At 40.1% G+C, this 288,358-nt stretch overlaps 2 protein-coding genes across 2 annotated transcripts; both read left to right on the top strand.

The window, feature by feature from the left end:
• The first annotated feature begins 13,730 nt into the window (after positions 1–13,730).
• Positions 13,731–15,306, top strand: LOC113013130 (zinc finger BED domain-containing protein 1-like). The gene is made up of 3 exons (XM_026153784.1): positions 13,731–13,992; positions 14,290–14,440; positions 14,546–15,306. Exons 1-3 carry the CDS (start codon positions 13,853–13,855, stop codon positions 14,990–14,992), a joined length of 738 nt encoding a protein of 245 aa, XP_026009569.1. The 5' UTR covers positions 13,731–13,852; the 3' UTR covers positions 14,993–15,306.
• A 49,470-nt stretch (positions 15,307–64,776) lies between these two features.
• On the top strand, positions 64,777–272,389 carry trpc5a (transient receptor potential cation channel, subfamily C, member 5a). Its single transcript, XM_026163141.1, has 18 exons — positions 64,777–65,356; positions 167,720–167,761; positions 170,308–170,410; positions 173,377–173,627; positions 182,417–182,533; positions 182,670–182,732; positions 184,844–184,981; positions 185,547–185,753; positions 222,699–222,836; positions 225,959–226,157; positions 232,684–232,823; positions 238,036–238,236; positions 244,085–244,206; positions 255,849–256,044; positions 256,484–256,693; positions 265,449–265,490; positions 267,552–267,641; positions 270,512–272,389. The coding sequence occupies exons 2-18, from the start codon at positions 167,729–167,731 to the stop codon at positions 271,538–271,540; spliced, it is 3,279 nt and encodes a 1,092-aa protein (XP_026018926.1). The 5' UTR covers positions 64,777–65,356; positions 167,720–167,728; the 3' UTR covers positions 271,541–272,389.
• Positions 272,390–288,358: the final 15,969 nt, after the last annotated feature.

Raw genomic sequence — 288,358 nt, 5'->3', positions numbered from 1 at the left:
CGACATGCATTTTTAATTTCACTTTGATATTTGGGCACATTGGGGCCCGATAAAAAGGAAAAACAAAGAATTACCAGATTTTTTTTTTTACCTTACATTTGTTTTTATGAAAAATGAGAGCCACATATGAGGATATTCGTTTAAATTTTGATAGAACAGTAGCAGTATAATGTCCTCGTAAGTGGATATCAGGCCCTTGTAGAGCAAAATTGAGTATTTTGGTCTAAATAACCCAAAATGTGATGTCCACATATGTGGACGCCAGATCCTAGGAGGTTAAATATATGTATATTTTTTTAATTCCCGTGGGCAAGAGAGGATCCTCAAGCTCGGGGACCAGGCCTCTACAGAAAAGCAAAAAAAAAAAAAGGAAAAAAAAGACGAACGTCTATTGTTTCTTCTCGGGTTGGACAGTGCAGCATTTGTTTAAATGAATCAACACCCCCGAGTCATTCTAACTACCGGAAATCTCGAAGCACAGGCCGAGGCAGCGGTGTGGCAGCAATTTTTCACACCAGCCTATTAATTAATGAAAGACCAAGACAGACTTTTAATTCATTTGAAAGCCTGATGCTTAACATTGTCCACCCCAGCTGTAAAACTCAGAAACCAGTCTTACTTGTTATCATCTATCGTCCACCTGGGCCTTACAGTCAGCATACAGTCATCAAGTTTGCAGATGATACCACCGTGGTAGGGCTCATCTCTGGGGGAGATGAGACGGTGTACAGAGCTGAAGTTCAGAGGCTGTCAGATTGTTGTGTAGATCACAACCTCAATACCACCAAGACAAAAGAACTGGTAGTTGATTTCAGAAGAAGGAAGTCTGAGCTGCAGCCTGTCAGCATCAACGGGGAGTGCGTGGAAAGGGTGTCCAGTTTCAAGTTTCTGGGTGTGCACATAGACACAGACCTCCAATGGAGCTCTAACACCTCTGTGGTTTTAAAGAAGGCCCAGCAGCGTCTCCACTTTCTGAGAATCCTCAGAAAAATGGACCTGAAGAAGGAGCTGCTGACCGTCTTCTACCGCTGCTCCATTGAAAGTGTGCTGACATATTGCATCGGTGTGTGGTTCTCCAGCTGCACCACAGCACAGAAAAAGGCACTCCAGAGGATCATCAATATGGCCCAAAAAATCATTGGACATCCTCTTCCCTCCCTGAAGGACCTGTACAGCACTTGCTGTCTCAAGAGGGCACGCAGCATCCTACGGAACGGTACACACCCAGGACACCGGGTGTTTAAGCTGCTGCCATCTGGCAGGAGGTTCATGCTGCTGAGGTCCCGAACAAACAGACTCAAGGACAGCTTTTACAACAGGGCAATAGCCCTGATCAATGCAAATAGCTGACCTGACTGGCTACCTCCCTGGACTTTTTTGGGGGGTTAACAACGGTAAAAACAGTAATAATAATAATATTTATATTTATAACAAGGTGCAATAATAATTAATATGCAATAATAACAGTGTGCAATACACATACACTTATTCTTCTTTTTTATCACTAAGTTATTATACTGTGTTGTGTTGTTTGTGTTGCGTTGTGATGTGTCGTATCGTGTTGTGTTGTGTTACATGTAGTGCCGACGTAGGACAATTTTCCAATTTCATTGTACTATGTATGACTGTGCAATGACAATAAAGACTTATCTTATCTTATTGTAGTTTTTTCAACTATATATAAATTCAGCAGTCTTATTTGGGGTGAGCAGGTGAAAGAAATGATTTGAGTAGAAAAGTTTTGTGTGCATTCAAATGAAACAAATGTGAATGTTACATGAATATAACCATAGTTCAGAGAATTGCTGCATAAGGTCTACGATCTAAGGTTTTATCATGAGTGTCATGTTTTTTAGGCCAATAAATATTACAGATTAGCTTCACAGAAGTACAGTTCAAAATACTGAAGTGGACCCATAGAGCTGGTGGCTCTCAAGTCTTATTGTGTGAATCTGGCAAATTGCATTCACAATGACTAATGCGTATCTTGCAGGGATTGATATTGAGCTCTGCAGCTCATCCTATTTTTTGCAATGTATATCCTGCTTAATGAACATATACATATGTATCTGTTAAAGAGCTATTTTTAAGACCTAAAAGATGTGTAAATAAATATTTTTTTTAACCTTCTGCTACATCTCACATTGTAAGATATAGGGTTGCCAACTCCCTGAAAAATAAATAAGGGACACCTCGTGGCCAGGGCCGGGCGACCCGATTGTCTTCACCCTTCACCCAGTGTGGTGAATTTTTTAGCTCTTTTTTTTGTGTGTGAAATTATTTTTTTAACCATTTGACTTGAAGTTGCATATTCTTTGTGATATGAACACATGGGAAACAAATGATCATTTAGCCGTTTATTTTTAGTGCAAAATGACAACATTAACACAATAAAATAGGCATCTTTCCCAAACGAAAGACTGTTATGCTAAACGTTTTGTGCAAAATGACAAAATTAACAATAAAAAAGGTCTCTTTCTTAAACAGAAGCCTGTCATGCTTAACTTTTGAGAACACAGGTATATCTTTATTAAAAAGAACTCTTTCCTGCTTAACTTAAAATTATATAAATTAATAGAAAACAACAGAAAGAAAACATTCTTGTAACAGTGCACATTTAGTGCAATTAGAAAAGTACAAACAGAAAGTCTGTGGAACACCTGTAAAGACAATATATGTGCCTCAAAGGCCTTGACTGTAGCTGAAAGTTGAAGTAAAAAAAGAGCAAACACATGAACTCAAAAGCTCAATGCTACATTAAGTGGAAACAGACCAGTTTTTCCATTTCAAGTGTTTTTTGAGTTCTTGCTGCAGTTAGGAGTTGTTTGTCTTTCAGTACTGCAGAGTAAAACTCTGAGCAAGACATATCATAATTTAGACTGACAATGAGCTCACTTCTAATTAAATCGGTAGAACATTTGTTCCACACATCAGTCCACTTATTCTTCATAAGAGAGAAAATCCTCTCCTTGACACTGAAGAAGCCTCTTCTGTGTCAACTCATCAGGGATTTTTGGCTTCAGTTGAGGTATTATTTCAGCTTTTCTAATGCTAATCAGCTGCTCCTGTTTGTAAACCCGCTTGTTACCATGATTACGCATCATAACTCATCATCATTATTAATCTATGTATTACTTTTATGTATTAGTCATCTATTTGTTGTAATCATCTATCCTTGCAGTTGTTTATTACACAAAATAAATTATATTATCACACTTCTGGCCACATAACGCTGATATTCACTGCACATGCCCATATTAACCTTAACCAGAAGGTTAAAAAAAAAAACAATGTTTACATACCATATCTGCTTCTGCTGTGGTGTGGTGGACAACAAATTGATCAAGGGTTCCCCGAGCTTTCATGTCCCTCATGTTTTTCATGTGCCCACCATTAGAAGCATGCTGCTTGAGGTCAGTCAGTCCACCATGGCCTATGGAAAAAGTGCACCGGCACAGTGCAGTGCGCTTTATAGGTGTTATCGCGCACTTTTTCCAGCCAGGTGTTTTCCTTTTCCCATTCCTCCCTGTATTTTTGCAGCCTTTTTTATTTCTTTCTCGGAGGGGTACAAAAATTGCTGGTCGAAAGTGTACTGTCATCCGAGACTTGCACCGCGGTATCGGCGTTTGTTTCCCTGTAGGCCATGCTTCTTGTTGTGGTCATCTGATGTCTTCTGGTATCTTCTCCGCAAGCAACCTTTACTCGACCAACGAGATAAGCGTAATCTGAATTGTCATACTCGTGCGTAAGTGTGCTGTCAGCTCATTGGTCACAGAGCAGGAGAGGGGCTGGGAATTATGTTTTCAAACAGAGCATTAATTCCATTAACATTTATAGACTACTTTTGATTCTCACTGTATTACAGGACAAAGTGCGTCCCTGTTCAGCTCAATACGGGTCGTGTACTTTTGTTTCTAAATATGGGACGATTATGTTTTTCAAGGGACTGTTGGCAACCCTAGTAAGACACCACCAGGTAAAGATTTTGATTTATTGTTGATTTAAAAACTTGATGACCTGGTAAGTAGTTACCGGTTACTTCTTTTGAAATTTCGAATGCTAGCTGTCACCATATTTGTACTTTGGAGCCAAATGTGTTCATATTTCTAAAGTGGGTGTAACTGTAAGATATCAGGTACAAGATTAAGGGAGTTTTTGTATAAAGGAATGGGCCAAAAACCTTCAGGAGATGTGTGCAAACCTGGTAAGCAAATATGCTTGCTATCAAGGGTTTCTCTAAGTACAAAGTCACTCAGTCTAATGCAAATCAATAAATAACTTATTAAGAGAGACATGGACCAAATTCAGATGGGGATCACATAGTTAATTCCTAAGTGTTCTAGAGCTCCTAATGTGATAAACTGACTCTGCTCGTGACACACCTACAGACCTGTTTTGCATGACCAGTACTACCAACTTATGATGCTGTAACTATGATGCTCCCACTTTGGACTATATACAGTTTTTTACCAAGGCTTCCTGTTGAGATTCTTATTGATATTAACTGTTTAATTATATGTTTAATATTTATTTAATTATTTTGACAAAAGAGTGACGCATAATATGCAGGCTTGAGAATTTGATTCAATGAATTAGAGCATGTGCTTTAACGATTCAAAAAACTGCATTACAAACAAACAACCTTTAATTGTCATATACACAATCATACAGAGTACAACATCTAGTGAAATGCCTGTGTCTGAGCTGCAGACGTAGACAAGCCATTCCAGGGCTTAGGTTTTTTTTCTAGCATGGGCGGTCTACCCAGGACTAGGGATGGGTACCGGTATCGGTTCTGACATAAACGGTAGTAACCAGACCGAAAAGCAGCGCACATTTCGGTGCTTTATTTCGGTGCTTTTTTTTCCTGAGCTGTGATACACTTCTAGCCAATCATTTTACGTTTCCGAGGATAGTAGGCGGGTCCAGGTACGTACGTTCTTTTAGAGCAGAGCTACAGATTAAAAATGCCCAAGGAGGACCGGTCAAATGTATGGCTGTACTTCACAGCAAAATATGAAAACTCAGCAGCCTGCAACAAGTGCTTTAAGCTGATACTGTGATACTGTCAAAGGAGGTAACACCTCAAATCCGATGAAACAGCTGGCGACGCATAGCGTTTTTTTTAAAAGCCGAGAAATGCGCCGTATTTGATAGCTTGCTGCGAGACCTCACTCCGTGCACATCTACTGCGGGTGGGTTGCCAGTTATCGGACCCGGAGCAAAATCCCCCAAAAACACAAAGAGGAGAGTCCTGGCCCCTAGCCCTGCCAGTGTAGCAGAAATGATGATGGATGATGATGGCAGCAGCAGCCGTTCTCCTCTGCGTGAGTAGCTTAATGTTGTTCGTGTGTAATTTACATTGAGTAGGCTATTAAATTAATGCATGTAAGGTGAACTAACAAACATCATCATAGCTACATGCGGCTGTCCTCTTGTTTGATGGCAGATACTCTCTCCACCCTGGCCAAAAAAGGCTAACATGACCAAAGAAAAAGTGGAAAACAGTTAAACATGAGAGGTTTTTGGACAAAGTTTGTGTTTTTTCCATTGTTTAAGCTCTGCTTCCAGCCAAGAGTGATACCATATATGCCCCATAGCTGCAGAAAAGGTTAACATTGTTATCTTTTTACAAAAAAACAGCTGAACATGAGAGGTTTTTGGACAAAGTTGATGTTCTTCATTCTTTAAGCAGCGGTTTGAGCACTGTTTAAGCACTGGCACCATTTCAAAAGTACCGGTTTGGCACCGGTATCGGATAAAACCTAAACGATACCCATCCCTACCCAGGACCCTTACTGGATACTGGGTGGGAATCAAATTTGCAATTCCCGCTCCAAAGGTGTCCTGTCTAACCACTATATTACCCACAATATTAATATGTATTATTATATATACAACATTGTTAATATAACAGATGTAGAATAGAGTAGAAAAATTGTGCTTGGTCCCTATTAACAAATTAACAATTAACAAACAATTAACAAAAATAAATATCAGTTGTCTAACCACAATGAGTAAGCTTGTCTTGTGTAAAATCTCTGCAGTGTCCCTTCAATAAGTGAATTTTACAGTTTTCTTGTCACTGTAGTTCAGTCATCAGTGCTGTTAAGTATGTAACAGCAAATCTGTATTTAAAATGACAGCAGCCATATCAGTGTTTTTTAGTCTTCTCTCTCTAATGTCTATCCTCTCTTTAGCATGTAATTCTAATGTGCAGTACTGACTGCATCCCACATAGCAAAATGGTATGGCCCGGATCTGGCCCACACAATGTGCTTACACATGGCCTACACACTGCAAAGAATGACGGCCCTTTGGTGGCCCACACAAGGCCAGTTGCAGACATGCTGCTGGCCCAGAACAGCTTCAGCTCTGGCCCCAGATGTCAGCCTAATGCGTACCTTAATCAAGTCATATAATAACAACATTTGCTGGAACATAACAACCAAACTCTACTCAGACAGTGAACAGACTGATTCTTATATAGCGCTTTTCTACTCTCCCACATTACTCTGTGCTCTATACAACATTCTTCATCAATAGAAACCTCAAGGCCACTGGATATTTGAAATTGCTACATGATGATGTGTTTCCCTCTTTATGCACTGAAGCTGGCAGGTTCCCTGAGTTTTTCCAGCAAGATGGTGCACCACCAAATTATGGGTGCCAGGTCCGAGCATTCCTAGATGAACAGTTGGAAACTGGATTGGTCGTCGTGGGCAAGTTGAATGGCCCCCAAGGTCTCCCGATCTGATCCCCTTAGACTTTTATCTTTGGGGTCATCTGAAGGCAATTGTCTATGGTGTGAAGATACGAGATGTGCAGCACCTGAAACTACAGATACTGGATGCCTGTGCTGGCATTTCTCCTGCGGTGTTGCTATCAGTGTGTGAAGAGTGGGAGAAAAGGGTTGCATTGACAATCCAACACAACGGGCAGCACATTGAACACATTTTATAAGTGGTCAGAAACTTGTAAATAACTCATGAAAGAAAAAAGTTACGTTGAAACCAAGCCTGAGCTACAGTCACCCAGTAGTAAACATGAGTAAACCCTCACTAGGTTTTGGATAAAGTGTACACTCACAAACCTGGAAACTTTGGCTACCATAGCAGTATAACAATAAATGCAATCCGGGGCAGACCTGTTTTCTATGAGCCTGGGCAAACTTTACTATAGTGAGATTATGGTCAAGTCAGGTAGAGCTAGACTTATTTTAACATTACATGGGAAAAATAAATAAATTAAATCATAATGAAATCAAATTATATTCGCCCCTCACTGGATGCTGTTCTTGAAACACACAAATGTCCTTCCTCTTTGTAGAAACAATACTGGTAATACCAGAGTGCAGGGCAAATTAAACCATATACTACATGCTGCTGACAGACAATAAAGGCCTTCACTGGACACATAGAGAAAAACCCAACAAAGATCCCAGGCAAACCTCAACAGAAGAATTCCAAGTATAACCACCATGGTGTAGAATGCCCTCAGCTTTGATTGGTCAACCCTCTCTCTTTTTACACCCTGTTCCCCTGGGCCTGGACGAATCAAAATACACAGAACAGAAAGGCTGCAGAAGGAGATGACTGTTAGAGATAAAGTTATAATGAAGAAATTCAAACTAACAACAAGTTCTTTAATCATCATGAAACACATCCCTCCAAATGAAAGCAGCCAGATGCAGCCAATGCTGATATTTCTAATCATGATCCCTTTTTCATTTCTCAGGCTCAGGTAGATGATGGGGTGAACAACAGCCAGGTAGCGCTCCACACAGGTCAGAATGTGAAATAAAATGTCTCCAATGCAGGTGAAAGAATAAATAGTAAACCCCACTTCTAAAGTGTTGGATTGGACACTGTAGATACCAGAACAGCAGAGGACACACCCAAAAACACCAATAAGCATGAGGATGACCACGTGGTAGATGAAGGTGTCAGAATGTCTTATTGTTGCTGGCGAGGAAGCAGAGCTGTTATGCCACCATTGTTCGATACCACGATACAGGATGAGAGTGCCAAGAGGGAGGAGGAGGAAGATGTTGGTGATCATGAATGCGGTGAAGATTAAGGAACTTGGTGTAGAGAGAAAGCAATTTATGGGTAAAGAAACAGTGGAATTGATTGACGAAAGGTATGCATGAAGAAGGGAATCGTTAAACAAGAAGTCTGATGACATATCTGAAAGAGACAAAATATATCACAATCACATTTTAATTAACTTCTCAGTAAAGTTATCATAGGAGAAGGATGTCATCTTTGCTGCTCTCATTAATTCTGATATAGCTCATCTTAAAATATAAGGAGTGGCCCAGGAAGATCTAGCTTTGTTGTAAAAGGAGTAGGCTTTTTGTCTAAGCAAGCCTGGAGATCTTTCCAGCAGGGTAAAGATTCCTGCTTCAATTTATATATTTATCTCAACTGTTTTATTAACCTGATTGGCCCCAATGTTACTGTTTTCAGTAACGATTAATCTAACTAATTACTATTCCTATCGTAAGCAGGTGTGCACACTCCCGCGGACAGCAATCACTTTCTGGCACAACACCTGGAGCTAAGAGGGCAAAACAATCGCATGAGTTCTGCTGTTTGGCTGAGGAAAAATAAAGTAGTCGTGGTAAGCCAATCACATTACAACATCAAGATGACAAAGCAACAAGGTGATATATACCAGTTTTTAAATTGTGTTGATAAGCCACGGAAAACCAGAGTCATGATAAACAATATAAACATGTTTTTTTCCTAAATAGTTTCATCACGTTTAACGTCTAATTACAGCGCTAGTAAGCACTCTCTGCTTATGACCAAAAAATTTAAAAACAGAACAAAACAAAAAAACCCGCTCTTTCGTGTTGGTGGAAAAATGTACAATGTCGACCAATCAAAAAATGATATGGCAACATGAGATGACATAGGAGTGATGGTGAGAGAGAGAGAGAGAGAGAGAGAGAGAGAGAGAGAGAGAGAGAGAGAGAAAGAAAGACAGCAGAAAAAGAGAGAGCAATTTTTAAGATGCGAGAGATTTGTGACACAAGGCAAAGTAAATAGTTTTTAAAGTTGAAATGTAGAGGTAAAATGGTTAAAGTGGTTAAAAATGGCCAATTATACCCTGGACCCTAGTGAATGCAAAGGCATTATTTAGTAGCCTGCGAGATCAGCTGTGGTCACAAATTTACCAAACCACACAGACTTCTTTTGTTGTTGAATTATCAAACTGTGTAAATACAATGTATTATATACTCATTTATTTACTAATTAGTACTAATTTGATACCAAAGTTAGGATAATGTTGTTACATTATCAAATTTAACATTTTTAGTATGTAAATGAAACATAAACACAACACTGTTTTTTGACATTGCTTTAAAAAGGTGTCAGCGTTATACAATTTGAAAAGTTAACCAGATGCAAACTGGTGAATACTACTGTGTATTCGAAATAAAGCTATAACTGAAAGTTATAAACAAGACCCACCTTATCTGGGAGTTTTCCTAATATTCCTCCCTGTGCTGATTCCCATGGAATGTTTTCTATCTGCAGGAGTGTCTGCTATATACATATATATATATATATATATATATATATATATATATATATATATATATATATATATATATATATATATACACAATAGACAAAATTCAGTTTGGTTCGTTTTAATACTTTGGTGTCACGGTTTGATATTTTTTTGATACAAAAAAATGTTCATGCCTTTTTTTAAGTTATTAAATTATAAATATTTCTTTTAACTCAAAAGTACAGTTTTTAAACAACAAACTAATAAAAAAATTAATAAATGTATGTGATGGAGAAATCACCCATCTGTGGAAAAGTTTATTACAGAGAAATGGCTCTTTCCAAAATAAAAGCTATTTTGTCGACAGCAATAAAAGTAGCAATTGCCCTGTCTACCTCTTTTGCCCTCTTAGATTCATGTGCTAACGGCTGTCTAAATGACTCGGGTAAAGTTTGTTGCATGCGTGCTTGTTGTTGTTTTTGTCTGCTTCCACTTGTCTTTGCACCAACGTGATGTCGGTGTAAATGTGCCGTGGTATTTGTTGTGTTCCGACCGATGTAATTGAACATTGCGTAGCACATCCGACATACTGTTGTACTTTGTCCACGACAGGCTTAAGTAGGGTCATACTTCACATGAAAACCAAAATAGTTCCAAACGCCAGATCTGAATGACGGTGAATGAGGTTCAATTTCGGGTAGCATTGAGGCAGTTGCCATACTAACTTGAGTAAATGCATATGGGCTGTGCTCAATGGATCTGCGCTCGACAATGAAGCCTAGGCAGAGTAATTGAACGCAGATCAGATCAGATCGATAGATAGATCGATAGATATTTAAAACAAACATGTTGTTCCCAGTTTGCTGTAACTGTAATAATAATAATATTAAAATTACATAAACTAGGGCTTAAACAGTGTAAGTGCCCAGGCCCTAATAATAATAAATATCAGGCAAACCACAGTGAGTGTTTTATCATGTAAACTCTCTGCAGTCTGCCTTTAATATTTCAGATAATAAGTGAATTTTGAAGCTTTCTTGTCACTTCAGTTCAGTGATCAGTGTTAATGAGCATTTAACATTAAGTAAAACAACACCAACCTTATTAGTGTTTTTTAGCCTTCTCCCTCTTTATTTGTCCTCTGTGGATTCTTGAGTAGTTGATCCTAATGTACACTACTGGCTATATATTGCAGTCCCACTTCACCTGTCTGTCCACTAATACAGTTGATTTGCATCAAAACAAAGTGTGACAATGACAAACTGACCAACAAATTGGCAAAGACATACCTAATAAAGAAACCATTACTAAAGCACAATCGGACTTCATCAACATATACACAACACAATTTTATTTATTTTTTATTTTATTTTATTACACCACTTGAATGACTAATTTTTTTTTTCATTATTAACCATCAACCACTTTTTAAGTGAATTAAAGCTAAATTAAAACAACATGTTCTAAACGGCAAAACATTTAAACCAATTACTCCAATTACTCTGTTTTTTTTAACTTAGCAATATATGACCAGCGTTTATTCTGTGAGGGTTAGATAGGCAAAGAGTCCTGAATTATGTAGCCATTCAGGGTTGCATGTGTTTAGTTGTGTTCGGTAAATGACAAAATTGAACACTGATGCTTTACATATCTGTTGTTTGTTTGAATTCATCAATGGAAATTTATACTGTTTTGCAAAAATATGTTTCTCAAAAAATAAGTAAAGATTTTAAATTGATATAAATGAAATTTTAAACTATGCTAAATATTAGTTTAATCATGATTATTCATTGAAGAAGAAATGTATCACTCAACTTTTGTGAATATCAACATCATGGCGTTTCTTCATCCTGTCTTCTCCCCTCACCCCCAGGTCACATAACACATGGCCTGAACTTCCCTGAGCCTGGTTTTGCTGGAGGATTCTTCCTGTTAAAAGGGTGTTTTTCCTTCCCATTTTTCTTCTTGTAACCTCTTTAACTTACAATATAAAGCACATTGAGGCAACTGTTGTTGTGATTTAGTGGTATATAAAAAACTGAATTCAAGTAAATTGAATGGATGTTATTGTTAAAATTAAAATCACAGAATGTTTTCATACGGTGTTGTAGGTGCATAATAGCTAAAAGCAGGTTAGTTTGCATGTTGCTAGATGGTTTCCAGACCTTGGAATTGCATAATGGATCATGCAATTCCACTTTAGCCATGACACAGACATATAATGTGGTGGAGGCACTAAGATGGAGATTTGGTTAACAAAGTGGTTTGCTGTAGCACCACAAATTGGCTGAAGCAGCTTAAGCACCATACTCCATGTGAGTGTTACAGAAGGGAATGAGCTCAGCTGACATGGGCTAGCATTGATCTGCCAAATCTGTTGTCTGAGATTGACTCCAAAATTTGCTAGAATTAATAGAACACTCAAGTACTGCAGTAAAGTTAAGCATTTTAACATGAGAGCCCAGGATGAAGCCAATAAGTGAATCTTTCCTTCTCAGTAGAGGTGAAGCCAGACTGGTTAACCCTTTCCCTGTTCCACCCCTGTTTGTCTGGCCCTGGATGAAATAAAACACAGAGAACAGAAAGGCTGCATAAGGAGACAATGGGTAAAGATAATATCACTAAGCAGAAACTTCCAATAATGAATAAGTCCTCCACCATGACCAAGCATGTCCCTGCAAAACAAATAAGCCAGACACAGTCAATGCTTATGTTCTTTATTCTTATTCCTCTTTCATTTCTCAGGTTCACATAGGTGATGGGATGAACTACAGCCAAGTAGCGCTCTACACAGGTCAGAGCATGAAACAAGATCTGTCCATATGATGTAAATCAAAAGAAAAGCCCCCCTACTAATGATAGGTTTAAATCATCTGTGTAGACACCAAACCAGCAGAGGATATACCCAAAAGTGCCAATCAGTGGTAGATTAGGAGCCAATCAGAAGAGGGACCACAAATTAGCTGACGTGGGTCATGTGACAGGGAGTAGTTGATATGGGCTACACAGTAGGGGTGGGTTTAAAAAATCGATTCATCGATTAAAATCGATTCTAACTGGAATAAAACGATATCGATTCATTAAATCCGGAAATCGATTTTTTTTATACATATGTAGTTTGCCGCGTATGAAACTTGCAAGCGGTTAACATGAGGAAGTCACGCGAGAGTTAAGTGACCTGGACGCATGAACCATCATGGCTACTCCCGGGAATGTGCCACCGAGCCTAAAGGCAGATGTCTGGCAACACTTTGGATTTAAGAACTGTGAAGACAGTGAAGAGCCGGACAAAAGCAAAGCCGTATGTAAGATGTGCAAAATGGAGGTAAAGCACTGTGGAAATACCACAAATCTCAGAAATCATTTAACGAGGCATCATCCAGATATCCCGCTAGCAAAAACGGCCGACACCAAGCAACGCTCACTCGAAAAGGCATTTGCAATGAAGTTGGCATCCACTTCTCCACGTGCCCAAAAAATAACCCAGTCTGTGGCAACTTTCATATGTAAAGATATACGTCCGTACAGCGTTGTTGAAAATGATGGCTTCCAAAACCTCATTAATACGCTAGAACCACGCTATGTTTTACCATCACGCAAACATTTGAGTGAAGTGGTAATCCCAAACATGTATGAAAAAGTGAAACACGATGTTACAGCCTCACTCAAGTCAGCAGAGAGAGTCGCTATAACCTGTGACAGCTGGACATCCAGAGCAACAGATAACTACCTGACTATCACCTCACACCATATCGACCAGGAGTGGAGACTCGTGTCTCATGTCTTACAGACAAGAACCACCGAAGCAAGCCACACAGCAGCTAATTTATCTGAAATTATGTTCAAAGCAATCGAAGAATGGGAGCTTACAAACAAAAATCCAGTCATCGTAACTGACAATGCTGCAAATATGGTGCGAGCTGTAGAAATAACGGGCTGGTTGCACATTGGTTGTTTTGCCCACACACTCAATTTAGCTTCACAAGCAGGACTGAAAGTTCCAGCTGTTGCTCAGCTGCTTGGCCGAGTGAGACGCATAGCATCCTTTTTTCATCGCAGCACTGTTGCAAGTCGCAAGCTTAAAGAGAAGCAAAAGATACTGAATCTACCTGCCCATAAGCTGGTGACTGATGGGGTGACCAGATGGAACAGCACATTGGAGATGCTGGAACCCTTCCTAGAGCAACAACCAGCAATCTCTGCAGCTCTACTCTCACCTGAAGTGAGGAGAAGTGACAGTAATCTCTGTAGTCTTACAGAGGCTGACATAACTGATGGAGAAGATATAGTGAAAGCTTTGAAGCCGCTGAAAGCAGCCACACTGGTTATGTCTGAAGAAAAGTCCCCGACCCTTTCCATCATTGCACCTCTGCATGCACAGCTGCTGGAGAAGATGATCAGTGTCTCTCATGACTCCTCACTGATTAAAGACCTCAAGACTGCTGTATACGACAACTTGAAGTCAAGGTATGTTTATGAATTGTGTGTATATGCCATGAATGAGTGTAACTGTATGGATGCATGTATTACATGAAAATTCTTATTATAGTGAAAAAATCTATATATTATAAAAATGTTAGTTAAGCCCTCTTGTCTAGTAATAGGCCTTTTGATTTTATATCTATCTATCTATAGATGTTTATATATAAATTATGGAAACAAAGTCGTATATTAATGTTTCTGATCTTGCATGAGTGTATGTAACCATGCACATGTATATCCAACATAATAAACTGAGTTAAATGTGCAAAATCTCTTTTCAAGATATGTGGCCCTAAAGGACAAGCTCTACATTGCATCAGCATTAGATCCTCGCTTTAAGGCCCTGCCATTCTTGTCCAAAGAGACCTGTAACAACACATTCTCTCAGTTGGTGTTGGAAGCAGCAGGTTTGGAGAACGTGGACACAGCTATTGTGAGTTACAGAAACAAAAACAAAAAATTATTGGTTTTTTTGCACTACTCGAGTTAGAATATAAATAGTAATTTCTTTATTAATTAAGTTTTCATTTTTCTACAGCGACAGTCTGATGGTGACACATCTGAGGAAACTGTCCCTGACATCTCTCTTGGTGGTGTTGATGAAGTGGATTATGCCCCTCCAATTAAGAGGTCAAAGGACTCTGCATTAATTTTTCTCCTTGGGCCAGCCTACTCAACAAAAACCACAGCACCACAGAAAACACCAACTCAGAAGGCAAAGGAAGAAGTGAATCGATACAGGGACGTTGAGCCTGTTGCACTTTCTGAGGATCCTTTGATCTGGTGGAGGGACCATGAAAGGGAGTATCCTCTCTTGGCTCTACAAGCAAAGCAGTATCTTTCCATACCTGGGACCAGTGTTCCTTCTGAACGAGTGTTTTCAACTGCTGGTGACATTGTTACCGCACAAAGGAGCTGCCTGACTCCACAACATGTAGACCAGCTTCTCTTCTTGCAGAAAAACCTTACAGTCTCAAAGAAGTGAGAGGGTAGTTATAAATAAGGCTAAATTGCATTAGTTTCACAGAGGTTTTACAATACTGTTCAATATGTTTTCATTTTTTGAAGTATTTTAAAAGGCAGTTTTTCATTTTCTGATCGGTCAGTTTCTGTCAGTTCACTTGTACATGCTGTGTTATACTGTGTGTCTCCAAAACACAATAGTGGATTTCAGAAAAGCTGTGTGAGACACTAACAGCAAAACTATTTCTCTGAGGTTTTACTGATGTTTACAAAAGATGTGTTCTATTTGCACTGGATCCCTGATCCACTTGAAATGTATGTATGAAAAAATACTAATGTTAATTAAAAATTACATTATTTAACTGCTTTAGTATCTGTTCTTAATTTTGAAATTTATGTAATTCATTCACAAGGCTTAGAGGGTTCTTTTGACAGTACATATACAAGGTGAATTATAATTTTATATATATTATGGTTCATATAATAATATTTCGGACTGATTCAAAATCGAATCGAATCGAATCGAATTGAATCGAATCGTGGATCGAATCGATTCGGGACCTTGTGAATCGGAATCGAATCGATTCTAGAAATCAGTGACGATTCCCAGCCCTACTACACAGGCATGTTTTTCAAAACACTGATACCTTCAGTAAATTGGTTTAAGAAATTTCCCAAATTCAAGTGGCATATACTTTGGATGATGCTGACATTGAAGAACCAAAAATGTTTCTGTGGGTATTGACTTCCTTTTAATCACAGGTATGATTAAAAGGAAGTGCAATGTGGTGATACATCACAATAATACTTACATTTTACTGACTGTATTTTTTTATTTAATTTTTTAAGTTAACATGTTCAAAACTGTTACAAATCATGCACATCTATGGAAACTATGTTTCTTTGTTGTGTAATCATGAGTAAGATATTAACAGAAAATACATTATTCAACAGAGCAAAGAAAATAGTAGCATTTTCAAAACCTACCATTTATGTTAAAGGCAACCACCATGGATGTCATCATTCCACTGAATCATAATTATCATTCTTTAACTGTATATATAAAATTAGTGATTACAAAAAACTAAAAAGATTTTAAAATATAAATTAATGACGGCAGCTCTTAAAAATACAAATGCAACAATACCTTGTCATACCATGTAGTACCTATATACTGGTGGCAATGGTTTAATTTACTGGGCAGGGCAGGTGACTCATGCAAATGGTGTTAGAGGCCATTTACTGTCTTTCCCTGGTTTTTCTCCCAGTTCATGTCTGATCTCCACTATTATAATTCACTGTAATTAGATATGAACAGCAAACAATGTAGATCATGTAGACATGTGTTCATTGGGTGAAATCGATGGGAAATCTTTACTTTGCAGTCTAGTTACACCTACAGGTCAGTGGCCACTCTTACAGTGATGAAAGAGTACTTGAGGAACAAACTAGAAAGTGTTTAAACATTTCTGGCCTAAAACATTTTTAGTGACAGTTATACATTGCACATTCTAAGTGGTTGCTGTCATGAGAGATGCCTTTTTATTATATAGTATTCTGAGTCACTGGCCGTTGTTCTTACAGTGCAAAAACTTGCCTTCTCTGTAAAGAAACAGCAAAGGTAAAACCAGAGTGCTGGGAACATTAAAAAAAAGATCAGACAAATGTATAACACAGGCATTTGCTCCTCCTGAGATGTTGGCCACACCCCAAACTAGACCCCCCACAAACCTCACCACCTGTGCTCCCAGTATGGCCAGAATAGTGTAGAATGCCCTGAGTTTGATTGACCTCTCCCTGTTTGAACTCTGTTCTCCTGGGCCTGGACGGATCAAAACGTAGAGAACAGAGAGGCTGCAGAAGGAGTTGATGATGAAACATAACACCACAAGGAAAAACATCAGGTTTAGGACAAAGTCCATATTAAGTACCAGACCTGTCCCCACACAGCAAAGCAGCCAAATGCAGACAATGCAGATATTTCTGATTCTGACCCCTCTTTCATATTTCAGACTCACATAGGTAATGGGATAAAGCACAGCCAGATAGCGCTCCACAGATGTCAGGATATGGAAGAATGTCTCTCCAAACCAGGTAAAATTAATAAAATAGCAACCCATCATGATTACACTTGTATCATATGAATAGATACCATGAATCACAAAAATACATCCCAAGTTACAAATCAGCTCCATGACAACCACATGATAGGTGAAGCTGTCAGAGTGACTCATTACAACTGCTGAGGAGGTGCAGCGCTTTCTCCACCATTGCTGGAGACCATGATAGAGGATGAGGATGCAAAGAGGAAAGAGGAGGATATTGAAGGGAAGATATGCTTTAAAGATGAAAGAGCCGGGTCTGGTGGTCAGACAGTTGATGTAGAATAGATGGTTAGACATCACCAGGGAATGGTTTGGCTGAAAAAGAGAGCTGTTCGAGGATGAGAGTTTGGTTGGCATGTCTGGAAAAGAAAGAAAAGCTACATAGCACACAAGTGGAGCAGATGTATAGATTAAAACTTTACATTTTTCTTGAAAAGTGATATCACCTCATGTACAAAAACTGTGGTAAAACTGTGTTTTATGGTATGAATCCTTTTTTTGAATTCTCCAAGGTGCATTTTTAATAATTTACTAGATTCCTGTTTGATTTATTTTTCTCAAATCAAGGTATGTTCGGAGTTTTATATTTGAATGCAATGTAATATTTTCTGGCACAAATAGATCTGTGGTAATGACACAGTGCACTTTCCAAACATAAGACTACGTATACAAGATTAATATTGCTACTGGCACACAGTACTTAATATAGGGGCCTAACATAATAGACTGAACAAAGAACTGAGATAGAAGGACTATTACAGTATTGCGAGTGATCAGAAAATGGTTTGCTGGTTTGTTAGGAATAACAAAATAGAAAATAGCATTATAACAAAGAAAAAATAAATATAGTTTTTCGTAACAGCCAATGATGATATTGAAATGTAAAAAAAAAAAAAAAAAAAAAAAAAAAAACTCTCCCATGAGCAACTGGTGAAACTGTTGTCTCCAGTGTAAGTGATTTGTTGTCCAGCAAATTAGTGATATGTCGGTTGCGAACGAAATGGCTCTTTGAAGTGAACGACGCGAGCCGACTCCTTATTCTGTTTTTGGTTTTTTTGGTTTTTTCTCTCACCCTCTCTCTCGCACTTTTTTCCCGCTTCACTCCACACATGAGCCTTGTGCTTGCGTTGGGCAGAGGGGGGAGGGGCGGTAGTTACACTCTCAGTAGCACAGGAACAGAGCGGGAGGGAGAAAGAGAGCAGGGACAACAACGTCACATTAGAAAGGTATAGTAATCATCCACAACTATTTTCAGTTGCGGATGATAAAGGATTCAGAAAGTTTATTCATGCAGGCCCATATGACAGAGAATATGCATCTTCTTTTTGTTTTCATATTTTAATTTGTATTTAATTGTGTTGTGCTGTTTCACTTTAAATTTGTTTAGGAAAAAGCTGAAAATTGAAATAGTTAAAAGTTGAAATGTAAATAGTTATTTTTTGTATTATATGATTTATTTATTAAATTTTATGTGGAGTAAATGAATAAAATTATATTCACGGTGGCCCCTACAGACAAAGCACATACAAACTCGAAAACACGTACAAAACACAACAGAAGTGCTCCAGGATCCTAGGGCCAGTGTTGAGCTTTTGTTACCTAATGGCTACACAAGACAGGAAGTACCAACGACTAGATTTGGTGTGTGGTAGTAACAGGTAAATGAACTTTTTTTTAATTTTTTTTAAATTATTTGAATATATATGTGTGCTTGTGTATAAACACACAAACAATACACATATGCTTTCAATTGTAATTGTGTAAATATGATCTAGGTAGCTCTGTTTTGGAAGGTCAGTTAATGCTAGCAATGTGTTTTGGAGTTTGTACGTGCTTTGTCTCTAGGGGCCACCGTATACATTTGCATGTAAACATATAAATAAAACCACGTTTTCTTTTACATTAGTAATTCCTTTTGTGCATAATTTTATATTGTTGTTGATAATAAATGAATTAAAGCAACAAAACAACATGAAGAGCCGGTTGGGAGCCGAAAGAGCCGGCTCTCTAAAAAGAGCCAGAATTCCCATCACTACAGCAAATGCATTTACTGTTCTCAACGATTTTCTATTTTGCATGAGATCAGACTGAGGAACAATTATTTGCATTGAATTCAGGGAAATGTAAATCAGGAGGAGAAATTAATTTACACAAACATTCAAATAAGAACTCAACATTTTTATCAAGAAACACAAATAATAGATTAAATATTTATGGTACACAAACTGCAGTGAGACTATGTTGAAGATTTTAGATCTGTTCTGTTGTCTACATGGGTAAATAATATTATTACATGCAGCTTAAAGTTTAAAACCTCCCACCAGTCAAGTAAAGAACTTTTTAACTGCATCAACCAGAATTCAATTGGATATTGCCCATACTGTATATCAAAGAAAATATGCAAACTTCACTATGTCAAGTACTTAATGACCAGTGGTTTTCCACACAGTATACAGTATACACACTATGTAGCAAGTTTCATTTCTTCTGTGATGATAAAGAAATTTTTAAAAATGCACAAAATAAAAAGTAAAACAAACTAATACCACACAAACCTTATCTGTGTTTTGTCTGACCTTTCTTGCCCTGTATCTTGTCTCGGCTGTGTCTGTATTGAATTAGCCAAATATCGCAGTACCCCTGTATCTCTTTCTGTCTCTGCATGTATTATTTGCATATATAAAAAAATGGATGACAGACAAATCCAATGTGATAAATGAGGGCAGCAGGGTGGCACTGTGCTATGGTGCTTAGCACTGTTGTATCACAGCAAGAAGGTTCAAATCCATCATCTGACCGTGTCATGGTCCTGGGTCATTTGACCCAGTGTTCAGTTTCATTTTTCCCAGCAAATTAAGCTGCTTGTTTTAAGTTCATGTTCCACCTCTGTGATTCTGCTTTTCGGTCCTTTTCTGCCAGCCTGCATAGCTGTTTCATGACGGACCGGGCTTTCCTGTGTGGAGTATGCACATTTTACCCATATCTGCGTGGGTTCTCTCCAGGCACCTGGCTTCCTCCCAAAGTCCAAAGACATGCAGTTAGTTGGTTAGTGATTCTAATTGTCCATATGTATGAATGGTTGTCCACCTCTCTGTATTAGCCCTGTGATAGATTGGCAACCTGTCCTGGGTGTATCTGTGCATCCTCGATTTAGAGCAATGTGTGTCCAGCCAGGAGCAGGCCTGGCTACCAAGACTAGCAACTTGGGCATGGAAAGTCACCTCTCTGTGAGGAAAGAGCCATAGTTAGTCTATGAGGTTGAGAGGTGCCGGCTAGATATAGTTGAGCTCACCTCAACGCATGGCTTGGGCTTTGGAACCAGCCTCCTGGATCGGGGCTTGCCCTTGGTGAGAGGCAGTGGGCTGAGATGGGTTTCTTAGTATCCCCTCAGCTTGCTGCCATTAGGATTACTCCCGGTGGATGAGAGGGTTTGTACCCTGCACTTTCAGGTCAGGGAACAGGTCCTGAATGTTGTCTGCGCTTATGCACCAGGGAGGTTGCTGGACAGACCTGGCACACCTAAAGGTATAGTGAGTGAGCTGGGAATGACTGGCAAAGGTCCCGATCTGTGAGATCTTCAACGCACACCTCCAGCAGAGCTTAAACAGCAGTCAGGGGGGAAAACTAGGTATATTGAGTCTGAATGGACCATATTCAGCACCTCCATTTCTGAAGCACTGTTGCTTCAAGATGGAGCAACAGGTCAGACAGTATGGGCTCAAAATGTGGTCATAAATATTTTGTACTTGTAAAAAAGATTTGTATGTGTAAAAAAGATTTGTGTGTGCATATAAAAGATTTGTATGTGTAAAAAAGATTTGTATGTGTAAAAGGAATTTGTGTGTGCGTAAAAAAGATTTGTATGTGTAAAAAAGATTTGTGTGTGCGTAAAAAAGATTTGTGTGTGCGTAAAAAAGATTTGTGTGTGCGTAAAAAAGATTTGTATGTGTAAAAAAGATTTGTGTGTGCGTAAAAAAGATTTGTGTGTGCGTAAAAAAGATTTGTGTGTGCGTAAAAAAGATTTGTATGTGTAAAAAAGATTTGTGTGTGTGGACTTAGAAAAAAAAACCCTGCAAGTTACAACTACGGATTTTTGACCCTATTTTTCTTCCCTTCATCTGATTGGTCAATGTCATGTCAATCACAAATGTAACAATCCAATCAGAGAACAGATGGGTTTGGCTGTCGGAGGGGCGCTGTTTTGAACTGCAGGTCCTTGAAGGGTGATACCGTTTGAAGCTGGAGGATCGCTATATAAATATCCGATAGCAGCTAGGTCCCCTAACTTTCAGAAGCTGTTGAAAGGAAAACGTTGTGGTATATCAGTGGTTAGAAATAACATTATTACTTTAGGATTAGTTTAACACAAAGTCAGGGCTGACCCAGGACCATTGCTGTGAGTCACAGTGGCAGCATAAAAGTCCTTTCACATCGGATGCAGGATACGCTGCTAATGCTAACTGCTAACTAAAAGCAAAGGATCCAGAATTTGTTGCGCTGGCTGCTGGGCTCTGTGGGTTTTTGCAGCTGCTCTACCTGTACTAGATGCACCTGCTCCTTCTCTTTTCTATCTCTGACTTTATGTCCTCTACAAGAGTTTGTTTTTTTTGCTAGCTCTTCAAATGTTCAATAAAAACATGTATGCTAATTCATAACGAAGAAAGCTTTGTAATGAAGACTGTCATTTCCAAAACACTGCCCGCCCCCACCCCGCGGTCCGCAGTGCTGTTGAAAAGGCTGTGGAAGTCCCTGTATTAAACACGTAGACCTGTGACATAAAAATCACCAAACTCGGACGACCACAGACTGTTTTCCTTCGTGGTGATGAAGGAAAACGCTGGGTTGGCATGTAAAAGGGCATTTATTCCCTTCAAAGACCTGCAGTTCAAAAAAAGCGCCCCTCGACAGCCAAACCCATCTGTTCTCTGATTGGATTGTTACATTTGTGATTGACATGACATTGACCAATCAGATGAAGGGAAGAAAAATAGGGTCAAAAATCTGTAGTTGTAACTTGCAGGTTTTTTTTTTCTAAGTCCACACACAAATCTTTTTTACACATACAAATCTTTTTTACGCACACACAAATCTTTTTTGCGCACACACAAATCTTTTTTACGCACACAAATCTTTTTTACACATACAAATCTTTTTTTACGCACACACAAATTCTTTTTACACATACAAATCTTTTTTACGCACACACAAATCTTTTTTACACATACAAATCTTTTTTACAAGTACAAAATATTTATGACCACATTTTGAGCCCATACGACAGTGCCTGGTGGTAACCCCCGAACCAAATGGTGAACACCAGAGGTGGTTAGCCTGTCAGATTTCGGAGCAGCTCATAGGTACTGACAGATCAAGTGGAACAATGAAGGAACTGACCTCCCAGCCTATTGTTCCTTCAGTGGGCTGGTTTCAGTCATTATGCAAATGTACTGTTTATAAGACTGGGGAAATCTGCAGCCAGCTGAGACTGAAGAAGTCACTTGGATGAGTGACGAAATGTTTCTCCCACTGAAAACGCTACGTCCAGATGAACAGAATCAACCTTTGGAGATCCATGGACGGTACAGCTCCTTGTGACTGTTTAACTTGTAGCCAAGTATCTCACTGATCACTGTTGCTGTAGTGTAGATCAGCTTGTTAGCAGTGTTGGTTCAAGTTACTTGAAAAAAGTAATTAGTAATTAATTATTGATTACTAATCCCCTTACTTTTCTGATTACTTATTTTCAAAAGTAATTAGTTACTTAGTTACTTTTTAAAAACATGATACACAACCCGAATAGGTAATGTGGCGTGTTGAGGGAGCAGCTAGTTCTCTCCCATCATGCCTTGGGACATGCTGCTGTTTAGGTGTTCTTGTTTTATTGTTTATGGTTATGTTACTTTTAACTGTTATCTTGAATGTTGTGTTTATACTGCGGTACAAAGTCACTGACAATTACTGTTTTGTAGAAAGAATGCAGTACCATAAGTGAGTTCTGTTATGCTGTTATTGACGCTCAAAGTACATTGTATTACCACCAAGTGTTTAATAAAGAGCTCTTGGGGTCAAACAGCAAGCTCGGTCTCTGTGTGGAGCTTCTTTGTTAAGATTCCTCTGCATGCCACAGTAATAAAGCTATAGACTTTTAGCCCAATTCTATTTTTAATGCACAATCTATCATATAAAATGTAATCAAATGAAAAAGTCTCTTTTAAATATTTGTTTTCTTAGTTTTAATCTTTTAAGTGTATGCATATTGCATCAAGCAAAAATTAAACTGTATGCAACAGTCTTTGACTTGAAGAAATTATTGAACATTTAAACTTATTTTCTAGTGATGGGATTTCCGGCTCTTTTTAGAGATCCGGCTCTTTCGGTTCGGCTCACTAAAAAGAACCGGCTCTTTCAGCTCCGAACCGGCTCTTCAGGTTGTTTTGTTGCTTTAATTCATTTATTATTAACAATAATATAAAATTATGCACAAAAGGAATTACTTACGTAAAAAAAAAAAAGTGGTTTTATTTATATATGTTTATATATAAATATATGCGGTGGCCCCTAGAGACAAAATACATACAAACTCCAAAACACATTTCTAGCATGAACTGAACTTCCAAAGCAGAGCTACTAGATCACTTAAATTACACAATTGAAAGCATATGTGTGTTGTTTGTGTATTTATACACAGGCACTCATATATATTCAAATAATTTAAAAAAAAAAGTTCGTTTACCTGTTATTACCACACACCAAATCCGGTCGTTTTTATGTGCTTCTGAGTTTGTACGTGTTTTTACGTGTTTTGGAGTTTGTATGTGCTTTGTCTCTAGGGGCCACTGTAAATATACTTTTATTTATTCACTCCACATAAAATGTAATAAATAAATCATATAATACAAAAAACAACTATTTACATTTCAACTTCTAACTATTTAAATTTTCAGCTTTTTTCCTTTTAAAGAAATGTAAAGTGAAACACAAAACACTGCAAACCACAACACAATTAAATATAAATTATAATATGAAAACAAAAAGAAGATGCATATTCTCTGTCATATGGGCCTGCATGAATAAACTTTCTGAATCCTTTATCATCTGCAACTGAAAATAGTTGTGGATGATTACTAAACCTTTCTAATGTGACGTTGTTGTCCCTGGCTCTCTTTCTCTCTCTCTCCCTCCCGCTCTGTTCCTGTGCTACTGAGTGTAACTACCGCCAGCATACAAAATAAAATATTTTTTGTGTTTATACTCACTCTTTCAAATAGATGCAAGTAAAACACAGCAGAAAATAAAATAATTAAAGAAAATAATTAAAATCAAAGATTAAGCAGCACTAAGTCCTGTCGCTTTTAAATCTACGTATTTTCACCTGTTTAGCAGTAGTGGGGCGGGTTACCACGAACGTCGCACACCCCCAAAAAGTAATCCCGTTACTTTACTGATTACTTATTTTCAAAAGTAATTAATTACTTAGCTACTTTTTAAAAACATGATTTACAACCTAAATAGGTGATAAAGCGATAGATCTTTCAACCCAATTCTACTTTTTCTGCATAATCCATCATAGAAAATGTAATCAAATGGAAACGTCTGTTTTTAAAACTTGTTTTATTAGTTTTAATCTTTTAACTTCATGCATCAAGCAAAAATTTAATTATATGCAACATTCTCTGACTGGAAGAAATTTGTTTAACATTTAAACCTATTTTCTGCACATTTCACTACATAAAATAAGATATTTTTTGTGTTTACACTCACTCTTTCAAATAGATGCAAGTAGAACACAGCAGAAAATAAATAAAATCAAAGACTAGCGATCTTGTTGCTCTATTTTCACTTGTAAAGCAGGAGTGGGGAAGGCGGAGGTTTGCCCTTGTGCAGGTGTGCCGCAGCGGTCAGTTGAAGAATCTGCGAGTTTCTCTGTGAATTTCCCATTAGGTGGAAGCACACTCAGTGCTTGCTCGGAAGTTTAGAGTTTTTTTCGCTGTAGAAAGAAGTTTTCTTCTTCAAGTAACACCTTACTGCCCATCTCTGCTTGTAACTCGTTACTGCCTATCAATGCTTGTTAGTTTTGGTAATGGTGACTGTAGGTATCGTCCGTAGTGCTGCAGTCACATCATCTAGGAGATCTTATGAGGGTACTTTACGTAGTCTTTGTAAACGGCTATGGAGCATCCAGGTTTCAAGCTTTGCCATGATCCCGTCTATCAGGTTAGTTCCTCTCACACTTAACAATCCTTCTCCAATCGCACTTGGGGCTTGGTACCCAATCTCGGGTGGGGGTGATGATATCTCCCCCCTGACCTGTCATCCTGGTTCCCCCTTGCCGTCCTGATCCTCAAGGACCCCCAGAAGTGACCGGTCCCCTCCAACTACCGCCCAATAACCTGCCTCAGCACCACATGGAAGCTCCTGTCAGGCATCATAGCGGCTAAGATGAACAGGCACATGGGTCAATACATGAGCGGGGCACAGAAAGGGATGGGCAAGAATACCAGAGGCGCAAAACACCAGCTACTGGCAGACCGAGCAGTCAACCGAGACTGCAGGACTAGGCTGACCAACCTGTGCACTGCCTGGACTGATTACAAGAAGGCCTATGACTCAAAGGCCCACACCTGAATCCTGGAATGCCTAAAACTATATAAGATCAACAGGACCCTAAGAGCCTTAATCAGGAACTCAATGGGGATTTGGCGGACAACACTAGAGGCTATCCTAATGCCCATAGCACAAGTCACCATCAAGTGCGGGATCTACCAAGGAGATGCACTGTCCCCACTGCTGTTCTGCATAGGCCTGAACCCCCTCAGTGAGATCATTGACAAGACTGGCTACGGATACCGACTATGGAATGGAGCAGTTGTCAGCCACCTCCTGTACATGGATGACATCAAGCTGTATGCCAAGAGTGAACGAGACATCGATTCACTGATCCAGCAATGACATCGGAATGTCGTTTGGACTGGAGAAGTGTAGTCGGATGATAACAAAGAGAGGGAAGGTAGTCAGAACTGAGGGGATTGAACTACCAGAGGGCAACATTGCAGACATAGAGGACACTTAGAAGTACCTGGGGTCCCACAGGGAAATGGAAACCAGGAGGAGGCCGCTAGGAAAGCTGCAACCACCAAGTACCTGCAGAGGGTCAGGCAAGTCCTGAGGAGTCGGCCGAACGGTAAGACCAAGATCCGGGCTATCAACACCTACGCCCTGCCTGTGATCAGGTACCTTGCTGGGGTAATAGGCTGGCCAAAGGAGGAGATAGAAGCCACTGACATAAAGACAAGAAAGCTCCTTACCATGCATGGAGGTGCAGGTGCAGGCTGTGTAAAGATGCCCCAGAGGCAATCCAGCACATAACAGCAGGGTGCAAGATACTAGCAGGCAAGGCAAGCTATGTTATTACGTCAACAGGTATTTTTGAAAGCGCAGCTTGGGTCGTTTGGGCCTTTTGTACTGTGTTGGATCACTGAAAATTGAGGTTTGTAAAGACTCCTGCCAGGAAGAGTTTCAAAAACTGAGATTTTGTGTTTACATGTGGACAAAAATTGAGATTCAGTCATGTAACGCAAAAGTCAGGCGCCTTTTTTGACGTCACACTGTGCACCATGTTATTGTTTACATAAGATGAATTTCTACAATGGCTATTGTACTGTTGCTGTTAATCTTACTATCTGCAGTTTTTACACGCTTACATAAACACAAGCAATTACTGTCCCTCCACGTCAGAGTGAACTTCAGACGTGGCTTCTACATTCAACAACCCAATTCACAACCCAAGTCGTGACGCCAGTTGTTGCTTTGACATGTCCCTGGCAGCGTTTGACTTAGATGAAGATGTTTTTTTCAAAACTGCACATATAGACAGGATTTTTTTTTAATGAAAACAGAAAATCTCAGTTTACAAAAATATCCATTTTTGGATGTAGCCTGAGTGACTGTTCAGCCCGGATGTCTGTTCCCTATCCCTCTTGATCCCTGAGAGTCATTCCCCACTTGCATCTCAGCACTCAGTGCTATATATGTTTATTTACAGTCACAAACCATGATAACCTTCAGTCCTCTCACACACACATGAGAAAAGGTATGTTGAAATGCTGCTAGTTGTCTTCATCTCCGTTAATGGAACTTAAGCATCACCTACACAACATATCCTGCCCACAGTTTATACCATGTTTTCCAATCCTCCAACTTCTTTTCATAAATTGTCTTCATTTGCTGTTACATAACTAGTAAACTGATCTCTATATGTACGTAAAATAATCATGATGCCCTCTAAAAAATTTTTTCATAAAAGCTCACTTTGAAAACTTTTACAATATAAACACTACTGAATTATTTCAGAAAATGTTCAGATATTCAAATTCATTCATTCAAAAAATTCATTCACATTGGCATGTACGTCAGATGATGCTGATACTAAAGCATTAACAATATCAACCTTGCCAGTGTTTTTTTCCTCTGGGCTTCTTCCATTTGTGTCTCTCCTTTGTCGTATCCAAGTAGTGAGTCTAATGTACATCAGTGACAAGAAACAAATCTATTATGTAAAATACAAATGAAGTAAAGCAGATTTATCTTAAAAGATATTTACAGAACCTTATACAAAGAGAGAAAAAGTACAAAGTGTGCGCATTATACTCATATAACATTTATTAGTGTCAGTAAAGTGTTTCATTATTTCATTCGAATGCATACTTCACTCCACATGTTAGTCTTTTTATTTGTTTTTATTCTAACAGGACAGAAAGAAGCAGAATGATGTGTAATCAAGTATGAACTAAAGTATTCACGGTGTGCTATGTGGGTGTTTCTGTGGATGTGGACTTTATTTTAAACATACCTGCGGTGATACATCAATGTGGTGATACATCACAATAAGAATCACATTTTATTGATGGTATTTTGTATTTAATTTTTTAGGTTAACATGTTCAAAAACGTTACAAAGCATGTACATTTATGGAAACCATGTTTCTTTGTTGTGTAATCATGAGTATATACTGTAAGAGAAGTAAGATAATGATCTATAACTTGCTTTTACAGGAACCTGGTATCAAAGGTAAATATTAATCAAAAAATAACATTATTCAACAAAACAAAAAAACAGGAACCATTTCAAAGCCTGGCATTAAGGTTAAAGGTAACAAATCTGGATATTATCATTCTAATGAATCTTAATTTTCATTGTCAAAGGAGCTTCAGTTCAGAACTGAAGAAGCTTTCCATGTGGGAAGAAGCATCCCAAATGGAAAAGAAAAAGTAAAAACTTACATGTTTTACTCATGAAAGTGGCCACTTTCTCATTACTTTCATATATTGTTTTAGTAAGTATCCAAAACATAAAAGTTTCATTTATATAATTTTTCAAGGGATCTTATATCTATTTTCACTCTTTTCATACAAGTTTCACACAAGACGGATACAAGATTTATAAGATTTATATATTTTTTTTTCCATATGGGCTGAATCTTAATTAGCATTCTTTATCCTTTACTTCATGAATAACTTTATTAATAAGATTAGTGTTTAGACAAATCTAAAAATATTTTTAAAATGTACATTTGGTAAGACAGCTCTCACAAATACATTAACAATGCCATGTAATTCCAATCCAATGAATATATGCTGGTGGCACCTGTTTAATTTACTGGGTAGAGCAAGTGACTCATGTAAATGCTGTAAGTCTCATACAGAGGGTATTTACTGCCTTCCCCTCAAAAATTATCACTCACTTAAATCAGTGATGAACACAGATCAACTCAAATACTGTAGACATGTGTTCATTGTGTGAAGTGGATCAGAAATATGTACTCTCCAGTCTGGCTACACCTAAGCCCCCTTTCCATTAGTACCTTCTCAGATTACCACACGACTTGGATCAACTGGTTTTCCATTACAATCCAGTACTACCAAACATATACTCATGGCAACTAATCAATAACCATTGATTAATGGTCATAAATGATCATGAAGTTGTGCTTATGGCCAAACAACAAGTTTAATTCATTATACAACTTAACTATTTCTAAATTTAGCGAAACCTGCAATCAGCTGAGAATTCTCTTTCACTTGGATTATTGATGATGAAACATTTCACCCACAGAATTAGAAACTCTTTAGTATATCAGTGCTATCTTGAGCTGGCAAATACCCTCTTAAAACATGTGCTTCGCTTAATAAAATTATGTGTTAAAAATATTATTATTTCTTAGCACTAACCAATTCTGCTACGCTCTTAAAATTAATAAAATCGCATAACATTACAAAGGCAGGATCATTCCAAATGTTTCTATTGCTATGCTAACGTGAAAAAAAAACTAACTTCTAATCTTGAGCACCACTGAATGAGGTGGCCTACTACTAGATGGAAGAGGCCACCTTGGAAATATGCAGACTGACAGATACTCATAAAATCTAACCATTGTCCTGACAACATTCAGGAACAAGTGGCAGGAATGACAATATTGGGGGCTGTAACAGCACAACAATGTATTCCATATCTATATTAATTCAGTCATGATTTGCACAAATGATGGACAAAAGTTGAGATGAAACTCAATATAAAACTTAATATCAACATATTTGTTACACATCTGTTTCTCTACATCAGGATCAAGTTGTTAGCATTTAATGAATAGTGCTGTGAGTGTGAATGTATGCTTATAAAGTCCAGTCTTAAGTGTTTTTATTTTCTGGATTTAAACAAACAATACGCTGGAAATGCATAGTTTGATTTAATCATCAGTTTCAGTTAAAGCTTCAATAAAAAGCACAAATACACAGATGTTAAAAGTCAAAAATCTCCTGTTCAATACGTACAATTTTCTGAGTCACTGACTGTTGTTCTTAAAGCACAGAGACTTGGATTCTCTGTAAAGAAACAGCAAAGGTAACACCAGAGTGCTGGGAACATTAAACCACATATTAGAGACATTTATGATACACGCATTTGCTCCTCCTGACATGTTGGCCACAGCCCATGCTAGACCGCCCACAAACCTCACCACCTGTGCTCCCAGTATGGCCAGAATAGTGTAGAATGCCCTGAGTTTGACTGACCTCTCCCTGTTTGAACTCTGTTCTCCTGGACCTGGACGTTTCAAAACGTAGAGAACAGAGAGGCTGCAGAATGAGTTGATGATAAAACATAACACCACAAGGAAAAACATCACCTTTAGAAGAACATACATATTCACTATCAGAGCTGTCCCCACAGAGCAAAGCAGCCAAATGCAGACAATGCAGATATTTCTGATTCTGACCCCTTTTTCATATTTCAGACTAACGTAGGTGATGGGATAAATCACAGCCAGATAGCGCTCCACAGATGTCAGGATATGGAAGAATGTCTCTCCTAACCAGGCAAAAATAATAAGAGGTATCCCCAAAGACATTATGCTTGAATCATATGAATTGATACCATAAATGGTGAAGATACTCCCCAAGTTACAAATCAGCTCCATGACAACCACATGATAGGCGAAGCTGTCAGAGTGACTTATTGCAACTGCTGAGGAGGTGCAGCGCTTTCTCCACCACTGCTGAAGACCATGATAGAGGATGAGGATGCAAAGAGGAAAGAGGAGGATGTGGAAGCAAAGATATGCTGTATAGATGAAAGAACCGGGTCTGGTGGTCAGACAGTTGATGATATTGTTTGATATCACCAGGGAAGGCGGTGGCTGAGGGAAAGAGTTGTTGGAGGATGAGAAGTTGGCTGGCATGTCTGGAAAAGAAAGAGAAGCAACTTTCTTTTGTTTTTTTCTTTTTTTGTTGAAAAGTGACATCCCCACTGATACAAAAACTGGGGTAAAAGTGTGATTTATGGTGATTTTTTTTTTTGGGGGGGGGAGTTTTATTTTATTTTTTTGTATTCTCCAAGATGAATTTTTAATAACTTAAGAGTTTCCTTTTTTCCTTTCCTTTTCATTTTTCTCAAGTGAAGGTATGTTCGGTGTTTTATATTTAAATGCATTGTAATGCTTTCTGGCACAAATAGATTTTTGGTAATGACACAGAGCCCTTTCCCAAAATAAGACTCTGTATACAAGATTAATATTGCTACTGACACACAGTACTTAATATAGGGGCCTAACATAACAGACCGAACAAAGTACTGAGATAGAAAGACTATTACGGAAATGAGATTTTAGTAATTAAATAATCGCAAAATTTAGGAAGTATGTCGCCCTAGCAACAAAGAAATCTTTGTATATTAATCTAAAAAAAAATCTAAATCAATCAGCTATTTGTTTTTGTTTGTTATAACAAAAAAAGTATTTTTTGTAACAGGCAATGATGCAATTGACATATAAAAAAAAAATCTGTTCCTGAAACTGTTGTCTCCAGACTTGTTGTCCAGCAAAATCATATTTGCATTGCATTCAGGGAAATGTAAATCAGGAGGAGAAATTAATTTACACAAATGTGTAAGAGGATGACATTTTTTTTTTATCAAGAAACACAAATAATATGTGAAATATTTATGGTACACAAACTAAAGTGAGACTATGTTGAAGATTTTAGATCTTTTTGGTTGTCTACATAAATAATAATAATATGATTAATATGATTACATGCAGCTTTAAGTTTAAAACCTCCCACCAGTCAAGTAAAGATTTTTTTTTAACTGTATCAGCCAGAATTCACCTGATTAGATCATGCCCATATAACAAAGAAAATGTGCAAACCCCACTGTGTCAAGTGTTTAATGATCAGTGTTTCCACTCTATCTACACATTATGTAGCAAGTTTCATGTTCTGTGATATTAAAAGACAATTTAAAAAATGCAAAAAATACAATGTAAAATAAATAACACACAAACCTTATCTGTGTTTTTGTCTGAACTTTAGTGTCCTGTATCTTGCTTCTGTGCTGTCTGTATTGTGTTGGCCAAATACTGCAGTCCCCCCATCTCTTTCTGTCTCTGCATGTATTATTTGCATATAAAAAAAAACAAAACAAAACAAAACTGGATGACAGTGTGATAAATGAGGGCAGCAGGGTGGCACTGTGCTATGTTGCTTACCACTGTTATATCACAGCAAGAAGGTTCAAGTCCATCATCTGACCGTGTCATGGTCCTGGGTCATTTTACCCAGTGTTTTGTGTTTTCTTGTGTATACTGTCCTTTTGTATTATGATTTATGTTTAAGTCCACTGTGTTTGTCTGGAGTTATTCTGTAATACCTAGGTGGTTCTATTTAGATTTGTTTATTAGACTTCCCCTTGTATCTTTGCCCTCTGTGTGACTGTGTTTATACAGTTGTATGACTCCTTGTGCCTTGTTTCCCATCCTTGTGTTTTATTCCATCATGTATGTCTTGTTTTGAGTTTGCATTCTGCCTCTGTGATTCTGCTTTTGGGTCATTTCCTGCCAGCCTGCATAGCAGTACATGTGAGGGGTGGAAAGTGTCCTTCACTATGCTGTTCGCATGTCGGATGATGTGTTTGTCGTAGAGTTGGGAGATGGATAGGAGAGGGCCTCCAATGATCCTCTCTGCTGTCCTCACTATCTGCTGCAGATACGTCTTTTCGGCAAAGTGCTGTTCCCATACCAGATATAGATGTTGTAACAGAGGACGCTCTCAGTGGTTCTGTGGAAAAATAATGTAAGGATGGGAGGAGGGAGACTGGATTTCTTCAGCTTCAGAAGAAAGTGAAGACGTTGTTGGGTTTTCTTCATGATGGTGGTGGTGTTCAGGGGAGGTCATCTGATATGTGCACACCCAGGAACATCTATTTGCCATCTCAACATCAGATCCATTGAGGTGTAGTGGGGTGTGGGCCATTGAGCTCTTCCTGAAGTTAACAACCATGAAACTGACCTCACAGTCCATTGTTATTCAGTTGTGATAGTTTTGGTCATTAAGCAAATGTGTCGTTTATAAAGTAGGGGAAACCTGCAGGTAACTGAGACTAAAGAAGTCCTTTGGATGAGTGATGAAATGTTTTGTCCCACTAAAACTGCTATATATTTCCCTGGAACATTTAAAAGCTGTACATAGTATTTCACCATGCTCTAGAGCAGGTATTTTACTTCACTTTCAAAGTTTAAAGCTAAGGCATGCTGTGGTTTGTGGCCCCTTCTGAGATGTTTGTCATATTTGTAGGCTGTGGACCATGATGGCTAGATTTTGTTCTGTATTTACTGTGTCTTTAAGTCTCTGCAGGTCCTTCCTGATTGGAGAGCTGGTGGCTTCTGATTTGTTTCCTGATCAACTGGCTGATTTGAAAAACCCTCTCCAGCAGTTGTCCTAGGGCAGCAGACCTGTGTTTGGCCTCCAAAACCCTTGATGACTTTTGTGTTTGTGCTCCCTGAGGAATGCTGAGTTTTATAAATAGATTGTAGATACTTTTCATGTGTAAATAGTTACTGAAGCGAAAGAGGTGAACTACCTTATTTTCTGTACTGTTTTCTCATGTGTGTCAGTCCAGTCATTGAGTGTTCAGGAGTCTGGCGGCTTGGGGGAAACTTCATTTCAAAAACCTTTTTCAAATTCCACTTTAATAAAGTGATTTTCAAAATGCTTTTTAAAATGCTTTTTAAAGAATGAAGTTGCTAATCTAATTGCTAATCCAAATGTTAATCCCTGAGCGAACAGAAAAGGGAAATGGATTTTGAAATGAGGAGTGGAATCACCATTTTGAAAATCCCTTCATTAAAGTGGAATTCGAAAAAAGGTTTTTAAAATGAAGTTTATTAAATTGGAATTCAAAAATGAATTTACAAATGCAGAATTTATTCTACAATTCATTATTTAAGCACAGAATTCTTTATTTCGATGTGCGTGGCTCTTGTGGTCCTCCATACCCTGTTGGACGTGACCCACCACGTCACAGTGCCAAAAGAGCAGATTTGACCTGTAGAACAGATGTGGCTGGGGTCCACTTCCTCCCCATTGCTAGGATGGGAGCAGTGCCTCTCACTATGGGGTCCTGGGAGTCCATTAGGGACATCTCAAGCCTCACTTTTGCACTTTTAAACTCCTCTACCAGGCCAGGGATAGGCAATGACAGTATCCCATCGCTACAGATTCCAACATTGCTGAGGCATTTGGGAAGTCCAAGCCACTTCTTAACATAGCCTTTCTATAGCCTCTCTAGTCGATTGGCATGATTGAGTAAGACCTCATACACTGTCAATGGCCACAGTGGTCTGGGTACCATCCCAAACTGGAAGCACCAGAGCTTCAGTGCAGTGTTGTTAATCCGCTTGAGATCATAAATTCTGCCTTAGTTGTTCTAGTTGCCACGTATCATTGAGGTCTGCATTATACCACCATCCCAGGCTGCTTATGGGCTTCAGTAATACTGTTGGAATTGGTTCTCTGCTCAGCTGTCCAAAAAACGATTTTGCTTTTTTGGGAGCATTTCATTGGGAGCATTGGGAGCATTTCAAGTTGCTATACATCAATACGACCATTACAGCCCAAATTTTAATAATATGTATGCATTAAGTGCATAGTAATTACATAAATTGCAAGAAAAGCGCAATAAACTACAGAAAAAATGAAAATCGTTTTTGTTTTTTTAACATATATTTCTAGTTAGAGAATTTTAAGAGGCTTATCCCTCAAAACTGTAAATACAAAAAAAGTTGCACAAAATAGTTTCCCACCACGGGAAATTTATTTTGAGTGTCTTCATAGTTTTATTTTTTAAATACACCAATTTTTATATACTGCAGGAAAAACGAAAATAAATATTATAATGCAAATTTGCAAAAAAAGCAGCATGTGCATCAAAATAAACTATTTCCAGCAGTGCAATATGAGTCCTAAGCATCCCAGAAAAGACACAGAAAGTCATAAAGTCAAAGATAACTTTGAACACCAGTATAGGCCCTGAGGCCCTGATGGTAAAAAACTACATTTCAGCGAAAATGACATCACTTCCGGTTTCGGGCAGGTAATGGCGGAGGTTCACGCTGATGTCTGCAAAGCGTGTTTCTGGAATATTATGTTTTTGTTGCTGCAAGTGCTTTTTATGCAGTTTTTGCAAAGCTATATGTGGAAACGCAAAAAATAAAATAAAATGTAAAACTAATAACACACAAACCTTATCTGTGCTTTTGTCAGACCTTTCTTGTCCTGTATCTTGCCTCTGTGGTGTCTGTGATGTATTGGCCGAATATTGCAGTCCCCCTCTATCTCTTTCTGTCTCTGCTTGTATTATTTGCATATATATAAAAAACACTAGATGACAGACACATCCAATGTGATAATTGAGGGCAGCAGGGTGGCACTGTGCTATGGTGCTTAGCACTAGAGCTGGGCGATATGAGATTTTTTCATATCACGATATGTTTTTTTCATTTCAGGGGATAACGATATCTATCACGATATAAGCCAAATAACTATATTTGTAAGATTTAAATGTGCCGTTGCTCACAAGTAAAATGTGAAATAATCAGCAGCTTGTTTTTATTTAAATATTTATTTCCCATAATAAGTTCAACAGGGTAGATGTACTTAAGGAACATGAGACTTTTTCAGATAAATAAAGGCAAATATTGCAAACTACACAAAAGGCAGCCGCTAAAGCGTTTAAGTTTCAAAATAGAACAAACGAAACAGACTACTAAATTGTCAATTCCACTTAGAAACAAAATATTAATTCTAAAAATAAATCTTAGTTTGTTTTACAGAAGAACAGACAAAATTGACTAACTTTTGTCAATATCAAATAAACTGAGAACTAAAAGGAAATTCTCAATCTCTCCTTGTTGTATAGCTGAGCTTTTCAAACAGTTTTAACAGTTACTTTAGTCTGACAAAAGCCGAATGACGAATTAGCGCTTCCAGTCAGAGACTGAGGCTACGTCCACACGTACACGGGTATTTTTGAAAACGGAGATTTTCCGTTTTCGTTTTAAAAAATAATCCCGTCCACACATAAAGGCAGAAATGAAGGAAAACGCTGCCATGAACATGCCAAAGCAGCAGGTGGCGCTAGATTCCTAACCATGCAGAAATGTTGGCCAATCAGAAGTCTAGAAGCCTCGGTGGGAAAAAGTAAACAAAGCTGGGGCATAGAAGCAGAACCGAGTCGTATGTGTGGAGGGACAGTAACTGTGTGTATATGTAAGCATTTAAACACTGCAGAGAGTAGAATTAACAGTATTGTAGAAATTCATTTCACCGAAACAATAACGTGGCGCACAGTGTGACGCATGCACCAGTTTATTGTATTTCCAGACTTGCTTTCGGCACATTTACAGTGCACGCTACTCTGTTTTTTTGTCAGACTTGAAATAGCCGAAATACCTTCACACTACGGAACTTCTATGGCTCTTCCGTTCGACAATCTCTCCGGCATTGGAACCATCATCTGTTTTCTCTTTGGTCACGCTCGGTTGATTTTTCTAGTCGGCACACTCATTTCCTCCATTACCCGCTGGCTGCTTCCCAAACAAACACACGTGCGGCTTGGCACTTGTGCTGTACGTAACAAGTCACGCGACGTGACGCTGCGGCTGTGATTGGTTCGGCTCTGCGCTACTGAATTTGGATTGGCTGACCTTTTTTTTTTATTTTTTAAGAGGACAAGAGCGGCGAAGTCTATCGCGATAGTTTAATTTCTCTATCGAGTAAAAGTTATATCGCGATACATATCGTTATCGTTCTATCGCCCAGCTCTACTTAGCACCGTTGTATCACAGCAAGAAGGTTCAAATCCATCATCTGACTCGGGCTTTCCTGTGTGGAGTGCATGTTCTCCCCATGTCTGCCTGGGTTCCCTCCAGGCACCTGGCTTTCTCCCACAGTCCAAAGACATGCAGTTAGTGTGTTAGTGATTCTAATTGCCCATAGGCATGGTTGTCTAGCTCTCTTTGTTAGCCCCAGGGCTCTAGACTAACTTTTTGCCATGGGCAAAGAATTGTGAGCATCAGAATTGTGAGCATCACAGCAGATGCCTTTGTGTGAAAGTAACTGGGAATAAAACACAGAAAAACATGAAGGAGATTTTCCTGGTCGGGCTTTTTATAGCAGATAACCTTAAAAATATTCTACAATGTTCTGCATATAAAGTTTAAATTTCTTCAGTATTGAACAACAGAAATTAGGCTTTCTTGTCTGAGGTCATTTAAGTGAAAAAAAAGAAAAGAAAAACACAGCAGCCGACAGCGCTGTAAACAACGGTAGACTGGTGGGAAATAAGCGAATGAATAATACAGAAAACAGAGATTGGAGAAGGGAAACTGTTCTTGAAGTACAGAGAGAGAGAGAGAGAGCTAGCTGTGCATGAAGTGTGATTTTAATAGTCGTGGAAGGAAAACAGCAAAATTCATGACGACATTGATCAAATGTGAAGCGCAGTTTGCTGCTTCTTTTGCTGCTGGCTCGGCGAATTTTGGTTGGAGAGACAAAACCTGCAGCTCAGAATCAGCGCAAAAAGACGTAAACACAGCGCGGACCCGACGCAGGATCGCCGAGCTCCGACAGCGTGTCCATCTGTGGGCCGTCGGGTGAGAAAGCCGAGAAAGACAAAGCTGATTCTGATGCGTCGGTCTGGATACGTGGAATCTTTCCACACAAAGATTCCACGTCTTTGTGTGGAATCCGTGTACCTGCTCTCATTTGCTGTTTGGTTGTTGTTGAAATGGTTTTGTGAGCTTTAATCTGAGAATCTGGCATTTCTGGCAAAACACAGTTATATTTAAAAGTCGATTCAGGATTTAATGAATCGATATCGCTTTATTCAAGCTACTCACTTCCCACTTCCGCCTGCACTTTCAACTGGACCACGGCCAATCAGAGAGGTCCCGCCCCTTACTATCTCTGATTGGTTTAGTCCACGATAGGGGCATAATGTGTGTCTGTTGTTGACCACAGGGAAGGTTGCAGATTTTTTTTTTTTTTTTTGTTACCCGAACAGTTGGTCGCACAGGTGCAACCAAATACTTTTTTTTAGTCGCACCACTGAAAAATCTGGTCGCATTTGCGACCAAATTGGTCGGACTCTAGAGCCCTGAGCCCTGTGACAGATTGGCAGCCTGTCCAGGGTGTACCTGTGCTTAGGCCTCCTCCTTAGTTCAGAGATGGTCATTCACTTTTCACGTAAATCCTCATCAACAAAAGATGGCCAATGAGATGGCTCCCAGGGTGACAGCAGCCATAAAACAGTTCACTCCAGCAACCATACCTCCTCCTTTGGTGGGAGTCACTGGTGTCCAGTCTGATCCAGCACCCATGCCAGTCCCCAGGGTGAGCCCAGCACGGACACAGCACACCTCCGTACCTACTACTCGCGCTGGAGCAGCTAGTGTCTGGCAGGTGCCTGCACCCATCCCCGTCTCTGGTGGAGGCTCAGGTGAGCCCATCCAGCAGGTTCCCTCGTGTACTGGAGGCTCGGGAGAACTAGGTCAGCCACCTGCTAATCCACCACTACAACCATCATTACAGCAACCACTACAACCTCTACTTTTCTTTTCTCCTCTCCTCCTCACCCTTATCTTCCCTGCTTAGCCTCTATGTCCTTGTCTTGTCTTGTGTGCATTTACTTTCCCTGGAACAGTCTCTCACTGTCGTTCTCTAAAACCTAGAAGAGAATTATGGATTTGATCAACTGGTCTCTGACTGCTATTGACACCCTTTTCTCAACGAGAAGTCGGGGCTCGGGAGAGCCTGAGTGCCCTGGAGGGACTTTCCCTGCCGGTTACACGATGGACGGGTGGCAGAACTGGAGGACCGTGTGCCTGGCGGGACTGTCGATCGAGGACGCTGAAGATATCTAGCTATTCGGAACCATGATAACAGGGTTCATGCTGATCAGCGTTGGCTTAGCCCTGGTTTATCAGAGAAATAAGAGAGCGGAACCGGCTGTTCAAACCCCCACAAGGCTGCCCGCTGGATTCGAAGCGACGGGACGAGGCGCGACCTCTCACAACGAACGTAATATGGTCAACACCTTGGAGACGCTTACAGCTGCTGTGAAGGCTCAAAACAACACCATTGAGCGTATGAGGGGAAACATCAGAGAAAGGCCTGCTCAAAATGACACCCTTGAGCGACAGTTGGAAAACATCGCGGAACGGATCACTGCAGTTGTGAGGTCTCAGAATCAAAAGACTGACAACACCATGGAACAGAAGTTTGATACCATCATGGGGAGGCTCGCGGCTCTCCAACGGGAGATCGAGGGACCAGTGTCAGAGTGCTAAATTCGAGCTGCTCACAAAGGAGAAATCAACAATATTCAACATTTGGACACCACGGCGCCAGCTGCTAGGCCCAAGGCTGGAGCCCACCAAAACAACTCCCTGATAACGACTGTGTGATGACTATTCTTCCCGTCCCATGAAGGCCACCTGGGTTGGCTGGCAGACTGTTTACTTAGCCTGATAGAGCGAAGGACACTGTCTCCGCTGAACTCTGGACACGCATACACACACACTTACACTGATAATCACGCACTCATCCCCCTCCCTTCCAAACGCCTTTGATGCTTGTTTCCTGTGGGGGAAGACAGCGGGTCTGCGCACCGCGCTGAAATGATAGCATGGTGTAGGACAACTGCTGTGTTCCTTCGGATTACCCCCCACCCCCCTTTCCATCCCCTGTGGCTTGTCATGTGCTCTAATGTTGTGCTGTGGACATTAATGTGCTCTCTGTGCAGAGGAGTTTTTTTGTTTCCTGTTCTCATGCTGTCCTCCCATAGGTTGCCCAGCGTGTGAAGAGGTCTCTTTTTTTCCTCTTGTACTTTTCCCATTGTTGTGTAATTTTTTCAGTGTTATTCTCTGCAACGCTGCCGATCTCCGACTGTATTCCCATGTGATGTCTTTGTTGTGTGTGTAAGTCGGGGGGGGTCCTATTCCTCTGTGGGGCAACCTGCATATGGCCAATAAAGCATTCATTCATTCATTCATTCATTCATTCATCAGCGCCAGCTCAACCATCTATGGCTACCGTGCTACCATCTGCAGGCACCATGCTGCCGTCTGGTCCAGCTGTATCCCAGCCAGAAGTGAGTGGCTTGTCTGGTCCTGCCTTGTACAGTCTTTCTCAGCCTGCACGTGAACGTCCAGCACCTCACCGTCGCTGGCCACTTTCCAGGCCATCAGCTGGGCATCTTTACCAGTACAGACGGCCTCCTGAACTGTGTTGCCGCCATCTTACATGCGGCTGGCCTCCGAACTTGCTGGGTTGCCCCTATGAATGACACTAATATGAACTGTTGTGCCATCAACCTCCAGGCTAGCCGCCTGAACTGTGTGTGATGTGGAGCTTCAGTGCCTTTTTGTGAACATTCTGTTTTGGACTATTTCATGTGCTCCAGTGCTTTTTGTGGACTTTTCTGGACCTGTTTTGAACTGGTACTTTTAGCTTGGTTTTAGTTAGTTAGGGTTTTTTTAATTCTCATTTCATTCTAAGTGATATTTGCTCCTTGAGTTTTGTACTCATTGGCTAATACGACCCCTTTCTATTTTTGTTTGGGGGGTTCTTGGCTGCGAGGGAAAGTCTCATTTTCAACCTGATGGAAAAACATCAAAGTGTGCAACTTTTTTGACATCACACTGTGCACCACATTATTGTTTACAAGAGATGGATTTCTACAATGTCGGATACAGTCAAAATACTGTCACTGTTAACCTTGCTACCTGCATTTTTTACACGCTTGCATATAAACATGCAGTTACTGTCCCTCCATTTCCAAAGAGGCGTCAGAGTGAACTTTAGACGTGGCTTCTACATTCGACACAGACACTCTCACAACCCAAATCCAGACACCACCTGTTGCTTTGAAAATGTTCTTGACAGCGTTTGACTTGGATGACGATATTTTTTTGAAAACTGCACATGTAGACGGGATTTTATTTATTTTTTTAAATGAAAACAGAAAATCTCAGTGTGGCGAGAATAAGGCACGGCGGGACCACGGAGTATCATTCAGAGCCATCTTTATTGACATCTCACCACAACACAAACCCCCAACCTCTGATTCCTCGTGTTTTTAACTTGGTGGGCGAGATTAAGGATGCCGTGCAGGTGCGTCCGCCCTCCCTGCACGGCACCGCAGGCCACGCCCCACCACATACCCCCATCGCCCGACTGAGGCCGGGGAGCCATCCGGCCGAACCTACTCACCCCCCACCGCAAGCGGGAGAGGGGATCAGCCCGGACCGTCGGCACCCCCGGACCCTGGCCTAGCGAGAGGGAGGTGTCTGTTCTGGTGGCCGCCCACTCATCCAGCGGCGCCGGTCATGAGGTGGGTCCGGGGGTCGCCCACGTATCCAATGGCAGCCCCGGAGCTGGACCGGAGGCCACCCATGTGGCAAGCAGCAGCGCAGCCGGCGTGACATTGAGCCGGGGCTCATGGGCGGCTGAGCAGGCGTCCAGCACGCCGGACCACACCACACGCCGGCCTCTGGTGGAGGCGAGGCCGCTCTGCTCCGCCCGCCGACCTCGGGCTTCGGTGACGCGGACTCCCCTAGCACGGGCACCTCCGACATATCCCGCGGCTCCTCGGGCGCCACTTCCGCCGCTGCCTCTCCCGGCTGGAGCGGCTCCTCGGGCGCCGCCTCGAGCAACCCCACCCGCGGCTCCTCTCCCACCAGCCGGCGCAGACCCTCGCCCACTTCGTCCTCCCCCTCCGATTGGAGCGGCTCCTCCACCGCTCCCAGCAGGAGCTGCCCTTCACCCGGCTGTTCCTCCTCCTAAGGCAGGCTCAGACCCCCGCGTGACTCGTCCACCACCTCCGGCTGCCGAGGTGCCCCACACCGCTCCTCCACCGCTTTCCCACCGTCAGTATACCCCGGTGGGGGTGGCGGCATCGAGGTCGCCCAGGCCTGGAGCAGCGCTGCCAGCTCCGCCATCCTCCCCAGGTGGCGTTCGCTCTCCTTCCGCAGCTCTTCCTGTTAGCGACGCACCTCCGCCACCTGCTCCCGCTGGGTGGCCATTATGTCGGCCACCCAGCTGGGCCAGCTCCTCCCTACCCTGGCTCCGATAAGGACCCGCCGTGGCGCCTCCTGGGTTTCGGCACCAATGTGGCGAGAATAAGGCACGGCGGGACCACGGAGTATCATTCAGAGCCATCTTTATTGACATCTCACCACAACACAAACCCCCAACCCCTGAGTCCTCGTGATTTTAACTTGGTGGGCGTGATTAAGGATGCCGTGCAGGTGCATCCGCCCTCCCTGCATGGCACCGCAGGCCACGCCCACCACACTCAGTTTACAAAAATATCCAGTTTTGGATGTAGCCTGAGTGACTGTTCAGACCAGATGTCTGTTCCCTATCCCTCTGGATCCCTGAGAGTCATTCCCCACTTGCATCTCAGCACTCAGTGCTATATATGTTTATTTACAGTGAAGTCACAAACCATGATAACCTTCAGTCCTGCACTTCAGTCCTCTCACACACACATGAGAAAAGGCATGTTGAAATGCTGCTAGTTGTCTTCATCTCCGTTAATGGAACTTAAGCATCACCTACACAACATATCCTGCCCACAGTTTATACCATGTTTTCCAATCCTCCAACTTCTCTTCATCAATTGTCTTCACTTGCTGTTACATAACTAGTAAACTGATCTCTATGTGTAAAATAATCATGATGCCCTTTTAATTTTTTTTTTCATAAGAGCTCACTTTGAAAACTTTTACAATATAAACATTACTGAATTATTTCAGAAAATGTTCAGATATTCAAATTCATTCATTCAAAAAATTCATTGACATTGGCATGTACTTCAAATGATGCTGATATTAAAGCATTAACAATATCAACCTTGCCAGTGTTTTTTTTTTCTCTGGGCTTCTTCCATTTGTGTCTCTCCTTTGTCGTATCCAAGTAGTGAGTCTAATGTACATCAGTGACAAGAAACAAATCTATTATGTAAAATACAAATAAAGTAAAGCAGATTTAACTTAATAGATATTTACAGAACCTTATACAAAGAGAGAAAAAGTACAAAGTGTGCGCATTATACTCATATAACATTTATTAGTGTCAGTAAAGTGTTTCATTATTTCATTCGAATGCATACTTCACTCCACATGTTGGTCTTTTTATTTGTTTTTATTCTAACAGGACAGAAAGAAGCAGAGTGATGTGTAATCAAGTATGAACTAAAGTATTCATGGTGTGCTATGTTGGTGTTTCTGTGGATGTGGACTTTATTTTAAACATACCTGCGGTGATACATCAATGTGGTGATACATCACAATAAGAATCACATTTTATTGATGGTATTTTGTATTTAATTTTTTAGGTTAACATGTTCAAAAACGTTACAAAGCATGTACATTTATGGAAACCATGTTTCTTTGTTGTGTAATCATGAGTATATACTGTAAGAGAAGTAAAATAATGATCTGTAACTTGCTTTTACAGGAACCTGGTATCAAAGGTAAATATTAATCAAAAAATAACATTATTCAACAAAGCAAAAAAACAGGAACCATTTCAAAACCTGGCATTAAGGTTAAAGGCAATAAATCTGGATATTATCATTCTAATGAATCTTAATTTTCATTGTCAGTTCAGAACTGAAGAAGCTTCTCAGATGAGAGGTGAAACGTCTTCACGCAATTTAAAGAAGTCCAGACGCTTTTCTTTGCAAGCTCCTTTGACTACGATGACCTGGATGACTGAGAACCTTCACAGACTTAATTTTCATTCTTTATTTTTTATTTTATGAATAACTTTATTAATAAAATAGTGTTCAGATAAATCTATAAACGATTTTAAAATTTCAATTTATTAAGACAGATCTCACAAATACATTAACAATGCCATGTAGTACCATTCAATAAATATATGCTGGTGGCACATGCTTAATTTACTGGGTAGAGCAGGCGACTCATGTAAATGCTGTAAGTCTCATGCAGAGGCCATTTACTGCCTTCCCTGGTCTTTCTCCCAGTTCATGTCTAATCTCGACAATTATCATTCATGGTAACCATTGATAAACACAGATCAACTCAGATACCGTAGACATGTGAAATGGATCAGAAATCTGTACTCTCCTTTCTAGTTACACCTAAGGCCCTTTTCCATTAGTACCTTCTCAGATTACCATGACTCGACTTGGATCAACTGGTTTTTCCATTACAATCCAGTACTACCTAACATGCATGGTTGTCGTCAGAGCAACGCATCTAAGCATCCCACGACATAATAAATATGTGATACAAATGCTACAAAAAAGGCAGATGTCGAGGCAAGAATATGCCTGTTTCTCGGTCTGGAACATTTCGTCAAACACAGGGATCACAGCAGGCGGTTTTAATTTCCGTGAATGAGATGCTCTCATAACTCACTGAGTTACGCTACTGACCAGCCCAGCAGTGGCATGCAGTCTGACGATGTCACATTTTAGTACCTGCTTGGATCACTTGGAACCCTGTGCAAGCAGGTACTTAAAAACTACTTGATAGTTTGACCTAATGGAAAACCCTGAAAACCATTCAGAACTATGCTGAGTCAATCTGACTATTTACTAATGGAAAAGGTGCTCCACAGGCCAGTGGCCACCCTTTCAGTGTTGAGGATGAATGCATCCTTAACAGGGTGGAATGTCCGTTTGATCCTTGGACGTGTAAAAAGCAAATGATCACCACTGAATAAAGGCTTAAGAATACGTCTTTCACCATTTTATATTGCTATGATGGCAATTATTCCCCAACTTTCTGTATTCATGGCAACTAATGAATAACCATTGATTAATGTCCCTAAATGTTAATGAAGCTGTGCTTATGGCCAAACAGCGAGTTTAATTTATTATATAACTCAACTATTTCTAAATTTGGGGAAACCTGCAATCAGCTGAGAATTCTCTTTCACTTGGATTATTGGTGATGAAACATTTCAGGGACACAGAATCAGAAACTCTTTAGTATATCAATGCTATCTTGAGCTGGCAAACACCAAACGTGCTTGGCTCAATAAAAGGATGTTTTCTAATTGAAAGTATTATTATTTCTTAGCACTAACCAATTCTTCTATGTTCTTAAAATTAAAAGCAATCTCATAACATTACAAAAGTAAGCAGGATCATTCCAAATGTTTCTATTGCTATGCTAACGTGAAAAAACTTCTAATCTTGAGCACCGCTGAATGAGGTGGCCTACTACTAGGTGGAGGACGCCGTCTTGGAGACTGACATATACTCATAAAATCTGACCATTGTTCTGACAAGATTCAGAAACAAGTGGCAGGAATGACAGTATTGAGGGCCCTGACAGCACAACAATGGATCCCATTTCTATATTACATCAGGATCAAGTTGTTAGCATTTAATGAATAGTGCTATGAGTCTGAGTGTATGCTTATAAAGTCCAGTCTTAAGGGTTGTTATTTTCTGGATTTAAACAATCACTATGCTGGAAATGCATAGTTTGATTTAATCATCAGTTTCAGTTAAAGCATCATTAAAAAGCACAAATACACAGATGTTAAAAGTCAAAAATCTCCTGTTCAATTTTCTGAGTCACTGACTGTTGTTCTTAAAGCACAGAGACTTGGATTCTCTGTAAAGAAACAGCAAAGGTAACACCAGAGTGCTGGGAACATTAAACCACATATTGGATACATCTATGATACACGCATTTGCTCCTCCTGACATGTTGGCCACACCCCAAGATAGACCCCCCACAAACCTCACCACCTGTGCTCCCAGTATGGCCAGAATAGTGTAGAATGCCCTGAGTTTGACTGACCTCTCCCTGTTTGAACTCTGTTCTCCTGGACCTGGACGTATTAAAACGTAGAGAACAGAGAGGCTGCAGAAGGAGTTGATGATAAAACATAACACCACAAGGCTAAACATTAGGTTTACGAGCAAGTCTGTTACCTCTACCAGAGCTGTCCCCACACAGCAAAGCAGCCAAATGCAGACAATGCAGATATTTCTGATTCTGACCCCTCTTTCATATTTCAGACTAACGTAGGTGATGGGATAAAGCACAGCCAGATAGCGCTCCACAGATGTCAGGATATGGAAGAATGTCTCTCCTAACCAGGTGAACGTAATAAGAGCCAACCCCCAAAACATTATGCTGGAATCATATGAATTGATACCATAAATGGTGAAGATACATCCAAAGTTACAAATCAGCTCCATTACAACCACATGATAGGTGAAGCTGTCAGAGTGACTTATTACAACTGCTGAGGAGGTGCAGCGCTTTCTCCACCACTGCTGAAGACCATGATAGAGGATGAGGATGCAAAGAGGAAAGAGGAGGATGTGGAAGCAAAGATATGCCATTAAGATGAAAGAACCGGGTCTGGTGGTGAAGCAGTTGATGTATAATAGATGGTTAGACATCATCAGGGAAGGGGGTGGCTGAGAGAGAGAGTTGTTGGAGGATGAGGAGCTGGCTGGCATGTCTGGAAGAGAAAGTGCAACTTGACACACAAGCAGATCAGATGTATAGATTAAAACTTTCTTTTTTTCTTGAAAAGTGACCTCATGTACAAAAACTGGGGTAAAAGTGTGTTTAATGGTATTAATCTTTTTTTGTTTTCTCCAAGGGAAATTTTTAATAAGTTAATAGTTAATAGCTTTTTTTAATTTGTTTTTCTCAAGTGAAGGGAAGTTCAGTTTTTTTATATTTGAATGCATTGTAATGTTTTCTGGCACAAATAGATTTTTGGCAATGACACAGAGCCCCTTCCCAAAATAAGACTCTGTATACAAGATTAATATTGCTACTGACACACAGTACTTAATATGTATGGGCCTAACATAATAGACTGAACAAAGAACAGAAATAGAAAGACCATTACAGTAATGGAGTTCTAGTAATTAAGTGGTCAAAAAAAGAAAACCGTGTGGTTAAAAAAAAAAAAAAAAATAGCAACCTTTTATTTTATTTTATTTTATTTTAATCCTAAATATTTTTTTAATTCTAAATCAATGAGCAGTTTATTTTGGTTTGTTAGAAATAACAAAATACTATAAAAAAAATAATAACCAAAAGAAAACGAAAGAAAGAAAATTCCAAACAGCACAAATTCTATTCAAAGCAAAAAATAAAGAACTGCCAGGTAATATTCAGAGTATGTTTTTTTTGAAAGAAGGAAGTTATAATTTAAGGGGTTTTTGTAACTTCAAAACAATGAAGGTACGTACTACAAGAAAAGGCTTTTTTGTTTCTGTTCATGGAGTGAAACTATGGAACAAACTGAATATGGAATTAAAGCAATGTCCAAACATAAAACTGTTCAAAAAGAGTTATAAAAATATGATCTTCTCGATCTATAAAGAAAAGGAAAATATTTAAATTAAGTGAATGTCTCTATTTAAAAACAAACAAACAAACAAAAAATTCATGATGTGATATTATAGTATATAGTATATCAGAAATCTGTTCACTATTTTTATTACAAATTATATCAGTAAGGAAGCTGACTAAATATTCACTGATAATTTATGGCAAAGGGGTGGGATTAAATAAGTGTATACTTCTTCCCACTCCCTTTCAACATGTAAATTAATCAGAATGTTTTTTTGTATGTAATTTGTATAGTATTTTTTTCTCTCTCTTATTTCTTTTCTAAATGTACTTGTATATTGTTCACATGTTGAAATAAAAAAATTACCAATACCAATCAAAACCAAAGTAGTTTTCTCATCTCCAGTGTAAGTGACTTGTTGTCCAGCAATTGCATTTACTGTACTTGACGATTTCATATTTTGCATGAGATCAGACTGGGAAACGAGTATTTGCATTGCATTCAGGGAAATGTAAATCAGGATGAGAAATTTATTTACACAAACGTGTAAGAGCACGACTTTTGTTTTCAAGGTAATAGAAAATAAATAATAGATAATAGATTAAATATTTATGGTACACACACTGCAGTGAGACTGTGTCAAAGATTTTAAATCTTTTCTGTTGTCTACATGGGTAAATAATATGATTACATGCAGCTTTAAGTTTAAAAACTCCCACCAGTCAAGTAAAGAACAATTTTTTAACTGTATCAGCCAGAATTCACCTGATTAGATAATGCCCATATAACAAAGAAAATATGCAAACCCCACTGTGTCAAGTGTTTAATGATCAGTGTTCCCACTCTATCGACACACCATGTAGCAAGTTTCATGTTCTGTGATATTAAAATACAGTTTTAAAAATGCACAAAATACTATGTAAAATAAACTAATAACACACAAACCTTATCTGTGTTTTTGTCTGAACTTTCTTGTCCTGTATCTTGCCTCTGTGGTGTCTGTATTGTGTTGAACAAATATTGCAGCCCCCTTCTATTTCTGCATGCATTATTTTCATATATTTAAAAAAACTGGATGACAGACACGACATGATAAATGAGGGCAGCAGGGTGGCAAGGATATGGTGCTTAGCACTGTTGTATCACAGCAAGAAGGTTCAAATCCATCATCTGACTCGGGCTTTCCTGTGTGGAGTGCATGTTCTCCCCATGTCTGCCTGGGTTCCCTCCAGGCACCTGGCTTTCTCCCACAGTTCAAAGACATGCAGTTAGTGGGTTAGTGATTCTAATTGCGCATAGGTGTAAATCGTTGTCAGTCTCTCTTTGTTAGCCCTGTGACAGATTGGCAGCCTGTCCAGTGTGTACCTGTGCTTAGGCCCACTCATCAATTCAGAGATGGTCACTCACTGTTCATGTAAATGGCCTTCCTAACTCCCCGCTCAAACCAGCGTGGCTCTCTGTCAAGAACATGGACATCCTGATCACTGAAAGCGTGGCCACTGAGAAGAGGGTGCCTCATCATCGCTCACTGTCTCACAGTACAATGCTGTGATTACAGTCATTCCTTAACTCACGGTGTATGGTACTAATGTCAATGATATCATGATATCATGATATCATGATATCATGTCATCACAATGTTTATGTTAACGATCATGAAACTGACCTCACAGCCCATTGTTATTCAGTGGTGCTAGTTTATAAAGATGGAGAGAAACAGGAAGAAACAGAAGAGAGAGAAACAGGAAGGAGAAGCCAGAAAGATGCCAAGGAGACTGGCCCTGTCTGCGGAACTGGTGCCAGATACAGTGGAGGGTTGTATGCAGTAAGAAGGCCTTTCACAGCAAGACACAACCAGTGGAAGCAAGTGATTTCTGTGATGTTGGTTCTAGAGCATCCATTTCAAGACTGTTGTACCAGTGTGTGATGGGTGGATGACTGGATGTGTAAGCAGCTTTGGGGTCCTTAGGACTAGTAAAGCGGCTATACCAACTACAGGCCATTTTACCATTTACCATTTGTGCATATGTATTATATGTGTGTGTATGACTCTTAGCTGGGTTTTTGTTCGTTTTTTTCTCATTGTCATTTCTCAAATCTGGGACTCTCCACCATTTGACCTTAGAACTGAAGAAGCCTCTCGGACGAGAGGTGAAACGTCTCCAAGCAACTTAAAGAAGTCCTTAGACTTTTTTCTCATTCTTTCTCATTTTTATCCTAAATAAATTGTATTTGGTCCTTGAGTTTTGTACTGTTTGGATACTATGACCCCTTTATTTAAAAAAAAAAGTTTTTCAATGGTCTCCACCTGATGGAAAGGGGACTTCCCTCTCCCTTTTCCCTTATTACACAGTGGTTACCAATGTTGCCCACAGTAAGAAGGTTGTTGGTATCTGTGTGGAGTTTGAACGTTCTCCCTTGCCTCCATTTGTTGTCTCCAGATACTTTTTTCTATCTGAACCCCAATGGGGTATCCTCATAACCATCTGAACTGCTTATCCAATTCAGGGCTAAGAAAATAGATGGATTGCTGTCAGCACACTATTAAAAAATGCAAGATCACACTTTGGGATTTATGAAATTAATGTCTAATGATCTTCTACCTATATATAGAGCAGGAAGGTCAAAACTAATTTTAAATCAAGGATAAAAAGATGCTTAACTACACATTTAATCCCAAAGATATCTTGATATAAGATAAAGAAGTTAGACTGCATTCCAAACTGTCCCATTGTTCAAATCAAAGTTTTAGTTAATTGATTTTATTTAATTTTTTTTACCAAAATGTCTATGGTAGTGAAAAACAGGAACTTTTCTGTTATTCTATTGTTAATCTATTTCTTAAACACTTCTGGCACAATCAGGTTGTAAAGCCTCCGATTTCAGTTTAATAACACTGCAATATTTCCCCTGAACATTTAAAAGCTGTCCAGAGTATTTCACCAAGCTCTAGAGCAGCTACTTAATGTCTGGGTTAAAGTTTAAAACTAAGGAGTGCTGTGCTTTGTGGTGCCTTTTAAGATGCATTAATGCTCATATCTAAAGAGAATTGACTTTAGATGTTATTATTATTGTAGAACAATATTGTATTTACAGTAACATTATTAAATGTTACTGTAAATACATCAAGACTGACAAGAAGACTTTTTTGAGTACCTTTTTATAACAGTTACTGATAGATCTGATGTTGTCGATGTACATAAGACCAAATGATCTTGTGAATAGGGATGGGTACCGGTGTCCGGTGCCATGATGGCACCGGTTCTGACATAAACGGTAGTAACCAGACCGAAAAGCAGCGCACATTTCGGTGCTTTATTTCGGTGCTTTTTTTTCCTGAGCTGTGAGACACTTTAGATTCTAGCCAATCATTTTACGTTTCCGAGGATAGTAGGCGGGGCCAGGTACATACGTTCTGTTAGAGCAGAGCTACAGATTAAAAATGTTCAAGGCGAAGCGGTCAAAAGTCTGGCTGTACTTCACAGCAAAATATGCAAACTCAGCAGCAACAAGTGCTTTAAGCTGATACTGTGATACTGTCAAAGGAGGTAACACCAAGAATCCGATGAAACACCTGGCGACGCATAGCGTTTTTTTAAAAAGCCCAGAAATGCGCCGTATTTGATAGCTTGCTGCGAGACCTCACACCGAGCACATCTACTGTGGGTGGGTTGCCTGTTATGCAACATCCCCCAAAAACACGAAGAGGAGAGTCCTGGCCCCTAGTCCTGCCAGTGTAGCAGAAATGATGACGGATGATGGTGGCAGCAGCCGTTCTTCTCTGCGTGAGTAGCTAATTTACGTTGAGTAGGCTAACCACGTTATTACATTAATGCATGTAAGGTGAACTAGCAAACATCATCATAGCTACATGCTGCTGTCTTCTTGTTTGATGGCAGATACTCCCTTCACCCTGGCTAAAAAGGCTAAAATGACCAAAGAAAAAGTGGGAAACAGCTGAACATGAGAGGTTTTTGGACAAAGTTTGTGTTTTTTTCCATTGTTTAAGCACTGCTTCCAGCCAAGAGTGATACCATATATGCCCCATAGCTGCAGAAAAGGCTAACATTGTTATATTTTTACAAAAAACAGCTGAACATGAGAGGTTTTTGGACCAATTTTGTGTTCTCCATTCTTTAAGCACCGGTTTGAGCACCATTTGAGCACCGGCACCGTTTCAAAAGTACCGATTTGGCACCGGTATCGGATAAAACCTAAACGATACCCATCCCTACTTGTGAACATTAAAATTACATACATAACACCATCTACACATTATACTGATGTGTTACTCAACTGAACACATACAATGATACAATGGTTTCTCAGATTGTAGTCTTTTGTTGCCATCTGCTGTCCGCTGTATGACTCAGCACCAGCCATCACGGACAGTCAGGAGGTTCCCACATGTAGCAGATCAACTACAGCTTACGTCTTTATAGGCTTTAACAGAGATTGAGAGTAAATGTTTATGGGATTCATTTTTATTGGATTATTTTTATTGCATCCATACATACATATAATATAGCAAGAAATGTCAAACTACTCTTGGCATTCTTCTGTCAGATGGTTGTCTGCAGTAATTGTGCCAATAGATGCAATAGTGGAGCATTAATTTCCCGTTTTTAAAACTACTGTGATGTGTCATTCCTTTTACTTTTTTTGGCAAGGCACCCGATTTATTTATTGTGCCACCTTTCACAGATGTCACTAGTGTAAGATGTTCCTGTCATTACAGGTCTTTGTGTATGCCAGAGTTTTATTGTCTGTCTTTGTGTACTTTGCTTAATGATCTTTTGCACTACCCTCACTACTATGCCCTGTGTTTAGTCTGCCCCATGTTTTTAATTATCATCAGTCTTCTCATTGTATACCTGCAATTGATCACCTTTGTTGGCGCTATATAAAAAAGAATTGGATTGAACTGAACAGATTAGCACTGTTGCCTCACAGCACCCTGTGATCATGATAAAAATAAGGGGAAGAGAATGGTTGGATGAACTGAATTGTTCTCTTACCCATACTGAAAGATAGGAGTCCATACCCGGCTAGTGCGCATCTTAAATAGAAGCTGTCGAGCTTTGACAGTATGTTGATGTCAGCTCATATTAGCTCTCAAATAACAGGTTAATATACAAAAACTTGTAATTATGGCTCGTTAACAAAATCTGTGAGCATTATTTATCTATAACGAAATATATTCCACATAAAGATGTTATTTGATGCTGTAGTACAACACTGACATAGAGTGTTGGTTGTTTTTTTTAAACCCCAAAAAAGTCTTCCATCTGAGTCTCTTGCTGAACAGCAATGTGCTGTAGCCCAACACCAGGGATGATCTTTCTCTCCCTGCCTGGATGTTACTATAAGTGTGTTTATATAATTCTTCAAAAATCTCTTTAATGTCACTTCCCACATTAATCACTACAGCTGCCAGCCTAAAATTGCTCTTCAGCTCCCAGCGGCTACAGCAGCCACTTGGGTTACTCAGCAAATGTGATTATTTCTGCCAAAAAAAATGTAGTGGAACTGAAACTGCCTCTTTTTTTCCACGTTGGTTAGTTATCCTGGACTCTTCCTCACTTTGTTCTCTCTTAAGCAAGCATGCATTTACATCTTGCCACCATATCTGTCCGCTCTCATTTTGCAAATGTAAAATTGAGCTGCCATTCATCAGATGAAAAAAAATCCTCTTCCGCTCCTCCCTCTCCTGTTATCAAGCATAATGGGCACAGGAAGTCGGGGGTTGATGGGATTGGCGCTGCTGTGTTCTCACGATGGGACGTTAATCTGTTTCCCAGCTCAGGTGAAAGGAGGACGGCTGATAACCTTGTGTGGAAGCCAGAATATAATACAACATAACAGAATTTGGTTTGTCTGCCTTTATCTTTTTTTCACCCTCTCACCGCCTGATATCGATGCTCAGCAGTTTCCCTTGCTCCTGATAAGTGATGCCTATCTTGGTATTTGCCCAACACTTAACTCGGTTAAATTGAAATATTATTAGAAGCAACACTCCCCTCAATACCTGAAACACAGCCAAACATCATCTTGGAAAACCTTGCTCATCTTTCACCACTGCTTCAGAGGTAAGTGTCTGAGGGAACAGCCTGAAAACTATGAAAATTACCATAACTGACACTTGGTAACATATTTTACTGTTTGCAAATGTTGATCACATTTTTGCTAATCTCACATCCTGGCTTTTGGTCGCTTGATGTTTATGATAACCCTCTATTTGACAAACTTTTCAAATGTATTTTATTTTTATGGGTGATAACGTCTGGTAGTGGGGCCTAGTAATTCACATATGTGACCACTATCTGCAGATTACACATCTTCACCAAATCTTCATCTCAGCTTTAGTTTTATGGCTTTAGCCCTCATAGTTTCTTAGACTCTAAAATGAACATATGTAGAAGAGAGTTATTAGCTAACTCTGCAGAGGAAGCATGCTCATAACCCAGAGGTCAATGGACCAAAACCAATGAGTGGTTCTGATTGTCAAATTGATCACTAATGGAAAGGAAGTGGCAATAAAGTGAAGAAGAGTGAGGAAAGTAAACTCCCTAAATGCAGAAAAGATCAAGGAAGAGGAATTTACAACACACTCCAAAATACACTTCCTTCCTACATCAGTGAAGATTCCATCTGGTCTCAATTGATATCATCAACAACTTCTAGAGAAGTGCAGTTGTAAGGATCATCATTTCATTTACAGTGTGACAAGGAAGCATGGCCTGCACAGTTCATCTCAGGAGCATCCTTCCAACCTCAGCAGGATATTTACACCACCAGGAACATCAGGAGGACCCACAACATCATTAAGGACAGTACACTCCCCTGACAAGAGAGGAAGTAACATGTGAAAGCTGATACTATCTGCCCCTCAGTTTCAAAGTAAAGAGATCTCTAGTGATCATTTGAAGAAGTGCGCACAGAAAGCGAGCTTGCAGTACTTTAACCCTTGTATGGTGTTCGGGTCTGTGAGACCCGTGTTCAGTTTTTTTCAAAAGAAAAATTAAACAATTAATTATTTTTTCACGTGTAAATGTGTTGTGTCTTTCCACTCACTCCACTTGATTATAACTGATTTATTTATAACATTTTATATAAAAGAAAAACGAGAAGCACATTAATTCATAAATGTGATCTAACAAAGGTAAAGGGAAAAAATTAACCATGTTTGCTGTTCATATGTCTTGTAATTGGGATGAAGTAAACATCTGTTGAGTAATTTAACATAAAATTGTTTGATAGTGTTAATTTGGAAAGCCAAAACTCTAGCGGGTCCACCAGACCCATGAACACTGGCTGAGTAACAAAAATACGAACACCACACAAGGGTTAATGGTCTGTTTACGCTGCTGTTCTCTTAGCAAACAGCGCTGTATGACACAAATGACGTCACATCTGCTGGCACTTTGGCGTTGTTTCAGCCACTTGGGCACCTCTCACATTTTGTAACCTTGCAATCAGATCAAGGACACAAGAATACAATCATGCTGATTATTACTGCCATTTGAATGATGTGTCAGTACAGAAGTTCACAGATAAATGATAAATGAATAAATGATAAATTATATAGAGGGAAATAATGAAACAGTTGGAGAAATTTGGGGAAAAACTTTCTTGATTTGGGTTTTAACTTCTCCTCATTTATCAGTGCTTGTCTGAGTGATGACACATATCATTCAGGAGAATGCTGCAACCAGCACAACCAGTAACTGGCCCATTGGATCGAGCTGAACTGTGCTCTTCTTAATGTGTTTAAATTGTGTCCAACCAAAATCAAGTATTTTTTTAATGTTTACCACACCAAACATGAAAACAAAAATGAACAATGAAACAAAGTATCAAACAGCAGCCTTTGGTTGTCATTTTATGCTTTTATAGGTTGGATCAGAAAACCACAATAATGACCTAAAAAATAGATAAAATGACTCTATGGAGATTTGAGTAACTGCACAATACATTAAAATGAGAATTATCGTAACAGTGACTGTTCCTGGAAAACCACACATCTTTACCTTATCTTTAAAATGCTTTTCTTACACATCCATGGAAAGAATTAGGCACACCCAGGAGATATATGCATAGGCTTAAATCTTCATTTGAACTTTTCTTCTTTTTTTTTGTTTCTTTTCCATACATCGGCGTACCTCTGAGCTCACACAGTCTACAAGTATTTTCTTTATGATGCTGAAATGTAGTTGTGAGACAAAGTGCATAGATAGACATAAGCCTGTGTGTGTCTCTCTGAAATATCATAGCAAGGTGACTTTGTTGTAATCCACTAATTAGATTTTTTTTTTCTTTTTCATTGAGAACAACTCCGCCGGGAGACAGAGACCGAACAAAGGATGGAAGAGCGGGAGGATAAACGACAGAACAGGAAGTGCAGTTTTGAAAAAGGGGAAGAAGTGACACAGAAAAGATGGAAGAGAAGAGCGAGAGACAGAGAAAGAAAAGTGTTTCTAATCCTCCAGCCGGCTGAATTTTCCCTGCAAAGTCGTCTATTCACATGAGACCAGCTTTATGGTGTTATGTAAAGACCTCATGGAGTTAAGAGCCATTTCTTCTAACCTCTGCCCTCTACCGAAGATATCAAGCTTGCAACTATTTGAACACACCCCAGAGGCCACTCAGTAAGGAGATTATGTGTATACACTGATACAGAGAGCATCAGACAGGCTTGAACTGGAACGACAGCTAAAATGTGCAACTTATTCTACAATAAGCAGAATAAATCTGGTAACTGTGGGTAATGTAACATCAGCACTAGTTAAAGAACCTATTAAACTTCATGTAAATTTAAACTTTCATACATAGAGCATAATTGGAGCATATTAAATGATATTTTCTTTTCTTTTTTTTACTTCTGTGATTTTCTTTTTAAGCACATTTCACTTTAAGGGTTTAGATTGAGGCCATATAAGGGTATACATTTTTCAAAAAAGTGTGTATATGAAATATGATGGAAAAAACACAAACTTGAACAAACATTTATTTATGCGCATTTTCACTGACTGACACTGGCACTTTTTGAAGTGATGCTAAACTGTACGAAAATAAATAAATAAATAAAATCCCCTTCTCAATATCTCCGACTTCTGGTTTCTGATTAAATAAACTTGGAATCTGACTTTGCCAGTGCAGAAATGTTCTGTGCTTCTGTTGTCGAACTTCAGCTAAAGTTTGGTGACAGTTTCAGAGTTTTTCTGAAAAATTACTTCAACGTTTCATCAAAAAGGAGCTGCAGTGATTTGTAATCAATTGCAGATTATACATAAAACAATTGAAACGGGCTCAGAAAATCAGGGCAGATGCAGAAATGGAAAGATCATTTATATTTTAGAGAAACTGACAGAAGCATGAAGTGGGTAGCGTGTCCTCTCTGAGTCATGTTACAGTATAAAAGCGCACCCAGATTAAGATTGCTCTTGTTGCTTTTAGACTGATCTGTGATGATGATGATGGCATAATCGCTGCAGTGGAGATTTAATCAGGTCCATGTTCCCGTCTGTCCATGCCAAAATCATTTTCATTGTCGGTGAAATGATGTGTGCGCTTAACGTAGCTCTCTGTGTCATTCATTTATTATTACTATCATGATTATTATTATTATTCCTTAGCACTACATTTAATTTCCTATCCATCTGTCTCTTCACCTTTAAAGCTTTTGGCTTTGTTTCTCCAGTACTAAATCTTCACTCTTTTAATTGGGTGTTTTCATGACAAGAGCAATAAAAGCTACCCTTTTGACACACACACACAAATGAATAAACAAAACACTTGTGCACGTACATGCCACGTGCACTTGCAGGCCTAATTAGCTGCTTGTTAGAGCAAAGCAAAACAGTGAGGTAAATCTCCCAGTTTAACCAGAATGTCACGGTTGACGCCCCCCACCCACCCTCACCCTCCCACCAATGGAGAAAAATAAGAAAGAAATGGCAGGAGGAGGAGATGTTATTGAGGAGAGAGGAAATGAAATATGAAACAAAGAGCGAAACGAGGACAAGGAAGAGACAAGGAGATGTAGGAAAGACAGAAGAGGAGAAGCCATAAATTAATGGGATTAAGAAAGGCGTGAAGGAGGATGTCCTTCTAGATTTATCTTCCTGCATGACATTTTTTGAAGTGAGATAAATTATTTTATTTAATCAAATTTCAGAAGTTTCACTAAACAGATCCCTTTAAATTCATTTCCCTCAGAATGTGATGACACATTTGTTTTCTGGGTGTCGAGTAAAATCTAAATGTATCTAAGGTGAATAGTGAAATTAATGCAAAAAAGGAGAAAACAAAAACAAGGTTCTGTTTAACTGGTACTTTTGTTTCTGTAGTGCAATAAAGAGATTCACCAGCAGGTGAAGCAAAAGGTAACTCAACTAGAAAGAGAGCAAAGGTTTCAGTTTAGGCAATCTTCCTCCTTTCACCCTGTAAAGTAATTTTGACAGGAACTAATTAACTTAATTAATTAAATTAATTATCTTATATTAAGGATGTTTTGGACTCTGGGTTCCCAGGACCAAGTTCTTGAAAGATTAAAGAACACCTTGAACGTTATATCTACCAAGCATCGAGTGCTTGACTCTTTGCATGTGAATCTTTTAAATTCAGTGAGAACTGAAGGAGATTTAACAGTAATTCAATGCTCCAGATCGGCTGTTAATCATAATTTTAATTACTTTTACGTGTAACTGGACACTTTGCAAAGTAGAAGCTTCAAAGAAAGATAAAACTGATTTTATGATGAAAAAAGATTGATATACTTTTTTAATGATCCCCATCAAATGTGCAGGCTCAACTTGGGCAAAAGAAAGAGTTTCTTCTCTTTATCTAGTCTTTGAATTGTATTGGGTCAGAAAAAGTGATGGTTAAAGGGAAAACAGAGGGACTAATATTGCAGTTATTGTGCAGTGTGCTTGCAAATATATATTGTACAGCATCCACCCTCATGGCTCTGCTTTACAAATGAGATAAGGAAAGAATCTTCTCCAAGTAAAGTTTGGGGGGGAAAAAGCAAAGATAGTTGAGTGTAACAATGTGATTTGACACTAAAAGGTTGTTTTCTCCTTTATCTGCTGAAGGCAGAAGTTTCTCTGAGCTGACGTTACATTCAGTTTGACACCTGCGTGTATGAACAAGGGGAAGTTGGGACATCAAAACAATGTGGGGAACCAATTATCCAAGATGCACTAATAGCAATAGCAAAATACTTCATTCTTGCCTCGAGATCAACTCAACTGCCTCAACACTGACAGCCCTTTGAAGTGTCTGTTATTTATTTATTTATCGAGTATAATAAACTGAGATTATATAAGAGCCAAAACAGCAGCATTTCTTTGTGTGCTTTTTTTATGGATACAATGATTCACATTCCACAAAATGAAGTTGTTTTTTATGGCTTTGTGTGATTTCATTTACTGTGCTGTTAGTAAATGGATTGGAATTGTTTTTATGCTTTTATTGTGAAAATTCCTCTCTTTTCTTTGTTATTTTAGTTAATTCACTTTAAATTTAATGAGCTGCCCCAAGTCAGTGCAGCCCTTTAAGAGAGATGAGCCAGAGAACGAATGGAAGTGAAGAGAGATGGATCACAGTGAAAGCTGGAACACTGGAGCCACGGTTGGGAGGCAGTTAGAGGAGAGCTGTTTACTCTTAGAGTGAGAGTCAGACAGAAGGAACGGGGGGAGCTAAGAGTGGAAGCTGCAGGCAGGCAGCGGTGGCCCAGTCTGATGACAGTGAGTTGGCAGTGTTGTCCTTGACAAACCGGGGGGGGGGGGGTGAGTAGGGAAGGAACTACAATAGTTGGCAAAGTTCAGAAGTTGGAGCCACCGAGACTGGAGAGGAGGCCAGTATGTCAGCAACCCACGGTAATTGTTGAACCACCCCGCACAGTTTGCCCAAGAGATCACATGACATACAGAGAGACAGGAAATGACTGAGTGTATTCTCCAGCTGCCCCATTTTAGGGATATTCTAGGGATTTTATATAGTGTTCAATAGAAACCTATAAAGCCACAATTCAGTAATGATGTGCAAAACTCTTTATTTGGTGTCTGAACACAGCAGCATTTTTCCCGAGTACAAAAACAAAATGAGAAGCAACAAATTGCCCCTTTGAGCAATAGGGCTCATTTGAAAGGGCAAAATTTAGTATCGTGGTCTAGACAACCCAAAATCTGATGTCCAGGTCCTAGGAGGTTAATTCTTCATGGTGCAGTCCATTTCAACATGACAGCATCACACAGTTGTAGATTTGTCAGCTGCAAATCCATGATGTGAATGTCCTGATCCACCACATATTGAATTAGACTTTAGAGTCCATTCAAGACATCCGTTTGATCTGAACTTAGTAGTGTGTCATCATGCTACAAGCAGCCATCAGAAGATGGCAAACTGTGGTTTGTAAGGGATGGACACAATAATGTACACAGTACCCAGAGAGCTGTGGCATTTAAAAGGTGATAAGGGTGACCAAAGTATCCATCTGTTCGTCCATTTTCATCAGATGATCTTAGCTTAGGCTACTGTAAGGGGTGTCCTCAGGCCAGCTGAGAGATATAATCTCTCTAGCATGTCCTGGGTCTGCCCCGTGGCCTTCTTCTGGTGGGACATACCTGAAACATGTTAACCAGGAGGTGCCAAGCGTCCCTGTCAGATGCCCAAACAACCTCAACTGGTTCCTTTCAGTGTAGAGAGTAGTGGCTCTACTTTAAGACCCTCCCAGATGGCCAAACTCATCACCCTATCTCTGAGGGGAAGGCCAGCCACCGTCTGGAGAAAGATTGCGTTCTTCAGTCACCACCTAAAGCTTGTGACCACATGGTCACAGAAGCAAAGTGTGCCAACAAAATATCCCCCAGATAATTTTATCACGCAGCCTGGATTGTCTTGAACCACTAGTAAAGGGGGGATGGATCAGAGTTTTCACGTTTATGTCAAATTCTGACTCTCGCATCCAAATTTTGCAGCAAAAATCACCCTTATCAGATCAGGCAAGGTTTTCCAGATGTTCTGTGGTGTGCCACATAGCCTCAGCTACTCAATTTGATCACAAATTGTTACCCAGATTTTACGTTGTGTAACACACTTCAGGAGCAATGACGTGCGTTCCTTGAACAACCCCAGGAAATATGTTTGGATATCATGATGATAACATGATATCATAGTGTCCAGGAAAACATGTGATTGTAATGGGCTCTAACCACTCTGACTGGAAAGATGTGGTGACTGAATCACTATCAGATGAATCAGCTGTTAATTTCTGTGTATACTGTAAGTTTGTTCACCAATGATTATCCATTACAGTGAGGTTAACCGGGTCTCTTGGGAACAAATTGTTTTTGTGATAAGATTGTTTGCCCCATATGGCCTCTGAACAGCAAGCTGGTCTTTTCATGTTTGAGAAAAAGTAAGAGTCTAATACAGCCGAGATGGATTAGTGAAAAATTATAAACACACATATTTCTTACTCCGTTTATTATAAAGATGCAGGTTGCCTTCTGCCCTTCTGCTTTTATGGTAGCATACCTAAAAGAGAGTGTGTGTGTGTGTGTGTGTGTGTGTGTGTGTGTGTGTGTGTGTGTGTGTGTGTGTGTGTGTGTGTGTGTGTGCTGGTTAAGCTCAGAGTAATCTATCGGAGCCAGATTCTACTAACACACATGCTTGTTCGTCGCAACGCTTTGGTTTAAACAAGCCGCTATTCTGGAAAATGTCACACACTTGTAGAGATGAACAACCGTCTCTCGCCTCCCTCCGCTCTTATATCTTTCCACTGTTTTATCCATCTCTCACTTTTAACCCCCCCAACCCCCAACCTGGCTCTGTTATACATCCAGCTTTTCTGCTACTAGTCTAGGCCCCCTTCCAGTCCTTTCCCTTCAATTTGTTCTTTCGTCATCTTTTAATGTATTTTCAATTCCTTCATCTAACAATTTTCTTGCACGCTGTGACGCCCCCCCCCCCACCCAAACACACACACACACACACACACACACACACACACACACACACACACACACACACACACACACACACACAGACTCAATTCCACTGATCTCCTTTTTGTCCCCTTTCTCGGACTTATTTCTAACTCTTCTTCTTCTTTTCATCTTATCCTCCTACAATTGTTCCCTCCCTGTCTCTCTTTCCTTCCCTCTCTATCTTTCCATTCATCTCTTCATGATGATCCAGTAATTGAATCAGGCGTCCCATGGATACCGACTCCCACACACTGGGCAGAACAAACACACACACACTGTCCAGGAAAAGCAGGGGCAATGGCAGAGGCACCAGGTGTCTGCGTTATGATGGATTATACTTGCTACCATGCACACACACACACACACACACACACACACACACACACACACACACACACACACACACACACACACACACACAAATGTATTCATTCTTTCCTTTTGGAACATTTAGCATCAGATGAGATGAGCACAGGGAGTGAATTTGGTACGACATCAGTGTATTTGGAGTAGCTGAACTGTTACATTTTGGTCTTCAAAGGCAATGACGTCAATTCTAAAGAAGCAGTTTTCTTTTTAGAGTTCGAGTCCACATTTTGTGTGTGCACAGGACTAATGTTTCCCCAGAATAAAAAGACACTGAAATCATGTTGCATTTCTAACTTTATGGTTCTCGTCTCTCTGTCCCCCCTCATGGTAGAGACAAAAGAGAATGTGGAGGCTAAGACCTGCTAGTAAGGTCAGCTTTACTCTGGGTAAACCCCAAGGCCAAACAAGGTGCTTCTGCAAGACCACTACAGAATGTAGTCTCCCATCAGTCTGGTCTGTGCTGCTGTATTTAAAGATTTTAAAAGAGAAAAGAGAGAGAACGTCTTCTTGCATCTTTTTAATGTATATTTCATACAATATCCAAACTTTTTTGGTTAATTGGGGTTGTTTTTAATCAATATATTAAGTCTTGATGGGACACCAAGTCTTGATGAAAACAATAAGAACTCATGGCCAGGTGGCAAACAATATCACCTCGCAGCAAGTGTATACCAAGTCTGCATGTTCTTCCTGTTCTTGTTTTGGTTTCCTGTCTGAGATTTGACCTTTACAGTCTTCCAAACATCCCAAGGTAACTGCACAATGCTTGCTCAATGCTCCTAATAATTAAAATTAAATATTATTAAATACAATGGATCCATTTAAGGGAATCAATAAAGGCTAGCTTCAATTTTACATCAAGGTGGGAGAACATATAATTGTCTCAGTCTTGTGTAACTGCAATCTGTATGTACACCTGTCTGAGGCCTGTCTAGCTCCAGTGGTTCAGCCTGAAGTCTTTAACTAGTGCTTTACATGTTTTTTTAAAAGATATTCCTGGATTTTCTTTACAGTTTCAATGGTTTGTATTTAGAAAATAGATATTCTCTTTAAGTATTAACAACTTCTTGCACTACAAGCCGCTTTATGGCATTAGTGTACCTCTGACAGGACAGCAGTCACCATGAAAATTACAACCAGCTGCAGTATAACACTTTACACACACCTGTGACCTCTTGTTGTGAATCTTTACCATCCATCAGCTGGTGCCATAGGGTAAGAGGTGGGGTACATCCTGGACAAGTCGCCAGTCTGTCACAGTAAATCTTTACCTGTTGATCATTAGGCATCAGAAAATCAATAAGGCACCAGTTTTGTTTCAAATAAAATAAAATGAAAATAGTTATCTCCTCAAACTTATCAGTCTCTATTTTCTGTAGTTCATAAAGGGGACTGCTGCTGTGCCCTTAATTAACTACAAGAGGTCACCATTTAATTTCAGTGCACGTCTAACTGGACCTTTGCTTCAAAGCCTCCTTAGCATTCAAGCTGCACCCTCAAATTTCCAGCTGGCCTCTGCACTTGAGACCCGCCCCCTGGCAATGACTGACAGCTCTAATTAGCAAGAAGAGCATGGACGAAAGTCTCTAAACACTGTCCAGCATCAGATAGAAAACTTCAGCTAGTCCTAAGGATGTAATACTAATGGAAGAGAAATTTAAAAAAACAACCTTCAAAAGGGTCAGTAATGATCAGATTCCAGGCACCTATTAGTTGCCTACTAATGTTTAAACTATAGGGGGAGGAAGAGCAAAAGTAATGCAGCTGATTGAACTGTGCAACTGCTAAACAAATCCACAACATTAAATCCATCCTGTTGACGGAGATGGTGCAGGGTAGCAGATTACATGTCATGGATTAAGACTGTAATACTCATATTTCAATTTCACCTCTGTGTAACATTTTAGACCATCACAGATTTTTATCAGTCCGGCAAAGACTACAGCCCACTGGGGGGCTTTGGAAAATGCTAACGAGGCCATAAATTTTGGACTTTAAAAATGTGTTTTAATACTAGTCCTTCATACTACACAGACAAAAAAAAAACCCAAATAACTGAAGTCTACTCATTTGTTTTTTGTCACCGTTGACTCTCCAAATGTGTGTTGTTTTATAGAGATTCCACACAATCAAGTCATCGAGCTACCAGAACTTTTTCTGTAGTTTTACACATTTATTGCTTATAATTTAACCCCAAACAGCCACGCTGAGAGATTTCTTTCATTTACTTCAGCAATGTTTCTTTATCATGTGAAAAAACTGAGACATACTGTTGAAAATGCACTTTTCCCAGAAGCAGAAAGAGGGATTTCATTGGTTCGGCACACCTAAGATCAAAGTGAGCTGTATGTGGCCCACAATGTAAAATGAATTTCACATACGCAGTCTACAGGCTGTTCTAGGGGTGAAAAGTGGTTTAAGAATCAATTTAAACAGAAGGTTTCATTGAAAATAAGACAAAAAAAACTAAACAGTTGGATTATTTTGGTGTAGTGAACAAGTTATGAAAAAAATAGATGAAATCGGGTGTTTTTGCTTTTATTGCTTTTCTGAATAGTTATTTGTATGAAACATGCTTTATGTGTGCTATTTTCTGAAATGTTCTTTTTGGTTTTTGACAGATTTACTTAAATGTCATGCTTTCCCCTTGTGTTGTGCTTTTATGAAGTTATCATGCTTAAAAATTATTGCAACCATCTATTGATCTATCTGTCCATCCTTTAGTTTGCATTTATTTGTCAGAAACGTCACAAATAAATGCAGGGTAAAGATAATTCAGTATTCCTTGCAACAAAAGAAGCATAAAGATCCTTAACTGTGTAATGAAATGCTGAAGCACCACTGTTTTAACAACTCCATAATATAACGATTAAAGTGCTGGATGCCTTATCAAATATTTGTTGAGCTGAGTAGAAAACATCAACGTGCAAAGTCTTTATTAAACACGCCTGTCGCAAAAAAGAAAAATACGACCATATAAATCAAAAAGAAACAGAGAGGAACGTTCCTATTCCAAATGCAGTGGAGTGGAAATGGAGTGGATCTATACCATTTCGTTTGATGGGGGTCAACAGCGAGAGAGATCGAGAGGACGTGAAGTGGTATCTCGTCCGTGTCAAACGCTGCGGTTACCGACGCCTCTCTGTGGAAACAAGACACTCTGCAAGCAACCGCGTGGGCTGCACTAAGACTCTATCTCGGATTTAAAAAAAATCATCACCTGTAGCTACAGGATTTAGATTTCAGACACACACACACACACACAGAGAGAGAGAGAGAGAGAGAGAGAGAGAGAGAGAGAGAGCATCTCTGCTATCTCCCGCTGAAGCAGCCGCCGGCGTCAGGATGGAGGCGCAGCATCAGCAGCACGAGCACAAGCGTCGCGAGCCGCTCCGTCTTCGTCCGGATGGCGCGAGGAGAACGAGCTGAAGAAGAAGAAGAAGAAAGTGGTGGAAGAAGAAGAAGCAGAGAAGAAGAAGAGGAGGAGGAGAAGTACAAGAAGACGGTTGGAAGGTGGAGGAGGAAATCCCGCGAGAAAAGAAAAGACAGAAAGACGGACAGACAAGCGCAGAGAGTGAGAAAGCTCCGCACGTGAAGTGCGCGAGACCTCCAGGGAGAAGGGAGTTAACGTTCATTTTGGAGGAGCGCAGCGGCCGTTTTTTATTATTATTTATTATTTTTTCCCCACACCAACGGAGAAACAAGGTCTCCGGACAAAAAGGTAAGAGCCACCAAACATTGACTTCTTCTAAATCCGGCTTAAACCGGCAAACAGCGCGAATTAACACCTGTATGCGTCCGTAATTGATTAATTGACTGAAGCTGTGGCCGGTTTTAAAAAATAAACAAGATAACTGAAAGGCTGCCTGGAAACTGCGCCAGCGCTCGGCTGTACCTGTTATCATGTTTCCCCAAAATTAAACGTCGGCCATGGTGTTGGAGCGTCAGTTTTAACATAAGCAAGAGCAGCAATGAAGGGCCAATAAAGCTGGTACTTTTACAGCTTTTATATACGGCTTGTCCTCAACTAAGAGCTTCCTCCACACGCCTGGTCTTAACAACAACAACAAGTAAAAAAAAAAGACTGGAGTGTGTCAGATGTGCTTTAAACCCAAAGAAAGACTGAATTTGTGCCACAGTTCTCGTCCATCCCTCCCACATGTTCTGACTGTATTACACCTTCACACTTGAGCTGGAGCTGCTTTCATACGTGCTGATAAGCCAACCTGGGTGCGCTGCTTACCTGAATTCGTGCTGTTGCGTGTTTATGAATTCTGGGCACTTGGCCTGATTTAATTTAAGAATTTGAATGTTCTTGCTGTTCTTGTCCTGTTCTTGCTCAGGCTGTTGCGGGTTGTATGTGTGTTGTTTCAGGGAGAGAGAGAGAGAGAGGTAGGGTTTGGCTGGGAGATGCTTTGGGTGACTGGTGGGTGGTTTATGTATCCTGACTCTATTGACTAATGCTGGGAAGAGAGGGGGTGTAGAGAGAGTGCGCGCGCGCGTGTGTGTGTGAGAGAGAAGGAGAGAGAGGAGGGCTGCAGAGTTTGTGTTGGTCTCCGAAGGCTCGGTTCTTGCGCGTTCGTGCGTTTTGCCTGTGCGAGAAGGATGTTGTGCAGTGTTTTTTGGGGGCGGGGGTTTAGGGGGCGGGCGTGCACGTGTGGCTAGACTGTGCTTTTCTCTGTTCATGCAGACACGTGCGCGCGTGTATATGAGAGCACATAAGAGAAGAAATAAAAAAACAAATTAAAAAAGTGAGAAGAGACGGATGGAGCTGCAGAACGTGCGCATGTGTTGTTTTTATGAGTGCGCACGCCACCGCGGACCCAACGGCTTTTCCTGCATATTAAGCTGCGTCCCCCCAACACACACTTTTATTTAAGCGTTTCCCTTTTCCTTCTGACGGGAAGCTTTGTTTGAAATGTCAGACTAAACATTAAGTTTACACACACACAGCAGTGGCTCCACAACACGAACATCCAGCAGCAAAGGAACAATTATTGCGCCCAGTTGTAGCTTGAGATTTTAATTAATTGCGAAACATCTGCTTGTCAGCAATTGTGAAACGTTCATTTCAGCCCGAGCTCCACGCCTCTGTGAGGGAAAGCCGACATGTTTGTGTGAGTCGGGACAAAAGGACAACAAAATAATTTAGATCCTCCTAATTATCACGAGTAATTACAGCAGCAGTAGCAGCAGCTGAATATTTGTTGCCGGAGCAGATTCGAGGAGACCCTTTTTTCCTTTTTAACAATTAAAGTGATTAGTCATTTGACACAAATCAGTTTTGATTATTAATCCGTTGTCTTAGTCATTTGTTGGTCTGTTTTGTGTCTCTGTTAATTACCTCTGACAAAGAGCTTTGTGGTTGGTTCAATTTATGCGTTCAGTTTTTGTTTGTTTGACTGTATAGTTATGGACAACCTTACTCTGAAGTAGTTTTCCAACACTTTCAGTGTCACAGTTATATTTTTAATGTACATAAATGCTCATACTGTCTTGGATTAGGGTCTTGATGCTCGAGTTAAATCAACACTTTTGTATTGTTTTTTTGTTTGTTTGTTTTTCAGTAGAAACACAAAAACCTGCTTCTGTATGTGATCCATTGATCAACTTTTTTGTGGTAAATTTTCATCTGGAGCATGATGGGAAAAGTCTTAGTGTTAATCTAACTATAGTTTCTGAAATTGTGCCTCTGCAAGATCGCCAGTCTTTGCAACATCTTACAGTCTATGGTGACTAAAAACTTTCTGCAGAAGTGATTAACCCCTGGAGTTGATCTAGATCCCGATTTTATTTTATTTTTTTTGAAAATTCTCTACCATTTGGGGTAATATGTTTCACAAACATATGAAACTGAAATATAGAATATTAGTAGACTTCTTGTTGGTATTCACATCAAAATATCAGAAGCAGATCTGTGTGCAGGTATTAACACGTTCTTACTCCCAAAGCATATGCTAGGTGACAAATCATCGATATATTACACTTCCAGGCACCCAAGACGTCCCTAGATTACAAGATCAAAAAAAACCAAACAAAACAAAGGAAATATGAGAACCATTTGGAATGAATCTACATATGTACTTTCATTTTACTTAAATCGTTTTGGAAAACACTATCTAAAATGATTAAAGTGCTGGTTAAGGTTTGGGATAAGGTTCTGGTTAGCGTTAGGACTGGAATACATGGCTGGAATGAGTACTACCTCGGGAGCGTTATTGTACTGGATTTTATCTATAACCCGGCACGTAGCATAAGAATGCGGAAGGTCACCTTTCGCATTCCTCAGGAACGCCGCGGGACTTGACAAATCGTCATTGTGCCTCGGGAATGAGAATGGACTGCAGGTATCCTTCAGGAGCGAGGTGCTTGGTGGATGTATCCAATCACTGTATATTTTTTCATGTAAGTTAAATGTCAAATTAAACAAACTACTGTTTAGCTAGATTCAAACAATGAGATCTTCTGATATATCGGCCAATAGTTATGTAGTGTCAATGTGAGAATGAGTGATGGATTACCCCTTTAAGCTCTCTACGGCTCTGCTTGGATCAGACACTGATTGTGTTTGTGGTGTTTCCAACAGAGACGTTGCAAAGTTCCCTGTCTCTTTATTACCTTTTACATTTTCATTCATCATTTTAAATATGAATATATAAGATAATATAGCAAATACTGTAGCTAATACTGGGTGATCTATCACCCTGGCAAATCTAATAATTAACAGTGAGTAAGTATTTAGGGGGGGGGGAATCTATCAAATGAAATCAACATAACACATTAAATGTCTAAGGAAGATTCAGCTAAAGCACTGACTAATATCACAACATCCAGTTTGGCTCTGATCAAAGCAGATGGGTAGTCAGTCTCATCCACCTTTATATATAGAGATTGAAAATGTGACGTCATTCAGGGGTAAAACCGCAAAGGATTCTGGGAACGAGTGGCAAGTGGTACTAGCGTACGCAGGCATTCACATGAAAACAGTCACATGGAGATAAAAAGAAACACAAAAAATAGCAAGAAGCTGTTGTATTATTAACTGCAATAGCCGGTCGCATGTCAGCCACGGGAAGCCGACGGGTAAAGAGATCGGTTGTTATTGGATTACGTCGTGGAAGAGAAATTGTTCGAGCCATGTTTCCAAAGTAACAAAGAGGCGACGGATGGCCTGGATTGCAGCCATTCGAAGACCAAATATAAAGTCCCAGAACCCTCCAGCTCACAGGTTAGTCTGCTCCAAGCATTTCCACAAAGGTACATCTTCTGTTGTAGTTATTACTTAATTTATCATAACATAATTGTTGATGTAGGTTACAAATAAGTCTTATATTGATTTGAATTGAAATCGTTGTGCTATGCTGCTTTGTTCACTGTGGCTTTGTGGGCTAATGTTTGTTGTGTTTTGTAGGAAAACCAGCCTACAAAATGCTGGAATGCGATCCAGACTGGGCACCCTCTATCAACCTGTATCAGCCTGTGTCAGACCGAGTTTAAAGCTGCTACCACAGCAAGATTTGATCGGTTAAGAGAGAGAGAGCTCAAAACAGCCACGAAAAGTCCCGCATATATGTGCCCAAGGGTTGTATTGAAGCAATCAAGTGATGAATACATGTTTTCCAATATGTTGTTTTGCAATGTTTGGGGTTTTTTTGCATTGTTGATTTGTTTTTCACCGAAGCAGCTAATGAAGCATAATGGATTTTTACAATTTTGCCTCTTTCCTGTAAGATTCTATAATAGAATGAAACAATGTCAGTTATAAATAAAGACAATAAATTGAATGAATTACGAAAAACTCATTTTATTTCTATTAGATCTGAAAATGTTGTGTAATACTACAACCTGAAACGATTGTGTTTGCCTGTACAGGAAATAAAGGGGGGAAACAAAAGAACAGCTGGGAAATGGAATAGTCCAAATCACCAAAGTAAACTGGACCTGGGCTTGTTGCAGGGATCTGAAGTTACTAAACATTTTGTGAGTGTATGCACTCACACTTATTACCATATAATAATAAATATGTGCGTGATGAAAGTTGGGCAGCACGCTAACGTCCTTACTCCACTCTGTATGCTCGTATGGGTCTGACCCTTTCACTCCTTTGATTTTTTTCCCCGTCCTTTTTTTTGCCTTTTCGTCCAGTCAGTCTTTGTACGGACCTGCCGTGTTCTCCGTCATTTTGTACAGAACTGTTTTTGGGGCCAAATAAAATGCAAGTAGGGATTAAAACCGCAGAATTAATGATTACCGGTGCTGGAAATACTAGCGCTCGATGCAGTGTTTTGATTTTGTTGCCACGGGTACCCACAAAGCAATGCGCAAAAGTCACGTGGTCTGTCAATCTGTATTCTGACACAGAACGTCTCCCAAGACACAAAATGTCAGGGTTTTTCATGTTTTTCTGCTGTTTGTTCCGATGGTGTTGATTATGCAACACACTTCAGTGAGCCCCCCTCCCCATCTTTTTTTGTGCTTCGTCCAAATGTTACCTCAGCAGCTGCAGAGAGGGATGCATTTAAGGTGTGCAGATAGAGCTCTAAAGACTTATACTGGAGTCAGATTTGTGTGCTTTCTTTCTCTTAAATTGCACTATAAACGATGGAAAGTTGACGTGTGACTTTTAACCAGCATCTAGCATTTCTTAAGCACAAGCATCAACGAGGGTGCTGGGATACAGAGGCGAGAGATGAAAAAACGAGATAAAAGTGGAGAACCCAAAGCATGGGAGTAAAAGTGCTTTGAGAGGGCTTTAACATGCATAAGAGAACCAGTGGAGTTGGTGTTTGCATTGTTGAACATTATCATCAGGTGGCTGCAGCTTCTCTGTTAATCTAAAATCTGAACATGTGAAAAAGGAGCAGCTGAAGGTTTATGATCATCCACCAGGTTTGTTAACATGATGCGTGCTCCGCCGTTATTGACTGAATTGCGTTGTTTTTTTGTTTTTTTTGTTTTCGTTTTTTAGTTTGAAGAGGCTTGGCTATATTTAGATTTGTGAATGCATGCAGATTCACCCCACTTTGCCTTATTTTGTGGAGAAGAAAGGTTTTACAGTGAATTAGGTTGTATTCATGGCTGTATCCAGATAGCAATGAGCATTCCTTTATTAGCCCTTTTATGGGTCACATTTGGTCTTAACTGTTTGATTGGCCTTGTCTGTAGGCCCACAAAACATGGGCTTAGTTGGGAGTAGCGTGGCTGCTTTAAACATGTTTATGTTCCAGCTGAGCTGTAATTGACAAAAGTCACACAGATTTGGCTTGTGTGTGTCTGCAACTCGTGAGGAAGACAGGAGGGGGGGTAACAAGTCACTGGATAACATCATGTGCGAATTCAGTGTGTTGTATTTGCTTCTCACCTTGTGTAAGCTGTTGTCAGCACTTTACACCTATTTTCTCCTTTCCTACTTTCGCTGCTCACATATCATGTGTTTTACAGGGAAATTCCCAGGACAGGTTTTTGTCCTTAAAATGTTTTTTTTTTACTCTGTTACTGTTGTTGTGCCTGAAACATGCAGTTTCAGGCACAACAACTGCAGTTAACCAGCAGTAACCACATTAACCTCAGGAGACAGAAGGCTGTGCTTCACGTCCTAATTAGACCTTTGTGTTTTGGGTTCTTTCTTCCTCCTCCTTCTTTTTTTTTTTTTTTTTTTTTGGTTTGTTTGTTTGTTTGTTTTCCAATTCCAGATGTGTTTGATTTTCAGGTGCTTGTTAGGTTCAGACACCTGTAGTGAAACTAGGGAGCAGGTGGAAGAGATCCTGGAGAGGTGGAGGTAAGCGCCGGAGAGAAGAGGGATGGAAGTTCAAATACCTGGGATTGACCATTCAAAGCAGACAGTGCCCAAGAGAGGTGACAAAGAGAGTGCAGACAGGTTGGAGTGGGAGGAGATGAGTGTTGGGGTAGTTTGTGCCAGAAGGATGAAGAAGAAGGTTTAGAAGCTGGTGGTATAACCTGCTGTGACTTATTGTTTGGAGTCGGTGGCTCTGACAAAAAGGAGGCTGAGCTGAAGATATTCTCATTGGCTTGACCAGAAGGGAGAAGATTGGAAATGAGTGCATCACAGGGACAGGTGTGGTTTAGCAGTTTGGAGATGAGGTTAGAGAGGCAAGGCTGAGATGGTTTGGAAATGTCAAACTGAGGGATAGTGGATATACTGGATGGAGAATGTTGAAGATGGAGCTGCCAAGTAAGTGGAAAACGGGAAGACCACAGAGAAGATTAATGGATGTGGTGAAAGAGGACATGCATAAGGCTGGTGTGACAGAGGAGGATGGTAGGGTAGAGTGAGATGGAGGTGATCATGAAAATGATCGACTAAAACTTCTGAAGGGAGCAGCTGAAAGAAGAAAAGGTTGATCCCGGTTTGGACTAAAGTATGCATCATCTCGACAGTCACTGCATTTTGAAAAATGATGAGCTGGGAGTAGGAGTATCATGCACAGTGCAGAATCGTTTTTGCTAAGTCCTACTCTGTGGGACTTCTTTGTAAAGGAGGAAAAAGTGGCTAAAAGAATTAAAAACATTTTTTTAACAAAAGGGGAACTTGATCACATACAGGTTTCAATGTGATGTTACCCTAAGCTTCTCACTAGTATATCACTGCCCCTGACTTTTAAAGGGATAATGTAGGACGACTAACAGAAAATATATTGAAAAAGTATTAAATAGTGGATAAAATCAGTTTTACAGAATTTGCTATTGCAGAAAGAGGTTTGGGCATTTATTAAGAAAAGATTCATCCTCTGTGAATGAGGATTTGCTCCTTTCTGCCTGCTGACATTACTGCAGATTTGGCTTTTCACTGTGAGTTCGTAGAGACTGTTGGCCTAAAGCTTGAGAATGAATATTTTTATTTTCTTTCATTTCGTTTCCATTTTGTAGGCTTGTGATGTCATTAAACGAGCAATAAGTAAATGTGCAGCTGGTGTTGCGATGGTGTTTGGAGCTCTTTGAGTTTTCACATGTGTGATATGAAGCTGGGTTTCAGCTGACAGGAAGCGTTTTGGGTTTTTTTGCTCAGCTTTGACCTGTGTGGGTGAGGACTTTTTGTTTTTTTTAAACTACCACAGTCCTCTCTCTCTTTCTTTCCATCACTTTTTTGTTCCTCCTCCACTCTTTTATTTTTGAGAGAGAGAGGTGCTTGGCTTGTGATTGTTTTGTGCAGCAGAGTGAAACACAGGCAGTGCACTCCATCCTTCCTGGACTCTTCACTCCCCCCTTCTCCTTCTCATCACTCACTGATGATCCCTTGTCCATGCTGCTCCCTCTTTGATCTTCCTCCATCACTTCTCCTTCCTTCTCTAACTCCGCCTCTTTCACTTAGCTCATTTGCCTTCATTTTGTTATTCTCTTTCGCTCCACTTGTCGCCCTCCTGTCTTATTTTTCTCCCCCTTCATCTTCCTTTCTTTTCCCTCCGCTCCCCGTTCTCCTCTCATCACTTCACTCAAAGGCAAAGCTGTGACGTCGAGTGTCTTGTCTATCTCACGCAACCTCTTTTCTTTCCTTGCCCCTCTCTCTCTCTCTCTCTCTCTCTCTGCTTGGTTTTCTATTTTGGGTCTTCTTTTCGTTTCTCTCCCCTCGCCTTGCTGCTTTTCTCTCCGTCATCTTGCAGTACTAGTACTTCTTCTTCTTCTTCTTTAAAATGATAGCTCAGTCTTTGTTTAGTCCCCTTCCTTTTTTCCTCTTCTTACCTCACCCCTTTCACCATCCTCCCCGTTCTTGTCTTCCTCTATCCCTTCCACTTTATTCTACCAACAAAGTGTGTAACGGTACATTGGTCCACAGTGTAGATTGTTGTTTTTACAGTAATGGCTGGGTGAACATGGTTGTGGAGTATGTACTTCACAGCGACTGAAAATGAAATGAAGTGTGAAAAGTCCAGGGGGAAAAAGAAATCAAGGTACTTCATGTGATTGATGTTCATGTGATCTTGTTTCCTGGTCTCCCACAGCACTGTGACTCCTGCCTCCTAATGCACACTCTTTTGAGGCCTTTCTCTCTGCAAAAACAGAGTCATGTGACGGTAATTACAAAACAGTGGGTCAAAATGTCACAATTTTAGCGCCAGTATTGTGAAACCAATACGTCTTCCTCCTCATGTCCACTCTTCTTCTTTTCTCTGTAATAACAGTCACAATGATCTTTCAGGAGACACTCAGAAGGCAAATGATTGCCATGATACCTCATCACACACACACACACGCACACTGTGATGCATGTGAGCACACTTGAGATGCCTATACACTCGACTGAGCATGCATTGATACATGACAGGAGCTGCACGTGTTGCAGTGCATACTCACACATACAGCAACACAGCCTCCTAGAAATTTCATCATCATCATGTATTATTAAATTGCCTTCAGAGTTGGGGTGGAAAATGTAATTGCTGAATGAATTGTCTTTAGAGGCACTGCTTTCTTTTAATTGCATTATTTGATATTTATGATCTGCATCGGGGCCGTGCAGTAAATATATTTTCAGTTGCGATTTTGGCTCCCAGCGATTTTAAGACAAAGATAATTAATAGCGCCAACCTCAAACGCGCAGCGCCGAACTTTTATCAACACATCACCTGCCCCACCAGAGGTGAAAGGACACTGGACCACTGCTACACTACGGTCAAGGACGGCTACAAGGCACAATCCCGCCCTCCGTTTGGCAAATCTGATCACGCCGCCATCTCCCTCATGCCAAAATACAAACAAAGGCTGAAACAGGAAGTTCCGGTTCAGAGGAAGGTCGCGCGCTGGACGGATCAATCAGTGGCCGCGTTAAAGGACGCACTCAATGACGCAGACTGGGACATGTTCAGAAACAACTCCGATGATGATGTCAACATGTTTAGGGAAGCGGTTGTGGGATTCATCGGGAAACTAGCGGATGATACCGTGGAGACAAAGACTATCACAACGTTTCCCAACCAGAAGCCGATGGTGGATAAAACCATCCGCGACGCTCTGAGAAACCACGCCGCTACCTACAACACGGGACTCACGACGGGGGACATGGACCCGTACAAAGCCGCGTCATATAACGTGCGGAGGGCGGTGAAAGAGGCGAAGCAGCGCTACGGGAGGAAACTAGAGTCACAACTCCAACAGAGTGACTCTAGGAGCCTGTGGCGGGGACTAAGGACAATAACGGACAATAAAGCACCAACAACCGGTATGACGAACGCGGCCGTGACTCTGGCAGACGAGCTGAACACTTTCTATGCTCGCTTCGAGGCTGCAGCTAAGGACTCCAACAATGCTAGTGCTAGACAGGAAGATACTGCCAGCACCGGAAACGTGCTCGTCATCTCCGAGCATGAAGTAAGGAGAGCCTTCAAGAGAGTGAACACCAGGAAAGCAGCAGGACCAGACGGCATCTCAGGTCGTATCCTCAGAGACTGCACATACCAGCTAGCTCCTGTGTTCACTGAAATATTCAACATCTCTTTATCTCAGTCGGTGATCCCCACATGCTTCAAAGAGTCCATCATTGTTCCTGTCCCGAAGAAACCCCACCCTGCTTCTCTCAATGACTATCGCCCTGTAGCCCTCACCTCAGTAGTGATGAAGTGTTTTGAACGCCTGGTCAGAGACTTCATCATTTCTTCACTACCAGACACACTGGACCCACTACAGTTCGCTTACCGTCCAAATCGTTCCACAGACGATGCCATCTCTCATCTCCTCCACACATCACTCACTCACTTGGACACTAGAAGGGGGAATTATGTTAAAATGCTCTTCATAGACTACAGCTCTGCATTTAATACCATAATTCCCTCCACACTCACCACCAAGCTGGAGCATCTGGGACTCAGCTCATCTATGTGTCAGTGAATCTCCAACTTCCTAACTGGCAGACCACAGGCAGTAAGGATGGGCGGACATGTCTCAGCCTCCACCACTCTCAGCACTGGAGCCCCCCAGGGGTGTGTTCTGAGCCCCCTGCTGTACTCTTTGTACACATATGACTGTGTGGCCACTACCAGCTCCACCACCATCATCAAGTTTGCTGACGACACCGTCGTGGTGGGCCTGATCTCTGATAACAACGAGACAGCCTACCTGAAGGAGATTAGGAATCTGGAGAACTGGTGCCAGAGGAACAACCTCCTTCTAAACGTCAGTAAGACAAAGGAGCTGATAGTGGACTTCAGCACTAAGCAGGAGAGGAACTACCAGACCCCTGTCATCAACGAGTGCCCAGTGGAGAGAGTGGACAGCTTCAAATACCTCGGAGTTCACATCACGCAGGACCTGTCATGGTCCTGTCACATCAACACCGTGGTGAAAAAGGCCCGACAGCGTCTCTACCACCTCAGACGCTTGAGAGACTTCCAACTGCCCTCCAAGGTGCTCAGGAACTTTTACTCGTGCACCATAGAGAGCATCCTGGCGGGAAACATCTTAACCTGGTTCGGGAACAGCACACAACAACAACACAGAGAGACTGAGGAGGAGCTTCTTCCTGCAGGCGATACGGTCTGTCATTCACACCACCACACAGTACTGACCCACACATATGGTTCTTACACACACACTGGACATTCTGGACTTTGTTTTCACTTCATCACTTAAATCACTTTAAGCATATTTGCACTGCACAAGACATAATGTGGATTGCACAACAGTGGTCACTATATTCTTCATTTCCAGTTAATACTTGTACAGCTGCTGTTATTGTGTATATATTTATTTATTTATATTTCTTCATACATTCTTATATAGTTCTATACTGTGTATTGTGTATTTTGTTGTACAGTTATTTTATTTTCAACTTTAAATTATATATTTTATCTTATTCTTTCTCAGTTAAATTTACCCTTCATTCTAATTTGTGTTGTACAGTTATTTCATTTTTAACCTTAATTTATATTATATTCCTTCTTAGTTAAATTTACCCTTTTTAATTTTTCATATTTATTTCCTATCTTATTCATAGCCTTTTTTTTTTTTTTTTTTTTAGGTCACGAGCAGTTGTCTAAGCATTTCACTGCATATCGTACTGTGTATGACTGTGTACGTGACAAATAAAATTTGAATTTGATTTGAATTTGATTATCTCAGTTGTTCTCCTGACTGAAGCTTGGTCTGTTTACTGCATCCTGCCATTCGATTGCATTTGTCCCGAACCTTCGGGAACCCTCACATTAACTTTTATCGAGTGGGAAAAAAAGTTGCTGTTCATCCTCCAGCTTCACTGTTTACATTATGCTAACATAGCTGTGTCGCTAGCGATCACATAGCACATCATTATATACCAGCTAGCCAAACTTCAGTAACCCTATAAAAGTCACTGCTGTTTACTTTCTTGTCTTCATTTATGTCAGAAATGATACCATAGCTGTACGTCTTAATTTGTTTCATAAATCCCTCAGTCAGAACATGGTATATGATATTTAGATGGAAACTAGCAAGCTAACTTCCTGCTAACTTCTAACTCCATTAAATTTCATAAATTCGGTTTTCATGGATGCCTGGACGTTAAACTTAATTGTTACACCTTTTAGATCAGCAATACTGATCACTTTATTAAAGATGAAAGGATTTGGACAGTTTTTAACTCTCAGTGATGCTGCAGTGGTCGTGTGACTTGGGGATCTGCAGAAGAATTTGGACCCAGGCACGGCTAATTATGTCAGGCTTAAAGACTGGATAACCGTGTTTACAGGCTGTTCCAGCATTTATCTGTCTCATACACTCAACCAAACAACAAATACTTTTTGTTTAATTTTGTAAGTCAAAAATCTAAATCTCTCTTCCAGCAAACATTAAAAAAATATTTTATGTAAAGTTAAGTCTTTTGTGCGATTTGTTGCATCTCAAATAAATAAATAAATGAATAATCCAAAACGTAGCTTCATTAATACTGAAACAAACAAGTAAAGGTCAAATATTCCCTCATAACAAAACTTAGAAATTATAAACATGCAAATCAGTCTGTGCATGATTACATACTTGAGTATATCCCTATGGTTGGTTATTGGACTAACGATTGTCAGTTGGAAAGATTTTATTGCCCAACCTTAGTGTAAATAAGTCATTGAACCTTTTGTTTTGTTTTGTTTTGTTTTGTTTGCCTTAAGAGCAAGCATATATAAAAGGGACTGATGATGTTGCAGACCATTGGGCCTTAATGTAACACAGGTACTCTACGTCTCTACCTTAATCTAATCATTCTTTCAGATCTTAATTCGTATGGAAAAAAATTACAACTGCAGTCATTGAAACACGCTGGCTGTTTTCAGTTTTTCAGTCACTTCTTAAATAAAATGGCCTTTTTGTGATCAAACACTTGCCTGGTGCAGGCGTAATGGTAAGTGTTGCAAATAAATATATTTTTGCATCTTAAACAACTGGAGGTGAGTGTGCGAGGCTGGTTAGGTTTATGCACCCAAAAAAAAAGCTCTCATGTTGTTATCAACCAGTGAAAAAGCTCACGTTTTAAACAGAGATTTTTACATGTATTTTATGCAACTGCTAGACAGTTATTACATAATGTGGGTAGCTTTCTGTTTATCACAGATTACAATGGATGATAATGATGGTGGATGTCATTGCACCTACAGGTTATATCTCTTATATAACGTGTTATCAGCGATAACCACTGATCACAGCTATTCATTCAGTGTGATAGCACCAGAAGTGGCTGATCCAGTCACATTATACACACACACAGACACACACACACATTTAATGCAGTTGTTTTGATGGGGCAGGAAGTGGTGGTGCTGTTAATCAGCAGAGTGATCACTTATCACTCTGTACACAAACGCATGGAAACACACACTTATATTTACACAACTGTAGCCTCACACTAATCAGTGTCATATATGCTTTATTAGCTGAGAACACACACGTCACACATACAGCTGGTAGTAGAGTCATATTGTCAGTGAGTGGAACATCATCACCAGTCCTTCAAAACAGCAGCCTCAAAACAATCCCTCGGGACCTTGAGCTAATGAGCCAAAGGACTGATGGAGACACACACACACACACACACACACACACACACACACACACACACAGGCCGTCAAACACAGTCACCCAATCATTACAGGCTTTCTGACGGAAATTTTTATTGGACGATTTATCAACTGAATGGCTTAATTCTCGTCTAAGTATCTTGATTTTAAACTGAACTTTGTTATCAGGTTTGAGAGATCAGGCGGATTAAAGCTGACACTACACAAAGCAGTGGTGCTTACTACATGACTTTGTACTTCACTTGGAGGAGACGTGCATTTGTATTTGAGCCCGGTTACAACAAATTAGAGATATGGGGACATCCTTGCATTCACCCTCAGTTGAATTTATGTGGACCCTCACATATTTGTGGATGTGTAAATTACAACATTGTAGTAACCTACATCAGATAAAACACTTAAGGCAGAGGCAGAATGTATGATACTTGGGTGATTGAAGGCTAAGAGAAACCGTAGTTTCTACAGACAAATTATTGTGTCATCCTGTAAAATTAAATAATATAAATGTAATGGTAGAGATGAGCAGGACCGATATCATTTACTGCTTAACTCCCACATTAATGTTACCATTTTGTTATTAACCAAAGTGGCTAGCTGTCACCTTAATGGTAACTTGGCAGTCTAATAAAGGTAACAGAGTTATAAATATGTTTTTAAAGTTAAAGATGGATAATGTTGCCATTGGATAAAGGTATGTTTGGGTGCAGATGAATCTGCTTTTTTTTTTTTTCTTTTTCTTTTTTTTTCTTTTACAGATTTTATTCCAGTTCTGCATTCCGATGCACCCATTCTAATTATCCTAGTGCCAGTTATTGGGAGTGCATTAGCTTGTGACCCCCTGAGGCTGGATTTGTGACTAAAGGGTAATTGCTAATAGTTAAGCAGCTAACGTTAACATGTGCTCTGTCAGGTTAACATTTATGACAATTGTTTAGTACTTGAATATTCTTGGGGGTTAGGCTGACCTCTCAAAATTCCTCCTGAAGCATTGTTTAGTGTTGTCAATGTGAAACACTTCAGCTGTTAGTGAAGGAGGAGCTGTGTGCCCGACTGTCTGCGGTTATTTGTCAACTGGAATAGACAAAGACGGCGCTATTGGTATTGAAACTCATGCAAATGAGTGCCCAATCCGAGATCCAGTTTCTCTTTATACTTTATTCCACTATATTATTCTAGTTGCTTCCGTACGTTTTTTGGCGCTTAACTTAACGTTTAAATTTTACAATATTCTGCTATTTCTGCTCTTTCCGGTGCTTATAACTTCAATACTTTTTGACATATTAAAATTATTATTATCTGTTTGTCCCATTAAAATAAATGGACCACATTATCAGTGTGGTCACTGATTTTGCTTGCCAGGGTGAGCTGTGTTTTAGTTCAGTGAGATGAGCAGCTGTTCTCAGAGCAGGAGGCCCAGCTTTGAATCCCACTTATGCATTTTTTTCAGTTAACAGTTAAACTTTTTAAACTATTTTTCAACAGAAATTTCAGATTCTTCTCTACTTTTCAGCAGAATTTTCAGTTTTTTCACCCCTTTTCAGCAAAAATTTCTGCTTCTTCCTCTGTTTCCAGCATAATTTTCATTTTCTTCACCTTCTTTCAGCACATAGTTTTCCTTATTCAGCTGTTTTCAGCAGATTCCACTACACGGCATTCACAGAGCATTTTTGCAGGAAATGCAACTTTTTCTAGTTTATTTTCATTTTTTGACAACCCTAGTTTAAAATGTGTCATTTTTAACTACAATACCACAAAATTGTTTGTCTGTGTCCTGGAAGGTAAAGACTTAGTTCTAACAAAATACAATAAAGAGAAACAAATTATCTTTGTTTTTTCCAAATATCTTTATGCGTTAGACTGTTTATAGGAATACACTGGACATTTCCATAGAGTTTGGAAAACATGGTCACCTCTTTTTTTTTTTTTTTCTTCTTTTTTTTTTTGCATTATACACACTATTATCAGATTAGCTGTTCAAACACAGCTAATGTACAGTATAATTATCGCCTACACCTGCCTCAGGGTGCCACTTAACTACTACAGATTCTTTAGTAGTTTGCGAGGGGGAGTTATCTTTTTTTAATACATGAGAGTCCTTCTGACTGTGAATTAACTGTACATCATTTATCCATAACCCTAAAGGTCTGGACAGTGAACCTCTCCATAACTGGTTAAGAGACCAGTTGGTAACCACTGGTCACTTCAGATTCCCTGATCAATTCACAAGTGTTTGCCGGCGATTGCAGAGTCTCAACTATGCAGGTATTGCGATCGTGGCTCAAGAGTTGGGAGTTCGCCTTGTAATTGGAAGGTTGCCGGTTCGAGCCCCAGCTTGGACAGTCTCGGTCATTGTGTCCTTGGGCAAGACACTTCACCCGTTGCCTACTGGTGGTGGTCAGAGGGCCCGGTGGCGCCAGTGTCCGGCAGCCTCGCCTCTGTCAGTGCGCCCCAGGGTGGCTGTGGCTACAATGTAGCTTGCCATCACCAGTATGTGAATGGGTGGATGACTGAATGTGTAAAGCGCTTTGGGGTCCTTAGGGACTAGTAAAGCGATATAGAATTATAGAAACAAGACATTTATACATTCTCAAATTACTTACTTTTGTCTTAATTTTATTATCCACTTTTTCTATATAAAAATCTATTTTGAAAGACTCCTTTCCTTCACATTAAACACAGCGTCTGCTTACATCAGTAATAGTTCATATACCGACTTTAATTGTTGTGTTACAGGTTTTCAATGCTAACATAAAAGTAATTAAAATCTAACCTGGAAAACTGAACTGAAAGTGTGATTTTTTGTTTAGGTTCTATTCATAATTTTCCCGAGCAAAAATCCTCAACTTGTTCACTGTAGCTGCTCCAGTGTTCATGTGGTTTCATACTTTTAGGTAGGGACTACATAAAATTCACAGTAATTCACTATAGTGAAAAATAATTAGTTTGATCAGCTCAAAAAATGGGAAAATTCCAGAAATACTTAAAATAATAAAATAATTAGTATTATAGGAGGAGAAATAATATCTATATAAAATATATAAGATATAAAATAGGCAAACCTTCACTAAATGTCAAGTCAGATCACTTTTGTTTTCCAGCTTTTAAAAAACAAAGTGACACAGACTATTTTGTACATATGTAAAACACCGGCATTTTGCCATGTAGTGTAGTAACCAAACCATTCTGGATTTTGGTGTACAGTGGTCCCTCGTTTATCGCGGGAGCTACGTTCCAAAAATAACCCGCAAGAAAAATAAGTCGCTATTATAGAATGATGATATGATGATATTATAGAATGAACCGCGGTTGCCTTTGACGGTGCAAAACGTTTTGTCGACATTGTTGTTTGTCGGGGAGAAAACTTGCAAACATACAGTACAGCACTTCAGACTCACTGCTAGCCATCAAAGATTTATGTAAATTGTATTCTGTACAATGGTCTACAGCCAATCAGGACGGAGAACACCATGCGCTAAAACAGCAAGGAAGCGAAAGGTGAACCGCGTTATAGCGAGGGACCACTTTATGCTGTTCCAAGGATCTATATCCAGTTAGCAAGGCAAGAAATAAGAAGTCACCATAAAAGCAAAGGTTTACAGAAAACTAAAACCTGATGTTAAATATAATTTCATTGGATGTGATATTGTTTTTCTGAGCTACAGTGGGGCAAAAAAGTATTTAGTCAGCCACCGATTGTGCAAGTTCCCCCACCTAAAATGATGACAGAGGTCAGTAATTTGCACCAGAGGTACACTTCAAACTGTGAGAGACAGAATGTGAAAAAAAAATCCATGAATTCACATGGTAGGATTTGTAAAGAATTTATTCGTAAATTAGGGTGGAAAATAAGTATTTGGTCACCTCAAACATGGAAAATCTCTGGCTCTCACAGACCTGTAACGTCTTCCTGTAAGAAGCTTTTCTGTCCCCCACTCGTTACCTGTATGAATGGCAATCTGTTTGAACTCATCATCTGTATAAAAGACACCTGTCCACAGCCTCAAACAGTCAGACTCCAAACTCCGCCATGGCCAAGACCAAAGAGCTTTCGAAGGACACCAGGAAAAGTATTGTAGACCTGCACCAGACTGGGAAGACTGAATCTACAATAGGCAAGCAGCATGGTGTGAAAAAATCAACTGTGGGAGCAATCATCAGAAAATGGAAGACATACAAGACCACTGATAATCTCCCTCGATCTGGGGCTCCACACAAGATCTCATCCCGTGGGGTCAAAATGATCATGAGAACGGTGAGCAAAGATCCCAGAACCACACGGGGGGACCTGGTGAATGACCTGCAGAGAGCTGGGACCAAAGTAACAAAGGTCACCATCAGTAACACACTACAACGGCAGGGAATCAAATCCCGCAGTGCCAGACGTGTTCCGCTGCTGAAGCCAGTGCATGTCCAGGCCCGTCTGAAGTTTGCCAGAGAGCACATGGATGATACAGCAGAGGATTGGGAGAATGTCATGTGGTCAGATGAAACCAAAGTAGAACTTTTTGGTATAAACTCAACTCGTCGTGTTTGGAGGAAGAAGAATACTGAGTTGCATCCCAAGAACACCATACCTACTGTGAAGCATGGGGGTGGAAACATCATGCTATGGGGCTGTTTTTCTGCCAAGGGGACAGGACGACTGATCTGTGTTAAGGACAGAATGAATGGGGCCATGTATCGTGAGATTTTGAGCCAAAACCTCCTTCCATCAGTGAGAACTTTGAAGATGAAACGAGGCTGGGTCTTCCAACATGACAATGATCCAAAACACACCGCCCGGGCAACAAAGGAGTGGCTCCGTAAGAAGCATTTGAAAGTCCTGGAGTGGCCTAGCCAGTCTCCAGACCTCAACCCCATAGAAAATCTGTGGCGGGAGTTGAAAGTCCGTGTTGCTCGGCGACAGCCCCAAAACATCACTGCTCTCGAGAAGATCTGCATGGAGGAATGGGCCAAAATACCAGCTACTGTGTGTGCAAACCTGGTAAAGACTAGAGATGGACCGATCCGATATTACGTATCGGTATCGGTCCGATACTGACCTAAATTACTGGATCGGATATCGGAGAAAAATAAAAAATGTAATCCGATCCATTAAATATCACGAAAGCACCTGGCAAAACTTGCAACACGCCGTAACTCACCTCAGAACGTTAGCAGTCGGAGCAGTATGCATCACGTGATAGAGCAGCTGTGGCATGCCGGACCTGTCGGTGGTCTGGATAGCATGTGGAGCTTCGCTAGCAACCTGGCATTTCATCTCCGACAAAGTTATCCCCGAGAGAAGTAAAGCAAGTGTGTAAGTCCATCTCTGAATGTTTGTAAAGCATTCCCACGTTAAGCTTAACAAGCGACTGCCTCTCGCTCTCCGGCTGCTACTTCAATCGTGAAACTGCTTAAATGATCAGCTGATCGGCTTTTCTGTCGCGAGTCCGTGTCTCTTGTTTGTTTTTGGCCCACTTTGCACCAGAAAGAGGAAACCAGCGGCTGAACAACAGCAGAACGTTTAAGCTTGATAAGCTGTTGTTAGAATTTATTTAATATTACTTTCTACACCAGGATCTTTTTCTACGTAGCTGACGCTGGTAACTGTGCAGGGGCGGATCTAGCAAAGTTTAGCCAGGGGGGCCGATAGGGCATGAACAGGGAAAAGGGGGCACAAAGACATACTTTTCTTTCTTATTCTCATTTAAAATGTCGAGCTTTTAATAAATAATTATCTGACACCCAAAGTTTTAATTTGATGTAAAATGAATAGAAGTCAATTACTGTATATAGTGACTATTAAGTCTAATATACCCTAGTAAGCTATAGTACTTTTTACTTTGGGAAGGTACCATCTGTGCAGTCTGCAATTTTGTTGAAGAAAGATGTTGAATCTATTTAATATTTCTTGAAAAATAATTGATTTCTGTGCATTTTTTTTCACACTGCATCAAATTAAGGTTGATTACGTCGATTAAGCATCATGAGGTGGAGTGTGAGGGGTGGTTCCCTATTTTTTATTTATTTATTTTTGTTGTTGCTGGGAGTTGGAACCCTATTAGTTAGGTTGCTTAATATTTACGCTAAGTACTCTTTAAAATACCAGAATAGGGAGGATGGTGTAGGTCTAAGTTTATTAGATTGATCAGTATTGCTGAACTATGAAATATTTTTTTTGTATACAGGTATAACAGAATAGCTTTAGTGTAGTTGTTGTTTTAAACTTGAGTATGAACTTGCAGACTTGCAAAATGCAGCAAGATATTTTAAAAAACAGTTTTGTTGATTAAAAAACACTATATCGGATTCATATCGGTATCGGCAGATATCCAAATTTATGATATCGGTATCGGTATCGGACATAAAAAAGTGGTATCGTGCCATCTCTAGTAAAGACCTATAGTAAATGTTTGACCTCTGTTATTGCCAACAAAGGTTATGTTACAAAGTATTGAGTTGTATTTTTGTTATTGACCAAATACTTATTTTCCACCCTGATTTACGAATAAATTATTTACAAATCCTACCATGTGGATTCATGGATTTTTTTTTTCACATTCTGTCTCTCACAGTTGAAGTGTACCTCTGGTGCAAATTACTGACCTCTGTCATCATTTTAGGTGGGGGAACTTGCACAATCGGTGGCTGACTAAATACTTTTTTGCCCCACTGTAGATGTTGTACCTCTTATATTGCAGACAGATTTCTCCATTATTGCAATACGCCTGTCATGATTCTTCTGGCTTCTTTCTGTTTTCTTTTGTTCTGTTCCTGAAATGAAATGTTAATTTGACATGCACAAAGTGCTCCCTCAACTCCTGCAGTTCTTTGTCTCAAACGGCTGTCAATAAAGACGAAAATCAAACTATAGCGTCCAGCAGCCAACTGCGTTCATTATTCAGGAAAGCACTACAGCATGACAATGATCCAAGTACTTCCTGTGCAGATAATTAATGGGGTAATATTTCAGCATAATCTAACACAATAAGTTGAATTTTGGCTAATACTGATTAGGAACAATTATGTTTTTATGGATGGTTTTGTAGAAGTTCTTTATGGTTTTGTGGATACCAGAGACAATTTCATTTCTGTAAATGGAGTTAATGGACTGCATTGATTAGTCAGTGCTTCCGTCTATTTATTGGTGATGTAACCATCAGAGAGAAAAAAAGGCTTTTCAGTGTCTCAACCTGGGGCAGGAGGAGCTTGGCAAACCTCTCATTCTAGTTTAAGCGGCCAGACGTTGTTTGTGTTACCGCATACTAGTTTTACTCTTCTGTAAATATTTAGAGATTAAACAAAGCTAAAGCAAGATGGATTATTGGATGTGGAGCACAAACAGACGAATCCAATGAATCTTATTCATTAGGTAAGTACACACTCATTCCCAGACGAGGAAAAAAAAAGGTTGTAAAGTAAATTGCTTAGTGTTAAGACACTGATCTAGATTTAACACTTAACAACACTTAAAAATGGGAACAAATAATTCAGGCTTTAAAACACAGCTGTCAGTGTCATAGTCATATGTATTAAACTGAACATGCAAGAATTGTTTCTGGCATGTAGTTACCATTTCTTCTGCTAATGCTAAAATAAATGGCAATGCTGTCGTTGATCAGTGACCTACAACATTCATAAGTCTTGGTAAATTTCTTTTTTTAACCAGAAAAATATAGCATGGCATCTTCTGTTAAAGGAGGATCTCGCCCTTCCCCTGCAGTTTTCGTACTTATACAAGGTCAAAAACAATAATTGCATCTCATGTGGATAAAATGGTATTGATGCATTCATTGTATTCTCAGATTGTAATGAACCATAATCCTCTACTGATTTGACTCTGTTCTGTGACTTGCCATAAATGAGGGTGAAATGAAAGAAGAAACTCCATGGACGTATCATTTCTGACAATTGCGGGTGACATATTGTGAGTAATTTTGGAAATACGCCGGGTGGGGCTGCATTGTTTGTGCTCCAACTGCAGTTCCATCAGTTGTGGAAGCATCCCAGAAGTAGCTCCACACTTTCTGTTGCTCAAAATAGTGAGGTCTATTTTTGATGGGGCAGAGCAGATCGGGAAGTGACATCGAGTAACAAAAGAGGGGGGAAGATGAAATAAGTCTGTGTGCTTGTTAAACACTTCCAGAAGGATTTTTAGAGAATTTTTAATATTTTTTTCAGGGGGTGGGGTGGCTTGTTTGAGACACGGTGTCACAGACACTCTGTAAGTCGGACCCTCAGTCATAACACACATTGTCCTCACCTCTCACCACAATGACGCACACACATGCGCGCAAACAAACAGAAACGCACCCCTGTAGTGACGTCATGAAGGGGTGTAATGTCAAATTGTCTGGAGAACGCTGTCTAGACATCTTGATGTGCAGCCTTTGACCTCCACAGCTTAGTCATGTAGGCTTCAGAGGAAGGTGTTTCTGTGTGAGTGAGACTGAGGAGAGAGTCAAAGTCAAAAAGACAGATTTATGAGTAACAGGCTTCAGATACACAGGGCTTTACAGACACTGTAATATTACTGTTCATTTGCCAAATCGAGGCAAATCACAGTGTGAAATATTCAAGTAGATGTTGGCTATTAATTAAAATTGCCAGAATTTTATTTTTCCATCACCACAGCCCACCCCCTGTGACATACGCTATCATTATTTGGGGGAAAAAGAGGAAGCAGAATCTAAAAATGGCAAATACAAGTCATTAAAATTCAATCAAACAGAAAATGGCTGCAAAGAAAGAGAGGAAAACAGACAAAGCTGTTTGTGACATTCTGAGTAAATTTAAGTTCTTCTCCCCACTTTGGTTATATAACCAAGTTCAAAAGAGGTCTGTGGTATTAAAAGCATTGATCCAGACTAGACTTAATGTAATGGAAGAAGTGTAAGCTGGAAGAGTCTAGCTGTTCAGAGAGACTCTGAGGTCAATGAGAGAGTTATTGTGTGCAGTGTTGCCAACTCCTCAGTAAGGAAAATCGCTATTGGTTGTCCTAAAAGTCGCTAGAAGTCGCTAAATGACGTCATTGCCTAATTTGCATAATTGGTCATGCGAATCTAATTGTAACCTATGTTGTTGGAGAGAGAAATAACATCGTGGAAGAGACATAAAGTGAGTAAAAAAGGTCCTAAATGCATTTAGAGTTTATTTAGAACTACAAATTAAATTTCTTTTAGCAATTATTGTTTTTTTTTTAATGTCACAATTCCAACCCTGCTCCTTTACCCGGGCTTGGACCGGCAAAAGTGACCCGGAATAGGCGCTCTGGTGGAGTTACTTTGTGTGTTTATAAGTAGTTTTAAACCTTGTGATCCACAAAACAGCACAAGAGTAAAAGAAGAACTGACTGCGTTACAGCACCTGCTGCTTGTTGAGAGTAAAAGCCATACGCACTTTCACGTCTTTTTTTAGCGACTTTTTTTCTAAAAAAAAGTCGCTAAGGGATCTGAAAACTCGCTACATATAGCGACAAAGTCGCTAAGTTGGCAACACTGATTGTGTGTCCCCTTCAGCAGGTCACTGCATCTCTCCTGTGACAGTCTGCAGATCTCCACGATTTAACATTAAATTATTCACAAAGGGAAAACTAAGCATGAGGTGTTTTTCTTTAAAATGATGAGAAACTGAAGCCAGGGGAGTAATGGCGCATGCTATAGGTAAAATTTTAGATTTTAGTCTCCTCAGCATGCAGGCTTCAAACTGCTAAAATAAGTGGGAAAATAATAAAGGGAATATACCATTAAATGCATCAAAAACAAAATAATTCTGGATTGCTTGATATTTTCCAGGTACATAAAAGTTTAATGGAGATTTCAGGGGACTAAATCTCAAGATTAAAGATTTTTTGACTTATTTGCAACAATGTTGTATGTTACTATTTTTTTTTTTAATGTTCTTTATACATTTTTAATCGCCATAGTAATTGGTACTCCAGGAATTGGAATGTGTGGCACTCATAGGGATCATCTAGTGAAGAAGTTGCATACAGGATGAAACGGCCATGAAACGAGCATCATGATACCTATTATCTGCAACTGAGGTTTTGGAGTGGGATTGGGGGGTTCAAGCCAGCCCACGCAAATAAGGGTTACTGTGTTTAACTTTGTTTGTAGCCTCTGTGCTTAAGGGCACATGGGGAAACGGTGAGGGGAGTTTAGTCAAGGTATTTCTAGTCTGTTTTTTTATTATTTTTTTTCTTGACATGTGTATATTTGTAAATATTTATTCTTTGCATCATGTTTGGCATTAGTTAGATTTTAAGCTTTTCATTTTGTCCCATTATCCCTGGAGTTAAGCAATTTCAGTTACTCAGTAAAAAAAAAAGAAGCCACGTGTTTTCAGAGGTATATGTTGGTGTCTTCATGAAGTCCTGTTCTAACAATAAAAACCACAGTTTGGTGGATGAATTTCATTTCAGCCTCATACTTCTTTATTCAGACTTGATTACAAAATGACAAAGGATTATATAACTTATATAAATAATGCAGGAAAGGTTTGGGCGTCGTTTGTCTTCCATGTATAAATGTTGTGTTAACAATCCAAAATGCAAAACTATCATATCAAACAAAGACAAGACTACATATTAGTTGAGCCTCAAGTTTAATATTTCCTTTTTAAGCCTAAATGTTTGTTTCTGTGTTAAGTTTCTCACAGAATACCTTCAGCCAAATTCACACAGCTTTTATTTGACAAGTAAAATTACATTGATCACTTCAGTTTTGGAATAAATGCAAGAGAAGCAGAAATCCCAAGTACTGGACCATACAAGGAAAAGGGGTAAAAAGAACTAGACCTGAGCTCTTTCTTTGATAAAGTTGCACAGTAAACCACACAAACATAAACATACACAGCCTGCTTCCATATCTAAAGGCATTGATTTCACAGTCATGCAGTTCAAAGGGCAGGTTACACTGTCGAAACCTTAACACCAGCTGACATGCAGACTTCTTTGTAACCTCGCCCTCTGCTGACCTTTGCCCCTGCCAATAGTCATTCTCCTCATGTCTTCTTAGCATGGTGGCTATCTGCTGTAAGTATGTGAGCACCTGTGTCTGTTCTCTGCATCAGTTTGTATGTTTAGTGCAGCCTGTGTGTTTGTTCACAGGACTGTAAACATTCATGCATCTGTGTGTATGTTGAGCTAGTTATACACCAAGCAGCCACACAGTAAAACCACATCGAATATATTAGTTTAAACGGTTCTGACCTTTTAGCATATTGACAAGTGACCTCTGGAGTCTGGACCCTTTGGCTTATATGGTTTGTGGGTAGAGCCTCGATGCACCAGGTGTATTTGAGTGCGTCTCTCAGATGCTTCCCCCGACTTTTTGAAGGCCTTGGTATTTCTTCTTGTATTTCACTAGGCCAATGTTGCTGAGAAGTGTTGTTGCTATTGGATACTGTGTGTGAGATAAAGCAGCCTGTTCGAGGTTGCCTAATTGATCTTGTCCCCAAAAGACTGAAACAGCACTTATCCTAACCAAAAAACATACAAGTCTTAGCATAATGCTAAAACCGCAACGGTGGATCTGAGACTGGTGGCTCACAGCTTTGATTCATAAAGGTTAAGTGATGCAGACCTTATTCTGAAAGGTCCTTAAATTTTTACCATGCAGCACTTTTGTGCCATCCTCAAATATTTATGTAGTTTTATGGCATGTTATTGATTTTTGGTTTTGTAATGAGAATTGTATCCTCTCAGGGTCTCTGCAAGGAGCTGTAGGTAACCAGAAGATAGGTGGTGTCATTTTCTGTCCCCACATGAACAGATAAGACCTTTTTTCTCAACTGAGGAGGAAAAAAGGTGAGCTTTTTGTATTTTCAGCCCCAGAAACGGCGTGCACTCAGTGAAGTAATATAATAGTCACCATATTGCCCCATATGATCCTCTAAATTGCAGAGTGACCTCATATGAATCCAGCTTGACATGTTTAAATACACAACTCCAATCCATTAGCTGACAAAGAAAAACCAGCAGCAGCACAATGAGAGTCTCATTGTTGAAATGAAGCAATTTATTTTGGCCTTTGATGTGCGGGAAAAGCAGTCATCCATAATTTGACGAATAATGAGCAGAGAGCCATTACCAAAACACAGCAATTACTTCTAGATAATGGGCTGAATTTTGTGTTTTCCGTGTGTCGGAGAGCAGCTCTGGCTTTTTTTTTTTCTTTCTCTACATGTGTGCACGTGTAGGTCAGTATCTGTTGGACATTCTGCTTTGGGACGATCAGGGTTCCCGCCACAAGAGTCCTCAGGCCTCATGGTAGTGGGAGGAGGGGAGGGAAAATGGTGCCTGAACACACACAGCACGCTTGTAATTATACAAGATTCTTTTCAGGGAAGACAACGATGTGTATTGGACGTGACAGCAATGCATTTAGGTCTTGATGTACTCGTCAGCCATGTTTTTAGGTACACTGGGGACACAGCACAGATCTTTTAAAGTAACAGTATCAGTAGAACGACAGGAGAGAGAGCCACCAGGGATATCGTTTCCAACTTTCAGCATGAGGAGCAGGATCGTACCAACTCATGGTTAACGTTGTTTACATACGTCAATAAATTATTTAGTCTCCTGTAACTGCTGAACATAAATGGATGCATATCAGCAGAACAATTGAAAGTAAAAACATCTATCTATTGCGTAACTGTGTGGCGATTGCTCGACGGTTACCTTTGAACTTACGTCCACACCCTCCTGGCTGTCAACTCGTTAGATCAGTCTGATTTGGCGTGCTGGAGATCTTCAGGCTATTTTCCCTTTTTTCTGCAGTCTAGCAGTCAGTGTGGGAAAAGCCTCTCGGGCAAAATTTCTTTCTCAATCAGTAATAATCAGACCCTTCAGCCAGGGAAGCAAATATTCCAGCCAGATGTACGTCTGGGAACAAGCCGATCTAGTAGACCGCTGGCCTTGGTTTGGTTTTGTGATTTTTCTTTATTTTACTTCGTGATTGACGCACCTAAAGCAGAGTCTTTTGTGTTCAATGAATGTGGAGTGTATGGAGGATTAACAAAGCATGGAGTGGATTTCTTTTTTGTTTTTACAAATAAACAGCATTAACTGGAACTGCACTGAGCTAGCCACAGTTGACTGTTATGTCCATTTAGACTTGCTTCATGAATATATATATTTTTTTACTTTTAATTTTTTAATTCAAAATTCAAACCACTTGAATGTAGTTTTTTTTTTTTTTTTTGTCATATTGCATGGTGATTAATAATCCACAACTGAAAAGCTTTTAGCCATCATGTTTCTACGTGATGTGTAAAACCTTTTTATTTGATCTGAGTTACTGATTTGATTCTAAATTAGATCAAACCCATGTTAGTTGTGGAAAAAGGACTAATGGTAGAAAAAGTAATTTGGAATACTTAAAGTTTGAAAAGGTTCCTAAAGTTCCTAAATCAGGGATAACAGAAACCTCTGCCTGTGTGTGAAGGGCTGGTTTGATCTTAAGTCAAATAGCATAAAAACTCTGATCCTCTCATTTTAATGTACAGAGAATTATAGTAAAGAGAGAAATTTAAGATGATGGAAAGGATGAAGGGAGACCTTCATTAAAGATAGTTGAGATTATGTTGACACTTATATTTGGAACATTGTACTGAGGAAGCATCAAAATACTTCAACTAAAATGCTTGCAGTGAAAACAGCCAGAGCCAGCATCTGTTACATTTGTTCTGTCATGACTGTTCATCCAACTTAATTGTCAGTAATCATGTTTCCTACATGTATGCTTTGATTGGACGCAGCACCCAGATGTAAATGCATTTAGTCATTTAAGGATATTTTTTATGCTAAATTACGTCATCCACAGTTGCTTTACTAGCTTTAACTCACTCTTAGTTTAAAAGTCTGGTGGACTGGTAATTGTAAAGTGCCTTTCTACTCGAGTTGGGCAGTCACAGTGGTTCCTCCTGCTTTTATTATGGATACTTTGACACACAGAATGGAGGAGCTGGGGATCAAGCCACTGACCTTCCAATTGCTGGATGCTATCCAGATGTTTTCACCCATCACCCTGTGTTAGACTGCAGGCTCTAACAATAATGATTTTTCTTGATCAGATATCTTTCCAATCTGCTGCAGCCAGAACCTGCAGCATGTTGAGAACTGCTTCATGTGCTGCTCCGCAGAGCTCACATGAAGCAGATGCAGTCCAAGATGGTGGAGTTGGATGATAGACTGACTGGAGAGCAGCAAATTTAGTGTTTGGCAAATAAAATAACTTCTGTTTGGTCACGCATGTGTGTACTTGCATGCGTGTGTTTATAGCTTCCCTGCCACCAACAAGATCTAAGTGTGTTAGATTTAATCTGTTACATTTCTTTAAAACTCAATGAATTCCACTCAGTGAGGTATGTGGATTTTAACACGTAGTACAGAGAGCACTGACATTAGGTCTAGAATAATCACAGACCCTGAAATACTTGACACTGTAACAGGCCAGAAACCCTTTGCTCTTCATGCCTTTTTTGTTGCTGTTTCTGTTAGTGAAATATTCACCTTTTGTATGTGAGTGGCCAAGCCAAATGGATAGAGATGTGTTTGATCTGATCAAACTTTAAACAAAGCGAGTCACTTTGCCTACGGCGTTAAGAGGGGGAGAGAGAGCACTGCTCTGAGCAGGGCCATATCAAAATGTAGGCAGTTTGAAAATTAAAAAGAAAGGATACAGCTAGAGGGGATTTAGGCCGTGAGAGGCAGTGAGAACAGGTCAGAAATATAAATCAGGCCAAATGTGATGTGCGAGAGCAGCACTACCCTCTTTGACCCAGGCCCCTTTAAGTGAAGTGTTTAACCTCCAGCTACAGCATCCAGAATACCTCATTCATCCTGTTGGTGGATAATATTTTTATAGAAGCAGAAGGATACTGTTCTCATTGCTGTCAAACTGCCTTTGAGTGAACCTCTTGAATGCTCCTAGATACTATTGTTCAAAGTCTTAAAGGGAGAGCTCTCTGCTGAAATAAATGGATAAATGGTTGCTACCGATGTCTCACTGATGAGGCTCAAATGTTTGATGTGTGGTAGTGTCACCTGCTTAACGTCACTTTTACATGGAAAAATTGAGCCTTTTAACACTGTACTTTCTTTAAATGTAGTATTTTATTTATAAAATAACCTTAACGACTGTTTTGATTATAAAATTGACAATTATCGTTTATAATCATGAATCAAGTAGTCAAGTCTAAATACATTAATTTACATGATACTGTGTTGCTACAATAGGAGCAGAGAACTTGAACGATTAGTTTTCCATTGATTTCTTCAGGACTACATATAAAGATAACAATGAAAGCATTTTATCTGTAATATACTTGAACCTAAGAAAAACAGAGGGATTCATAAAGTCGGCTAAAGGAAGAGAATCAAAATGAGTCCAATGGTATTTCTGTTTCATTTTTTCTTTTTAACCACGAGCTAATATGAGTTTTTATCCCCCTCTAAACTTCTTGCTGTATTTTTTAATGTTTCTCTTCACACTTTAACCGTGTGTTTAATGTAATACATATTTGTTAGCAATATATACAGTACAAATATGTTTAACTGAAAGGTAGTACATCACAATTAACTATAGGATGGATCATGGTTGGTTACATTTGTTTTCTCTCAGTTAAGAAAACCTTTGTTTCCTTGAAGACTGTTTTATGATTTTCTGACTGCTCCGACTATCTATGCTTAGAGTATTTCCACAGGAGATGCAGTTGGCACACTACCTGTTTAGAGAAACAAACAAAGGTACCAGTACCCATGCTAAACAAAGGACACCGTCCATCTATTTTCTTCTGTTCATGTTCAAGTTCATGCACACATCTCAATTTATTTTTGGTTGGTATGGTGCTGTTTATTGAATTGTGGCAGAAATGCAAAAGGACAGTGGGTTTGAGGGAATGTAAATTTGAGAGTTTCAAAGCAAATGCACATACCGGCAAGAGTTCATGGAAAAAGCTGCTAAAGTAATGCCCTTCTCATCCCATATCTTCTGAATGACGATTCAGAAATTGAAATGACTGATGACACTCATTATGGTATGGCAGTAGTATCTAATTGCAATATTCCAGATGTAGTAGCTTTGTCAAAAGGCTTTGCTGCAAATCAGTAACCCAGAGTGAGTGGAAAACTGTGTCAAATTAACCTTGGTCTTCAGCTCTGTGGAGGGATTTATCGCAGAAACGATCTAAATCTCTGTGCTCGTGGACCAACGTCTTCCGCTGAGGCTTATGATGAAAATCAGTCAACAGAGTCGGGTTCTCAACGGGGCCGGAGATTTAAAGAAAGCAGTGCTACCACACAACAGCCCTCGAGGAGTATGCACTTATCTTAAATCTTTATTTGTCCAATTCAGAGCTTCTCCCGTGAGCTCGGCCTCTGCTCTGCTTCATATTCAGAACCAGGGAGCGACTTGACAGGTGTTCCCTCAATATTCTCCTCTGGTGTCCTCGTCTTACTTGGGATTCAAACTGACAAACAGGCTTTTACAACCTACAATAAATGTTCCTTTAACACCAAATTCCCCATGCCCTGATACACTGATATCCAGTGCTTTTACAGGAAATTGTTCCCAGAACAGTGACAGATTGGTGCCACATCGACCAATCTGTCACCGGCAGCACTGATGTGCAGCTCTGCCATTTCACTGATGACTGTACTGAATTTTTAATGGCGGTAACTGCAGGCCTCTGGACATGATTTGGTAATGTCATCCAGTTATTTGTCACTGTGCCATTAAAGTATATAAAATTGTTATTTGATTACTTGTACTCTTTATTATATTGGTTCATCAGTTCTCTTCCGTTGTTAATTATCCAACAGTGTCTCCTGGAAATTGGATTTTTATACAGCAAATTTGTTTTCTTGGTGCAGCATAAACCCTGACTAGACTACATTCAGACTGTTACAAATGAATGAAGAGAGATATTTGTGAGCTGTTAGAAAATATACAGTTTTCCACCAAAAACCAAGGTCTACAGTCACATGCAAGATTATAGGTTTGGGCTACAAGTAACATGTAAATAAACTTCATCTCAAAGATTTTTTTTCCTGCTATCTCTAAGGTCCAAAGACTCTTCCTTTTTAAACCAGACCACAATCTTTAAGGTCATAAAGAAAGCAGGAGTGGGGGAAGTCCAGGCCTCAAGGGTCGGGGTCCTGCAGGTTTTAGGTCTCACCAATGTTCCCTCTAATTTTTCACGTGTCTGAGCGAACACACAAACTCCCTGAGCGGTCCCGTGGACCACTGTGAGCAACAGCAGACGTGCGCACTGTGGTCACGCCGGCATCGTATCCATCCAAGTTACATGGTTTATTGGAAGAATCAAATTACAGCGTTTACATTTATGTTAGACTACTTTTAATTAAGTGCTTTAGCCCACTTACAATGAAAATTAATAAATAAATCTTGTTCATGACCTGTGTAGTATGTTAACACTATTGGAAGTAAAAATAACTTTCGAAAACACAACTTTCTTTCTTTCTTTTTTTTATAAAGCTCTGACTTGTATAATGCGTATGTGTCTGTGGTGTGGGAGAGAGTCCTATAATTTTGACTGCAAAATACAGTTTATAATGACCAATGTTGGGAAATTAATTATATAGTTACTTCTTCAAAAAAGTTACTGAGTTTTGGAAACCTCAAAGTGTTTTTCAGCTTTTTTTTTTTTTTTAACGCAGCCAAGGCGTTTTTAAATAAACATTTCAAACTATTTACAGAACAATCAGCTGTTCTGCATCAAATCTGATGCCACACAAATTATTTGTGCCACTCCAAAAAATTATTTCCGTCCAATATGAGATAAAGGAGAACAACATCCTGATACCTGCAGGCCTGACAACAGGAGATGTATCACTCCTGTAACACCTGTAACACTCAGCAGTCGCCTCATTGTTCTGACACACACAACAAAACTACTGACTACACTACACACTGACTACACAAGATTTGCACTAAACGTCTCAAATCTCTCACATCTCAAAACACCGCCGTCACTCCTAAAACTTCCCCCCGTTTCTTAACAACAAGATGCCACGTTGCCATATCATTTTTTGATTGGTCGACATGGTACTTTTTTGGACCAATAGGAAAGGTGGGGGGTGGGGTTTGTTTTTGCTCACAGGCTTTCGATCCTTTTTCATTATAAAACACAGTTTTTAGCGTTTCTTCCCGCAGTAAATATAAACAACGATAGTATTCAGGAAGAAAACCAAACATTGCATATTTTTATCATAACTCTGATTTTACGTGGCCAATCAACACAATTTAAAAACTGGTATAAAGTCCACACTTTTTCCGTCAATTGTTCCGTCTGTCCTGCTCACATCTCCAATGGTTGTACACGTTGTCATTAATGTGGCTTCACTCCACATCAGCCACGCCGCTTTGCTAAAACACCGGTGTCGGCACATAAGGACGCTGTCATAGCCTGTCAACGACGTTGATTGGCTGCGTATATACGCATCGGCTGAGCTATTGGATAAGGTGGCATCGTTCTAATCCCATACGGGAGCAGGGACGTGCAGAGAGGTTTAAAGGGGCGGGTGCTCAAAGTTAAAAAGGGGCACATTGAACCAGGCTGAATAACAACAACACACATTCATCAAGAATCTAATATGGGAAGGGCAGGGCTGTGTTGATCTGAGACTGTAGACATTAAAAAGTCCATAGGAGAGATGGTAGCTGATTAAACAAGTATCATGAGATAATAACAAAATGCAAAGATTGGTGACAGCGCTTGGAACCATAAGGACACAAAAAACTGTGAGAAATAATTTAGGCTCTGCCTGTGAATCACTCTTTGCTTCTCTTCTTCCTTCCATCCCATCATTTCATATATCACTCTCCACTTGCTGTCTATCTGAGAACAAGGCACAACTTGCTATTGCAATAAACTATAATCTAATTATCCACACCTAACAACTCTTGCACTTAATCTATAATAAAATGATGACAGAAAAATGTTATAGCCCTGCCTTTAGTAGCCTCACACAGCTCCTGCTGTTTCCTCCTCATGTCCTTACCAGGCATGTCTGCACAATGTTATATCCTGAGTAATATTTTTTTAAATCCAGCTAAATAAAACACACACATGCACACACAGTGACATTTTAGACCTTCTTCAGAATACTGTATATACTATGGGCATCCTTACATTATTATTTATTACTAGAGCTACAATAATAAAGCAATGAGGAGGGGGAAGTAATAAATATGAAATAATGTCATTATGATGATTCCATTTGTTTCACTATCCACTCTGTGCAGGGGCAAAGCTTATTACATGTTTAAACTGTAGAGATACAATCATTTTACTGCTGTAAAATCCAACTTTTGTCTTATTTAAAATATAAATGTAATATAATCTGCTTCTTAATGTATGTTCTTTAAAATACAGCGTGTGTTTTTTAATATATTATAATTATAATAATTATTATGTGGACATGCATATTAGATCGTCCCTCCAGAAAGGCAGGAAATGCCCAGAAACTTACTTTAAAACTAAATATGTTCCCTAAAACGGTGACAGAGCTACAGACCCATGACAGCCTTACACAGGTAGCCAGCAGCTATGACCAGCACTACCTGTGCAGTTAATAAAAGGACAGGTAATGTTTGTCGCGCTGTTGCACGCACAGCACGCTCGTTTGTTTCAGTTCGTCAGTTGCAACAAGACAGCTTACCAACGTGTACGTAATAAGCTAATGCTCCTGTGTGCTACACACTACAGTGTACGCTGTACACCTACTTACTGGTTTTGTCGCATCAGTCTGTGTCTCTGAGTTAACTTGTGTTTCTCCTGCAGCTCCGGACCGCAAAAAATGCGCGTGCTCTTTGTGAGCTCGTTCCCGGCTCGTAACCAGCGCGTTCTGCCGTCGAGGGCGATCATTGGTTAATAGTGATCATGTGACTGATGCAAGCCAGAGCCTTTTATTTAGCAAAACTGTGATTAATAGTTAAATATTATTGTTGAGGGGCACAGACAGGACTCCGCACGCACACACACATAAAAAATAAATAAATAAATAAAAAAAATTTAAAAGTTGCCTCAACAAAAGGGCACTTTGGGCACTCGTCAGGAAAGGGGCGGGTGCTCAAGCCCCTCTAGCCCCCCCCCCCTCTGCACGTCCCTGTACGGGAGCAGCCATTCACTCACTGACTAACACTGCAAAACACGATTGCTGAAGTATTAATTTTAATTTCAATTCAGGTTAGTATTTTTTTTTTTTTGTGCGCGCAGAGACCGTGCCAACAGTGCGCAATTGCGCACGTGTGCAGCTCAGAGGGAACATTGGGTGTCACCCTGGGTCAACACACATTAGTTCATTAGCACGCCTCTGGAGAATTGCAAGACATGCTGAGGAAGTAATTTAGCCATTTAAATCAGCCGTGTTGGATCAAGGACACATATAAAACCTGCAGGACACCGCCTCTCGAGGCTTGGAGTTCCCCATCCCTGATCTAACATGCACACCCCTTAAAAATGTAGATCATGCTGTAGTTGCTGCAAATACTTGCAATTAGATTTCCCTCAAAATTTATTTTGCTTTTATAAATTATGTAAATCTAATAATGCCATTATCAAATCAATGTCTAGAAATTACACTGATTAGATTACATCGTCACCATGATGATGCACTTTTGTTTTCTACTCTACAGACATTTGTTTTGTTTATAGACAATTTACAGCTTCAGGGGTTCTCAGGGGAAACTGGTCACCTGAGGGTTTTACAACTATTACAGGAGGTGGATCAGCTAATTACTGTATTGCATGAATGATCATGAATGAACCACCTAACTCATCAAATAGTGTTTTGGGTTTTTTGTTTGTTTTTTAATTTACTAAAATGTTAAAACCTGAAGAAAAATTAAGAAAGTTTATTTTCATTTGTTAGTCTTCCCATCATTTTCTGCACTTTGTTAGTCATGCTTGTCTGTAAAATATGAAACTTAACAGTTTTTTATAACATCTCCAGACTCGCTGCCTTCCAGTTGCTTGTTTTTGTCTTAAGAACAGCTGCAACAGTAATATCATGATTTTAAAAAGGTGTCAAATCCTTGTGTTTGATTTGTAGAAATGTGAGGATATTTGATATTTTTACATCTAAATGAATGAAGTAATGAATGAATTTTAAAACCAAAACAAAAAGCCTATTTTGGGGGGATCCTTAATATTTTAATGTAAGAGGAAATAATATATATTTTCATATAGAAATTTTTGTCAAAGTCTTAATTGCCTGATCTTCCCCAACACCCGAGAACTTCCTGTTGGGTCCAGAAAACTTTTACGTTTCAGTTTTTCTTTTTAATTAGTTGAATTTATGCAAATTAGGCATGTTTTAATTTGAGTGTAAACTCAACGCACACAGATTCAGTCTATGATGAAGTATGAAGAAGAAGCTGCATTATTTCCACATCATGATGATCAAATCATCTATCAATTCGTTTTCAAGATTGAAATCGATCGGTTGAAAGAATCTGCTTTTTTTTTTTGCTTTTTTTTTTGTCCCCCTCATGCAGTTAAAAGTATTGTGTATATACTCGGCTGAAAAACAGCAAGTCATCCCGTTTAAAGGAGGATGGAGCTGTTGTGTTTCAGCATTACAGCTTGATAAATGGCTGCAGCTATCAATCAATTATTATAATTGTGATAATTTGTTTTCTGTAGATTGACTAATGATTTCAGCTCACAGGTGCACCTGTGGCTCAGGAAGCGGAGTGGGTCGTCTGCTGATCACAAGGCTGGTGGTTCAATTTCTGGCTCCTCCGCATGCTGAAGTGTCCTTAAGCTAGAAGGTGTAAAACAAATTTCCTCATGCATACATATCCTGTGTGTATATTGCAGTCAATATGCTATTGACTGCAATATACACATTTCCAAGAAATGACTTGCATAGCCTAGATCTAAAGAAGACAGAGGAGAGAAAAATAATGGTTTTTGTTTGTTTGTTATGTTATTTTTATTTTTATTTTTTTTACTTGGTTTGTGTTACACTGTTTCTCTCATAGTTTCCCATTTCTGAAAACCCCAAACCACCCATTCAACCACCTTCCAAAAGTGCAGTCAGCCTAGGGGAGAAGTGCGTCTTAAAGATCACCTTAAGGAGAATAAATGTGTATATGTTACTGGGGAAGACGCACAGCTATGAAGCTACAGAGAAACATGTAAGAGTGTGCACTAGCTTGTGGGTGTAGGGTTACTGAAACATTGGGAGTCTACAGCTGCAGCAGCGAAAGCCGTCTTTAGTGCAGAGGGTCTCCATGCCACTCTGTCTCACCACTTTTATCCGCTTGGCTGTCACATTGTCTCTTCTACTTCTCGCCCATCTTCTCACCTCTGCTATGTGTGTGCGTGTGTGTGTGTGTGTGTGTGCCAACATGGCCTGTCTCATCATCTCTCTGGCTGTATATATCTGTCATCCCCCTCCTTTCCTGCTCCTGCTGCCTTCTCTGCTCGCTCACTCACTCACTCTTATCCCGGCCATCCGCAGGCTGCAGATAGGATTAAAAATTAACACCCTCTGTGTGTGTACATATGTGTGTTTGAGACCGAGAATGAAAATGGGAGAGCAGCTAAGGGATGGGTTGCTGAAATCACTGTCATACACCACATTTATGGTTTGCAGTATTTGCCACCTCATTTTGGTGGCACTGCATGTTCATCTTTTCCTTTTTGCTGTTTATTTCACCTCCCATTATGAACACGCCTCCTCATGGGTTCACGAACTCACATCCAGCAATTTTGGCATCTCTGGAGATTTTGTGACTTTCCACTGTGGAAATGTCCCTTCTAATAAATGTGTAAACACTGATAGGTCACTCATGTTTAAAGAGCAGAATTTCAATTCTTAATATTTCTGTCTTCTTCTCAGTGACCTATTTAAATATATTTTTACACATTTTCTTTGCACTCTGAAGCTGACATGAGACATTTAATGCATTATTGAGCAGCAGAAATGGATAATTTATCAGCTCTCTTGATAACTGATTTGTTTTCTACACTCAAAAAACAGATTCAGGTCCTCCTTTCAAAGAACACATGCAAATTATGTTAGTTGTTCACAAATGCAATTAAAAAATACCAAATTAATTTGATTTTCTTTGTGTAAACCTAAAATTATTCAAAACCAGCAGAGGCTGATTCTGAACACAAAATGAATGAGTTTGTTGGGGCACTGGGGGTAGGAGGAGTACATTTTTGCACTTAAGTATTTGTAAAGTCAAAGAAATAAATTCAAGCCCCTCTTTAAGCTTAAACATTATTTTTAATCTCATTCAACGCAAATGTAGCACTCCAGCGTTACTGCAATTATTATTCGTGTGGTGAACCTAAATTATTTTCTCTCAAAGCAGTCTTTGTCACAAGAACACAAAGTTATTGAGTTACACAACGGTCCGCCTTCTTTGAAAATTTTGCGCTCTTTCAGGATCACCTAAATGAATGCAGCTGCTCTTCGCCTCTCTGTACTTTTTGGATAAAACTACACCTTCAGGTAAGGTAACATATTATTTTTTCATATATCCAATTGTGTATTTCTTTATCAGCTAAATCTATGGCAATGCTATTTATCATAGAAGCTTGTAACAGTTGTTTTTTGAACTTTTGGTGGTGCTACCATTCTCTTCTCTGCTTGAATACTATTTTTTTTTGACAATATAGCCAGGTCTTTTCAAAAGTGCCTTGTTTTAGAGGAGAAATTGTGTAGCTGCCAACTTTTAAGTCGGAGCGTGTGCTAGCTTATTAGCAGCTAGCCATTGTGCTCAATGAAAGATGATGTCCTATAGCTAACTTCTTTCTTACTGTTTTCTTTTTATAATCTAAAAATATGGTATTCTGTGTTTATTATTATATGCCATTTTCTAGTAGAAAGTATCGTTTTGAGATGTCTTTAAAAGCACTACATAGTTTACTGAGGGTGCTACCAAAAGCGAACCATGTGGCCGGAAGAGTAACTGCAGGCAGCACAATGCGCACTCCCATGACGTTCAAACCTATTTATTATTATAAAAGATTTCGGCTACGTCCACACTTACACAGGTATTTTTGAAAACGGAGATTTTCCGTTTTCGTTTTAAAAAATAATCCCGTCCACAGGTAAACGCAAAAATGAAGGAAAATGCTGCTAGGAACATGCCAAAGCAACAGGTGGCGATATATTCCTAAACTCAGCTAAAAACAGTTTAGGTCTTGACAAACTTCACTGATGGTTCAAATGTTTAGCAACTTTCAGTGTGTTAATTCAGCAGTCTGTATTTAAACTTCTAGTTTACTATATTTATGTATGTTTTATTTCCAGGTGAATGCAGAGTTCCTGCAGATCACTACAAAACCCCTGCAGGCGAAGTTCTTGGCTCAGCTGGACAATTTAACAGACAAGCTGATGCAAATTTTTCAGGGGAGCAAAGGAGCAAAGGGCCAAAAGATCAAGGATATCATGGCGATCAGTAGTTTGGTTGGTACTAATGATAAACCCATCAATTAAATGCAATCAATCAATTCCATTTTTTTCACCCTTTTTTTCCCACCCTTGCATTAGTATGATGACATCGACATAAAGAGGGAGCATACTCTTAAAAGCCTGGTGATCTACTTTAATGAAGATCCAGACCTACTGTTCAAGGAGTATCTGGTACGCTTATCACACTTTCTTTTCTAGATTCAATTTGAGTTAGGTTCATCGCACACAAAATCCTCATATATTCAAAAGAGACAATATAATTGTGAAATATGTATTATTCTTAATAGTCATTGTTGAAACTTGCACTGGAGAGCACTTTTTAAGGGGACGGTTTCAGCAAAAATTCAATTGTTCATTCTTTTGGTGCTGCCATGTAGGTATCTACTGCCTCTATAAACACAGTAAATGTGGACAAAACATTCATCCATTTTCTGTCAGTGTTTCAATTCAGTTTATTTATATAGCGGTATATCACAACAACAGTCATCTCAAGGCACTTCAGAAAGTAAACACTCCAATGGAGTTCAGTTTATTATGCCAATTAGTAAAAAGTCTTCATTATAAGGAACACAGCAGATTGCATCAAGACACTAACTAGTGTCACTGCCATTACAGCAATCTCCTGGTTTCAGGAATAATGTGCATAAAACAAGCTGTTTCAAAAGGTTCCCAATTGTGATGGAATAAGGGAAATTGACCCAGCCCACACACACACACACACACACACTGATAGACACTGGAGGAGCTGCTGCTCTATATCAAGCCCCTCCCAAAGGGAGGTACATAATACCTGAACCCAAACTATTGATAGGAAACAGATTGACGGGTTTTATTTATGTTTGGAGTGTTTATAGAGGCGGTAGAGACCTATGTTTCAGCACAAAATGATACAAAAGCTGAGTTTTGCATAATATGTCCCCTTCCAAGTGACAGAGCCCTTAAACCTGAAACAACCTGTTTTTCAGACCTCCTCCACTGAGGATGAACGGTTGAGGTCCACTGCAGCAACTGTCATGGGTATTTACACCATCAGAAGAGAAGGGATTCAGGAGCCAGAGGATGTTGGAGTTGTCACTGAAGGTACTACAGTTATGAACAACCTCGGTAGTGTCATCATGGCATTCATCGTCCTCTTTGGACTGATTTATGCACTTGATCTGAGCTATCCAAATGACCACAAGTACACGTTTGAGTTCTGTCAGAAGATTTTGATGAATCTGGATGGACAAAGGCTCAGTACAAAGATGCAGCAAATGAAAATGAAGATGTTTGCTTAGGCAAACAAGACCCAGCACAAAAGTTGATTTTGGCCTTTTTATATCTTTTGTTCAAACTGTGACCTTTTTTTCTTTCTTTTTTTTGGCCAAATGGAAGTTGTCTATTTTTGTCTGCTGTTCTGTTGTGAGTGATGTGACCTTTAATCTGTACTACTATAGATGGATGAAAGGACTGGGGATTTAGCTCAGAAAAAGTTTCATGGTTGTAACCACCATTTTCTTTTTGATTGCTTTTGGGATTTGCAAAGGTAATAGAAAAATGTTGACAAGTTTTGTGTCTTCCAGTGTTTTAAAGTTGGTCTTCCCGTTCTTATAAGCTTGTAAATGTTTACATGTAATTGGTTTTGGAGAAGTATAGTTGAAAGATTTTTTTTATTAAAATACCTCCCCCCTTGGTAACAGAAAAATGTTCTTCATGGAAACACACACACACACACACACATATACACATATATATATATATATATATATGTATGTATGTATGTATGTATGTGTGTATGTATATATATATATACATATATATATATGTGTATGTATATATATATGTGTATGTATATATATATGTGTGTATGTATATATATATATATATGTATGTGTATATATATATGTGTGTATGTATATATATATATATGTATGTGTATATATATATGTGTGTTGTATATATATATATATGTATGTGTATATATATATATGTGTATGTGTATATATATATATGTGTGTGTGTATATATATATATGTGTGTGTATATATATATATGTGTATGTGTATATATATATATGTGTATGTATATATATATGTGTATTATATATATATGTGTATATATATAATATATGTGTATATATATATATATATATGTGTATATATATTATGTATATATTATGTGTATGTATATATATATATATGTATATAGTGTATATGTGTATATATATATATATATATATATATATGTATATGTGTATATATGTGTATATATGTATATGTATATGTATATATATGTATATGTGTGTGTGTATTTATGTATATGTATATATGTATATATGTATATGTATGTATATATATATGTAATATGTGTATGTATGTATATATGTGTATGTATATATATATATGTATGTATATATATATATGTGTATATTATATATATGTGTATGTATGTATATATATATATGTGTATTATATATATGTGTATGTATGTATATATGTGTATTTATGTATATATGTGTATGTATGTATATATGTGTATGTATATATGTGTATGTATGTATATATGTGTATTATGTATATATGTGTATATATGTATATATGTATATGTATGTATATGTGTGTGTGTGTATTTATGTATTGTTCAAGGTTCTTTATTTGTCACATGCATAGTTATACAAGTATAACATACAGTGAAATGTAGCCTATATAAATATATACAATGATTCTGAAGTGAAATCTGATTTTACAGATTCCAGTTTGTTTTCAGTATTGCCTAGTATTACAGAGGTGTGTGCTATTCAGATTTGACATTCATTACAAATGTACGTCAGCACTTTTTTGTGAGCACTTTGATTTTTGTTAAGGTTGATTTGACCATGTGACATGTATGTTTATTTACAAAATATTCTGTTTCTGCTTTTAATTCAAGTGAATAAACCTGAGTTGTAAAAACAAATTCATTTTGTCATTATTTTAATAATTAAATTAGTTTTCTGGTAATGAAAATTATGATTTAGTTGAACTCAAAATAATGATTTCAATGCAATGAAAATCTAGCTCAAGTGAATGACATTGTATTGAGTTGGACCAACCAAAACCTTTCACATCATATTAATGTACTTTTTTTCATTTTAGCAGTATTTACGAAATTGTGTTCTACTGACTCAATTTAATTGAATTGTCATGATGTATGTAGATTAGGTTGGACCAAAATAGATGTATTACGTGGAAAACCTGCCATCAGTCCAATTGAGTTCATCCAATGACTTATTTTTTTGAGTGTAGCCATTTGAAACTAACTAGTCAATTCGTTCCTTATTTTTCTATTGGGACGATTTGTGATGTTACATAACAGTAAACCATTAAACCAGAGCAAATAGCATCTGTCTGTGTAATCTGACATCTCATCAATTCTTTTGATTGCATTGTCAGATGAAGGCATTGTTGATGACACGTTTATGCCATTTGGACCTAGTGTTCCGTCACTTTGCTAGCATACAGCTCCAAACAGCTCCGTTGCCTTGATCAGACGCCTTTTCACAATAAAATAGTCTTGGTTCAAATCCAATGCTTTTCTAAGTAGTAGTTTCTCTTTCTAAAGGGATGTTTGGTTTCAAGGTGCCTCTTTAGCTTGCTTGACACCATGTTAGCATTAGCCAGCTTCTCCTGACATACAGCTCGCTCGGGCTGAGGGCTGTTGACATCCCTGGTCCAGCTGAAGCTGTAAAAGCCATTGGCTTTTGCAATAATGTCAAGAGTCAGTTTTTCTCTTTACTTTAACCGGTGTATCTTTGCACTTGGGGGTGGTTGTGATTTGTTTTGCATGTAAAAGTGATCCGTTTTCTCCCTTACAACTATCCTCCTTGCTTTCAATTAAGGCGATTGATGCGTCAAGCTCTCTTAATTCTTTACTTTTTTAGAAATTTTAGAAATCTTTTTTTTTTCTGGAAACTAGGAAAACAAGGCAAGCCTGAGAAATAGCTTGAAAGCTCAACTATAAGCAGTAATAAGATTATCTGTAAAGTGATCAGGGGAAATAGATGTAATTATACTGGTTAGAGGATTCAACTGATTGGATGCGGTATTGTCAGAAACCAGGTGGAAACCATTTCCCTGTATCGGCTTTTGCAGGATATGTGAGGCACTTTTAAAATGACGTTTTTGCTGCAGTGGTTGTAAACAGAATTCATTAGTGAAGTTCCTGAAAACTATCTGAAGAAACATCTGCTAAAACGCGTTTAGTGCAGTACTGTCAGTAGTACTGTAGCTATATCATAATGAGGAGTAATCATTTATTGGAGTTGAGCCAGTAATAAAAAAAAAGAAAGAAAAGAAAGAAAAGTGCCTTAAGTCTGCATTCTTTATAATAGCCAGCAGGGAGTTTAAGAGACATTTGCTTGTATAGAACTCTATTTTAAAGTGTCAAATTCTGCATCATGATTATTTTTCTTTAACTCTGATCTTGTTAAAATCAAAAAATGTGAAAAATATTTGTGACTGCCAAGTTTCTTGTCTGGGGTTGTCACCGCATGTATTAATTCCAGTTTTGAAACATGCAACAACAAGCCTCAGCTCAATGCACCAAAAAAGTAACTAGCTTAAGCAATGGTTGACATGAAGGAGAAAACATCCATATTTCATATGTACCTTCTCAATAGACTTATATTTAGGACCTTGCCTTTTACTCCTTTGCATTTAATTGTTGTTGACACTTTGTTTAGTTTCTTGATTTGTTGTTCCTGTTAGTTGTAGAGCATTATAAATTCACTTGACTTACATGTTCATTTGACTCACATGTGTGTGCATATATACGTGGCACGATTTTCTGTATTTTTTGGTAATGCAAAAACTTTATGAAATCAAGAAACAAAAGACAGGAAAAATGAAATGGCAAAAAGTCCTAAAAGGGTAATATATTTTTTGATATAATTTGTGATCATAATAGGACACCTAAATAATATATTTGTTCAATAATTAATAAATGTTATTATTAAACAGATTTTAGAGGTTTGACTATTTCTGTCAAGTTCATCATATAACATGCACAGCGGCTGCAGAATTTTTTGAAGCTATAACTTTGTGTGTGTTATCAGTTGAATACAGAGCTACATAAAACTAGCCTGTGTTCTAAAATTGTATACATTCATAACGGAATGAAACGATGTGTTACATATTTAATCACATCCACCAATGAAAGAAAGAAATCCTGTCCGCACAGCTACACACTGGCTGTTTAGCCATGGTTGCCACGAACCGGAGGTGACTTTAGTTGTGTAGCTGTCAGTCAACTTTATTCTTTCTCTGCTCCACCTACATCCTATATCTTTATGGTCTCTGACAGGCAACAACCTCACTTTCACCTTGCTGCTTTCACCAGCCATCCCCTTAGATGTCTCACTCAGACAAAAGAATTTGTGATTGAAGTGCTTAGCATCAGGCCCTGTTGGCTAGATCGAGTGTGAAAGAGGACCAGATTCTTGCTGTCTGAGGGTTTTTCCACAGCTTCAGAGGGAACATCAGCACAGCAGGGATCCTGGCAGGCAAACAGGGCGATAACACAGCCGCTGTACCAGAGAGCCTCCACTTTACATTTGAGTCATTTAGCTAACAGACTAATTTCCACAGACATACAGTGAGCGAGACCTGATTAAGGACATTCACCAGCAATTTTGGTTTTTATTAAAATGAACTTCATGGCCTGAAGACCACCTTTCATAACCAGCTTTTTATTATAAGGAATGAGTACTTACAGGACATGGATCAGTAGATTAAATTTGACAAAACGTTGGACCATAGAAGCTGTTTTACATGCAAGGTTTCTGCTGTTGGAGGTTTGCGTTACGGTGATCATTACATGCTCCGTTTTTAGGACTTTACCACACAGCCTTTCCTGGTGTGTGATGCAGTGATATGCTGTTAACTCACCGGTACATTTCTCCTCCTGCATCTTTACTCGCATCCTGCTGACTAGTCCGCTTTTTTCACCGCACAACACCGGCGCTCCATCTGTTGTAAGTCCAACAAGTTTGTCCCAGGGCAGTTTCATGTCAGTTACACTTTGACATACGTTTTAAAAAATGTCTTTGCCTGTCGTTGTCCCGTGCATCGATTTAATGTTCATTATTTCCTCTCCACGGATGAAGATGGCCAGCTGTGCAATGTCCATCATGTCTGTACTTTCATCCACAGCAAGAGAGTATGCAATAAAGTTTTTGCTTCTTTCACACAACTGTGTTCTTAAATCAGTGGCCATCTCACAAACCCGATCAGCAATCGTATTTCTGCTCAGGCTCACAAAATCTGCGTTTTGTCTGGACACAAGACGTCGCACAGCTTCATCATGCAGCTCTTCAGAGTGGTACCGGGCTGATTTGGCTCCTCTGCTACAATAAAACTTGCTTTCACAACAGCTTCACTTTGTGATTTTGCTCTGGTGAAAACAGTCTGCTGACATGTCAGATTCTTCTTCATTCTTCTACTTTCTTTAGTTTCTTCTCTGCATTTAGGTTTTTTAGCTTATCCTGACGTTTTGTCTCGTAGTGCCGTCTTAAATTAAATTCCTTAATTACAGCCACATTAGCTCCACTAATAAGACACACGGGTTTACCAGTAATGTCTGTAAACATATATTCAGTCACCCACCGGCGCTGAAAGGCTCTGCTTTCAGAATCAACTTTTCTCTCCACCATTGTGAGCGGCTAGCTTCGTAATAACAGAAGTTTGACTTGATTGACGCGGGAATGTTCCCAGTTAGCCCAGCGTTCAGCAAGGAGGCTGCAGTGCTGCATTATGGGATCTGTAGTTTGTATATTATTAGCGCCTCATATCGCCGGGTCATGCATAACAATAATAGTACATCTATATAAAATGATCTCGCGGGCCGGATATAAATGTACGCCGGGCCGGATGTGGCCTTGACTTTGACACATGTGGCATACACTCTACCGATCATCTTGTGGTGAAATCTTATTTTGTCTTTCTAAAGAACATTGCCACTTTCAGCCACTCATGTAGACTTAAAACATTTTAAATCTTAATTCAGTAATTGCCAAACTTCTAGTTGTTGGCCCTAGACTCCTCTTTATTGATTGTTTTGTATTTTATTTGAGTTTGTTTTTTTGTGTTTTTTCTGAGTACAGTTAGATTTTTCAAGATCAGAGCACTTCAGCAAAAACATGTGGTGCAATAAGATGATGAAATGTGAAGTGCTCGCAGCCTTTTGGAATCATTTAGAAAAAGATCAAATCCACCAATTTCAGCTCTTTAAAACTGCCCAGATAAGACAATATGTCATTCTGTAGGTTTTGTCTTCAGCTATTTTCTTCCTACTTGAGGACCCTTTAACCGATGAGCTTTTGACAGGACTGTTGCATAACTGGAAGCTCACAGTTTGCGCTACTTAGCAACTGATGCAAATACATCGACAGCCAGAAAAACTGAAAACAAAACGTAATATATTCTTTATTCAGGTTTTTTAATCCTTCATTTTGTGTGTTTTTATTACTTTGGTTAATTAAGTAGTTTTCAGTCATAAACAAAATTGGCATAAAGAATTTCTGTACTTTTGTTTAATTTTGTCATCCATTGGTCATTTTCCCTGTGCTAATAAGGACCTAATACTGATTTATGTTGTGTGTGCATCCTTTTTATAGATGGCTCAAGGTTAATGTTTTTGTTTTGTTTTTTTATAATATCCATGTCATCGTACATTCTTTCAAGGTTTCAGCACAAAAACTAGAAATAGTTTACCAGCTCAAAGGGATATTTACAGCTTAACCTGAGAATTGGTGTCAAATTCCTGATGCGTGTGCTTTTGAGATACACTGATGTGTCTCATTGTGTTGAGCTGATGCTCTTATCCAGTGTGATTCACAGTGAATAAGCAGACGGAGGCACAGGTTGTTATTCAAGGACGCTTGGCAGTTACTTGACAGTCTGGATTTTGAAAAGAAAAGAGATTCTTCAGCTACAGAAATGTCTCATTTAACCACTTCACCAGGAGAGAAGATGGTGGGAGCTTTTGTTTCAAGTTATTTATTTATTTATTTTTATTAAGATGTCGTACTGCCTTAAATCAAGGAAGAAACCCCCAAAATGATGAAATAGGCTGCCAGAGAAAGTTAACTTTAGTTTGAGTGTATATGTATAGAAGCTGTAATAACACCTTGTTTTTACCTTTGTTACCAGCAAGATTACACATGTCATATCTGACTCCCAAGTGAACTGCAGTAAATTTTAAAGTATGACTGTGGAAAGGTGGCAGTGAAAAATGGTAAAGTTTTTGACTGCAATGTTTTTCATATCTAAGATATGGCTTCATTGGTGGATTCTCATATTAAACACTGCAAAGCTTTTTGAATGAAGTTAACATGTGTGCAAGTAATCTCTCTGAGCAAAAACCTTTATGATGTCAGTGTGAGGTCATCTAAATAGGGTCATTTGAGCCACACTGCTCTGCTGTGAGCACAGGTACCCTAACCACCTGCTGTTCAAACCACGAAGCAACCTCAGGATCTGAAAAATGAAGCCAGTGTGGAAGTAAAAAAAACAGTGAAGCAGTTCCTCTAAGTGCCATTGGGGGTGTCTCAAAATCGAGTCAGTTCCCATAGACCAGTGTTTCCCAACCTTTTGGAGCACATATTTCACATTAGAAAAACCACACAGCACACCACCAAACAAAATGTCACAAAAAGCATATTGATGTTTCCCACCGCACTAGGTATAGCGGAAATGGCTCTGTTTGTTCCCTGTATACATTTTCTGCTTTCTTCTGACCACTACTCATGCTAAGCCCTTCATCTGGGTTGGGATTTTCTGTGCAGTTTTCTGTGCAGCTTTAAATATTTTGAAGCATTTTAATATATTATCTAAATAAAAATATGGCTTGTTATGCGGTACAGTTTATTCAAGATGTTTTAGCTTTTTTGTTTGTTGTTTACATTCTTGTTTTTTATGAATCTGTTGTTTGGCAATAATTATTTCATGTGGAAATGAGCTTAATAAACCCTTTAAATGCTCTGTCTCATCGTAAAATAAACGAGTGCTCTATGGAAAAACAATAGCTTGCAGAAATGTTGGGCATGAATTTTGTTATAATTTGTATTTGGCACTGCTCTACTCTCGGCCCCTTTCAAAGCACTTTGTGTTTATTTCTTTTTTAGGATCCTAATGCAGTTTGGTTTTATTGGTTTCAAGGGCCATGGGACTTTGAACTTAAGTTGATTAGTTTTGCTTGTTCTCATTCTGAATTGTAGTGAGGCTAACACTTGTGTGCACTTGAAACAGTTTTCATCACTTAATGGACGACATCAAGGGGGAAACGGTGTGCTAATGTGGAAACCAAACACACCCGGTGTCTTTGAAGCTGCAAACAGTTTTGATCACACACTCAGTTTAAATTTTATGACATCTCAGTGTTTAAGGGCTGCTTATTGCAGTCTATCATTGCAAGCTACAGAGTGCTTTGACATTTGATTTAACAGTCAGAAAAATCAATAGCACATTAAAAACCTCTTCAACTCCTTGACAATTGAATGTTTTCAACCCCATGATCAAAACTCCTTGTCTCCCAATACCACAGCAAGCCAAAATAATTTGAATTTACTATGAGACAATACAAATTGTCGTTATGTGAAGAGATATTCTAAAACAAGACAGACTTCTCCTTTGGGGCTGTGCAATTTAACCATGTGGGAAAGACGTGTTAATCATACAGTACCTGTGACACATGAAGCTACAGTGACTTAGCCTAGCATGAAGGCAGGAAACAAATGGAAATGGATAACCAGACCCTGCCTAAAGGAAACACACACCAATGCAAATGTGTCAAGTACAGCCTGACGAATATTATTGGCTGATTGTAACCGATCGCAAAGATCAGTATTTCCTGTATTTTCCAGTTAAAACATTTTCCTTTCAAAATAAAATGCAGAAAAAGTTGGTTGGCATGACTGAGCTGATTGTTAATACACTCAGCGCATGTTGCAGAGTAGCATCACCCCTAAGCAGATACTTAGCTGTGATAAGAAGTCAAGCTGTATTGGTAAGTAGCTTTTAATGCATATCACAGAAACTTTAATAAACATTAACCTCAATATTTTTATAATTCTGTATGTATACAAAATATCAGTCTATATTGCTATTGTAGCACTCCTTCAGGAGAAACTGGTGCCAAAAAAAATATTTAATCTGATTAAATCAGAGTTAATGAGTGACCTTTTTGAGAAGATGATAGAATATTTTGCTGCCTTTTGAACAGATCCAGGAAATCTTTTTCTTTTCTTTCCTTTTTTAAAAATCATCTTTTTCATGTAATCCCGTCAGAAAATGGGTTATTTTCAAAAGTAAGAAATTTTTTCTCATGTAGATGATTAACAAGAATACCCAAGTTTGAAACAATAGTTTCAATTGTATAGCCAGGCTGTGTAAATAAGGGAGTCATGTACACTGTCACTGCAAAATCTAGCCTGACAATAAATGCTGTCAGTGACAAACTGTCCTTAGACCAGTGTCTTAACTCCTTCAGTGATTGTCATCAATAATATGAAGTCTTGTTCCATCATTTGTCAAGAATAAAAAAGCTGTAATATGAAACCTTTCGATGATAAAATGTTTGCATCAATGCTGTGATTAAAAAGCCACGGATGAGATACTCTGCTTAATGAGCCCTCTGAGTGTTGAGCATGCTTTCAATCACAAGGTTTTCAATTTCCAAGGACGCCATTTGTTAGGATACAAAAAGGCGACCTTTAATTAAAATCCAAATTAAGTAACTGCATCATCTTTCAAAAAAACCAAAACAAAATCCAGACAACATACTTTGTTGTAGAGATGCTCTCAGAATGTGATCAGTTACAGTCTAGCAGTTAACGCTCAGTGTTATTATGACATCAAACGTATCTTTTCTTTAGCTGTCTGAATTGATAGATTGAACAAACATTCACTCAGCTTAGCACGGTAATTAAAAGAATAATAAAGTTTTTCCTCTTTAAGTTCAGACAGCTTTAAAGAAGTGGACATTATGTTTGGACGTTGGAACTGCATATAAAATGCAAGGTATAAATTTCACTTGGGAATCCATAATTGTAGCATAGCAAAAATAATTAGCCATAGCAATAGTGTTGCTACCTTGATTAACAAGGTGCATCTAAAATTGACATTTACGGTCAGTCTAATTGGGCTGCTAATTCTGGAATAAACTGTGCCTGTTGGTTATATACCATAACAACAACAAAAAACATTGTCTATTTTTACTTAAAATTACAACAAAAGTTATAACATGAACACATCGTGCTATGATGAGGAACACTCCAAGTATGAAGTAATGAAATGTTTGCAAATGGGCTTCTCATAGACTTCTTACAGTGTGCACTTTGAATGTTAGTCTGTTTAGAAAAGTTCTAATTCTGTAATTGAATTATTTATTTCAATAAGAAAGCTTTGTTTTTGCAATGCAACTCAATCCGGTATTTAAAACAAAACCATTAAATGCACCCACTATTTAGTGGTTTGCCTCTTGAAATCATCTTTTTGCACCATTTTCATATTTCAGAACAAAACAAAAACATTTTCTAAGCTTCATTTCCTCCTGCTACAGAGCTGGTCAGGCAGAGATTCTCACCACCTGCAGTGAAATGTAATAATATTGCAGCTCCTATCTGGAGTCTGCTGCTCATTTCCCTCTGTGATGGCACTGTATTGATATTTCACCTCTTACATCACTACTCTTCTTAGCCCGTAAACATGTCCCCGTGTTGGTTTATTGCTGGTCAGCTGGTGCCGTTAGTGGAAACAGCTCCAAACTGATGTAGAGGTTCAGCTAAATGCTGAGAAACAATCGATACATTGATCTGGGTTCAAGACCACACACATACGGGGGAAAAAAAGCAGAAGGAGACAGTCTTCCTAATGCAGCAAACCAGAACAACTCCCTTCTAGATTTCGCTGATTCTGGTTCTGATCTTTTTTTTTTCTGCCATTGTCACGTCTTCATGTGTCCTCTGTCCCTGATCTGCTTTGCACCGTTACCCTGGATGTTCTTGTGAGCTTTAAGCTTCAACAAATCCAACCAAGACAAATCTGATCTGATCTTCACCAACATCTAATGTATAATTCAAACCAGGAGTGTGTAAAAGTTTGGGTTTCGTGTCTGTGTAGAAGCAATGGGTCTTACTGTGAACATTATTATAAATACATCTCTTTCAGTATACTAAAAGTTGAATTATGAATTGACAGGGAGTTTTTAGCTCCCCTCCACCTCCTTTTAAAGCAACTTTTTCTGATTCTCTGCTACCTGTAGTTAGAAGATCTAAACTGTTGGTTTGAGTATTCTTCAGGAATAGTTCTTCAGACTTCTTGAAGGACATACAAAGCTCTTCTTTGTATGTTGGCTTCCTTTTGTTCTGTTCTCTGTCAACATGATCCTACACTGCTTCAGTATTGTTCATATCTGGGCTGTGGGGAGGCCAAACCATGACTGATAGTCTCCAAAAAGTTGATCCTGTTCATCTGGACGTAGTGTTTTGTGGGAGAAAAACGTTTGTGACGAAACGTTTCTCCCACAAAACGCCACGTCCAGATGAACAGAATCAACTTTTTGGAGACTTACTTTCCTGGATGATTGAGAATGCATCAAGACCATGACTGATAGTGTTGCACTGTGTGCTTTTCAATCTAGATTTGCTTTTACTGAACTTACAGTGTGTTTGGTGTCATTGTCATGCTGCTATGAAGCTGTTGCCTTTCCAGATGGGCCTGATTAGCATGTTGGATCGCAATCTCATCATGTTTCTCTGATCTCCAACAATACTGGCAGCACCAAACCATGAGTTTCATTCATTTGGCTGTAGCCACTCTCTCTTGTACCTCTTCTCTGAACACTTCCATTCATATTGACGAAAGGCCTGGATGCATCTCTTGAGTCTTGTCAGGTCTTTCCTGGATTTAATTAAATTAATTAATTAATTTATTTTTAAGAACTTTGTTTTCCGATGCTTTTGTAGGTGGTCTCGAGGCCTGCCAAGTTTTTGGGTAAGAGCACTTTGGGAAGCATCTCATTGGTGCAAGTACTGTTTATGCCTGTCAAACTGTGTTCTCTTTAGAATTTTTCTAAAATGAAGCTGAAGAAATTGTAATAACTAAATGTGCTTCTAGGAACAAAGGGCCTAAAGATACAAGACAAAATTGGTTCTTGGCCAATTTTTCTGCTATGTGTAGACTGAACACTTGCTCATCTCCGGAGTTCGGTGCCTTGAATGATTCATAGGGCAGGCTTATGTGGCTAAATAAACTAATTTATCTGAAAATGGCCAGATTCAAGGATTGGACTGAAAATGAGTGGAAAAGCAGCCAGTGTTCAATTAAGAACTTTGAAAAGTTCAGAAAGCATGGATAACTATTGGTCAAGACCAGTGTTGGGACTAACGCGTTATTAAGTAACGCGTTACAGTAACTACGTTATTATTGTGGTAACGAGCACGGTAACTAGTTATTATGCCAAAATCAGGAACGCGTTAGTCGTTACTGGGATTTAGATAGGGTCGTTACTCATTACTTCGTGTGGTGGCTATCGCGGAGCTTCCACAGATTCAGTAACATTAGCAAGTGGTGGAGGCCAGCAGGTGGATGAAGGAAAAGGGACGCAGAAGGAAAAGAGACCCGAGGCGGCCGCCGGTCCAAATGTGAACTGAACTTCAGGTAAGAAGTTATGACCTGCAGTCTCTCTGGGTCAGATATAAACCAAGTTTAGGTGGAGTTTATTTTCGTTATGCTGACTTTTTCCGTACTGCGTGCTAGCTAGCATGATGGAGTTTCTATACAGCTGGGTGGGTGCTATGAAGTTAATGATGTTGCACTTTATTTTGTTCATAAGTTATTAGAGTTTCCAACCGTCCCGTCTGGTATTCAGAGAAAATATTGCGCGTTTCTTATTGAGGTGAAAAGGAACAGTTTGTCCCGTAATTCAGCTACAATGAAAAAGACACAAAGCTGGAGTTATTCTGTGTCTTTGCTGCACAGCTGCCTCTTCTTCTCTCATCCTCCCCCCTCCCTCTCCCGTTTCTACTTCAATCATAAAACTGATCAATGATCAGCTGATTGGCTCTCTTGTTTGTTTATCGCTCACTTTGCGCCGAAAGAGGAAACCAGCCGATGTCGCGCTAAACAACAGCAGCATGTTTAAGCTTGATCAGCTGTTGTTAGAATTTATTTCATATAAATTTCTAGTATCAGCTGATATTTGCTGGAGCCACAGCTGTAAAAAGCTGCTGGTCATGATATCAGTTTGGTTATCTGGTGAGAGGGAAACATGAAGATGAAACCAGGAGATGTCCTTACTGAATCATCAGAGCTGTGATGGAGAAACAGGTTTACCTTTTAGGTGACATGAATGAGTTGAAGGGAAGTTATGAACTGTTTCTGAGAGACAAATAACACCAGGATCCTTTTCTAAGTAGCTGACAGCTGGTAACTGTGCAGGGGCGGGTCTAGCAAAGTGTTGCCAGGGGGGCATGTAGGGCATTAACAGGGAGAGGGGGCACAAGGAAATACTTTTCTTTCTTATTCCTATTTAAAATGTCTCGCTTTTAAAAAATAATTATCTGAATCTTACAACAAACAATTGATAGATTGATGCATATATACCATCAGAACAGTATATATCACTGTCACAACAGCGTTTATTTTCATTCAAAGGCTTTATGACTTTTCCTATAATGGTGGGCCAGTCTCTAGTCAAAATGCCCGGGACGATTTTTTTGTCCCAGTCCAGCCCTGTATGCAGCTCATCTGCAGTCTGGTGTTACCTACATCTTCCTATTCAGAAGGCAGAATTTCCGAGTTCTGAGTACAATCGAAAGCACCACGGCTGCAGTTTTTGTGTTGATGTAAAAGGCGCACGTGACGCTGTGACGTAGGCTAGAATCATGGCAGCGGTCAATGACGGTCCAGGCGTGGGATTTCTCTCGTGGAAATATGCACATTATCTTTTCCTTTCTATTGGTAGGTGGCACAGTGCACTTGTGGCAAGTAAGCAAGCTAGAAGACTGGCAAAGTTATGGAAGCAACACATTAACAAGAGAATTCTGAGTAAAACCAAAGTTACTTTCCCTAGTAACTAGTTACTTTGAAAGTAACGAGTAACTTGAAGTAACTGAGTTACTTTTGAGAGAAGTAACTAGTAATGTAACTAAGTTACTATTTTAAAGTAACTTTTAAAGTAACTTACCCAACACTGGTCAAGACTACTTTAGAACTACTACTTTAAGAATTGCAAGGAGGAAAACGTGATGAAATGAGGCTTGACTGGAGAATGGTTAAGATTAGTGAGGCCCAACTAAACCTAGATGCTTTGGCTCCAACAATCATTGGCGGATCTGACCTTAAGATTCTGTCCAATCTAAATTAGCTCAGCTTCTAATGACACTAATTAATAATCTCTCCTCAAAGCTACCCAAACGTGAGCTAGTTCTCCAAAGCTACTCGAAGAGAACTGATTCTGTCACTGCTCTAACTCGGCATTAAGCAATATCTGTTCCATGTTATGGTGAGCTTTCCTTTTTCTTAACCTCAGCTGATATCACAGTGGTAAAATTAAATTTCAGCTCCCATGTCTCTTTGTAAACGACAGCACATGGCCTTTTGGCTAGAGGCTGTGTGCGAGTCAAAAGGGGGAGATAAAGTATCTGTCTGCGCTGGATCATATTTACTACAGGGCAATGTTCAGGTGGAGAAAGGGATCAAGCATTCAGTTATTTTTATATATTATTCTTTTCAAGTAGACAATGTTCAGTGGGTTTTTTTTCTGTTATCAGCTGATTGAAAGAAAAGTAGCCACAAGTTAGAAGATGTGGACATTACTATGAAACATAGAAGACATACGTAGGTATATACAAGTGTTTACTCAACTCATTTTTAGTATTTTCAGTTGTATTTATAAAGCAATGATATTCAATGGTCTTTTGTATTTGGCACATTTAAGAAAGTGCAGTGTCTATTTTGAAGATGTTTGAATGAGCTGTACCCATAATTTTGGCCAGTTTGCTATGCTGTATAGCAAACTACTGCACATCAGGCATTTAGGTAACATCATTAAATCATATTACACACGTGTATTTTCAGTAGACGCTGTCAGTAGCAGGTGTTTGACATTTACATGTGTAAACTGTAGCTTTAGATAAATAAGTAGGGTTACACTCTCACCCTCTATGCAAACTACTCCCACAGCTTTCAGGTTTCCTTAACCCCTGGGAAACGATGCAGTGGAAATTAGGAACAACCAAACATCATTAAAATAATGAAAGAACCAAATTTGTTTCCCAGGCCAGTATTAAAACAATAATAAAGAGAAAGTTTACTGATAACCTAAAATGTTCATATAATAAAAACACGAAGACTGTGTACAGAGGATTTGAGTCTCTCAGTCTCACAGAAGGAGTTGACTGTACCACTGACTGTAAACTTTTTGCTACAACTATTTGCATCTGTGAAGATTTAAATGTCGCATGGTTGATCCTTTAAGCGGCTGTATATCCAACAGTGAGGGCGAGACCCTAAACACAACATGTGAAATGTAAATTCTGCAGCTTTGCAGGAGAAACAAAAATAAAGGTGTTAAGAGCAGACACTGGATCAATAATCCTTGCACAGGTTCCTTCACTTCTCCCCCTGCAGCGTAGCAAAATAGGAGTGCAAGTACATGTACGACTGTGCAATATTTAGTTTTTTAGATGTGCCTTTTCTTTTCTTTTCTTTTCTTTTCTTTTTTTGTTGCAAAATGTTGAAACATTTCTTTCTGCAGTCTTGAGTGTGTTTACTAATCCCACCGAACCCACCCTGGGAGGAATCTGTGCTCTCTGTAGGGGGTCTGTCTGATTGATGGATGGCCCTCTGAAGACACTTAGAGCAACACATTAGCTTTGATAAGGAGATCACATGACCTGAGAAAAGGGGAGATGGTGCAAGAGTGCCCTTCACAAGAGAGCCAGAATTTGTCATTCCTACTGTGCGTTTTAATATTCATGCTTTTGTGTATTTATATCTGAATGCAGACACGCTCAAGTACTGCAGAGTAGCCATGCACCACTGCAGCTGTGTGTGTGAGAGAGAGAGAGAGAGAGAGAGAGAGAGAGATCAAAGAGAAACACACAGAGGAAGTGACATTTGTCAGTGCTGGACCTGCACAGCAGTGTGTGTGTGTGTGTGTGTGTGTGTTTGTGTGTGTGTGGTGTGTGTGTGTGTGTGTGTGTGTGTGTGTGTGTGTGTGTGTGTGTGTGTGTGTGTGTGTGTGTGTGTTTGTGTTTCTGTGCACATATTTGGCATGCAGCTCAATGGATAAACAAAAGTGTGTATGCATACATAGTGTATGAGTGAGAGCGTGCAGATCTTCTTCCCTGATGCCCCGCTGGCTGCAAATCATGAGGTTTTGCACAAAAGGTATTGTACAGTGAGGTGCAGAGGCACTACAGCTTAGTTGTTCCCCCCTCCTTTGTCCTCCTGTTTCCCCTCCCTCTCCCCTCCAGAGAGGAGTTAAACAGTCTGATGGCGTGTGGGACAAAGGAGTTTTTAAGTCTGTTAGTTCTTGTCTTGGGGAGAAGCAACCTGTCACTGAACAGACTCTTCTGGTTGTTAATGGCCGTGTGCAGAGGATGCCCAGCGTTGTCCATAATGTCCAGCAGATTTTTTAGTGTCCTTTTCTCTGCCACTGTCACCAGAGTGTCCAGCTTCATGCCGACCACAGAGCTAGCCCTCCTGATCAGTTTCTCCAGCCTGGATGAGTCCTTCTTTGCTGTGCTGCTCCCCCAGCACACCACAGCATAGAAAAGTACTCCAGCAACCACCGACTGGTAAAACATCCTCAGGAGCTTCCTGCAGATGTTAAAAGACCTCAGCCTCCTGAGGAAGTACAGTCGGCTTTGGGCTTTTTTATACAGGTGCTCTGTGTTGCATGACCAGTCCAGTTTATTGTCCACCCACAGCCCGAGGTACTTGTACTTGTTGACCACCTCCACCTCCTCTCCCTCTATCTGAACTGGCAGTGGACCTTCTCTGGACCTCCCGAAGTCCACAACCAGTTTCTTGGTCTTTGAAGTGTTGAGTTGCAGGTGGTTTGTGTGACTCCATGCGACAAAGTTCCTCACCAGACTTCTGTACTCCTCTTCCTGATCATCCCAGATAGACCCCATGATGGCCGTGTCATCTGCAAACTTCTGAATATGGCATAATTCAGAGTTGTAGCAGAAGTCAGAGGTGTACAGGGTGAAGAGAAGAGGGGACAGCACAGTTCCCTGTGGTGCTCCTGTGCTGCTGACCACTGTGTCAGACGTGATGTCCTTCAGCCTGACGTACTGTGGTCTGTCGGTGAGGTAGTCGGAGATCCAAGCCACCAGGCAGGGGTCCACCTCCATCCTGTTCAGTTTTTCCTGAATGTGTTTCATGAAATGGTGTGTTGGTATTTGTATACTTAAGGGTCTCTATTTAACGGTTCCACTTCTGATAGAGGGCAGATTTAAAGCCCGATCCACAGAGTGAATAAATCCTGTTATATTTAAGCATTTTAATCGTCAAGTATGTGTTTAGTGTTCATTTCTGTGTGTACATTTTGTCTCTTGGTATATTTCAGTGTGCAGCGAGTACAAATGTGGGCTCGTGTGTCTGTCCTGGCATATATGTCAGTGTGTGTGTGTGTGAGAGAGATGTGTCACATCCAGACAGATTGTTCCCAGACGGCGCTGTGCTGTATGACATGCCACGCTTGTTGTTAGGACAGCCATGCTGGTAACCATGACAGCCGTGGTCGTTAGGGAGCCTCTGCAACAACTGATGACCGTCGGGACAGGAAACGCTGCTACATTTCACGTCTTCCTCTTGCTGAATCTAGAATTCTTATTACTTCACATTATTTCCTCTGGTCTTGTCGTCGGTTTAGAACAGGTCAGCTGTTCACATTTTACACCAGCGCTGAGGTCCGGTTTAAAGCACCATAGTGGTTTCATCTGTATGACTCCACTGGCACCAAACGGGTCAGAGGGAGCTGGCAGCGACTCCTGTTTCTTGGAACATTATTTGTTTCTTTTCTTGTACAATCTGTTGCCGCCATGGTGGTAGTCAACTTTTATTCCTAAAACCATGCATGATGGTGAAATTACAAAGAAAGCAACTGCAGCTCAGCATGGATCATGTGCCAACGTGTGCAGCAGTATATATGTTCAAGGTTCAAGGTTCAAGGTACTTTATTTGTCACATGCATAGTTATACAAGTATAACACACAGTGAAATGTAGTCTGACATGCTCCTCGACATGTGCAAAAATTGGGGGGGAGGGGTGTAGAGGAAGAACATTATATATATATATATATATATATATACATACATATAGTATATACACTGGGTATGTATGTATGTAGCAGACTTTTAACAAGAAGCACTCGGACAGAGGTTTCAAACCTCAACATTTTCCAAAATGTTTTTCATGCACCAGCTATAGACAACTGGTACAGGGCGCTTACTAGATCTCCTATTTTTCATTAGTATGTTTATCAAAGAAGCTAGGTTGTTCTCATTCCCTTGGCCTAAAAGACTGATGCCCTGTGTCTCATAAATACAAAAAATGTGTCCTTTGATGTTAAACCCTATGTAGGTTGTCCTCAGTACCAGCTAACTGCCTGCTAATGCTTGTAAAGGACTGATTGGTGCCTAACATTGAGATCTGAATGTAGCGGAGTCCTTGGGACACAACACCAGCAATATTTTGATACTTTGTCATTTGGTGTTAGTGCCTTGATTCACTGGCTTTAGAAATAAAATACACAGAGAAAGCAGCCCTCTCAGCATGGTGCATGGTCTACATTTAGAGTTTGGATGGAGGCAATCACAGTTTTTTAAGCCAGGAGACCACAGTTTGTCCTGTTTTGTTACCTTTGTGTTTTGCACCTTCGTTTTCATTCACAGATTTCTTTTCTTTCCACTCACTTGTTACTCACACTCCCTGGTATAGAAAAGATCTTATTTACAGGTTCTGAGTTTACGCGTTTTCAATACAGTCAAAATAAATAAGCTTAGGAACAGCCGAGGTAATGACTTTGTATAAATCTCTACTCATGATGCAATGATGAATGTACCCATTTCACAGCTGATGGTGTCCACATAATGAGAACAATCTCTGCCATCGGCGGGCTCATGATCTTGGGTTTCTCTGAAACCTTTGGAGGCTGCAGTGACTGCACAGTGCTATACTGTGAGCTTTTTCTCTTATTTATGCATTGATGGGGGTACTCTAAATATTAAAAGCATCTCTGCAGTTAGCTGAGCTTTGCCTCACTGCACTCAAGTTGGCAAAACTCATTTCCACAGTCCCTTAAATCAGGGAGCTGTCTGATTTTCTTCATCCTTTTTTTTTCTTTTTCTGAACATCTATGTTTGATTTTTTTTTTAGTTAATTTCCCTCACAAATGTAGATGCTTTGCTCTAAAGTTTCTGAGATTCTGTTTCTATTTACCTGGAATAGTTGTAATTTTCTCTTTTATATTGGAATATATAGAGCTGTGCAACAGCCTGGTGGCTGTACCCCACCTTTTGCTTCAGGCAGCTGGGACAGGCCCCAAAGCCCCACAACTGGACCAGCTGAAGAAAATGGATGGATGAAATGCATAGAACCGCTCCAAGAGCTTTATCGACACATATTTATGTGGGTTAAAGAAGGGGTAGGAAGCATGCTATCAAACTTCAGAGTTACTTAATCAGTCTGACAAGGACCTACAGTCCTGGACCATCTCAGGCCTCTGTTTTCAGCACAGCCTATAAAACATTTGCATACAAAGGAAGATGCAGTGGATGTCGGGCCACCATTTGAAAGGCTATGGTTTGGATCTCAGGGACTTTGTACCTCATACAGAAGTAAGGGGAAACATAAACTGCTGACTTGAACGTTCCCTGTGAGGATATAAAGTGGATGGCTACTTCAAGTGTTTTCATCATAAATATATCAATGTTTTATATTGTAACTCTGCATCTCCATGGAGCAAAAGAAGGGGAAAAAAAATACTACATGAGGAAATTATGGTCCCACAAGGTTTCTATACAGTTTAAAATCTCGCCCAGTTTTTGTGCATCTTTTCCTTTTCACAGCTTTGTTTTTTAATGAAACTATCAGCATGAGAATATCTATGGATTAGCACTGTTAGAAAGCACTGTATGAAAGCATAAAGGATTACTAGTGAGAACTGCACTGATTTCTGGTTTGGAGACTGGATTGGAATGTTAAGATTTTCATTGGGAGTGACTAGGATGGATTGGATTAGATGTGAGTATATCAGAGAGACACAGTTGAGAAGGTTTGGACATGTGCAGAGGAGGGATAGTGGATATATTGGACAAAGGATACTGAAGATGGAGGACAAGCAGAAGGTTTGTGTGATAGTGGAGGCTGTTGGAGAACAGGTGACAGGGGGCAGATTATCTGCTTTGACAACTCGCACCTTAACTGGGTGGGTGTAGTTCAGGAGCAGGTCATCTACTAATCAGAAGGTTGGTGGTTAGATCCCAGTCTGCTCACTAGAGTGTCATTGGGTAAGATACTAAAGATACAGTATAAGACACCTATAATACACCTCATCGGCATATTAAAGTGTGTGAATGTTGGACGAAAGCTCCTATGGGACAAAGTGCTTGTATGATTGGGTAAATGACATGTTGTATAAAGCACTCCGAGTAGAAAAATGCTATGTAAGAATGAGCTCAAATGGAGCAGCTGAAAGAAATGATGTGTGGATTCGCTCAAGTAAAAATTGCTTTGAGTGATCAGTTAGAATAGAAAAGTAACACTCTATTTCACTCTCTTCCAACTCTACTCACTCATAGTATAACATGATCGTTATTCATCTTATGTGGGGTCTTTGTGCAGACCAGTGCTTCACTCGCTGTCTGAAACGAGCTGCTTTAACTGCATTCTGTTTAAGGGCACCCTCTCTTCGTCCTCACAGTCAGCTCATATGACCATCTATGGCATCTCAGCTCTTACTGACATCATTCAGACACAAGAGTAGGAAAACAGGCCAGTCTGAGTGTTTGTCCCACGGGGATCATTTGCACAGACGTTGACCTCTGTTGTGTAAATCTTTGACCGTGTTCAGTATGATCTTACACCATTGTAAAGTATGTATATGCATAATACAACAGCTTTAATCAAGACTGCTCTCGCCCCTTTTTCTCCTCAATTTCACTTATTTTCTTTTGCCTTTGCCTCTGTGTTTGTCCCTCACTTCACTCTGCTGCTTCAAAGCTTTGATTGCACTCGCACACAAGCCGTGGCTGCTCTCCCATTGTGTCTGTCTGTGTAAATGTCCATTACTAAGAAGAAAATTAATTCAGCGAGTGAACAGTTAGATGACTTACTGACTCAGTGTCTCTTCTTCTGGTAGCAGTCAGACAGTTATCTGGCAGTTTCTTCCTCACCGATGAATATTTAGACCCCTCCCCTTCATGTCACTGAAGCAAAGACATGTTGATATATTCACAGTTTTATCCTGGAATAGCTCTTATTAAGTACTGTTTTCACATTGAAGGAGGAAGTGATTCTCCTCCATCTGTCTACTTTTCTGTCTGGGTCTTTTATTTTCCTTCTGGATTTTCATCTCTCTTCCACTTTTTCCTCTGTCTGCTTGTTTTTCTTTGCAGCAGAAAAGCTCATTGGCAAACCCCCCCCCCCATTTAGGAGCCATGCATCATTTATCGTTTATTTATTTTTTGGTATAATTTGCAGCATAGAAGCTTCAAAAGTCTTAATTTAACTCACTTTTTGAGGAAATAAACCTCGTCTTTCAACTGTTTTTTTTTTTTTCCCTGTCCTGGTATTTCCAGCTGCCAATCATTATTCTCCCACTTTGATATTCTTCAGTTCCCGATCAGCTTTTTTTCTGCCTTGACATTGCAATTTTATTTTGACATTATGACAACTTCTAGCTGACACGATCTCACAGACTGTACAAGAGCAGCTGACTCAGTGCTTCTGTCTTGTGTCCCTCTGTTTCCTTGATAACTCTTTCTGCCCCGCTCTCACTCACTTTTTTTTTTTTCTTTGGTTTGTTTTTAATGATCAGAATTTTATGTTTTTCTCATTTCTCTGCCAGCCCAGTCTGTAATGGCTAATAGCTATTTAATGGGAGGAAAGACCACATCACTTTAATATTTTATAGGACAGACAGAGAGAGAGGGGGAAGAAAAGAGGAGGAGATGGGATTTAATTTCAAACTTGCTCAATTCATTAAAAGTTACTTAAGCTGATATGGATCATAGTGCGGAGAGAGGAAAAAACACAACTACCGACACAGTCTAGAAAATCCATCATGTATCCTGTCTGCTGTAACAGGAACAGACTGTTCACACTGGCATGACACATTCAAGCTGACGATGTATGGAGATAAATATTCATATGAGCTCAATGATTTCAGCTCTCTACCTGCCATCAGCTGCCTCTACACTACAGAAAATGTCCTCAGTACTAGCTGCTACACCTGCCAGCATTAACCTGCTGTTTTACAGCTGTAATCTCCAACAACAGCTTCTCTGAAGGTATAGTCAGTCAAGGTTTTGAGGTTAGTTAATATCTAAAAGAAAAGAATGTGCTCATAAATATTACATTGCTCATAAAAATGTCTTCCAACAAATTGATGTGTTCTCATAAACTTGGAATTAATTCTTTAAAATTACATAGGCACAGTTTCATGGGAGCCGCCATGTTGCCTTCTTGAATACAGTGACTGAGATGAACATCGCCTCTCTGCCTAATCATATTTTATGCATGAGGCTCGAGACCGAGCCCCATACGCAGTATGCCAAAGGTGGAGGAGAGGAAAACTTGTAGGCGTTTGTGTGCCGTGAAGGTGATTTTTAATTTGTGTCTGTACCTTCAGACTGAAAGATATGAAGGATCATACCTGTGTTTAAACAACTGAGAACGGGTCCTGTTCACCAGAGAAACAAAAACCGCAAAAGATAAAATGCCATCCTCTCCCCCCTCACCTCAAGCGTCATCTCCTGAACCAAAGTCAGACTTGTTTATACATATTTCTGTGTCTTAGAGCTACAATGCTAGATCCACTTCAAAGAAAGTTCCGGTAACACAGGCTAACAGCAGCTAATAGCAGCAAAAACACAGCAGGTCTTACTGACGGAAAAATTCAGGATATCCTGAACAACTCACCTCAGTATTGCTGTCATTGGACAGAAGTGAGGATCACCGACTCTTCGACCCGTATCAGACTCCTTTTACAAAGTTTTACAGCCTCCAGAGTAAATGGACGTAGACACCTGGCACATTAACAGCCGACATCAACAGTCAATTACAAGCCTAGGCTCACTACAGATGAACAGCGAACAGAGTTTTGAGGTAACTTGAGGGTAAAAACAAAAAACTATAGCAAAATATTTATGCCATAGAATTGACACAAATCCATTTTATAACAATTTTTTTATTCTCATTCCTATTAAAAAGTACTTGTATTATACAAATACTTTCAAATATAATCCATATAAGAATGTTTTGATACACAAACAGTAAAAGAAAAATGCTAGCTGGCATATTATGGGGAAAAGCAGAGCAACCGGCTGCAGCCTATTATGGTGTTGAGTGTTTTTGTTTTTATTTAAACCTCTTGTTTGACTAACATGTTTGTCCTACAGTGCCCACCGTACCTAGGAGTTTGCAATTCAAGCTACGTCCACACGTACACGGGTATTTTTGAAAACAGAGATTTTCCGTTTTCGTTTTAAAAAATAATCCCGTCCACATGTAAAGGCAGAAATGAAGGAAAACGCTGCTAGGAACATGCCAAAGCAACAGGTGGCGATATATTCCTAACCGTGTAGAAATGTTGGCCAATCAGAAGTCTAGAAGCCTCGGTGGGAAATAGTAAACAAAAATGGGGCATAGAAGCAAAACAGAGTCCTATATATATATATATGTGGAGGGACAGTAACTGTGTGTGTATATGTAAGCATTTAAACACTGCAGAGAGTACAATTAACAGTATTGTAGAAATTCATTAAACCTAAACAATAACGTGGTGCACAGTGTGATGTCAAAAAAGGCGCACACCTTTGACGCTGCATTTTCTCCGTTTTCCTCATCCACATGTAAATGCAAAAACTGAGTTTTGGAAAATATCCACCCTGGCAGGCGTTTTTAGAAATCTCTGTTTTCAGTGACCGAAAACGCCGTTTACGTGTGGACCAAAGGTGCCTAGAAAAATCTGCGTTTTCAAAAATACCCGGACACTTGTGGACGTAGCCTCAATTAAGACGGCTAAGAGTTGACATATCATACCTTTAATTGGCAAATGGGTGAAATTGGTGGCAAAGTAGTTGCTACAACAAAGACGACCTTGTGGTTTTTTTGGTCACTACGAAATTGCTGCAGTTCACTTTAGTTTTCATAAAAAACACTCGCACAAGCAGTTGTAGGGGAAATTGTGAAAAGTGCAACAGAAAAGGTGCTTCCTACTTTTGAAACGAACATGTTTTTAAAGGCAGCAGTTTGTTGTAAAGTTCGGTAGTCTTCATTTCCAGTTTGCATTACACTATTGAGCTTCCAAGTTGCTTGGCAAGTTGGTGGAGAGTGTTTGCAGAGAAATCCATGTCTTCCATGCAAACTATAGGCGACGACGGCAGTCTGCAATCAAATGCACTCTGTATTAAAATAATTAAGTACAATTAAAATGTTTACTTTACCGCTGTGTGTCCTCAATCCCAAGATGTTTACATGTCATAGTAAATCAGGGAAGTGTGACAAAGGTGATGAAAGTCTTGTATTCATCTTCCTCATTGACTGTCTCCTCTGGCACGTGTTTCAGCTCCCTGATGATGGATGTCCTTCCTCTGTTGGGGGATTTGTAGTTACTGTGTTGCTCTTATTTCTTTAAGAGTTTGAGCAAACTCTTCACAGAATGCCAATTTGGCTCTGATGATGCTATTTTGGGATGAGGAGCATAATTAAAATGGAGCGAGGGAAGTAAACTGCCTGAAAGTAATCATGTTAAATTGTTTTCTACGGTACCGTTTTTAGACTGGGCTTGTTGTATTCTCACTGCAGTGTTGATAAAGAGTATTTTTATTCTGTCTGGGTTTTTAGACCAATTAGAACAGAAATATTGAGCGCTGTGTAAACGTAGCCGTCGTCTCTCCTGACGTTGTTCTGCTGTTTTCAAAAATCTCTTATTCCCTTGTCCTCTTATCCTCCTCCTCCCTTACTGCTCCCTCTCTGAGCACAATTTCTCAGCCCTTCTCTTCTCATTTATCTTGCTTTAACTCTTAAGTGCAAAGTGCTTTAGTGCCCTTCACTTTGACCTGCTGTTCTCTAACTTTCTATCAACACACACCCTCGCACACAGGTTAGGTAACTCTGGACACGGTGTTAGTGTAACCCTCAGGAGTGTAGCTCAATGATCTATAATTAGAAAAAGTGCAGATGTCACAGCAAAGCCTGCTATTGTCATCTCTGTTTCGAAGGTGTGTGTGTGTGTGTGTGTGTGTGTGTGTGTGTGTGTGTGTGTGTGTGTGTGTGTGTGTTTGTGTGTGTCTCCAGGAAGTACTTAGCAGCGTCAGATCAAAGGAAGCCATCTAACGTCTGCCTGTCGTCTTCCTGGCTAATTAACCCAACACACATGCACAGACGCATGCGTGCACAGACGCACACACACACATACACAGACTAACATGGAGATTACATACAGAGGAAGCTAATTAGCTTGTGGCCTGTTTTATTTATTAATTTTTTTTAATACGGACTGGCATGCTCGCCTACGTGTGTGACTTTTTTAGAAGTGATCATAACTTGAAGCATGTGAACAAGGTGACGGACGTGTCCATATTAAAGCACTTTAACCTCCTAGGACCTGCCGTCCGCATATGTGGACATCACATTTTGGGTTATTTAGACCAAAATACTCAATTCTGCTCTACATGGGCCTGATATTCACTTACGAGGACATTATACTGCTACTGTTCTAACAAAATTTGAAACGAATATCCTCATATGTGGCTCTTATTTTTCTTAAAAACAAAAATAAGGTAAAAAAAAAATCTGGAATGTTTTTACATTCATCGGGCCCCAATATGCCCAAATATAAAGAGAAATTTAAAAATGCCTGTCGTGGAAGGATTCGGGTCTTAGGAAGTTAAAGGAACATGTTAATTGTTAAAGGTTAGCAGGATCCACTGGAAGTGTTCTAAGGCTGTTCTTAGAGCCCAAAGTGTTCTCGGTGTATAGATGAAGAAGCCAGAGTGACCTTTGCCATTTGTCAGTGATGAAGCAAAAATGTTAATGATTAAAACCAAGATCTCAGGCAACTTTTCACCATTATGTCCATTATGTAAGGAACACTGAGTGAACAAAGGAGAGATCTCAGACGTGACCAAAAACACTGTCCATCCATTCGCTTCTGCTTATCCTTTCTGGAGTCCAAGATGTCTTAGGGCGAGAGTAGTGGTGCAACGGATCAAAAATCTCACGGTTCGGATCGGATCACGGTTTTAAGTCATGGATCGGATAAATTTTCGGATCAGCAAAAAAGAAAAAAAGACAAAATTTTAACATTCACTTATTAACTTTTTAAGTATATTTTGCTATTAAAAACATTCAACTCCAGACTCATTCCACGCAATTATATAAAAACAAATTAAGGTTCAATATAGGGCAGTAGTAGTACAGAGCTTTGTATCTACCACTCCGCTGTGATATAATGAGCAGTCACATAGCTTTCCGTTGCCCTGGAGGTCCACCCATTTGTAGTTGGGCAAGAGAAGATGCCTGGGACAGTTCAGCCATAACTTTAAACTTTTCCTGCTCATACATGCCTGGGTACGATCTTGTCACTGAAGTGGACGTGCAACGGGATGTCATAGCGTGGCTCAAGCACGTTCATCATAGTTTAAACCCCTTGTTTTGCACAAGGGAATACGGCCTCCCGTCTGCAGCTAAACACCCCAGTAGCTTATGTAATAGCTTTACCCCGGTCGGATTGGCCTGCAAAGGGCTGCTTAAATGCCGTAAACTCCCCTGCTCCTCCACTTGCACCGCTAGCGCTGGCCATAACTATCGCTTGACAGACTGACCACGCGCACCATACACATACTTTTTTTCCTTCTTTTTCAAATCTTCGGATGACATGCGTGCCGAACCGTGGAGTGGGATCGGTTCGAGTTACGGATCAACCGTGATCCGTTGCACCTCTAGGCGAGAGGCAGGGTACATCCTGGACAGGTCACCAGTCACCAAAAATGCTGTTTCAAAATCAAATCCCCTGTTTGTTTGTTTGGTAGTCCAGTAAATAATATACTAGAGGACAACACAACACATGATCACTCAAGCAACAAGTGGTGATCGCTTAAATATTTAGCGTTTTCACTCCTTGGAGGTGAAAGGCTGATGGGGTATTGTCATCAGGTGGGCAGCATGGACACCTGAGTGTGTGAATGTGAGAACTCGAGAATGAGGATATGTAGGATTTTCAAATTAAAACCATAGATGCATCTACTAAAAATCTCAGACGAGTCTGAATCCCAGCAACTTTGACCTGAAGATAAGAGGTCAACTTTCATTTAAAAAAAAAAAAAAAAAAACTCTAGTATTTTCACATTTATACCATAGATACATCTGCTAGCTGTGGGTCATGGTATTTCTATAAAATGCCATAATATATAATGGAATATAATAATGGAAGAGATACAACAGTTTGATTCATCTAAAAGTTTCTGTGGAACTGCTTTAGATGGACATCCTTTAATTTCTGCTATATTTTCAAAATGGCAGCAAGATGGTTTTGCAGTTGTCTTTATGGAGCTGCTGAAAGTCCGGGGCAATGTTAAAAGCATTGCTCCTGGAATCACTAGCAATGGACTCCAGTCACCAACAGCTGCCATATTTGTCCAATCACCCAACTCTTGTATGTTGTTTTGGATCACTGCTTCAGCTGAAAGTACAGCATTGGGCAAATATTCAGGCTTTGTTTAGCACAAAGTGAACTTGTGCCTCCAGTCTAGCTCACTAATTTCATTATCTGTATTAGCGGATGTATGTGTCTTAGTGCGGTGCCACCAACTGCACCTGTAAGTCCTTATTAGGTACAAAAACACAGGCATCAAGGAGATGAAAATATAGCAGTGCCAAAATCAGGCTCTGAGCCAACCTGCCCTATAGGTAACAAAGTATATGTGTGTACACAGCAAATGTTTAGTTGGCAACTAGACGGGATTTTAAAAGTTTCTGTGACTGAGTGCCAATTTCTAGAGCCAGTATAAGATTGAGAGCAAATGCAAGTACAAATGCAGACATCAAACACCTTTACTGTTTGTTTTCCTGCTCAGGGCTCCACTTTACAGCAGGAACGGTCATTTGTGTGTGGGCAATATCTGTGTGTCTGTCTGTCACTTGGCTGCAAACATTAAAATCATATTTTCCAACAGGCCACCGTACTTCAATGAACTCTGTCGAACATTTAGTGGAGAAATGCTGGTGTTGCTCTGCTCTATTATGTCATACTATGAGTAGAATGTGCAGTTAAAAGTGGGAAATTCTTTCTTTGTTGCCTTTCTGGGACAAACAAGTTCTTACCAAGCATTGCTGTTACACCACACTTAAGATCCCTGCTTTTAGTGCCTTTAGAAGGGTCTGTCTGACAAAGCTGGACTGCTACAGTGTACCACGTGGCTCTTATAGTTATTGGTACGGCATCAAGTTTAATAGATTTAAACTATGATGATACCTGCTGAACCTTTGTTGGAATCCCAACCATAAGCACCTCTGTCAGTATGATCAAGGCATCATTTTGTTCTGGATTCCTACTGGCTGGTTAGATTTGTAGGTTAGTAGTTTTGGGTTACCTTTGGTTACTGTGGTTACTACAATCAACTTTGAACCACCCTCACTGTGTGATGCAGAAGCACAGTTTCAATGTTGTGATCAAAGCTGACACTATAATTCACACTGGTCATCTTTCCTCTGGGATGGCCCAAGATTGCACAGTGTATGCCCATCAGTCACTGAGCTGTCCGTGGTGCTGAACTGAAGTCCTTTAGCTGAAACTTCATACTTTTCTACTTTGCACTAAAGATATTGCAGAAAGTAAGTGTTTACTAAAATAATGTGAATAGTTTTCACTTGTCAATGCTTTATACTTTATAAAGTGAATCTGGTTAACAGATCTAGTTCTTTTTCATCCTTTTCTGGAATCTTGCAGAACTGTCACAGCTCTGATGTCTCGTCCCATTATTCCCAACTGACCCTAGGATTGGGCTGGTTGCCTTTATTGCTGAGTAAATTTGGAACCATCAGCGTTCTCCCTGATAGTATTACATGCTGAATAAAGATCTAGACTTCTTAAATTGCCCGTGGAATTTCCTTTTAAGCTGCTTTAAAAATGACAGATGGTGTCGGTTTTTTGGAAAGGGACAGGAGTCTGCCGGAAGTCTTTAATATTAATCTCAGATGAGATAGTGAGGATGGCACTCAGACACACGAACAAACCTGCTGCTTTAACCTCTAACCTGATGTTGTGAGAAATAAGAGCTGCTTTCTGACTGGTCGACTCCAAGTATTGTTTCCATGGCGATCTTTTTCCCTTCTGCTGTCATGACTAAACACCACAAGAGACGTGTGTGCATGTGTGTGTTTGAGAGAGAGAGAGAGCAAGCTTGTGAATGCCAGGAAAAACAGAATTTGTATATGCACTGTGGCATCATTTTTGTTTTTGTTTTTGCATCGTACTCACGCACACAAACACACACTTGAATGTGGTGAGATTCTTAATGTGTTATTTCGCTCTTAAACAGTTCTAACACATACTTAAACAAATATAAAAAGAGCACACTGTGGCTGCACATGGATATGATAATACCTCAGTTTATCACCGTTTTAGAAAATTCTGTGTGTGTGTGTGTTTGGATACCTCACTCCTTTAATATGGGGTCCAACGATGCATATCAGGACAATGATTTTACTGATTAACAGTGAAAGTCTAACACATATACACAGATTTGAAAATACTTGCACAGTACTCCATCACCATAATATTTGCATGCAGAGCCCCCCCCCCCCCCCCCCCCCACACACACACACACACACACACACACACATATACATACACACACATGCAGATTAGCCCAATTAAGAAGACTGATGTAGCGCAACAATTTCAATTATAGCTCATTGTGTAATTACGTATGACTAAATTAAAGGCAGAAAGGAGGCAGAGAAGGTAACAAGCAAGTTTTTTTTTCTTTAAATCTAGAAAATTTGTACACATGCCGTATTTTGCTTTTTTTTTTTTTTTTTTTTTTTTGTATACTGTATTGTCCCCCTTTTACCTAGCTTGGTATTACAGTTGGATCAGGAGTTTGTACAACTGCAGAATATAAAAAGCAGAAACCAGAAGAGATTTAAGTTTGGCCACTATCTCCTTCGAGCTTGCCTCCTTGTGAAATGCTGCACTGCTTTCAGAGCTCCTGCTATTTTTGGATTTCTTCTTTGACATCTTATTCTGGTCACTTGCAGGAGGGCATTGGCGATCTGAGATTGGAAGGCAGTCTTGCATAGTGAAAAATACAACTTCAGTGTCAAACCGAGCCATCAGTTTTCAGTAGAAGTGCACAGTGTCCAAGTGTCAATCAGGGGCTTGGGGCAGGAGCATGGTCATCACTTGACTGTCAGCATGAGGGCGTGCTGTAGCTATACGGCCTACACTGTAGTCGAAATTTGAAGATGGGTATGTGCTGACCCATAATGCAATAAGGAGTCCTGAGTACTGGTGGGTTGAAACACCAACATGTTGACATCTAGACTGATCCAGTCAAAAGTTTTTACTAAAACATGTATTCAACTTCAATCTCATATCTGTCTAAAAGCCATCTTTTTATGTTTGTTATGGAATTGAAAGGAGTACCCCAGGAGACTTTTTGGTGCTGAAGATTCCTGAGAAGTGAAAATAACTGCTGTGAAGTGTCAGTCATAAGTTTGTTTGAATTTAAAGATCACAAAAAACTTGTTTGAACTATGTATGATCATTTAATATGTTTAATACTTAATGGGTTTTTTCATTATCTCTTTCTCTTCCTTTTGTGCGTCTGCTTCCCCCTCCACTGCTCTCTTCTGCCTCATTTCCACCTCATTCACTCACTCTTCAGCTGAAGCCTCATCTGCTGAGCTGAAGTCAGGACTCTAACATGAGAATACATGCATAAACATGGTTATTTATTCATGATATAAATATGCTATATGTGCTGCGTTTCACTACTGTCTGTCGGCAGTTCTGATACATGAATTGAGAGGCACAGTACAATTGTGTAAACATACCTGGTCAATAAAGCTGATATTGTCACAGTTCGTTTTTGTCACCTGATTAGACATGGGAACATCCCGTCTCCAGATGGCTGGTTGTAAGCTAATGGTGTGCCAGCTAATGTTAGTGTGTGTCGTAAAAATCTCACTTTCCTTCTGATAAACACTTTGATATGATATGAGAATGTAATTAGTTCATTCACTGCAGGCCAGAGTGTGAAAACATCAGAGCCATTTTAAAGAAGCAGCTAACAACACCTAAAAGGGGCTAACAGCAGCTAACACTGGCAAAAAAGCAACGCTTGTGACAGAAAAATTCAGGATATCCTGGACAAATGAACTGTTTCTTATATAGCACTCAAAGCGCTTTATGTAACATGCCTCATTCACCAATTCGCACCCATTCGTACAAGTACTTTTATCTACATCCAAGATCTTTCTCACTAGCAGTGACACTCAGATGAACACACTGGAGACCAACATGGAGTTCAGGATCTTGCCCAAGGACACTTTGGCATGCAGACTGGAGCAGCCAGGGAACACAAACAAAAAGCATCAACGTTTCAATTCAATTTCAATGATTCCCTCTGCCTCCTGAGCTACAGCCATGTCCCAATTCACCTCAGTATCTCCATCATTGATCAGAACTTTAGATGAATGCTAACCGGAGTGTTTGAGATGACTTGTTTATTTGTTTTGTTTAGTTTTTTTCCCCAAGAACAACTTTGACCTTACAGTATAAAACTGAAGGTCAAGGTAAAATGCTTAGTCAGTCTAGGAACTTGTGCCCTGACGGCACCCTTTTCAGTTGACACATATCCTCGTTTTTGTTCCTGAAGTCTTATCAGGTGTTGATTTTATTCAAAAATAGTAGAAAATTGATGATCATCCAACATGGTCATAGGGTGTGGGGGTTTAATTCTGCTCTTGGTTAAGTTTTATCAGGAAGGTAGCGATGACTGATAAGTTATTTGTGTGCCAAAGCTCCTCAAAGTTTAACTTGTTACTGAAAGAGTTGCTCTGACTTGCATCAGGCTCGCAAGTGAATCCAATTAATGGCAGAAATTGCACCAAAACGCACGGATTTCACTGCACAGTTTCACAGCTTTAAAGTAAAGCAGTCGTAACACAGATGATGCGGTACAGCAGGTTGAAAATCTGCTTTGTTGCTTAGATTGTAACGTCTAAAAAAAATGGGGAAAAAAGAAGTTCTTTAGAGAAACTGTCCCATACACTACCTGCTAGGTCAAATGGTGCTGCAGGTGTCTCGTGATGAACTGACTTGACGTCGCTCCACTTTTTGACTTAAGTTAAACTGATCTGTTCATGTAAAATGCAGCTTGTAAGAACATCCAGGGATGAAGAAGTTGATCTAAAAGTCAATTAGAGGCTGGACACTCTTGGCAGCATTTTTTTTCTCACTAAAGTTTCTGCTGCTTCCTGTCAGCTTAAAATGCACAAGTGCCACTAAAAGCTATGCCCCCTCCCTCCCCCAATTTTAGCAGCACTCTAGTTTTCATACAGTATTACTCATCCTTTATACGATCACACTCAAACACACCACAACACACCCACCCAACATTAGTTGACCCATTCCCTCAGTGGGTATAGTCCATGGTGGCTCAGACCCCCTTTAGCTTTTGGTGGGGGCTGGGTGTTCCTTGAGCGCTGGGAGCTCTGAGACCCTGATCTCAGCTCTCACCGGGGTCTCCTTGGCCCATCACCTCTGGTCCACTGGGACTCCCACATCCTGGTCGTGGGCGCCCCATATAGGCGCCCACGACTCCTCCTGTGACGGGTGCACAGATATCACCGAGATGTGTGGCCTTAAGTCTTCTGTACTCTTGGGGGGCTGCGAATGGCCCGGTTCTCCCAGATCCATCTCTGTCTGCCTCTGGCAGTATATTTCATGACAACGACACACATTACACACTCTCTTGCACGTGTACGTACACACACACACACACACACACACACTTTTTTTTTTTTTTTTTTGCTCTCATGCCAACTCAAATAAAACCAACTGCCAAGTTATTTATTTATTTATTATTTTGCTCTTTCTGCCATATCAACCAAATAAGTCACATCAGGAACGAGGGGTAAAGTGCTGAATGAATGCATGAGTGGAGTTTTAATTGAATCTCGCTCAAAGTTTCTGCAAATGCAACCTAATTTAATTGAGAGCAGAGAGATTGCATGATCAGCGCAGCTGTTGCTCTAATCTGTGTTTTGTCAGAGGAAAGCTTTTTGTTGTTCATGGCTGTTTGTTGTTTAGGTGTTTTATAAAAACACACTGACAACGTCGCAAGCTGTGTCTCATTTAGGTGCCATGACCTCTGGGCAAGAGTCGGCCGCAAGCATCAAAGCAGGAAAACAGAAAAAGGAAAAAGGAGGTTGGAGAACAGAGATGGAGGGAGAGGAGGACAATGTTAATTAAATCAAACTCAGCTGAAAGGGAAAGTAGAAAAGACAGATGAAAAATGAGGAGAAATATCGAACGTGACAGAAATGGGAGGAGAAAGAGGAATAAAATGACGGATTAATGAACGGGAGAAGAGGAAAAGAAAGGGCACAGCAAGGCGGGTAGGGAGGTGGGATCAAAGATGGAGGGAAGAGGTGACAGTCAAAATGACAAAGAGGTGAGGAATGCTAGCAGATGGCACGATGGATGAAGGTGGGAGAGGTGAAGGATGACAGGAAATGATGGATGGAGAAAAGAGAGACAAGTGAATTAAAAAGGGCAAAAATCGAGGTAGGATTGGTAATGGAGGATTATTGGATGGAGGAAGGATGAATGAACGTGGAGGAGCAATGAAGAGCCTCAGAAAGAGGTGCGAGATTAGGAAACCGGCACAAGGGAGGGAAGGGAAGAGAATTGTCGAAAAAGGAGAAGTGGGATTAGAAGAGAAAAGGCTGAAGGAGGGTGAAATTAGTCACGGTGAAATAAAACTGAGGGACGGATGAAGAAGGAAAGAAGGGAAATAGAGGGATTAGAGGTGGAGGGATACAGAAGCAGCGGCTCCCCCAGGATTTTAGGTCGCACTGGGGTTGGGATATATTCAGTTCAGCTTGTGGTCTCGTCTTCCCAAATGCAGAATGCCTTTTGGGTCTATATTTAGAGTGTTATACAACAAAGGATTGCATCATCTGCCAACAGAGTTTTGTTTGCCAGAATTTTCTCTGTTGTCTTTCTTTTTTTTTTCTTCTTCAGTGGCTCCTTCTGCCTTGCGCCAGACTGAGGTTGAGGTTGAGGTTTGTTTGTAATTAACATCTCTATGTTAAACCGAGGTCAAATAAGAAGCAGAAAAGCTGTTTACAAGTTCTCTGAAGCTTTTTGAGGAGTTTTCTCATTGTGTTGTTTTTGTTCTGCCGTCAATTTGATTTGTTATTTTGTGCCGTAAGTAGCCTACCGGGGATTTTATCCAACCTGCCCAAGCTGCTTCAGGTTCTAAAGTCAAACTGAGTTAGTTTTATTTAAATAGCCTGAAATCAAATTTGCCACATGGTGCTCAACACTTTGCACAGCCACAGTTTGAAGTAAAACTGCCTTTAAAAAAAAGCCATCTAGGTGTGGATGGAGAAAACAGGTGGAGGAGACCCACAGAGCAGGGATTCATCTTCCACACAGTTTTACGTAACCTACAAATTTACACAGAAATCATGTTTAGCTTTGTCTTACAAATCCCCAGTTCACCAAATTTTTGTACTGGGCTGCACGAATGAAACTGCATTTGGGACAAAAGCTCATATTCAGCTTGGGTTTAACTGTGGCATTAATACAGCAAACTCAGTGCCAGCTCACGTCAGCCAGTGTTTCAGCTGGTCCACTACTATCACATGTACTGAAATCTAATTTTAGGTATCTGAGATATTAATAGAGAGATCTTTGGGAGAATTGTGTGATGCAGCATAGCCTGCAATAGAAGAAATTCCAGGTGAAATTTAGGACAATTTACTCTTTTTGTCCTTTTTGGAGTGCCGTTGATGCGCTAAACATAAAAATATCCAATGATTTCCTTTGTAACATGTATCATTTTTCACTAATACTTCTGTCTGATGTGACTGTTGAAATTAAACCCCCACATTCCACTTGAGAGTAAAATTTCTGGAAGTGTTTTTGGTGCCCATTGCTGCAGCATATCTGCAAGCACCTTTGCAACCCACCTCTGGACAAGCTCCTCACATCATTCTGTGTTTGTCAGATTGTCATCCATTGATCAATTCTCTTCCACTTTACCACTGCAGGATTGTGGTTAGGGTTTGAGCCAATCCCAGCTACCATAGGGCGAACAGCAGAGTAGAACCTGGACAGGCCACTGATCTGTTGCAGGGCTAACACAGAGAGAGACACACACATTTACACTCACATTCACACCTATGGGCAATTTAGAATACCTAACCTCACCAGCTGCATGTCTTTGGACTGTCTTAAAGTCGTATCAGTGGCCATTCGTGATTGGGGATTTTGCGACTGCTGTTGCATAAATGGACTGGTCCTTATAGAGCCTTTCTACTTGAGCACTCAAAGCACTTTGCTTTGCAAGTTTCATTCACCCAATCAGATTCTTATATAGTGCTTTTCTGCTCTTCTGAGCACTCAAAGTGCTTTACACAACTTGTGCATTCACCTATTCACGCCCATTCGCACAACCACATTTTAGTAGTGCTTTCTAACTAACATGTACACACACATTCATACTCCAATGGATGCATTGGAGAGCAATTTGGGGTTAGTATCTTTTGATCAAGGATATTTGGCATGCACACTAGGGGAAGCCAGGAATTGAACCACCTTCCAATCAGTAGATGACCTGCTTTAACGCCTGAGGCTACAGCCACCCCTGTAGCTCAGGGGTGAGGAGGTCCGAGGAGGACAGAGCTACACAGTCAAATAGAAATGACTGCAGCCGGAAATATTCTCCTTTTGACTGTAGTGGTTCTCACTAAAATGCAATAAAGTCTGTTAAGTGAGTAAGATTTGAATCAAAGATGCTTGTGCGTGGGTGCGATTGCACAGCAAGTCAGTTTGAGTGAGATTCTCTTTGCACAAGAGTAAACGTGAAAATGAAATGTCGTCTCTGATATACCAAATAAAGTTTTAAATCTCCTAACACGATGATCATTGCGATTCAAAACTTTGGGTCTCTTCTGGCTCTAACATGCTTGGCTGAGCGTATGAATTTGATCTTCGAATTGGGCATGTGCTCTCAGTGGACTGTTAACAATCTGTTTTGCAGCTTGCCAGTTGAATCCAGTCCCTGTTGATGGCAAACCCTTTTTCTGGCAGGGCCCGACACCTTAAACCCTTCCAACAGCAGGAGGAAAACCCTCACAGCAGATGAAGGCTCCTCTAGGTTGAATTTTGGGGTCGTTGGTGGATGGGCGGGGGGATCCCCTTTTACCCTGTATTTCACCCCTCTTGCCCTTTTTCATCAAAGAGGCAGCACTGTAGTCCTTAAACAAAACACAACAGAGCTTGATGTGGGTTTTTTTTTTTTTTTTTTTTTGGTTATCTCTTCTAAACATGACGTGAGGGCACTCATTGAAATTCACATCTTTTCTTCCTCCTGTGTTAGTCCTTCTTCCTTCTCCACGCAATACCCCTTTCTGTCCTCTAGTTTACCCCATTTTGTCATGTTTTCCTTTTTTATCTTCTGTTGCCGTGGATTTCTTCTTCTGATTCTCCTCCCTGCTCGTCCTCTATCCATCAGCTCCCATATTTTTCCTCTGGCTCGCTTTATACTATTTTAGTTCACTTCGCATGGCCACACTAAATATTTAGGAATGTGTGTGCGAGCAGAAAAACATGAATGCGTTTTTTCAAAATAGAATAAATGGCTCTTCCAACCATCTTTTTGGTGCTTCCTCTCCTTTAGTCTGCCATCCGATAATGTATGATCCTCCTTTTTAAACTGCTCTCATTAAAAAAGGAAATGCATTTCACCTCATGGCTTAATTTGTCATCAATGAGCGACTTTAGTTAAAAGTAGTGCATATAAATATTAGTGTGTTGAGGTGCTGCTACAAGTAAAGAAGATGAAACCAAAAGAAGCTTAAAATATCAACAGAGCAGCTTTTGTACTGAGATGAGCAGGTAGTGTGCGGCTGTGGAGAATAGTCTGAATGCAGAAATCTATTCTCGATGAATGATTCTTTCCCCTCATCCAACACTCATTGCAGTGCATTAACTCCTCATTAACAGCATTTTGGGGACTATGGATACATGGGGCTCAGCTCTGAGCATCCGTCCACACCAATTTCACATTCAGTCTAATAAGAAAAGTAATTCTACCACTACAGGCAGTGGTATCAGTGCCGGTCACAGTTATCAGAACCATGTACTTTGAACTTTTAATATCAGTAATATTAGTGATTATTTGTAATATTTAGAGTTTGTGGCTATTACTAATTTCCAACACTTGTGGATACTTGGGCTTTTACACCAAAAAGGATAGCATTCATCTGCTGAAGAGATTTTTTTTATCCCTGCCATTTCTTCTTTTGTCCTCTTCAAAATTAAGGAGGAAACACTGCACATCATGCTGAAATATGCCAAGTTTTCAGCTAAAAGCAGAAGTGCTATATTATATCTGTCAAACTGTAGTAATATTGGCATGTCTCATCTTTCATGGGTTCAGCTAAAGAAACGTGACAGGCTGCTAGCAACAGCAAGTATTAAAAGATACTCTTTGTTTATTTGTGTTACTTTTAAGTTGACTGCTGTGTACCAAAAACAGTTTCATCCCTTGAGTCAGATGCCTTTTTTATGCTTGAATGATTCATAGTTGGGTATTCAATGGTTCAATTTGTTCTCTGTAAATATAACCTGGTATAACTTTACTGGCAATGAGTGAAAAAGCAGCCAATGTCCAGAGAAAGGTCTCCATGGAGGCTGGAGAACTATTCTTCAAGAGCATTTTATAAAAGCAGTGGCTGAACAGTTTTGCACAGTACAATAAATCATGTGTAAAATTCATCTGGTGTAAACAGTCAACCCAGACTCTTCTGTCAGAATGATTTCAGTTTGTACTGACTGAGTAATAAGTGCTGACTGTACTGCCCACATTTGTGTACAATATTGATGCATCCGTTTCTGTTTTACTTAGTAAAGAGTGTAATAATTTTCACAGGGTGTAAACAGGAACTCGAATCAGAAGTTTTCTTGTTTTTGTTCCATTTTGTTTATTGCTCTGGCCCTCTGTGACAAGACCTCTTGCTGTGCCAACACTGACACGATTAAGGAGGGTTGTATTTCTTGCTGCAGGGCATCTGTTTTTGTGAAAACCCCCCAATTCACAAAGCTGCTAATTTCAGTGTTTTTGCACTCTGATCTCCCAGCAGGCTCTAAAATTTCAGGTAATGTTTATCTGATTGCAGTTTGGCACGCGGTCGTGAACATTAGCATTTTCTTCCTTTTAGGCTGATTATGTTGTGTTTGTGCTGTCCTGCGGACACAGAGATTAGAGGGGTTTTCTCTCTTTAAACCTCTTTGGTGTGCCCATATTTGGGAGATTTTCATGGATTATCTGCATGGTGTCCTAAACTGTAGAGTAAATCAACCAAATGCATCTCAAAATTTAGAAAAAAAGTCATGTTATTTTCCTAAAAAGAGTCAAATAAATGTCTATTGAAACTCATCACATGACACAAGCAGTGCAAACACTTTTAAAGGAAAGGGCCCTGATGGAGGGAAAGGGGGAGAAAGAAGATATGGTATCCCAAGGAGCAGAAACAGCGAAGATGGTGGTTAATGATGTGAGGAAAACTCAAGAGCAAGCGGCTGAAATGGAGAAGGAGAAAGCAAAAGATAAGTGGTAGCAGAGATACCGAAAAGAATGTGAGTTTTGGGGTAAAATATATGGGGGTACAGTCGATAATGATACAGAGAGGTGAATAGGGGAAAAAGAGAGAATGGTTTTCTAAAAAGAAATTTTCAGTAGCAAAAACATCAGCGTCTAAGATGAGATCATATTAGACTGTAGTAAGCGAGAGGACAAGACCGAGACAGGAAGTGGGAGTAAAAGACAGACAGAGGGAGTTTGATTAAGTACAGAAAAGATGGACTAAGACACCCGGAGGAAAAGCTACCCGAGGGCACAGTGAGTGATGAAGTGGAGGTAGTGAGAGTGAGATAAATGTCTAAAGTCATGCTGGAACATTTAAAGGGATTATAAAATGTGCAGAGAAGAGGAGGTAGTGGAAGAGAGACACAAAGAAGAGGAAGAACAAATATCTGTTTAATTAGCAGGATACATTATTGCAAGAAAAATTTCTAGACGTCTTTTAAATTGACTAAATCCACTATAATTATATATTGACATTTTCCAGATCTATGAAACATCTAATAGTATTTTGTAAAGTTACACATAAAAACCCATGTTACAGTTGATATAATCAATAACTTGCAGTACATTGTTAGAATTGTAGTATTTTGAGTTGATTTTTATATATCGTTTTATTACATTAACTGTAAATTACATCTTCACTTTTTTTTTAAACACAGTACATTATATAACCAGTAGGGGTGCAACGATACACAAAATTCACAGTTCGGTTCGATACTTTGGTGTCACAATTCGATAGTTTTTCGATACAAAAAAAAATGTTCATGCCATTTTAATTTGTCATTTATTAAAATTATAAATATATATTTTAACTCAAAAGTACAGTTTTTAAATTTAATGTTGCTGAAACAACAAAGTAATAAAAAAAATATATATATCTGATCGAGAAATCACTCATCTTTGGAAAAGAGAGTTTATTACAGAGAAATGGCTCTTTCCAAAATAAAAGCTATACTATACGCTTCTTCTGGGCTATATTCTCAGCAGCATATTAAACATATCAGGTCACCATAAGGAGAATCATGTGCTAACGGCTGTCTATATGACTCGGGTAAAGTATGTAGCATGCGTGCTTGTTGTTTTTGTCTGCTTCCACTTGTCTTTGCACTAGGATGATGTCGGAGTAAATGTGCAGTCATATTTGTTGTGTTCCCACTAGTGCTGTCAGCGTTAATCTCGTTGAAATAACGTTAACGCCACAACACGGCAAGTTAACCCTTTAGAGCCGATCGGAGCGGGAACGCTCTGTTATGCGTAACTATTTTTAAATCCCAGTAGCACTGCAACCACATAAGCTAGCGCAAAAAATTTTTTTGCATATGAAACCGGAGGAGTTGTACTTACATCTGATGCCATCAGCTTGTCCTAGGTCACGGTTTCCTTCCACATAAAGCTTTGCAAAAACTGCATAAAAAGCGCTTGCAGGAACAAAAACATAATATTCCAGAAACACGCTTTACCGATCTGATCAGCTGTTCAAAACACTTCCTACGTTGGAATAGACGTCAGCGCGAACTTTTGCATTTCCGCCATTACCTGCCCGAAACCGGAAGTGACGTCATTTTCGCGGAAATGTAGTCTTTTTTGCGATCAGGGCCTCAGGGCCTATACTGCTCTTTTTAAAAGTTATCTTTGACTTTATGACTTTCTGTGTCGTTTCTGGGATTCTTAGGACTCATATTGCACTGCTGGAAATAGTTTATTTTGATGCATATGCTGCTTTTTTGCAAATTTGCAGTATAATCTTTATTTTCATTTTTCCTGCAGTGTATAAAAATTGGTGTATTTCAAAAATAAAACTATGAAGACACTCAAAATAAATTTCCTGTGGTGGGAAACTATTTTGTGCAACTTTTTTGTATTTACAGTTTTGAGGGATAAGCCTCTTAAATTTCTCTAACTACAAATATATGTTAAAAAAGCAAAAACGATTTTCAATTTTTTTGTAGTTTATTGCACTTTTTTGCAATTTATGTAATTACTATGCACTTAATGAATACATATTATTAAAATCTGGGCTATAATGGTTGTATTGATGTATAGCAACTTGAAATGCTCCCAAAAATGGCTCCACAGCATGTAAAAATATAATATAAGCTCTGGCGGACTTGGTTCTATGGTAGGTCTTAAAGGGTTAACGAGCTACCTCGGATCGCCCCGTGCATGGGGCTGGACGGGAAACACGTTAACGAGCTAACTGCGATAACACACTAGTTCCCACCCATGTAAATGAGCATTGCGTGGCACATATCTAAATTGTGTGTTCTAGCAAAAGTTCTAGAAAAGTTCATTAGTGAACAACTGAAAGACTTTTTGGACAAAAATTCAGTTCTTTCCCAACATCAGTCAGGATTCAGAAAACAACACAGCACAATAACTGCTGCTATTAAAGTGGTTAATGACATTGTTGATTCAATGGACTGCAAAAAATACTGTGCTGCTCTTTTTCTTGACTTGTCAAAGGCTTTTGATACAGTTGACCATGCTATTTTATTAAATAGACTAAACAATATTGGTCTATCTGTAAATGCTGTAAGTTGGTTTTCAAATTACTTGTCAGCAAGAAAACAGTGTGTCCGTGCTGCTGGGTCTTCTTCCTCTTTTCTCCCAGTATCCAAAGGAGTTCCGCAGGGTTCCATATTAGGACCATTGCTATTTTCTCTTTACATAAACAACCTTTGTGATAATTTGGCAAATGCAGCATTTCATCTTTATGCAGATGATACAATTATTTATTGTTCATCCCCTTCAGTAGCACAAACCCTGCAATTTCTGCAGTCTGCCTTTGATGTCGTTCAGTCCCATTTAACTCAACTTAAGTTGGTATTAAATCCAGAGAAATCCAAGTTCATGTTATTCTCAAATGGCAAAGAGTTGTTAGCTACGTCTCCTAAGATTAAAACAATTCAAGGATCTGAAATTGAAATGGTCACATCTTACAAGTATCTAGGGATCATTATAGATCAGAATTTGTCATTTAAGACTCACATTCAAAGGCTTGTGTCGAAGTTAAAACTAAAACTAGGTTACTTTTTTAGAAACCAATCCTGTTTCTCCCTCCAAGTGAGAAAACATTTGATTCGTGCAACCTTTTTACCTTTATTAGATTATGGTGACTATAAATCTCTCCTTGGGCTGGTTCCATCTTATTTATTTGTTTATATGTGTAAAAACCACAACCAATACAACCTTCGTTCGAACAAAATCATACAATTGATTGTCCCAAAAATCAGAACAGAATTGGGGAAAAGGGCTTTTAAATACGCTGCCCCTGCTTCCTGGAATAATCTGCAGAAGGAACTGAAATTATCAGAATTGGTTACCTTGGGAGAGTTTAAGTCTGTCTTAAAGGAACGAGAGAACAGCTCTTTTACTCAGTGTGATTGTTTTTAATGTACTCTTAATTTGATCTGTTATTGTATATTTTACACATGTTTGTATGGGATATTGTATTTGTTTTAAATGTTATATACCTATGTGGTATGTGACTTTTGTTGCTATGATGCCAGGTCTCTCTTGTAAATGAGATTTTTAATCTCAATGAGATTTTTACCTAGATAAATAAAGGATTAATAAAACATCCAACATACTGTTTTACTTTTGTCCATGACCCGCTTACCTTCAGGGTCATACGTCACATGAAAACCAAAATAGTTCCAAACGCCAGATCTGAATGAGGGTGGGGAGGTTCAATTTGCCATGTTGCAAGGAGAGCTTAACTTCTGTCTCGCTAGCTTGCCCTGCGCTCAGTGAATCTGCGTTCGACTACTCCGCCTAGGCTGCACTGTCGAGCGCAGATCCACTGAGCGCTCAACACAGACAGCATCGTCAGAAGGAAAGTTGATAAAATAAATTGAAAATTTTGTATTGTTCGATACACATGCGTACCGAACAGAAAGCACTGTATCGAACGGTTCAATATCGATACGAGTATCGTTGCACCCCTAATAACCAGTATAACCATAATATAACCATAACCAGACTGTGACAGTTCTCTTCTGTAATTTTAAGGCTGGTTATTTGTATTACATCAGTGGCTGTATTTGTATGTAATTTAATTATTTAGACGCATTCAAATACCTCATATGTAACATAACTCACAAAATGGGTTTGTTTTTTATTTTGTTTTGTTTTATTTATTTTTTGGCATCATCATCATCATCACTCAGCTCATAGAATATTGCAACTATTTGCTGAACTTTGATTTATTTATTTATTTATTTTTTACATCATTGATTTTTATAGTAGTTACATTGGATATTTATATTTATACCATGTAGCACACATTTTTATTGATGGCCCATTTTGCAATAACAGGCCCATCTTTCCTTCAAGATCACCTTCTCCTGCACCTCCAGATATATTTCCACCACTGCAGCTGCTCAGACTCCCTGGATATCTGCCAAGATCCAGAGCACATTGCAACCTTTAGCTGAGGACTGCTGAAAGTTTCTGGTGAAATAAATATTTAATTTAACCAAAGCTAAGAACAAATCATAAATATCAAAAATCAAATAATGTGGTTTTTGTAGCCAAACATCAACTAAGGCTGTAATCAGAATCAGAATCAAAGATACTTTATTTATCCCCAAGGGGCATTTAAGATAAAAACAGAGCAGCATGACGTTGAAGATGAGGACAGGGCAGTAAGAGTGAGATAATAAATGCACAGAATATACAGTATATAAACAGTTTTAAAATTAAAGTGACTGAATAGGTGAATAAATAACTAAGTGAGTCAAAGTGAGTAAAGTGTCGGCAGTATAAAAAGATTATAGAGTAGTTTATGTTTGTGGAAATGTTCTTATCTGCTGGAGTTAAAAAGCAGGGTGGCTTTGGGGACAAAGGTGGCTCTCCTCCTCTCAGTCCCGCAGGAAATGCAGCGGAGGCGTCGCCCAGAGGGGAGCTATTGAAATGCAGGGTGAAGAATGTGAGAGGGGTCATTGATGATTTTGGCTGCCTGTCTAAGGACCTGTTGGCTGAAAACCTGTGCCAGAGAAGGTCATGATGCTTTTCAGGAAGGCATAGTAAAAAGTCATCATGATGGGTGTGCTGACTCCAAAGGAGTTGAGTTTCCTAAGGAGGTATAGTCGTTGGTGGCACCTCCTGAGAATCTCCTCTGTGTTGGCAGAGAATTTCAGGAGGTTGTCAAAGATGGTTCCCAGGTATTAGTACTCAACTACCTCCACTGGCTTCCTGTGGATGGTGGTGGTGACTGAAGCAGCCACATCCCTCTGCCTGCTGGAGAAGGTCATCACCATCTCTTTGGTTTTGCTCACGTTCAATCCAAGTTTGGAGCTGTCACGCCACTCTACAAACTCCTGCAGAGTAGGCCTGTGGTGTTGTGAGGGGCCTGACAGCAGTGACAGGAGAACTGTGTCATCAGCATATTTAACCAGGTGACAGTTGGGATGTGTGAATCTGCAGTAGAGGATGAAGAGCAAGGGGGAGAGCACACAGCCCTGGGGGGAGCCAGTGGAAGTGGAACGGAGACCAGAAAGAGAGTTGTTGACCCGAACTTTCTGAGTCCTGTTGGTCAAAAAGTCCAATATCTACAGGATTAGCTGATCATCCAGGTGAAATCGGTAGGAAAGTTTAGTGGCCAGGATATGAGGCAGCAGAGTGTTGAACGCTGATGAGAAATCAGCAAACAGAAGTCTGGTGGAGTACCACAGAAAACTGTTACAAGAGTGATAGAAATATACAACCTGAACATCAGATAAGAAAAATTTTTTATGCCCAGTTATGGAAAAGAATAAAAAAAAAAATCTGCTGTTTAATTTTGAGAACTTGTCGTTTCCTGTACATAAGAAATACAAGGACATATTACCATTAGAAATGGTTGCAGACAGCAGGAGCTATACCCTGGCGAGATAATCTAACAATCTTAAACAGGATATATCAGTTAAATGATGAGTAACGAATTGCAGAGAGAAAATTAAAAGGGAAGTAAAAGAGGAAGTCTTCACATGAGTTGAAAAATGAGTGAAAGGGGAGAGTAGAGAGTGAAGAGAAGACAGAGATGGGAGTGACAGTGTGGGGGAGGCGTGTGAAGGAGGGAGAGTGCTGAGGCTGGAGAGAAGCATTAGGAAAACATAGAGCGGTCATACTTAGCTGGAGAGATGGGGAGGGCGAGTGGAGAGGAGGAAGAAAAAATGGTAAAGGATGAGTGATGAGAGAGAACCAACAGAGAACCACCCACATACAATAAAAAGCAGTGAGCGCTTGGCTCTCAAGTTCTCCTCACTGCACTTTCTCATTAGACTGCAGCGTTTATTGCTGAGTGGCTGAAGACAACAGGACACTCGCTGCTTATTCTGCTGTTTTCTGCTGTTGTCTGCCCTTTAAATTTTAATATAATCTCTGCTGCTGGTACATGTGCTTAATTAAAAAATTAGGCATTCAATGGGAATTGTAGATTTTCTCCTTTAAGGTACATATTAATATATACATATAAAATTCAGTGTTGGTACTGATTATGTGATGATTACCAAACAGCTTCTCCTGGTCCTGAAAAACAAAGCCAATGCAGAAATGTGCAAAACTGCACTTCCTCTAAAGACCACTAGAGGCTGGCTCCGAAAGCAGGTCGGTCACCATAGAGTCTGTGTTAAAATGGCCAGTTTTAAAGAGGCTATAAACATGTTTACAGCCTGCAAACAAAATGTGTTCTGCATTATTGGTGTGGGAGCAAAAGGTAAAGGGGCTGATTAGGAGAGTAGCTGTCAGTTCATCACTGCCTCAGTCAATTCAAGGCATTCAGTAGGACATCTTAACATATTTGTGGTTTTTTTTTTTTTTTGTCCCTTTGGTAACACAATTTAATGCAGTTATCAAAAGATATTAATTAATGCTACAATTTTTTTTTATTTATTTAGTATGCTTTCAGTAAGCTGTATTTGTGCATTGCACCCATGCAGTCTTTGAATGCATCACTGAGCACTCCACCCTTTCATCCAAACATGGTTACTTGTACAGTCCCGATCAAAAGTTTGACTGCTTGAAAAAACTGAAACAGGTCAAGGTTAAGTTTTTCTCATCAGAAAATAAAACTTTCTTCCACCTTTCAATGTCCCATGTTTGGTGCTCAGAACGGTCAGTTCTGTGGCATTCAAGGGGACGTTTTTTGTTTTTGAAGCCCTTCAGTCTCAGATGCCGTCTGATGGTTATGGGGCTGCAGTCGGCACCAGTAACAGCATTAATTTGGGTTGACGATTGTCCAGTGTCAGCCAATTGGGTCCTCTGGCTTGGTGCTGGAGACATTTTCTGGGGTCTTCCCCTTGACTTTTTTGTTCCATAACCCTCAGTATCATTTAAGAAATTCCAAATGAGTGTTTTACTGTGTCCCACCGCAGCATCGATGACGCAGTGCGAGAGACCCTGTTTATGCAGTTCAACAACCCAACCACGTCCAAAAGGGGAAACTTTGTTTACCTTTGCCATCAGAATGTCATGACAGTGTGACTACCTGACAGAAAATGACAATGAATCAACGTTTTTGCACAGATGTGGCCTTTTAAAGGCATGTGGTGCTAAACTTTAGATCAGCTGTAGAAGCCTTTTTCAATTTAAGCTTTGTTTTCAGTAAGTTCTCACTCCCATTTCTTCTTGACATGGCATGTTGAAGCTCTACTGGGAAACTTGTTAAGATCCAAGCATGCAAAAAACCTCTGATCGGGACTGTATGTGCTGAACATTAAGTTTGAGAAGACTTTATCATAGTGGGATTATTTTTCCTTTTCAATTATCACTTAAACTCAAAATCACAAAAACATCAGTAAAGGGAGGAGAGTGATGCAAAAAAGTGTCAGTTACGAGTGTCAGAGATTAAAGCCTTTATTTCCGTTTGTTCAGGTGCAGGTGTCTCTGGGTAACACTATTCTAACAGTGATCTTTTAAAGTAAGCTGAGGCTAATAAAGATGAGTTTTCTGCTGCTGACTGATGTGCAGTGAGGGCCTGATGTCTTGGTTTTGGGTTGGACTTTGGAAAGAACAGAGCCTGAGAATGTGAGGGGAGCTTGGCAGGAAGTCAGAGCATCGGGCAGGTCATTAATACACTCAGGGCCGAGTCCATCAAAAGTCTTTAGTAGCTGCTACAAGTATCATAAAACGTCTTTGGTGATTTACTGCCAACCAGTGCAGCGACTTTAAAACAGGAACCATTTGTTTTCTCTACCTGCAGGCTCTGGCTGCTCTGGGCCTGATTTACACCAGTCCAAATGTTTAATTTAGCTTTTCTAATTGACTCGCTTTAATAAATATACAGTTTGACAGCTTTGCAGCAATTTAATGGACTCAAGTCGTTGAGCCGCTATTTTAAAACCTTTTCGCTCATTTATATTGCATATGGACTTGAAGGTTAGATGTTTGAAATTCATTTATTGCAAAGACATATTTGCATAACCCATATACCTTAATATGTGAGAGGGGTGAACTGGCTGATACAACCCCTGTTATTTTAACTTCACAGAAAAGTAGAAGATCTGTGTAAAAGGCAGGATTGTAGATCTGTTTAGCTGAACACGTCTGGGCAGGTTCAGTCTTCTGTTTTGATTTCCAGCAGTGTAGCTCACAGTGTACGTAAACTAAGGCTGTGTGACTTTGGAAACAGATGATCAAAAATCTAAAAAATTCCCTTCATACTGTTAATGGAAAATTGTATTTAGTAGTCAGTATAATCTTTTAGTGATATAAGTTTGCATATGGTAGAATACTGCATGTAGTCATTTGTATTAGGAAATATTCAACCATGTATACTTAGAGGCATATAATTAATTGTGTGTGATCTCTAACAGGCTGCAAAGGCTTGGTGTGTATTCCACACTAGAATGCACACCCACATCCTGGGAGCACGAGAGAGGTCATACCTTCTCTTATTGTTTTACGGCAGGATTAACGTAGCTATGTCTGTTTTAGTTTAAGTGCTTCTTTACATATAGATGAACTGCTGGACTTCCTCACCATGTTATTTAGGGTGAGGGGGAGACTGCCCTCTTTGTGACCAAGGATGTACCTTTTGTGCCTTCATGTTATATGACCCTTTGATCAGCAGGACACACACACACACACACACACACTGAAGTATAAATAAAAACCGGGGCAGTTTCTTAGTGCGAGTCTCTCAGTCTGGAGACTGCCCTTGCTAGCAAGAAGTTCTGTGTGTTTCTCTTCTCTGAGTCTTTACTGAAGAAGTGTTTTAGAACATTTTCCCTAACACATACAATTAAAATAACAAACTAAACTAAACAGGAGCAGTGAGAGAGTGCAACTCCCTCTGAAGGGCAAAGGCTGTAATAAAATGTTGATGTTCTGATGTTTTTAATTAAAACATCAGTCTGCTTTTGTAGCAACATGCTGGCCTTTGACCCCTGATCTTGAAACATTATGTACTAAAACAGTGTATTTTATTATCTTGCCCATATAGTTGGAGAAGAAATCTGAAATCTTTTGCTTCTACAAGCTGTAAAAACTTGAAAATGTACATTTTATTCATTTATTCGTTATTTGATTTTGTGAAACATCATGGCATCATTATGAAGTTGCTGGACTTTATACTGAAAAAATAAACAGTTTTGTAACGCTCTCTTCATTACTTTCATATTACTCAGTTGGGTTTCTTGAAATCTGTTTTAAAGATGACCTTTGACCTTGCTTCCTATCAATAAAGGTAAAATGCTTAGCCAACCTAGATACTTGCGTCCCTCAAGGCCTAGTATATTGTTAAGTCTAAAAATTGCTGGTAATATAAAAGTTTTACAGATTTTTCACATTTGGTGTGACCCAGTTTTCACCTAAATTAAATCAGCTGTTGGTTTCTACCATCACACAAAATCTCAGAATGATATCTTGAAAACAGTGGATGCTTCAAGCGAACAGACAAACAGATGGAGTGCGTACTACCTCCCTTGAGACTACAAACCATACGAATAGTAAGCACTTAGCTGTGCTTTCAGTGATTTGGTGCGAAACCAGTGATTTCCTCGAACTTTAAACATGACTAAACTGAGAGCAAAATAAATCAGTGGTGGGGAAATGGGTTTGGGTTGATGTGCTGGGGGTCTAGTGCTTGGACCAGGCAAAATACTGGGGGTCTTTTTACCCATGATGCCTTTCTCACAAGAGGAACCGTTGCTCCAAGCTAGCTGCAGCCTCCACCACGGGAGGTCTGTGAACAGCAGAATGGTACGCCTCCTGAGACCTGCACAAAAGCGACAGTGGAGGGATTTTGCATGAGTGCAGACAGGAACCTTGTTAAAAGTTCATCCTACACTCCTTTGGATAGACCTTGCTGACCAAAGCCTCACATCATCTTGCCTGGAGCTGAAATAATTAGTGAGTGAAGTTTGGGCTTTTAAGCGAGAGCAAAAGCACAGCGCTGTGTGCAAAGATTTATAAAGCAACATAAACTATGATTACAGTTGTTTTAAGACAAACTGCTGCTGTACCCTCTACAAAATGCCCTGTAGATCAGGCGCCTTATCGTGTGTTGATACATCATATATCCTCTTTATTGTACGAGGCTGTAACCATGGATAACCTTGCATGTGTCCATTTCATAGGGACATTTCATTTTGTGCACATCTGACTAACTCTTCCAAGTTTGTTTGTTTTTTAAACTTCTGACCAGATGCAACTTCCTGCACTTTCAGCATCCTTTTTCTTATCACCACACTGTGTTTATGTGCTAACTCATTAGTATTAGTGAAACAAAGTCCAACTAAGAACTTTTGTAGAGAGTATAGCAGCTGTGCCATTTTCCCTTTAAACAAGAACTCTAATCTCCATATTTCAACTTTATTCTCAAAATTATCAATATTTTTTTTCTTAATGTGGCCTTAATACTCCTTCATTGTTCCCCATACAGTCTGAGTGTTCTGTGTACAGTCGAATTTCTTTTGGTTCCCCCTGTTGTGTTTGTTTGACTTCTCAAAAAGCTGCAAAGCTTCAGCTTATTGGGGAATCAAACAAACACGACAGGACGCCTGCATCAGAGGACATTTTACACCATGCCGGCCTCTTCTCAGCCTTTGTGGTTGCAGCTCGGGGCTTGAGGTCATGCTGCTGTTTGGAGGCTCCGTTTACAGTGAGAGGCAGCCTGCAGTGCCACTATTGTTCATGTGACGTGCTGCTGGCAGTGAGCAGCATCTCTGCAGATTGGGGCTGTGCTGCATCAGGCGCTTGCCAGGACCAACTCCCATCAGCACTTCAGAGCAGCAGTAACTGGTGACATATTGTTATCAGCAGACCTGAGCTCTCCGCCCCTGTCTGTAGTCCACTTAGTGTGCACGATGAGGATCTAATGGTAAACAAAGCAGGCTGTTTTAACACACACCCAGTATGACTGTTGCAACTTCCTGCATCAATTCATTTGTTGTTTATTCGTCTTAATAAAGGAAATTGTACAAGAGCTTGGGATGATGGTGTGGTATCACTGTAAACAAGCACAACGATTTAAGAAATGCAAGAGAAGAAGAGAGTGGGCCAAGCGTGCAGAGCTGTGGAGGATTGTTTCTGCTGTAGCCAAGAGAAGAGCGAGATGGGAACAGCAACCCAAAAGCAATGAGACGGAAACAGAGGAAAGATTAGAAGTGTAAGGAGAAGTGAGTGTGAGATGGAAACAAGAGCCAAAGAAAGAAGGAAAAAATAAATGAAGGAACAAGAAAATTTGAAGATGCAGGAAGTGAAAAATGAGGATGTTCAGGCTGGAGAGACGTCTGAGGGAGGCAGATAAGAAAGAGAGGAAATAAAGAGTGGTTACAAATAGCTGCATGCACAAAACGCAGGTGGGAAAGCTGGCAGGAGAGAAGAGATGAGGGTAGATCGGAAGAGGGAATACAGTTCAGGGTAGAGAGGAAAGCAGCACGGGCGGGGAGTTAATGATAGATGGATGTGTGCCGTGGGTGGTGAAAAACTTTTGTAAAAAATAAAATACAAGAGGAGAGAAAGAGGGAGCAAAGGAGCAAGATAGGAGGTGAGTTAGAGGGTTTATCTGCAGTGCTGTACCACAAGTCAGTAGAGCGTTGTAAAGCCGTCAGCATAAATTCCTCCTCGCTATGCAGATCTTAAACGCATCTGCATTCCAGCAACTGCCCGCCCGCCACTGCAGAGTTAAACCCAGCCACATAATTCAGCCATCAACAATGACCTGCAGGCACGAGTAGATCCCATCACTTCCACTTCTGTGAATGCACAATATTCTTGTTTAGCCGCTCGGCTAAGCATGAGTAAGACGTGATTTGTGTAACTCCTGTTTTCATAAAAGTTAAATAACTGAATCTCTAGTGAATTTTATTTTAAATTTTTATTTTTTTCAGAACTTCCCCTAAAGGTTAGGGGAGCCAGAAAGTCAGACGCAACTGCAGAAATGAGCTAAATCAGCAAACTGTTGTTTCTCTGCAGCAGAGTCAGCATGTCTGTGTGTTTGTTTCTGCCTGTGTTCTTACTGGGGGGGGGGAGACAAGTTAATTAGCAAAGGGGCAGCAAGAGCTCTGCAGCAGTAAACATAAGGCTTCGCTCAGTAGTCCGAGGCAGGGAATGGCGAAATTGCTGTGGGTATTTTTGTTGGGTTTTTTGGTGAGATTTAAAAGCTTCTGGCTTCTCTCTGTCACACAGTGACCTGCCAGAGGAAAACATCTATACTGGGATGCATGAAAAGCATAATTTGTTGCACCGCTTGGCTGTCAAAACAACCGTGAAGGAGGATATAACAGATTATTCCCCAAAACAGCCCGCAAGAAAAACAAGAAAAATGAGGCGTACGGATAAAAAAATGTTCCCAGTCGTGTACAGTGTGATATATGTGGCACGAGAAAATGAATGCCTGTGAAACGTGGAGCTAAAATATACACGTTTTTCCCATCGGTTGGTGAGAGAGTGTAACTTAATTAGATCAATCTTCTTTTAGGTTCATTTTGTGTTATAATCTTATTTAATTGGTGACGGTCCCTCAGTAGATGGAGTGAGCCTGCACCGATCCATCCTTTAATATGTGAGCGGGTTATCGATAACGTGTGTGTGTGTGTGTGTGTGTGTGCGCGCGCCCATAAAGGGTTTCTACATTAAATTAAACCGGTCCCCTAAAATAGCCGTGCCTACATTAAATCTGTGATGTCGCCATCTGGGAGTCCTGCCTGAACTTACAGCAAAGAGAAATTAATTGACAAGACATAATTCCTGATTAATTTTTTTATTAATTAATTTTTGTATATATTTATTTATCAATTGATTCAGTCACAGCCTGATGGCAACCAAAACTAGTTTCCCGTTAATGTATTAAATCTTTAATGGAACGATCTCTAATGCAGCGATATGAATAGTATTTCTTTTGTTCTGAGTCCAACTGACCTGCTAGTAAACGTGGAATCAACATCATTGTTTTTCCATCCCTGGTTCTGTTTTTGTTGTTTTGGTTTGGGACCACTTTTGAGCAAGACGGCGATGTCATTGTTTCAGTCGTAGGATAAGTGTTAAACCACAAACAACCTGGATTTATTCCATTTAACAGCAAACTTCCCAGTGGGGAGGATCCTGCAGTGTTTGTCCTGTTGTAGCTCCATTACAACCAACTCACTGACTGTCGGTCTTTAATAAACCTTTGAGTGACTAAATAAAGTTCTGCATTATTGCCCACACATTGGATGTTCAGTCCAGAGCCATTGTGATTAATTATTTTTATTTTATTTTTAGTCTCCATTCACTTTAGTTTCATTTACTTGTTACCTCTCAGACACCTCTATTTTTTTTCTAAGTGTAATACTTTTTGTAATATTGTTTGTACGTTTCCTTATTTTATGAATATTTAAACTTTTTTCCCACACTTACTTTTTAGTCTTTAGTTAAGATTTAGTAACCTTGCTGCAAACCAAAGAAAAGCACGGCAGCAGACATGTCTTGTTTTTTGAGTTTTTTAGAGACAGTAATGATGAAAGCTACATTATTGATGAGGTATTTACATAAAAGGGAGACAAACTATGATGTTTTTCCTTCTCCTGGTTCTCCATAATCTGCACTGAGCTAAAGTTTAGCTCTGCATTCACCCATCAGTACCACTACAGACTTTAACACCCTCAGCACATTCACAGACATCAACACTACAGACTTCTAGGCTGGTTAACAAATGCCGCTGCCTTTTTTAAAAATGTTTTACCTACTTGCTTTAGTCCGAGAGTCTGTTGCTAACTTGCATGAGAAACCGGAATTGTGCCTGGGTAAAGACAATAATGTTTCCATCCCTTACTCTTTAGCTTTGTTAGGAGCTCAGCTGCCTCTTATCTCTTTCTATTATCCCCACTTCCACACTTGTGTTCCTGGACTTTTCAATTCAATTTGATTTATACAGCGCCAAATCACAACAACTGTCGCCTAAAGGGGCTTTATGTTGTAAGGTAGACCCTACAATAATACATACAGAGAAAAACCCAACAATCAAATGACCCACTATGAGCAAGCACTTTGGCGACAGTGGGAAGGAAAAACTCCCTTTTAACAGGAAGAAACCTCCGGCAGAACCAGGCTCAGGGAGGGGCGGAGCCATCTGCTGCGACCGATTGGGGTGGGAGAAGGAAGACGGGATAAAGACATGAAAAGACAGGATGAAAGACATGAGCTACTTTACTACAATAGCTTTTCAGTTTTGAATAAAAGGCCTTGGGGCAGCACTTTTCAGCTCTCTTTCCCTTGAGGAGCAACTTGCTGATGTGTGTTAGGTGTCCCAAACAAAATCAATAGTTTAAAAAAAGCTGCTTGCTGGACACCACACTCTGTTCATCTTCTCACCCACCCTTCATACTGAAACTGTCCTGGCAGTGCCCACTCACAGTAAATGAAACTGCACTTAATGCAAGTCAAGTCACTTTCACTCTGTTACATTACAGTCCAGCTTTGTCTGCTGCAGTCCAGCTCAGCTCAGACTGGTTCACCGCTCTACATCCTGAATCCTGATCCAGTCCAGTCCTCTACTGGTGTGAAGGTCACCCTGGCCGTGAATGAATTCATTGCATAATAAATCGGCTGCATCAAAACGGCAAACTAGAGCTCATTACACAAAGGGCAGACACATACATGACGCCGAGGTCACGGCGTTTTCCTCTTCCCTCCTTCCTGTGTGGCTAATAAAGCCTAATCAGTCTCATTAACGTAGAAATAAATTATCTGAGGTGCAACGACCAAAGTGCTTTCAGGATTTGGGGATGACGGTCGACCTTGCACTCAGTGTAAAAACCCTCGGTAGCGCTTGTGCTTCAAAGCACCATGGAAACGGCCTCTGCCAGTCAGCAACTGTCATTTTCAGTTGACTTGACAATGGTGGTAACTGGAGGTATTAATTTGTCTGTCAACTGTTGATAAAGGGGCCACTGACAGCAGCGACGTCTTCTTCTTCTTCTTTTTCCCCATGACAAACTTAATACTGTGAAAGTGCGACAGTGTCAGCAGAGAAAGCCGGTTGCGTCACTCTCAGGTGAAGAAATCTCTGATTTGTAACCACGGCTATCCGCGCGCGCAGATAACCTGACACCTGGTCGTTCACAGTGGACTCTGTGGTCACATTTAGAATTCAGGACTTGTAGCTTTGTGCCAGTGATTTGTCGCTCTTCTCCAAAGAAGCAAACTGCTTGAACTTGACAGGATGAGCTGTGTGTGTGTGTGTGTGTGTGTGTGTGTGTGTGTGTGTGTGTGTGTGTGTGTGTGTGTGTGTGTGTGTGGACTTTGAGTATTTTAAATCTTTGGTGTCCTGATGAGGGCAGTGAGTCAGCACTGAAGACTTCTTTTAAGCTCCATTAAAGGTCTTCAAGGATGAGACGGAAACAAGAACCTCTGCTATCGCTGTGTGATGCATCCATCACTGACACAGTGTTCCTGTGTTTCAGTTGTTCTTTAGGCTGCTTTTTATCCATTTCAGATAAATTTTAATAAATGACTATATTCACACAAGCATACCTTTTGGTCTTGTTTTTATTAAGCAGCTGTCTGAGTTTGACCCAGAGAGCTTATAAACTTTATTCATTTGTTTTTGTAAAGTCATTCTTTTTTTAACATGTTATATTTGTTGGAATTTATTATCAGCCAAACCAATATTGTTAGCCAATATTACCTTATTATTATTATTTTTTTTTTACATATCGGTGACCAATAAATGAGAATTTAAGTAAAAACGGGATGGGAGAAACACCCTTCAAGCATGTTATGTGTCTACTGTCCACCAGAGGGCACTGTGCATTTTTACCTTCATTACATGGTAGATTTGATTTGACAGGAAGTGGGGAGAGAGGGACCACATGTAGCAAGTAAAAAAGAGCATGCCTCAAACCCAGGTTGATGTATTTCAGCCATGTGGCTCAACTGGTGAGCTACACTGGGATGCCTATCGTAAATCACCAAATATCAGTATTGGTCTTAAAGTCCTGAATTTATTGGGCTTTATTTTGTATTGTTCAGCTTTCAACCACTTCTTCTATGTTGGAACTGTTTCTGTCGGTACTTTTACCTAGAAGGTACTCTACTACTGATTCAAATGTGAAAAAAGTGTTGTAGTGTGTTTATCGAGGTGCATGTGTGAGATGGTGGTTTAAGTTCAGTTTACTGTAGTTCAATCAGTTCTGTAATTTCTATCTCTAGTTTGTTTCTAGATCATGTTGCATGTTTGTCCTGAACGGAAACTTCATTCTGCACAGACTGATTTTTTTTTTTTTTTTTCACAGCCAAACCGAATGTTAAATTATGATTAAATTGCGGTCCTGCAGCGACTACATCACTGTTTATGGAAGAATTGAAAGAGTTTCTCTTTCAAATCTGTGATGTTCTTGCTGGATATGTAAATAATGTAAATTTATGTGTATGTAGATCACAGCAGGTGGCAACAGATTGGTGATTATTGCTGATTTATCACAGTTAATCACTGAATTATCACAAACACATTGCCAACTTGACCCCATTCAGTCTCAGACTGATGGCAGACTGAGTTGTTGTTGCCGTTTTCTCCAGCAATCAAGTTCTGACTCTTTATTGTCTTCTGAGATGTGCCATTTAATGTTTACACACCGAAGATAATGAACTGTGAAATTAGCTACACCTGAACAAAGTACAAGAACTATATCATTATTTGTGACCAGCAGGCACTTCTTCTTTTTTCTCCTCAGTCACTGTTGTAAAACCAGGTCTGCTCATACCCCTCACCAAATAAAGCCCAGTGCTTTTTTTTTTTCCATTCTTCGTGTTCAAATGGCAGAGCCTCTAAAAATATCTCTCTGTGCTCCATCAGCATCTTCTTCCCTCTCTGCTGCGTCGCCAAACCAATTACAGCCTTGTTGAAATGCAGATTTATATCGGTGCAGCAATAATAGGTTCATTTTACAGTGTCAGACTGAGTCCTAACCCACATCTGTGACATTAGCATATCTGTCATCATCTGCAAGATTATGTCCATAAGTCTGTGTGCTGGTCACAGACTGGAGCATCACTGGAGTCTACATTTAAAGCCTTTAGAACTTGAAGAACTCCGTTGCTTACTAGTGTTCTTCTTATCTTAATGTGACAATTAAGCTCATCATCAGCATTTTTTATTTTTAGTTGTTTTTAAAGACTCAACAATTATGTCTAAGCCAGTTACAATATAAAATGTATAAAATATTATAAGTTAAAAGCCCTTCAGCAATTCAGAAAAACCAAACTATGCAAATTCCTAAATGACCAAGCACTTGGTGAGAGTGGGAAGAAAAAAAATTGAAGTCGCATATATTTTGTATAGAAGTCTTGTGGAAGTTGCTATGGAAGGGAAATTGTGAAAAGTGTGACACAAACCAGAAAGTATAACCATTTGCCTTAAAAGTAAGAGTCGCACCCTTTGAAAAATGGTGGTTTCATGATGTGCCACAACTTTTACTTTGAAGGCAAAGATTTCCCGTTTCTGGTTTAGATTTTTCCAATTTTTAGGACTTCTTAATGGTTGGTTGGCAAGTGATTGGAGACAAGTTGGTATCTTCCATGCAAACTGTGGGTAAGCAGGGGATTGTGGTAACAACCAAAGTAATCACAAATGTTTTTTTGCTGCAGTTCTTTGTGAACCGGTTTTCACTTGGCAGCAACCTGACTGCAGTCGCCAACCACTTAGGACTAGTTGTGCCTTAGTGACCAAATGTTTCAAGGGGTTGCTAACTGGTCTCTAGGCCATCAGTAACTTAATAAGCTTCGAATTATCCTAAGCAGACACCTAACATTAGTCTTACATGATGCAGGCCATTTTAAATGTTGATTGTCTGTTAGGTTAATTGTCGATTCTATATTAGGTGTAGGCATGGATGTGACCATTTGTTTACTTGTCCTGGTTGGACTAACTGTTGGGATAAGTTCCAGCCCCACACAAACATGTCTAACTGAACATCCACAGATTAAAGTGTTGAACTAATGTGATCTGGGTTTGCCACAGCTGATCTGATCCACCACTTACAATAGCAGCTTTTCTAAAGAGCAACCGTCAGTTAAAAACGAGGGCGAGCAAAGGGTGATTAAAGGTTCCTTATTAAGTTTGTTGGCATCAGAGCTTTAAGAACCAGCTCTCAAAAGCCTTCCCTGTTTACTGCAGTCAGCTCTGCATAACTCTGCAGTCTGTGCTTTATTTTTACCTCCTCGGGTGTTTATACCGTTGAGAGAACAGCTGGAAATGAGCACCTGTGCTGACTGCAGTTTGCCCCTGGCCTCTGTGTTTAACTTGTGTGACTAATGATATTCAGATGTAACACAGTGCTGATTTCCACCGTTTTCATTCTGTTGTCTCTCCTGACTTACAGAACTGCTCTTTTTTGACTAAAGAGTTGTGTTTTTTTCTTTCACACAGAAGCACCACAGCAGTAATTAGCGAGTAAGATCTTAACTACTTTGCTTACATCAGTATTCAAACCAGCAGCTTCATTAATTTGCTCTTTCTTACTCAAAGACATGTGAAGATTGTTATCTGCATTTTTCCCCCTCTCATTCTGATGGCTTCCTACCGCTGGATTATTAATAGAATAGAATAGAATAGAATTCAACTTTATTGTCATTGCACATGCACAGGTACAGGGCAACGAATAAGCAATAATATAGATATGTGAGTATATTACAGAAATGGGTCTATTATGGTATGTTATAATGTACACGGTATGAAGTATGTTGTGAATATTCTATAACTATAAGTATGTACAGGCTGTAGTGAGTACAAGCTATGTACAGGCTATGTACAGGATATAAATATGAAAAACTATGCAGAATATGAAATAAATAACTTTACAGAAATCTGAGATATACAGCTATACAGAAATGGGAACTATGCAAGTTGTAAACAGTTGTAGGGTTAAAAATTATCGAATGTACAGAATGATTATTTACACAGAGCTATACAGTAGTGCAGTTAAGATAAGTGAGGGTGTAGATAGTTTCTACAGAGGCTATATAAAGTGCTAGTGGTTGTGAGTGGTGGTTCAGTCCATGTTATTATTGTGTGTTTGAGGGTACGGTTGTCCATTGTGGGTGTGTGTGTGTGTTCAGTCCATGTGTTAACGTGGGTCAGATGTCAGGAGGCAGAGTTCAGGAGTCTGACAGCTGTGGGGAAGAAGCTGTTCCGGTACCTGGTGGTCTTAGTCCGGAGGCTCCTGTAGCGCCTCCCAGAGGGCAGGAGGGTGAAGAGTCCATGTGATGGGTGACTGGGGTCTTTGATGATTTTCCCAGCCATTTTCAGACACCGCTTCCTGTAGATGTCTTTCATGGCAGGAAGTGGTGCTCCGGCGATGCGCTGGGCAGTTTTCACGACCCTCTGCAACGCCTTCCGGTCCGAGGCAGAGCAGTTCCCGTACCAGATTGTTATACAGTTGGTCAGGATGCTCTCGATGGTGCAACGATAGAAGTTCACCAGGATGTCTGAGGACAGGTGGTTCTTCCTCAGAGTCCTCAAGAAGAAGAGGCGCTGGTGAGCCTTCTTGACCAGCTTGGAGCAGTTGGTCGTCCAGGTGAGATCCTCGGAGATGTGGACTCCCAGGAACTTGAAGCTGCTCACACGCTCCACAGCCGTCCCCTGTGTATGGGTGGATGTGGGTCAGCATTCCTCCTGTAGTCCACGATGAGCTCCTTGGTCTTCTCGGTGTTAAGCAGCAGGTTGTTTCTGTCGCATCACTCAGCCAGACGATCCACCTCCTCCCTGTAGGCGGCCTCATCGTTGTCACTGATGAGGCCAATCACCGTGGTGTCATCTGCAAACTTAATGATGGTGTTGGAACCATCAGCAGGTCTGCAGTCGTGGGTGAAGAGGGAGTAGAGGAAAGGGCTCATCACACAGCCTTGTGGTACACCGGTGTTCATTGTGATGGTAGATGAGCAGCGGTTATCCAGCCGGACATGTTGGGGGCGGTTGGTCAGGAAGTCCAGTAACCATTTGCAGATGAGGGAACTGATGCCCAGGTCTGTCAGTTTCCTGATGAGTTGTGAGGGGTAGATTGTATTGAATGCTGAACTGAAGTCTATAAACAGCATTCTGGCGTAGGTGTTGTTGTTGTCCAGGTGTGAGAGGACAGAGTGCAGTGCGATGGAGACTGCATCCTCTGTGCTCCTGTTCTGGCGGTATGCGAATTGGTGGGGGTCCAGGGTGGGGGGGAGACAGGATTTGAAGTGTGCTAGGACCAGCTGCTCTAAGCACTTAGTCATGATGGGGGTGAGTGCTACTGGGTGGTAGTCATTGAGGCAAGATGGGTTGGAGTTTTTGGGTATCGGGACGATGGAGGTGGATTTGAAGCAGGCCGGTACCACAGTGTGGGCCAAGGACAGATTGAATATGTCTGTGAGCACTCCTGCAAGCTCCCCAGAACACACTCTGAGAAAACGCCTGGGGATGCCATCAGGACCTGCAGCCTTGTGGACATTGATCCTGCTCAGCACCGCTCCTACATCGGTGGGGGAGAGAGTCAGAGGTTGGTGGTCTGGCGTCACGTCTGCTTTGGTTGTGGTTGTGGGGTTCCCTCGCTCAAAACGAGCATAAAGGTTTTTGAGCTCGTTGAGGAAGGAGACATCAGAGGATGCGGGGGAGGGTTTGGTGGTCCTGTAGTCTGTAATGGTCTGGAGTCCTTGCCACATGCGTCGGGGGTTGGAGTTGGAGAAGTGTTCTTCTACCTTCTTTTTGTAATGGTGTTTGGCTTTTTTGATGCCCTTCTTTAGATTAGCCCTGGCTGTACTGTAGGCGTGTGCATCTCCTGACCTAAAGGCGGATGTCACACAGTGTAGGAAAACATCCTCAATGCTTACTGTTAAAGTAAACAACTGTGGGGTAATTACTGTGCAGTGTCTATGTGATTTGTAACATACACAATCACACGCACAGATGTGCAAATATGAAGAGCTTCTAAACATTCTCTAGGAGTCAGTGGTTCATGGGGATTACATGTATTAATGAGTCTGGAGACACTAATACTGGAGGCTTATCCTGCATGCTGTGTATTGTGCTGAATGTATGTGGATTCGCTACTCTGCACTGCTCCAGCTGTCCACTCGTTCATCAGTCGCTCATTGTGTCAGCTTCTCTTTAAGTATCAGGTAGAATTAGCTGAAGCCATAAGTAGATTTGAAGATATTAGGTCTTCATTGCTGCTTTTAAAGTCTTCCACAGTGACTGTAAATCCAGTAGAATTACTTAATGGTTTCTGTAAAGACATCGGTGTTGGTTACCTGTTATGTTTTTCCTTATTTTCTGTCATACATGTGTTGTTACTACAATGAATCTTCATATTGTATTTGTATATGGAAGGAGTCCCTATGAGCGAAAAGCTCTCAGGCTCTTTTTTTCTACTCTTTGCTCCACATGATGTCACTGAGAGTGAACCTGCTCAATGCTACAATTATAGCATTTTGTGGTTGGAGACCAAAGAAAGAGCACAGTTATTGCTGTAACTGTGTGCAGTGAATTTGTGATCTCATTTCCTTTTGAAGTGGCTCCTTCTAAGACCGGAACCAGGTCTGCAACCAGTCACACTTTTGCCTTCTTCAAAGTAGCTTTAGCGCAACAAGATAGTGGTAAAGAGAGACTAGTCCGCATGCTGTTATGTTACGATTCGAATGGGGTCAACCTGGCAATTATATTAAGTCTGTGAGAATAAAGCAGTCAACGGTTATAAATAGACAAAATTCGCTGTCTGTCCATCCACATCATGAAGACCCTGGAAAGGCTCATCCTGGACCAGCTGCGACCCATAGTAAGACCACATCTGGATCCCCTTCAGTTCGCTTATCAGCCTCGTCTCGGAACAGAGGACGCCATCATCTACCTGCTCAATCGTGTCTACACCCATCTGGACCAGCCGGCGAGCACTGTGAGGGTCATGTTTTTTGACTTTTCCAGTGCTTTCAACACCATCAGGCCGACCCTCCTGGGTGATAAGTTAGCAGCGATGCAGGTGGATGCTTCTCTGGTGTCCTGGATTGTTGATTACCTGACAGGAAGACCACAATATGTACGTCTCCCACAGTGTGTGTCTGACAAGGTGATCAGCAACACAGGGGCACCACAGGGGACTGTCCTCTCCCCCTTCCTCTTCACCCTCTACACCACAGACTTCAGCCACTGCACAGAGACCTGCCATCTTCAGAAGTTTTCTGATGACTCTGCGGTGGTTGGATGCATCAGCAGGGATGATGAGACAGAGTACCGGGCTGTGGTCGACTCCTTTGTCACGTGGTGTGAGCAGAATCATCTGCAGCTCAACGTGGCAAAGACCAAGGAACTGATCGTGGACTTCAGGAAGACCAGGAAACACTTGACCCCTGTTTCAATCCAGGGGGTCAGTGTTGACATTGTGGAGGACTATAAATACCTTGGAGTACACATTGACAATAAACTGGACTGGGCTAAAAACACCACAGCACTTTACAGGAAGGGCCAGAGTCGTCTCTATTTTTTGAGGCGACTGAGGTCCTTCAACATCTGCCAGAAAATGCTGAGGATTTTCTATGAGTCTGTGGTGGCCAGTGCGATCCTCTATGCTGTTGCATGCTGGGGGAGCAGGCTGAGGGTCGCAGATGCCAACAGACTTAATAAACTGATCCGTAAGGCCAGCAATGTTGTGGGGATGGAGCTGGACTCCCTCAAGGTGGTGTCGGAGAGGCGGATGCTGTCCAAGATAAAGACAATGTTGGATAACACCTCCCACCCACTCCATGACATGTTGGTCAGTCACAGGAGCTCGTTCAGTGAGAGACTGAGATTACCGAAAAGCACCACTGAACGACACAGGAAATCATTCCTGCCTGTGGCCATCTCCCTGTACAACGCATCCACTTAACACACTGTTTGCTGCTACAACTACACATGTTTCTTTTCCAAATATTTATTTATAAGTGACTTATGTATGTATGTATGTATATATATGTATATATTGTACTATTCTTAGTTAGCGTATTGTCTGTCTTGTCTTAATGTTGGTTTAAAATGGAGCACTGTAACAAAAAATAATTTCCCCCAGGGATCAATAAAGTATTCTGATTCTGATTCTGATCTAAATACACAGAAGTGCAAATTCAGTGTAGTGCTGCAAACCTCATAGATTTAAAACAGAAATTCAAAAAATTCCCATACAAATAATAATAAACTTACATCGGCATTTGGCATGCTTGCTTTTTATGTAAAAATGTCTGCACTTGAGTGGGTCGAGTCCCTTATTGCAAAGAGTCGTGTCAGAGGTGAGTTGCACTCATTGGTGCAGACTTACTTATTGATTGCAGCATTTTGACATTCTTTATTTAGAAATTAGACGGTAACGGTTTGCAAACTTTTCCCAGCCTGAAATGGCGGGGGCATTTAAAAAATGCAGTTTTTTTCTCGGTTATCTTTGTCTTATGCTAAATTTGTTTGATGATCTGAAACGTGTATTGAGTAAATGAGCATGGAGTAAATCCTTTTTCAGTTTTTTGTTGGTGGAGTGGCAGAATTATCTTTAGCGTTTCTTGTGTGGATTGTACCTGAGATTTAGAAACAGCTGTTCACGAGATTACTTCCCTGCAGAAAATATAAAGCCTGAATATTTTTACATAAAAACTGAAGTTATGAGGTGATGGTTCTCCTTTAATGATAACACCATTGAGTGAAAATGGCACAGAAATAAAATGATCGTCATAAAAAGCATATGTGCTGTGTCAGTGTGAACAACATGACTCATGGAGCATTGTGTGCTACGATTGCAGCAGTAGTAAAAGCTCTTCCTCGATAATGCTTAAGCTCTCTCCGTGGCCAGAAGCAAAAGTCCTCAAGTGGAAAATGTCCATGAACTGACGAGTCTGGTTTTAAGCAGACTTCAGGTGTCCGCAATCCTGAGCTCGGGGTTGCACGTTATTCGATTAACCTCTGTGAGTTTTCTTTCGCAACCGCTCTTGTGGCTTCAGCTGTTGACCGTAATGATAACTGGACCAAACCTGTGCAGCCGTCCACACGCCTGTCTTTCACCTCACACTGTTTTTGCTCCACTCGTGGTAGTAACACAGCTCTCTCTTCCTTTTTCCAGACTGGCCAGATGAATCCCATGACGCAGTTGTACTACAAAAAGGTGAGTCAAACAGTCTCGTTCTTGATCCTGAAACCAACTTACAAGATGTGCTGATTTGTAAAATTAACCTCATTCTCGTAATTGGAACTTGTTCATCTCCACAAAGTTAGAAGTTCTGAATTGCACAAAGCAGACACGTTGGTGTTTCAGCCTCTCCATCACTCTGCTGGGCTTACAGTGGTGTGTGGAGAAGATACCTGAGTGAAAAGGCTTCACTTGGAGAGTTTCAGTGTGCTTGCATCTTGTTGATTGATGATGGTAGATGAACTGTATCTTAAAGACAGAAATAATTTTTAGCACATTGCCCTAAGAAAAACACATTAAAATACACTGAAGTATTAAAAAAAAACTATCCAATGGTAGTAGTTTCATTTTCCAGTCATCATGAGAACTGCTTCTGATCCCTTTAAGTGGCCAAGAGAGACAGAAGATTTCCTAATATTGCTTTCATTTCATTTCATTAATTGCCTTTTCTTCATTCTTATACTTATTTAAAATTTATTTTTTGAGTTTTATTTTAAACTGGTTAGTATCACTACTAACCTTTATTTCTTCTTGTAACTCATTCCAGAATTTAACTCCCGCTATTGAAATAGACATCCTTTTCAATGTTGTTCTTACTCTTTGCAATTTTAATTTCCACTTCCCTCTACAATTATACCTCCCTTCTCTTTCTAAGAACCATTTACTTATTTGGATTTGTAACATCCCTTTCCTTGCCTTATATATTATTTGCACTGTTTTAAACTTCACCGTCTTAATAAAAAGTGTGTTTGTGTGAGCCCTATACCCCTCCTGATTTATTAGTCTAATAGCCCTTTTCTGCATTATGATTCTGAGTCTGAATATTACTTTTATATGTATTTCCCCAAACCTCTACACAATAACTCATGTATGGTAATAGTAAAGCACAATATAACACATACAATGTTTTCCTATCCAGAAATTGTTTTGCTTTCCCCACGACAGCAATTCCCCGAGCTAACTTTCCCCTCACATAAGTGATGTGTGATTTCCAACAGGCCTGATTAATGATTACACCAAGAAATTTTATGGTATTAACCCTTTCTAGATATACATTATCAACACAAATTTCAATGTTAATGTTTTTCGTATAGTTTCCGAATAACATAAACAAAAAAATCAATTAATTAACAATAAAGTTAAAATTGTTGTCATTTTAAATCTGCTCATCGTAAGAATGAATTTCGTATTAGTTTGATGCCTTTACTGATTTCTGTGAACTATTCTGAATAATAATAATAATAATAATAATAATAATAATTGTACAGCAAACATCTTTAATGACATTAAAAAAACCACAAATTTTTACACACATTTGAAATTTTTATAAATGCTGTTTTTGTCAACAGAGGGTGGAAAGTATACATTTGACTACAGCTGGTAGTTGCTCGTTACACATATAAAATGTTTGTTTGACAGTGGTCATTGGATTGAGTAAACATCAGAACACTGGGAATGTCCAAAAAACTAAGAGCTTAAAACGACTGCTGATTCCAAGATCATCAGTTCAAACAGTTGCATGAAACAAGCAATTTGGATGTTTCACCACTTTGCTTAGACCCAAACTGTCACTCTCAGTTGAGAGCAAATTGGCTAGGATGCTAAGAATCAACCCAGGAAATACCAGAGCTTAAGCCTGGCATGAACTGGAAACTGCTGGAACACCAGGGTTACTGTCCACAGTGAAGCCAGCTTTAAATCCTTTGCTCAAGGCTCGACTGAAATTTGCAGCTGCCCACATAGTCAAGCCAAATGCCATCTGCAGGAAAGGTTTATGGTCAGCTGATTGAGCTATTTGGCAACAAAGACAAGAGGTTTGTTTGGAGAAGTAATAATTAGGCTTTCAGACCTAAGACCACTACATCAGCTGGCGAGCATGGTGATTGTAGCGTCATGCTCTGGGGCTGTTTTTTGCCACTGGTAGTAAAGTGGATAAAATGATGGAGGAGGAGAGCTATCTCCTAATTCTTCAAGTTCACCTCACACACCTGAAGTGGGTTTAGAGTGGATAAAGCAGGCTAATATTAAGGTTCGATTTCAACCCTGTTAAAAACGAATTAACTATGCTTCAAACTCCACCAAGGCTTACATTTGACCACCGAGAGCTGTCAAATATCCAGCCAAAATTATGCAAGTTGTGCCAGATATAAATGGTATATAATGGTATGTATATATTTGAGCCTGTATGTATACTGTTGACTCTAAATTCAAAATAAGTTATAAGTTGTACACCCAGGTCTTGTTTTTGTGTAAAGTCATTAAAGCTGTACAGTTAGACCACTCTGGGAAAAAGAACAGTTTTAAATAAATTATTAAAAAACTAAATGTATGGCCATGATGGCTGTATTTTGGCAAAACAACTGTGTACCCACCACTACACGGGTGCAACTTTGGTGAAAATTTATTTTGCACGTGCATTAGTTCAATAACATAGCTGGCTCATATGTTTTTTTGTTTTTTGTTCATGTCGCTACTTACATGCAGTTTGCCTCATGTTGGCGTCCTCTGTTTTTGTGGTTTAGGCGACATATTCGCCGTACCGCGACCGCATCCCACTTCAGATTGTCCGTGCTGAGGTGGAGCTGTCTGCTGAGGAGCGGGCCTACCTCACAGCTGTAGAGAAAGGTAAATGCACACACAGCCTTGCACAGCCATCTTCTTTTTTTTAGCCGCATAGTTGCCTCCATAAATGCATTCTACTGATCCACTCACCCGTTAAATGATGCTGAGTTTACAGGGAGTGGAGAATTATTAGGCAAATGAGTATTTTGTCCACATCATCCTCTTCAGGCATGTTGTCTTACTCCAAGCTGTATAGGCTCAAAAGCCTACTACCAATTAAGCATATTAGGTGATGTGCATCTCTGTAATGAGAAGGGGTGTGGTCTAATGACATCAACACCCTATATCAGGTGTGCATAATTATTAGGCAACTTCCTTTCCTTTGGCAAAATGGGTCAAAAGAAGGACTTGACAGGCTCAGAAAAGTCAAAAATAGTGAGATATCTTGCAGAGGGATGCAGCAGTCTCAAAATTGCAAAGCTTCTGAAGCGTGATCATCGAACAATCAAGCGTTTCATTCAAAATAGTCAACAGGGTCGCAAGAAGCGTGTGGAAAAACCAAGGCGCAAAATAACTGCCCATGAACTGAGAAAAGTCAAGCGTGCAGCTGCCAAGATGCCACTTGCCACCAGTTTGGCCATATTTCAGAGCTGCAACATCACTGGAGTGCCCAAAAGCACAAGGTGTGCAATACTCAGAGACATGGCCAAGGTAAGAAAGGCTGAAAGACGACCACCACTGAACAAGACACACAAGCTGAAACGTCAAGACTGGGCCAAGAAATATCTCAAGACTGATTTTTCTAAGGTTTTATGGACTGATGAAATGAGAGTGAGTCTTGATGGGCCAGATGGATGGGCCCGTGGCTGGATTGGTAAAGGGCAGAGAGCTCCAGTCCGACTCAGACGCCAGCAAGGTGGAGGTGGAGGTGGAGTACTGGTTTGGGCTGGTATCATCAAAGATGAGCTTGTGGGGCCTTTTCGGGTTGAGGATGGAGTCAAGCTCAACTCCCAGTCCTGCCAGTTTCTGGAAGACACCTTCTTCAAGCAATGGTACAGGAAGAAGTCTGCATCCTTCAAGAAAAACATGATTTTCATGCAGGACAATGCTCCATCACACGCGTCCAAGTACTCCACAGCGTGGCTGGCAAGAAAGGGTATAAAAGAGGAAAAACTAATGACATGACCACCTTGTTCACCTGATCTGAACCCCATTGAGAACCTGTGGTCCATCATCAAATGTGAGATTTACAAGGAGGGAAAACAGTACACCTCTCTGAACAGTGTCTGGGAGGCTGTGGTTGCTGCTGCACGCAATGTTGATGGTGAACAGATCAAAACACTGACAGAATCCATGGATGGCAGGCTTTTGAGTGTCCTTGCAAAGAAAGGTGGCTATATTGGTCGCTGATTTGTTTTTGTTTTGTTTTTGAATGTCAGAAATGTATATTTGTGAATGTGGAGATGTTATATTGGTTTCACTGGTAAAAATATATAATTGAAATGGGTATATATTTGTTTTTTGTTAAGTTGCCTAATAATTATGCACAGTAATAGTCACCTGCACACACAGATATCCCCCTAAAATAGCTAAAACTAAAAACAAACTAAAAACTACTTCCACAAACATTCAGCTTTGATATTAATGAGTTTTTTGGGTTCATTGAGAACATGGTTGTTGTTCAATAATAACATTATTCCTCAAAAATACAACTTGCCTAATAATTCTGCACTCCCTGTATACTTTCTGATAGCTGAGCAGCTGCTCAGTCAGTGTGTCAGTACACAGGTGTCTCTGCAACGTGTGCTGCAGCAAACGTCCTTGAACAAGATGCTGCAACCAGAAATTCATTGACTAATCGGACACAGCTTCATAGCGTGAAGTCTACTGCAAAAGCAACCCAAGAGTTTCTCAAAGCAAAGAAACGAGTTCAGTCACCTGATCACAACCTTACAGAGCATTTTACTCTAAAGTCAAATCTGAAGGCAGAGAGACCCACAGAAAAGTACCAACTGAAAGCAGCTGGAGTAGAGGCCTAGCAGAGCACCTTAAGGAAGTAAACACAGCACTGGGTGATGCTCATGCAGAGCAAAAAGTGTCATTTTCCAAACACTTGCCGACCTGACTATGCTTTCTAAATATGTCACTTTCCTGCAACCAGTTGTAAGAAACACAGGAAAGGTTTTCACAAGAGTCCTGCATGCAGCTTATACAGCAACGTAGCATTAAGTTTAAATCAAGTTCATCAACATATTTCAAACACAAAAATGAAGACAACCTTAAATAAGTTTACATCGTGGGCCAAATGAAACTCCATTTTCTAGCGTAAAGATATTTAGCTAAATATTTAATCCCTGAGATGTCTTAATGTAACAAAAAGTACAGGATGCATAATAAATGTGTAATATTACAGTAGTTCATGTAGCTCCATCATCCAGACTATTCTGTATTTATAATGATTTTTGTTTTTGTTTTGTTCTTCAACTCCTGAAAACACAGTTAAAAGTTGAAAATCTTTACACTCCTTCACATTTTCCAAAGTGTCTTTGCAAGGCCAATTCTGGCTCCCAGGCCTTATGTTTGACACCCCTGCTTTTAAAAAGATCATTATACATTAGATACTAGTCATACACACATGTACAGTGCTTTTCAACAAACAACAATAGTAAGTTGCACAGTAACTAGCCCTTTCTCAGGATACCTTACCCTGCTTTTTTTTTTTAATTATTTTGTTATACATATTTTATTCATATCCGCATTTTAAATGTAGTTTGATGGCATTTATTTCATCACAAACCTGCGTGGGCCCTTCTTCGAGGAGTTTGTGTGTATAAATATATATATTTAAGTATAAATGAATAAGCATATATATCATACACATATCTGTATTGGCATTAGCTCCCTGACAGATTTGTATTTTACAGACTTTCACATCAGTAGACACATAAAGAATAATTTGGGTGAGAAAGTGAAATTTTTGATGAAGCATGGTTAGCCACCTGCACACTTCAACTATCCTCTTCCTGTAGGTGACTATGCGGGAGTGAAACATGCCCTTCGCGAAGCAGAGGTGTACTACAACATGGATGTGAACTGTCTGGACCCGCTGGGCCGCAGTGCTCTCCTCATCGCCATCGAGAACGAGAACCTGGAGATCATGGAGCTCCTGCTCGACCACGGCATCCACACGGGCGACGCCCTGCTGTACGCCATCAGGAAGGAGGTGGTGGGTGCCGTGGAACTGCTGCTGTCACACAAAAGGCCCAGCGGAGAGAAACAGGTGTGTGCGGATGTTTCTTTTTAACTACGCCTAAAGTTTATGTCTTTTGGTTTGTGGTGAACCGACTTCACATTTTCAGTGGCCCCATCTGGACTCTGGAAATGTTTCTGGCGACACCACTGGTTCAGACCAAACAGAGAGGGAGAGCGAGCCCTCTGTAGGTATATGTTAGCGTGTTGCATCCAGACACATCCATGCATGCACGTGTTTGCATTTACTCATCCGTGAATGTGCGCCTGTGTCAGTATTTTTCCATTTTTGTGTGTGTGTGTGTGTGTGTGTGTGTGTGTGTGTGTGTGTGTGTGTGTGTGTGTGTGTGTGTGTGTGTGTGTTTGAGAGAGAGATAATGAGCAGCACATCCATTCATTGTAATGCTCCATGCCACATTCTGCTGAGAGGAGGGAAATTAAACAGCCCGTTTCATAGACAAACTGTGAAATAGGATTTGGAGACAGACAGCATGTTTGTCTGCCTGCTGCATTTCTGTTTGTGTGTCAGAGAGAGAAAGAGGAGCAGAGGAAGGAGAACACACTACAGTTTAGTTTAAAGAGTAGGTGTTAGGGGGTTAAGATGGAGAGATTCAGAGATGGGTAGTTAAAAAACTGATTCACAGCGATTCAAACTGACAGGGGAGTAAATGTGAAGACGGAACGAACGGGAAGTAAATTGCAAAATGTAAAAAATAAATAAGTGAAACAAAGACGTCTTCTTGAAAAATATTCCTGGACTGTTGAGGCTGTGAGGTTCGATGTCACCATAGCAACCAACCCTTGGCCAAAGCAGAGGATTGTGGGAAGGTTTTGGTTGCCTCTCAGTTGGATGTGGATGAGAACAAATCTGTTCTTCCAGTGTTTCTGTTTATCTTCTCATACTTTTTGTCTCTCTTCAGTTACCTTACACATCACACATGCGTAATACACAGTGATGTCAGCACAGCGCAGATTTCTGTAATAATGATAATAAAGCAGTGGGCAGCAACGCATACATGTTAATCTGTTTTACTGTCTTGTATAAAATATTGGCCTATGTGTGAGATTTAGAAAGCAAGAGACATGCAGCACCGTGTTGTTGTTTCAGAATTGCACAGACTGTATATGAAAGATGCACATAACCACCATGATGTTGGTTTGTTGAAGCATTGAGTATTTTGGTCATTGTCATATTAGCTTTGTCAAGGACATCATAAGCGAGATGGATGTGACCACGATTCCGAGGGTCACCGGATGCTCATAATGTAGTTGTTAATCACACCGCATGGAGTTAGACCTGCCCAAGAAAATGTTACTTTATCCTTTTTGACTAAAACAAACATCATACTTTAACCAGAAAGACTTGAAACTAACATTTGTTACCATAAAATCCTCAGAAAAGTTAGTACTGAGGTCGTGGAGTATGGGAATTTTGCAATTACATGTCCCCCTGCTGACCGTTAGAAAGAATTCAAATTGAACTTACTCCCATATTAATGTTGTTATTTTTTTTGTCTATCTTTTATATACAGTTTATTTCAATTGTCCAATACGTTCAATAAGATCTCAGTCTTGTAGCATGCTAAAACAATATGTGTGTGTAGGCTACGGCATCAGGATTGAATTTGGAGGGTGTAGCTGCTGGTGCTGGCTAGCTTGGTTAGCGAGGGGTGTAATTCAGGGTGAAATTACATGAATACCAAGTTTGCTAAGTGAATAACAGGCTTAAAATTGTGCTTGTGGGAGTTTCTGTAGGAAAAAATGAACCCCAACTAGAGTTATAGAAAAAAATTCAACCCCTGCACAATTATCATCGGGGGTGGCTTTAAAAACCCAAACGCTTTTCTACTACAATATTAACATTTTTTTCTGCTGCTGCACAGTTACCGAAGTCTAAAGATGGATACAGGAAGAGACGAGTAGCAGTGTGGCAAACAGAGAGATTGGTAATGAGTAAAGAAAATCAACACCTATTTATGCAAGATAATTCATAATTTTATTGGGTGGGTTATTTTGGTTTGATCTGATTATTTGGGGGGTCATAACCCCCCTAACCCCCCTGGAAATTACGCCCCTGAAACTATCTATTTCACCAATATTCAGGGCACAGTATTGAGTTTTGCACACACAAACATATGCACACTCGCACATCAGTGCTCGATACTTATATTAAGAGCTGGATGTGTGCTTTGTGAGTTTACGTATGTTTCTAAACTGCACTTTTCTACTGACAGGTAGAATCAGGGCCTTTTATCTGCTCCTGCAAAGTTAAACTGTTGATCTTTCTGCCATCCCTTTCCATCTGACTCAGTCTGACTCCCCCTCTTTCTTTGATTACCTCTCTATATCTCTGCATCCATCCTCCCTCACTCCCCTGTTCACATCCACTCCTCACTCTTCATTACCAGCATACTCGAAATAGAAGGACTGAGGCAACAGCCCAAAGAACAAAAGGGAGGGAAGGAGGAAGAAGAGAATGATTTTTATTTTTTAAGCATGGACAAAAGGATTAGATCTGGAGCTCTTTGCCCTGAAGAGCGCAAACAGAGATGGAGTGGAGTCAAACAAAGAAGAAAAACAGCAAATGCAGCATGTAGGAAATCAGATGGGCATTGAGGAAAAATATAGGAAACAAGACACATTAGGAGGGAGACAAAGTGAGAAATAGTTGCGAAGAGAGATGCAGATGAAGGAAGGTTTTGTGTGTCCTTTGATGTGTGAAGCAAATAATTAGAATTGCATGTGTGTAACTGGAGTCAGTGTTAATTTGGGTTTTGATCTGAGCGTATTCATCTGGATTGGATGCACGTGTGTCTGCACTGATGGATGCGAGGAGACAATACAGTGGATTTTTTATTGTCATGCATTGTCTGGTTTTGTTTTTAAAGTGAAATCTAATTTAAAGTAAATCCATAACACAAAACATCTTTTTATGATTTAGCCAGAAAAACATTGCACAAACTTTCTGCAATTTCACTCCTAATTTCTTGTTATAACTTCACAGGACTCTAGCTGAGATCCATTTTCAGTAAACCAGCAGCTCCTTTGTGGACTTTTTTCTTCTTCACATTACAGTGTAACAAAGCAAGTGTGACCCACTGTGATAAACTACAGAAACCATTTGACTGCTCTTTGGAAAATTTCCAGTTTGATGGTTGGCTCTGTGTGCCCCCATCCCAAAGTACCCCCACACTGTTCCCAGCATTTCCTGCAGTGACTTTCACGAGAGCTTGCAGCCATCAGCGTATGAATGGGTAATTTGAGAGCCAAATCATAATGTGCTTCAGATAATAGCCACGAATAAATGGAGTCCAGAATAAAAAGGGGTCCAAATTCTGACACAGTTTGGAGTCAAAAACAACCTTTTATATAAATTTTGCTTTCAATCATTCTCCTTTCAAGGGGTCAACAGCAGTCGTGCCCTAGATATGTTGGATTTTTTGACTGACAGCGACACTGTTGTGGCTGAAAAATGTTTTGGATTGTGAATGTGCATCTGAGTGTGGTTATCATGGCAACACATGGTCCTGGAGATGCTTATAGGACCTGGAGCTACTACTAAAGGTGCTGTACTGCTTTGGGAGGTGTTAATATGTTTGTGGACAGATTTTAAGGAAGTTTGGGTTTTTTTTGTTTTTTTTATTTTTACTTCAGTTTCTATAAGCGCCAGACATTTTGAGTTGTTGAATTTAATGTGAAGGTTTGGGGATAAAGTTTTATGTGGTGTGACCTCAGATTACTGAATAAAGTCACCAGGTATCAGGAGCAAAAGGATAGAGCAGGCTGATATAGGTCTTGTCTTGATACTAATATTTGATATTCAGTGCTGATGAAGTCCTGGGAGTGAGAAACACAAAACTGTTTTGTTAGCTTTATCTTTCCCCCTGGGATCAATAAAATGTTCTAAATATCAGACTGCTTGGTTATCAGCCTGCCATTAAATACATTGGCTTTGTTTTACTAAAAGCCCTTTTGTTTATTGCCATTTTTAATGTATTAGTACCTCCTAATGACATAGCTGGTTTTCTTTCCACTGTGTAAGTCTGTGTGGGTGCGTGTTTGTGTGTAATCATGGCAAAATGTGGTCTGAGAGACACCTGCTCTAACAGGTGCCACTCTGTCGTGGCTGAAATTGTTTTCACCTTGTGTGTGTGTGTGTGTGTGTGTGTGTGTGTGTGTGTGTGTGTGTGTGTGTGTGTGTGTGTGTGTGTGTGTGTGTGGTGTTATCATGGCAACATATGGTCCTGGAGACACTTGTTACTACCACTACCAGGTAGTTTTGAGTACTTTGGCTTGTGTTTATGTGTCTGTCTGTGGATTTTGTCAAGACTATAGTCACAGTCCAGCATGACACAGTCAAGAGACTTTAGGGTTGCAGACAACACTTAAGTAAAGACAGACTGTGGAGACAAATGCCGTCCCAGGATTACTGGTGTTGTCGCAGTGGGATCACATGCTACATGGTGTCTTGATTATTGTCTTGTGTTGGTTCTGTAGTTTGTGTTGTTGGTCTTTGAGGCTTTTGATATTTGAGTTTCTCACTTCTGCTTTGATCTTTATCACTTCTGTGGAGTTTTGGTACATGTGTACTGATGGTGTGGGTTCCCATTTTAATTTGAATTTGTTTTTAATTCCCTCAGTGTCCTGCCCGATTCTTTGGCCATGCCTCAGCCACTTTGTGTTTTCTTGTTTTCTTTCCTTCGGTTGTTTCCAGTTTGCTTTGTTTCCTGCCTCAGGTTTGCTTCCTGTCTGTATTCTCCAAGTCTAGATTGTTTTCACCTGTTTCCCTTCAGTTATCAGTTACTTGTTTATAAATAGTCCTACCCACCCTGAAGCTTTTATCAGATCTTCTCCTGTTCATCTCTCCTGTGTCTGTTGTGAGTTTATTTGCCCTTAATTATTTTCAAAGTTACCTTTACTCTTTGGGTTATTTTCCTGGAGTTGCCTTCTCAGGGACTTTCAGTGCTTTGAATTAAACTTGTCTTTTGGTCCATCCAAAATTGATTATGAGACACACACAATGGTAACTTATCATTTCTTTCCAGTAATTTAAGTATCCCTTAAAGTATTTTTTAATGACTCAAAAGTCTTGTATCAGAATACCAGTATTTTAAAACTTTATGCACTTGCAGTTCTGTGCAGAAACTGGCTCAATACTCAAGACTCCACAAATGAGTGAATGAACCTGATAACCAACTTATAACTGAAACCATACGTTTTCTCAAAAGTTTAAAGTGCTTTTCTTGGCTAAATCTAAACGTTCAACGCACACTTTATTACGTACACCCAGTACTGGGTTGGACCTCATTTTAGACTTCAGAACTGCCTTAATTCTTTGTGATATCAACAAAGTGCTGGAGACATTCTTCACAGATTTTGGTCCATATTGACATGATAGCATCACACAGTTGCTGCAGATTTTCTTTGGCTTCCTAAACCCTACAGACGGTTGTGTGGGAAAATCCCAGCACTTTCTGAAATACTCAGATCAGCCTGTCTCAGACAACCGGCCATATTCAGACTCACTTAAATCACCTTTCTTTTTCATTCTGATTCTCAGTACGTCATTTTGACCGATACCCAGTGCACTGAAGTGCTGCCAGGTGATTAATATAGTGGCAGTCAAGTTTAGATGGGACTCAAGCTATGAAACCCAGCCTTTGCACCGTTGTAGCAGATAAAGATAAACATTTCCTCTGAACATAATCCAGCCAGCAATAAATCGGGGGAAAAATGTAGATCGAGTTTAACTAAACCTTTCTCTCATATTTCATCATGTCGCTTTAACTCTCAGCGATCTGACCCATCTTCAGAAACATGTAAGAGCAACAAGCCCATAACAATCACACCTCCTGCTATCTCACCGTGTTGCTCCATTTTGGGGGAACCAACAGTGTACATCTGGAGCTTAAATATGCCATCGGTGTAGTTTCACCTAATTGAAAAAGTTTAAATCCCGAGTAATATAAGGCTGGAGTTTCCTAAGTGGTGCTCGTTCGCAGCTGCAGATGGTGCAGCCAATTTCAATGCGTGAAAAATCAATTGTACTCAAGTTATGTTCATTCTGTTATTTGCCGTTTCTGTATTTGCATGTGTCCTTGCTTATATTTACTTGTTTGTGTATTCTCGGTCTGTCTCTTTAATTTTTATTTGGGGCCCAGCCCGTGGCAGCTGTTCTCACACTCCTTATAACGGCAGGAAAAAAAGAGGGATTAGAAAAAGAGAGAGCGATCGGATGAAGAAAATAGGGTTGTGGCAGGTGAGAGGAGGAAGAGACAACGATAGAGAGAGATGAGGGGAGTAACCTGATGGAAAGGAGGGGGTTAGATGAAGGGAAAACAAGGAAATGAGAGAGATGCAAGAAGCTGGAGGGGGGGGGGGAGAAAATAGAATGTGGAAAGGGGAGGCGAGGAGAAGATGAGGCAGCAGAAAAGATGGAGACAGAAAGATTGGAAGGGTTAGGGGAAGCACTCTCCGTCATTCTCCCTCTGAGACATGAAAGAGTCCACACGTGTACCCTCCTTCCTCAGCCCCCCCTCCTCTCTCTTCTTCAGATGTCTGGGAGTACATGTGTGTGTGCTTTTCTTTGACATACCAGCACCCTGTCAGCCTCATTCTTAACTTTTACTTTAGGGTCCTGGTTTCAGCATAAGACAGCCTTCAACTTTATATAATATACCATCAATTGATCACGAATGTCTCCTTCACTGTTAGTAGTGGATTAAGATACCCTTTTAAATAAATTTTAGCTTTTATTTTTAATGAGATCTCTACACTCATTTTCAACATTGATCGCTCTTATGTTCCATGTTCTGTTGGTCGTTTCAGCAAAGCTCAAGGTTGTTGACATTTGGCTAGTTGAGTGTCTGGAGCAATATTTGTTTTCTAAACCATTAATCCTATTCTGTGCCATTTACAATTGGAAATTACCAAAAGACTAAAGAGTCCACACAACAGTACGCATTATTCAGCTTGTTTGCAGTGCTTCCCCTGCTAGACTGGTGTAGCACTGCATGCCATCTATGTGCAGAGAGCTCTGTTGTTGATGGAGACGGTGTACAAAGAATGTGGTCTTGATCTTTGAAGGGTTTTCTTTTTTTCACACCTCTCCTGTTCCTGGAATATTGCACTTGGCAGATGCCTATGTCATCCACTTCCAGAGACACACAGTTGGGATTTTGGAGGTCTGGACTAGAGCACGACTGCAGTGGGTAAACACCCCTCAACTGGCTCAAGTGTGCACATACTTGGGACCTTAAACTACACTTTACTCCCTTTATAAACCACCACCAGCCTATGGAAACTGCACTTGTGGTTAAATACCTGGGACTCCTGATCTGAAGGAAAATGAAGAAGCCTTCTGTGTGAGTTTGAGTTGCCTTTAACTCAGGTCAACTATGACCTGGATGACAAGGACCCAATAATATAGCAGTACACAGACACTCTGATGTACTTACCCTCTTTTTCACTCAGCAGCAGGGCCTGTACCTTGTCTTTCTACATTGGTCAGATGTGGTTTGTGTTGTACTGTAAATGGAGTTTTACACACATCTTTGTGTTGTGGTAGTTTCTCAAAAAAGTTTTAATTTCTAGCATGCTTCAACAAAACTTTGAAGAGATTTTAAAGAATTGTTATTTTTGAAGAGAGTCTATTAAAATATGCTCAAGAAAATCTACCATCCACGTTTCTATTGATACATATTTTTTAAGTTTATTGTTATAGCAGTTATCTTTCTACAGAGGTTAGTGCAGAACAATTAATAAAACACGCAGTAATAAATATAACATCAAATTACTTGGGGAAATGCAATTGATGGCAAATACTGCACATTTGTGTTGCGTCTTAAAAATGATTTGTGACCACTCAACTCCATATTGACGTTTAAAGCTGCAGATTACAAATTTGATGGCAGTGCACTCCCAGCTGTTTTGGGTGTTTTGAAGATCCCAGCATTTTGTTTGAAGACGATGTGATCTCCGCCTCAAAAACAATCTTCCAAGCTCTGCTACATATGGCTGGCACTCTTGTTGTTGTCTTTGTGAGGTTGCCAGGCAGAGATTCCAGAAAGTTCCTGCTCTGGGCCAAGAAACAGTCTGGCACACAGCCCCCTGATATAACTGACTGTAAAGCTACAAGTGGTCGTGTTTACATTTTGTACAGATTATATGAAGCAGATGTAACGTGTCCGTTATGGGCTGGACTAACCTAGTGATCGATAGCATCATAGACTGAAGACGTGGCACTAGTCTAGAAAACTGTATCCTCTTAGTTAAGGCGTCTTGTTAACATGCATCTGCATTTCTTTTTCTTTATTTATATGCAGCCGTTACATTCTTGTTTTTCTCTCTCCATCTCTCCATTGTCTTCCTGTAATGACAGACCTCCTGGTATTCACGTGGCAAACAAACAATCTTCCACTCCCCTCTTCTCTCCCAGGTACAGCTGGTGTTCAGAGCTGCATCCATGAGGGATAAAATGAGTTTTGGAGAGGATGTGGCTTTAAATAATATACCTCTGCAGAGTTGTCAAGCAGGAAATTTCTTTTTATCAAATATATTACACTAATTTAATTTGTTTTAATCTGATTCAAGAGTGTTTGATTGGATTCATCATTTGCTTAATTTGTCTTTCACTTCCAGTTTTCCCCCTATGTAACAGTGTCACATGTGGAGCTGAATCAAAGCTTTTTAATTGGACAATAAAAGTGTTTCTTAGTCATTTTTTCCTGTTTAACTGGCGGTTGGCAGTAGGCTTTTTACCCAAATATTAAAAGGTAGATAACAGCCAGTTTAAGAGGTTTTTACTTTGTTCTCCTACAGGTTCCTTCTCTGATGATGGACAGCCAGTTTTCAGAGTTCACCCCAGATATAACTCCCATCATGCTTGCTGCTCATACAAACAACTATGAGATTATCAAGCTGCTTGTCCAGCGGAAGGTAATGGTTGTTTTACGCACAAGTTATCAACATAATGAGTAGTAAGCTCTTTTTTTGTCTGTCTTGATGGTCAATGAATAAAGCGAGATCTTTATTTTATCAGTGATTTGTTGTTTGATGTTTTTGCTCTGTGTAGGTCACCATACCCAGGCCACATCAGATACGATGCGACTGTGTTGAGTGTGTATCCAGCTCAGAGGTAAGGGATTTTCGTTCTTTAGTGCTGCATCTTTTGCATTGCTTGCATTGTGTTTGGTTTGCTAAACATTTATATTTGAATATATTGAAATTGCTTTTACAAACTTTAACTTCCAGCATGAACCCTAGATTAGACATCAGAAATTTCCAACATCATTTCAACTTTTTGAACTCGCCCACATTTAATTTTCTTACTTTATACTTTGCAACAATATGAAAGATGAATGAGCATGCTTTAGTGATATAACCAGGCTCTGAGCCTTACATTTGAAGACTTAAACATTTTTATGAAGGTCATGGTACAAAACTGCTTTATAGTAAATTCTTGAAATCTTGTTTAATCATTTCAGGCCTGAGAGCAGCAAATAGGTTTAGTAAATTTCCCTCAGATCCAATGTAAAAATAGACTTGTCTTCTATTTATGCTTTCCATACAAGGCACCACCAACTCTATTACACAGGAATACTGTAGATCTCAGCTTTGTTATATAAATTGAAAAGGTGCAGTCTGCAACTTTAAACCGAATTTACCCCAGCTCCACCATAATGATGATGATGATGATAATTAGGGATGGGTATCGTTTAGGTTTTATCCGATACCGGTGCCAAATCGGTACTTTTGAAACGGTGCCGGTGCTCAAACCGGTGCTTAAACCGGTGCTTAAAGAATGGAGAACACAAAATTGGTCCAAAAACCTCTCATGTTCAGCTGTTTTTTGTAAAAAGATAACAATGTTAGCCTTTTCTGCAGCTATGGGGCATATATGGTATCACTCTTGGCTGGAAGCAGTGCTTAAATAATGGAAAAAAACACAAACTTTGTCCTAAACCTCTCATGTTCAGCTGTTTCCCACTTTTTCTTTGGTCATTTTAGCCTTTTTAGCCAGGGTGAAGGGAGTATCTGCCATCAAACAAGAGGACAGCCGCATGTAGCTATGATGATGTTTGCTAGTTCACCTTACATGCATTAATGTAATAACGTGGTTAGCCTACTCAACGTAAATTAGCTACTCACGCAGAGAAGAACGGCTGCTGCCACCATCATCCGTCATCATTTCTGCTACACTGGCAGGACTAGGGGCCAGGACTCTCCTCTTCCTGTTTTTGGGGGATGTTGCATAACAGGCAACCCACCCGCAGTAGATGTGCTCGGTGTGAGGTCTCGCAGCAAGCTATCAAATACGGCGCATTTCTGGGCTTTTAAAAAAAACGCTATGCGTCGCCAGGTGTTTCATCGGATTCTTGGTGTTACCTCCTTTGACAGTATCACAGTATCAGCTTAAAGCACTTGTTGCTGCTGAGTTTGCATATTTTGCTGTGAAGTACAGCCAGACTTTTGACCGCTTCGCCTTGAACATTTTTAATCTGTAGCTCTGCTCTAACAGAACGTACGTACCTGGCCCCGCCTACTATCCTCGGAAACGTAAAATGATTGGCTAGAATCTAAAGTGTATCACAGCTCAGGAAAAAAAAAGCACCGAAATAAAGCACCGAAATGTGCGCTGCTTTTCGGTCTGGTTACTACCGTTTATGTCAGAACCGGTGCCATCATGGCACCCATCCCATCCCTAATGATAATGATAAAAATAATGTCCGTTAAGCTGCTTTGCTGCTCTTATTTTTTTTAGTCTTGCCCAGGGAATGAAATGAAAAGAACTTTGTTCAAACAGACAATAAGTCATTAAAGCATTAGGCAATATTTCTCTATTAATCTATATTTACAATGAACACTAAACGTTAACAGACTGTTCATAGTCTAGACACACCACACCATAGTCACTCATACAAACTGGTTAAACGAGTGTTATCACACTGCTGGTGCAAAATCTGAAGACAAAACTGAAAAACTAAAGTTCACCATCTTGTTCTGTCTGTGATAGATGCTACCCTATGACATAGTTGGCCTGCAGTTAAAACACTTGAACCATGCATGTTGAACATCCACTCTGGGAACAGTTATGTTACATGTGTAACATAACTGTTAGATGGCCAGTGTGTTAGTTTTTGTTATACCGATTGAAACTGTTTCTCAATGTTAACGGTGTCTTCTGCAAGTCTCGTAGTTAATGTAAATCTTAAAGGAGGGGTAAAAACCTTTCCTGATTCTTTGTAGGTCGACAGCCTTCGACACTCACGGTCTAGACTCAACATCTACAAGGCTTTGGCCTCGCCATCTCTCATTGCGTTGTCCAGTGAAGATCCCATCCTCACTGCCTTCAGACTGGGCTGGGAACTCAAAGAACTCAGCAAGGTATGGATGTTGATGTCATGTTTGTTGACCAAAAGAAGAAACTTAACAAAACTCCTTCTCTTCATACATAGCCCATTACTTTTCTAAACAGCCAAGGTACAGATGTACTGGAGGAAAGCAACCTCCTAAAACTTGATGGGATGTTAAATTAACTGTGGAAGGAGTAGCATTCAGCATCATCTTCCTCTTACTCATTTGCCTCAAGTATTTCTTTCACTTATGCTGTCAAGAGTGACTAGTCTCCCCCTGCCTCACATTTTTTCTAGTATTTATCGTCTCAAAAGTAACAGCAAAAAGACTCTCACCATACCTTACTATAATCCCTGCAGTCTTTTCTCGGGTAACAAGAACAGACACACTTCTTCTCCAATACTGAGTCTCTATGATGCAGACTTCAGAATGGTTTATGTCAAATAATACTTTCATTTTTGGGGTCCACAAGGAGATTGTGATGCTGTTAAGCTATTCCAACACCAGATGGAAATCTAAAACTGAGGAAATCAAAGAGCCATCACATGTTTCCCATTAATCCTACAGCTTTAATCTTACTCCACCCTTATTTCAGGTGGAGAATGAGTTTCGTCAGGAGTATGAGGAACTGTCTCAGCAGTGCAAGCGTTTCGCCAAGGACCTCCTGGATCAGGCCAGGAGTTCTAGAGAACTTGAAACCATCCTGAACCACAGAGACAACGACCAGAGTGAGGAACTAGACCCTAGACAGTGCCATGATCTGGCCAAGCTCAAACTCGCCATCAAGTACCACCAAAAAGAGGTAGGGACTCGGCTTGGATAGGAACTCCTATTAAAGAATCTTTCAGACCACTCCTCATCAAATCACTCTGTTTCTTATGAATAAAACAGTCTGTGTGAATGTCCAAGATGCTTTATATATGACCATCACAGTCAAGGTAGCATGTCTTTTTCATATTTGCTATACTTTTACCCAATGTGAGCAGAGTGACCATCAGCTGGCTGAATAAGCACTTTGGTCCTAAAGTTAAACATAACATTACAACCCAACGGTAAAGTCAAAGATTTGCTTTGTGAATAATGAAGTAAAGGTGTCCGGAGCCACAAATTAAGTTCACTGTTCAGAGAGGTGTACTGTTTCCCTCCTTGTAAACCTCACATTTGATGATGGACCACAGGTTCTCAATGGGGTTCAGATCAGGTGAACAAGGTGGCCATGTCATTAGTTTTTCTTCTTTTATACCCTTTCTTGCCAGCCACGCTGTGGAGTACTTGGACACGTGTGATGGAGCATTGTCCTGCATGAAAATCATGTTTTCTTGAAGGATGCAGACTTCTTCCTGTACCACTGCTTGAAGAAGGTGTCTTCCAGAAACTGGCAGTAGGACTGGGAGTTGAGCTTGACTCCATCCTCAACCCGAAAAGGCCCCACAAGCTCATCTTTGATGATACCAGCCCAAACCAGTACTCCACCTCCACCTTGCTGGCGTCTGAGTCGGACTGGAGCTCTCTGCCCTTTACCAATCCAGCCACGGGCCCATCCATCTGGCCCATCAAGACTCACTTTCATTTCATCAGTCCATAAAATCTTAGAAAAACCAGTCTTGAGATATTTCTTGGCCCAGTCTTGACGTTTCAGCTTGTGTGTCTTGTTCAGTGGTGGTCGTCTTTCAGCCTTTCTTACCTTGGCCATGTCTCTGAGTATTGCACACCTTGTGCTTTTGGGCACTCCAGTGATGTTGCAGCTCTGAAATATGGCCAAACTGGTGGCAAGTGGCATCTTGGCAGCTGCACGCTTGACTTTTCTCAGTTCATGGGCAGTTATTTTGCGCCTTGGTTTTTCCACACGCTTCTTGCGACCCTGTTGACTATTTTGAATGAAACGCTTGATTGTTCGAAGATCACGCTTCAGAAGCTTTGCAATTTTGAGACTGCTGCATCCCTCTGCAAGATATCTCACTATTTTTGACTTTTCTGAGCCCGTCAAGTCCTTCTTTTGACCCATTTTGCCAAAGGAAAGGACGTTGCCTAATAATTATGCACACCTGATATAGGGTGTTGATACAGCTTGGAGTAAGACAACATGCATGAAGAGGATGATGTGGACAAAATACTCATTTGCCTAATAATTCTGCACTCCCTGTATTTCACTTTGTGTGTGTATATAAGTGGAGTAAGACAAGTGAAAATAAGAAAGCAGAGCAGAGGAGAGAGGGATTAAGATAACTTTAATCTTAGATGTCAGAAGGCCTGGCAAAAAAATCTGTCTCCATTAAAAGCAAAGAGAGAAGCTGACAGTGTCATAGTCATTTTACAAACCTGGAGCGGTTCAGTGGTTGTTCATGGGTTCTTTTGTTGTTGTTGGCTGGGAGCTGTGTCCAATCAGCTTGTTTTGGTCTAAGATGCTGGTGGTCTAGTGTCATATTCAGTTATTCTCAATGATTGTAGCACCTTTAACATGCAGCGGGGTTTGACCACATACACTATGCTTTATAAACCCACACACCAGCACAAAACATTCTACATTTATATTGGTCTTTGCCAGATGAAAACTCTCCAATCTTAGTCACATTCATAATTGAAGGTTTCTAAGTTAAACTATTAGTGTATTTCTATGCATATGATGCCCATTCTAATGTATTTAATGAGATCAGTAGGTTTTATATAAATATATTAAATTAAAATTTTGTTTGTCACATACTCAGTATAACATGTAGTGAAATGTTTGTGTCCAAGCTGCGGACAGGCTGCAGATGTAGCTGCGCCATTCCAGGGCTTAGTTTTAGCATGGGGCAGGGGGTCTAGTCAGGACCATTACTGGATACCGAGTGGGAATCAAACTTGCGACTCCTGCTCTGTTTTTAAAAAAACAAACAAAATAGAACACCTCCTGTAATGTTGTTGAGGAATTGGTGGACCTAATAGTTCACTATATAGGGGTTTGTCAAAGGAGATGAGGATGCTAGCCGATGTACACTGTAGAAGCAAAAATCTAGGGAGGAACAGAGGGTGAAGGCTGGTGAGCGGTTGAGGTGCAGGGTTAAATAAAAGAGGGAGGATGAAAGGGACAGGGAGGGAAAGTGAGATAATGAGCTGGAACAAGAGTGAGCAGATACAAAGCCAGCAAACGAATGAGAGATTTAATGGGACAGAAAGTGAGGTGAAAAAATGGAGAGCTAGAGGGATCAAACGAGTGCATGAGCGAGAAAGAGATGGAGATTTGATGGGATAGAGTTAGAGAACAAAACAGAGTTTTGGAAAACCCCAAGGCAGTCTGTGTCTCTTCCCGTCCATCCACATGTCTGTTTCCTACACTTTCTAACTTTCTGGAACAGAGGGATACTGCCAGACAGATGAAAGCAGAAGTGAAAGGCCAGAGCAAGGGGAGGAGAGGAGGGGTATCAAGGAAGATACGTAGATGGACTGGGGGAGACGTAAGAGCAGGAAAATGAAATGCTTTATCTCTCTTGAGTGCAAGGGGTGACAAAGGTAAAGATCTGAAGAGAGGCTATAGACACGCTGAGTGCCAGACAGAGGGATGGCATTTCTCCCTCCCTGGGGAAGGAAGATCAAACAGGTTAAGGTGAGAAGCTTTAAGGAGTATGCACCAAATCAGAATTTTCTGCTTTAATCTTTAGCACAAGCCCTACTAATTAAACATTAAACGCTTTTGTGTTGTTTAATGTAGAGAAAATTTAAAAGCACAGAAAAAAATCATACCCTAAAGTAATCTTCAAAATGTTCAAAACTGTCTTACAGTTAAAGGTTATAGACATTCCTGCAAGCAGAGCTGAACATCTGAACATCTAGTGAAGTTTGCAATATCCACAATAAAGTGACAGTTTTCATGCTAAACATGGTAACCATTATACTGTTTAATAGTTTTATGTGATATCATGTCGGAATCATTTGTACATGCTAACTTGTAAGTGAAACTTTTAATATGCATATATGACATGCTAATAGGCTAACATGCCTAACAATGGTGTATGCTACCCTGCAGCTGACATGCTAATAAAGCATGCTGAATGATACATTAAACATTAGCTGAATAAGATTTTTTTTAAACTTTGTGATTGCTTACTAATGTTCTTGTACTTGTTATATGCATATTTAAAATTTGAATGCTACCTTTGTATCAGTCATTATGCTGACTATGCTAATGATAACCCACTACAAACAAACTTGCTGAAACAGGCAAACTTGTGATTCAAATCTGTAAAGAAAGGTGTTGAGGAAGTGTTTGAGCACTATATGTTTATTTATGCTGCTTTTGGTACTTGGTACCACTCAAAACCACACCAAAAAAGACAAAAAGACTGGGGTTCAATCCCCAGACAGAAAACAAAGTTGGTGTGCCCACTTTTGGATGACAGATGTGTGTAGGCTTTTCAAGTGTTGTAGTAGTAGTTTGAGGTATAAATAGACATGGAGAGCAGGAAAAGTGAATGACTTTTTCACCTTTGAAGGTGTGTTGGTGCAGCAAAAGATTAACGGGAATGGGGGATATTAAAAAAGAGAAGATGAGTGGGGGGCTTGAAGTGCTTTTCCAGGGCAAAGGATTTAAGAGGATGGAGGCAGGAGCTATTTTGCCTTGGCAGGCGTGGTGACATGGAGATTTAGGAGGGCACTTTATGTCTCTGGTATGGTGGGAAGAAGTGAAGTAAAGAGAGAACGTGAAGGGGAGTTGGAGTTATGGAGGGTGTCTTTCCTGAGTAGTTATAGTGGAAAAACACTGATGTGAATGGGACATAGGGAAGAGATGAAAACTGCTTAGTTGTCCTTGTGTATTAGTGACAGAGGAGATAATATAATGCAAGCCTGCTAAGAAATTATCATATAAATTGATGGAGCCATAAAAAAAAAGCTTTAGAGAATCCATTGTGCAGCTAAAACAACTTCTATGCTATGCGAGTCTATGCTTCGACTCTGCATAGAGCTCTGTGACTACTTTCTTTTTGGTATGACTCTATCAGCCAATACTGAATGTGTCTTGAATTTGTTTTTAACATTTTTTCAAACGCAGACAATAAGTGCTGTGATCATGGCGGTAATTTCTAAGGGCTTTTCTGTTTGTCTGACAGGGGACATAAATGTATTTGATGGCTTTTGGGAGGAACTGTCTGAGTCTGTTTGTTGCAAACAAACATAGTTGGATCAATGGGACTGCATACTTATCAAACAAATCAGACAAGCATGAATCATTTGCATCTAGCTTTATAACATTATTACACTCGCTTAGTACAAGTAAAGCCTGGTGTAGGCTTTTAATATTTCTTGTAGCCATAGTGGAGCTATATGGTAATTGTACTAGTTTAAATACTGAACGACAGCAATTTCAAGAGTTTAAATAATAAAACCTAAAAGCTCACTCGGGAAACCAATTGAAATTAAACTGAAAAAACCCCATTTAATTCAAAATGGAAACGTGGAGAAAAAAAAGCATCATAACTATTTTAATTTTTATACTTTGTCGATGAATCAAGGAAAACCCAAAATGACTGTTTTTGTTTAATGAGGCAGTGGAAGCCTCATTAAGAAGAAATAGAAATGTCGCTACTTAATACAGCTTTTGATACACAGTGGGGATTTAGCTAAGTAAATACATTATGGGAGCTAGCTTTATGGGCAGTTTGCACAATTGAAACATGTTCACTGTTCATCAGTTTCCACTTGTGACAATAATACACTAATTTAAAAAAAAAAAATCTGTCATGCTTCCATGCAGTGCAACTCACATTAAATCAGAGGAAACTGACTAACGGTCTGCCTTCCTGCTGTTTGCTGGTGCTGGAGTGGGCTGACACCTACTACACCTTGCTGGGAGGTATAATTGGCTGCAGCGCTGGCAGAGTAGTCCTTTGAGCGAGACTCTTACAGAAAGCAGAAAGTCGTATTTTTCAAAACATCCCATGGCATTCTGGAGACTGTGCGAGTGACACTCGGCTCTTAAAATAAGACATCTTCAGATGTAGACTGAGGGGAGAGAGGGAGGAATGGAAGAGTGCGAGTGAGAAGATGTAAGAAGTAATGCAACTGAGAGGGAAGGAGGAAGAGAGAGAATTGTCAGTGCTTAATAAGACATTCTGAAATGGATGAGAAGCAAAAGGAGATGAACAGGACGAGAAGGGTTTGCTGAGAAAAAGATGAAGTGGAGCTGCTGCAGAAAATATGCATGTCTTCAAAAGGCTGCGACTGAGGCAGACAGTTCATGGCTGGGTCAAAAGAGATGCCAGCTGAGATATGCATGTCCTTTAAGTGGGTAATAATACATCCTTCAGGCCTCTGAAGGATGCAGCCCCTGATTTGAGACACGGCCAAAGATTGAGTTATCTGCCTTCAGTAAGAGGAGGTATATTTGGAGAAGTAAAGGTTAACCTTTCCATCGTAAACCACTGCACTAATTGTTAAGCATTGCGGTGGTAGCATCAGGCTCAAGGTGCAAGCAAACATTTAACCAATACTTCTGACCATGCACGGATTGGAGAAAATCCAAAAACGGTTCAAAGAAATTGAAAGTCCAAAATTACTGCATGATGAATGGATGTAAGGGTTAAACACAACTCTTTTGATTTTGATCTTACTACAGTAAATTACATTATCTTGTCTTATTTATGTCTTTTGGTAAACACAAACATAGCATAGTTATCACGTAATATAATACTGACTGAATTATTCAAATCAAGCAGTACCTGTTTAAAATAAGCAACAACTATATTGCAACGAACTACTGTTTCCTTAACATCACACGTTTCATGTTAAAATCTCTGTATCTGACAGCTGGTGGTGTGACAGCTGTGCCAAAATCGGGGTCACTCTGTTTCTCTGGTGGTGGAGAACAACAACCACCTGTTATCTACTCTTGGCGTGTTAAGTGGTGTACAGGAAGAAAATCCAGGAACACTGCCCCAGGTTGATCCTCTCTCCCTGGAGTCTGCACTAAGTTGAATGCTCAGCTGAAGACCCAGCTCGTGCGCTTTCAGTTAGAGAATGAAGAACAGGATAGAAAGACTTTCATCTCTGGAGGGAGTTTGAATTGGAAATGTTTGGAGTCAGACACTACAACGGTTTGTTTCCATTCCTGCAGCTGCTGTTGTTGTATTGGTATTGGTGGAAAAGTAGGTTGCTTCCAAGTTTCTCTACAGTAAGGCTGAAACTTTGATGGATTTGAGTCCATTTATTGCGTTGACATTTGGTTTTAACATACATTATGGTTGATCAGATCACAAGTGGACAGTCTTAAATATAGGGAATTACATCATTAGTGCTCAACTACTCTGTACATATATACCCTTGAAACACACTGGTGTACTGGGATGTTAAAGCTTTTAGCACAAGTCACAGTAGCAGCAACAAGCTGAACACGAGCGGTCATCTGAAGCCCTTGGGGGCACACCAGAGTAACTGGTGTGAATGGCAATGTTTTAGCAGTCTGTGTCCATTAAAAGCAAGCGTTAGCAGGTTCTGGCTTCACTAGGAATCCTGGCATGTCTAATATTTGATTTGGAGCAAAGTAGAGCTGGAAAGTGACCGAGCTGTCTTAGGGTGGGAGACAGGGTACAGCCTGGACAGTTTGCGTCCATCACCGAGCATAGGATTTGGCTTTTAGACCTTTATTAATTAGGACAGTGTATTGAGTCTGTTATAGGGCAGATTTAGGACTGATAAGAACTTAAATTTTCACGTGATCTGCTAGCTACAGATCAGCTATAAGAAATTTAAACCACATACAAAATGTTTCCCTTTTACTGTTTATATTATACTAAAGTTCTTGGAGTTCCTCTTGTAGTGTAGTCATAGGCACTCTGTTTTTTTTCTTTCTTCAACTTACCGAAATCCAAGCACGTGTGTTTTTGTGTTTGTGTATGTTGACACAACAAGAATGTGGCAGTATGAAAAACTCTGAAAGTCTGCAGACTACAGATGCCCTGACAAATGGGAATCCCGTCAGTATTGTCACACATAAGTGTTCGTACCAATAAAAGTGAGTGATCTGAAAGAAAGAAGAAGAAGAAGAAGAAAGAAAGTGGAAGATGGACGGAGGAGCAGGAGGACGGCATGCAAGTGAGAAGAGACAGTTGTTAGCAAAGATCAGGCTTTTCTCGAATTTGGTATAAAGTGAGAGACAGAAGAAGGCGGGAGGAAAATTGGAAGCGAAGGAAAGAGAAAAATGGAGTGAGGAAGTTAACAGAATTTAGGAGAAAGAGAAAACGATATTAACAAAAATGTGTTTTTGAATTTTTGTCTGAGAGATGTTAAGAAAGTGGGGAAATATCTAGGTCTGGAAACCAGGGCAGAATGTCGTGATTGGTTAATAAAATGAGGACTTAAGGCAAGTCTAAATGAAATGGGAAGAAAGAGTACGGTTTCTATATTAGTAAATACATAGTTAGTGTCAGTGTTGATTGTTTCCATAATACTTCATAAGTATGCTCACCAGCCATTTCATTAGTTACTTTGCTAGTGGCAGGTTTGACCTACTTTTTGCCTTCAGAACTGCCTTAATTCTTCATGGCAGAAATTCAACAAGGTCCTGGAAACACTCCTCAGAGATTTTGGTCCATATTCACCCCAAAGCATCACACAATTGTTGCAGATTTGTTGGCTGATATGACTCTGCTGTCCCACCACATCCCAAAGGTGCTCTAATGGATGACGATCTGGTGACTGTGGAGACCATTTAAGTACAGTGAACTTGTCCCTCTGCAACCCTAAATTGGATAAGTGGAAGAGGATGGATGTTTTCAATCATTTCACCTAACCTGTAAGCAGTAAAAATAATTGGGGAGACCATAGAATCCTGGATGATGCCACTTGAAAAACTGGATGGATGTGATTTAAATCATAGTCAGTGTTATTAACTGTGCTAACAGCTGTTTTTTCATAATTGGACATTTTTTCATGGCACTGATGGATTCCTTCAGACAACGTGATGGAAGTCTTCAAAAGTTAAGCTAAGTAATGATGTTTTTACATGCGGGCCTTTGCAGACGAGTACTCACCAGGTTACCTCTACGCTGTCTCCATCCCTTCTTTCTGAGTGTGTGGCAGCCATGACAAACATGCATTACAGCAGACTGAGTCACAAGCAACACCTGTTTACACTGCTTCATTTATCTAATTCACTCCCTTGTTTCATCTCCCACTACTCCCGCTCTCTTCATTCGTCTTCCACCTTCTACTCTCCCTCGTTCACCATCTTTTTCTGATATAAAATCTCTGGCAGCGCCTCATTTATCCATTGGTGACTTTCACTTTTGTCATGCTGTTCTTCATCTGGCTCCTGCTGTAAGCGGCCGAGTTATTTAAAAATGGTGCTTCTTGTTATCAGCACCTCTGAATGTAAGTGTGTCAATGCTGGTGCGCTCAGAAGTACGAAACCCAGAGCAGATACTGCTTTCTCCATTAGAACAGCTATGAAGGAAGTCCTTCAGGGGAAAACCACCTAATGTCTGAATTTGGGTCATTTCCAGCTTTATAACTCAAAAGTTTTTTAGTGCTTTTTTTTCTTAAGAATCTTGGAAAGTTTATCAATTTAAATTTGCCCCTAGCTTTGAGCACGTTATGAAAGACGGCAGGGACATGTGGTTAGAAAGGCTGCAGACAGGAACAGTGGCCCCTGGACACCATGACAACAACAGATGTTGACAAACAAACAGATGCCACATTAGCCTCTCCAGGCGCCCTTTGTGCATGTGTGCACTTGCCTATGGGTGCACTGGCGAGCGAGAGCACGCAGGTGTTTATTTGAGTGCACGCGAGCGCACGGGTGTGGGTTTGGTTTTTTCCTCTCTCTTCTTTCGTGCACACATGCATCTGTGGCACTCTCAGGAGACGGGTGATGAACGCCGTCAGTACACTTACATAAGCTTGCCACATACTGCAACCTCGTTCCCGCCTTCTCGCTCTCCTCCCCTCTCTCTGACAGCAAGAGTAAGGGAGGTGACATCCTCTTTCTTTCTGTCTTACCTGATCTTACAATCTTCATCTTCCTTTACGTTCATCTCTTGCATCTTTCCTTTCATCACTTTTATTCTTGCCACATCGGTTTGCTCCAGACCTCCCTCAGTCGCTCGCTCTCTCATTGTGTTTTCTTTTCATCTCTTTCTCTTAGTCTGTTTCTCTCTGTGGCTAACCTCCTCTTAGCTCCAAGCCTTCTTCCTGTATTCACCATCTATGGTTTGTGTGTGTGTTTATGTTGCTTATGCATGTGTCGGTGTGTACGTTCTGCATGACAGAGGTCACGGTGTCGCACACTAAGTGCTGCCACACTGTTCCACCAACACCAGGCTTTTAGAGCAAATTATATAATGCTGTGACTCTGTGTGCGTGTTTGTGATACAAAACGTAGCCCTGCACACGCTTTTATTGTCCCTGAATCATACTGTGTTTGCAAAGACTCACATACATCTGCAAGCTCATACTCATGTTTGTATTCATTAAGTAATCATATTGTTTATACAGCAGTTTTTAAAACAGTATTTATGAAATTGTTTGATAGATAAAGTAGGAGAACATATGGGACGCCCAGTAAGGCAAGAAAGGAGATAAAATGAAGGTAAAGTTGAGAAATCAGTGCAATAATGAGAAAAAAGACAGAAAATTGCAAAATGACTGTAGAAATAATAAAGTGGGCATGACATCGATCACAGATTAGGTCTGTAGGAATGTGTTTTAAGAAAGCTTATTAAGAATGAAGCTGCATTTGATGTTGGAAAAATTCATTTTAATTGGAAAAATAAATGTGAATCACATGTACATCTGTAGTAAGGCTTTGAAATTAAGCCACAATGTCGTGGTTCACAATGGAGGTGGAACCAAATGTGTGACATCAGAGAGATAAAAATAAAAAAACACTTTGATGTGGACATAATCTGTTATTTACTGGCAAATTTAAACCTTTACAGTGGTGGATACTCTTACTAAAGCTGCTTAACATATGTACAGATAATTGCTGTGAGCCAAAAGTTCAGGTTGTAGATGACTCTCAACACTCCACTTTGGACAGTCTTTTTTTTTTCTACTCTTGGATCTCTATGATGTCACTAAAAATAGATATCACAACCCTGCGGTTCAATACTTCTTATTTGCAAGGAGCAATATCACCTTAAAGGCCTTAAAGCAGGGATGTCAGAGTCCTTTTACAGTGTTGGCCACATATAGCCAGCTCTGATCTTAAGTGGGTTGGACCAAGTCTGTTCAATTTAATTTACGAAGCTCCAAATTACAACTGTCGCCTCAAGGTGTGAAAAGTGAAATCCACCTTTCTGTCAGTGTAAAGAAGTTTGACTTTACATTTAATCCCTGAGAAATGGTAATATAAGAAAGGGAAGTGCATGTTTCGGTTTTTCCACACAATGAAGAAATGCTGCTGTGGTAAATGTTGGAAATCTGTCAGCACGACTCTTTGGACTTATGTTTTAAGAAAGAAAAGAAAAGGTCCTGGCAGCTCAGTGCACAAACTGTCTTATAATAATGAAACAGAAGATTTTATTCATGCACATTCCATTTTAGTTTCTTACTGATAACAAAAAGTGTAAAAACTGAACTTTTCTGTCATTTTGTTGTTTTTCTATTACTCAGTTATTTTGGTGTGGTATGAATCTAGCAAAGCTAGAAAATAGTTAAAAGTCCAAAGTTTATGGTCTTCCTCCCATTTCAAATTGGTTGTGAATCATGCAAATCTACTTTAGTATAGTTATGAGATATTTGGAGGTAGTAAATTAGGGCCACCTTAATGCAGGCTAGAAGTATTTCAGAGGTCACTCAGTGTGTAATCCAAAAACAGCGAAAAAGTCATTCACATTTGTCAAAACATGACAAAGTGTTTAAATAAGGAAGCTTCAGTACAAGGATTTCAAAGACAGTGTGGTTGTGTTTTGCACGCAGTGACTGCACAGTGGTCATCTCTTATTCAGCAGCAGCATGAAGATGGCAGCTACCATAGACATGTGCAAATAGCACAGCTAACAGTCTGCTCTTCTCAGGCAGCTAAACTAAAGTCTTTCTAAAAGCAGGTCTGTCTAATCACCAGCCATCATGGTGATGTGTTTAGGCAGTTACTTTGATGCCTCTGTTTAAATGAAAGGGAAGAGTCATTACATGCCCATGTATGTTGTGTACATTAACTGCGGGCATTCATCGGCTCTCCCGATTGGGTAATGTGCTTGCCGGTTCGGTTAGAAGGGTCGCATCTCCAATCGCATAAACGCGTCTGCACCACAAAGACAATGGAAGCACAAACACGGCCTAATCACAAACAGCTCGTGTAGAACATCGCAGAGGCGGCGTCGAATCCACCGCTCCACTGTGCATAAAGCACAACCTCTCATTGACCTGTTGAGTCTAAACCGAGCTTCACGATGCACGCTCTGAAATAACAATCAGTTGCAGTGTTGTTTGGTGGGAGGGGCTTTTAACACCTGACAGCAGTCTAGCGACCACGACAGCCTGTCTGTGTAACGGGGTTGAGGTGTACGGCAAGTGTGTGCACGTTTGTCCCAGAGCGTGAGAGCACGAGCACACCCTCGTCAGCATTCTCCAGCGAGATCAATGCAAATTACATCTCCAATATACTCCCCATGTTTCTCTGGGATCAATACATGCTGGCTGACACACACACACACACACACACACACACACACACACACACACACACTCATTCTTTGCGTCTCTCTCCGTTTTGCCTTTTTTAACCTTGCATCTCTAAATTCAACTTGCCCTCCATTCCTTGCACTCCCCAATCTCTTCATCACTCCTCCTCCTCCTTCTGTTTGTGCCCTCTTCTTTCCCTCCATTTTCTGTGCCTTGCACATATCCCCTCTTCTTCTTTTTTGCTTTATGTTCTTTTTTTTGCTATTTTGTCTTCTCTTGACTTTATCACCTCTGTCGTTCCATCTGTTCTGTCTCCACTCTCTCTCATTTTCTCCCCCCTCTTCCTTCACATTTTCCCTTTCCTTTTGACTTCTCTCTTGTTTCCTTCTCCCTTTTCCCTTTGTTTTCCCCTTTCTCTTTCTTCTCATCTTTGTTTCTGCACCCTTTTCTTCCATTTTCCACTTCTCCAACCTCTCTCATCACCTCTCTTTTTAGTGGTTTACTCCTCATTTCTTTTCCTTATGCTCTCTTCTCTTCTGTTTGTTTTCCGCTTTCATTTTCACCCCTTCTTCTTTGCCTCCTTTTATCTCCTTTCCGGTTTATTGTTCTTGTCTCTCCTGCTTTTCCTGCTTCTCCTCCTTTCTTTACTTTTTCTCCTTTTTCTTTTTTGTCTTGTTTCTGTTGTACCCTTGAATTTTTCTCCACTTTCTCCTCTTTTCTTATTGTCTATCATTTTTCTCTCATTTCCTTTCATTCTCTTTATCATCTTTGCTTCTCTGTTGCCTATCTCTCAGCTCCTGTACTCATCGCCGCTTTCCACACCTCTCTATTCCTTGTCCTCTGCGCATCATGCCTTTTCCTCCTCCTTTGTCTTCTGTCCTGTCTTCTCCCTGTAGACGTGGTCGTGGTTATTGATCGAACTTCCAACCTTTCTTCTGATAAAGCGAACAGAAGGAGACAAGGAGATGGGGGTGGGTGGGGGAGACAGGAGTGCATTAAGTTTTGAAGTGTGAGGAGTTGCGTAACAGCAATGTAACGCTGGGTTTCAACTCACTGGTTCCAACTTAATGGGTAAATTGTGCACATACGCACGCACAGACACACACACAGGCTTGCCACAGGCTACCTCATGCTGAGGGCATTTAAATGTCAAATAAATTCTCAGATTGGCTGTTTGACACCTGGGACTTAATGAACTGTGTCCAGCTGGCTGGCAGAGAGGTGTAGGAAAGTGGCGGATACCCTTCACAACACCTTTGCAAAGCATGGCGGGTAGCTGCTGATAAATGAGGGAAAAAAAGTGTGAACGGCTGGAAGAAGAGAGGCAAAACAGAGGAGGGTCGAGTAAAGAGGGTGTGAGGAGATGGAATGAATGTAGAGGTGCAAAGAGAGGGGAAAAAAAGTAGGATTAAAAGTTTAACAAACTAGAAAGGCAGATGGGCATAGGCGCAGATTACAGGTGGGATTCTGGGGGTGTGCGCCCCGCCCCCCTCCCTCCGATATTTAGGAAATGCAGATCAAGAGGCTGTGTGGGAGGCAGAATACATAAGGAGTTTAAATTCATCTATTACTGTTACTGGTGTTCTCAAATCTGTGAAAATCTGCTCAATCGGACATCAAGCGGACTTTGTACTGGTAATATTTGCCTAGAATGCATCAGAAATGTGCTTTGTCACATGCACCTCCATCGAGTAATGTCTACAAATGTTCCAGTCTGCAGTGCATGTGTGGTACCAGCTATAGTGGTGATAGTCCCAGTCGCTGGGATTTAAAGAGAGAAAACAGTTTACTTGCAGAAGAAGCTTTGAGTACTACATGTCCAATAATAAAATAAGGAAAATACAAAATCGACCACAACAACAAATTCGTTTTATTAACAGATGATAGTGTTGGTTGTTGCCAAGCTCCTTGTACGATTGTTTCGTTATTGAGGGAGCCAGCAGTGAAAGAACAAACAGCAATAGGTGTGCGGTTTGGAAAATAGGTTTTTATTTTATCCCCCAGCTCAAAATAAAGAAATCAGAAAATCACAAAACAATCATAAGAATAGGCTTGTAAAAGGTGAAGAATCAAAAAGAAGACGGATAAAAAAAAAAAAGATCAAGTCAGTGAGAACTAACCATTTATACTTGTTAGAAAAGCACAGATGTTCTGGCCCATTTGTTAGGCCAGAACAAATGTATTGATCCCATTTCTTAGGCCTAACTCCAAAGATAGGGCCAATGCAATGTATTTAAAATAATATCTCACCCATATTTGAGTGTCTCGTTTCGAATACAGTGTAGTGTGATAACTTGGTTGAAAAAAATTAAGTAAGCCAAAGAAACTAGTGTGATTAGCCAGAAAAAAGTCACTATTACCTGCCAGCTACTTTTAACTCCGCGGGTTAACTAATCTTAGCTTAAAAATTGACTGATACCATAATATACAAGGATATAACTACCATGACATCACCCACTGATTTCTGAATTCCCACTTTGAAGTCTCCAGATTAGTGTTTTGAATGTGACATCGAGAGGTGGCTCTGACTGTGAAGCTAATTGGCCAATGACTTGTCAATCAGGTGTCTTTAGGAAGGAGGATTATTGAGAACATTCAAAGGCTAGTGCTTAGAATGACCAAAAAGTGCAATAAATAGTTTACAATGTTTTATCAGGTACGACCCAAATGAGTGTTTATGACCATAAACTCAGCAGGAAAGTGTTTATTCTACCTTTTGCCATCTTCACATAGACTCCTGGTCCAAAAAGAGTCTATATCAGCAATAGCTAAGGGTTAATAGCTGGAATCCACTTCTATGCTGGCTTTACTCTTCAGGCCTCCTCTTTCAGATCTTTGTACAGTTTGTGCCTGAATGCCTAGAAGCTGCTTGGCTAACCTGACCTTACTCACACTATAATGGTGGCTACGATCTCCCTTGATGGTGGGTGAGAGCCACTGATTCACAACACATTTTCACGATACAACTCCGTGAGAAATACGCAGCGTTATTCACGTAAAAGAGACTCCCTGTTTACATTACAGTGAGTTCATAAACTGTCACTAACCAGGTTTTGCTGGACATATATTTAATGTAATGGGGAGATTAGATATTTCAATTGTGTGTTGTGTAATGACTGGGTAAATATTAGTTTGTTTATACTTAAGTTAATGATTTCAGCTGTCATTGTTTTTAATCCAGTAGATTCTCATCCAGGTTTGTGCAGACTTTCCTTTTGTCTGTTTTTATAACAAAAAAAAATATGGTGAAAGTCAGTGAAAATCTGAGCACATCTCTGTATTTACGCCACACTGTATTATTCATGCTGAGATTATACGTACTAAACCTTTAAAAGCATCCACTTCAAACACCTTTAATAATTAAGGCTGCCATTTAAAGGGGAAGTCTGTGTACATGGATCGCTGGCAGTAGGGACAAGACCAACAGACACATGTTTACACACAACCACGTATAGAAACGCACATAAAGAAACGTGCTTGTATTGATTGGACCTCCCTGGTTAAACCACTGACCTCCTTTTAAGTCTACACACAAACACATACATACTGCAGGCTCTGATGGTGTAGTACCTTGCACTTCCTGTCAGATACTAACCTGATTTTTATCCCATTGTTGTTTGATCCTAATCTGAGAAGGTCCCAGTCTTGGCTCACGCTCAGTATTGTCTTTGTAACATTATTGTTAATATATAGCAACTATTAATTGTTGATTTATTGATGAATATTAAGACCATATCCCTGAGAATAAATAGCTGTTTAGCAACATTGAAGAAGCCTTTTTTTCCTCTATTGAAATGCAAATTGTTTACTTACCACAATAAAAAAATACTGTAAAAATTGCTTCAAGTAATACTGGATGTCCTCTAATATCACGCTGGAAACACCAAACCCAGATATTTTAACGGTAGCGTCGTCCCCATAAGGAGGGAGAGACCTTACATTGCTTAGGTCAGGAGTGAGGGTCACCCTGAGGCGAAGTTTGACCACAAACCCATCTTGGTTAAACCTCCCTCCCCTTTGCCACACACGACTAGCACGTGAGTGATCTGAGTTAGAGTTACTGGCATTATTGATGAATTATGAATTAATGGTGGTTTTATGGGGACACATTTTCAACCGTGTTCAACTTCGACTGGATAAACTAAACTTTGTTTTTGTGAACTTTTATGTCATTTGTTTAGAGGTAGTGAACATTGCTGCTGAGCGTTTGTGCTAATTTAATAGGTAGAAAAATTGAATCAGCTGTGATTAAGAATGAATAATGAGAATAATCTAAGAATTATGATAAATCAAAACCTGTCGCAGTAGTTTAAATTGAGACAAAGTGCTGCTGCTGCTGCTGGTGTCGAATAATTATACCTGTAATTGATTGGTCTTTGGTTCGTTCATCAGAACTTCACTTATTTGTTCATTTATATAGCTTTGATAATTGCTTGTGCAGTTAGCAGTTACAAGAACAGAGGAATGGCAGAAAGGCATAACCTGGAGAGGAAAGATCAATTACAGGAAGAACAGAAACAAAAGAGAAGAAAAGAAAAGATTGATGGAGATGATGGGAAGATGGGATGGAGCCAGAGGAAGAAGTGAAGTGGCTGCTGTGAATGATGCACCTTACATCAGTTTTTCTTCACCGTGGTTCTTGGCATCTTTCTGTGTGTGCGTGTGTGCTTTAATCCATCCAACACTGCTGACACAGTGAGGGAGAGAGGGAAAGCTCGGAGGCTTTCCATAACAGCCCAAATTATTCACTTTCTTCTTTTGCTGCTGCAGAGAAATGAGAGCGAGAGAACGGGAGGAGAGCGGGATGGTGATGGAGCTATCATTAGTGTAGAGAAGTACAAAACAAGATGCAGCCGACGAAAACATCTGCAACGCTGCAGTAACTTTAAGCATTGTGTTCGAGCATAAATAACTGGGCAGTAAAGACGCAGTGTGGCTAAATGCAGATGGAAAGTTTTTTAGAAAATATAGTCGTTATCATCAGACTGACGGTTCGTTGTTGAGAACTGTTTTTGTGGAGGGGTAATAATTTTTGTGGGAGTCATTAGTAAATAGTTTGAAGATTCAGTTGACGGCACACACAGTTCTCAACAGTGATTCAAACTAAGGAAGTCAAGTTGACATTTCATTCAAAAAAAGAATACTTACTCAATGAATTAATATTTGAATAACTGAAAGTTCAACTGTGTCGAGACCCCTGAGATCTGTTGTTTCAGTTTTAATTTCTTTCAGCTTTTTGAGATTATTTGCACCTGATAAAATGTATTAGTATTACAGCACTAAAGTACTGTGCAAAAGTCATGAGTTACCCCTGATTTTAATACATTTTCTTTGGTAAATGGGGAAATAGGTGCAGCAAATTATTGAATTGTGTAAACATGCATCACTTTGTTGGTACAAAAATAAAATTTCATGCCTGTCAAACAGTGTTATCTTTACCATTAACCGTACATTCAACAAAAGAAAAAGTAACAAATTGTCTGTTTGTGTGCCGGGCTGCTGGTAACAAAGTGCCTAAAGATACAATTTAAAATAGTTTCATTGCTAATGACAGTTATGTGCAGCACAAAAACACTGAGATATTTTTCATCTGCTGTAGACAGTGTGTCTTTTTTCCTCTAGTTTATCCACACTGTGCTCAAATATGCCACATTTCTGGCTTTTGGGGAATTGTGCTGATGGTGATCCTGTCAGATTTTGTTGTTTTTGTCTTTTTGAATGGGTTCAGCTAAACCAGTTTGAACAAATGGTGTGTTTTTGTGACAGGCTGCTAGTAATAAAGTATCACACCATTTAAAATCTGTTGTCTGTTATGTTTAGACACAACACTGCTTCATGCCTGGAGTTTAGGTCTCTTTTTTATGCTTGAATGATTCATAGGTCAGTGTTCAAAACAATTACTGAACACAGGGCAGAACACCACCCTGATGCCTCACAGAACAGAAGAGACATAACAGAGATCACACGGAGTATGGAATGGCATGAAATGGAGATGGGTTGCAGAGTGGCTTGCAGAAGCAGCAGCAACTGTATGCAGCAATATCACAGCCAAAAAGAATTTCACAAGAACAGAAGTCTTCAAATTTCTTTTGAATTGACTTTACTCATCAGTCACTAATATTTCGTACGACTTTCCTCTTTAGAGGTTGCCACATTGTGTCGCCTGCCTCCATCTCACCCTGCCTCTAGCATCCTTCTCTGTCACATCAAATCTCTTCATGTCCTCCTTCACAAAATGAGACAATCTGTGGCAAAAAAAAATTCCACCTACTGTCCATGTTTTAGTTGAAAGTGATATCGAAATCCTTTCAAATGCATATGTATTGTGTGTTGAAGCCTCTGGACTAGACATTGTTAGATCTGGCATCCCTGGATCTCAAAATAAAGAAAAAACAAAACAAAACAAAGACGTAGCCAAGGATCTTTTGATCTGTCATTCCAACCATGCATTAAAACCCTAGAAAATAAAACAAATATCTTGATGAAAAACACAAGTCACTTCTGTGTGTCATTCAAGCACAAATTCTACTTTATGGTTTGACGTCACACTACTGGGAACGCAAGCATTTTCCATAACGAGATAGAGATGGTAAACTACTCAGGACTTGTCATCTGGACTTCTTTAAGTTCCTTGAAGATGAACAAATGGTGGCGAGTCCCAGATTTTAAGCCCTCTGGAAGTTTCTCCAAGGGATGATGGACCCCCTATTGATCCTCTACCTCACACGAGTCAAGGTTTGAAAACTGGTGTGGGTCACAATCAGCCAGGGTTTCGGGTGAGCTCATTGTGAAACCTAGCCCCACCCTATCATGTGATTTCCTGAGGTCAGATGGCCCAGGATGTGAGTGGGCGTTAAGGCGTCTGGGAAGGGATCTCAAAACTGGATTATAGATGGCAGAGAGTTGGTGTCGTAAACCACCGCCTCTGTTCAAAGATGGTCGCTCACAGTGGACATAGATGGCTTCTTTCACTCCTCTTTCAAACCATCTGTCCTCTCTGTCCAAAATGTGAACATTGGCATCCTCGAAAGAGTGTCCTTAAGTTAAAAACTTAACTTCTCAACAACATAGTGTATGTGGTATAGTACAAGGAGGAATGCTCAGATCTCTACATTGGAGATCCCTTTCTGTTTAATGAGTAGATGTTGAATGAAAGAAACATCACATCTAAAATTAGTTTTACACTTAAATAATAAAAAATAGTTCTATTACAAGTATGGGATTTAAAAATTTAAAAGCTTTTTTTAACTTTTATTCAAGATGCTTAGATCTCTAACACTCTCTTGAACGTTAGATATAGAGCAAAATAGATATAGACAGATAATGTACCATTTTTTTTTTTGTTTTTATTTTTTAACTTATAAAGTGTCAAATGTGAGAAGCAGTTGCTAAATCTAAACTGAAAATGAAGAAGCTGATATACATTCACATTTCTCTGCGTACTTGTTTCAGACATTCTGGAAGTGCTTTTACTTCCCAACTGCTGAGCTGACAGAAATACAGCTAAACGACTTTGTGATATTCAGTGTTTACACGGTTTGTTTTGATGGGTTGCAACAGGAAGTGGAGAGCCTGTAGGAGAGAGAGCAGAGGGTGATGATGAAGGAGGGTTGCTGTGATAGACAGAGCGGTGGTTATGAGCTGACACGGAAGGTGGAGGGAAGACGTGAACAGCGAGAGACGAAACAAAACCTGAGTGAGGTGGAACAGAGGGAACCGGCACAGAAATAGAGTCAGCAGAAGAGCGAGTGAGTCACATTACAGCAGGGCGGTCAAAACATATATTTATCTTCTCTTTCTTGTTTTTCTTTTGGGGCTTGAAGTTTGGAAGAAAAGAAATGAAGAAAGAAAATGTTTTTGTTTTAAAGTAAGAAAAAGGTGAGTTGGGGAAAACAGGAGGAAAAGGAGAGCGCAGAGGGGAAAAAAGACAAATGGGGTAAAGATTGTGTGACATTTTGATAAATGATAGCAATCGAGGCAGGATGATGAGGGAGACCAAAAGTAATTACGAAAGTGAGAATGGAAGGAGTTATTTTGAGGAGAAGCAGGCAAGGATTGAGGGAGGGAAGTGACAGAAGTATGTAAGATAGGAAGTTGTAACTTTCACCTGTCAGCACTTTTTTGGGGGGGAGGGTTATTTCTCTTCTTCATCTTACTTTGTTTTTGTCATGGACTGTGGCAGGAAAGTAGGACTCAATATGCAGACTACAGGAGGCAAAAGTAACTCAAAACTCAGCTTTTATTGCTGGACGGCAAAAGAACAGAAAACTTGCTAAACTGGAAATGTAAACGAAGCACAAACAGGCAGAACACACAGCATAGTATGATGGACGACATGACAACGAGCAGGGGAAGACACAGGACCAAGGGGAAACAGCTGACACTGATTACACAGACGAGACAGGGGAGAGCAAACATAACATTACGACAGGTAATGAGCAGCCAACTATGACATTGTGGACAAGACAACAGAGGGAACACAGCGATGTGGGACCAGAGGGGGCTCAAAATACAAACAGAAACCAAAACACAGGATACCAAAATAATCAGAACCTAACCATATAACAAAAAATAGGAAACTCAAAATAGCCATGTTGCAGAAATTGGATATTGGAAATCGGAAGTTGGATACTGGATCTCAGGAATGACGTTATTCCCCAGTTGAGTACATTCTGGTAGTATGTAGCGTGGCTGTAGCTCAGCATGTAGAGTAGGCCCTCTACTAATCAGAGGTTTGGTGGTTCAATCCCTGGCTGCTCTGGTGTGTGTGCCAGAGTAAGATGCACAACCACAAGTAGGTCTCCGATGGTCCATCACAGTGTGAATGTTAGATATGAAGACTTATGGTAAAAACTGCTGCATCACGTTCACGGATAGTCTATCGCCTGTCTATTGAGACACAAATCCACAACAGCGGCCATACAGATTAAGCCTTTACTGGTTCTGGTGGTTCTTGGTACTGGTATATACAAATGTTCCACTGAACATTCAAACCTTAATGGCTGGTAAATACCTTTTATTAGAAATGATGGAAGCACTGAAGGAGAGCGTGGCAGGGTTTGTGCTTTGCTACACTTTTCCCAGTTTCCTTTTTCTATTAAATTCCATTAAATTTTATGCAAACTGAAAGAAAATCACGCTGCCATTTTTGGCATTCTCCCTCCTACTGTTTTCTTCTTCTTTTTGCTCTCCAGTGTCGACCTGTTGATTAAAGGAAGGTTTTATGAAAGAGCCTTCAATCATGACCATTTAACCCCATTTAACCCACAGTAAAGCTTATAAAGTGTGTGTGTGTGCGTGTGTGTGTGTGTGTGTTCATGCGTATTTTTGTTTGTGTGCATTTGAATCATTTAAATCCTTTTTTCTCTCTTTGAGCCTGTGATACCTGTTCTCTTTTTAAATTATACATTAACTGCAGTCTCAATAATAAATGGAGTGTGTGTGTGTGTGTGTGTGTGTGTGTGTGTGTTCAGTTGTGTTACTATATTTGTTTTCATCTGTGCGTGAGGTTCAATAATCCGCTGCAGGAGCCGAATAATGTGCTGACCTTCATTCATCTTTATTCACCACATCCAAATTAATTATTGCTTTAATTAATCTATCAATACGTCCTCAATTACAAACGTACACACACAAGCACACCACATCTGCAGTCTTTTGTAACTGCGGCATCCTGCCTTGTACTAAATCATTTGTGTTTATGACCAGACTATTGTCACACACACACATAAAGCCTTTTCATACAACTCTCGACAAAAATGCAGTGTAGCATCAGCAGCAAAGATAACTAACACATGATTTTGATGACCTTTTTTTCTCAATTTGTGTTTCTTTTTTTTTTTAAGGTTTGGATTGAATCTTTTACTCTAAATGATAAAACATAACATTGTGTTCAACTTTGGTGCAATTTGGGGAATTAAGCCACCTGCCACATTCTTCAAAACCATCTTAAGCCTGTTTGGGAATTAGAGCCATCTGGAAACGAACCAAAGACAACCTCTTCCCTGAATGCCAATATATTTTTGACCACAAAGTGGAAGCTTTCTATTGTTCGCTTTTGGCCTTGATTGATGGTGTCGAGTCAGGCTGCCTCAACTCAGCTCAGCCGTAGTTTCACCTTTTATAGGCCAGATATCAAATTACTAGTCAAGTTTTAACCAAATCTGGCCCTGATCTACAAGATGTGATCAGAAAGTTTAGAAGATAGGTTCACAAAAATCTAAAGCATCATCTTTTTTTTTTTACATTTGGCCGATCTAATTTTCCCAATCAGCTTCTTATGAGTTTCTAAACTTTTAACTGCAGCTACTTTTTCTTGTTTTCAATCTCTCAGCAAAGTTGCAGAGAGGCACATCTGGTGAGTGGTCCAGGTGGTGAGCGAAGATTGTGTTGACTCTGAACGCTGGCACACACCACAACTCGGATCATTTCCTGTGACTGTTCCCCCTCACACGCCTCGGGATGACACCTGATGAAAGTTAGAAGAACAAAAACAGGACAGACTTCTTCCCTTGACCTCTTCTCACCTGACGCTCTGCCGTTGGGTTTGAAAACTTTTTAGCCAGGACTGCTCCAGACTGCTCGGGTCCCATTTCTCATTACCATCGATTCAAACAAACAAAAGAAATTGTTTTTTTACAAATTTCTGGTCTAAACTTTTTGATCATCTCATCCGACCTGGTTTTGGCCCACAAAGCATTTGGCACTCGTTAACTGAGCCATAAAAGCAGCCCAGGTTAGATTAAATGTACAAGAACGAAATTTGTCCATCATAATGTGAATTATCCTTAAAACAACCCATTTTACCCACATGTTAGTTTTTATAGTCTTAACAAGTCACCTGTTGAGGGTAGAGTTGGTTGAAAATCCGTCTAATCTAACAGATGTGAACATATTTGGCATACCTGAATACAAGAAGCATCCTGTGAGGCCAAAACACTTATAGTACAAGAACTTTTATTTGAAACTTTGAAACTTCGGACTTGATTTTGACATTTTACAGAGCATTTTGGTTTCATTTTTAACAGTGGTTTTAAATTTGATCAACTGATTAGCTGTGTCCTCAAACAGGTCTTTATCAACTCGGACAGTTGGCTAACGTCAAACTACAGTAACCATATGAATTTTGTATATGTACAACATGCGACTGCTCGGCGTCTTGCCAGGACAAAAGTGAGAGCACGTTACTCCAGTTTTATCCCCTCTTCGCTGGCTTCCTGCCCCTTTTTAGAACCAATTTTTAAGATTGTATGGCTTGTTTTTAAGACTTTGAATGGGCTTGCCCCTCCTTATTTATCTGAGCTTTTAATTATCCACACCCCAGCTACAAGACCCCACAAAGGTCGTATAATCAGATGACTCAATGTTCCCGGGCTAAAGAAATGGAGGGGATGGGACCTTTTTGGCTATAGGCTCGGTCCTATGGAAAAGCCTACTTCGGAACATCAGATGTGTTCAGTCATTTAGAGACTTTCAAGTCCTTCTCAAAACTCAAACCGTTTTCTCTTGCTTTTAGTTTGTGTTGAGACATCTCGGAGCATCCCTGTTTTATTGTATTTTATATTATCTTATTCTAGTGTTTTCTCTTATCTTTATTGTCATTGGTTTATTGCTACCCGAAGCTGTACAGCACCCTGGTTAACTATTGTTGTTCTAGATCAAATCAAATCAAATCAAATCAAAATTTATTTATATAGCACATTTTTAAGACCGAAGTACACCAAAGTGCTTTCCATTAAAATCGCAGTACAAATAAAATCACAATAAAATATAAATTACAAATATATAAAATATAAGATAATTACATAATCTAAATACAGAGCCAGATGTAAATTACCCTAATTCGCCTTAAATGCCAGATCAAACAAATACATTTTTAAACGTGATTTAAAAGACTGAATGGAATCTGATGCGCGAATATGAAGAGGGAGAGTATTCCATAGCCTGGGTGCAGCAACGGCAAAGGCACGGTCTCCTCTGGTCTTCAGCCGAGACCTAGGTTGCACCAAGAGCAGTTGGCCCGATGATCTTAGTGCTCTCTGAGGGCTGTACAGACAGAGGAGATCAGCTAAGTAGTCAGGTGCCATATTGTTCAAAATTTTATAAGTAAACAATAGAATTTTAAAATCAATTCGATATTTGATAGGAAGCCAGTGTAAATTTTTCAGAACAGGGGTGATAGAGTCAAACTTTCTAGTGCCGGTCAAGAGACGTGCTGCGGCATTCTGGACCAGCTGCAGACGCTGCAGAAGAGAAGATTGTAGACCCAAGTAGAGAGAATTACAATAGTCCAGTCTTGACATAATCAAAGCATGAATGAGTTTCTCCATATCTTTGTGTGGTATGTAGGGTTTAGCCTTAGAGATTAGGCGTAGTTGATGAAAGCTAGTTTTTACCACAGTAGAGACCTGTTTGTCAAGTTTGAAGGAACTATCCATGAAAACTCCAAGATTCCTGGCAGTATCAGTAAGGTAGTTAGCAACAGGCCCAAATGTGTCAGTCAATTGTCCCAGAGGCATATTTTGGTCAAAAACAATAATTTCTGTCTTCTTTCCATTTAAAGTAAGAAAGTTACGTGATAACCAGTCCTTGACATCACTCAGACAATCAAACAGAGGATGTGGTGAGGATAAAGCATCCCCAGTCAGGTGAAGGTATATTTGAATATCATCAGCGTAACAGTGAAAAGAGACATTGTGTTTTTCAAAAATGGAGCTCAAGGGCAACATATACAGAGAAAACAACACAGGACCCAGTACCGAGCCCTGGGGCACACCACAGCGGAAACGGGCAGAAGAAGAGGAATATTTTCCCATCGAGACGGAGAACGACCTCTCAGAAAAATATGATTTAAACCAAGATAAAACATTTCCTTTGAGGCCTACTACATGTTCCAATCTTGCCAAAAGGATATCATGATCAACCGTATCAAAGGCTGAGGTCAAATCCAATAGTACTAAGACCGCAGAGCGCCCAGAGTCAGCAATTAAGAGAAGGTCATTAACCCTTTACAGCCGATCGGAGCGGGCACGCTCCATTTTGCGTAACTATTTTTAAATCCCGGTAGCTCTGCAACCACGTAAGCTAGCACAATAATTTTTTTTGCATATGAAACCGGAGGAGTTGTACTTACATCTTATGCCATCAGCTTGTCCTAGGTCACAGTTTCCTTCCACATATAGCTTTGCAAAAACTGCATAAAAATCACTTGCAGCAACAAAAACATGATATTCCAGAAACACGCTTCGCCGATCCGATCAGCTGTTTGTAACACTTCCTACGTCCATCAGCGCGAACTATCACATGACCGCATGACCTGCCCGAAACCGGAAGTGACGTCATTTTGCGGAAATGTAGTTTTTTTACGATCGGGACCTTATGAGCCTATACTTGTGTTTTAAAAAGTTATGTTTGAGTTTATGACTTTCTGTGTCGTTTCTGGGATGCTTAGGACTCATATTGCACTGCTGGAAATAGTTTATTTTGATGCATATGCTGTTATTTTGCAAATTTGCACTATAATATTTATTTTCGTTTTTCCTGCAGTGTATAAAAATTGGTGTATTTCAAAAATAAAACTATGAAGACACTCAAAATAAATTTCCTGTGGTGGGAAACTAGTTTGTGCAACTTTTTTGTATTTACAGTTTTGAGGGATGAGCCTCTTAAATTTCTCTAACTAGAAATATATGTTAAAAAAACAAAAACGATTTTCAATTTTTTTGTAGTTTATTGCACTTTTTTGCAATTTATGTAATTACTATGCACCTAATGCAGACATATTATTAAAGTTTGGGCTATAATGGTTGTATTGATGTATAGCAACTTGAAATGCTCCCAAAAATGGCTCCACAGCATGTAAAAATATAATATAAGCTCTGGCGGACTTGGTTCTATGGTAGGTCTTAAAGGGTTAAAGACTCTTAGTAGGGCAGTTTCGGTGCTGTGACGCGGTCTAAATCCAGACTGAAATTTATCACTTATACCGTTGCTCTCTAAATAGGTCTGTAGTTGCCGAAGCACTATTTTCTCTAAGACTTTTGACATAAAAGGAAGTTTAGAAATCGGCCTGTAATTAGCTAGAATGTTACGATCAAGGGACCTTTTCTTGATGACAGGTTGCACGACTGCATGTTTAAAGACAGTCGGAACATAGCCAGATGACAGTGAGAAGTTCATTAGAAATAAAATACAAGACCCGATTGTATTCAATGCATCCTTAATGATACGAGAGGGAATAATGTCGTGCAAAGAATTTGAGCTTCTCAGATTATTAATTATTTCCTTTAAAGTCAAAAATGACACAGGTTCGAACTGTTGGAAAACCGTTGAACATTCAGAAACTGGGGCTTGATTTACTACCAAAGAATGTGTGGCCCTTAACAATGAGATTTTATCTATAAAATAATTTAGAAATTATGTGCTATATAAAAAAAGTTGAAGCTGAGAGGTGAATGAATCTGAGCTTGTTTAACATTTGACTGAAGTGCAATCTGACCCTAAACTTGTCCCATACTGTTTGCCTACAACCTGTTGGATATTAAAGTTAATTATAGATAGATTTATTATAGATAAATCTAAAGAATATAAGAAATAAAACAAAACATTTTAACTGTAGTAGTTATTAATTAATACATTTCTTGAAGTTTTTGAGAAAGCAGCTTACAGTGCCGAGTTTCTGTGATCCAAAAATGACTGCACGATGCTCCATTGCTGAACTGAAGAGAATAATTTGAAAGCAGTGTAAGAAAGGAGGGCAGTTTGAGTGGGTGGAGAGAAAGGAGAGCCAGAGAGATCGATGGAAAGGAAGAAAGTGTGACAGAGAGAGATTTCTTTTTCTAAAAGACAAAATAAAAAAAGAAATCAGAGAGGATTAACAGAAGAAAGGCCTAGCACGTCAGATCAAATATGAATACATGAATCAGCTTCACGGAGCACACAGACGCACACAAGGGCTTTAGGGTATTTGCATATGGATCACAAGCATGTGGACAGCCAAAATGAATTAGTGTTAGCATGGCTTTGAGTTAGTGTATTGCTTTGTTTAGATTACATCAGGCTGTAGAGAAATTGAATTAACTGCTGCTGTGTAGCGGCGGTTAGCATATTTCTTAGTGGTTTAGCGGTTGAGGCAAAATGCCCAGAAATTGTATTAGCTGGAAAGTAGTTTGTGTAGCAGATTGCCATTTAGTGTCAGAAGCAGGAGGAAGTGCGGTGACCCAAGCGCGCGTGTGTGTGTGTGGGTGGGGGGGGGGAGAATGAACTGGTTAGCTCAGCATCTTTTGCACTGGCTGAAAATCGTTATCGCACTTTGATATTGACGACACGGCAGGACTCTTTGGACCACTGACTACATTTGCCTGTAGTCGCAGTGCTTGGAGAACAAAGTCTGATATAAAGATTTGATAGCTTGTGTACGGCAGCCTGGCTACATGCAGGTGGGCAATGATGTCATTTATTAGAGGATGTTTACTATCATTTGAAGTACCAGCAGTGTTTGTGGGGAGAAGCAGTCAGATAGAAGATGGTTTCACAGAGATATTTGTTATATTTTGCTGGGAAAATGGGAAATAGTTTAAGCAGTTTATTGAAATGTGCAAATATACAAGAAAATACAGTATAGAGGACAAACAGAGTTTGTGGATTTTTAACAAGCTTTAAAATCAGCGTTTAATATGAAAACCTTTATTCTTAGCCTGAACTTCAGTCTTCAGGAATACTTCTCCAGGCTTCTTGAAGGACATTCAAAGCTCTTCATTGGATGCTGTGTTTTTGTTCTGTTCTCTGTCGAGATAATCTCACTGTGTTTCAGTAATGCTTTTTCTGCACAAGTAGCATGTTTGACAAATGAAGCTCTTATCAGTCAGATAGATGGTATTGCAGAGTGGATCAAAATGATACTACAGTGTAGGAGAATAGTTTTTGTTTAGCGACTATTAACGTTATGGATTTATTTATTTATGGGTGTTGTTTAACAGCTACAAAATCTGCATTATGTCTTCAATACATCTGCAGTTTGAGTGTATTATCTGTATTTCCTAATAATGATTAAATGATCTTAAACACTATAAAATTGGGCATAATCAGCCCATATTTACATTATTTTATCAACTATGGGTTAGAAATGCGGAAAAAAACAATTGTGGAAAGATGAGAAGAAACATCTTGCTTCATTAATGACTGTGTGATTCTTCCCTGCATTGGTCATAAATACGACGTTGCATTATTCAGTATGAAACAGTCTGAGCTGCAGTGAGCAGAGGATTCTCAGTGGAAATTACTTTCCTAGGTATGTTACTGAAAGGAAGATGAGTGCTGAATCATTTATAAATGTTCTTCAAGTTGTGTTTATTACCAAACATCTCCACAAGCATCAGCAACCTGCACTAAAAAACACAAGCAGCCAGTCATACATTGTGTTTCCTTAATGCGGGCTGAATTTTTTAGGAGGCCTATTTTGCTTTGTCTGGTTATATAACTTAGCTGTGATTCAAGTAGCCAGGAGTTCTTATTTCCCAGCATCAGCATAAGTGGGACCCCAGAAGTAACAGAACTAAAGAAACAACAAAAAATAATGACATCAGAAGTAAACATTGCCATGTTTTCAGTTTTTCTTCTGTCCCTTTAATAGTTATCTCTCACTGTGAGTCCTCCGTTTGTTTGTGTTCCCTATCTACATATATATAATTTTTCCACAGATTACTTTGTTATGTGGTTACCAGTGGGTCTTTTCCCACTGTCATTATTTAGTTTAGCTGTGTTTTTTTTTTACTTTTTGTGGCTGGTTTATATTTAGTCTCTGTGCCCTCAGTTTAGTCACACTGACCTACAGACTGCTCAGCAGACCACTCAAACTAAATGTGCAACCCTGGTCCCTTGGCAACTGGTTGCTGGAAGTTGCTAAGAGAAATTAGTTGCAAAGATGTTTTTTCAGTGCAGTGCTGCACTGAAAAAACATCTTAAGATTTCTTTGGTTTATATTAGTAAAGAAAAAAAGGGATTGGCTGCCTGCAGTTCACATGGAAGACAAAGACTTGTCTGGAAACACACTTTTTAGTTTTACTACCACTTGGCAAGTAGTTGGTGAGTGTTTGCAGACAAGTTGTTATATTCCATACTTCTTAGTGACTAATTTCACTTAGCAACTCCCAGCAATTTCCGGGAATCGCTCATCAACACGTTATGAAAACATATTCTTCCTTAGCAGCAAGAGGTTACCATGGCTTTGCCGACTAGTCTGTAGACCTGTGTGACTAAACTGACAACTGAAATTGTATTAGCTGGATGGTAGCGTGTGTAAAAGCAGTAACCCAAACATGTTGAGGGTGTGATAACAATGAACTGGTTAGCTCAGCTTCTTTTGCATTGGCTGAGACTTTTTTTCTTACATTTGGATTTTAAAGGATCCCAGAGGAGTCTTTGGAGCGTGACCAGTTCACTGCATTTCACTAACACAGTGCTTGTGGAATTACGTTTAATGTAAAGCTTTGGTAGCCAGTTTGTGCCTAATCACACACCAACCAATTTGGAATTACACAATTTTCCCTAGTAACTGATGGGCCTATAGTGGGTCTCTAATCGGTCTCTAGGTCTATGTGACTGAGGCTGAAGTCACAAGTTGTCCATGTCAGGAAAAAGTTTGAGAACCACTTCTTCGTGTTCCTTTCCTCAGGTCACATAAGAGGTGCTGATCTCTTGCACGCTGGTCCTGTTTGCATCAGCACAGGTGTGCCAACAAATTAACCAATCAATGAACACAGACCCACTCAGGGAAAGAACAAAATAGATGAACAAAGTAGAAGAACATGCTGCCAGTCATCAAGGGAGCTTTAAAGGAAAGTGAGGACAAGTAATGTACATGACTAAAAGATTCAGAGCATTTCTAGATAGTGCTTCGGCACATTTGCCAGATCTTTCGTCTGTGGGCTAAAGTAGGACACAGAAGTCAAGTTTGAATTCTTGTATAACGGTTGCTGTGCCCATCACGTAACCCGCAGAGGCTTCCTGAACAAGCGGAAATGCAAATAATGTAAAAGCCTATTCATCTCGCAGCACTCCAGGCTGCTGCTCCTTTCAGCAGGTTAACATGAGTCATCACAACTCGACCGAGCCTCTCTCTGCGAGGAGTTTAATAAAAAGGAGTTTGGGTCCTTTTTGGAGAGCCTGGTTTCACACTCTGCTAATTTCCTTGTCTGTGCCAGCTCCCTGGAGTATCTGCTGGATGACTCGGTGCATTTATTAGTGATGAAAATACTTTTTTCTTTTTTTTTCTTTTCATAGTCTGTGTCCTTATCATCACAGCTAACAGGAATGAAGACTTTTAATAAGGAATGCTTATCTAACATGAGTCTTAACTGGCCACTGCGCTTCCCTGTAATTCACTATTAATGCTCGTCTCTGTGATTCATTCCTGCATTTTTCTCCATTCACTTTGCTAATGTCGTTTGAGACTCAGTGGGCTGCCAGCAGTGCAGATTTCATGGTATATTTTTCTTGCTGTTGTTATTGTGTGCGGCTGTGGGTGCATGTGTTGCTGCGTGGGCGTGAGTTGTTTTTTGTTTTTAATCTCTGTTCAGGTCTTTAAATGTTTTATGAAAGAATAGAGACAGTGAAATCCTGATAAACAAGCTGTCCCAATATAAACCTGGCATAAAATACATACAGTGACAAAAAGGCCTGATCTTTACTTCTTTTTTGGGGGGAAATTTGAATCTTTGTTGTTACATTGTGTTGATGCTTTGAGAGATTAGAAGATATTGTGTGGTCATTATACAAGAAATGATCTAAGAAAACAGTCCTTCAGTTTACAGCTTAAAGTGCCTTTGAAGCATTTTGTTTTGCAGCAGTAACTTTGAGGTTTAAAATGATATTTTATGATACTAATAAGTAAAATAAGCCTTCAGTGTAACTTTTTTTTAAATACACTCTTATAGTTTAGTTAAGCAGCTCAGTGATTCAGTACTGAGAGTGTTGTCTCTTAGCACGAGACGCCTTCTGTTTGGAGTTTGCACGTTGTTCCTGTGCTTAAGTAAAGTTTCCTGGAAGCTTTGGTTTCTGCCCCCCTGAAATAAAATAAAAACTGCTTAGTTAATGCTGCAGATCTGGGCCCACAGGAAGCACATACAATATATATTTTTAATATCTTATTTTGTGGCCTGAGCCATTGTCTTGTCAGAACCTTCTGTTCTTCACATTAGACACAAACACTAAACTGATCAGATTTAGGATGTAATAAAAATTATCCAGGAGGGATAAGGAGAGAGCCATGGTCCATGGCTACCACCTCCAGAAATCATCCCATTTGTGATTTGTGTGTGTTTTAGTGTTGCTTCTTCAGTGCACTTGTTTCCACTTGCACAAAAGCAGCTGAACTGGATTCACAATGATTTATGGTTTCTAAGTAGACAGACTAATATACCTGATGTTTTACTGACTTTGTGTTATACTGAGATCAACGGTCTCCTGAGTTCTCTTAAATGTTTTGAGCGATGTAACTTGATCTTATGATGATCTTCCAGAAAGATCTGGCCTGTAGTGAGCATCGTAAGTCAGGAAGACAGGTTGTTTTTTCACATTTAGATTTGACATTTTTACAGACACCCAGCTGCGCGCTCATATTGGTAGTGGCTTGGCACGGCATACATTTAGACTTATTTTTTTTAATCGAGAAATGCTGCCCCCTGTTGCCCATTAGATTTTATTATATCCAAGTCCAAAATTTCCCACCTCTTAATTTTTCCCCCACATTTCACCATGGAAACATCTGTATATTTCTCAAAACACTGAAGATGTGGCGTTTTAAAATTAGAAATTTTACATTGGCTAGATTTGCTTTGTTTTTTTTTGTTGGGTTTTTTTCCCTGGATTGGTCGCTAAATTATTAATACAGGAAACCCCCCCATGTTTACATCCCTTAAAGTCATTTTCAGACAACTCTCTCTTGCCCCGACCAGTAAAAGTACTGTGTGTTATGTAAAGCTGCTATTGGATTAGCATGAAAAAGTGTGGTTTCTTTGCTGCAGGCACACTGAGATTAAGTTTAAGACTTTATCCTCTGCAGTTTTCACACCACTGACCCAGCCTGCTGGGAGAAGGAGGCAAAGCGCTGCCGGAGAGAGACCGTGGTAATCAATTTAAGTTGGACTGGAAATTCGTCATGGTGGCGCAGTGACACTTTTCCAGTGCTAGCATGAAAGACGGAGAGTGTGAGACAAAAGGAATTTCAGTACAAGACAGCAAAACCTGATAAGTATCCATGTGTGGTTGCTGTTTGCCATTAAACATGAGCTCATTTTAAATGTATACTATAGGTTTTGGCAGTCGGGTGAATATATCAGCTGTTTGTGTTGTCCATTGCTCGTATTTTGTAATATGTGATAGTTTATTTTGCAAATTGGATTCTGGATCAGTTAAATTTAGAAAATTATTAACTTGTACAGTGGAATAAAAAAACGGGTCCCAGAGCTGGCAGTTACATTTGGGCCATATTAACAGTCTGGTTTTGGGGGCAATACTAAATTACTAAAAAAACTGATGGTGCCTGCTTCCTTTTTTGTCAGTATTTCAAGAAAATGTATCAAGCTGGAGGCCTGATATTAATACAGAGCAGGTGTCTCAGCTGCTGCGTCTGACAAGTTACTAAGCTAACAATATATTCCAGAGCACACGACAGCTAAGCTTTATAGTGGTACCACCACATGTTATAAGTTATATAACATGACCATTTAATTCTTACTTTATTAACACCCTTCTGCTAGTGCAATTTGGCCAAATTACAATCAATTTTAGGTAACCATGTATTTTAACCATTTTATTCTTCATTCAAAAAGAAAAGAGATCGTTAGGAAGTAAAAAAGATTCCTATCATGACGACATGTTAAAGATATATTGAAAATGATGAATGATGCTGCTGCATGTTTTTTTAAATCAACCTAGCCACCTTTTTTTTTTCTAAAGATAAAAAAGAATAATATATCAAAAGAGAATATCTGTGGGAATATTGCTAAATAGAATAGAATTTAATATAAATAGAATAGAATAAACTGATCATCAGGGCATAAATTGCCACTATTCTCATTTGTTCCACTTCAGTAGGAGTTTGACTGTCTGGAATTTGCCACTCATCCATGTCTCAATGTTGATGCAAGTAAAATGTAGATCTCTTAACCTAATGTAGGTTCAGACCGGAAAATGATGTCATTTGTGTCCCCAGTTCAGCTGACCCGAGTCATCGCCCACCACAGTCATTTACCATTCACTGCCTGGATCCAGACAATGTATTTCTATCATCTTCATGCTACTGGCTGACTGATCGCTGATGATGAAATTATACCACCCACCACCCCAGCTTTTCCAGAGTGTTGTGTAATTTATTCTGATTCATTGTGAGTTTATAAGTTATTTCAGTGATGTCTCACGTTGTTCTATATATCCCAAAAACAGAGTTATGCCTGAGATCTGTTTGCTTCTTAGGTTTCTCCTTCCTGATCTGCTCTGACTTTCTGATTGGTCTAGAGGCCATCTCAAATGGTGCTGTTACGTCAGCAAGTGTTTTTGTGTCAACAGTAAACCATGACAAGCATATTTATCAACAGCAAAACAGGAAAGAAGAGAAAGGAGCAGACTGCTGTAGTTTAGTGAAGCCAAAAGATCAACTAGCTCATTAGCATACTGCTGCCATGGAAACAGGACACCATGCTGGAGCTGAGGGGAGGATAGGGTAAGGAAGAAGGGGTGAGGAGAAGAAATGCGACTGAGCAGAAAAGAAAGACAAGCGAGCAAATACAAAGTGAGAAGGACGGGAGTGGAGACCAAACTCAGAGGAGGTGGAGAATCAGTTGAGAAGAGATGCAATGTATAGAAGGGGAGAAGTAAAGAGGATTGGGGGTCATATAATGAAAAAGAAAATACACAAGATGACAACGAAAAGAAGCTCAGTGATGTAGAACAGAGAAGAAAAAGAAAACACTGAGAATGGGATGTAGCAAAGACAACTGATTTAACAAAGAGGTGAAAGAAATTGAGGGGTGGAAGAAAACAAAACATGCTAAGTTGGTGGAAAAAGGAAAAATCAGAAAATCTTCCTATTCTTATTTGTGTTGTACATCACATTTAAAGCTTTATCTAAATAGGTCCAAATCACAGCAACAGTCAATAAGCTGAAATCCATACAGTTAGTCAGAACTTTGCATACTGTTATGCTCCATAGCATTAATATGTAGTATTTATCTTGGTGATTTAAACAATAATTCAACAATGTAAAAAACATGTAGCAATTGCTGCTGCTTGTCGACATACACTAACCCTGCAAACAATGTGAACCTTTTTGTTTCCATTAAAATGGTGACATGAGTCCTGACAAAGGAATCATGTGTAATCTTTACACTTAGAAATGCTCCACAGCAAGCATCATACGGGTAAATCTGGGGAGGCTTTATCTTCCTCTGTGAGCTTTTATGACAAACCAAAGGTTACTTTCAGCCCTGACAGGTTTGTAGCTCCTCTGTTTTTTCCATTTACATCTCATTACAGTTCAACCGCTAATACTGTTGGCATTACGCCAAAGGCTGTTTGTCCCCATCAGACCTTCAGGTGCCCTCTGAGTCACCAAGAACCATTCCTCTTTCCTTCCTGTCTGACTTTTCCTCTTATTTTCTTTCTCCCATTGTGTCCCCCTTTTTCTTTTCTTCTCTCTTCCTCTGCTTCCTTGTTCTTGCCAGGCCCATCTTTCATTTTCTTCCTTTCTTCATTCAGTACCTTTCAATTTATTTACTTCCTCCCTTCTCATTTCTGCTTTTCGGTGATTAGTTTTAATCTTGGTAAAAATCCCAGGACTGTAAATTACTCTCATACTCTGAAAAGGCTTCAGAGACTGAAGGTTATCAATCACCTCGAGTCATGTCTGTGTGTCTTTGTATCTGTATAAGAGAATGTTAATAATGTTTTTCTCCTTTAAACAAACATCCTTTTAGATAAATGAGCTAAATAAACATCCAGCTCAATTTGGCACATCCACCTTCACACAAGGACGGGAAACTGTTATGAACCAAACATTTAGCTAATAGATTGAAGAGGAAAACTGGAAAACAAGAACAGGAAAAAAAAAAACAAAAACAGGATGACACCTGAAACTGTCAGTCAAAAATTATCTTCTGCAACTTTTGACGGCTGAACATTTGGTGATAACTGCAGATTTCTTCACTTCCTTGTGTTTTTTTCTGTAAGTGTGGGCTTGGAGATAATTGATCCTGGCGCATTGTATATGCACTGTCTATAACTTAACATAAGCTCTTTTTATGAGACTGTCTGAATTTTTACCAGCTTTGCTTCAAACATTTCAGCATCCTGTAGTATAGAGTGTGGAAAGAGCTGTCCATGGTGCTGATCTTGTGATGCACTGTAGTTAGGCAGAAAAGAACAGTCCTTGCTGGGATTCCTGCTGCTAAAAAGCCATTAGGACTAGTTTCTGTGTGTGTGTGTGTGTGTGTGTGTGTGTGTGTGTGTGTGTGTGTGTGTGTGTGTGTGTGTGTGTGTGTGTGTGTGTGTGTGTGTGTGTGTGTGTGTGTGTGTGTGTTTATTCCTTAAAAAGTAGCTGGGGCTTTTATTTTTGAATGTAGCAGGACTTTTTTGAAGAAGGCTTCTACAAGGCTCTGTGTCATGTTCAAGAAACCGGTTTGAGATTATTTGAGCTTTGTGACATGGTGTGCTATCCTGCTGGAAGAAACCATCAGTGGATGCATACACTGTGGTAGCAAAGGGATGGACATGGGCAGCAACAACTGGGGTAGGGTGTGGTAGTTACAAAAAAATCCAGTTGTGCCAAGAAAACATCCCCAACGCCACGACACCACATGCAGCACCCTGGTGGTATAATGGTGTTCAGACAAAGCAGGATTGATCCACTCTATCATGTTGTTTATACAAAATTGTGATCCTACTACCTGAATGTCGCAGCAGAAATCGAGACTCATCAGACCAGAGAACGTTTTCCAAACTCTTATTGTCCATTTTTGTTGAGCCTGGATGAACTGTACCCTCCTTTTCCTATTTTAGCTGTGATGCCCGGTGTGGTCTTCTCCTGCTGCAGTACATTTGCCTCAAGGTTTGACATGTTGTGCATTCAGAATAACTTTTCTTCTTCGTTCTGATTCTCAGTTTAAACTTCTTGGCTATGTCTATATGCCTAAGTTTGAGCTTCTGCCACGTCTGTATGAATGTATGTTGTGTAGCTGAATGACTCAGTTGTTCTGATTTTTTTTTCTGCTCTCTGGCTGTCAAAGACGTGAGTCTGGTCTGTTTGAGTGTCCTTAACTGTCCGGTATTAAGTCTTAAAAGGTTTCAGTTATTAATTAATTCCTGTGCCTGGCTTAATCCACTGATGCACCAGTGGATACAACAAGATAAGGATTCTAAAAACCCTGGAAAATTATCTGCAAAGGTTATCTCCTACGTGTTTACCAGCAACCTCGTTTGAAGACCTATTTTTCTTTTTACTGTACTTTGTTCTTTGCTTCTAAATCCCTGGGGAAAAAACTGTATGTTTGCATTGCTGTGCAGCAGTGTCGAGTTTAATCACATTAGCTTCAGGTGGATACCTTGTTCTTTTGTGATTGGTTAGGGGAAATCAAATCCCAATCCCAGTAGAAATCAGTCAGAGGAGTCAATGTCACAGTCGAGATGGAAATGGACCTTAACAAGATGACAGTTCACTCTGATATCCGACTACTACTAATAAAGGACACGCTAAGAGCCACTCGTGTTTTACTCTATTGGGAATGTGTGACTGTGAATAACAAAATGATTTAATTACATATAGATGGTATGATAGAAGAGGGAGAAAAGATGAAAGGGCCGCAGCCTCCTGGAGTTAAGAAAAAATGAATGAAGTGAAGAAGGAGGAGATAATTTGGTAATGGCATCAGCATCAAAATAAACACCACTGAGCAGGCAGAGGCAAATGATTCCATGAACTTATTAAGCAGTCAGGGTGATCACATTTTTTTAAAGTGAACCCCCCCCCCCCTACCCCCACCCCCACCCCCACAAAACAAAAAAAAAGCCTCTGTATGATTAATGAACTACGTTTAAAAGGGCTTTTCAGGGCTTTTTCACAAATACTAAACTGCATTTCCTCTCCCTGTTGTTCTCTTTCCAGTTTGTGGCACAGCCAAACTGCCAGCAGCTGCTGGCCACACTGTGGTATGATGGCTTCCCGGGTTGGAGGAGACGACACTGGGCGGTTAAACTGGTCACCTGCTTTATCATCGGACTCTTGTTCCCGGTCTTCTCATTGGTAAGGAAAAAAGAATAATGGGAGGGTGGAGTATATAGATTTGAAGAAAGTGGGTAAAGGATGGGCAGGGATAGCTCAGTAGGTAGAGTGGTGGCCCCGTGATCGGAAGGTCGGGGGTTCGATTCCCCTGAACAGCTACCCTGAGGTACCCCTGAGCAAGGTACCGTCCTTGCACACTGCTTCACTGAGTGAATGGGTTAAAATGCAGAGAGGAATTTCCCCACGGGGATCAATAAAGTACACCTTCTTTCTTTCTAAAAAGATGACAATAGATGGGGGATCGAGATTTCGAGAAGCAAGACAGGAAGAGAAGAAGAAAATCTAGATTGGAAAGGAATTTAGAAAAATGGAAATATTGAGATTCAGGAAAGTTCAAAGGAGGAAGAGGGAATTAGAGAAAATAAATGAAGAAGGTGAGAGATAAATGGCAGGAGAAGTGGAAAGACAGACGAGAAGAGGAACTGGTAAAATGATCATTTCCCTAGAAAGGAGAAAGACAAGAAATCAATGACATGGGGAAAAGAAGAAATATAGGGTAATAAAGTCAAAGAGCTGCAACCAAACTGCTGCTTTTTCAAACTGTTTTCAGGTAGTAATTAGACCAAAGTTACGGTTTACTGACTGAAGGACGATGGAAAATAAGAAATAAGGTTTTGAAGAGGACCTGGAAGTTAACAGATGTCACAGACATACGGACTGTGTTATATATTTAATCTGGTCATTTTATGTTTTAAAGGATTTCGTTTCAGAAAAATATCTATTTATGCTGTTGGTACTGCAGTAATATGAGCCAACTAAATACACACAGATGAACTTCAGCCAACTTATGAGCCAATGTGTTAACTTGCTGAGTCATTAATGCTGGGATGCAGATAAAGATCTGCTTTTGTTCATCTTTAAAACCTTTGAGTTTAGAGAAATTGAGAAACATTTCTCTAAACATGGGGTGGCTGTAGCTCAGGTGGCAGAGCAGGTCAGCCACTAATCAGAAGGTCGGTGGTTCGATCCCACGCTGCATCCTGGCTGCATGCCAAATATCCTTGGGCAAGATACTAACCCCAAGTTTGCCTACTGGTGGTGGTCAGAGGGCCCGGTGGCGCCTCTGTCAGTGCGCCCCAGGGCAGCTGTGGCTACAACGTAGCTTGCCATTACCTGTGTGTGAATGGGTGAATGACTGAATGTAGTGTAAAGCGCTTTGGAGTCCTTAGGGACTGAGTAAAGCGCTATACAAATGCAGGCCATTTTAAAATAAATAAACAAAATTCTGTACAAAACTGCACATTCATTTCCATTCCTGGGTCATGGATCTTGGCGAGCCTTTAATTGATGAGCACCTGATGACTCTGTAGGGTCCAGGTGGGCTAATCTCCAACATGCTGCATGGGTCTATCTGACCGAAGCAGGGGTTTGTCAACCATGCAGCAATCGAAGGTGGAAGAAGTACAAGATCAGCAGCAGATATGAGATTTCTCCAGGTTTTGATGCCTACTGGAGGGGGGAAGAGTTTATTTTTATTTGGGAGAACTCAGAGTTGGGCTGCTACTCCTCCACGTTAAGGGAGCCAGTTGAGGTGGTTCAGGCATCTGATTAGGAAGCCTCCTGGGGAAGATGTTCTGGGAGGCCCCTAGATAGAACCAGGATACGCTGGAGAGATTATATCTCTTTGGTCGTCCGGGTTACTGCTCTGAACTCCAGGAATACTTTAAATGATTTATTGACACATTCAAGAAGCAGCAGGAAACTCAATAGATATGCAAACAAGGAGGAGATCTGAGGCAAAGGGACAAAACCACAAGTCAGTCAAGAGGGAAAAACAAACTTGATATCTTCAGGAGAATTAATTGCTTTAGATATTTGTACTTTGACGAGCCAAAGACAGTTTTGTAAAGAAAATTGGTGCTTGCCTTCACTGCCATGTGCTGCTGCTTTTCACAGCCTGGCAGGAATGATGGGCGGTTCTAAAATGAAGAGTCACATGACAGTTAAAGGGCACAGTTTTCCAAAATACAAGTCAACTTACATACTGGCTCTTGTTTCCTGATTCCCCACATAAAGCCAAAGAAAAGTAAAACATTTGTTTGCAGCACATTTCAGGGATACATTTTCAACATAACTCTGTTAAACCCAATAATTGGTCTGGAAGTTCGGAGCCATCTTACAGGCTTTCTTAAAAATTTTCCTCCTTCTTAGATGAATGCTGTTAGCTCATTTTTAATGTTAGTTTACTTTTCTGTCTTTCTATAAAGCTTAAGAAGGAAGAATAATTAGAAAAGGGGAAAATATTTGCACCTCTTTCCTCTCGTTTATTACTGTGACCTTTGTGGTGTCTTCAAAGACTCCGACATGTAATTTGGTCTTAATTGAGGTTATTTACACTGCATGTTTTTGCTGATGTGAGTGAGATAATTAACATAAAGTGCTTACATATCAATAATCAGAGTGGTGCCGCAGTGGGGTTAGTTATTAATGTTTTAATTGTGTATTTAAGCACACGTCTCTCTCCCTCTCGCTCTCTTTCGGCCTTATTGTTTCTGAGTCTGTCGACGTGCGACTCAGTTCGAGTTAAAAAGCTTCACTGGCGTGACTCAGTGTGCCGAGGTTGCCAGCAGCAAGTAGACGAGCAGAGCAAGTAAACAAGCATCATAACGGCAATAACGCCAGCGATAACAATAACAGCGCTGACAGATGAAACACGAGGTGACGGTGGCTGAGCATGGACATTTATCGACTTACATACATCTTCTTCTTTTTCTTCCCTGTTGAGCTGAAATTGAGGGGAAAAGAACAATATTTGAGAGGACAAAATCAGTTTAAGGCATCAACAAGCATCTGAGGTGATGTTTTTTGTACTCATTAATCGTTACATAATGTCAAATTTCTTGTTTGTGTTGCTATGCTTTGAGAGTCACGTCTCTGCAGACATTCAGTCCTGTGTTTTTATGCCTTCAAGCCACTTCCATCGGCTGATTTTATTTTAATTAATTTTTTTGGTCATTAAAGTTCATTTAATAACAAAGCAGGCTCCCTCTTATCTTGCCTCTCCTTCTTCTTTTGTGCTCTTACTGAAATCCTTTCTTTTTCCATTCTCCCCCCGTCCATCTCCCTCTCTCCATCCTCCTCAGATCTACCTGTTGGCTCCAAAGAGTGCTCTGGGAAGTTTCATTAAGAAGCCTTTCATCAAGTTCATCTGTCACACGGCATCCTACCTGACCTTTCTCTTCTTACTGCTGCTGGCCTCGCAGCACATCGCCCGCACCAACCTGCACATGCAGGGACCCCCACCCACCATTGTGGAGTGGATGATTCTGCCGTGGGTGCTGGGTAAGTTTTCAGAGTATTCCTCGGAGGATTGTGCTTAAAAACTCTGTACCTGCTGAAATGATCTGCTCTGTTTGTGGCTGGCCTTTCTGCAGCTCTGACCTCAGATCTGTTGGAAGTTTCTCTGTAATTCAGTCACATAGCATCCTTTACACTGGCTGGTATCCAACAGGGGTTTGCATCTTTACAAAGATTTTCATGATCCGACAGATGTCTTCTGTCTGCCTACAAAACCAAGTTCTGCCGAAGGCAAGAACAAAGTTTAAATCCAGCTTTTAGAGCCTTTGTTGTTCTTCTCTACTGGACTTAAAGACTTTACAGACGGGGACAGTAACTCTTTTTTTTTTTTTGTTTATTCTGCTTTTTTTGTGTGTTGTGAGAAATGTGTGCCATCAGCCACTTCAAATCACACTTTGAAGACATGTTTTCATGTAATAAAATAGTTCTGTGACACAGTCAATGAGTTTCAGCATGGTAAAGGGTTTTTTTTTTCAAAAAGCAACTTTGCATTTATCCTGGTAAATGGTGATGTTTTCACCTCAGCTTAGCTTTATTTCAGGGGTGGGCAACTCCAGGCCTCGAGGGCCGGTGTCCTGCAGGTTTTAGATATCCCCCTGGGTCAACACACCTGAATCTGGAGAACTTCAGGACGTGTTGAGGAGGTCATTTAGTCATTTGATTCAGCTGTGTTGGATCAAGGACACGTCTAAAACCTGCAGGACACCATCCATCAAGGCCTGGAGTTGGCCAGCCCTGCGTTATTTACAGAAAGACTTTTTTTTAGCTTCCTGTTTGTTACTTGGCTGTTCCTTGGGCAATGCGTCCCTATCAACCTGATGGAGCTTAAAAGGTTCTGCAAAGAATTATGGAAGAAACAGAAAATAGGTGTTAACCTCGTAGCATCATTATACTAAAAAAAAGCTATGAATACATGTGTACATGTTTTTTGTTTTTATTTTTAATACAGTTCCAAGAATTTTCATAAAATCTGTAAAATCTAGAGGTAGAAAATTGAATGTATTCCATTTATGAATTAGACTGGGAAGAAAGACTTGCGCCACCCCAGGGAAATGAGAGACCTGATAAATGTCCTCAAGTGTCTGACAGTTTTGAAATTTGAAATCAGTTTGACAGCGTGTTGTTGTGACGCAGGCTCACCACACCGGTGGAGCCCCCTCCACCACTGCTGCAGGCTCTGCTCTCAGCAAAACTAGCAGCATCTCAGGCAAAAGCGTCACGGTAAATTAGTCATTTTCACACATGAATTCAGTTCCACTTGGACTTTCTCACAATGATAGGTGTGTTGACACTGTTAGAAGTCCTCAGCTGGGTTTAGCCAGGGGTGTTGACTGGGCAAGGCATGCAGGGGGGAGGACACAGGGCAAATGCCTGCTTGTTATGAATTCCTCAGAGATTATGCTCTCATGTCGACACACGTTTTACCAGGAAACTGGCAAGGAAACCTAGTGAGGTCTAAGCCCGTTTTCACACTTACAGTTCGAAGGTCCAAATCAATTGTTGAGTTTTCAAACTTTTAGGTTCTTCCTTAGATTTGGGTTCTTTCCACACTGAGAAAAATCCAAGTGGACTCCAAGTGAAACAAAATGCGTCACTTCAAACCACGTGAGAATGTCCAGTCTACTTACTGGGACCATCAAAAGGAAAAACATGAAGAAATTGCTGTGTTCTGGACTATTGGAGAATTTACATTCATTTCACAGCTATTTGCTAGTCATGTACATACTTTTGCACATCTATAGTATCTTGCCGCACCCCAGAATACTAAGCATACATGGCTATGAGAAATTTTTGTTTATCTGGAACTTATAACGTACTGCTAGTAGCTGGTTTGGATCAAGGTCAGATCGCATTCATATAGAGTTGGATGTCTCGATACCCTCTGGTCTTGGTATTGTCTTGGTCCTGGTTTAGGCGGTCTTGACTACAAGTCTACATTCACACCATAGATTAAACCACCCTGGAGTTCATTTGAAGCTGTACTAAGCCGTCCTCCAAAGAGTCTCATTTCACTGACCTTTACCCTAAAATTAACCCTGTGTTTATTTGTTTGTTTTTGTTTTGATTTTTTTTTTTACAAAATTGCTCTCCCAAGTCTTGACAGTCACAAAACAAAGATTATAATGATTCTAACAAACATGCATAAAACACTAAACATTTTTTGACCTTGTCTGAAATGCATGATTGGGTTGGAACTGCCAGCTATGATGCTGAGATTAAGGACCATTCAGTGTCCGGTCCAACTGCATCGGATTCAACAACTCTGTTAGGCGATGTCCAAAAACGCTCATGCCTGCACTGCTATTGTCTGTAATGTGGAAAGCGGGCTCTGATGAAGCTGAACTGGAAGTTATATAAAAAAAGATTCCAGGCTCTGCTGCTTCAGTTTGAATCGGGGTTTTTTTCAGCTGTCATGAGTTTGACGGTGTTACAGAAATGGGCTGGGTAACCTTTTAAAACATCAGTATAGAGGGAACAACAAGGCTGGAGGAAGATTTATGGGAATCTGTTTCAAAAGTTGCCAACTACAGACTGACAGTTAGGGGACTTTGGGACTTGGCTCAGGAAATGGTGCATGGAGAGGGTCAGTGGAGTAACATTTGACTGTTCAAAACAACCGACGTCAACAGGAAACTACTAGTTTTGTGAGTGTTTTTCAGCTGTTATTGAAAGTATATTTTCTCTAAATTTAAACAGCGCTTACAAACATTTTGCACAGACAAACGAAATATGTCACACTTTTTTCCTTCATATGTCTTTAATAAGTGACTCATATCAACTATTCTAAGCTGAGCTCTAACGACGAACTTCACATTTAAAGTCTTGAATGAGTCACTGCCCGGCAAGAAGCCGGACTTTCTCCTCCAGACAGTAAAAAAACAACCAGATTTAAATTAATAAAGACAAACTTATCTGCTTCATTTTTTCTGTTTGATTGCTAATCATCAAGAGGCCCCGGAGTGTGTCTGTAAAAGTGCGTGGATGTGGGGGTGCGTGGTCGGCTGCTTTCAAGCCTGTGGAGGAGTTGGTTTTGTGTGTGTGTGTGTGTGTGTGTGTGTGTGTGTGTGTGTGTGTGTGTGTGTGTGTGTGTGTGTGTGTGTGTGTGTGTGTGTGTGTGTGTGTGAGAGAGAGAGAGAGTGGGTAGGTGGGTGGGTGTGAAATGAGTGATTACATCTCCATCTTCTCTCTCAGAGCTGACACCAATCATTTCCAAATGCAGTCCATAATCACTTGGAAAAATACAAAACCATCTGCTCTCTTCCATCGTCTCTTCCGCTTGTTTTCTTCTCATTTTTAAAGTCTCGGCTACAAAACATGTTTGACAAAAAGAAACATGATTTACCATTAACTGGTTGTCATGTTGATGGTAAAAACTGGAACATTTCCTTCTGTTGCTTCCTTTTGTAGTTATTTCAGATGAGAGCTGCACTAAATACCAAAGAATCACTGTGGCATAGTTGCAAAAGAGCTTAACCCTTCAAAACCGGTCAGAGCGGGCACGCTCCGTTTTGCGCAACTACTTTTAAATCCTTGTAGAACTGCAACCATGTAAGCTAGCGCAATAATTTTTTTTGCATATGAAATCAGAGGAGTTGTACTTACATCTTATGCCATCAGCTTGTCCTCGGTCACAGTTTCCTTCCACATATAGCTTTGCAAAAACTGCATAAAAAGCACTTGCAGCAACAAAAACATAATATTCCAGAAACAGCTTTGCCGATCCGATCAGCTGTTCATAACACTTCCAACGTCAGCGCGAACTATTGCACGTCTGCCATTACCTGTCTGAAACCGGAAGTGACGTCATTTTCGCGGAAATGTAGTTTTTTGAGCCTATACTGTTGTTTTTAAAAGTTATGTTTGACTTTATGACTTTCTGTATCGTTTCTGGGATGCTTAGGACTCATATTGCACTGCTGGAAATAGTTTATTTTGATGCATATGCAGCTTTTTTGCAAATTTGCATTATAATATTTATTTTCGTTTTTCCTGCAGTATATAAAAATTGGTGTATTTAAAAAATAAAACTGAAGACACTCAAATTAAATTTCCTGTGGTGGGAAACTATTTTGTGCAACTTTTTTGTATTTACAGTTTTGAGGGATAAGCCTCTTAAATTTCTCTAACTACAAATATATGTTAAAAAAAAAGATTTTACATTTTTTTGTAGTTTATTGCACTTTCTTGCAATTTATGTAATTACTATGCACTTAATGCAGACATATTATTAAAATTTGGGCTATAACAGTTGTATTGATGTATAGCAACTTGAAATGCTCCCAAAAATGGCTCCACAGCATGTAAAAATATAATGCTCTGGCGGACTTGGTTCTATGGTAGGTCTTAAAGGGTTAAATGTTTTCTCCCCAGAATTCAAAATAAAGTTCAGCATGTCTGTCATTCTTGCAGTCTGTGGCAATACTCGTCTATGTATCTGTCTAATGTTAAAAAACATGAGCATGCATTTATTTAAGTTCAGATTAGGTACAACACAATACTACTTCCATGTTTTTCTGTAGCACAGTGGTTTTTAATTTTCATTATTTTAGGTGATTTCTAATATATTTGTTTTTCTGGAACATTATGACTCCATTAAAATGTTAATTTTTAAATTAAAAAACAAATAAAGCTAAAGTAACATAATTTTTAAAGTAAAATTAAATAACAAGATTTGGAAGACTTGGGACTGAAAGATGAGCAACAGGTAGCTCAAAAATTATTTTCAAAAACTCCTTCGTCTGGAATAAACTTTAGATTAAATGAAATATAAGCAGCAATAACATTTTCTTGCTGTCAAAAACCAAAGTATGGTAAGGTACGCTCTACCAGAATGTTATTTATGGGAGAGACAAAAGCTATATTAAAGGTGGACTGTATACATTTATATAACAGTTCTTGTGTTATTGGATATCTCTGAATCGATCACTGCATTCGTTTAAAACTGTTTGCATGGAATTGCAAAAATCTGTAGAAGTATTTCAGAAATTAAAATGTGTTGGAGTTGATTTATATTTAAATTTTACTTTTAAGAGGGAACGCTTGAAAAGTCTCCAAAATATGACTGATCAGCTGTCAGTATTCACAGCAGGTCCATTTGTTCATTTTGCTCTAACTTATTTCACCTATGTAATGCTGTAAGAACAGAACAGAATAGAATAGAAGAGAGTAGCCCTTTATTGTCATTGTACGTGTACAGCAAAATTGGCGGGGGGGATTAAATGATTCTGTCTCCTGTCCCCAAATATGTTACAGGGATGCATTTATGAGGTTATTTAAAACATTTTTTATTACCTTCAGAATAATTAAACTTCTTCCATTAGAAATGATTAAAAAACGAATTGAATGTCAGTTCTTAATTTGGGGCTTAATAGAGTAATTTTGTAGATGTTTCCTGTTTATAATGTAAATGTAAAATAATGTAAACATCTTGTATTTGAATCGCATAAAAATATAACCCTTCTGCTTTTTATGCTCATTACTTTATTTTGTATAGTAATGACATTTGGAGTGTCCAGATGTGACTAAATGATAATTAAGATACAACAATACTGTAAAGTCAGCTTGTTTTATTTGTTTATTTTACAGAATACTCACAAACCCTGATTGCAGTTCATAGCAACACAATATTGGTAATCAGGATACTCGCTCTGCTCCAGTAAATGTAAATCTTATCATGGGATCTGTGGTCATTCTACACTACACTTGACATATAACATAATACTTGAACATCATCCTCACTTTGCTTTACGACAAAACCAAGAGCCAAGAATCCATTGTGTTGGATCTGTTTCACACCACTAAATGACTATGACCACTCTGGAAATATTGTTTGTTGTTTCTGAGAATAATAACTATGTTTGGATTTGTTGCTAGGACAGAGTTTGTGTTCACAGATAAGAAGAACGCAGTGAGCAATGAAAGAGGAAGAGAGTCGTAGATGTTGTAAAAACCCCTAAAACTCCCAGAAGATTGACTGAGGAAATAACCGTTGCTTAGTTTTCATTCTCCATTTGCAGTTCTGCAGCATCTCTCTAAATGGCCGCAGTGATAATGAACCACACGCCAGCTCTGTCTTTTAAACATTACTAGGCGGTAGTAACGGCCAGTCTAATTCGGAACTAATTGGGAAGAACCAACTGGAAGCTCCTCTGGCGTCACATTTCCTGGAACACACCAAACCACTGACCCACCGTGCCGCAGAGGCAAACTGATACGTGAAAACTTGGGATCCAGGTTAACCAAGAGCCAGATATTCCAGGGAGAGAGTATTAAATAGAAAATGACTTGTGCATTATTTACTTTATCTAAAGCCAGTCATACAGAACAAATATGATGGCTCTCTGCTTACTGCTCCAAGGCCGCTGACAAAGGGGAATATTCAGCAGAACTTTTGTCATACTGCAGAAATGAGGCAAACAAAAACCGCTGATGGATGACATTAAATGATCATATAGACACAACTGTGTGTGTGCATGTAAATAACTGTGTACACTGTGCATGTGTGTTTTAGGCTTCATCTGGGCAGAGATTAAGGAGATGTGGGACGGGGGATTCACAGAGTACATCCATGACTGGTGGAATCTGATGGACTTCGCCATGAACTCCCTCTATCTGGCCACCATATCTCTGAAGATAGTGGCCTATGTGAAGGTAAAGTTGAATGTGTGTATTAGAAAGAGAGGAGGATGAGAGGAAGGAGGATGATGGGCACAGTGAAAGATATAAAGCGTCAGTCAGTTTATGAGGTAATCAGTGCTTAATGTTCTTGCTGGGAGATGAAACTAAAATGATACTGAGTAACATGCTGATTGTGTAATGATGCATTCATGGAACAGCAGGAAACAGGCAAAGCTCAAATGTCTGTTAAACGCTTTTGTTTGCATTGTGTGGAAGAAGAAAGATGACTGTTAAACAATCCGAGATTTTACTGCTAGCAGTGTCGCAGCACTACAGTGCTCAGACATAGCATTAAATACACTCATAGAAGGCGAGAGTAAGTAATGTGGTGATGGGAAATCCTTGCATTGAAATGCTAGCCATGATCTCCACCAGCAGAAAAGACGCCAAGGCTTTAACGTAACCTCCTAACTCCCCACAGTCCACAGTGCGTAAAGAAAAAGGTCCTTTTTAGCTAGGTGACAGCTAGATGGTGTATATCATTCATAATTTAAGTATTGTGGATAAAATGTAGAAGTTGCGGTTATGTTATGCCTATAATGCTTTTATATAACGGTGTAGGTCTGATAATGGAAAGAAGTTTCAGGAGCTTAAAATCTACCTGTTTGTAAAGCTTGGTTGCTCAACTCTTGATGTTGTAGGAAGAATTTGGAGACAAAGAAACGGATAAGATTTATTCTATTAAAACCCCTTTGCATAAAAGCATTTCTTTTTTATGGCTTTGGTCATGCAATAACCATTTCCCGCTGCAGTGTCCCATACATTCACTCAAATAGTAGAAATGACAGTTTCCAGATGCACAATAGGACATGTTAACATTAACTGACCATAAGAGAGACCATGGCGAGAGCACAGCCCGACACATATATGGGGCACCATAGGGGAGCGATTTCAAGAGTGGGTTACATGTTTGCACCTCGTGAACATGTACATGGGTCCTGCTGATGATTCCACCAACGGCTGGCTGAGGCAACTTATCAAGGAAAAGCATGAATGTGCCAACAGAGGCATTTAAAAGACAAATCGGCTGTGCAAATGTGTCATGAGAAAATAATAAAATATAAAAATGAAAATAAAAAACTTCTCTGGAAAAATGTATTGGCAAAACTGCTGTTTAAAAATGTTTCGATTTTACTGCTGAGAGCACATGAGATTTAGATAGATATGGATGTATATACAGTAAAACCAATATATAGACACGGATGTCAAATTGAGACAAAACGTAGCATCCAGCCAGCCACTGTTTTTTTTTTTTCCTTTTATTCGTCACCATAAAAAGAATTTGAACCACGCCCTTTGTGAAGTGCAACTCCTTTGACCTAAAAACACGAGCCTGCCTTTGTCGCTGTTCATCTTCGAGGGTCGCACATATTACATATTTCACAGTTTCACTTTAATGGCCTCAGTGATTTTCTTTCACAGCTCAGCTTTTAGCTTTAATGATACCTTGTTTAGCTGCGCACTCTGCATGCATATACAATTTATCTTTTATTAAGAGCAAATAGTGTAATCACACACACACACACACACACACGCCAGACGGCTGGGCCATCTGCAGCAGCTGTGAGTCACTGATGGCGGCGGGTGGCCCTCCTACACAGGTCCTACACACACACACACACACACACACACACACACACACACACACGCACATACAGTTGTGCACATTGCATCTGCATGTAACCTTGCATTCATGCAAGAATAAACATCCACACGGTCATACACAATGAATGCCCACACAAAGGGAGAGGCAGCTGCAGGCACATTATATTTTAGTTTTCTGTCTTTTTTTTTTTTCATTTTTCCTTTAAATATTCATCAACATTTAAAATCCTCCTGAGTCACAAGATTTGACACACACACACACACACACACACACACACACACACACAGATGCACAGACACACAGAGCAAGCACATCTGAGAGATGGTGTAAGAGAGTCCATAAATTAATGAGAGTGCAACTGTGTGCATGCTTCTGTTTCTGGTTGGCCCGTGTTTTTCATGTATGTGTGTGTGTGTGTTTGAGAGGACGGTGAATGCTAATCGAGGCAGAGTTAACGAGACACAAGTCCTGTGGAACTCTAATGGCTGAATTTATAATGAGGTGGAAGCCAAGCATGAGACAACCGGGAGAGAGGGAGAGATGTGCAGAAGGTTTGTGCAAATGGGATGGAAGCAGTCACAGAAATGAGTGAAGCAAGAAACGGTAACACTAACAGAGAATGGAGGAGTGGGGGAGAACGAGGGTAATGAATGGTTATTTATCACGGTTTTAGGGAATAAAGGCTTGAAGAGAGAGCTTAGGATAGAGAGGGATTAACAGTGAAAGTAGAAGAGAAATGGCAGGAGACGGGGAAGATGTGCAAGCACGTGGCACGAAGAAGGATTGAGCGGAAAGCTGGGGGCAGAGGAAAATGTGGACTTAGGAACAGCAAAAAGAGAAACACAGGACCTCGACTGTGAACTGTGTTGAGATTTAAAGGCTCAGCTGAGAGCTTGAGGGAGCTCCTGGGGATTAAAGCGTGTTTATCTTTCAAGGAATGCTCCTACATTTTGGATACCTGCACTGCTGTGTGATATCAGAGTCACTCTAGTCTGTTTTGTCTGTATAACATGCGTGTGGTCTTCACAAAATGATTCATGGGACTGTCTTCTGAAAGACGGGGTGTTTATCAGAAATTTGGATTCTGTTTGTGGCAGTAGTGTGTTCTTGTGAAAGGAGTTGCACCTAAAATCTGAAGAAATCGATAACAACTTCGTCATGAAAAGGTGCCCCTCTGTAAATACAGCAAGTCCGCTTTGTAACAAATAGACAGTGGAGGCCTGTCCTGTGAGTCTCTCCAATTCCAGCTTCTTGAAGAGTGGTTAGCAACTGCACTCCTTGTTCTGCTTTGGAGGACTTGGCAAGACCATGAAATTGAAGCCCAAAGTGCAGCAAATCACTGGAACCAGCACATCATCAACCCAGGCCAGCAAACCACCAGTAGAGAAACATGAGACAGGGAGAAGCTGCAGGCTAGCTGGTTGGCAGTGACTGACATTTCAAAATAAGAGTGAGGAGATTCAATTCAATACAGTTTTATTTATATAGTGCCAAATCACAACAACAGCCACTTCAAGGCACTTTATATTATAAGGTAAGGACCCTACAACAATACTGAGAAAACACCAACAATCAATAGTCGACCCCCTGAGCAAGCACTTAGTAACAGTGGGAAGGGAAAAACTCCCTCCAGCAGAACCAGTTTCAAGGAGGGGCGACCATCTGCCGCGACCAGTGGGGACAAAAGACATGCTGTGGAAGAGAGACCACTGCAAGTGAAGTGGAGATGCAAATATATTTTACTTGGTAGAACCTTATAAAAAGTGTTCTTCATTAAACCCAGATAGAATGACTTTGTATACAAAGTGTACAAAGCAATACACCAGTGAGGTTAGCAACTCTTCCGATGTGCAGCCTTAGTGAGAAAGTGGAGTTGGGGTATGAAATGACTGAACGTGAAGCTCACTGGAGAGACAGCTGAATAATATCGAAGAGCACCGCATCACAGGACACTGACCTCTCGTCCAGCTTTAGTTAGACTTGTTAGAGCCAAAGAAAAAGGATCGTAGTCCACAACAGTCCCAACCTTTATTCTTTCAGGAAGAGGCTGAAGGATATCAACGACAGCACCTGAGCACCTGAGTCGTGTGTCGGATGTGTGAGCAGTTTTTTGTGGACATAGATGTAAACCACAGAAGGCCGGCATCAAACTTAACATGAGTGTTTAATGCTGATTAGTCCAAAAATCTAGGATAACACAGGAAATGGAACAAGGGAATACACCTGTTACCCAAATAAAACAGGAAGTGTGACACGATAGAATGACATACAATTACTGTTCATCCCCAGTAGCTAAAACGAACAATAACTGAACATATACAGTGGCACATACAAATAAAGCTCAGACTTGACTGACAAGGGTAGAAAAAGAAATGTTAGAAAATAATCACGGTTTTTACATTTCTAAATCCAAAGGATTAAATATATACAGGACCAACTGGAAATGAGTAATATTTTTTTTAAAAGCTGAAAACTCCATTCACCATATAAACAACAAACAAAAGTTAAACATAAAATATTCTCACAGCCAAAAACAATCATCAGCTCCCAAAAATAAAAAATAAAAATCACAGGAATATAAAGCGATAAATAGTTAGCAGCAAATTAACTTTCAAAATAAGAGCAAGTGGATTTTCCACTAGTGAAGCAGCTGTGAATGTGAATGTTTTCTTGGTAGATTAAACAAGAAAATCATGTCAGGTGTGTGTGTGGGGAAACACTGAAGGCTTTGTGCTTCATGATCACCCTCCTGATGTTTTTTAATCTGCGTCCACGCTGGCAGTGATCTGCTTGTCGAACATCGCTTTGAAGCTGACTGCAGGTCAGGCTTGCAGACATTACAGGCTCTGGTTGCCTAGGCAACCATGTAATGTAGGCTACTTACGACCACATCTTATGCCAATCGATGGTATCCTGTGCTGTCATTGGTTGTCGCTTCAGTTGCTTCCCTGGAAGTTGTGAAAAGTTTCCTATTAGGTCACCGTGTGTATAAAAAGTCCTGCGTCTTCCTTGTGTTGTTTTTACTCTTTTTAATTTCTCACTTTAAAAGATGAACTTTGTTTTACTGGATCTTTGCAAACTAGAAAATCATTTGTCTTTTGTTCAGTTTACCTGCCTCTTCTGTCCTGCGTTTGTGCTCCAGTTTTGCAGAAAAAAAAATAATAATAACAATTTTACACAAGGTTGACTCAGTCTGGAGATATTTAGCATAATATAGCACAGAGACTGGACACCATTAAAGGTCTTATTCCTCTGCCAAAAGGAGAGTGGAGGCGGAGGTACATTTTCTGTGATGTTTGTGAGATTAGACACACACACACAAAAGTACAAAGTCATTTTAGATAAAACTTAGTTGAGATGTGGGGTAGAGGCAAATGAAAAGCCTCTTAAGCATTCAGCTCAGTGAGGTTAAACCCTCTATGATGGATAGAAAAAACTTACATCATTGTTCCCATCTAATGTTCTTCCAGCTACTATGGAAAAAATGTTTTATTTATATATATATATATTATTAATCTTTTCCTCTGCTGTTCCTCTCACCTCCTGCCTCACTCTCCTTCCTATCTTTTATTCTTTCAGTATAACTCCTCTCGGCCTAGGGAGGAGTGGGAGATGTGGCACCCGACGCTGATAGCCGAGGCTCTGTTTGCCATTGCCAACATCTTCAGCTCTCTCAGACTCATCTCCCTCTTCACCGCCAACTCCCACCTCGGGCCACTGCAGATCTCCTTAGGAAGGATGCTTCTGGACATCCTCAAATTTCTCTTCATTTACTGTCTGGTAAGACATAATTGATGGGTTTGTAGCTTAAACCTATTCGCTGGAACGTTCAAGACAGGTCTACTACACAGCAAGAGCAAGACACGAGTAGGCAAAGTTCTTCATGTTTCTCGTGCACAGGAGGGAACTGGACAAGCGCCGTTCCTTCGCCTGACCCCAGTCGCTCTCGTCCGCTCCCCCATAACACTGCTCTGTTATTGAGGTTGCATGAATATAAATAGGTTTATTAACATATGACGTCTACATACACACAAAGAGTACCTTGCATGTGCGTTGTGTGTGTGTGTGTGTGTGTGTGGGGGGGGGGGGGGGGGTCAGAATGTGACCCTATAAACGACTTCCCTAAACCTGCTGGTCTGGAAGTCCAGCAGTTCATCTAAACAAAAGGCACTTATACTAAAACAGATATAGATGTGTTTGCTTTACCATATATCAGCAAGAAAAGATAAAACCTTGCTCATGATCCCAAGAGGTGTGTGATCTATGCTAGAACACTCTGTAGAGGAGTGAACGCACCCCCCTATTCATGCTACACAGAGTTGTTACAGACCTCCTAGGATGAGACATTCTTTCAATCTACAAATGATTATATACTTCTAAGCATAAATGACAATGAACAATATAAACCTGACAATAATAACTGTCCTCTGTAGCACATTTATGCAAAATTACTTTTGTTATGCATTAAAAAAAAACCTTAATTAAATGCAAATTTAAATGGGGGGGGGGGGGGTCTTCATTTTTTTAATTGATCTGAATCCAGAGATGTCAAGCTCAGAGGTGGAGAGTTTCGCAGTCTGGGGGCCACTTTTAGAAAAGCTCTCTCCTTTAGTTTTTAGCCTCAAATGATGTACTCCTACGAGGCCCTGATCACATGACCTCAGGGACCTATTTGGGGCATATAGAGGTGAAAGGTCAACGTCAACCTGCAGAGATTTCAACTAGTTTTTGCTTAGACAAGCAGACATTGAATTACAGTACACCAATTATAAATGCATTTATAATAATCTCCACACAAATGGAACACAATGTGACACTTAAGTGTTAAAAACAAGTATAAAGTTGAACCATGGATCCCCATTGAGGATTTAGCAATTGTCACAAGGGGTCCAAGAGCTTATCTTAATCACAAATACATCAGGGACACACAAAGAAATAAGTTTTTCCTTCATTATGTTGGAGATAGTTGTCAGCCACCTAACTTTTAATAGATCCTATTCAGGATCTACAGCTTAGAGACATCTTGAGGCGTAAAAAAGATACATAACTGAATGTCATCTGCATAGCAGCGGTAACAAATGCATTTAAAGATGCTCAAAATGTGCTGAAGAGGGAGCAGGTGTAATACAAACAATAAGGGCTAAAAAACAGAAGCTTGTGGCACACTGTCGCTAAGAGAAGAAAACAAGGATCTGTATGAGAAACTGCCACAGAAAAGCGTTGTTCAGGCAGCTATGATGCAAACCACTTCAACACAGATCCTGATGCACCCACACAGTGATTTATTACCCTATTATTGTTACCCTATTGTACAAGATGTGATGTCCAACAGTATCAAAAGCAGAGGTAAAGTCCAACATCAGCAAAACAGAACATCCTCCTGCATCACTGTGCATGGACACTGTATAAAGAGCTGTTTCAGAAGAATGAGCGCTGCGAAAGTCAGATTTACATTTATCAAGAATACAGTTTTTATCTAAAACCGCTATAAGCTCCTTATCCACAGCCTTTGCTAAGATCTTAGCAATACATGACAAGTTTGGTGTGTGTCTGCTAAGAAAAGAAGGCTCAAGCTTGGGGTTTTTATCATTTTAAATAAGCAGGGCCTTGACCAGAGAGCAGTGAAGTGTTGATTCTAGTGAGCACTCAGAAACCTATAGTACAACAAAACAGCATTTTATTTATGTCATACATTTGCATGCTGATACATTCCAAGTACCATGGGCTCGAGCATCTTTTCCAAGGACAGTGTGACATGCAGACTGAGAGAGCCAGTGATCTAATAAACTGTACCATCACTTAATCATCTTATATTTTAGTACTGGTTGCAGCTTATATAATTCATAGCAATATAATATTTTTTTCTATTTTCTAGAGGAGAATAATGTAATTATGTTCACTTAGAAAACATCTGACTCACTCTGTAGCAGGACACTCCCTGCTACAAGGACACATCATGTTCTCTTTTCCAGCTCCACACAATGAAGGAAAAAATATTGAATATTAAAGTTACTGCAGCAGCAACAGTACTGAGTTTCTATTACATGCACTGTTTGAGTGGTGGATGCTCATATTAAATGCATTCAAAAGTCTTTGTAAGCCAAAGGTCAGGATTCAGGCTGCTGTAAATGTTATGTATTGAAAGGGGATCTCCCTAATATGCACCCTCAGGCCCACATCCCTGACTATGAGCATAGTAGCCCCACCTACCTTCTGTTCAAATGTTCGGTTTATGAGTGGCAGCCAATCAGAAGTAAGTCAACATAAAGGAGGAAAGAAGGTCAAACTGCCAACTCTTTGAGCCACGATCGCCCACCATTCTGTGCAGGATGGAGCCCGTCCTGACCTCTGAGATGGGCTCCAGTCCCCCAGTTACCCTGAACTGCATAAACAGAATATGTATAGATGGATGCTCAGCCTTTGTCTTTTGAATTCTAATTGTATTAGTGAGTTCATTTTGAAGTTAAGAACCCACATTAGCATTCACTTCAATTTTATCTAAAAGGCTGCTGCTTTGAGTGGTATTTAATCTCCTCTACCTTCACTCACTCTACACGTCAACTTTTCCATCTGTTTTCTTCTAATTCACACACATGATTTCTGTCTTGCTTACTGCCTTTCATTCCTCGTGTCTCCAACACATACCTCCACCTCTCCAGCCACTTTTCCATCTGCTCCCTACTTTCACTACAGATCAGAGTGTTGTGTGTAAAAACCAGAGTCCACAGAATCTCTTTCCCGACCTCATCTGTCAGCCTCTCCATCACCACTGCAAACAAGAATGGCTCAGAGTTGATGTCTGATATAATCTTACCCCCACCTTGAACCCATCTGTCAGTTCTACAGCACACCTTCCCACCCTTACTACCATGCAGAGTAGAAGTAAGGACAAAGCTGCAGCTAGCAGGTAGCTGAAAATTCTTGAACCAGGCTCTTTGAATTCATCAGTGAATTTTGAACCCTTCAGCCTTCTTCTCTCGAAGGCAGATTTAATTTCTTTTTCTTTTATGGCACGGTTAGCTTGATTAGCAGAACAGTCTCTGCACCACCACATCACTATGTGTTGCTGACCTCACTACAGGGAGTGCAGAATTATTAGGCAAGTTGTATTTTTGAGGAATAATTTTATTATTGAACAACAACCATGTTCTCAATGAACCCAAAAAACTCATTAATATCAAAGCTGAATGTTTTTGGAAGTAGTTTTTAGTTTGTTTTTAGTTTTAGCTATTTTAGGGGGATATCTGTGTGTGCAGGTGACTATTACTGTGCATAATTATTAGGCAACTTAACAAAAACCAAATATATACCCATTTCAATTATTTATTTTTACCAGTGAAACCAATATAACATCTCCACATTCACAAATATACATTTCTGACATTCAAAAACAAAACAAAAACAAATCAGCGACCAATATAGCCACCTTTCTTTGCAAGGACACTCAAAAGCCTGCCATCCATGGATTCTGTCAGTGTTTTGATCTGTTCACCATCAACATTGCGTGCAGCAGCAACCACAGCCTCCCAGACACTGTTCAGAGAGGTGTACTGTTTTCCCTCCTTGTAAATCTCACATTTGATGATGGACCACAGGTTCTCAATGGGGTTCAGATCAGGTGAACAAGGAGGCCATGTCATTAGTTTTTCTTCTTTTATACCCTTTCTTGCCAGCCATGCTGTGGAGTACTTGGACGCGTGTGATGGAGCATTGTCCTGCATGAAAATCATGTTTTCTTGAAGGATGCAGACTTCTTCCTGTACCACTGCTTGAAGAAGGTGTCTTCCAGAAACTGGCAGTAGGACTGGGAGTTGAGCTTGACTCCATCCTCAACCCGAAAAGGCCCCACAAGCTCATCTTTGATGATACCAGCCCAAACCAGTACTCCACCTCCACCTTGCTGGCGTCTGAGTCGGACTGGAGCTCTCTGCCCTTTACCAATCCAGCCACGGGCCCATCCATCTGGCCCATCAAGACTCACTCTCATTTCATCAGTCCATAAAACCTTAGAAAAACCAGTCTTGAGATATTTCTTGGCCCAGTCTTGACGTTTCAGCTTGTGTGTCTTGTTCAGTGGTGGTCGTCTTTCAGCCTTTCTTACCTTGGCCATGTCTCTGAGTATTGCACACCTTGTGCTTTTGGGCACTCCAGTGATGTTGCAGCTCTGAAATATGGCCAAACTGGTGGCAAGTGGCATCTTGGCAAATGCACGCTTGACTTTTCTCAGTTCATGGGCAGTTATTTTGCGCCTTGGTTTTTCCACACGCTTCTTGCGACCCTGTTGACTATTTTGAATGAAACGCTTGATTGTTTGATGATCACGCTTCAGAAGCTTTGCAATTTTGAGACTGCTGCATCCCTCTGCAAGATATCTCACTATTTTTGACTTTTCTGAGCCCGTCAAGTCCTTCTTTTGACCCATTTTGCCAAAGGAAAGGATGTTGCCTAATAATTATGCACACCTGATATAGGGTGTTGATGTCATTAGACCACACCCCTTCTGATTACAGCGATGCACATCACCTAATATGCTTAATTGGTAGTAGGCTTTCGAGCCTATACAGCTTGGAGTAAGACAACATGCATGAAGAGGATGATGTGGACAAAATACTCATTTGCCTAATAATTCTGCACTCCCTGTACTGTAGCTTCCTGCCAAGATCGATACTCTTCAGTCTCAGGTGGAGGGAAATAACCTTGGTGTGGTGCTTGTATTGCTCCCCCCTCTCCCGTGATATAAATATGATACTCGCGTGTGTGGTCTGAATGTTTAAGTGGTTCTGTGTCTACACAGACACACACACATCTGATGAAACAGACATGCAACATTTCAGTCAATCCGGCTTTCTACACAGGCAGTATGATGTCTTACTTGCTTTTTACATGTGCTAAACATCCAGATTTACCTTGAACATTGTCAAGCCTATTACACGTTCCCAACGATAGGAAGACATCCAACAATCGGGTTGTCAGTAGGAATTGAATTCAGGCCACCCCTCTTTTGTTTCTTGTTAAGCAGCTTTGAAGTTTCCATTTTATCCAGTACTGTCTGCATCTTTGATGATGATGAAAGCAAGCAAATTTCTCAGCATGCTGCATCCTTGATTGGCGGTAGAAGGACATTACAAGCCCATTTCATTACATCTGAAACTCATTAATTCCTCCCCAAAGGAACTCCTAACGTACAACACAATCCACGTGTGAATTGCTTTGCTCCTGACAGTCTTAAAACCAATCCCAGCAACCCCCGGGCACCTACGCCATAATACTTCATGTTCACACAGTAGCAGCTTTATGTAACACTACTCATGTTAGCTCTCTCCTGTTTGAGATGAAAGCTGCGTTTTAAAATGGCCTGGAGGCACTAAAGGTCAATCCCTGTAATAAAAGTGAAATGTTATATTTGCAGAGCTTCACTTCAAAATGAAAAAGTATTGAGGGTTTTTTCTTTCAGATATTGAGAAATCAGTATTATATTTCATTATATGTTGGTGGTTAATGTGTGGAGTCTCGAGGTGACGGCGCAAAATCATTGGGTGGAGTGTCGTGGTTGCTAAGAGTATGTGTTAGATCAGGTGTTTAAGTGCAGCGCTGATGTGTTTTGTCTTGTGTTTTTCATTATGTGTAGGTCCTGTTAGCATTTGCTAATGGTTTGAACCAGCTGTATTTCTACTATGAAACAAAGGCATCAGAGGAACCCAACAACTGCAAGGGCATCCGCTGTGAGAGGCAGAACAACGCCTTCTCAACGTGAGTACCATTTCCAACTATATCTGCATGTACTTGAGTACGTGTAGAGTCTGTTAGGAAGTGAAAAAGGGTTGAAACTGCACCAGTTTGGTATAAATACTGGTTTTTGGTTTTGCAAAACTGTTTTGTTTTTTGTTTTTTCCTTTTAAGTGCGCTTTAAATTTTCCCGCCTTTCCATAATTTTCTTGTCACATTTTATTGTTTTAGTCATGCTAACAATACCAGGAATTTAAAGTTTGATGTTCTGAATTAAATTTGGTGATCTATTGTCATTTGGTAATTGTCTTTAATGCTAATTAAATCAAATGTTAGTATGCTAGCACTGCAAACTAAGATGGTGAACATGGCATGTCAGAAAGCTGATGGTATTTCCTAGAGTCTGACCAGTATGGGATTTTTAAGACCAGTTTCCAGTGTTTTAACCCTTTGATATACAACAAACATAAAATCTGAGTAGAAAAAGTTATTTTTTTACTGTAAAAACTACAAACATGTTTAACAAATCATCTTCATAACTTGAAATGCAAATAGAAATGGTTTTTAAAAAATTATACACAAGTTTTGCAAACAACAAAGTACACCACAGGCCTAAACTGGTATATAGTTTGAAGTCCGCACTGTCGACCCAAGTTGAAATGGGTCGCTGCATCTTCTTGCTGTGTCGTCTTAAATCGGTCATGTGATTGACCCCGGGGAGTTAAAAATCTGATTCCAGCTGATATTTTCTCTGTCAGAATTGAAAACAAATGCATTGTTTTATAAATAAAATGAAACTTATTTGAAATTTAGATTAAAACATAAGTACTTACTGTATTTTGTAGCGTTCTGTAATTCCATCGATGGTCGTACATTTCTAGACCCGGTTTACTTTTCCTTTTTTTTAATTAAAGCAAAGAAACAAACCCATTGCCCTGCCTGTCTGTGTTAAGTTGAATATAAATGATATTTCTTTAGTCATTTTTCTGTAAACAAACCTTTATTTAAACCTGCTCTTCAGTGTTTGATAAAAATGAACTGTGAAACTATCAGGTTACAGTGATGTACACATCCATTTAAGTTGCACTAGATGTATGTGTGACTATTTTATTGCACACATCAAATGTGTAGAAGTACTACATTGATCTCAATTCAAAGTCTTATTCGCGCAGACCTTCGTCTTGTGCATCGTTGCACCAGATAATGATATGGAAATGATTTTTTTGGTGTCGAGTAGAAGCTCAGGCTTGTTCAGTGAACTTGGGGAATATTAATACCGTGTTCTCTTTGCATGTGAGGTCGGTAAATGTGGAGGCAAGTCAAGGTTTCACTCACGGAGAGGCCAAGTTTGAGTTACTGTTCATACAGCAGCTTTTCACAGGCTCAGCAGAGATCCAGAGTCTCAGTGCTGAGTGAGACAGAGTGAAAGCCAAGATGAGTCAGTGGTCTGAATATTGATCAAGGCAGTGGTTTGTTTTAGATAATAGCTGTATTGATTCGCGATCAATTCCATTACAGTAAAGTCCTCGGTACAATGATAGGGCCGTGAGGACCATGCTAAAACAACAGCTCCCACTCTAAACTTTGTCTGCTTTTATTAAAGGTAAAAAGAGAGGTATGTTTGATATCCATGTATTCAACCACAGATTATCATGCAAGTAAAGTTTGACCCAGGACGCTGCTAATGATTTTATTTCTGCTGAAAAGTCAAACTGTGACCTTAGCTAAGTTTGTTTTTAGGGTGTCTATCTTGTTGGGCAAAGAGAGTGGGTCTTTTAAAGAAATACTGCAGTGGCCTGAAGTGAAACTGACTGGAGTTCCTGACCCTCTGAATTAACAATTACAATTACATTTTAACCAAGACTTTCAAGTCAAATAAATCTGAACATGTCATTTCCAGTCTAAGGAGCTTGGAGAGAAAAAAAACATCTGCATTTCTTTCAGTTTCCTTGAAGATGTTTCACCTCTCATCTGAGAAGCTTCTTCGGTTCTAAGTGCAATTAATGGAGATTTTGAGCCCTATGGGAGTGTCCCCCCAAGAGGGTCATGGACCCACTATGGATCCTCTACCTAATCATATGAGCCAAGGTGTGAAAATGGGTGTGGGTCACAAGCAGCCAACGTTTCTGGTGAACCCATTGTAAGACCAAGCCCCACACTATCATGTGATTTCCTGAGGTCAAATGTCCCAGGATGTGAGTGGGTATCTGAAAACTGGATAATAGACGGCAGACAGTAGTTGTTGTAAACCACCGCCTCTGTTCAAAGATGTTCGTTCACAGGGGACATAGATGGCTTCTTACTTACCAGTGTTTATTTGAAGATGTGCTCAACTCAGCCTTGGTTGTAATATTAACTCCTCACAGCTAAGAACTGTAGAAGACCACAGCAGGTGGCCATTTCTAGTATGATCTTCAGGGATTTTTAGATTTCTTCTGGTTGTATCTGGTTTAAATTGTCAGCAGAGCAAATTATTAACCGAAACCTTTAACACAGGACACTCACAGACAGCAGAGCAGGCTCACATGTTTGAAAGTCAGGAGTCACTTTTTATTTTCTCTCCTGTAGCACACAACTTCTCTCTGACACTTTCTTACTACTGGATGTGCTTTGTGTGGCCTCTTTCATCATTCACCCAAGTAAGGGAGGAGGCAGCTTTGATAAAGCAGTGAGGAGGTTGCTGTCTTGGGGTTATTATTATAAAAGGTGTTTGTTTTGTTTTTTAACCTGAACTACAATCGTTTCTTAAATCATATCAGATGCATAAAGTCTCACTTGATTTATGAGCTCAGTGATTACTTTCCTGCTGAGTTGATGGTCTCAGTCACAAGTTTTAGACTTTATCATGATACAACATGATGTTTAACATGTACTTTATGATTTTCATTAGTCCAAAACGAGGATAAAGCAGGGTATACTTTAGGGCAGGCCTAGCTTATCCTTGACAAATCGCTATTATAACAGCGTGTAGTGTCTCTCAATCAGATTAAAGCCACCCGTCCTCATCTCGCACATGTAGTTTTAATAACATAAGATGTCAGCCCAAATGGCAAATTTGTGGCTTCAAAGGAGGGATGTAGCAGCCAGTGGCACGATGTTATGGTGGCTACATCCATCTTTTCTATGCAGTCTATGAATCGCAGGCCGTCAGAATTACTTTCACTGGTCAATCCCTGCTTTGGAATCACTGGAAAATGTTTCCTGCTCATTAGGAGTCCATTTTCTTCTGGGGGAGTAAATCCCATCATAGTCCAGGAACAATAAACACCTAAAAATTGGAGCAAAATAAAGCACAAAACACCTTTCTGTAGGAGTTGCAGTCATAATTAATTACAGTGTTCGGCTCAATCTTTACACCTTTTTCAGACAAGGCTTAAAAATGTATATTATTTTATCTTTGTGCATATAAATGACCATAATTTTATTGATTTGCAAACATTTGAAACCAGTATGCAAAGTTGGGGGGGGGGCTCGTTTTTTTTAATGCGGCTATTTGATGGTCAAAGTGCAAAAGTCACGAGGGTTTTTTTACCGGTAACTCTTCTTCTCTGTGTCGCTAAAAAGAATAAACGCGCTCAGCAAACCTTGAGTCAAAGTGACAAACATGTCGCGCTGATCAAAGCTTCTCATCTGTACATCAGCGCTGACGTGGTGGATCCAGAGTCTGGGGGGAAAGAAATCAGCCTCACACTGGAGCTAAACTAGCGAGCAGATCACAGCGATGACGGCTGAGAGTGACGCATTATGCAAACAGCGATCGCAGCCCTGCGGGCAACGCAGCCTGCATCAACATTCAAGAGCGTGTGTGTCTGTGTGCATTCCTGCGTGTGTGTTCTGCTCCCTTGCTCTGTAATTCACACACACTTATCAGCATTTCTGAGTTATTTCACACGATCACTTCCTGTTTCTGCTCAGGTGTCCCCCCCACTCCTCCTGTTCTCGCTCATCTGTACTTCACACACACTTATCACCTTTAATGTGTCAGCGTGATTACACTGTGCACTGTGTGTGTGTCTCTCACCGTGTTTGTCTCTGCCTCTCCTTCTCTTTTCTTTGCCTTCACACAAATGTTGTAAATAATCCCTAATTTCCTTTCACAGTCTGCACACCCCCATCTATTTTCTTTCACACACAACTCTGGCGCTCTCTCGGATTTGCACACTTTCGTTGCATCTCTCTCTTTTCCACAGCAGCAGCGGCAGCAGCATGGGAAGCTGCGGGGTTTCTGATTCACCTGATTCAAATGAGGAACTCTGAGTACTTTTAGATTGTTTTCCACTTGGTTCAGTAATTGATTAAAAAATGTTGGATTTTAAAAACATGATTCTGCAAACTGATGTTGTGGAAAAAACAGGTTATGGAGGATCTAATGACTGTTTTGTGTGAGTGAAAAAATGCTTTTGTGTGCAGGTAAAAAGATATATAAAATATATAATAATGGATTGCATTTATATAGCACTTTTTGGGGCCCTCAAAGCGCTTTACAGTGCCACTATTCATTCACTCTCACATTCATACACTGGTGGAGGCTACAGTTGTAGCCACAGCCACCCTGGGGCAGACTGACAGAAGCGAGGCTGCCATATCGCGCCATCGGCCCCTCTGGCCAACACCAGTAGGCGGTAGGTGAAGTGTCTTGCCCAAGGACACAACGGCCGAGACTGTCCGAGGCGGGGCTCGAACTGCCAGCTCTTTGAGCCACGATCGTCCATATCCATATCTGCGTTTCTGGGTCGAGCACAGTCAGACCAAAAGTCGTTGACTTGTGCCGAGATCTACTCAGGACAAACCAAACAAACACAATAGTTTTTCTTCAGACAGATTGCCACATTGAGCATGTGAATTTCCTAAATTTAGAGTCACTTTTATGGTAATGTATTAAAAAAATCAGCGCTGCCACCACCCTTTATCTTCCGAGTGCACAGAATGAGAAACTGGATTTGCGGCAGAACAGTCCTTGGGCAGAGCAGGCTGAGGGTTTATTAGAGCACTGTTCAATACCACATGCAGTGACTGTCAAAGTCAGGACATCTATGTGGTGAAGGTGAGGCTCTCACTGTTTCAGACCTCAGACGCACCGCTGTCTGTGTGTGGGAAGAGAGAACGAGGGAGTGGCGAATGGTTTCGCTGACTGTAATTAGTGGACCTAAGGTGGCGTCTGCACAGGAAGTGGTTTCTTTGTAGGCCTTTGGTCACTAGCCCATATTCCAGCTTCGGTTGCCTAGGTAACAGTCTGTCAGCGGTGTCTTTTGATCTCACTTCAGTCACTTTTCTTTAATTTGAGAAGAGTTAAAGTTACAATGTGTAAAATCAATGCGTGTCCACGTCTGTTTACTCTGGAGGAGGCTGTAAAACTTTGTGAAAGGAATCTGTTACAAGTCGATGAATCAGTGATGACAATGACACTGAGTTGATTTGTTTAGGATGTCCTGAACTTTTCTGCCATTAAACACTGCTACTGTTAGGCACTTTTAGCTCCTGTTACCTCCTGTTAGCTGTTGTTAGGTAGCATTAGTGGAAATGGAATGGATCTAGCATTATTAGAATCGGATATTTAATGAATAAACTCTGTAATCAAACTGTTTATCAGAGTGAAAGCGGGATTTTTAGAAGACACGCTTAAAACTAGCGGGCATAAAGTTGGCTTATAACCAGCTGCAGTTGTTTAGCCGGCTCATTGTCAACTGTGCAGAGATGGAAGGATCAGGTCTAATCTGCTGACCAAACTTGATTGTGCAAACATCAGATCAGTGAACAGGAGTGCATGTCTAACAGCGCTACATGTAACAAAGAACGCATAACCTGTGCCACAGCATCAGGCAGCTCATAATCCCAGCAGGCTGCTTGATTTCTCACACCCTAAAAATGGTTCATGTTTACTAGAAAGAGCGGCGCTATAGGCTGCGCTGATTAATTGCACACTGTCTGGCTGCTGAATCTAAACACACTTTGTTTTCTCTCACAGATTCGCTTCATACAGCGTTTCTGTGTCACAATGCACAACACATTCGCACGCAGTCGCTTTCTCGGCTCGCCTCCCACACAGCTGCAGAACTATAACAGTCAAATGACTGCGTGGCTGCGAGACTCAGCTGTAGCAGTTTACTGCTCGGCTTAGTGGACAGAAAGATGAGAGAGGATGGAGAGCAGGGAGGAGAAAGGCAGATGATATTGGGATACAAAATTAGACGCGTATGAGAGGACGCACAGACGCACGTGCCCAGTAAATAGTGGTTATCAGTTGGTATCACTCTCATACATCTGACATGCAGACACCCTCCTGTAGCTAAAAGGTGTGTTATCATTTATTGTCATCACTGATAAACATAAAGTCAGCCAGATTATCGAGGATTATCTTGAATAATAAAATCTCCCACTGAAAATGGAGCTTTCCAACACGTGATCGTTTTGATGTATATTTAACTCTGGGCTCTGTAAGCACCATGATATGACAACAGTACTTTGTGAATTACTGCTTTTAAACTTCAGGTGTAAAAGTGTGAAAACTGCAGACATACTCAATTTTCCACCCTGTTTTATTCTGGATTGACCAAATTTTTCAAAACTGAACACCTAACTCTCCGAAAACGTTAGAGCACTTATGCTAATATGTGATGTCTTGGTAAATCGAGCAGATATTTGAAGTTTACACAGCACCATCCTCGCATGAAAATATCTTAAAAGTTTATTTTGTGACCCAGAAAGAGTAATATTTCAAACTCTGCCACTCTGTGTTCCTCCGCCACTGCCTCGTTTGAGTTTTGGACGAAATGCATTCTGGGATACTGCATTTCCTCATTTCGAGCTGATTGGAGACTAGAACAGCCAGTCAGATATTTTGCATCCAAGTCTGTGATTGGCTGGTTTTGTGGCACAAATATAACGGTGTACACATAGAGTTGAGCGCGCACGGGCAGAAATGTTGAGAGCGTGAGCAACACATTGCGAGCGAGTGCAAATGCAAAAACTGAGCGAGAGGGGCTGCTATTGTGTGTGTGTGTGTGTGTGTGTGTGTGTGTGTGTGTGTGTGTGTGTGTGTGTGTGTGTGTGTGTGTGTGTGTGTGTGTGTGTGGATAATAGCAAATACTGAAATACATTTTTTGCACGCAGCAATGAATTTTATTCACTCAAATTTAGTTTTTCTTCGTTCAAAATCAACTTCTCCTCAAAATGCAACACTTGCACCTGCAATTTTTTTTTCCGTGCGCTCAGAACAGTGGCACTAAAATAACGCCATAAACATTCTCTTGTATACATTAAGAATCAAACCAGCAATTCAGGCCATAAATTAAGTGGAAACGTGTTTCCTGAGGTCATAAATCAAGCGAGTCCTCGGTTGTTTGCTTGTACAATTGTGTAGATCGAGGACGAATGAATAGGTCAGGAGGGAGGTGCGTTGGAGATCCTAAAACTGATTAAATTGTGAGGCCATAAAAGTACCATCAGACTTTGATCCACCGTGCAGTCTGGAAAGAATCTGATTGGTGGACAGTTTCACTTTTTTAGCATGACAATGACACCAAACACTGGTAGTTCAGTAAAAGCACACCTGGATAGAAAGGCACACAGTGGAACACTTTCAGTCATGGGTCGGCCTCCCCAGAGCCCGGACCTCAGCAGTGTGGGGATCATCTCGACAGCTTTCAATGTCCTTCACGAAACCTAGAGAACTATTCCTGAAGACTACTTAAAGAAATGATAAGAAAGCTGCCTAAGAGAGCGTGTGTTGAAGAACAAAGGTGGGCTCACCAAATATTGACTATTGAGCTCATTAGAATTGTATAAACTCTGTCTTTGCCTCATATACTGTAATTCTGTGTTTACATATGTTTGAATAAACTTCAACTATTTCCCATTTTGATTGCAAACAATAGAGAAATAAGGAGTGGCACAAGATTTATGCACAGTACTCTATGCAGTGGATTCTTTTCAATGTCAGTGTGACTACTTTTGATCTGTCACGGAGGAAACACTCACCTTTCTTTTGCCCTTTCAGCAGAAAGACATAAGATTGTTTTTGCGCAATAGAATCAAAATAAACTACATTTATATAACATGTTTGTTCCATAAAATGTGTTTTAGAAAAAGATTAAAAGATTCAATAAAAAAAACAAACTCAAAATGGAAATCATTAAAACAAAACATTATAGATGAAAGCTAAAAAATACCAAAGACAAGAAGAGAATAAAGCATTCATGAAATCCTTTGAATAACAGAAAAGATTTAAAGGGCACTGGTGATGTTAGCACTGATCCCAGTTGGCTGACTGTCCCACAGATTTGGAGCTGTAATGGCAAAGGCCTCGTCACTGTTTACTCACCTAGCTGCCGGAGCAGGCCGCCTGCTGGTGGTACCTATGGGAGTGATAACAACTGATAACGGGCATTCAGTGGGCTGATAGTGCTGAAGTTATGGGTGAGAGAAGGAGCAGGTGGAAAGAGGAAGAAATATGGAGTGGAGAGGAGAGATTTGGAGCGAGAATGGAAAGAAGAGAAAGGACTGAAGGTGAGGAGAGCAGGAGGACAGAGAGAGAAAGCAAGGAGTTGAAACAAAAAGTGGAAAGAAGAAGAAATGATGAGAGAGTAGAAAACAGTGAAAAAGAAATGAGACAAATAAGGACACAAGGGTCAAAGAACAGAAGCATAAAGGAGGCAAGATGGGGAGAAAGGGGGATGAGAAAAATAGAGAATAAACAAGGACTGATGGTAGTGAGGATAGGAGTGGAAATGGTGAGAGTGAGGAAGAGTAATAGGAAAGGAAAAATTAGGGAAGGAAGTGAGAAAAGCAGGGAATGGAAAGGGTAAACAAAGGAGATGGAAAAGTTAAAGTAAAGAGGGAAGAAAACAAGAACTGAACATGAGAATAAAGGAGGAATGGAGAAAAACAGAAGGATATCGGAGAGAAGGAAACAAAAATAGATGAGCGAGAACAAGGAGCAAAGAATAGATAAGGTGAGGTGAAAGACGAGGACACAGTCAATGAGACGGGAGAGGATGCAAACGAGGAGAGGAGAAGAAACAAGCAAAGAAAAGAAAGAGAGAAGATCAAATAAAAGGTACAAGCGTGCAAGACGAAGGGGACGAGGACAAGTGGGTGAAGCCGAAGCAGAGATATGAAAAACCAAGCTTGGATAACAGGAAACAGCAGAAAGGTGGAGAAGGGGAGGACTAATGAATTACTGGATACTAGAGATTGCATCAAATGTTGCTTGGCGAGAATTTCGAGGGAGAAGACGAGGAGGTTTGTTCCTCCTCACTTCGGTTGAAAGTTCACCGCCTCTCGTTTCTCCCTCCTCCCGCTCATTGTTCATTCCCCTCCTAAACACGTTCCTCCCCCCCTCGTTTCATAACTGTGGTGCAATATCACGCTTGGTTGCTTCATTCATCGTGGATTCAATCCCACCCCCCAACCTCCCTCACCCCGCCTCTCTTCATTTACACAATCTCCGAAGTTTCTCGCCCTCTCTGTCTCTCTCTGCGCCGAGCGAGCGCGCACACAAACATTGAAACCATCGCTCACACGTAGCCTGTACGCCGATTGATACAGCGATCACTCACACATGCCGGTGACAACACACAGTCCTGCTGCGATGAGAATAAATGCTGGAGTCTTAAATATTTTATGCAGCACAAATATAACACCCCGCAGACAAAACCTCTCTCTCTCTCGCTCTTTTTCGCTCTTTCATTCTCATGATGTAGTGTCGGCCGCTACCAATTTCATCAAAAATTCAATAACCTCCCCTGTAACTGGGACTGTCACACAAACAGAGGGGAAAAAAAGACTGAGAGACCGAGACAGACCGAGCAGCGAAGGGAAATAAAATAAGGAGGTAAACAGAGGAATGAAGTGACACAGGGAGATGATAAGAGTCGGTGGAAGGAGGGGAGAAAAGAGAGAGGGTGGGGAAAAAATCAATGCAGATGGAAACTGAGAGGAAACCTGGGGTGGTAATAAGTGAAGATTACAGAAGTGAAACTTCTGGAGTTGTTTTTAGGTCCGAACCCAAATTTTGTAACCAAAGCCGAGTGAAGCAGGTTTGGTTCGCTGTTTATCTGCAGTGACATGCACACATCACACCTACATCCAGGCGCTGCTTCTGGGTTCAAGATTAACAGTTGTGGGTCATATTTGAGGAGAAAGCAGAGAAGCGAGGTGAGGTACAGAGGCTTTTTTGGTTTTTTGAACCATATTTTTTGCAGGTCTCTTTCTGCCTTTACAACGAGTGTTCAGCAGAAGCACAGGTGGTCCGCTTTAATCATGGACAAACTGAGCATTTATTGAACGCACACGCCATTGCAGGCAGACCCTCGGGGGCTTTTTACTACAGTGACATTTGTGCTTAAAAGGTCACAAGACAAATGCAAGAGCTCAGTTTGCAGGCGTGAGCTGCACGGACGCAACCTGAGGTGAATGAACTTTGTAAAATGAGAATAATTTTTGAAAGCCAAGCCTTAACCACATCACCGGCACGTCATAACACAGCTTTGTGAAGGTGTAGATGGGTGAGGTGTAGCTGGACAAACCTCCCAGGGAGCCCGAGGCAGGGAACAGCTGTGCACCTGATAACCTCGATTTTACACAGCAATTTCATCATTTTAGAAATTCGCTCTGGTCTGGCCTGTGGATGCTAAAACATTTTAGGTAGTAGCTTTGGGGTAAACAGAACAAGCCTCAGGCTGTCACAAGCCTAGATTAATGGGAAGGTTGCATCAGGAAGGGGTCTGGTACAAAGTCAGTCAATTATCCAAGAAAAGGATTGACCTGTAAATGTTCGTTGAACCAGTTCTCTAGGATTGAAGTGTTATCTTTCTCTGTTCATGTTTTTATTCAGAGCCAAGATGGAAATGTGGTTGTGCATTTTGTAATTAAGCAAACAGATTTCGAACAAATGTCTAATTACCCAAAAATGAAATGTGTGAAGACATAATTTTCAGGGTCATTGGAGTGACGGCGGGTCAGTAATCTACCCTTAGGAAGGACACATCGCCGTATTGTCTCAGTGCAGGAAAAAACTGCTTCACTGTGTATTTGATGCTCATCTTTCTCCTGCTGCAGCATGTAATGTGTTGCCATCTGGATGCAGGTTCTGTGCCAACAAATGCCGACTCGGTTTAACTCAGCACTGATATTACTAACTCTGATCTGTGGCCATTTTCTGATAACAATTGCAGATTTGTGCATTTAAATGTTAAACTCATATGCAGGTAAAGTTTTAGTCTCCACTCACTGCAGCTTTAGCGATGTGAGAGCAGTTTTGCTTAGCCCAGTCATAATGAACTTACATCTGTCAGCTTATAACATTTGCTTCTACCCAAAAAGACATTTCCTGTGGGTGGTTTAAATCTCATATCAATCATGCTGACAACATTAGCTGAGTGTTCAGTTTGGATTTGAATTTCTATTAAATTGCAAATCAGTCTAAATTTGTTTTGCTTGTCAGCTGCATTTGAAAACACACATAACTGGGAGACGAGTGGTTTAAACTGAGTGAGTGTCTAAATAATGCGCAAATTAAAGCTTGGAGTTAGAGACAGGTTTATATAGATAAAAGCTATTTATGCGTTGTCTCTCTGGTTTGTTGCATTATCCTTTTTGTTTAAAAGCAGTTTGTTGTTGTGATCTTTTGAAGAACCTTATGAAGTTTCCTCTCTCTCTGTCCTCAGGTTATTTGAGACTCTCCAGTCTCTCTTCTGGTCCATATTTGGGCTGTTAAATCTGTACGTCACCAACGTGAAGGCTCGCCACGAGTTTACGGAGTTTGTCGGGGCAACCATGTTCGGGACGTACAACGTTATCTCACTGGTGGTTCTGCTCAACATGCTGATCGCCATGATGAACAACTCCTACCAACTCATTGCTGTGAGTGAAAGCACGAGTGTGCTGAAAGGATTAATGAGTGAGGGGAAGCTTGTTTGGTGTCATTTGTCCAGTGAACACTCTTGATCTCAGTTCCTATACCGTGAGAAGTTTGTTTGTTTAGGGTTAGTGTGCTTTCTGTTTTAATCAGGATGCGACCGTCACTGCATGTTAAATTACAAAACACTACAAGTTTTCTCCATAATCTGAAAGATCAATGATAATTATGAAATTCATCAAATTACTTTTATAAGAAGTTAAGATTTCATGCTATGGTGTGAACTGCTCCCTGCAAAGAGAATTTGATATGTTAAATATTGAAGTCAAATATTTAAGTTCAGTGGACGTTATCAACCATTAATGAAGAGGAATTCAGAGATTTCAGATGTCTGTCCTTGTCACTTGAGCTTGTAAATTCAGGTGCCTCCTTCTCCTGCTGCAGGACCATGCTGACATTGAGTGGAAGTTTGCACGCACCAAGCTGTGGATGAGTTACTTTGACGAGGGCGGCACGCTGCCGCCTCCGTTCAACATCATTCCAAGCCCCAAGTCCTTCTGGTACCTGCTCATGTGGCTCCACAACAAGCTGTGCAGGACAGGGCAGCCGCCCGGGGAGGAGACGCACAAATGTGAAAACCTGCGGGAGTTCACGGTAAGTGGAGGCAGAATAAGGTAGAGGCTCACAGTATCTGGATTCTGTTTGCGACATTCTTGTTGAGCTTAACCATAATGGTTCCCTCTTAAATTATTATTTTGTCACTGAAAGCATCAACAGTCTGTTCAGATGTTTGCACAGCATCTTTCTAATTTGCTTTTTCTGAGTTTAACTCTTGGGCAGGGTTTCACAACCTTGTGGTGGTGCAAGGTTTCAATTGTAAATTGAAAAGGACACTATAAAAGACAGATAAAACAAGAGCCCAAAAAACCTACACAATCTGCTCTCTAGACACAATTTCAAAACCAAAGATTTGATGTATTTATAGAAATATAGAGATAGAAATATTACACGTTTAATTAAATTCAACCTGGAAGTTGTTTCATAATCTTGCTGACGATGTCGAGGACAAGCGGTAGTTATAGATTATAACTCTGACACTGGGTGAGAGACACCCACCCTGGACAAGTCCCTCTCTGCGTTATGTTCAGTATTTGTTGAGGATATGAACGGGAAGATGGAAATTATAACTATTTCCCTGTTTTCTTGCAAAAGTGAAGTACAAAATATTTGATGGGAAGGATGGACTGTTTGTACTGAAGCACATGTATTGTTTTATTTCCTTTATTCTTTGTGTCATCCTTGTTGCCTTCTGCACTCCAGTCCCAGACAGGAATGTGGTTTAGTCTGTTTGTATTTGGAAAGATGGAGATGAATTTTGAAAATGACTGATGGTGACAGAACAAGATGCAGCTGCCAGGATCAAAACTCTGCAGTTATGAGACACTCAGAACAGCAGCTGCAGACGAAACCTTTAAAGTTCACAACGTTGAGAAAAAACTGGAGTCGCTGCTAATGTGTGAACTAATATGCTATGTGTGCGCAAAGCCTACAAACTGTCCTGGGCTGAAGACTGAAGAATTTACAGGCCATAAATGGAAACTTAGCTGGAGGTTTGAACTCTTCCCTCATAAAGACTACATTCGATGATCTTCTCTATACCCTTAATGACAAGTTTTGACACCTCAGTGTATGTCAGTAAAGTCGTGGTTTGATGACCATTGGAATCATTCCTGGGTTTTTCTACAGGTATCTGTAGAGGCAGAGACTACTCTCACTGGAAATCTGTCTGAAATATGACAGAAACCACTGAGTTCAGAAAAGAGAAACAACGGTTTCAGGGGCAAAGACCTGAAGAATGACTGTGGTAAACTTCAACAGACTGCTATGGAGTGAATCTTGGGCTTTTCTGTGTGGAGTTTGCACATTCTACCTGTCCGTGTGTGTATTCCCTTCTTTCTGACATCCAAAGACGTGTCTGATAGGTTGACCGATGACTCTAAATTGGCCATATGTGTGAATGTGAGAGTGGATGGCTGAATGACTGGTGGACCTCATCTCTTGCCCTGTGATGGGTGGAAAACACCTCCATGACTCTGAAATGAAAAGATGGATCTTCTTTAGCTTGTAAATCAGAATGAAAAGCTTAAAAGCCAAACTGTACTACAAAGGTCTTTGATGCAACTAAAATCTTCAGAAAGGCTCCTTAGGGGACTTTTATGCTGCTGTCACACTAAGGAAGACAGATTATTGCAACCTTGTCCAATAAACTTGTGATTGTTCCCTTTGAAATGACTTGTGTGCAGGAGCAAAACAGCAATGATTTCAACTCTCTGTCTGTTAGAGTTGAAATGGGAACTTGCAGATCTGTCGCCAGCTGCATGCATAGGCCATCTTACATCTGCCTCTTATGTCCGAGACAGAAATTTGTCCACAAATAGTGACGTAGTCGCTGCAGGACAGTTATTTACCTGCAAAATGACACCGGTGCTTGATTTATATAGGAATATAACCAGATTGAAAACAGCTGAATCATCGTCACTATTGCAAAAAGGCACACTGTGTGTACGTTTTGCTAACCTGCACAGACTGACTCCCATTGATTGCTATGTGTTGACAATCTGTCTGCGCCAGACTGACTTGCCAGTCTGTCTGAGAGTAAATGCAGTCAGCCCGAGTCGGACAGCACCGTGTCTTCATGTGTAATCGCCTTATAATTGAAAATGCTTGATCAATCAACTACTTAGTCAACTAATCGGCCTCTAAAAGCAAATTCAGTGCAATCACTGCGTGGCTGGGTATCGTCACTGATTTCTAGAATCGATTCGATTCCGATTCACAATGTCCTGAATCGATTTGATCCACGATTCGATTCGATTCGAATCTGGGAAATTTTGCCTCAGACAGTCAGAAATAATATAATTCAGATCAGTACATTTACATATTTTTGTATCTATAAAAAGGAAGCTGACACTTTCCAGACTTTATCAAAGGTGTAAGCATCACAGCAGAGGCCTTTGTGTCAAAGTAGCTGAAGATAAAACAGAAAAACATGAAGGTGATTTTCCTGGCCTGGGATTTTATATAAGTATTCTGCAGTACATCAGAAACGAAAGAAAACCATTAATCAGCATATGAACATTACCTCTGAAGTTACAGCGGTTTTATTAGAGACACGGCTAACAGGCATTTTGTATTTTAAAAAGTTTACATTTGTTCAGAAGCCTGTTGAACGGCAGAAATGAGGTTTTCTTTTCGGAAGTAAGTAAAAAAAACATCGGCCGACAGCGCTGTAAACAACAGTAGACTTGTGCGTAACAAGCAAGCGAATAATGCAGAAAACAGATTTTTAGACTGAAACTGTTCTTGAAGTACAGAGAGAGAGAGAGAGAGCTGTGCATGAAGTGTGATTTTATTGTGGTGGAAGCAAAACAGTAAAAGTCAGAGTGAATTCATGACGATGTTTTTGTGAAGCGTAGTTTGGATCTTCTTTTGCTGCTGGTTTGGTCAATATTGTTTGGAGAGAGATCAAACTAACAGCTTTAGAATCGGCGCAAAAAGGGCGTGAACACAAAGCGCCGACCCGCCGAAACATCAGAATCGGCGAGCTGTCGGCTTTCAGCCCAGACCGTGTGCGTGCCGTCAGGTGCAGTCACATCTCACTGATTCTGATCCGCGGGTCGGCGCTTTGTGTTTACATCTTTGTGAAGAAGCCGTGTTCCTGCTCTCATTTACAGTTTTAAATGTTTGGTGGTTGTTGAAATTTTGTGAGGTTTCACCTGAGATTCTGGAATTTTGGGCAAAATACATTTATATTAAAAAATCAATTCAGGATTTTAATGAATCGATGTCACGTTATCCAAGCCAGAATCGATTTTAATCGATGAATCGATTATTAAAACCCACCCCTAGTGACAACCAATCTTTCCTAGTAGCGATCAGGTCACTAACCTATTTTTAGGTTCTCTAGTGGGGTGTCAAACATAGGAATTTTCCACTATAAATACAGGACAGTCTGGGCAGTAAGCTACCAGGAATTTTTATTTTGCACATTTGCCATTTAGAAATCAGGGACTTATTCTTGAGATTGCACTTGTTTTTCTTATATTATGATATGTCAGGGATTAATTAGCTTCACTGGTCCGGCCCACGGTGTAAAATTAGTTTGACATCCCAGCTCGAGTGTGACTGAATCACAGAAGAAACAAAACTAATTTAAATAATAATAATAATGATAATAACAGTCCATTTCCATTAGCTGAGAAAAGCTGAACAGCTGCTTGTGAGGAGTTTATGCCTCATGTATTTAAAAAGCTCTCATTAAAATAATGTATTTGGGTTTGGTTTGGGGGTTTTTTTAGCCAAAATGGATTTGACAGTAGTCCCAATATAAAAGCCACAATATTTACAGCAGTATTTCTCTTTTAAACTTTGACATACTGTATTTGTCTTCTGCTGACTCTGAATTTTGGGGGTTTATTACACAGACAACTGTGATCAGCCTACATACACTAGAGTAACAGAGATTTGTGAAACCTGACAGAAATCCAGGCTTTTTCTTCTTATGACTGAACATTTCGGGTTGATGGTTTGGTTTGCTGTGAAGTACCGACTGAAATAGAAGCAGCATAAAGCAGCAGAGTTAGTACAAAAAGTGAGTGGGGAGGCGGAGGAAGGACTTGTCAGCTGATGTTCTTTTTGTGATTAATAAAATCATGGAGATCCAAATGATCTGCAGTGAATGTGGCTTTTTTGACCTCTGAGCAGTCGCCCACCTGATCAAAGCAGAAGGACTCGGTCTGCTCGCAGTGAGGGTGGATTAAAGAGGCAAAGAAAGAGCCGAACACAGAAAAAGCCTAACAAATACAATCGCACCGCACGTGGACGAACATCAGCTGCGTTTCTATAATCACAGAAGGAACATCGGCAGATAAACACATTTAACAGCCCAGTCAGCTGGAGAGAGCCGGCGAGCACGCGGCGCAGAGCGATAATTCACACACACACACACACACACACACACACACACACACACACACACACACACACTGCAGCTGGCATGCTCACCTCAACTGAAGTCAGCTGAGTTATATAAGCCAACCAGCCCACATAGGTTCACAGAGACACACACAGCACTGCAGAGATCTGATTGAGGGAGAGAGTGTGTGTGTGTGTGTGTGTGTGTGTGTGTGTGTGTGTGTGTGTGTGTGTGTGTGTGTGTGTATTAAGAGTAAACACAAAAACAGCGTGAGATATGAAGAATAATGATTGCTCTGAAGAAAGGGACGGGGTTGAGTGAAGTTTTTTATGTGTCAGGTTTTTTGCATTAGCAGCAAGCAGTGAGAGAAAGAGAGGGAGACAGTTTCGAAGGGGGTCGAGTTAGACAAGTGTAGAACATGACGAAGATGAAGTGGAGATGGAGAGGTGAAACGGCCGTGATTGGGCCGAGATGAAAACAAAATGAAAAAATGCGAGATACGAAACAGGAGAGAGATGATGGATGTTTGTGTGACAGATGCAGAAATGAAGGAATGCTGATAAGGACGACGAGCCTTTAGTCGTCTCGACGCCAATGAAACATCGAGTTACGGCTGACGTGCATCTGCGGCTGACAAATATCCGGCCAAATATTCGTCTGTTTTCTGATATTGTTGAGATTTTAAAAGGAGCAAATTGGTTTGAATGAGCTCTCTGTTTCTCGTGTGTCTAGGATTGTGATAAAGTTGATGTGTGAGGTTAAAAAAATGATACTTTGCCCCATAAAGCCTTTACATTACCATGTAAAATGAACTTGTGGATCTCACCACAGCTCCTCCATGTTCAAAATCCTCCCAACCTATGACCAGTTGAGTTATGTTTCTGAACACAGTTTTTCAGCTTTTGTCGTGTCCCTGAACACCACGCTCTCGTATGTCAGATACTGATTTGTGTGCATTTACGTGAAATCTGTGTTTTCCACTTTTAAAAAGGAGAAAAAGTCTACATTTGGATGTGAAACACTTTACTTTTTTTTTTTTTTTTAAATGATTTGAGCATTAAAACTACATGTTTTGGAAAGTCGTAGTTTGGGTTAAACTGTTTGGTGCTGCATCACATTGAGATCTGGTGACTGTGGAGGCCATTTGAGTTCAGTGAACTCATTGTCATGTTCAAGAAACCAGATTTGTGGATTCGGTTTGAGCTTTGGGACACGGTGCATTATCCTGCTGGTAACTGCCATCAGAGGCCTGGTACACTGTGGTCATAAATGGATGGAAATGATCAGCAACAATACAACTCATGCAAACTGTGGCATTTAACCCTCTAAAGCCTAACCTGTTGCTGGTGTCAGAGAGGTTTTTGCAACATTTTTTTAAACATCCGAAACTCCCAGAACTCTTGAACCATTTGCACAATTAAAGTAATTCCAATGCTTCCTGAAAGCAGCAACTCTGCACTTTTCAATGATATTAGGGTGAATACAGTAATCCCAGTCATGGCGTCACAGCAGCCCCAAGAAGACAAAGGTTTGTTGACAGATGAGACAGACTTTGGGTTCTTTGTACCATTATTTTTACTGTGTCCTGTGTTATTTGCCGAGATTTGGAAGGAGGCACCTTGCATGGGTTTACCGTGACTCTCATATCACTGAAAAGCACAGACTTGCTGCTTTCAGGAACTGCTGAAATTTTTCAATTGGTTCAGGAGTTACAGTAGTTTGTGCTCACAGCGGTTTTAATGGGTTAAACAAAGCTCTAACGGACCTAAAGCGTGCCAAGAAAATATTCCCAATGCTATCACAGTATCAGCCGCCTGAACCATGATGGATCCACTGCTTTCATGTTGTTTAAACCAACTTCTGACGCTACAATCTCAGCGTTTCAGCAGAAATCAAGACTCACCAGACAGGAAGCTATTATCCAGTCTTCTGTCCAGTTTCACTGAGGTGGTAGAAATAACAGTAATAGACTAAGTTTCCTGTTTCTAGCTGACAGGAGTGGCGTCCGGTCTTCTGCTGCTATAGCTCATCTGGTTCAAGGTCTGACATGCTATGCATTCAGAGATGCTTTTCTGCATACCTTGGTTGTAGCGAGTGGTTGTTTGAGTTTATGCTCCTATCAGCTCAAAGCAGTCTGGCCGTTCTGCTCTGTTTTCCCAGAGAACTGCTGCTCACTGGATAGTTTTTCATTAAACTCTAAAGATGGTTGTGTGGGAAAATCCAAGCAGAGAATTAATTAATTAATCTCCTTTCCTCCTCAATGTGATGCCCATGCTGTTTTGCATTGAGCAGTTGTACCCAAAAAAGGGCCACTGAGTGCACGTGCTGCAGATAACAAATATATTTCCATTTGAAATGCATTCTTTTCAAACTCATCTGAATCACAAACACAGATTGTTTTTTATGACTAGTTCATGTTTTGCTGTGGGACCGAGCAGGCAAACGTGGAAAGCCAGAGGCAGGAAGAACAGCAGCGCAGACATATGTGACAGTAGATGTTACATGAAGTCACACAGCAGGAAAGTGAGGAGCTGTCGTGGTGGAGGTGGGAGGTGTTTTGCCAACTGCAGATTTATTGTTTTTTATTAATATTATTTAATTTGTTGTGATCAGATAACTGTCTAGATCCTGCATTTAAAATCCTTAGCTACAAGAACATCAGCACACAATACACATAAAGTAAAATGACTCATAATAAAAAGGAAAAATTCGATCATATATTTTATTGTGTTTTCTGAGCTTTTTTTTTTTAAACCTGTTGTCACTTTAGTGCAGTGGTTACTTGTATGGGTTTGATGTGAAAACAGATGTTTTCTCTACTTTTTTCTGAACTCCTTTAACGGTTTCACCTCGATTTATCTATTATTCTATATGTGATATCGTATTGCGAAATCTGCACGTATTCATGTCTGTTTGTCTTCTTGAGTTCAGCAAAGTCTGCAGCAGAGTGACAAGTCCTGTGTCTTAGGTTTGGTTTGCTGTAGCCCGCTAAAAATAACCTTCATGCTCCCAGCATGCTCGCCTCGATTTAATTTATCATTGGATAAGGTGAGAAAAGCCTTTTATAGAGGAGAGATTCACATTTCTGCTCGTTTCTGCCACTGTAATGATTGTGATTCTGGATGACAGCACTGAAATGTGAATGAAGGGCATAACTTGGCCCTTTAAACTGTTACATATATAATAGTTTTGAGTGGAAAAAAATGATTAAATGAAATTCATTATTCGGCACCTCTCTAGTATGAAGGATTGTAAAAGCTTAATTTTCTTATGAAATTCCCAAAATCAATTTGTTACCTGGCTGCTTTTGGTTCAGTTTGGCACTAGAAGACAAACTCTCTATAAAAATGTCAGATTTATCATCCTGATGATGATCTCTATAAACCGATATGAATATGCATATTTGTGGTTTCTGTTTGTAGTCTCGTTTCTGTGGCACAATCGCGTTTGAACAGGCTCGACTAGCTCAAAGGTAAACAGTCTATGTGGAGAGCAAAAAGAGGGGACACATTAGCAAATTTCCGGGCTCAGTTCACCAGCTGTCATCCTTTGATTCAGCAAAGTTTTTTTTCTTTCAGTTTACCTGTATTTGAAACAGTGACAGGCAGAAACGTTTGCCCACCCGCTCCAAATTGGGTTTTGTTGTCAGAAGCTAAGTCGAAATATTGTAGCCAGAGCTTCCCCAAACTGCTTTGACAACCCAAAAAATTGGATGTGAAACTTCTAAGAAGGGTAATCTGGTTAAAGGGTACACTCTAAACAAAACCTTGCAGGTGTTTTTTTTTATGAAAAATAAGAAAATGAGAGGGAGAAAAGAGGAAAGTTGGTGAATAAAAAGGTGCAGAGGATTAGTGAGGAGGAAGTGAGGGCAGCTTTGAAGAGGTTGAAGAGTGGTTGGTAAAAGGACTGGGTCTTATATAGTGCCTCTCTACTCTACCTGGGCACTCAAAGCATTTTGTACAACTTTTTATGCTTCATGACAATCCTGTGGAGGTATGGAGTCAATTAGAGAGGGCAGTGACCAGACTGTTTAACACAATCTACCAAATTACAGAGAAGATTCATGGGTGTAGTGAAGGAGGACATGCAAAGGGTTAAGTGACAGAGGATGCTAGGGAATAGGGTAAGATAAAGGCAGGTGATCTGCTGCAGTAACCCTTAAAAGGGTACAGCAGCAAGAAGAAGAAGAGCCAAACCTTAATAAAAATGGTCCCATAGAGGAGTTGACCCCAAATATACCAGATGAAAGTGTCATTGTTGCCTCCTTATGTAGGCTTTGTTGGTCTTTGGTGGCGAGAGGGCGTTCCCTGCGCTCATAAGTGAGGGTACAGTTTAGTTGTAAGGGAGTGCACATTTTTGGAGATACAGGAGTAAAAGAACTTTTTGCTAAATGTGGAAAACCATGTATTAACACAACGTTTCTTCTCTTTGCAGGAGCGTCATGCCGACAGTCTGAGGCAGAATCAGCACTACCAGGTGTGTAGTTCCTGCACAGTCTTCATCTTTACTGACATACAGTAGGAGTGTCCTTACTACTTTTCCCCACACTGCTTTGCCAGCAAACTCAGTGCCTTCAGGTTTATAGTCACTGAGTTATATGTAAAGTCCCCACTTTGTATTACTACTCGGTCTCGCTTCCATTTGTTTGACTCTTGTCCAAAGATGGCCACATGTGGCTTCAGAAAGCCAGTACTTCCATCTGGCTGCCATAATGCAAATGTTGAGGCTTCAACATTGAAAACCAGTGAATCTGTGATTCTAAAGTGTATGATTCAAGGGTGCTGTAGGGTTCAGTAAAGGCTCGCTGATAAGGCCAATGTAATCCAGATGCTCTGAAACATCTTCACTGTTTCTCTTGAACATCAGGTAACTATTATCACCTGAGAATTTTTTAACCCCCTTGGCCTTAAAAATCACTAGAGAAAAGCTTGTGTGCTTTTCATCTCGTGAATAGCAAAAGGTCTGATTACTGTGAATCCAAGTGAATTTGTGTTTTGAGAGTTTTGCTCTACTTTGAGTTACAAAGACAGTGAGCACCTTTTTCAGTAAACGAAACCGTGTATTGTTTTTGGCAGCTGTAACCCTCCGTTTGATGTCCAGCTTTAAGGGGATTTTTTTCAGTATTAGTAGAGCAAATCAACCAAAACTGAGCTCTTTTATTTTGACACCTCAGCACTGGCAGGGACTACAAACGCAGGAACGCCAGTACTTTGTATTTGGCAGTGCTGATTGTTACTTTGATATCCGTCCATGTTTTTTAAGGTTTGCTGCAGGAATCTGTCCTGCATTTTAACAAGAGTGTGTGGTGTGTCTTGGCAGAGGCGGAGAGTGACAGCATGCCAGACCGTCCTGTTTGGCAGGCACAGGTGTTGACTGTGGGAGGATGCAGTGTGTTAGTGTGTGCGCGCACTGTTGCAGTGTGTCAGGGTTTGAATTGCCACCCACTGAGCACCAAATGCTTGTGAAATTTGTCTTTGGTCTGTAAATCAATGAGGGTGACCCGCCTCATTGGCTGATTACTTAATGAGACAATAACATTTAAATTCCTACACAGGGTTGAATTGTGCTGCATTGCAATGTTCACACAGCTCAGACAGACACAGAGCACAACAATATAATATCTGAATGAATAAAGATTCAGTGGGTTTTCAGTACATTAGAAATCAGTAAAAGTCAGTGTATCATGGAGATGGATTTAGCCAGTATAGTAAGTACTTAGTAAGTTTGTGAAGTTTCTCTTTGTAGGGATTATTTTTTCAGTAGGAGCACATCCTTGATTTGGAGGCGATTTGTTTGGAGGGATTTACAGAGAAGATACATACAAGCTTAAACGTCCAAGAACTACAAGACACTCTCGCGGCTTTTTAAAACCCCCAATTTAGCATTTTAACTTAATTCTTCATGGCACAGATTCAACAAGCTGCTGGAAACTGTTGAGACAACGCCGGTCTCTGCAATTCTTTTGGTCCTGATAGAGATCACGCTGAGATGTTTCCATGTTTTACACAATCCTTTTATTACCCATTATTCTTACAGATGCATCTGGAGATCAGCACACTGCACTCCTATGCAGTCCTATGCTAAAGGCTGATCTAAAGAACTCCACACAACAGTTACAGTTATAACCTCTGGTCTCCTCCCCCCCACAATAGAAATACACTAGTACAGTGGCCAAGGGTGCTGACACCCTGACCCCCAAATCCTTTTAAGGTAGTGTGCGTTTGCCCTTTGTTTGCCCCTCACTCTCAGTAACTCTTGCTTCCTCCCCTAGGGGTGGGGGTTGATTGTCCTCCTGCCTTGGACCCCAGTTCTTTGTTGATTTTTGACAATCTCTACATGCCCTAAATTCATGTGATTGGTTGATTTGATATTAACAACAATGACCTGTGAACTGGCTGTAACCAACGAAAGAGCAGTTGAGAGTACAGAGAGGGTGGAGTGTGAAGCTATCAGCAGGTGTTAGCATAGACTGGACAGGTCCATCACAAAAACACAACCACATGCTAGCAATGAAATTATGGCACCTGTCTCCAACAGGAAGTGATCCGGAACCTGGTGAAGAGGTACGTGGCAGCAATGATACGCAGTGCCAAGACAGACGAGGGACTGACAGAGGAAAACTTTAAGGTGGGTGATCAGAATAAAGACAGAACACCTCTCACATGCTGTAAGTAATGAGTGTAAAATCCATCTTTCTTCAGGTTTGCAGCAAATCTGTAATTAAAAGCTTCACAGGCCAGTCTGCAGAAACAGAGCACAGCAACTGTTTATGTATGTTAGTGCTGTGATAATAGTGCAGGTTTCATTGATACCAGATGCAGAGCTGCTCTTCGTCTCTACTGAGATTTATCAAAAGATTTTTAATAACCACCTCCTGCCCCAAATCTACAGCTCTCATCAATACCAGCCATTAAGTCAATAACCCTTGAAGAGAGCTTCTTTGCCTTTCCAAAATATTCTGGGCCATAAATTATTCTGAGCTGCTTTTACCTCCCGAGTCTGTTTCTCATGAAGCCCTTGGAGCCCAGCCTGGGCTTTGAAGTGGAAAGTTCCTCTGGGTTTTTCAATGCAAAAACAACATCAGGTGCACATCATACTCAATCAATGTTCACACCCCGAGTGTGCTCGTGTACTTCTGTGTGTACTAATGTAGAATACGGGAGTTGTAATTGTGCAGAAAGTGCGCGTTTGTGTGCTTAAAAACACATAGCTAAGATCAGGTGCATGCTGAAGTCAGTTTTTACTCTCCCCAGTGAAGCATTTGGATCCCATATGGTGAGACAGACAAAAAGGATTTTTTTTTTAGCAGAGTTATTTGGGTCTTGTTGCTCTCTGTTTTGCAGGAGAAAAATGCAGCAAGCAGCGAGTTACAGTAAACAGAGTGCATGTTTATGCAGGCATTTATGGTAATTTTCTGTATTAAAGCTACAGGCTAAATTCATGATGCACGTGATCTGAATGGGAATAAACATCAGCCCTCCTCCCTGGTGGATGCTTCAGAGCTAAGCAACACAGTGAAAATCTTCCAATAGTTGTTTTACTTTCTTCTTGGGGGGAAAAGGGAGAGGCAATTCCTTCCCTTCAATGCTTATCCATTTCTAGAAACCAACTGATTTAAGGAATATAATTCGTTTAATCTGTGATGAAATGATTAAAAGGCTAATCTTTGGAGATGTAGAATCCCATTTTCCAAAAATGTCCTAAAGGTCTCAATTTAAAAAGAACAAAGCAACATTACATAATATACACACTAAATAAACAGCTACAAATAATTGCTTGGCCCCGCCCATCCACAGCCTCTAGCTATTATGTAAGAAAACTGGGTACGAAGACCCACATCATACGGATGATGAAGAGAAATTCAAAGCAATTCGAATGCAGATTGTTTGTAAAACAAATAAGCAAAAGATTTGGAGTATAAACAAATGGAAACTGTTAACAGTTGTTTTAAAGTAAAGATGGCCTGAAGCACAAAAATACAAACAAACAACATGATGGAACTCTCAGTCAGAAGAAACTGATCTAATTTGTCTCTGTTCCATGAAAATACACAGAAATATAGATATCGCATAATGTCTGGGTCGCTATACAGATTTAGATTGTACTGTAAACCAATTTTTAGAAGAAATGACAGTTCAAATAAACACGAGGGTATGTCCTAGGGCTCTCAAGGTCCTTTGGAAATTGGAAGTGTGGAGAATAAATCATGATTTCATGGTCTCAAGTTACTGAGTACCTTGTAGGAAGTGGAAGAACCAGGGTTTTAAGGGTTTGACCCATTAAAGACTGTGAAGAATAACGTTTCCACTTCTTTCTTCTTTCTTTCTTTACTCAGAGAAAGTTAGCTGCTCCATTGATCTAGCATTATATTTTGCTGACAATGCCACACAATGGCAATTACAGACATTAAAGACAAAAACCACAAGAAAGTGCTCTAGTATCATTCCCCAAAATCAAATACAACTCAGTGCTAAGTGACACTTTGGACCATACCACCTGGAATTGTTCTTTACAATTGTATTGCAAGATATAACACACCTCTGGTCATAGGATATTTGCAAAGGTGATATCGGGTACAGGGTGTGAGACATCAGTGAGTTTATCTCACCCCTTTCTTGCCACTCGTGTCTCCCAAAGTTGGGTCGCACTATGTTGTTGCTGACTTGCAATCTTACTGCCCAAGATGATGTATTCATAACAGTCAAAAAAGTTGAGTTTGGAACGCTGGTCACTTCATCATCAGTTTTACCAACAAATTTTCCATCAGCAGGAGGAAGCTATATCATTAGTACAGTACAGTACCAATGCTAGCAGGCTATCTAGCTATTAGCATTGCCATAAATACTTGTTACACTGTCATCTTCAGTACAGAAGTACTTGGTGTCAGATGTGTGGCTATACAGTTTAAGAAACTTTGAGTAAACCCTGAAGCTTCTGATATTTTAATACTGGTGGGTTAACAGACTTACTCATTTTGTCCATGTTAAACCTTTATTTTCTCTTCTTTTATGTTAAGCAGTTGAGACTAAACCTACAAGTTTCATTGATGCCAACTAAACTGAGAATAAATGTTTGCTTCTCGTCATTTCCCCTCCACCGACCCCAGTCTCTTTACACTCACTTTCAGGATTTATCCACTCTGTTTTCCTCTCTTTTTGCATGTCTCTTGACCTTGATCTTCCTCTCTTCATCACCCTCCTCTTCACCCTCTGCTTCTACAAACTAATGGTTCACCTCCCCTCTCTCAGCCAGTCATCAGCCTCATCTCTCCCACTTACCCTCCTCACCCTCACCCTCGCCTTCCCTTTCTGTGGTTTTTACTTCTTGGTTTTCCTCTGGATATTAGATATTTTTTGATATAGGGATTTAGAATTAACAGTACATCCCTCCGAATGAAAAGTAGAAGTGCTACTTTTTTTAAACCTCAATTTTAGCTTCTCATAGCAGGAAATGTTATATCCTTAGGATTTACATTATGAATTCATGTCTATCTTTAGGAGCTGAAGCAAGACATCTCCAGTTTCCGCTACGAGGTCCTAGATCTCCTTGGGAACCGGCGTCCTCCTCGGCGTAACTACTCCTCCTCCAGTGAGACAACGAAAGATGATGGTGCCATGGCATCTGAGGACGACAGCGAGTCAGGTGAAGGCACCGGAGGAGGCTTGGGAGTCCAGAGATCAAAGAGCGTGACCTTCATGACTCCAGCAGAAGACGACACAAAGCCGACACCAACGCTCGGCGTGTCTGCACTGGTGCGTTCTATTTCTGGAATGACCCAGGTAGAAAGGGGGGTAGGTGGGGAGGAGCTGGAGGAAGGTATTGAATGGGGGACAGAGGAGGAGGAAGAGGAGGGAAAACCAAAGAGCAATGGGCTGAAGACGACCGTCATCTCTCCATCCTCCACCTCTGTTGTCCCGTCGTCATCTTCATCATTCTCTTCAGCACTCTCATCATCACTCGCTCGTACAAGGAGCCGTTTGCAGCGCCTATCAGGTCCAAGTGCAAAGACGGACTCTTTCAAACGCCTCTCCTACCTGTTCTCCCGCTCCAAACGCAAAGCCCCACCCATGCCTGTCCCTGTTCAGTCCCCAGTCTCCTACACCATCTCTGACGGGTTGCTCCGCCCCTTGGGGAGCCACAGCCACTCCGACTTCGGACTCAGCAACGTGACCAGAAGCGAGACTCACCTGAACGAGATGGGCCATTCTGTTGACATCAGTAACCCGTCGTTCTCTCCTCGGAGAACGAATGGGCGAGACTCGCTTTTGACACTGCCCCTCCCGCCCCCCTGCCCCTGCCAATCCCTGCACTGTGCTTCCAACATGTCTGAGTCCAGCTCGCGCCTCCTGGACTCCAGTGAGGACGTTTTCCAGGGTGGAGGCATGGGAGGATCGGGTGATGGCAGCGTGGATGGAGGAGGGGGAGGAGGAGGGGTGATGATGATGGGCGGTTGGGTGGGACCTTGCGATGATGTCATCGAGGACAGCTGCGAGGTCATAGAGGACTCCGTCACTACACAGCTATAGAAGAAAGGGACTACCAAACTGTTTTTGTTTGTTTGCAAAATGGCTGAATATATACAGAGATGGAGAGAGACAGAGAGAGAGGGCGGAGAATTTGGTGGAATCCGTTCTAGAACTTACCTGGATGGATTTGGGATTCTGGAATTCTAGAATGCAGCACACCCGAGAATGGAGCAGGTTCTAAGGATTGACTTGATCGTCATGGTAACACCACAGAGGGCATCCTAAAGTGGCAGATGTTCATAGAGACAGTTTGTCTGGTATATTTCAGGGTTTAAACAGACACTTTCACTATTATGTGGACTTTATTGTTGGAAGGTTCTGGAGATAAATTGCTAGAACTCAGTTAAAAGTCCATAAATATCTATTTGGAAAACTTATTCCAGACAATCAAAGTATCTCAAGTTTGACGTTGTCTGGGATTTTTCAGGGTTCAGACACACACCTTTCGCTATCGCATGAACCTCATTGCTTAAAAGTTTTGGAGTTAAGTCGCTAATTAATTGAGCTGACTTACCTTGCTTGCGAGAACTCAATAAAACCTGTTTGGAGAACATTCCAGTAATTTGAAGTATCACCAGTTTGACATTGTCTGGGATTTTTTAAGATGGAAACACGCAAGTTCACCATTGAGTGAATTTCCAAGAGAGCCTAGCTACCTAGCTAAACACAGATAAATGTCATTTATCATCAAGTTTTCTTCAGTGTCACAGAAATCCATGTCCGTCCATCCATGGATACATAAGAAACATTCATTGCTAGAATCCAATTCCGCAGATGTTTAACTGCCAAAATATAAACTATGTAAGATGATAGCATTTTCTCACTGTTGCTATTACAGTTTCCAAATTATATCACAATGTCATATTTAAAATTGGCTATATATATATATATATATATATATATATACATATATATATATAGCCAATTTTAAATATGACATTGTGATATAATTTGGAAACTGTAATAGCGACAGTGAGAAATATATATATATATATATATAATTGTGAATAAAACACAAGAGAAGGAAATATGAATTTCATATCGGGGTAAAAGTATCTAATTAAAAATATGAGGATGTAAATGAGGACAAAGTAAATTACAGGAAAAGTTTGAGGCAGGTTTTGCATTGAAAATTTTGTGGTGCTTTGACATGCTGGGGTCCGCATGAAAGGGGTTGGGGAGGATGATGGTTACAATCATCCCAAATAAGTACTTTGCCAAATGGAGCTAAGTATACCTGAGCTACTAAAATACTGAACTTAACTTAACTGAACTTAAGTGTAAGCTCTTGGACAAATTACATTGATTTCTTGTTTTGTGATGAAGGTCTGTTAGGAGTTATTTTTCCCTCTCGATGGCAGTCCCCGTCTTTTTGTCTGATCTTCACAACCTTCAAAAAGCCAAACTGTCTTTATATACATCTGCCATTTTCCACACATGCCACCATGAGACCAAAGGAGTTCATTTTATTTTTTTCCGAAAGATTAAAACACACATCATTATTATGGGATTACAAGGATTCAAAGTGACTTTTCAAAAAGGAAATATCCCTGTTTGGAAAGTTTCACATAATGGTTTCTTTCCCTTTAACCAAACTTCGAATCTGTATCGGAATAAAAATGGAATTAAATCATCTTAAAACCAGTGGAATTTGAATTGAACTATGCTTTTACATTCAGCTGAATGGAAGGAGATGGCACACGGAATAACGTCCCCTTTAACCATGGAACAATGGATTTAAATTTGACCGAATCACTGGGATGAACAGAAGCAGCATGGAACCTTTGCTCTGCTGTCAATAACCTGCACCCTCTCTCTCTGCATCAACAAGGGCCAAGGAACTTTATTTTATCCTAATAACAATTATACTAGTAATAATAATAACGGTAATAATAATAAGAGACTTCTATTAATAATAATGAGGACTATTCTGGTTTCTATACACTGTCTTTGCTTCTATTTGAGTTGCCTACGATATCCTGGCTTCTCGTTCAGCTCTTCCTTAATAAGTACACTTTAACCTGGTGAATAATAAGATATTTATTGTGTGGAAGAGGGAGGAGGGATGGATAAATGGGGGTGGGAGAGAGAGCTTAAGAAACGCGGGACGTTTTAAGGAAGGAAGAACAAGGTCAGGGGAAATAAAGGCAGGAGGAATGATTGGACGAATGGAGGGAGAGGAAATGAGGCAAATAAGTGAAGGCACATAGATATGCTTGAATGAGGAACAGATGGACTAAAATGGGGATGAGTTTCCCTTTCTATCTATCTGGGAAATCTATTTAAAAGGGAAATTTCACCAGAATTTCATCATGATTTTTTTTTTCTCTTGAAGTCGCTTGGTGAGGCAACTTCAAAGGGTTGGCATGAGCAGAGGCTGTTGAATTTTACTCTGGTTAATATACGACTGTCAGCGGTGAAGTAGAGAAATTATGCATGTTTGATCAAAAAAGAAAAAAAGAAAAAACACCGTTACCTGCAACACACACATGCAAGCACACACACATTCACGCACTTAAAAATCAGCTTGTGTGATGAATAGCTGCCAGCTAAAAGTATTGGTCTTGTTTTTGTTGGTCTCTCAGCAGGATGACATCACCTCCTCTTATTTCTTATTTGACTGTTTTATTCATTTTGTCCGTCCTTGTCCTCTTTTTTTCATAAAAAAGCCCTCTGGTTAGGCAGCTGTCCTGGCAGTAGAAAGCCTCAGAGCAGCAATAAATCAGCATTCCAAAATGTCACGACGTCAACCGCTGTGCATCCTGTAATCATAATGTCACGGCCAGAGCTCGGACAGCAGGTGCACAGTTAAGTGCTTAGCAGTGCCAGCCCATCAATTTAGTATTTAAAAATCAATGTCTTCTTACTTTACATTCCAGTAACAGAGGATGACATGACAACTGCTTTAATACTGTTTGATTTTAGTAATTGTGAGAAATTAAGACACAGTTGGTCATTTAGATCTTAAAAGTACAAGGATGTTTTATTTTTCATTTGAATTAGCAAACATTTCACAATTTGGGATTTGGATATGTTTTCACATTAACTCTTTAGCCCGTCAAGGTCTGCTAGGAGTAACCTCTGAAGCTCCTACTGTGATTGGCCTGTTCAGTACCATCGATTCCTCCCGTGCATTTCCGGCTACTTTTTCACGGCAGTTTTTGAATTTGTCAGTGAGAGAATAGCAGTCATCCTCTTAGTATAAAGAACAATGAACATAGCATCAATATAAGGATTCACAAATGACAGCAGATTCCTGGAGGTAGATTGTTGAAACAATCAGAGTAGACGTGAGCGAATGTACAAAGGAGTGGGACAAAAATGATTTCCCTTCGAACGAATAAAAAAAAGTGCAACAAAGACAGGAGGGAAAAAATTTTCCTTTTTTTCTATCTGCTGGCACTGAAACATCTGGACACGGCCACGCTGTAATCAACACATAATGCAGCAGCACACAAGCACGTCAGCCATGGTTACATCGTAGGCTCTACATGCCTACGAAGTCTAAATCCTCCTCTGCTTTGCATTGCCTTTGTTTGTCTTTTAGACTGCTGCAGCACCTTCTATTATGCTAAATCCATTATTTGATGGATATTTTTGTTTAGTTTTGTCAGTTTTGTTTTTTAATCACTCTCACTCTTTCCCTTTTTTGGTTGTTTTTGAAGGAGACTAATTTTTTTGTTTGGTAGAGTAAACTCAGGCACAACATGAAGTCAGGCTCAACCACAACCCCAGCAGACCAGCTCGTCTTAATGTCAGGCCACATCAGCTGGTGGTTCAGCTGATACCTTGCTATGCATGCCATTGGCAGATCTTATGTAGTGTGTGCTATTTAAGCTGCTTTAGCCTGGCTACAGTTGCTGCACATCTGCAAGCTGCTTTGCAACCCTGTCCACTCATAACCCCTCCTTAAATTGATGTGTCTGATGTAGGGCTGGGCGATATGACCCAAAATTCATATCTCGATATTTTTTAGCTGCATGGCGATATAAGATATATATCTCAATATTTTTTTTTAAAAAGCCATAAGTTAAGAACAAAAAGAGAGTTCTTAGTCACACTGTGTCCCAGATGTCACACGGGCATTTTCTTTACATACAGCGTAGATGTACATGAAGAAATTACTCATAAATAAATTATCAGCATTTATTAAATAATCATGGTCCATAAATAAAAGAAAACAATGTTGTTTTTGTGCATAACAAAAAGCTCACAATTGTGCAGTCAAAATGTAAACTAATAGAAGCTGAGCATAATAACAAAGAGACAGATTTCACAGCTGCACCACGTCTCTGAACAGGTGCCGTTTGTGGTCCTTATACACACACAGTACGTATCACTCCGCGAGGCGGCTCCATCAAGCGGTGCAGCTCCTTAGCTTAGCAAAGTCATATTAAAACATTTTTTGACAGATTGCTGAGCGCTGTGTACCACATAAAATCGGTTCGCGGTCAGTAAGCACAACCAGAATTCATACATAAGGCGCACTGTCGAGTTTTGAGAAAATGAAAGGATTTTAGGCCGTGCAGCCCCTTCGGGCTGCATGTTGTTAGCGCGGTTAGCTCGCTAACACGTTGACGCCGTCCAGCCCCACGCACGGGGCGATCCGCGGTAACTCGCTAACGGAGATTTTCCGCTTTCATCTTGTCATTGCCTGCAGGTGAAGCTATGGGGGAGGCGGAGTTGTGTTCAGTGAAGGAGAGGCGAGGCCGAGTAACGTTTCGTAGAGACAAAAGTGGACGAAAGAGAGGCAAACCTGCGGCTCCACAACGTAACATAGACTATATCGATATAAACAATATTGTCACATCTTATATCTCGTATGAAAATATATCGATATTTTAAAAAAACTCGATATATCGCCCAGCCCTAGTCTGATGTAATCAATGTCATATTGTTTGTTACTGATACCTGCTCTGTTCTGTGCTGGTCTGAGAACAGAGCAAATACAAATACAAATGACTGCAGATGGAAATACCAATCTTCAGACTGCAGTGTTGCAAAATGGACCCATGGTGTTTCACCGTCATGTTTTACTGCCCAATAGATGAAAATGTCAGCTTGTAATGATAAATTAAAAAAGAGGATTTGTCTGTTGCCACTTTAAAGCATGGCAGAAATTTAGTTTTAGTAATTGCACTCAGTGCGCTTTACATAACATTCCTCATTCACCCATTCATACAAGCGCTTTTTTATGGTTTTTCTATGCAAGTGCTTTCTATCTAACATTCACACACACTGGGCTGAATGCAGACTAGTGATATACATGGAAATGATGCATCCATGTTTTTAATCACACTAACGTAATATTCATATTGAGTATCGCCACCAACATCAGTGTTTCCGCTGCTTCACCAGAAAGCAGCACAAGTTAGCAGCCCCACTATGAGTTGTAGTAGTTCCTATGTTTGCCAACTATGCTGTTTTTACACTATTTTACAGTATATATGTGATATATACATATATCACAGAGCCTCTTTAAAAAAATAGAAGTGTTTTGGAAGCTGATTCAGTAGCAGGGCAGGTGAATGAGTTTCCACCCATCAGCTCCAGCCTCACCTCACCAACAGTTAGGCTTTAAATCTGCACATTAAAGAAAGTGCATGAAGCCCATGAAAGAGACATAGTTCTTAGTGGATTCGTATTGTAGGATACAGCCCAGATCGCCGTTATTTTTCTCAATGAAAAGCTTGCAAACACAGCAAGTGAAGATGAATGTCAGTGAAGTTGCCACGCAGGGCTGTAATTTATGGCAGAACTCTCCTCTCTGATAAACTCAAAGCAAGCAACAGAGAGGCAGCACAGAGACCGTGAACCCAGGGGGAGCGACAGCATTTTTTTATTTTTTATAAGGCTGACAACAGCAGTGATACTTACTGTAATCATGTAATCATAATCAGAAGCTTTTCAAGGAGTCCTTCCTCATGACACCTTAAACATGAAGAAGAGCAACATTTTTCCTGCTCACTTCCAAAAGTGGTTTGTAAAACTGATTCCAGCACTGCAGACAAACAGCGATATAGCGATCTTTAAGTCTTTCATCTTTGCTACAAGCTGACAGCGGCCTTCTCTACTTTACCACACAATTTAATTTTAAACTTTAGTTACTAATCATAATTATTTGTGCCGATGTAGACTGCTTTGAGCTTTGTCTCAGGCCAGTTAAAAATATACAAGGGACCAGCAAAGCCCAAAGCAAACACCAGGGTGGTGAGACTGAGCAAAATATACACCAGTAAACATCTTGATTTAACTGTGTGGTCACTTGAGAGGCTGGACTAAACTACTTTAAAAGACCCTCAGCGATCTGAACTGAAAGGGGGAGTATCGTAGAAACACCACTGATAAAATAAGTACAGCTTCTAATTTAGAATTTGTTGTTTACCTGAGATGTCTAGCATATTTAAATGTTAAATATGCTAAATGTTGTGTCATTTTTTGTTAAAGTACACACTTCAAAGGCCGGTGACAAAGAGCAAACTAGTACCTGGCCTTCAGTCAGAGCAAAGACAGTTAGGTGACATAGCCTCAAAATTATTTCATTTGTGATAACAATGTTTCCGACAATATAGAAAAAAAAATACTGACTATTATGTTTTGTTTGCAGGCATCTATAAAAGTTAATGAAGGGCATTTTCTTTTCCAGTGAGCTGATGTCATTGATGACAAACTTCACAGTATAGTGAAATATCAGTAAAAAAGTGTTATTTCCTTGGAAATTTGAAGTAAAAGTACAAAATAACTATTTAATATTTTAGTGTAACAAAAATTAAAATAACTTAAAACTGCCAATTGTCTCGTTGTTGAAATGATACAATATGACATGTGAAAACGAATTCTGTTATTATTGCAGATGATATGGGAGGCAGGAAAAGATGGACATAGCTAACCTGACATCACACACCAGTGTCTGAAGTCCTGTTTTGAATAAGAATACTTTATTAATCCCAGACGACATTATATAATTTGGAACCAGGTGTCACAAGCAATATAGAAATCCCACTGAAACTGGCTGCTTATTGGCTGATTGACATGTCTTATACTACCATGCATAATCCCTCCCTTTGAAACTTAGGTTCCCCAGAACTTACAAAATGCACGTAATGTTTTATCTAGTATGACCTGAAGTCAGTGAGCACATCATGATTCATCAGGAAAGGTTTGCAGAAGTCAAGAACAAGGACTGTTTACCCCATTGGCTTCTATAGGGTTGAAGATTTTTTTTTTGTAGTATCGCCCCCTGCTGGTGATCAAAAAGAATGCCGATCTAAGACTGCGAAGATAGTTGCTTCACATTTCAGACAATTTTTTGCTTCTTTTAGCTCTTTGTTTTGAAATGATTTCCATCTTTAACCTTGTCTGTATCATATCATCTGTATCAACCAACAACATTTGCGCTATAAAGATAACCTTCATTGCTTACATATTCTATGAGGGCTGTCAAGTGTATGTGTTTGTGTTGATATCCAGTATTTTCATTTCAGACCACTGCGCACTTGGGGCGTGTTACACTTTTCTTCAATTTATTGGTGTTAATTGTGCAAATGACAAATTTAAAATCTTTGAGTCTGCCCTCATGCTCACAAAGTCTTAAAGCTACACCAGTTAATAGGAATGACTGTGCAATTTGAATTGTGTAGTTATTGGTAGAAAAACTTGCTATTTGTCTGCCGGGTGTGCAAATGACTGCACACACACACTCCCCGTGAAAATGCTAAAAAGTGATAATACATCAGTGGTGTGTTTTCAGGTTGTTGCACTACCCTCAAGTGGCCCAGAGAAAATCAATTAATCCAGCTCTAATGCATCAGGATATTAGAAAACTGTGGATTAATATTTGAATAATCTTTTGATCTTGTGTGAGGCTTCAGGCATTTAATAAATCGATGTTTTGATCGGCTGGCTCGCAGACTGGACTTATGCTGAGCAGGAAGGAGTTTAAGAAATGTAATGGCTTCTAAAAACACTCCTTATAGTGATAATCAGCATCAATGATTGCATCAGTGGAGTAAGTAAAGCTCTGGATGATCTGCAGTGAAAATGAGAACCTGGAGGAAAAGGAGGGCACAAGTAGAGGTGCATTTTATTAAACAAATCTTAACATTCAAACTAAACACAACAGAAAGGTACAACCCCAGGGTCGGCGCCGTGAGAGAGATTCAGCTGAGGAGTTGAGGGGCGATGTAGACAATCTGATAAAGACTGAAAGGAGAACATAAACAAAGGCCGCTACACTCCACGTGGAGTCGTACTTATTGCTGCTGAAGGGTCTCCTTATTAAAAGTTAGGGTAAATATTGCAGCTGCAATTCTAAAGACGGTCACAGCAATTTATAATCAGCAACTGCAGCAACTTATACACCTCTCTGATGGGTGGATGCAGTCATGTCCATAACCTGCCTATGCTGTTTCAGATTCATTCAGGTGTTCCTGCAGATCCAGCTTCCCTTCAGTTCAGTTTAATGTGATTTAGATATCACAAATCGACAACAACAGTGAACTCAAACCACTCTTTCCTGTAAAGAACCTACAGTATTGGATAGAAAACCCCAGAAATCGGACGACCCCCTAAGTGGACCACTTGTCAATGTTCTGAAGGGGCCAAGTCACTTTTAACAGGAATAGACCTCCAACTGAACTAGACTCAGGGAGGGGCAGCCATCTGCCATTACCGGTTTTGGGCCAAAGGCATAGAGGAGATTCAAAAGGGGAGACCATTATTTTTTTATTTATATATATATATATACACACACAGTTTGATTTTGTTTATATCTGCAACAAACTTGCATCCAATTGGGTGGAGTTTCAACCACACAAAATAGGTGCTGCACCTTCAGGGAGTCCAATTATTATACTCTGTGTTGGAGTGCTTTATAGGCTGCTTCCACTAATGAGTTAAAAGGAGAAATGGGGTGGCTGTAACGCAGGAGGTAGAGCAGATCATCTACTCTAATCTGAAAGTTGGTGGTTCAGGCCTTGGCTGCAAATATGCCAAATATCCTTGGGCAAGATGCTAACGCCTAGTTGTTCTCATCGAATCATGAATTTGTGTGAACGTTAGAAAGCACTTACATAGAAAAAGCTGGCCATCCAGTGCTTGTATGAATGAGTGAATGAGACAAGATGTATAAAGCGCTTCGAGTGCTCAGGTAGAGTAGAAAAGAACCAGTTCATTTACCAAAAGTGTAGGGGCAGAGCTGGAACTGGGCTTAAATGCACAAAGAGAAGCAAGGACAAGGTTAAACTGTTCAGGGGCGACTCTTGACTTTAACTTGACACTGTGGTGAATTTTAGAATTTAGATAAACTAACAAATGCTCAGAACTGGAAATATCACAGCTGATTTTCATTTCAACCATACAGCCTCCACTTTAGCTCCTTGCCCATCGCCATCTTGATATATATACATATATATATATTAAAAAAAAATTCCCCTTCGGGCAGTCTTTATCCTTCAAGCTCAGGTCCTCTACCAGAGGCCTGAGAGCTTGAGGGTCATGGACAGTATCCTTGCTGTTCCTAGGACTGCGCTGTTCTGGAAAGATGCCACGGCGTCACTGCACCTAGTGCTCCGATTACCACTGGGACCACTATTACCTTCAGCCGCCACATCTTCCTGAGCTGTTCTCTGAGCCCTTGGTACTTCACCAGCTTCTCATGTTGCTTCTTCCTGATGTTGCTGTCATTCGTTATTGCCACGTTCCCCACTACTCTGTCTGGTTGGCTAGCCATCACCAGTTTCTCTGTTCTTATCTGGTTCTCAGAGGATCTTAGCTTGATCATTCTCAACCATCCTAGGGGGCGTCTCCCATTTTGACCTTGGGATGTCCAGCCCATACTCGCCACAGATGTTTCTGTATACAAGATGGCCACTTGGTTACGGTGTTCCATGTATGCCCTACCTGCTAGCATCTTGCAACCCTCTGTTATGTGGAGGGTGCAACATATAAAGGGAAACTGTGATGATGAATACACAGAAGGGTAATCAGGGCAGAGTGGAGACACCTTAAAAGCAAAACTAAATACAAGGCACTAGAAACATAAACGTACTGTAGCTTAAGTAAAACAGGCAGTGTCCTCCTGTGGAAAGTCACAGGAGGACAAAAGGAAACACAGAGCAGAATATAATTTAATCCTGGCCATTGCTATCCTTATATATTTATATACTTTTTGGAACACATTTAGACAAGTGCATGGATTGCTAGATCACCAGTTAACACATTTGCATAAGCACTAAACACGGTTTGTTCATAAAACTGACCTGACCTCCATCTGTCACTATGCTTCACCAATATCATCCCCAGCCTATTTATTTGTGAATGCAACTCTGAAAAGATTTTACATTTAAAACAAAAAATTTAATTAAATTAAAGGTGAGGAAAAATACAATTGAAAAGGTCAGTACCCAGAAAAGTGGAAAGATAAAAAAAAAAAAACCCCAAAAAAACAGGATCCTCTGTTACCATGGCAACCAGCCTGCATGACACCACCCCATAGTCAGAACTGTTCAGGTCTCATAATCAGTCAGGCTTCCGTGTGCACTGAAACTCTGACTATTACTTACCACAATAAAACAAAATTGCAACATTGCTGTCATTGTTGCACCAATCGAAGGCTTTTATTTTGAAATGTAATGTCTGAGTGAAGACAATCGCAGAGGAGCATTGATAATTTGATAAAGTCACTGCAGTCATGTGTGTGCTGCCCTTAAAAGATTTCAGATCACACCACACCAGACTCAACAGGCCGCACATGCCATTTGGCAGAGCATTAATAATCAATCACTGTGGTAGATCAATATCAGTAATGCCTGTCTGTTCTCCAGAGTGTGTGTGTGTGGCCATGGTGTAATTGATCCAGCCAGAATCCATAATTAGATTCTGTTTTGCTCCTGATTAATAGGTATTGACTTGGTTAGAGTTGTACCCAATCAATAGGTGTGTGTTTATATCTCAAACTGTGTAATTCTGAGGACCGAGTTTTGGGACATTTGTTGAAGTTGAGGGAATTTTGACAGCTCTGATGAGGGTTAATGTTGATTTTAGGGTTTAGAGTAAAACCTGGTTGGTTTTTGAATTTGAAGTGGCATTTAGTTATCATAATCACACGAAGAGTGTCCTCACAAAGCTAGAGATACAGACATGTGCCGGTCCAGGAGATAGAGAGACTGAGATATAGAGAAACAAGCAGAGCGTTATTGAAGAGGATATATGTTCTAAATGGGCATGCAGTGATACACTGTGGGGTATAAAAATAGAAATCAAGCAGTGGTAAGGACGGTACGAGACGTGTGATTCATCTTATGCATTATTCACTCACACGACCACTGACCAGCTGCAGGTTTGACTGTGAATTGCTTGAGGCAGCCGCAGCCTCCAGTCCACTTTAATAACCCTGGTCGAATGTGAATCAGCCTTGTCTCAAGCAGCAACCTCCGAGGCTAATAAAATTACACAAAGTGCTAAAAAATGCAGTTCCTCCGACAGCCACTTGAGGCTGAATCCAAAGATAGACTTCTATGTTAAAAACACTACAGCATTAAAAAGCTGGTTTACAGCCCAGAATGAAAAAAATGGGTTTGTAATGATTCTTAACAAGAGTATAGAGGGTTACTTATTTTGTAACTCACCAATCTGGGCACAGGAGTTAGGCAAGATTTAGTAGGCCACTCCCTGCCTGCAAAATCTCACTCGCACTAATTGAAATCAGTAGACTGGATCTCTCTGTGCCTGTGCAGTTGGTGCCTTGAAACAGAAGCATCTCACATAATATAGATTGCTCCAAGAAGTTTGCACTACAGGTTTAGGAAGTGAAATTTTAGGGTTTTATTAGTATTTATTAGCCTGTAACTTAGAGATTCACCGCCCCTCTCCTGACTCAAAAACCCTCAGCATGGTGTAAAATGTGAAGTCCAGTGAGTAATGTCACAGTGGCTCCATTCATATTTTAATGCAGTTTGTCCCTTGTTTTCTATTACAGGCCTTCATAGCGTGTTTGTGTAAAGGAAGAGACATTTTTTAATCACATTTACACGGGGCACATGCTTGTCCATTATTACCATTCAAAAATGTGCTTCAAAATAAAGGTATTATACATAAACAGCAGTAAAGAGCCTTTTTAAGAAAAGTTGCTATTGGTCAAATTTATGGTCACTATATAGCAAGTTTCTGAGTTATATGTGGCAAAATTACACATTTTAGACTTGTTGGGCATTTAGATTTTCATATTAAAATTAGTTCTAATGTCAAGATTTCTAAGAAAAAACATGACTGAAAAACAGTTGAGTTAACAAATAAAACTTGACCTCTTATTGAGGCCAGATTCAGAAAGTTACAAAAGGGCACAAGGCCAAGAAACAAGAATACACAATGCTGACATAAGATCTAACAAAAGACAAAGGGAGACTGGAACTAAATATACACAGAAGGGTAATCAGGGTAGAGTGGAGACTATTGGAAAATAAAACTAACCAAAAGGCACTAGAAACTTAGCTTAAAGTAAAACAGAGTGACTAACTTTAAGCAAGGGAAAAACACAGGAGGACAAAAGAAAACACAGAGGAGAACATGATTAACTACTAAATTATAAGTAGAACTGAATACTCAAAATACTAGAAATACCTCTGAGCTGAAGAGTAAAAAAAAAAACCCTCTGAAAACAGAAGACAGTTAATATCATTCATAACCAAAAACCAAGGTAAAGCCAAAATTCATAGACCATGGACATTTAACCTCATTCATATATTCAGGCTCACATAAATGTATGCATGCAGAATCACAGGAAAGGGCAAGATTTCAGTTTTCCACAAATCTCAAGTGTGTTGACTGATCACATTTGAGATTTGACAAGTGCCACACTTGGAAGATAGTCAGTGCTCTGCGCTTCATACTGGAATGATGTACATTCCCCCAGTAAGGTGGTTTCATTTAGATTGTGATTTAGGGTTGCAAGGACTGGATTTCAGCTGCTGGGTTTCAGTGTTTTTTCATTCACTATTATAGGAAGCAGGTACAGGAGTGGCTCAAAGGTTTCGAGAAAAGGTGTATTTGAATTATGTCTCAGAAGGAGGGTTTTTTTTTTTCTTCATGGCATCGTGTTATCAACAGTCAACTATCGTCATAGAAAAGACAGGCCGACTAGATCATGTCTCAGTCCTTACTGTTTCTTTTTAATTAGATTGAAAAAAGAAGACAAAAAGCATAGTTAACAGGAAGTTTCTGCTAAACTGCTCAACAGCCATGAGTTTGGCTGCTTATGAACATATCAGCCTTTTGTGGGTAACTCTCATGCATTTTCTCAACCAATCATATGTCATTCATTAGTATCCTTCAGTCTCATTAGAGTTACTCCAACTGCCTCAAAGTTAAAATTAGTTAAAGTAAAGTGCTCACCTTGTTCTTGTCACCAGATAGCAGGTACTTAGTTTTTGTTTTTTTGTCCCCTGTCATTGCCAGAAGTCTCTGGTCACCCCACTGCTGCTGTTCCCTTCCTGTCTGTATTCAATTCAATTCAATTCAATTCAATTCAATTCAATTTTATTTATATAGCGCCAAATCACAACAAAAGTCGCCTCAAGGCGCTTCATAGATACAGAGAAAAACCCAACAATCATATGACCCCCTATGAGCAAGCACTTTGGCGACAGTGGGAAGGAAAAACTCCCTTTTAACAGGAAGAAACCTCCGGCAGAACCAGGCTCAGGGAGGGGCGGCCATCTGCTGCGACCGGTTGGGGTGAGAGAAGGAAGACAGGATAAAGACATGCTGTGGAAGAGAGACAGAGGTTAATAACAGATATGATTCAATGCAGAGAGGTCTATTAATACATAGTGAGTGAGAAAGGTGACTGGAAAGGAAAAACTCAATGCATCATGGGAATCCCCCGGCAGCCTACATCTATTGCAGCATAACAAAGGGAGGATTCAGGGTCACCTGGTCCAGCCCTAACTATATGCTTTAGAAAAAAGGAAAGTTTTAAGCCTAATCTTAAAAGTAGAGATAGTGTCTGTCTCCCGAATCCAAACTGGAAGCTGGTTCCACAGAAGAGGGGCCTGAAAACTGAAGGCTCTCCCTCCCATTCTACTTTTAAATACTCTAGGAACAACAAGTAGGCCTGCAGAGCGAGAGCGGAGCGCTCTAATAGGGTGATATGGTACTACAAGGTCATTAAGATAAGATGGGGCCTGATTATTTAAGACCTTGTATGTGAGGAGCAGGATTTTGAATTCAATTCTGGATTTAACAGGAAGCCAATGAAGGGAAGCCAAAACAGGAGAAATATGCTCTCTCTTTCTAGTCCCTGTCAGGACTCTTGCTGCAGCATTTTGGATTAGCTGAAGGCTTTTCAGTGAGTTTTTTGGACATCCTGATAATAATGAATTACAGTAGTCCAGCCTGGAAGTAATAAATGCATGAACTAGTTTTTCCGCGTCACTCTGAGACAGGATATTTCTAATTTTAGAGATGTTGCGCAAATGGAAGAAAGCAGTCTTACATATTTGTTTAATATGTGCGTTGAAGGACATGTCCTGGTCAAAAATGACTCCAAGGTTCCTCACCGCGTTACTGGAGGCCAAGGTAATGCCATCCAGAGTAAGAATCTGATTAGATACCATATTTCTAAGATTTTCAGGGCCGAGTACAATAACCTCAGTTTTATCTGAATTAAGAAGCAGAAAGTTAGCGGCCATCCAGGTCTTTATGTCTTTAAGACATTCCTGCAGTTTAACTAATTGGTGTGTGTTATCTGGCTTCATGGACAGATAGAGCTGGGTGTCATCTGCATAGCAGTGAAAATGTATGCTATGTCTTCTAATGAAACTGCCTAAGGGAAGCATGTATAATGTAATCAGAATTGGTCCTAGCACTGAACCCTGTGGAACTCCATAATTAACCTCAGTGTGTGAAGAGAACTCTCCATTTACATGCACAAACTGGAGTCTATTAGATAGATATGATACAAACCACTGCAGCGCAGTACTTGTAATACCTACAGCATGTTCTAATCGCTCTAATAGGATATTATGGTCAACAGTATCGAACGCTGCACTGAGGTCTAGCAGGACAAGCACAGAGATGAGCCCACTGTCAGAGGCCATAAGAAGATCATTTGTAACCTTCACTAAAGCTGTTTCTGTGCTGTGATGAACTCTGAAACCTGACTGAAACTCTTCAAATAAACCATTCCTCTGCAGATGATCTGTTAGCTGTTTGACAACTACTCTTTCAAGGATTTTTGATATGAAAGGAAGGTTGGAGATTGGCCTATAATTAGCTAAGACTGCTGGGTCTAGAGATGGCTTTTTGAGTAAAGGTTTAACTACAGCCAGCTTGAAGGCCTGTGGTACATAGCCGATTATTAGAGATAGGTTGATCATATTTAAGATCGAAGAATTAATTAATGGCAGGACTTCTTTGAGCAGTTTTGTAGGAATGGGGTCTAAAAGACACGTTGATGGCTTGGAGGAAGTAATTATTGAAGTTAACTCAGAAAGATCAATTGGAGAAAAAGAGTCTAACTTAATATCAATGGTACTAAGAGTAGCTGTAGATAATATTACATCTGTGGGATGATTATTGGTAATTTTTTCTCTAATGATAAAAATTTTATTTGTGAAGAAGTTCATGAAGTCATTACTAGTTAACGTTAAAGGGATGGTTGGCTCAAAAGAGCTCTGACTTTTTGTCAGCCTGGCTACAGTGCTGAAGAGAAACCTAGGGTTGTTCTTATTTTCTTCAATCAGTGATGAATAGTAAGATGTTCTGGCTTTGCGGAGGGCTTTCTTATAAAGCAGCAAACTATTTCTCCAGGCTAAATGATGATCCTCTAGATTTGTGACACGCCATTTCCTCTCCAGATTACGAGTCATCTGCTTTAGGGTACGTGTTTCAGAATTATACCACGGAGTCAGGTACTTCTGATTTGAGGCCTTAGTTTTCACAGGAGCTACAGTATCCAGAGTCGTACGTAGTGAGGAGGTGAAATTATTAACAAGATAATCGACCTCTGTTGGGGTAGCGTTCAGATAGCTGCTTTGCTCTGTGTTGGTACAGGGCATTGGAGATGATAACAGTGGGTGGATTATATTCTTAAACTTAGTTACAGTGCTTTCAGAAAGACATCTACTTTGATAAAGTCTACTCTTCACCGCTGTGTAATCAATTATTGTAAAAGTAAATGTTATCAGGAAATGATCAGACAGGAGAGGGTTTTCAGGAAACACTGTTAAATGTTCAGGTTCGATGCCATATGTTAAAACAAGATCTAGAGTGTGATTAAAGTGGTGGGTGGGTTCTTTTACATTTTGAGAGAAACCAATTGAGTCTAATAACAGATTAAATGCCATGTTGAGGCTGTCATTTTTAGCATCTACATGGATGTTAAAATCACCCACAATAATTATTTTATCTGAGCTCAGAACTAAATCAGATAAAAAGTCTGAGAAATCAGACAGAAACTCTGTGTAAGGCCCAGGTGGACGATAGATGATAACAAGTAAGACTGGTTTCTGAGTTTCACAGCTGGGGTGGACAATGTTAAGCATCAGGCTTTCAAATGAATTAAAAGTCTGTCTTGGTCTTTCATTAATTAATAGGCTGGTGTGAAAAATTGCTGCCACACCGCCCCCTCGGCCTGTGCTTCGAGATTTCTGGTAGTTAGAATGGCTCGGGGGTGTTGATTCATTTAAACTAACATAATCATCCTGCTGCAACCAGGTTTCTGTAAGGCAGAGTAAATCAATTTGTTGATCAATTATTAAGTCATGTACTAACAGAGACTTGGAGGAGAGAGACCTAATATTTAATAATCCACATTTCACT

Source organism: Astatotilapia calliptera, chromosome 3, assembly GCF_900246225.1.
Source record: "Astatotilapia calliptera chromosome 3, fAstCal1.2, whole genome shotgun sequence".
NCBI classification, from domain to species: Eukaryota; Metazoa; Chordata; class Actinopteri; order Cichliformes; family Cichlidae; genus Astatotilapia; species Astatotilapia calliptera.
The sequence above is the reverse complement of the archived record's forward strand: the minus strand, read 5'-3'. Positions and strand labels throughout refer to the sequence as shown.

Coding starts and splice junctions, on each gene's coding strand:
- LOC113013130 (XM_026153784.1), top strand. CDS start 13,853: ATGTCTGAAGAAAAGTCCCCGACCCTTTCCATCATTGCACCTCTGCAT. Junction 13,993..14,289: donor TACGACAACTTGAAGTCAAG/GTATGTTTATGA, acceptor TCTCTTTTCAAG/ATATGTGGCCCTAAAGGACA. Junction 14,441..14,545: donor AGAACGTGGACACAGCTATT/GTGAGTTACAGA, acceptor ATTTTTCTACAG/CGACAGTCTGATGGTGACAC.
- trpc5a (XM_026163141.1), top strand. CDS start 167,729: ATGAATCCCATGACGCAGTTGTACTACAAAAAG. Junction 182,733..184,843: donor AGTGTGTATCCAGCTCAGAG/GTAAGGGATTTT, acceptor GATTCTTTGTAG/GTCGACAGCCTTCGACACTC. Junction 222,837..225,958: donor TGTTCCCGGTCTTCTCATTG/GTAAGGAAAAAA, acceptor CATCCTCCTCAG/ATCTACCTGTTGGCTCCAAA.